This window comes from Hesperophylax consimilis, chromosome 19 (genome assembly GCF_061612785.1).
Source record: "Hesperophylax consimilis isolate HC1 chromosome 19, BYU_Hcon_1.0, whole genome shotgun sequence".
In the NCBI taxonomy this organism is placed as follows: Eukaryota; Metazoa; Arthropoda; class Insecta; order Trichoptera; family Limnephilidae; genus Hesperophylax; species Hesperophylax consimilis.
Window position 1 is genome coordinate 3,925,566 of NC_142854.1, and position 260,605 is coordinate 4,186,170.

A 260,605-nucleotide genomic window follows, 5' to 3' on the forward strand; every position below is an offset into this window, starting at 1 on the left:
TAAGACGCGATCAATTGCTTCAGCTCCAGCTTGGAGAAACAAAAGTAGTTAGTTATGACTAAAGACCTCATGAATTAATTAACTCACTTTTTAATGAAAAAAAAAGAACATGCGGACTTCCAATGCATATCAAAGTTAAAATTTCAATTCGTAAATATCAATTTATAAGTATTTTTTAACTTGTACGTAGCCGTGTACCGTTTAAGAATGTCAATTAACTATAGTCTCCTAACTGTATTGCCTACACACTCTATAACTCTCTTCCAGATATGTATTAAAAAAATATTAAAAAATATTCAAAGTAATGCTTTAAAATAATATATTTTTTTAAATATATATAAAAACGAAAATATGTACTTTTTGTCAAAAAAAGTATTATTTATTTTTCAATATAAAGTTTTTTACGTGTGTTTTTCGACATCTGTCTCACTAGGGTACACCTGTGTCGTGACAGACGTATTCTGATACTTAAAGAATATTTACATGCATAACTAAACCAAAACATAAATTACAAAGTTGTATACACTTTAAACCATGGAGACAATAGAAAGATAATAGAAAGTGTACAGGGACGACAATATTATAAATTTATATGGAAAATAAATGCATCTAGTTGGAGTACATACTTATAAAGGGGCTTTTATAAAATAAATGATTATTGATGATTATTATATCTAGCAAAAACTATTATAAATATTTCAAATACTATAAATATTATAGGTGAACAAGCGTCGTGTGCGCTGCTTCATACGTATTCTGGTTAAGGTGACACAATACCTTAAAATAAAGTCGGAATATAACGACGTAAGTGTACGTAAGTGTACCAAAATATGCGACGCACGGCCGCAGCGTATTGAACAGTCCTATGGGCGAATTTGACCTAACAGGTCTAGAAAATTGATCTTTCCGCTGGTTTTATTTTAATTAATTTTTAAAATTCATATATTTCCAATTGAAGCCATCGAAAAGATACTTATTCACCGCTAATTTTATAGTAAAAACGTTGTAGAATGTTTTAATGTTAAGGTACTGTCTTTATTAATCTTAAATATACATAACTTACCTCAGTAAGTATCAGACTAAAAAAATATATACTATAGGTACGAATTCGTGGTAAATAATTAAAATGTGAAACTCGATCGAACCCCAGTTATTAGAATCTTGCATCGCCTCTCTTGTTTCTATTATAGGTGAATTTATAATAATGATAGATGAAATTAATTTAATCAACAGTTCATCTCTGTTTTATCTAATGTGTACTTAATCCGCACGCACTTGAGAAAGTCAAGTGTTTAGTTTAGGCAGAGCTAATGGTCCTTGCGTAATCCTCTATTATTGACTATGGCAGATTTGGGTTACAGATGTTTATTTAAGATAAAATTTCATTGTATTATTAATTTCGAGTGCTCGCTGTCACTGGCTTTTCATATTTTGACACATCGGATAGTTTTTGTCATAGTTTATTTGCTAATAAGGAACTTGAGTGAAAATCATGATTTAAAAAACATATACGCATATAGATCAACAAACGCTGTTTCTGAATATATATATTTTTTTAAATAGAATCAATAAATAGTCATTCACAAATGATTAAAAACGACAGAACCTCAAACGCAATGTGATTTGGCGTTCATTAAGATTGAAGGCAATTTGCTGTTTACAAATTAATTAAAAAGAATTCATGCTTGGAAATATCAATTAATATTTATGTTGGGTTTTTTGTTTCCATTTGGGAAAGACTTTTATATTAAGGCGATGCACTACGTAGTAATTTAAAATCATGTGTTTTTGGTTTGAAAATTTGGTCGCCTAGAAATGTTTCAGAAGCTTTAATTAAATACTGCGTGTAGAATACATCTTGGCCTTTGAAATAATCGAGTATTTTTTAAATAATTTTATAAGCCCAGATAAAAATAATGTATTGGCATATGAAAACTGCTTTAAAGTTCAAATCTCCTACTTACGAACCCATTTTCGGCTATGGTTTTATTGCATAATGTGGCAAATTAAGTTATTTAAAAAATGATATGAAAAACATTTAAATATTTGTGTCTGAACATCCACAAAATAAAATAAAAGGCACTTTTTGGCCATGTTTTTTTCTTGCATAAATCAAAACAGGTGGATGGTGTTAAGCGGGAATTTAAGCCTTATCGCCATCTACGTAAGGTGTGTTATTGATAGCGGCTCGTTTCAAAATATTACACGACGAAGTGCATCGCCTTAACCCGTTAATTATAAGAAAACCAAATTTGGTCACAAACATCATATGAATTTGTTTTCCTAATATTTAAAAGGTTTTAACCGACAAAATCGAGGTACGTGTGACGTCACGCGTAGCCGGCAGATTTTTATAGTTTCGACAGGCTTTGAAAAATTCAAACTTAATTTTTTTAAACTATGAAATTGACCGGTCGGTGGCTGAATTGATATTGCGTTTGGGTCCCACCCAGGCGTAGTGTGTTCAATTCCTGAGCTGGCTAGGTCTTCCATCACAAAACAAGCAACATTTTCCGCTTACTGTGGTGGTATTAGGAAATTTTAAAATATTGTCAGGTTATTCGTAACCCGGGAATGTTTATCTTTCTTTAAAAAATATATTTGTAGTATATATTTTTTAAATACTGATATTTAAGTTAGAAGGGGAACATCTAAATATACACAATTCCATCGTGCATATGTAACTACTGTTTGTGCTAACACTGTTTGTTCTTATTAGTACCAGGAGTGTTTAGAGAGAAGTTTGAATGGTCGGGGACGCGAGGAGTAGGTACTTAACGCAATATATCTGCACCGGAATGAGATACAGAGTCGAATTAAAGTAGAAGTAATGTATTTGTTTAACAGTAACATTGTGGTATACAGTAGTGAATGATGGAAGAAGTCGCAGACGCCCGAGAAGGATATTAGCAATAGCGAAGTCGCTTACTTCGTAATACAAATATTGATAAAATTGTATTAAATACCTACAGGCTCGTAGTGGATTGAAGCTGGCGGCACGGTATCGCTTCCAAGTAAATAAGCACAAACTCGACAACCAAGAATTACACATCTTCGGATCTACCGGATCTGCCCTGATGATGGACACTGCAACGCTGTCCGAAACGTCGGCTAAAGAAGGAGTTAGCGCAACACGGCATAACACCCCAAAATCAAACAACATTGATAAAATTACTGGAAATCTTTATCGGTGACGGACTGGCAGACATGAGCAGTAAAATGCCAAAATAAGTTTATTTCATTTTTACGAGTAACATAATTGTATTTTTCCGTCTTCGCCCGAGATATTAATTATCTTTGTTTCCAAACATGTCTTCTAAAAAACTGGAGCAAAGTTTTCCGAAGTACCTACATATTTAATTAAACATGCCAAACTCGGTTGTGGATGCGTGATATAAATAACATTATTAAAGTTCAATGAACTTATAATTTTCAAAATCGGATATGAAAAGTATTAAATCATAATATCAGACAAATTTTAATAATTGAAAAAATAAGAAAATATACAGATTTAGGAAATGAGATTAAAAGAATTTGGCATTCTCGGACCATAAAAATATTACCATTCGTTATTTCGGCTGCTGGCATTATACCTCGCTCTCTCATTACAAATTTAGGCGTATATTAGATCTATCAAAAAACTTTTTTTTTATTTTTTATTTTTATTTATTATAAATTTTTAAAGATACATAAACTTATATATAAAGATGCAAAAGTCGGTCATTTTGAATACATGTAGGATAACGAAAGATTTTTTGAATATTTATGTTGAGGGATCAGTAAGATTTATAGGTCCAGTTAGAAGTTCTACCGAGCCGAACCTTCTGATTTGAAAATATCTGGAGTCGGTGAATTATTTTCCCATTTGATCTCTGGTGAGTTGACGTGTTGTTCTTGTATTGTTTTGTATTTATTTTGCTTATATAGTGCACTTGCATAATGTTGATTGACTAGATGATCATTTGTGGAAAATTGTGTGGAAGGGTTTAGTTTTTCCTATCGGGAAGATTTAACCCGGACATAAAATCGGAAAAGATAATGTAAAATGTGTATTTCAAAGGCACCTTGGCTCATAATGGATTAGACAGAGTTGTGTTGACTTATAAATTAATGAGAAAAGTTTCTTCACAAATTTTGTGACGCCAGAATACACCGGTCGAGAGTGTTTTAGCTGCTTTATATATTCAATGAAACACGAAGAATAATTTCCATAAAATGTACCTATGTACTGATTTGATATTAATTTTTTAAAATTTTCTTTGTTTCAGGTAAGTGCTTTCAAGATTTGTAGTGTTTTAAATCACATAATATTATCCCTATCGGTAAGTGAAATCCATGTTTTATCTTTCCTATACACAACAGACCCCAAGACGTTTGAGAATTGATGATAAAATTTCATAAGTATGGACGTGCAATGTGTATTTACGCGGGAAACATAAAAGTCAAGTATACACAAATATTTAAAAATTACCAATACTACGAGTCAGTAGCACTGCTACCGTGTGTACTATCAAATCTGATGTCAATGAAATAAAAAAGTATTGGGTGAGTCTATAATACTGTTAAAGCTTTATTTTTAATGCGAATAACGCACAAGAGTTTAAATCACTCCCAATTGTGTGGTGCCTGTAGGATTATGTCACCATATAATCCAACTGATTATTATGAAGCTAAAAAGATCAGGGAAGGGAAGGAGATGTTTAAGAGGAAGGTGGAAAAATTTCTGGCTATTAAGATCTTGTCTTGTAGATTCTCTCATATGTGGCTTGTTAGTGACCCGATCGGAATTCATATTTAGGTAATTATTATTTATTTTTTTTAATTTTAAAAGAAAGACAAATATTCCCAGGTTACGAATAACCTGACAATATTTGAAAATCTCCTACTACCACCACAGTAAGCTGAAAATGTTGCTTGTGTTGTGATCAGAGATGTGCTTTATTTCAAATAAATCCATTTCAAATGGAAATGCAAAATGCAAAATGGGTATTTTCCATTTTGCATTTTAAATGCTTTTCTAAAAACCATTTTGCATTTTAAATGCTTTTCTCAATGCATTTTCCATTTTAAATGCTTTTTTCAACATTCTTCCTACTATCTCCACACATCTTTTTTTCATAAGCCCCAAATATCAGTCGGTCCTCAACCTCGCTATGAGAGATAATTTACATTTGTCAAGTTGCTCCCTGGTAGGAGCCCTGGCAATTAAGTGATACCACTACAAAAAATACTGATTCAAATACTGAACATGGGGCCATGACGCTGTAATATTAAATGTTAGATATAGTTTCTATGTTTTTACGTTGGCAACATTAGTCCCGCGCAAATTTTTGTGGTTTCATAATCTGTAGTCGTGGTGTTTTTGGATTTACCATCATGCATAATGTTTGTTCTACATTGATGTCCATTATTAAATGACAAAATTTTTTAAAAATTCTATAATTATTTTAATTGTTTGACCTGAGAATGCATTTTGAAAATAGGTATTTTGCATTTGAAATGCTTTTCTAAAAACCATTTTGCATTTTGCATTTTCAAATGGAAAAGTTTTGACCCATTTCCATTTTGCATTTCAAATGGTTTTGGGTACCCATTTTGCACATCTCTGGTTGTGATGGAGGACTTAGCCAGCCGAGGAATTGAACACACTACGCCTGAGTGGGACCCAAGCGCGATGTCAACTCGTCCATCGACCTTATATTTATTTTGCGACAAAACAAGCGAATAGAAAATTTGAATGATTACAAATCAAGAATAAAAATCTGTCTGAAAGAGATTAATGAAAAAAACATTAAAAACGACAAAGAAACTAATAAAACAGAAATGAATAACTTTAGTCCCCTCAGCACAGGTCACCCTAGTGAGGAGGACTAAGAAATACAATTTACTATGCATATATTTAATATCTTATTTTGTATGTACAATATTTTTATAATCGCCATACTAAAAAAATAAATTACAACCTTTCACTTCCCCGTCTCCTTCCACTGGGGATTCCTACTGGCTCTGGGCAGTTGGGACTCTAGTGCAGTCTTCACAACAACAATAAAGTCCATTTAGGAAAGTTTCAATTCTGAATGTTTGTCTTACACTAGGGCGATACTACAAGTATATTGGACACTATTAACCGATATAACTTAACGGATATTTGTGCGTAATAATCTAAAATATATCATTATTATATTTCTAGTATATCCAAGCAATTGATCGAGGTTCGATTCAAAGCCGTGTAATTTTTTTTTCTTTAAATATTTTCTTTTTAAATCTTTCTTTTAAATTTTATATTCCATGATTTATCACGTGTCTGCGCTAGTAAAAGATGCCTATGCTATCTTAAACCACACTGTACGTAAATAGTTAACAGAACAAGCGAAGTCATTGCACCACTGAACGACCATAACACCAAATGTCAAAAGGTGGTTATTGTAGGTCATGTTTACTTTTCAGTTTATTTTTGTTTTTTCGAAAAGTTGACAGCAATACTAAAACATTTATTTATTGATTTATTTACGCCCTAACGGACTTTTACAAAGATAGGTAACAAGTAATACAGTTGTGTTAGGTACATAGTTAACAATATATAATGATTTATGATTAAATTAAGGTAAATTAAAATTAACAGTGAAAGCAAAATAAGTATAAAGAAACATAGAAATATAAAAATAAAAGTGTATTCACTACTGAGTCGTGAATTCATACTTCTCAGTAAAGTGATTAAAAAGATTTCGTTTTAGAACTAATACGGAATCTTTAAACATGTCTATAATATTCCCAAATTTATTGCCAAAATTATGTAGTCTATTTATAGGTGTATGAGCTTCATAGATAATTTTTAAATTGTCACAGAAAATTTAGCACTTTGCCTCGTATTTTTGGTCGGTACGTAAAATTTTATTTTGGCGAGAATTTCAGGGTTTTCAATGCAGTTATTAATAATTTTATTTAATGGTACAAGGTATCTGACAGAGTTATGAAGTTAAGTTGTTTCATCAAAAGGAAATAGTTATTATTATGAATTGGAATATTCAGTTTAAAGTTAATAAATCTTAGAAGTTTGTGCTGTACCCTTTCTATATTGTCAGAATGCGTTTTATACAATGGGTACCAAATAGGCGAATATACTCTACCTGGCTTCTTACTTCTTAACTTACATAATGATAAGAATAGAATCTATGTCAAGTATCAATTTTCTGCTGATATTAAATTATACAAGTGGATATATGTTGTTGCAAGAAAGGAAGTTAGATCGACTGGTCTGGTTTTAGTGCGATTTATAATTCTAAAGTTGAGAGTATTTAAGAAATGTGTCGCCAAAGGGGTAGATACAGACAGTAGGTACCTACAAAATCAAATCCCCTTATTGTCATCTAGTACACCAATAAATTTGGAATTGACTCCTTACAATAATACATCGAATTGATGCAATACAAAGCATTAACTAGTAACCTAAAACTTCCAATAACAAAAGAGAACATTGGCAAAAGCTCTTAAAATCCACTGACACATTCTTTCTTTGGAACTCTCTTCATTATATATTTCTTAGTATATTTATGAAATATTTTTCAATTAACCGTCTAGTAACTCCCTTTTTAACTCGTGTTCTTACGTAAAAATAATTTTCTTTTAATTGTATAATGTTTTCTTTCACGAAATGAGTTTTAACAAACTCATTGGATATAATGCATTATAAATATTGTTGTTATTATTTTGTAATGTACTATCACTTAAATAAATAACTATTTACGAAACCATTATTCAAACTAGCTAATAATTTCATTAAATTGATCAATTAATTAATTATCATTGAACCGTGGTAATCATTAGGTGTTGACATATGTTTTGCTTACGTATATATTAAAATGATTAAGTTATTAACTCGTGATTAAATACCTTTGTATTTTATTGAGTGAGACAATATATCTGTCATGTCTATGTGAAGATGTTATCAATATAAATATAATTTTATTATTTTTTAGTTATTGATTTTATTTTAGTAATTTGTAGATTTAAGTTTACAAATGACTAGTTAATTTGTTAAATATAAATATATTATGTTTTTTCTTGCTTGATTGTGGCTCCTACACAACATCTTGAACTTTTCAATTGGGGCAGACTTAAGGTTTTCCGGCAGCGCGTTATAGTATTTCATCCCTTTATATAATATACTATTCTGGGTATTCGCTTTGTCCATCTTTGCTAGCCTGATTTCATTGCACGTCCTAGTTTTATGTTTGTGTATGTCCTTGTTGTATACAATTTTATTTGAAAAATATTTGGGTAGCAGGTTGTTTACTATTTTGTGTAAAAATATCATCGTGTTCAAGGTCAACATCTGTTTCACCGTTAGCCAATTTAGTTCGTTTAACATTTTATTTACTTTTGAATATCTATTTCGTCTGAGTATTGTTCTCACTGCCCTATTTTGGAGAATTTGAAATTTATTTTGCTCTCGGTCTTTACACAGGAAAAGGATAGTTGAGCAGTAATTAAAATGTGGAGCAATAATGGAGTTATAAATGGTGATTGCAGTTTTTTCGGACAGTTTTTGGCGAATTCTTCCCAAATGAGATATCTTTTTTCCAAACTGACATAACTCTCATGTTTATGGATGTTATCAATAGAAATATATCTATCATGTTTATGGATGTTATCAATAGAAATATATCTGTCATGTCTATGTTAAGATGTTACCAATATAAATATATCTGTCATGTCTATGTCAAGATGTTATCAATATAAATAAAACTGTCATGTTTATGGATGTTTTGAATAAAAATATGACTGTCATGTTTATGGATATTATCAATAGAAATATATCTGTAATGTCTATGTTAAGATGTTATCAATATAAATATATGTGTCATGTTTATGGATGTTGTCAATAGAAATATATCTGTCATGTTTATGGATATTATCAATAGAAATATATCTGTCATGTTTATGGATATTATCAATATAAATACGAGTATATCTGTCATGTGTATGTTAAGATGTTATCAATATAAATAAATCTGTCATGTCTATGTTAAGATGTTATAAATGAAAATATATCTCTCATGTCACAATAGTTACAAAGTACAGTCAACTGGTTTTTTTACTGTGAAAATGTGCATTTTTTACCATATTTAGGTCATTTGTAGAATTATATTATGGGCCCAAAGAAAGGTTCAATTTTCCCTACTTTAAATTTCCCCCGATTTGCGTATGTTGTGAGGCTGAAGGTAATGGGGAAGAGGAAGGTGGGGAAGTACCTGGCTATCCAGATATGATCAACACACGTCTAAAGCCATTTCAAGCCACGTTTCCATTCTGAATGGTGTTCATTTACCAGGGCGATACTGAACGTATCTACCACTTTAGAAAATGCAACAAATATATTAAACATTATTTTAAAGAGTAAAATAACACAAATTCATCAATAAAATTTACTTGCGCACGCCGAGATTTGACCATCGAACCAATATCATGGGCGTATGACCGTAGAATGTAGTAATCGAAGGTTTAATAAATTGGTGACAGTTTTCTTCAAATCGGTTGAGATAGATGACAATTCTAAAGAATGTTGGTTCAGTGGTTTGAATCATTCCAATCACTTTGATTTAGTTTTATTAAAATTCAAATTTGGAACTGTCACAATGTAAAAACCCCGCCTCATTAAATTGAAACAATCGATAAGCAAATGCATGCGACCTTCTGTCTTTTTTGTTAAATCAATATTCTGTTAGACTGAAACACGGATAGTGAATGTTTTTAGTATTTGGCCACTCCTAACAAATCTAAATTCTTTTACGGGCATCCTGCAGCATAATATGCCTACCATATTATACAAACTAACTATCCCCATAACTAACCCATGAAAAAACACCAGATATAATATTTTTAAACTTGAATGTTAAGGCGATGCCATACGTAGAAATGCAAAATCATATGTTTTTGGTTTGAAAATTTGGTCGCCTAGAAATGTTTCGGATGCTTTAATTAAATACTGCGAGTAGAATACATCTTGGCCTTTGAAATAATCGAGTATTTTTTAGATAAGCCTTTTTATAAGCCCAGAAAAAAATAATGTAAAGGCCTATGAAAACTGCTTTAAAGTTCAAAATCTCGTACTTACAAACCCATTTTCGGTTATGATTTTATTGTATAATGTAGCAAATTAAGTTATTTATAAAATGATCGAAAATAAATTAAATATTTATGTCTGAACATCAACAAAATAAAATAAAAGGCACTTTTTGGCCATGTTTTTTTCTTGCATAAATCAAAACAGGCGGATGATGTTAAGCGGGAATTTAAACCTTATCGCCATCTACGTAAGCGTTGTTATTGATAGCGGCTCAATTAAAAATATTATACGACGTAGTGCATCGCCTTAAAATAAAAATATTATTAAAATTTGATGTTTTATACCACCAATCATTGTACGAAAGGCGACATAAATTCATTATATTATATCATTTACTTTATATTAACCCCACACAGGAGGCCCAGAAAATAATTTCCATCATTGCCAATTTCATCTTTTGGGATGCTGGTATACATTCAATATATTAGTATACTTTCAGTAAATTTATATACACTTAATACATTGGTATACATTCAATACATTAGTATACATTCAATAAATTGGTGTATATTCAATACATTGGTGTACATTCATTGCATTGGTGTGCATTCAATACATTGGTGTACATTCAATACATTGGTGTACATTCAATACATTGGTGTACATTCAATATATTGGTGTACATTCATAAATTAGTGTACATTCAATACATTGGTATACTTTCAGTAAATTGGTATACACTCAATACATTTATATACAATCACTACATTGGTATACATTCAATACATTGGTATACATTAAATACATTGGTATACATTCAATACATTGGTGTACATTCAATTCATTGGTATACATTCAGTAAATTGGTATACACTCAATACATTTATATACAATCACTACATTGGTATACATTCAATACATTGGTATACATTCAATTCATTGGTATACATTCAATAAATTGATATATATATTCAATACATTGGCGTACATTCAATGCAAAGGTGTACATTCAATACATTGGTGTACATTCAATATATTGGTGTACATTCATAAATTAGTGTACGTTCAATACATTGGTATACTTTTAGTAAATTGGTATACGTTCAATACATTGGTATACTTTCAGTAAATTGGTATACACTCAATACATTGATATATATTCAATACATTGGTGTACATTCAATACATTGGTGTACATTCAATGCATTGGTATACATTCAATACATTGGTATACATTCAATACATTGGTATTTACTTATAACTCGAAACCATATTGAAGATTTCAGTTTCGGTTCTACGCCTAAGTCTGCACAGATAAGATTGTAAATGTGAAGTTCTATTTTTATATTATGAAGGCTAACTTATAGAGACGACAATGGGTCCAAGTTAACAAGGAGAAAAATGGCTTTAAAAATCAAAATACTGTTAAATATTTGACTGCATGATCATTTCCCAAAAAAATATTAGTCATTAAGAATATATCTGAACACGTGTCCACGCAAGTGCCAAATATAGTGGATGAGATGCAAAATTATTAGTATTTGGAAGAACACATATTCCGACTTATGACATATTCTTACTTTACTAATACGATGTAGTTTGTTATGAAATTTGTCAAATCATTCGATAGATGTTTCCAGTCCCTTTTTTAACAGGATAACATTATTTTATGTCAGTAAGTTTTCTCCGTGTACTAGTTCTTGGGATCTGGCTACACCAAAACTAAACGCCAAAAGCCACATTAATTTTTACAAATTTATTATACTGAAATACGACCCCAAGAGGAAAGCGCAAAGCAATATTACATCTACTAACATAATCACGCCACAATATGCTAATATACACATCTGCCCTGATGATGGACACCAACGCCATCCGAAACGTTGGCTGAAGATGTTGGAAACGCAACACGGCATAGTAACATCGAAAAAATAATGACGATAAAAGCCGTAAAATCTCAAATCATATTATCTGATTAGTTCTCAAATCATATCATTTCGTAAATAAAAGACATCAATCAATCCATTAGATTAATCGTCATGTCCGAATAAATCCAAAATCATTTCTTATCAAAATAGATTGCTAAACATTAATGAAATACGTGAAATCCCACAAAAATCTCTTTTGCTCCCACCCGTCTGGATCCAGTGAGAAAATGGCTTCCCTAATTTGAGTATGTTGTGATGCTGAAGATAGTGGGGAGGGGAAGGAGATGGGGAAGAGGAAGTTGGGGAGGTACCTGGCTATTCAGATCTGATGACACGTGACAGCAACGTTTCACTTCTGAATGGTCGTCTTACAACCGAGCGACACTGAAAGCATCTTCCACTATGGAACATGCCACAAATATAATATATTTTTTAAATGAACAATTTGCGAAATAACATAAATTAATAAAATGAAATTTTCTTGCGCGTGCCGGGATTTGAACCCGCGAGTAGTGGTAGTCGGTAGCCTTTCCTCTTGACCACGGGGGCTGTCAATTACTTGTTACTATCCATACTACAGGGTTTTCCAATAAGAGGTGTTATTTTGAATAGCCCGCTATTTCGGTAGATGTTACTTTTGAAGCTGTCATTTTTTGACATTTGACAAGTAAGTATATTACTACGTCATTGATAAAAATGGAACGATACACGCTTCAACAACGCGTTGAAATTATTAAAATTCACTTGAGTGAATCAAATGCAAATCATCTTGAGTGATGAGGCCCATTTCCACCTCGGCGGCTTCGTCAACAAGCAAAATTGTCGCGTTTGGGGCTCGGAAAACCCAAGAATAATTGTTGAAAAGCCTCTCTATCTTCAACGTGTGACTGTTTGGTGCGGTTTATGGTCCGGCGGAGTCATTGGACCTTACTTTTTCGAAAATGAGGCTGGAGCAACAGTTACGGTGAATGGATTGCGCTATCGAGAGATGATTAATGATTTTTTATGGCCGGAATTGGATAGTATTGATCTGGAAAACGTTTACTTTCAACAAGACGGCGCTACGTGCCACATAAACAACGAAACCATTGATCTTTTACGATTGAATATCAAAATAACAACTCTTATTGGAAAATCCTATATTAAATTTTATTCTTTTCATTTCGATTCTTTAAATAGGTACTAATACTTATTATCACATAGCACATTATTCACATCGCAATGTTAAATTATTTTGATTTTAATAACAACGGAAGCGTGCATAAATTATTTAATTTTAATAATACGAAGCATAATAAGTGACAAGTGTTATTTTTTCACAGATAAAAACCTTCATTGTCCACCCATTTTAAGGTCGAAGAACAATGCCTTGTTTTATTGTTCATTATATCCTGCAACGCCCAAATGCCGGTACGTTGGCAGTTGAGATAGGCAGAAATATGAATATGTCAAACAACAATTCTTATATATCTTTGAATAGAAACCTCTGTCTAAAACACCCCTGCAACCATTGATCTTTTTAATTTGTTTATAACTATAAATACAAAGTATAGTAGTTTATTTAATGTCACCATCCCCTCACTAAGGATTCTTGTTCGAGATAGACTGTAGGTAGTTGTGTCATTGTTACATCGTGATTTCATCTTCTTCATTTTGTTGAAATCTTTCTCTTCATGTTCGTTTATTTCCTCTTCTTCAAGTTTGTTGATTTCTTCATCTTCATGTTTGTTGATTTCCTCAACGTCATGTTTGTATATTTTCTCATGTTCATGTTGTTGTTTTCTTCATCTTCATGTTTGTTAATTTCTCCCCGTTCATTTTTTTCAATTTCCTCATCTTCATGTTTGTTAATTCCCATATTTTCGTATTTGTAGAGTGTAGGTTGTCTTGGTATAAATTCTTTTTTCATGATTTCCTCGTCTTATTATATGTGGCAATTTATTTGGATGGTTGATTAATTACTCTAATAGATTTCTTTTTGTTATGATCAATGGCTGTATATCTTAAGAATGTATTGCTACCAGCGGTGTTCCCCAAGGTTTGCACCTGGGACCTTTATTATTTATCATATTCATCAATGACGATACTAGCATTTTCTACAGTGTCAAAATTTTACTATTTTCTGATTATATGAAGCTTTTTAAGTTCATTAATGATGTGGACGACTGTTTTATCTTGGAAGAGAACCTTAATAACCTTTTCAAATGGTGTTCTAGCAATAAACTTCAGATAAATATTAAAAAATTATATTTAACTCGAGGTTTTTTGTTTTTGATTCTCCTTTATTTCTTTTTGAACTTTGTACTACCGTGTATTCCTTTTTTTCCATTCTTGTCTATAATTTTCATGTACATATTTTGATGTAGTTTTTAAGCTTGTTTATCTCCATTGTATTTTTAATTTCATGTAGACTTCCCACACATCTTCTACCATCACATGTTTTCCTTGCTAATACAATCAATAGTTCTTAAATTCCACGGAACCCGGAAAATGTTACTTATATTGAGTCCATTCGTGCTCAGAATACAGCCCAAGTTAATGTTAATGTTCATATCTTTATACTTTAAATAGTATGAAACGATGTCGCTTTCCGCGTCTGTCTGTTTGTGCGTTTAGTTCTTCTAAACTACGCAACGGATTTTGATAGGGTTTCCACTATCGTTAAGGCTGAGGTCAAGCGAGCATAATTTTGTGAGTTGTGAGTCACGTTTTTTGAGTCGCTACATTGGATTTCATATAAAAGTCCGGTTTGTGCCACACGGCGAAGCAAAATGATTTGACTGCCGACCCACTAGTACAATTACGTCACTCAGAACTCACAAACTTGCGCTTGTTTGACCTCAGTCTTAGAAAATTTCTTCCTGAAGGTTTATACATATAATACATGCATATTATATTTATAGAAAGTAGAGAAAAGTCTAGCAACGCCGCACAGTGGGCTGAAAATCGCCTTTCATAGACATAGAGACTTGAATTTTCAAGGGTATGTTTTTGGCTAGAAATAGATTCTGCTGATCATTATTATCCTATAAAATTTCGTATGAAGCAATTGCGTGTACAAATTAAGGAGTTATCATTTTTTTAAGAAAAAAATTGTATGGCACTGACATTAAAAATTAGGTTATCTCTGGAATCATAAGGTTGGCTATATATCCTTACACACAGATATACTACTATTTATTTGTATGTTTTGACATATTCGTATTGTGGCGAAACTTCCGATTTTTTTTTTTTAAATCCTCAAAGTTGAAAAAAACACTTTTTAATGTTGATGATTCATTTTAATGCTTAAATGCTTTACATATGAGTATGCTTTGTCCAGTTTGCAATATTTTATTTACACTGCTTTTAAATCTCAATTTAATGTCTATATAATAAAAAAGACAAGATGCGACGTTGTAATAAAGAAGAAAGAGGTAAAAAAACTAGTTATAATTAAGTTTAAAAAAATGAATCTTTAAGATAATTTCAATTTGCAAATTATATCATAACAAATCCAGACAACTAGGTACTAGTATTGTCTTACCACAATAAGGAATTGTTAAAATAATTGAAATTATGCTAAATTAAATTGGTCTTGACATTGTGCATTGTACCTTTACCAGAGACGAATATTAAATAACAGAATCACCTTGCGAGTGGTATTAGATTGCAATTTACATACTGCATTCATGCATACATTAAATGTAATTATCAATTCTTTATTGGAATAATTCGCAATACCTTTTTGTTTTACACGGAAGTAACGAGTAACATTTTTAAATTTATAACAGACCAAGTTTTCGTCAGAAAAAAATACCGTACTAGAGTCCCAACTGTTCCCGATTGGGTTATGTTTCGATGCTGAAGGTAGTGGGGAAGGTTAGGAGATGGGGTAGAGGAAGATTGGGAAGTATCATCAAAAGCCAGTTCAAGCACACATAAAAAACTTACTGATATAAAATATTGTTAATTTATTAAAAATCTCGTCAAATTATATGTAATCCTGTTAAAAACGGGACTGCAGGGCTTTAACGAATACATTGACAGATTTCCATATGTGCAGATGGCGAGAATGTGGTCGGCGGTCATATGCATAACATGACAGCTATGTGATAAGGTTAAAAAGATAATATTTTTTTATTTTTTTATTTATTAATAAAAAAAGATACACGAATTACATTAATAAAATAAAACAGTTTTTAATTACATAATATAATATGATATAATATAAGTATTATTTTATAAAGGCATTTAAAAAATGGTCGATGGTTGGAGTGTCAAGAAGTTAACAAATTTATTTAGAAATAGAAATGCAAAAGTTATTGGCAAAAAGAATGTCTTAATTAGTTTAGAACCTCAACTAATATCATGTTTTCCCTTCAACTTGCTTTGAACAGAATAAGATTTTTTGCTTAGAGAAATGGCGACAGAAAGTTCTGCTGTTCGAGTTTTGAAAGTGGTGCACTCGTGCTTATTTATATTTATATTGCTGTTACCACAGACATATGAATATTAATAGACTAGAAATTAAGGATGAGAGGTAAAATCAACTGTTGAAGAACGAAGAGGGTAAAGCTGACTGTGATTCGTCAATAAATCAATCTGATAGTATATAGGCATCTCGCCTTATAATATCACCATTTAGTTCTTAAAAGTAAAATCTGCTTTTGAATGAATAGACATTTTTACATGGGAGCGCAAATTACTCGTCACGTTATGAATAAATTTGCGAAGTCCAAATTCGGCAAAATAAATTTCTTCTATTTTCAGAGTCGAATATTTCGTTTACGTATTTAGTTAAGACACTTTTATAAGTGTTCATAATTTACTTCCCAGTAACAACGATGCGCACACGTGAGAATCGCTACATTCGACCAATGTTGGCTCGGTATGATAGTATATGTTTCTACAACTGATTCATATTATACGACGTGAATAAGCTTAAAATGATGCTTACATATGGAATGTAATACGACAATTGGGTTTATTCTCTTTTTCACATCTATTTTTACAAGTTTTCATAGTACAAGTCACCATTTTGCCGTGTTATTTCGTAAAATGAACCGATGATGCCTCGACCATAGTTCGCACAAGAATGATGACGTCACGTTTTCTAAATTCACTTGAGGCCATACGCTAGCACAGCCGGCTCCAATGGAACCGGTATGGGGAGTGGGGATAATACGCTTTTAATCACTTAGGGCAGGTCTACTAATATTCATATGTCTATGGCTGTTACCGTTTTGCTCAAATTAAACTGTACTTATAAATTTTTTAATTTAAAAAAAATATATGTGTTGATAATATCTATACACTTGCTATGCCGAAACGTTAATTATATGAAATTCCTTCGATAGAGAAAAATCGCAAAGTAAGCTCCGAAAATTATTAAAACGTTTTGTTCTATTGCAACTAAAGCATTTGTTGAGAGATTTTTGCTATATTTCAAACGAGTCGTATTTTACTAAATATTTTAAAAATTTTCGCTTAATTATTATAATTTTTTTAAATATTTGCGCGCTCCCTCTAACATTCGTATTTACAAATCTCTCTTTCACACCATCTTTGAATGCTTACTACGGGGCCTTAACTGTTCATCATTTGGAAATCTATGTCCAAATATTCTTGAGGAGCATAAAGGCAAAATGCAACATTGAGGTTTTTTTTTAAATTCGAGCGGTAAAAATTACCTGCCGTCCATATAAAATCCGGAGCACGGTTGCGCTGTCGATACTCGAACAGATATTGATAGGAAACCATTATACGATGGCAACACTGGCGCAGCTGTCTGTGAATTGACATTCCTAAACGTCAAGTACTTTTTTTTCTCCAAGCTGGTACGGAATCAATTGATCGCGTCTTAGATGAATTATTTAAGTTTATGGATGATATTCCCATTTTCTTTCAATTTTACGAACTTCGTTAGTTCATATGCATGTATTAATAAAAGAGTTATTTTGCACAAAGAACTACATTATTAAAAAAGTTGTGCATATTGACCGCTTATCTGACACAACAGTGGTCGCGTTAAAAGCAGTGACTTTTGTGTACTGACTCTCGGAATCATATGAACGTGCTCGCAAATATCGCTAACTGACCATAGATGAAGGATTTCTTCAATATATATATATTTTTTCTTTTTTCATAAAATATATTTGAATACAGTTTTTTTTACATGCTTTTCGACTACCACACATGTCCGTATTATGGTAGTCGAAATTTGTATATAATTATATAAATGTAATACAAGATTCATTTGTTAATATATTATTTTGTAAAATGTAATGTATTTGTAAAATAGGTAATAGGTACTTTAACTGAAAATAAGAAAGAGATGAAAATAAAGATAAATTAATTAATTATTTTAAAAATAAATTTTAAACAGAATTTAAATGAAAAAAAAGAATAATAAAGCAAATGAACTTAATTTAATGATGTCAGGCATTCTTGAAAATAGTTATATCCCTTCATAAATTAAACCAATTCTTAATATATAATATTAGGTACATGATCACATACAGGAAAGGAGTTGAAGTAGGTGAATCTTGTAAAAATAAAAATAAGGTAGGATACAAATAAAAATAATAGATAATGTTAGGGATAATAGAAATAAAAATAAGAATAATCGCATTAGCGAAATATAAAGTTTTTTTTTAAAGTTAATTTAGAGATAAAATTTTTACTCGAGAAATATGAAAAAATAAGAACAGTTTTAAGATGTAAGGCAATATTTCCTTCCCTGAGCAAATAACCAGTTCTGTACACTAATGGCATAAAGATCATCAGTTTTCGATGTCTTAATATCAATACTCAGTAAGCAATTTTAGGCGCTATATAAGAGAACTGTCGCTGGGCGAAGGCTGTTTTTGTTGGAGGAATTTTACATTTTTGGTGTGATGAATAGCGGGTGCAAATATTGTATTGAGTTTTGAGTAATAATTTGAATCATTTTTCCTTATGTGTATGAGAATTGTCTTAACGTATAATTGTCTAATGTCTAGGATTGCGAATTTTTTTAAAAGTGTGTCTGAGGGTGAGATGGGTGACATTTTAATATAATCCTTAGTAGCAGTTTTTGAATTAAGATTACGGGATAAATAATTGAAGCTGCACAGCCTCCCCATCCCACGATATTGTATTGATATAATATCGTATTGATATAATGTTTTATCGATCGTCCATGCTTAGATACTCTGGACGGGTTTATCAAAAACATTGACTTTCGCGTCTCTCGACTAGAACGAACGACATTTCTGTGTTGGGCTATAGAATGCATACCCACTGCACTGTATCAATGTTGCATCTCTGTGATATAGTACCACATTATAATCTCAATTAAAATTGAACTACTTTCTAAGTATGTAATTACTAAGTTCATATACCAACCTTGTTGGTATGTCAGTAAGGCATGCAATCAACAGAGAACGATCGAAGTAAACAGAATGTAGTATATAGTACGTAGTGACGAGTTCCGGAAAGCTTGCAAGGCCAGTGTCAAATCGAACCGGAGAATATTGCATGACGGTCAAGTTAATAGAAGAAGAAATCTGGGACGTCTCTGGAAGAAATTGCACGATAAATGAAACCAGTTCTGAATAGTCAGGTACTTGCCGACATTCCTCTACTAAATCACTTCTTTGCCAATGTAAAGATTCGAAAGTAAGAAGGAAGATGATGGATGAGTTTGTGTATTTTGGAATTATGTTTACGAGAGATGGGAAGGCTGACAGAGATATTGGAAGAAGGCTAAATGAAGGTAACTCCATCAATTGAGGGCTGAACGCAGTAGGTGCTCGCCAAAAAAATTCCAAAGACGCGAAGCTAGCAGTCTGCAATGGATTGCTTGTAAAGCTAGCAAGGATGAAAGTAGACTAAATGCTGTATAAATGAGATCCCTGAGGCGGTAAAACCATGTATGATCGTGTGATAAATGTGGAGATCCGCAAAGAATTCAAGGCTGAAGTAAACGGAGTGAGTAAGATTAAAAAAGGGACGTTTAGATGGTTTGTGCAAGTACAGCAAACTAAAAAAGGAGTGTAAGGAGAATATATGACGCAAAAGTGAATGGTAGCAGAAGTCATGGCACGATCAAGTGAATCAGATACTTGAGTCGGGCCATGTCAGGACAAGAATAATCGAAAAGTATGTATGAGACGAAGCATATGAGGCAAGAAGTGTGTGCATCCTCTCTGCCTACCCCTTCGGGGAAAAGGCGTGATGGTTAATTAGTTAGAACAGTCTCAGCAAATAAAAGTCTTCCAACTAAAAAGTCTCTCGTATGCGCACCTCCGTGACAACTCCATATTCCGTAGTGAATTTTATTTCTGCAAATGTTGGTACGGAATTGCCTCTCCTCTGCGGGGTCTCTAATTATACAGGGTGTATCGGCAAGTACCCGACATACTTTAACCAGCTACTCCTTAGCACATTTGGAGTAAAAAATGTTATGGGCGCTTTGCTGTCCGGTAACATTTTTTCCATTAAAAACAAAAAATAAACAAAAAATCCACACTCCGTCACTGTCATTTGCATTGTTTCTCGTGTTCAACAGCTGTTATTAGCAAGTGTGTCAAAAAGTGTCCTCGCTCTTTCGTACACACTAAATAATAATAGTTAAAAATGAGACGAATGGTGCCGTGCCATTTCGTTGTGATTGTAAAAGCGCGCCAACGTAGGTACGTACGTACATTATTCAACGAAACTCGAACAAAATATTGCCAGACGGGTTTTCAAACTTTGACAAAGGATAAAACATTGGTAACATGTGGTGAAAATTTGAATAGTAAATTTTTTATTAAAAAAAATGTTACCGGACAGCAAAGTGCCAATAACATTTTTTACTCCAAATGTGCTATGGAATAGCTGGTTAAAGTTTGTCGGGTACGTGCCGATACACCCTGTATAAAGTATTTTGCTATTTATTATTGTGACCAAGCTGTGCAGGCATTCTGAGCCATTATCAAACTATGGCTATGCGATGACGTTTTTGTTTATATGATGTTTAAAATTATTTATTCATATTATCAATAAAACCAATTAACATATAAAATGAAATTACTTTTAATTTAAAAATAAATAGGTTAATGTTTACAAAATCCTTAAATTTGTGCAGAAATAGGCTGTTAAAAATTTCTCTTTTTTTAGCAAGCCGATTTTAATCTTTAGGGTACAGACGAGAAGTTGGATGCATTTCCTTGTTCTACCGGTATTTCAATGGAAGATGCTCCGAGGAACTAGCGTCATTGATCCCTTCGGCACCATAGTCATAAAATACGCCAAACGTGAACGGGTCACACAGCATTCTCAAAGATGAACCTGATGTAAATCATTTTCCTCAGGGATGTATGATTTAATAATACCGGCCAGTGGCTAAGATGGCACCGCTACTGGGTCGCTAGCTCAATTACTCGGCTGGCTAAGTCCTCCATCACGACACAAGCAACATTTTCCGCTTACCGTGATGGTAATGTGATATTTTCAAACTATTGTCAATTTACCCGGGTATATTTGTATTTCAAAAAAAATTTAAATGAAGCCCAGTTCAATGAACTCCAGAATTTAGAATTGCAATTATTTCAAAATTGGAATTGATTGTTGGAACAATTCAGACAAGCGATAAAATAAGTAAAAAAAAATTTATATCAATATTGACAGATGCAATATCCCGTAATTTTTCACGGATCTGTGCGAGTAAAATCATAATTATTCATGCTAAACGTGTTTCTATTGTTAATGCGTAATTGTACAATTTCGCAACGCAATTTTGCAATTGTGGCGTACAATTTGGTCAACATCAAGGTTAGTACAAAGAAATAACGTACTTACAAGGGAAATACAGAAGCAAAAAACATTTAAACTATGCAAAAAGTTCCATAGGGCCAACGATCAACCAACCATGTCAATAAACAAATTTGTTTACACAAATTCATGGTCAATTTTTTTAACCGTGAAATTCTTTCTATTTGGTCAGCTAAGGCATTTTTCATAAAAAATTCATTTAAAAAATAACCTACCAAAATATTTTTTTTTCTATTTTTATTAATAGATGTAATTATAAATGTATATATATTTTGATTTGACTGAGGATTGAACCATCCTCCCCAGAGATTCGAGCTAATCATGCTAACAATTGAGCCAATTCCCGTTTGACATATAAATGCAATTAGTAAATTACTAGTTCGTATATTAACTGCTCCAATATCATCCGATTTCAGAGAAATACATATATGTCCGTGTGTAGGTATATGCGTGATTGGCACCAAAATTTGATATAATGCATTGACATCGACAACGAGTCTATCTGCCGAGTTCCAGCTCAATCGGATGTCGGGAAGTGGGTTATTTTTTGCTTTCAATATTTGTATTTCATTATTGAAAACAAAAATGAAATACAAATAAATGTATTTTAAAAAGAAACAAGGGAGATGAACCATAAACGCGTGTCGTCGCCAACATCGTTCACCTATTCTACTACAAATCGTATATATATATATATATATTTTTTTTTTTACCTACACAAATGCATGACTATCATTGCATTGCTGCACGGAGAAAACTTGTAAGCCTCAAACTTGAAAATTTATTAAAAATCTGGTAAAATTATTCATTATTCTGTTAAAAATGGGACTGCAGGCCTTTAACGGATTAATTGACAGATTTCCTCACAAACTATCAGTAAAACATGAATGTGTTATGAGGAGTTCCATGATAACTCAACACAGTGACTATTCGACACACATTTAAAAAGTGATATAAAGTCATTAAAAACGATGAAAAAAAATATTTAAACCTAACCAAACCTAACCTAACCTAACCTACTTAACCTAGTTAAAAAAGTTTTTTTTTCATCACTTTCCATGACTTTATATTACTTTTTAAAGATGTGATGAATTATCATTTTGATGATTTATCCGGTCACCGTTATGAGGATGTCGAAGAAATGGCTTGCTATCACGTTTTTAACACGATTTTAATACATCAGCAATACTCATTTTTCTACATGTGCTTTAATAGTCATGCCACATATTTCCCTTTGTATATATTATCAATGATCGCAGCAGTAACTTAAATATTGCAAATATTTTCCGAACAGCTTTGTATGAAGTGATTGAATGTGATTGCTTTAAAATTGCTAAAACCTCCCATCATTAATGACTGTCAGATCAATTCAAAGCCTGGAAAACAATCATCGTATGGTTTCCAATGATTGTCGTAATGGCGGAAGTTATCAATTAATTAATTATACCATTTTCATAACACGTTATTAGTTGACGTTACAAAAATATAATTGCACATTGTCACCAATCGAATCCAGGGGGGATAATTCTATTCAAAAGGTCGGTGCAAATAATTATATTTATAATAAACAGGTGCTCCAGGCGGTTCGTTGCTGAAGCGCAATATTAGTTACACTATTCCAATCAAATGGGATGACGGAATAATTGTCAAAGTACTGTGCACCAAAGTATTATCTCACATACGCATATCTTGTTGGGAAGTAAGAGCTTCACAGATAAACTCATAGAGGGCAGTGCATAGAGCTTTCTTGGAAGTCCGCAAGATGGCAGCTAGTAGCCAGTAGTCGCCAGGACCAGTTAGAATGCTCCCAGACAAACTTGTTGTTTTCAGATCTCATTTAGCCAGCGTTAGGTCGACTATCGAGTCACCATTGTAATACGCGAAGTATTAATAAATCCCTGTTTTAACACAAAGAACCTATTATTTAAAATCTCCTTCCACGACGAGTTGGAGAACTGTTTGTGGGAACACAACAATATCTCAAGCAGAATTTTTCATACTAGTCGCACGGTTGTTAACTGTGTATAGATAGGTCACCCCAAGTGGTTCGCTGCGTTTACAGTGGTGCTCGAGTTCATGGGTTTGTCCAGGTGTTGACAGTGAAATCATCTGCCCACCAGCTTCGTGGCAGGCTGGATCAAGAGAAGCTAGTTGAAGGAGACCCTTTGATCTCTCCGGACGGACTCTCTCAACCCAATGCCTTACACCGCAGTGAGAGGGAAGATTCATATGTCAGTCACCTCCATTGACGTACGGAGAAAACTTACTGATATAAAAGTATTTTAAATTTGTTCAAATTTTTCGTTTTCCTGTTAAAAATGGGACTGCATGCCTTTAACGAATGAATTCAAAGAGTTCCTAATAAATTATCAAAAAAGCGAGTGTTTTATGAGGACGATGGAAAAGTGTTCCATGTACAAATTCTGACATTGAATTTTACATTCTGGTATTGGTGCATTTCGTCATGGTATTAGGTAAAAAAGTCTTCGTCCTTTCCAAATTTTTATGTTATTTATGTTTTATTTAATCATATTTACACAGTACACAGAGCAAAATTAGTTTTTAAATATGTACAAAAGTTGCCTCTGAAATTATGAAAAAAACAGTATAAACGATTATATAGGGAGCGTGCTAATATTAAAAACGATTAATAATATTTTTGTACCTTTGTATATCTTTATAAATAAATATAAATGGAATTATATTGAGGTAGATCCTGCAGACATGCAGAAATTACCTATCTATTGTCCAAATATATGTATTATTTTATTTTATTTTATATTATAGAAACAAACAGTACATGATTTACAGAGATGAAACAATATACAGGAATAAGATACTTCATGTTGAGTACCTATGATATGTTTCCTTGTAATGTCTGCTAAGTGGTATGTTTATTACTTAATTACCAGCTGACGTGTGTAGTATATAGGAGTGCGTGTAATGTATGTGTGAGTGTTTGTGTTCGTGTGTGTCTGTATGTATGCGCATTGAACAGTTTAAATTATTGACATGATGCAACGTTTGAATTTGGGCAGTGTATCCGAAAAAATGTCAATGTTAGAGCTTTGACAAATATTATTTAGAGTATGAAGAGCTCGGTTAATTGGCGAATTAAATGCTGCATTTTTCCAAATTGTTTTTGCTAGAAATAAATAAATAAAAAAATTAAAATCGAAAATTCTGAAAAAAATAATAAAACACGACCCGTTTAATAGAGCAAAAATCTCTCTACAAGTTGAATTTAAAGATACACTGAATTTTTCGCATACCTTTTGTTCGAAAAACGAACAGGGGTTGGAATAGCCGACTCAAGGGCTATTCCACACAGATAACAAATAAATTAATTATATGGTTTTTGACAGGCGAATGCGAAAACACAATGCGTAACGTTACTTCACAAGCAACTTACCGGTGAAATGATGGTGAAATCTGCATCAGCCTCATCTGTCAGCACTGGAACTGAACTGGTGGTTCTTTAGCACTTGTTGTTTTAAAGTAAATTGCGATAAAAATACGTCTTAGGATTATTCCGATTAGACAACCGGCGATCGAGATTTGGCGGGACGAACGGTGTTTTTTCAACTGGCTCGGCTCACGGCTTTCCGTCGTTTTAGCTGACTTGTGCGAACTTAAACTACACAGTTCAAATTCTGACGATACGATTGGTTAGTACACGGCCTGTCAAAAGCAATTGGCGTTACGGAACACCTTTAATTGTTAAATAACGGAACAAAATGTGTTCTTAATAATTTTGGGAGGATGCTTCGCAATTTTTTTCTATCGAGGGAATTTCATATAATTACCGTCTCTACAAATATATAGATATATAGGTATATTCTTCAAAAACAACATAAATTAAAAAAAAAAAACTTAAAAATACGACATTCCAAAGATGACGTGGGCCATGAGGGAAATTATTTTCCTCGGGACCTTCTGAGTCTAGTTAATATTTAAAAAAATTAAACATCAATCATTCTCTAAATAATTGAATACCTCTGCCTCGTCCGAACGTGGCATTTTTATTGCGTATTTTACTGCAACCGCCGACAGATATAATAGTGTTTTGAATTTGTAGGTTGATTGTTCTCCTTAACCGTGAAACATTAAAACATCGATAACTAATTGGTATCTCAACTTCAGTTTGCTTTGAACTTCACAGTTCGTAAGTCAAGAGCAATTCAGTCGGTTTCAATTAAAAATACAGACAATTAAGCGTGTAAAATAAATACTTTGAATACCCGGGAACACAAGTCAAATTCTAGACTGACACGCTTACTATACACCACAACGCGCAAATCACGTATAACGTCACGAACGCGTAGGAACGCCGCCGAGGCAATTCGGGAATATCCTGGAATATCGGTGACGTTGCCAAATTAACTAACAAACAAACATAGGTGCGGTTTCAAATACCGCACGCGTGTGATAAAAGGTTAACACGGTGGCGGTGGTTCGAAAAAGCGATAATAATCATGTTAAATACTACCTAGTTAATTTTCAAGTTCTGTGAAAGTTCTATTGAAGTTCTGTTATCGTATCAACATGGGCAATTTGCTTCACAAAACTGAAATAATAATAGAACTTGAATAGAACTTTCACAGTCCTTGAAAATTTCCTGTGAAATTTTATGAATTGTTCAAATTATGCCAACCAACCCATCCTAAGGATGTTTTGTTTCAGAGAATTTTCGAGTTCTGTGAAAGTCCTATTAAAGTTCTATTATTATATCATTATAGGCTAGATGCTTGACAAAACCGAAATAATAACAGAACTTGAAAAAATCTTTCACAGAACTTGAAAATAAACTTTCAAATTTGAAGAATTGTTTAAATTCTCCGAAACAACCCGTCCTTTGCATTGAACAGGATTCAGTTTAAGATATGGACTGTGGGTTGGTAAAAATCTTCAAGCCACAAAATGAAAACATTACAGGAGACGTGAAAAACGAATATTTTATGTTTATTAATCGAATATTATGGTTATATGTTTTTCAAAATTCAAAATATTGCAATTCTACATATAAATGTGAGATATTGTGAGGGTTGACTAATTTCTCCTACGGTTTTATCGAAACAACATTTATGAATCAATTTAGTTTTAGTATTAAAAATACCTTAATCACCAAAAACTACTCTACCATAATGAACTTTGAAGATGATTCCATTTGAAACCACTGAGAAAAATCCCAAAAATATTGCTTGAAGTGTTTTGCCAAAACACAGTTGATATAAATATAACAAAAACAAAAGAGGCACACGGCGTGAAAGCCTGCGAAGTGTCGCCGTGCTACGACCAAACTGCACGGTCTATTCAAGCGGTTATGGCTCAATAGTAAGCGTTCAAAGAGTGTCAGTAAGAATGTTATAATATAAGAATGCGCTAATATTAAAAAACGTTAATAACTAAGCCATAATTCTGAAAATATTTTACAAATCTCTCCAAAAATGCCTAAGTTGCATTTATATAATAAAATACGATTTTTTAATTTTTTCATTTTTTCATTTGAATTGGGTGTAGGTAGAAACAAAGGCGGGGTGCCGCTGTGCGTAGATGCGATTTACTTGGGTATGTAGTCATGGTTAATCTCCCTTCCGCTATCTCTGATGAAATTAAATTAGTGATTAAACAATTGCAAAGTGTAAACGAACGAACTAATTTCGATTGTGGGTCTGTCTGTCAGTGATTGTAACTTACGTTCAATGACCTCTCATTTGTTTAGAATATAAGTGTCATTTTCAAAATTGTAACTGAGTCGAAAATTCAAAAAAATGAAAATTACCTGTCTGTAATATAATATTTTGACAGAAAATTATTTTATTTTTCTAACTAACTAACCATCACGCCTTTTCCCCGCAGGGGTAGGCGGTATTGCTCAAACTTCTTGGCACACACTTCTTGCCTCATTCACATTCATACATCCTCTCATACATACTCTTTTATTATTCTGACTCTTGACATGGCCCGATTTCGTTGTTATGTTATTTTATTTTTCGTTTTCAAAATTGGAACTGATGTTATCAAGAATTCAGTCAAGGAACAAAGTACTTATAACTTCTTAAAGACTTACATATTCTATATTTTAAATGAGTATTTATTTTAAGAAAAATCAGATTTTGTTATCTTTTAAGGATTTGCATTTTTAACCAATATGCAATTTAAATCCAACATTTATAATATCCCGTGATTTTGCGTGAGAAGTAATGAGAAAGTTTTTATGAAAAGGTGAACTTAACCTTGAACGTTCAAAAGTTCTGTTAATTCTGATGATTCAGTAACCGGAGATAAAGAATATTGATCGTAACGCATTAATAACTTCATTTAAATCTTTTCCAGTCTAAGATACGTTCCAGTGATTTTATTCAAATTAGTTGGCAGAGCAATTAATTAAGAGTTCCTTTATTATACCCGGTCAGTAACTGATTTGATAAATACGTCGGGATCCCATCAAGTAAATGTTCCTGGGTTCAATTCCTCTGCCAGTTAAATCCTACATCATTTTGCAAGCAATATTTTTCGCTTATAATTATGGTGGTAGAAGTTTTTAGAATCGAATAAAGGTATTGCAAGAATAACCCGCGCCGTTTGGCTTACATATAACTGCCATAGCAGGGCAGCATACTCGCGGCACACAGTATTTCGTTTCATACAAGCTAGACGGTAAAATAACTCTGAGGACGGATTGTTTCAGAGAATTGGAACAATTCATCAAATTTCAAAGTTAATTTTCAAGTTCTGTTATTATTTCTGTTTTGTGAAGCAACTTGAAATAATGCACGGTGAAAAACGAGTATTGACAATTTATTAAGAATCTCTCCAAATTACTGGTAATTTTGGTCTTCGAACACGTGTTCCGACATCGTAAAAGAAATATATTAGAAATATACTAAAAGTTTATCAGGAAACTTGTTAATGCATTCGTTAACCACTTAATGCTTTTGAACGAGTCACGCTCGCGCGCTAAATGCGTTCGGATTTCTGCTAGCCCGAGTGAAGCTCGCCGGTTTCGACTAGCAGCGTTCTATTTTTAGCTAACACGAGTATTCACATTTTCGTGTATGTATGAATGCATCGTTTTATTTGACCTGATTTTTTAAAAACACTTTTTATTAAAAAAAAAAAACTAGCATTAAGTGGAAGGCCTGCAATCCCATTTTAACCGGATTTCAAATAAATTGAAGAGATTCTTTATAAGTCAGCATTTAATATAGTAACATAAATTTCACAAAGCTTGAAAATTAACTTTTAAATTTGATAAATTGTTCAAATTCTGTAAAACAACACGTCCTAACACATCAATATAGTACTTGTAACTCATCATGAAACATAATTTAAATTGTTCCAATTCTGTAAAACAACACGTCCTAACACATCAATATAGTACTTGTAAGTCATCATGAAACGAAATTAATTATTTTTTTGTTTAATAACACGCATAAATATAAATCACCTTTTGCACAAATGTCTTACTTGTCTACTTATTCATTTATGCATATTTTTGTTATCTCCCTCCAGTATTTACAAGTTGTCACAAAAATATATACAATTGATTAGCAAGCCCACCTCTGCTTTTCATCTGTTTTCCTTCACTTATAAAGAGCTTTTCAAGTTCAAATATATTTAAAATAATAATATACATTTCCTGAAGCCTTTCTTTCTTCGGCAAACAGGCAAACTCTTCCATGTCACGAACTTTCTTCCAAGAAATCTCGTATGTAGTGCCTATAAATATTAAAAAAATAAGCTTGATGCAGGTTCGTGTAGAAAAATATTGAAACTGATTTGAATAAAACATTAGTTGGTCTATTTAAAATTATCGTACAATTTTAATAAACTCGAAGAAATAAATTCTCGCTTAGTTAGAAACATAATATTTTTTAGACCACATAAAAACACACAAGTTCAAACATTATTTAAAAATAATCTAAAATGATTTATATTAAAGTTTAAAAAAAATACTCTCCATTTCTATAGAACCAAAATAAAACACTTTAAACTGTTAAACATACTTTTTTATAATATTTTTATTTCTTGCTAGAGCAATCCCGATGAGTTACAAAACTCATTGTAGGGCGAGAGGAACTTACAATACATAGGTGGGAGTTAATAGGTTAATAGGTACAATTTTTAGAAAAGGGAAGGTTAAGTAGAACAAACAAGAAGAAACAAAAAGAAAACAGACAGAGATATAAGATGCGAATAAAAGCAACTGATCATGAATTATGTCATTAACAACTTAATTTACAGTCCTGCCATCGTCGCCACTGTTGAATTCCATTTACAGACTAGGAACACAAGACAAAATGTAACATTCTTCAGCAATACATACACAACCAACTATCAGACACACTCATTAACCAACAGGTATGGGGTTACTATTGATATATTTACTGACACCATTTATACAATTAAGTGTAATCTAAACCAGCACTTTGTTGAATCCTACAAATTAAAGTAACGTTCGTAATGTAGTTTTAGTAATTTGTCTTACATTTAGTATTGTTCTAGTTTCTATGTTAAATATTTTACTAATATTGTTATATATTTAGTTTATTAGTTTAATGTTTTTTCACGCTTTAAAAACTGTGTATATTATTTTCGATAGCTCACTAGTTTATTATGTTCTTATAATCCATATAAAAGCCGAGCTGGGCATAAAACCGAATAAATAAAAATCATGAGTTAATTTACCAAACTCTGGTATTAGATAAACCATGCATTTATTACCCAATTAAAAATGCATTTGTCACTCTGACTACATGGTAATACCCAGATGACGTCATCGTTCAAGAATTCCAAAATGATTTATATACCTTCTACAACCACAATGAAAACGTGGACTTTAAATTCGAGTTTATATAAACCTGACCACTCCACTATTATACATTCAAAATCAATCTTAAAAAATCAGAAATAATCTTTAATAAAAAAGTTTTCGATTGAAAATATTATATTATAGGCATAGTAGACATGTGTTAAATATTTTTTTCTGAATTATCCACGCAATCAATTCCAATTTTGAAAATGAGAATTTAATTCAAACAAATTTGATTTTATTAAACCAGATTTCATCCAGGACTAAATCATAGAACAGATAACCTAAATTAAATAATAACGGGATTATAATTCCAATTTTGAAAACGACTGTTAAAATTTTGTGCTATGGGTAGGTATTTACTTTATGTCTGAATTATTCTTCTCTAGATCAAGGTCTAATTTTGAAAATAAATTAAAGTTAATTGAACGTGAATAATTATTACACACTGAAATAACTTACATAACAGACAATCGAAATGGAAATGATTGTTATAGTACACCTACCTCTACGGCCGCATCTTCAAAATTTGGAATAACCACGTACATGTTTTTTTAATTTGATTTTCTATTTTCTTTTCGGTAATGAATTTTTAATGAATGCAAACCTGTAACCTGGGAGATAGACTAGTTATCGATGACAGTGCATTCTATCAATGCAATTGGTTCACATATGCACAAGCAAATATTTCTCTGAAATCGGATGACATTACAGTTGTTAACATATGAAATACAGGTCGGTCAGTCCTACCCGATTGGTATTGCTGGCATTGGCGAGACTCGTAGAGTTGTCGACTCCAGTCCATGTGAAGAAAGGTACAATCCCCAGTCAAACCAAAAAAATAGTAGTTAAAAAACCTTGTGAAATTATTTTATATTATAGTGAAAAATACTTTAAAACATTTAAAAATAGATGTATTATAGTGAAAAATCTTTTTCACTAGTTGATTTTTAAATCAAAATGTAATTCTAGATAGAAATATTAATCTTGGTAAACAAAATATTGTAGGAATACCAAATGAATCTAATGACCAATGACTAATGAGCTAACGACCAACGACAATCGTGCTTACTTCATTTTCTTAATACTTAATTTCCTTTGATAACGAATTGTACTAATATTAAACTTATTATCCATGGGCATGACAGTGTCATCGATAAATTGTGTGCAATAACAGTCACGTACAGTGGCGATTCGTGGCAATCTCATTGGGAGTTCAATCGCGAGATTAAAAATGGAGAGAAAAAATTCCCTCGGCAAAAAAATAAATTCTCTGTTGGTCTTTTACGGTTCCATTATAACTCAGCAAAATGACAATTCAAAACACCTTTAAACAGTGATATAAAGTCATTAAAAGCAATGAAAAAACTACAGGTTATTATAAGATGTGATATTTTGAATAGCCCGCTATTTCAGTAGATGTTACTTTTGAAGCTGTCATTTTTTAACATTTGACAAGTAGATACTACGTCATTAATAAAAATGGAACGATATACGCTTCAACAGCGCATTAAAATTATTAAAATTCACTCGAGTGAATCAAATGCAAATCATCTTGAGTGATGAGGCCCATTTCCACTTCGGTGGCTTCGTCAACAAGCAAAATTGTCGCCTTTTGGGCTCGGAAAACCCAAGAATTATTGTTGAAACGCCTCTCTATCTTTAACGTGTGACTGTTTGGTGCAGTTTATTGTCCGGCAGAGTCATTCGACCTTACTTTTTCGAAAATGAGGCTGGAGCAACAGTTACGGTAAATGGATCGCTATCGAGAGATGATTAATAATTTTTTTATTTCCGGAATTGGATGGCATTGATCTAGACAACGTTTGCTTTCAACAAGACGGCGCTACGTGCCACACAAGCAACGAAACCATTGACCTTTTACGAATGAATATCAAAATAACACCTCTTTTTGGAAAACCCTGTATAAACCTAACCTACGTAACCCATCAAACCACAGGAGAGAGTGTTGTCATATAAATACATTTACCATATTATTTAAATAATACCATTCCTCAAAATATTAATATAGAAACATATAAAACTGCTTACTGGAGGTTAAAGCCAATTAATCCACCTAGATTTCACCGTTCATCCCATATTTTCAGGTTCTTTATATATAGTACATTATGACAAACGATCTCTCAAAACGTTTTTGCATAGTGTTAACCTAGTTTTTAATTAATAATCACTTATCATGACTTACATCACTTTTTAATTATGTGTTTAATTGAAATTTTGATGAGTTATCCGGTCACCGTCTTTTACACATATTTTTCCTATATCTAAAGGAATTCCATCACATTACTGCGCCAAAGATTTGCGAACAATATACAATTCGTCGGTTCAAAAGTGAATGTCATCGGCATTGAGTTACGTTAAGTATCTAAAAACTGTTCGTTTTTTAATATATGTAGAAGTATACATTATTAAACATATATTAATAAAAACTGAAAACACGATACAAATTTAAAATTACAGTATCAATTAAATTAGGTACTGCGCACACAGGCAGCTGGTGCATTCCCAAGGTTTGCAGGTATACCGCTCTCGCGCTACTAGTGTGTTTTATATGAACTTAAGAGATATGGCACAATGTCCCATAGGTGCTGATATTCATAACGCGCCTATGAGATTTGGTATTCATTTATTTATTTATTTATTTATTCATTTTCGGGAAATCGACAGTTTACATTTAATCAGTTTGTACATAAGTATTATATAGTGAAATAAAACCAATTGTGGATTTCCTCCTTGTGACTTTTTACTGAGACAGCATAACATGGAATGAGTTATTTAAATTTGTGAGAAAGGAGTATGAATTAAAAAAAAATTATACAAAACAAAGATTATATAAAACGAAAAACTTACAAAAGAATACATTTATAGCCATGGAGAGAGGTCGTAGATATAAATCAAATCATAATAGAGATATAAGCAATAGAGACATAAACATTTTTCACAAAAACCTCTTGTGTTTGGTAAGTTCGCAACTGAAAATATCAACCTTGGATAATACGCTATTGTAATTATTGAATAGTCTGTTCAGGCAAAGTACATATTTATGAATCGCTATTGAGCAGTACGAGCGTCATTTGGACGGAGGAATTTTTTAGCATGGAATTTGAATGGCATCCTTTTCAAAGTTTGGTAAAATTATAATACAAGTTTGTAAGCTTATTTTCTTATATTTTATGGTAGTTCACTGTACAAATGCACTTTAGAAAAAAACCTAGTCAAGGCACTGGTCAATTGCATACTCGTATGTGCGTGTGAGATGCATTTAATGTACCATGGAGGTTTTGCTATACATCCGGCAGTAATTCTGCAAAATAAGACCGTTCGTTCTCGGTGAGTGACTTTCCAATGAAATCAATAATGATAGGTATAGATTTGTGGAACTTTCTTAACTGTGTTTTCCCTGCCCTGTTTTCCACATTCTAATACCGGATACAACGATTTGCAGACAATTTTTGTATTTTATTATCTAATGTCATTTTTGTCTAAGATTAAACTAATTGTGATTCATGATAAACTTTTTTCAATTCAGTTAAATAGTTCATTCATTTTAAAAACATTAAAAAAATAAAATTTTACTTCGTTAACGATAGTATTTATCAGTAAAGAAAACAATACATATTTTTATAAATAATTCACGGTCATCTTGGTGCGATAGCTAACCAATATTGAAATTAATGTTCCCAAATCCTATTGTTTTTAGACGCCATAACATCATGTTTCACCGGAATATATTTAAAAATAGTATGGCCTAAGACTAGTGTTTTTTTCAGGGAAAAGGGGAAACATAAAAATCTAGGGAAATTCTGAAATGTTGACGAAATGAGGTCAAATTCTAGGGGAAAATTTGAAATGTTTAATTTATTCAGATTCAGACTCCTGCTACTGTTAGTCGATACTTAATACTTGCATACAAAAATATAAACTGTGTATTTTATGGAGCATTTAAAAAAAATTTCAAATCAGTATTTGTACAATTTAATATCGAAACGTCACTATATCAAGAACAATTACTTTTTCAAACTTTAGTTTTAACAAACTGTAGTTAGGTACCATAATATATATTTTTCAACGCCAATAAGAATGTCCAAATAAACACGACGATTTTCTTCTCCGAACCACAAAAACGAGCACCATCTTGAAACGGAAACGGACCATACATACAAGTTTACAGATAGACAAAATGCAAACCTATCGATTTAAAACAGTACTTCACTACGCTCAATCAATAAATCGAATATTTATCCGATTACTAGGATGTTTTCACATATTGTCAACAAATTCGTAACCCTGTAAAAGTGTTAAAGATAAAATTATCGTAAAAAAATGATGGTACACAAAATGATCGTAATCAAATGATTGTAACTCTTAAATGATCGCAAGCAAACAATACGAACAAATGGTCATTTACGATCAAATGCGCTTACGATCAAATGCGCTTACTATTAAATCATAATTACGTTATTTTACCTTAGGATCAAAACGTCGGTTACCATGGGAAAGTACGTCTGAAAAAAATAATTTTTCAATAATTTTCCTTCAACAAAACGCCATCTGTGTTTGTTTCTCTTGATAAAAGTCCTCGTGAAAACCGTTGGTCACAAACCAACTCATTATCACAGACTCATAGCAAAGTTAATAAGACGTTCCCTATTTCATTTGCATTTAGATTAGCGACCATTCTTGGGTAGCCTTCGCCGTGTTGTTGAATTATTATCCGATTAGTTCTGTTTGGTGTTATTGTTATGCGTTAACAGTCGTATTTGATCTGGGAGGTTTGTGCGCGACAATAATTGACACAGGTGTTATAAAACATTGCACCTTCCGCTGGCTCAATATCTGGAGAGTTCTAGAGGATATCTCATTTAAGAATGCTATTAGATGTTGAATTCTTAGACTTCTATATTTATCCCCTGCCCACCCACGAAGTGACATCATTCACAACGTTTTCCCATCACAATCTTTTTTCCTCCCAATATTTTCACTCACTATATTTTCCCACACAATGTTTTTTCACTCACAATATTTTCCCCTCACAATATTTTCCCTCACAATATTTTCCCTTACAATATTTTTCCCTCACAATATTTTCCTTCGCAATGTTTGTTTTCCATCACATTATTCCCGCTACGCTTCCGTTTAAGGTACCCGCCAACTTTCAGGTAGGTCGCCAACTTTCACCCATTCTACTGCAAATCGCATCCACACACAGCGGTGCCTCGCCATTGTTTCTACCTACAGACTAAACGCATAACTTTTAATCTATAGCCGCTTTGATAGTCCGCGCAGTTTAATAGTATTAAGGCGACAGTTAGCACGCTTCCATTCCATATCTCATCTATTTCAATTATCTAAGGAAACTACAAATTTTTATATTTCTAGTTCAAATATGCGACTAAAAATTACAAGATAATCTTACAACAAATTTTTCCCAAATTTTTGGAAGCTTAAATATTGATGTTCAAAATGGCAGATGTTATAGAATCAAAGAGAATTATTTCAGACAGGAACGTGTATTGCAGTAACATTTTTTAAATATTTTCATCTCTATGCCGTATTCTCTACAACTATACAATCCACGTACTGTTTGCTCTCAATAATATAACTTACTAATCCATCAAGAATATCAAACAACTTAAGAAATCAACCTTTTAATACAACTCTGTGCTCACAGTCAAAGCTGCATACAAATATTTCGTAAGAAATATATCAAAAAAATTACAACACCATTTCTTAGTTTAACCCTAAATCTCCACCTAACAAGAACGTGTGATTCGTATAGAATTAAATAATGTTAGATAGTCAAGAAGTATGGATCATTGCAAACGTATCGTTATGTTTTTAATGAATTCGTTTGGACCTTTTGATCAAGTTCGATTTTTTATCCATAAAGAAAGAAAATATTATTTGGTTGAGATTATTCATTGAAAATTTTGCAGTCGCTTCAAAAAATACAGAGCAAGCAATCGTTTTTATAACTGACATAAAAGTTGTCATTTTGTGTTTTTTTTTAAGTCGAAACAGCTGTCCAAATGCAAGGGTTTTAAATTTGATAGAGTGATTTAAAAGTTAGTAAAAGAAAAATATAAAAATGTTTGGAATGGATACTGTCAAAGAGAGTAAGTACATATTTATTTATTTTTTTTTTTAAATCGTTTTTTCAAAATATTTTTTGTGGTTTTGTGTCTCTATGTCTGTAACTTCGGTTCAATGAATTCTAGAACTTGGAATTGCTTAGAATTTATTTTATAATCGAAACTGATTGTAGGAATAATTATATATTTGAAATGTATGTCTTTTGTTTAAATTTTAGATTTTTTTTAAAGTTTACTAACGGTGTTTATTCGAAAGGAAAATTTCTGTTCGTCTTTAAAATTGAAGAATGTTTTTTTTATAAATACTTTCAGCTTCACAAATTCCATAATTATAATATCATTATAGTATCTACTATAATTGTAAGTTATTGTGACTTCACTTGACTAACACTTTTAATATTTTCAATACTATTAATCAAAATAAACAGTGTTGACAATCTAGCTAATTCCTCCATCATTGCCGAAGCAACAGCTTACAATGGTGGTAGTAGAAGATTTTCAAATATTGTTAGGTTATTTATAATCCGGAATGTTTGTATTTTTTTTTTAATTCAACTATTTGTTTTGTTAAAAATTACTGCAAATGGAAAAAGCGGTGTAACTTTCACAATGCCAGAGCTCACTATCCGAAAGTTTTCGAAATCGGCCTCCGCTATTGATTGGTGGGTTCAAACCCGTAAAGTATTTAAATTGGTGCATGTAGATAAATTTTACATTATTAATCAAAAATTATAAATATCATATTACTGGCACGAGCCAGTGAAAGTTTCCTTGGTGAAAGACAAATATTCAGAATCGAAACATGGTTGAAATGACTTTAGCCGGGTTTGGTGACCAGTTCTCAATAGCTAGGCTTCAATTAGCAACAACACGTCAGGCATCAATATGAATAATCTGCATCTAATAATAACACATTTATGCGAATTGGCGCATCTGTGTCAATACCCTAGTCTTTCAAAATTAGATATCAATTATTTCTCACTGATACATAATTTGTATACGGGGTATATACTCTCAGTATCGCCCTAGTGTACGTGTACCCGGCGTTACTCGGGAATGAATAAACCTTCCGGGAGAAATTCTCTAAATGGTAGTAAAAATCCGTCGCGGAGTTTAGAAGAACTAATAGCGATTTTATTTCAGGATATTGTATCGTCTTAAGTATTTTCAAGTAGGTATTTAGGTAGCCATGTTTTCTGCAAAGTTTCCCATCTAATTATTGTAACACATCTATATTTGAAGCTGTACATTTGCAAAACGCATTAATTGTATTTATGACTAATGTTTTTCTTCGTTTTCCAGAGGTCAAGTCCTTCATTGGATTGTCCGACCTGACGGACAACCCAATCCTCTGGCGTCAACTGCTCGCCGAGCTCCTGGGCACCTTGTTGCTGGTGTCCGTAGGAGTAGGCAGTACTATCCCGTGGCAGGACAACAAACCCACCCTACCACAGATAGCGTTGACTTTCGGGTTGATAGTTGCCACCGTCGTACAGGTAAGATCTTATGCCTACCATTATATTAATCATCGGGTCAGGACAAAAACCTCGCCCTAATACAGATTGTGTTGTCCTTCGATTTGGTAGACGCCACCGTCATATTTTTGTATTAACTGTGCGAAGAAACATAGTGTCACAGCATAGCTACTAGATGATCAGTGTATTTGATTCGTCGCACATCCCATAGCGTTATTATACTTGTAGTTCTGTGAATATTAGACCTCACTTACAAAAAAAGTATATTTCCAATTTTTCAACCGTTTCCCCACAGGACAGACTGCCAAATAACTCGGTCTTGGCACACAACCCTTGCGTCAGTCACATTCATACATCGTACTCTTCTGCTATTCTGACCCTTCCTTGGCTCGAATCGAGTATTTCGTTCACTTGATTGTGCCGTGTCTTCCTCGGGCGTCCACAACTTCTTCTAGCATTCACATTAGCGTCACACAGTATCCTTACTCTTCTTTCTTCGTTCATTAACTCTGCATGTGCAGTTTGTGAAAATATCACTTTCGGGTGCTATAAGGCTGAAGGTAGTGGAGATGGGGAAAATGAATGTTGGCATAATCCATTTGAAGCAACGTCTAGATTATGAATATTAGTCTTTCACCGAGGCGATGCAAGAAGTAGCTACCACTCTAGTAAACCATGAGCAAGATGGTACTACATCTCAAAAGAAAAGCAGTTTATTTCGAGCACTAGGTCAAGGCTATCTGAGAGTCGTAATTAAAAATAAATCATCGACTTATAACAGGTTTGCCTATCTCTCTGTTAATATCTTGAACTAGAATTCCCAGAATGGTCGCATAATGGAATGAGCCATTAAATCACATACATTTATGATAACTCTTTTGTTCATTGTTTAATTTAGACTGGAGAGTCCAAACCGGTATAATTTTTGAATTTTGATAAACCTGTGATACCAATGCGATTTAGTTTTGTTTTTTTTTTCTTATCCCAGCAGCGATATCTTTTTTCTTGTTTCAATAACACTTCATCCTACACACTTTCTTTTGCCGTATTATTGCGACAACTCCAACAAGGAATAACAATTGCATAATCTCATTCGCCGTATACAGAATTTGGGTAATGATTATTAGGATGTTACTGACAAATTTAAGGTAACAATCGCTAAATATAAACATGTCTTAATAGAATTCATTTTGGCAAGCAAGAACAAAAACTCTAGTTGAACTAACTGCCAAACTCGGCTTCGACTTATTTAATTTATTTTTTTGTGCTACTGGTATTTAATAAAGTATTAAGGATATCCTACGACTTATCTTTGAAATGTTGTTTCCAATCATGTTTATATCTAATAACTTATCTACTATTTTTCCACCTTTCGTTGTCAAGTATTTTGTTTTCATGTTGTTGTGCATTAGATGTTTTTTGTCTTAGTAAAAATACACATGTAAAAGCCCAGCTGGGCGTAAAAAATCAAGCTTATACATCTATAGCATACACATATACATCTATGGTTAAGTCTTACAATATTTTAGGGGGAAGGGTGAAGGTAAGGGTAGGGAATGGTGGGGAAGGTTGGGGAATGGTGGGTAAGGGTGGGGAAGGGTGGGGAAAAGTGATGGAAAGGTGGGGGAGTAAATGAGATTGGTAAGTTTAAGTTTGGGATGTACTTTTTTATGCATATCTTGTCACCAAACACGTCCATTTCAAGCCACATATAAATGATTCATTGTTACAATAAGGATCTTGAGTGAAAAATATTACGGCTTGAAAAACTATTTCATATAGATCAATAAAATGCTATTTCGGAATACTATGTTTTATTGTACGTAGAATTAATAAATCGTCAATTAAAAACCGTAAGCGACTTAAACGCTCTGTGATTGGTCGGTGGGATCTGACAAATCTTACACCGCTACGTCACGGGTCGGTCGGCAGCGTGCATTAGAATGCGGATAATTTTGCGTAAAGTTGCGCGGCGTAGACTCGCACACGGGTTAACACTGTGGTGTATAAATGGTTAATCTGATTAAATATTTAAATTGAGATTTGTCCATTTCATATCAGACCTTACTGTCAATTACAGACAATTCAGCAACTATCATTTGACGTATGTCACAAAATAGTAAAAATGTCCCCATGACCTTTTGTATCTTAAATTTGTAATCTTATCAGTAAAATATAGGTTCTAAACCGTTTTATGAAGAACATTTATTAATAAATGAATGGTAGACGATTGTTTTAATACCATGTTGCATAAATCAGTTGTGTAAAATTTAAAACACGTTATTAGTAAGGCTGCAAGTTTGTTAACTCTTGACAGGCCAAGATGCCAAACCAAACGTCTGTAACCAAATAGATATCCCAATTATTAAGGCAATTATTAATGGTAACTTATGTATTTGCGCAAAAATACTAAAATGATATGTCAAGTATTTAAGCTAATATAAGGAGGATGGTAATTTTGGGTACTACCTACTCCCCCACTTGGCTGCGGGATAGTTAAATAGAACTTTGTTGAATAATTATCTACGAACATACATCGAGTTGGGCATAAGCATAGCATTGGGTTTTAAAGAGAAAAAACATTCTGAAACAATTGGTGCAAAAGGGTAAATTTTGGTCAAAATATCAGTTTGTTGTCCCAAAGGCACGAAATTCGATGTAAAGTATTGATTTATTTTATATTTAAAATTGACGCCAATAATATATGCACAGTTATTATCTACAAGATTTCAACAAATCCCATTAATTATAATTCAATATTGAATAATCACAAAAACTCTCTGTCAATTTGGTTGGTTTTAGGCAATTCGTTATGTTAGCACCTTGGTGGAAACATATGGCCAGTGTCTTAGGTACATATTTCATTACACATTTTGAATTGATTTATATAATATAATATGCAGTAATTACAAGTGATGCAATACAAGGTTATCTCAGTATTGAGAATATCGCCGATAACTTGTAGCGGCAAAGAACGCAGAACGCAGTTATTTTTTATTACTGTGAGATACAGTACAAGATTTCTTATTTAAACATTCTTAGCAAAGGGGAAGATAGGTTTATTTTTTTAACACCGCACAAAAGTCCCAACTACTCCCAACCGTCTGGAGCCAGTGAGATTACGGCATTACCAATTGAGGTTTGTTGTGAGGCTGAAGGTATTGGGGAGGAAAGGAGATTGGGAAGAGGAAAGTGGGGAAGCATCTGGCTATTCAGATATGATCATCAAACATGGCTAAAGCCATTTCAAGAAACGTTTCATGTCTGAATGATGGGCGATACTAAGAATATCTTCCACTCTTGAACGTTTTGTTTGTTTTGGAATATTTATAAAATACAAGTAAAAAATACAATAAAAAATAAGATACAGTTCAAGAATTACAGCTATATTGGTTTACAAAATTAATTAAAAATTAAAATAACTACCTTATTATTTGAACGTGCCGCAAATATACAATGCATTATTTTTAATGAATATCCCCTCGACAATGGAGGACAATGGAGGCCGTCAACCAACAAAGAAATATAGTTCTAAGGTTATTAAAGAGTACAAAATTAAACATATCCACTGTTTTAGGAATTTCATTCAATAGCACCATTCCTCTTGTCATTCTGTGCTAGAACATCTGTTCTGCCTTGTGGTATCTTTAACAAGTCGTGTTGACATCATATCCCATTGGGGATTTCATAGACCGTTGCCCTAGTTTAAGGAGTGCGGAACATAAGAAGAAGACTGTCTGATCACCAAAACAGCTAAAGCCATTTCAAGCAGTTTATATATTAAACGTTGGTTGTTTATCAGGACTAGACGCGACACTAAGAATATCTCGCACCCAGAATATCTCCCACCCAGATTATCTCCCACCCAGAATATCTCCCACCTAGAATATCTCCCACCTAGAATATCTCCCACCCAGAACATCTCCCACCCAGAATATCTCCCACCCAGAATATCTCCCACCCAGAATATCTCCTACACAGAATATCTCCCACCCAGAATATCACCCACCCAGGATATCTCCCACCCATAATATCTCCCAATCAGATTATCTACCACCCAGAATATCTCCCACCCAGAATATCTCCCACCCAGAATATCACCCACCCAGGATATCTCCCACCCATAATATCTCCCACCCAGATTATCTACCACCCAGATTATCTACCACCCAGAATATCTCCCACCCAGAATATCTCCTACCCAGTATATCTCCCACCCAGAATATCTCCCACCGTGAATATCTCCCACCCAGAATATCTCCCACCCAGAATATCACCCACCCAGGATATCTCCCACCCAGAATATTGCATAGGAAAGGATGCAATAGCTCATTGGAAGTGGGACGACATCATTAAGATGAGAAAAAGCTCCCCAGCAACCGAAAGGCCATCGGAAGTAGTATTAACCTATCATATTTAGGCCGCATAACCCGAGGACAAACGTTCCAACCTATTACTTATTGACCATATCACGTAAAACACTGTCACTGTGCCATACATAATAACCTAATAAATTCGAGTTACAAAATCCATTTCCGTTTTAAAATGAACGTCTGACATTTAAAAATCGAATTTAAGCAAATTACTTTTTATCTGCCGCCTGTCGAGATCAAATAATAATAAAAAAAATATTATGACTAGATGTGAGCGGACAGGTACCTCCATCAGACGTGGTTTTAATTATTATTTATCGTGACGTATCTATTACAACCTTTAATCGTGATACATACTCTTATGAAACTAATTGAACTCGATTTTAATGTTTCTGGTACTCGTACGAGTATCATATTTATGTACAGGTTGTCCCAAAAGTCAACGTTATTCCTTGGACGGCCTGGTTGGTCAACTTATGACAGACCTGGGTATCTAGCCAAAACCTCCTAGATCAAGATAGGAGGCTGATTTGATTCATTGTCCCGGATTTGTGATCTATGAGGTTTTGATCCAGCACAGTCGATCGCTAAAGTTTTTATCAACTTGTCATCGTTCCCGGGCGTGACTGCAGATCGCAAACGAGCAATTAACATTTCTCAATTTATTCGACGTGATCTATTGTTTGTTGGGATCAGCTCAGTTAAAGTGTTTTTTTTGTTTTGCACGTTTAGACGACTTATTTATAAGATTCTGTTTTACCCCCTCGGTTAAACCGGTTTACAGATAAAATAATAGTGACAATAGATTTCATATTCTGTGGGGGTATTTCGAAGTCAATTTTCCCCACATTAATGTTATCTTAATTGTTTAATAATGATGTGGTTGCTATTAATTTATTTAAATGTGTTATATTGTTTACACAAAAACAATAAATAAAACTAACTTTATTGTTAATTTATGTAAATTAGTTTTCATCGTCTCCTCGTACGATTTTTACGAAATTCTTAAAAGTGCCAACATCTCAAAATCATATTTTAGTCAAATATTTGTCTCTGTGGTCAAGGGGTAAGGCTCTCGATTATCAAGCCGAAATTTCCTATCAACCCTCCAAGAGATAACGTTCACTTTTGGGACACCATGTAAATAGTATTAACAATTATTTTTATTTTTCGGAAGAACTTTATTGAGTAAAATCTCAAATTGTAATATTTAAATATTGAAGACAATATTAGTGATTTCTAAACGAAAATCTGAAACAGAAAAATCAGAAAAGGAAACGGTCACATCTGGGACTCGAACCCAGGACCCTTGTCTTTCCGTGACAGTGCTCTACCAACTGAGCTAATGGGACCCTATTCCCCTCGGTCACTTTTAACTGTATCATACTTCGAATAAGAACTACTAACATTGTCTTCTTTTTAACAATTATTTTACCTAATAGTTTGTTGATATGTTAGCATTGATAAAAATTAAATATGAAAAATATTCGAATTGACCATTATTAATATAGTGCATCTGAAAAATTGCATTTTGTGCACTTTTCTTTTTATTGCGTAATTAATGAAGTCAGGCATACCACCAGGAAGACATGGCACGATAAAGTAAACGGCCCGGTTGATTAATACCTATAAACATTATAGAATCGGTTCCAAAAAAATGCTTATACTATTATCTTTCAAATGTGGACTACATGACCATCTTAGGTCATGCGACGCACGTCGTGAATACTTTAAGATTGATACACTCAAAATAAGAAGGCAATTGACTGACCTAATATGTTTGCATAAAATTATCCACGGCCATCTTGATACCTCATTATGTCTTAGCAATATTGAAATAAATGTCCCCAATTCCCATTGTTTAAGACACCATAGCATTTTTCACCTGAATATTTTCAAAAATAATATCGCCTATTTCTCTGACCCAAATGTGTAGACTTTACAATAAGATATAGTGTGCTGAAGTAGACATTTTTGTCGATAATTTATATGGATTCAGAAAAAAACTGCTATTGTTAAATAATATGTTGCACTGATTATATTATGTATTACTTGCGTCTCTTACTTTTCTGTAATATTTGTATTTTTAATTTTGATTTATTTTTTATTTTTTATATTTTAATCTTTATTTAGGTATATGAAAATTAATGTGTCCTATGGCTGAGTAGATTTTGGTAATTGTTGTACCTATTTGTATATTAACTGAGTATTTATAACTGGATTGTTCTCACGTAAGTGAGATCGTCTGTAAAAACACAGTATAAATAAATAAATACAAAAGTTACAATTACTCCCAACCTATTGACAAGTGAGTAAGTACTGCGGCATCCTGAATTGGGGTATGTTGTGATGCTGAAGGTAGTGGTGAGGGAATTAGGAAGTAAATTAGAAGTACATGACTTTTAAAATTTGGTCAAAAAACATGGCTAAAGCCATTTCAAGCATTTTTCAATTATGAAGAATAGAAAAATTCATCTTACACATCTCCCAACTGCTTTCATCCCGCAAGCAATCCCAATTGGGGATGTCATATTCCGAATGGTTCTGACAGTCGGAAGCAGTTGGGACTCTTGTGCTGTATTGCCACTAAAAAATGAAGTAAATGCTTGTATATGAATACGTAAAATTTAAGTAAAAACGTACATATCAATATGTTCAATTTAAGTAAAAACGTACATATTGATCGTCTTTTGGGGCAACCATAAGTTAAATCAAAAATTTAATTATATGTGATCGTAGATACCTAGTTAAATTTGCTTTAATTTATTAAAATATGCGATAATTTTAAATTAATTAAAGGTTTACATCAATTAAACTAACTTCCCAATTACCAAAGGAAATGAAACTAGTATTTATTTCAAGAAAATATTTACTATTTAAGAAGTTGGGAAACCGTTTCGATTAACTTAATTATTTGTCGAATGCAATCAAAAGGGCAATTCATTAATATTCGTGAATTAATTAATTTTACAATTCTAATTTATTGTTCTAACATTATTTCAAATGTATGAGTCAATCGATGACATAATCCACCTTTCTTTTTGCTATAATTATACGCTATTAATATTGAAACATTATTATTAATATTTATCAAATTGTACTTAATTTATGGCTGGAATTTTAATTCGAAACTTATCGCTATAAGGGCGTGTGCTCTAACCATAGATCTGAAGTTTAAGACAAGACAAAACCCTAAAATAAAGCCAGAATCTTAACGTCGTAAGTAAAGAAGCCGTGCACAAAAAATACGCCGCGCGGCCCTGGTGTTTTGGACAGATCTGCGGTTGAATTTGCTTTAGCAAATCTCAAAAATAAAGTGGGAATCACACTTTTAAAACATTGCACTCAAATCACATATTATAACGTTCCAATAACTGATTATTAAGTTTATTTTTATTTAAGTTAAAATGTTGATTGATTGATTTTAAAAATAATTTCAAAAGGATGTTGCCTCATTTCCCTTGAAAATACAAAAAAAACGGTTGGGGGATGCGTTAGGACGCGTCCGGCTGCCACGAAGGGCGCTATACTATGTATGTGCTCTCTACTGTCATCGGGAGATAGTGAGCTTTCAAAATATCAACGAGGCCGATGACCGCATTTAGGAGTTGATTTTTGATAAAATTCCCACTTCAATCAGTATGGTGCTATATGCAAAGATACTCATTTTAAATAGTATTTGTTTTTCTGGACCCTTCATGAAATTTCAACGAGCTAACCGTTAAAAATAAATTGCCCTGACGAAACTTTTAAAATTCCTTACCGGACTATTTTAGATTGATGGAAGAATGAAATTATTCACATTAACGTCAAGTTTGACATGTGACTGCTAGTGCCTCGGCGTCTAAAACATGAAGTATTCTGCCGCTTGACAAAGCTTGCGCAGCAGATTTATCTCGCTTAAATTTAAGCGAGGAATGTCCTACATAGCGAGGATTCGAACTGACTTATATACCATCTAGCACTAAGCCCCACTACACCGCCTATGTACAACAATCTTTGGAACAGCTTAACGTACATAGTACGTCACAGATCATCTGACTTACATATTAACCAGACCAATCTTAACGCTAATACAATCTAACCAACGAAGCTCTATCTAGCGTATTTTATATCGTTTATCTAAATACAGTGTGTTCACAGTGCAACGACTCTTATTGGCAAAACCGGTTAGCATAAAAAATTGGAGATTCCTCGTTCGAATTTCTGAGAAGTGCTAATTGCTCCACCAGCGCTAATCCCTGCGTTTCGGCAATACCGAGTCGACAAAAAACTCATAGAAAATAACAAAATTGACCCGATTCTTGTGTTGCACACAAAAAAATGTATCTGAAAGTTGTGAGGGAATCAGGGCTTTTTTGTTTAAGAACCGCATTCCGATTTTTTTACCCCGTTAGATGCTTGTACATATATATTTACATAATATTCTCAAATTACTGAGATGCAATTTTACAAAATACCTACAGTTAAAAAAAACTACCGTCTTATTTTCAGTTTTTTTTTAATTCAGTTTTTAAGATAATCTCTTTTCATTTTTGTTTTATTTATTTTTGGGGTGTTATGCCGTGTTGCGCTTACTCCTTCTTTAGCCCACGTTTCGGACAACGTTACAGTGTTCATCATCAGGCAAAAGGCAAGCTCTATTATTACTGGTATAGTTGATATACACACTGATAATATTAATCTAAGAATTGTTTTTACAAAAATATTTTTAAAACGCACTGAAATTAACAATTATATAATGTTTTTGAAATGAATAAACAGAATTGAATCAGGGCAGATGTGTGATGGACATTAGAAATAAAAAATCTTAAATATCGTACACCCAGCAAGGGTGTAAGACAATTATTATATATTATAGAGAGTTCGTAATTGTAAATAAAAAGGACATGAAAAAAATCAATTACGCTTTATGTCATTCTCTTATTGAATACGGAATTATTGGATGGGGATCTGCTGTATCTAAGTATATACATAACCTGAACACAATTCAAAAAGGAATCATAAAGACCATACTGAAAGTACCCATAAGAATGCCTTCGATTGAAATATTCAATAGTTTTGATTTACCAAATACACAACAAATAAATGCTAAAAAATACTATTTAAACTATTCAAAAATACTGAATCCTCTACAATACCGCGTATTCATCAAACTAAGTCAAATCACAATGTCATAAAAAATATTCCAGGTCATGAAACCACATTCGGAGAAAAAATTATATTTATTTGCGTCGAAACTCCACAACATCATTTCCCCTGATAAAATAGAAAATTTTAATGATTATAAATTAAGAATAAAAATCTGGTTGAAAGAGATTAATGAAAAAACTCTGAAAAAATATTAAAAACGACAGAAAACAAATTAAACAGAAATTAATAACTTTAGTTAAAAATAATTATTTGAATTATATTTAACCAATATGCATAATATAGTAAATTGACCTGAAGAGAAATAGAAAATAACATCGTCTGAAAAGATATTATTGTATTTTTTACACGTCGATCTGAAAAATGAATGTTATATGTAGTTAATTTTTTTTTATAACGTAGCCTGAAAGTGTGAAGAAATTATTTAATTTGTTCTAGTAAATACACAAAAAACGAGAAAAGAACAAATTAAACATGACAAAATAACAACAATAATAGCAGGAGTCAGTTTACAAGTTATGTTCATCAAAGACATAAGAATTAAAAAGAAAAGAAAAAAACAAATTATCAGCCTTAATGTCTCTGTCAGAGTCATATGATGAATAATTGCCAAAAGATTATTAATAAAAACATAGGTACTATAATAATAATACAAACAGCAAAATAAATTAAAAGAAATTGCATCAAACAAGTTCCTTTACCGTTATATTAACCGCAATGCATTCATTACTCGTGTATTCCTGGGTTAAACCAAAGAGATTGGATTTAATTCTCACTTGTGTAGGTATCAACAATTTTTTGCGAGCTGGTTTTATTATTTTTTGCGACTGTTGTTTTTTTATCAAAATAATAAGTCGAAAGAAGAACCCATATTTCTCTTTGATGGTTCGCTCTTAAATGAGTGGAGACGAAACGCCTCGTTAATAAACACATGTGGCAGATCTTGAGATGGGTCTGAAGGTGCTGTTTAAACGTGGACGGAATATCACAACATATCTTCAAGTCCTGTGATATAGAATATGGTAGATTCATCTTTATTTAATTATTTATTTATAATTAATGGCACAAGAGCCTATACACACATGATAGCTATTGACAGGCATTGTACAGTATAGAAAGAGGAAAGAAAAGAACAATTACAAGATTTTATAAGTAAAGAAAAAGAAAAAGAATATACATTACCATAAAGTTAATGAAAGCGATAAAGAAGAAATAAAAACGAAACCTGTTTTGCAGTGCCCTCGTCAAAATACGCACTGCTAACATGTTTAATTAGTACAGCTTTATACTTCAATAGAGACACTAAAACATCAGCTAACATATCATAAGAGTTAACAATGGTGTGTAATCTATTTTATAACTGAATTATAGTCTGATATCGTTGTCCGTTATCCCAATAATACATGCATAATACCTTGAATAAAACCGTGAAATGCCTTAGCTGGTTTTCAAAATTTACCTATTAGCTTTTTTACAGTAACCCCACACAGTCTATGTCATCTGTATCCTCTTTGGGGTTGCTGTGTGGGATGTTTCTAATGGAAAGAATAGAGAAGAAATTCTAGAAAGTTATGGTATGAGGGGTGCGTAGTGTGTGGGACAATAAAGTCAGGTGCTTAACTTTGTCAGTGTAGAGCAAAACAGACTTATAAGAGTTGTATAAAAGCCCATGTTTTAGTTTGATCTCCCTCTCACATCTCAACTAGCAACTAGTAAACACGTATCGATCATTTTTGTATTCGGTTAGCAATAAAGTTAGTGATCCATCCCGGAATATCATTATATTCATAATCCCGAACCTTGTACTAATAGTAATTACAGCTTACAAACATAATATACATTCAACAGTATAACAGTGGCGCAGCCGGTAGGAACACACAATTTAACGCTTTTATAACTGAAAATACCTTACGCCGCCTTGAGACTCATAATGGAGGTTTGCTCAACGCTCACATTTTAATTATTTCTGATAAACGTATTACTAAAATCTCAATTTTTTCCTACGTATGTAAATTATTTATATTTAAGATTAGTAAAAACAAGAACCTACCATTAAAATATTTTATGTAAAACGATTTTGAACTTTTTATAAAACGTTTAGCGATAAGCACCAGATTTATTTTTCTAGACGATGAATTGTCAACTTCCCGAGGAATTTGGTATGTTTGGGATTTTAGTATTACGTTCATCACAAATAATTAAAATAAACCCCACGGAAAGATTGATTTTATAAGGCAACGTCGACCGTAGGTCCGTCACTTATGTCGGTAAGATTCCCACTTTATTTTAGAGATTTGATAAGGCAAATTCAACCGCAGATCTATCCAATATACCAGGACCGAGTGTCGCATATATTTGTGCACGGCTGCTTCACTTACGTCGTTAAGATTCTGGCTTTATTTTGGGGTATTGTCTTGTCTTAAAACATTGGAATTTCGAATCTCCCGAAGTTACTAAAGTTACACTTTGTATAACAGGACACTCGTATCTGATAAAATGGACTGAAGATTTGGTTGAAAAGGTGAAGTCAACTTGCGGAGGAGGGTCTTGTTTAAGTTTTTTTTTATTTCGAGGTTCAATTGGTTATATTTGAGAAGGGTCTGAATTAAAGTAAACATTGAATGCAAATCATCAATAATAAAATCTTTTCCAAGTCTCCCAAAAGGGTCTGGCCCTCCAAACGGGCTGACAGGCTGTTTTTCGAGATTTCGTGTACACGGTGTTTGGAATTCCGTAGTGTCAAACGGTAAACTGTAAATTCTAATATACAGGGTGTCCGGGGGTAAAGTGCAGTAACTTCGTGGGGGGATTCTACATGATCGTAGGAGTAAAAAAGATAAATAACTTTTTCCGAAATTCCAATTTTTTATTTTTCATACAAAAAGACATACCTGCTAAAAAGCCATAGTGTAGGTGCAAACTTACCCGATAAATTCGCAAGTGTGAACGTGGCAACGTTGCATATTTGTGAGTGGCGCGTATCCATGGAAACCGCATGTGAATTGTAAACAATAACAGCACAGAGTTCGCCGTATGTTTTGATATTTTACCAAATTCAAAAAGAGAACTGCACTAAAATCACGTTACACTTTTTATTATAAAAAATATTAATAACTCATTGAACACTTAACTAATTTCATCGCTTTTTACTAATAGGCCACTTGCATCATATTTTTTAAATTTTTTTACCGGTTAAGGAAAATATTCTAAGACATTCTGTATTATTATTATTTTTTTAATCGTATTTTTGAAACCCTGGGGATTTTTTGAAAATTTCAATCCGAAAAATCAGACCTTTTTTTATAAACCGGAAAGACGGGACATAATTTTATAGGTGAGAAAAAACAATGATTACATAGCCGAAAATCATTTTAAAAAAAAAGAACGTTTTCCACACGAATGACACAGCAGAATAACGAGGCATACCAAAAATATTACATCTCATAAATATTTTTTTCCTTGATCCATCTTATTGATCATAAATCATTATAATGTACAACGTCTATATTAATAAATCCAATGTAATATACTTGTACTTGTAAATTATAATAATAATAAGAATATTATAAAATTTGATTTTGATAAAATCAGCACCATAACCATTATACCTCTAAAACACGTACCGACATCTAAATTGTACGGGGTTCTCTTCACATCTGTCAAAAATTCAAACCAAATGAAAAGTTCGCAGAGAACAAACAATAAATCTAGTGAACGAATTCAAAAATTCTTAGATAAATTAAATTTTCAAAGTTGTTTACTCTGCCCGTCAAATTTTGTGACACATTACATTCAAAGCACGATTTACTAATAGCGGGGGGTGCAGGAGGGGGTGCGGGGGACAGTTTACCAGCTGACCGACAGAATTCGGGTGCCGGGGGTAGCGGGGATTAGTTACCGGGGGGGCGCGGGATGTAGATTTGGCAACGACGAAAAAAATAATGCCGTCCAGGCACGTCGGAGAAATTTTTCGTTATTAGCTTAAAAGTACATCTAAAAGTTGGAATTTCAGAAAAAGTTATTTATCTTTTTTACTCCTACGATCACGTAGAATCACCTCCCGAAGTTACTGCACTTTACCACCGGACACCCTGTATATTTTATGAAAAATTGGAAGGATTTTATTAAAACTTTACAAATAAACGAACAAAATTGTCCGCAACTGATAAACAACTATCTATCATGCATTAATGGTTATTTACAAGTAGTGTAAAATTTAAAACACGTTAATTAGCAAGGCCCATTTATGTGTAAAAAGCGTATTTTATTCCTCTCTATTCTATAGTTAACATTTAAATATCAAAATTTTCTACTAAGAATCCTATTTTTCCACATGAGAGTCAAAAGTCCCAACTTGTAATTTGTTTACGTAAAACATAAAAAAACCCTAATTTCAGATGTAATTATCTGTAATGCTGGTTCAATGAACTCTTCGATTCGCTTTGAATAGTTGAACTATAAAATTATAATCACCGGATTCACGACTTTAAAAAATCACTTTTCAGTTTGAATCAAAGTCACATTTGACGCATAATCACTAATAACGATTTGAAAGTCACATTTGGCGTAAACCTCTAAATTTTCGATTCGAATGCCTCATTTGGCGTAAAATCACCAAATTCATTTTTAAAGGTCACATTTGACGAAGAATCACCAAATTCATTTTTAAAAGTCATATTCGGCATAGAGTCACCAAATTCATTTTTAAATGTCAAATTTGACGTAGAATCACCAAATTTATTTTTAAAAGTCACATTTGGCGTAGAATCAACAAATTCATTTTTGAAAGTCACACTCGGCGTAGTCACCAAATTCATTTTTAAAGGTCACATTCGGCGTAGATTCACCAAATTCATTTTTAAAGGTCACATTCGGCGTAGAATCACCAAATTGATTTTTAAAAGTCACATTTGGCGTAGAATCACCAAATTCACTTTTTGAAAATCACTTTTGTCGTAGAATCACCAAATTGACATTTTGAATGTTACATTTGGCGAAGAATCACCAAATTCACCATTTGAGAGTTACATTTAGAGTAGAATCATCAATTTCAAGATGTCAAAGTTTACATTTGACGTAGAATAATCACCAAGATTCCAAACACCGTGTAGAAAACTAAAAGTTTAATGTAAGATTAAATGCATAACATTAATTTGACGTCATAAATTGAAGTGGAATTATCTCTCTCGCTTTGTAGCAGTACATTGACCCTCTTCCTTCCACGGTGCAGCAATTCAGGTGTTTAATAGCACTTCGAGGACAAATGCATTCAATTCAATTAATGATGAAAAATAGTCGACATTAAAAGGGATTAAATTTCAGGAAGAGAATGTTAACCCAAAACCACCTCAACTAATAAAGCTCAGCCTTGTAGTTATCCACTGGAGCGATTGTTATCCTATATAATATCATTTAATTAATACTATTTCTCAAAATATTAATATGAAAACTTAGGAAACTGCTTACTGTTGTTTAAAGTCAATGAATCCACCTAAATTTTACCGTTTATTTCATATTTTTATAAATTTAAATAGAAAATAGAATAGAATAGATAGAATAGAAAATAGAATAGAATAGAAATAGAAAATCATGACAAGCAATCTCTCAAAATGGCACAATATGCCAAAAAATCACTACAGTGGATAAGATATAACCAAGGTGTCCCTCAAATAGGGCTTTTTTTATTGCAAAACGATGTTTTATTGATTTAAATGGGTCCACTTAGAACTGCGCTCATTTCGGTGTATTTTTTATAGTGTCAACACTCGGAAAAAGTGCTTTTCAATTAAAAAAGGTGTTATTATAATCTATATGCCCATATTTAATCGATTGATATGATATGGAATAAACAAAGAAAACAAAAGATTGACGATTTAGATTAGCAAACTTATTTACGGAAACTTTGTAAAAACAATAGTAAAGTACTCTAAAATAAGGCGTTTTTCATTAATATACTTTTAGAATAATTTTTTAACTGTCCTTTAAAATTGATATTCTGCATATAAACCCTTATTCTAGGAACAACTTCAATTATAACTACTTCATTAAAACATTTTGAATGACTCACAACAATGAGATTATAACTTTATTTGAAAATCTATTATATTTTTTGTTATTGGTGCCCTTTTTTACTCATTTAAAGTACGCTCTGGCGTGTTTATATCGCACTTTATGGAACGCGCGTTTTTTAAAGTTACCATGGCAACATCAACAAATCAATAAAATGTGAAGTCTAAATGTCAATTGTGTTTTTCATTTCCATGACAACAAGATATTGTGATGTCACATCACGAATTCATTAATAGTTCTTATTTCCAAATTTTTAATAATTATATCAATATTTATGTTTTCAAAGTGTACCAATAAAAAAAAAATAGCGTAAAGTATTCGTGGATAACTGGTCTTTAAAACACTTGCTGTTTTAAAGACCTGTTTATCCACTTATACTTTAATAACGACTATAAAATTAGTCTACCGACATTTTATCGAAAAAATTTGAAGTTATGAGTTTTGGACTTTGGTAAAATGTACGCAATTTTTTCTCTTGACGTCAAAACCAGCACAATTCGTCATTCGAATGGCAGTGGTACAGTATCGACGAAGTCATTCCACTCGAACAACGAGTGGTTCGACCCACTCGTTGTTCGAGTGGAATGACTTTTGACGTTTGGCGTATGTAAGTACAAGGTTTTCCAATAAGAGTTGTTATTTTGAATAGCCCGCTATTTCGGTAGATGTTACTTTTGAAGCTGTGATTTTTTAACATTTAACAAGTAGAAACTACGTTATTAATAAAAATGGAACGATAAACGCTTCAACAACGCATTGAAATTACTAACATTCACTTGAGTGAATCAAATGCAAATCATCTTGAGTGATGAGGCCCATTTCCACCTCGGTGGCTTCGTCAACAAGCAAAATTGTCGCATCTGGGGCTCGGAAAACCCAAGAGTTATTGTTGAAAAGCCTCTCTATCCTCAACGTGTGACTGTTTGGTGCGGTTCATGGTCCAGCGGAGTCATTGGACCTTATTTTTTCGAAAATGAGACTGGAGCAATAGTTACGGTGAATGGATTGCGCTATCGAGAGAGGATTAATGATTTTTTATGGCCGGAATTGGATGGTATTGATCTGGACAGCGTTTACTTTCAACAAGACGGCGCTACGTGCCACACAAGCAACGAAACCATTGATCTTTTACGATTGAATATCAAAATAACACCTCTTATTGGAAAATCCTGTATAATATTTTTTAACAGTAAAGTATTTTAATTTTTAGTTATTCCAAATGTGTATTTTTTTTAATTCTTACAAGTAAAGGCAGATTTCATTGTATTTTCAAGCGTCTGCGCTTTTTCGATAACAAACAATTATAATATCCCGCGATTTTTCACGGGACTGCTAGTTATTTGTAATATCAACGAATACAAAACTACCACAGTAAAAATGTGATTTACTATTACGGTTGCGCGTGTACCGAGGTGTCACAAGCTTTTCAGCAAAAATTCTATCCTTAGTATGCTCTAATTAATATGATAAATTTGAAAATGACATGACATTTCGTTTTAGAATACAATCTGATTTCTACAAAGGTCTTATGGAAATATGAGGGCTACTTGGTTCAGTGTCCTGGCCTGGGTTGAGATGATTTTGGGTTTGGATTTTAAAGCTTGTTTGTGGGGTTATCGACTTGCTTGAGAAGGTTCAACAAGTTCAACGCTGTAAGGAAGAAATTCCAAAAACAGGTTGGATACAGTTTTTTTACGGAGTACCTTCACAAGAGTTCCGCGTGATCAGAGAGACTAAGGATGGAGGACTTGGGGAGGAAGGAGATGGGAAATAAAAAGGTTAAAAGGTTTCAGATCTAGTTACTAAACACAGTTAAACCTATTTCAAGGAGCGTTTCCGGATTGAAAACTGTTATAATATTTAAATAATAATAATAATTGGATTATTTTTATAGCGCAGTTATCGTGTGAAAATCACCTCAAGGGCGCAAAGCATTTAAACATGATCGTGTTGTTCAAATAACCGATCTACATTAATGTTTTATATTCAACAATATGAGGATAGACATATATATTATAAGTAAAATTAAACATATTCATTACAGTTGTCGGTGTATGATGTAGTTCCGTGAACTTTTCATTTTAATTTTCAAAATCAGAACTGATAACTTTAAATCATATTAGACAAGCGATAAAGTAGGTACTAAAATATTTTTTATTAATTATTCATTCTTTATTTGAAATGTCTATTTGTTTTGTTTTAATTTTTGGACGATTTTCCTGGAAGGTCTATTCAGATAAATAATAATAAACATACTTTTATTAGAAGTTACGAGCTTGCGCGTAGAGGACGCTATATTAAAATATTTTTAGAAAACACAACAAATAACAACTGACACATATATTAGAAACACTAGATCTCAAGGTCAAACACATATCCAACAAGTACAAATACAAAATTTGGGCAAAAAAACCTTCATATCCTATAGTACTAAACTTTTCAACAAAATTCAACAAAGTTTTATAATATTCAAATCTCAAATAAGAAAATACACCAACACCAAAAACAGACTGAAAGTGAAACCACTTAACTACGACAAAAACACCATTTAATAAATTTATAATTGTTGCAAAAAAAACACTAATTAATTTATATGTTATTACTTCATATTATCCATACTCTTAAATTTTAATAATATTTTAATGAAATCCTCAGTACGAGAGATCCCAATGAGGATATCACAATATTTATTCTAACTCTAATTACAAATTCTAACTTAATCATAATATTCCGTGATTTTTCACGGGTCCGCGCTATTATATATATAATTATTAAATATCTTAACGTGGGTATTGTAAAACTTATTTACAATTCGTCAAAAATAATCAAAGTTTGTATAAAATAATGTATGGTCTTAAAACAAAAAAAAAACAAAAAAAGTCTGAATTGAATTAATTAACAAATCGAACAAATGATTTGCATACAAGAATCAAAACTTGATTCGTTAAAAAAAATGCAATTTCATCTCATGGTCCAATGTCGACAAACGGGATTTGAACCGAACCATTAACTCGCACTTGTGAAGTTAATCGAATCATTGCTCTAAAGATCAACCGCCCGCGGGTTTGTTGCGCAATAGTTCGTATTACCAATATTACTCGATATCTGCAACTCGAATCCTAGACTCGATGGAGTCATAGTATTGAACAGATCCTCCCACTTAAGACCGGTTTAAAAAAGTTTGCATTATTTTGTTTAATTCAGTCCCTTCTAAATTATCTAATAGAGATATGGGGAAACGCTCTCATTGCGTATTTAAACGACGTACAAATAATACAGGAACAACTTTTTTGCCATAACCCAGATACTTCCACCAAAAAGTATACCAAGAAACTAACTTACTGAAAAATCGGAAAACTGTATTTCTATTAATTTACTAAATCCAAAAATGATTTATACACACGAACACAACATTTATTTAAACATCACAAGTACATGAACGGTATTATCGGAACAATATTTACGTACCATAAACAATTATGTTTTCTGAATGCAACAAAAACCATTGAACGGTTAAGTAGTGAAAATTGAACTGATTTTTTGTCTGGAATTGTATATAAATTCAATTATTTTCAGTTCGTATCATCATTTGTATCACAAGCTATGAAACTTTGAAATATCAATTTCACTGAAAAAATAAGACAGACGTCATTTGTTTGTTTCCTATTTTCGACTTTTTTGCTCCTCCTCACAGGAGGCCCTGAGTAAAATTCCCCTCAGGGCGTATGTCATATTGGGAATGTTGTGTGGGTTTTTTTTTTAGGAATGGACGATGTTCCAAGAGAGTCCCGCTAGAGAGGTCCAAGTCCCGGACAAACCTTACTCCATAAACCCGTGCACCCCTGCAAGTCACCAAACGTAGCGAACCACTTGAGGTGACCCATGACATACGTGTTAGTTATCCAATAAATGATTTCCGGGGCAGCAGTTACTCAAACCCACCTACCAAATTAAAAATTAGATGAATTGATAAAAAATAAATTTGGAAAAAAACTTGACCGAAGCCGGGTACTAACTAACTATAACTACTTAACTACTTGTACGTTTTTATCTTATTTCAAAATTTGCAATAAAATAATGACTCACAACATGGTGCCAGCTGCTATCCCCGTTTTCCTCTTAGTTGTGAGAAACATAAATGTTTACGGTTAATAATGTAATTATATATTATATGTGTCACGATTTATATAATTGATTGGTGACTGGTTTTCCTCTCTTTGTCCATCAAACCGCCGACCGACTCCAACAGAATTATCCAGTTTGACTGGTATGCCGCCATTCAATATTGAACTATTCATTCATGTTGACAGTGTTAAAAAATCAATATCATTTTTAATTTGGATATTAACGAAATTTTGATGGATGTATACATTAATGCGTCGATATTATACGCTAAGAAGTGGGTCGAAAAGCCGGTGTCCCGCCTTGAATTTTAGTCTGAAAATTGACCTACGGTGTTTCACAAGGTTCAGACATTGGACCTATACCAAAGCAGTTTTTTTGTTAGATATGCAAAATTCATTCCCTTCATCAAATGTGTTCTTGTTGGCTCTTTTCTGAGGATCCTGAACCTACTGTAATTACCCTGAGGAACAAGGCTCCTGCACTCCTCATGATCTCTCAGGACTGCCTACATGGACTGCCGGACGCCATGAAAGTTCAAAACATTGGTGTTATTTCTTTGCCTACCTTACCTTCCACTTTACCTATTATGACTATGAACTTCTCCAGGAAAGAGTTTCAAATTCGGCGAATAACCTGTTGATTTTATTTAATTTGTAATGGTATATGACAGGGGGTTAACATAAAAATTACAAAGAATTTTTAGATAATAAATACCACCCGTCCAATAACGATGTACAATAATATGTATGCGTAGGAAAAAAAACCATAAGCCTTACTAATAAACGTGTTTTTAATTTTACACGACTGATAAACAAACATCATAGGGTAAATGCAACTGATATTTTTAATATGCCTCTATTGAAATATAAAACTGTACTAATTAAACATTTGAGCCGAGCATATTTTAACGATGTATATACTGCATAACAAGTTTTTTTTTCGTTTCTTCTTCATTTCTTTCATTTGTCTTGTTTACTTACATGAATTTATAATCTTTCTTATTTTTGAATGATAAACTAATGTTTATAAGACAAGATTTTTATGCAAGGATTACATACAAATTAAAAATATCTCCGGGGTAATGGATATTTCAGGCGAGTAATTAATGTTTATAATAATTTGATAATCTCTCTTTTTCTACATTGTACCATGACCGTTAATAACTATCCGTTTTATTTATAATGTGAGACTGAGGAGAGTAGAGAAGGGAAGAAGATATGCAAGGGGGAGGTTGGGAAGTACCTGGATATTCAGATATGTTCACAAAAAAAGCTAAAACTGTTTCGATTCAACTGAGATATTTCCTTAGGGCGATCAGTGAGAGTATTTACCACTCTCCTATATTACGTCCTTCAATGATCACAAATAAATAATTTATCACCAACGACCAGTCGCTCTGCACAGTATAAATAATAATTGAACTGACTGTTGCCACCAGAGACAAATAGATATTTCACCATATCCGTTCCAGTTTGAGTTCATACGAGGGCTGGTCACACTCGTACTGACACGATACTGCCTTTGGGCACATATGGCTTATGGTCCTTCACTATGTTGTCACCCTCGAGGCAATATATCATTGAGTTTTCTGAATTTGTTGCCTGCGTAATATTATTCATACGGCGAACTAGCAATATGGTTTTCTTACGTCAATTGATTTTATTAGAAACAAAAGGCGTTTTATTTACTTTTCAGTGAAGTGATTGGTTAAATTAGTTAATAAATAATATTGAATGCAAAAAAACTATGGTAGAGAATACGTTAACTGTTACAAGCAATCGATATCAACAGTGGCGAGCAGCGACTGCTTTTTTTTACATTAACACAGGAGGCCCTGAGGAAAATGATGTCCTTCGGGACCTGTCATCTCTGGGGGTGATGTTAAAGGGTCTTTTTTAGGAGAGGAAGGATTCAACATGAGTTTTGTTGAGATCCATGTTGTAAGAGGGAGAAAACACAGAAGCTTGGCCATAATTATTCCATATTTTAGCCCTCTGTCTCAACCGTATATCTAATAATATTGGGTATACTAATCTCGGGGGACCCGACAGTTAATTCCCTGACAGTTGGCCCCCGATAGTTGTCCCACCGACAGTCGATTCCCCGGACAATTGATCTCCGGACAGTTAATCCCCAGTACAGTTGATCCTTCCGCCAGTTGATCCCTCGGTGAGGGATCAGTTTCAGGATTCCGACAGATGATCCTCTAAATGATTATATCTGCTGTACATCTTCATTGGTCAAATAAGCGTGCAGAAAAGATACACAGCTTTATAACAAATACCTACGGCCCTATATCCTCTCTGTAATATGTAATTTGTTGAATTTTGTTATTCGGCCGTATATCCTCTTTGGATCCTCTTTTGGAGAACATGGCATTATTCTTATCAAAAAATTTGCTAAGCGAATTTCCACTTAAGACGCCTGCAGATAAAAGTATAATATCGACTTTTGTTATACGGCCGTATATCCTCTCTGCACACTTATTTTACGAATGACGACGTAGAGCTAAAATAATCATATAGGGGATTGTCAGATCTGTCAGAAGAATCAACTGTTCGGGGATTAACTGTCTGGGGATCAACTGTCAGGGGGTCAACTGTCGAGGGGGTCAACTGTCAGCGAGCTAACTGTCGGGGAATCCTAATGTTGGTTTTTTAACCACTTGATCACGGAAGGTTGTCAAATAATATAGCTTCGAAATAAAGGCTGAATAAAAGAGGCAATAAAACAGCCCTGTCTTAACCCGCTACGAGTTGGGTCTTCTTATTTGAGATTGTTATAAACTTTGATATTGAATTTCTGTTAAAAATAATTTTATAATACATGCCTAATATTATAAAAAAAACAGTTAGTGGCTGAGTTGGCTTGGTGTCTGGGTCACATCCAGGCGTCGCGAGTCACAACACAAGCAACATTTTCGCTTACTGTGGTGGTAGTAGGAGATTTTCAAATTATTTTCATATTCTTCGTAACTCGGGGATGTCAAAACATTTTTTTTTACTATGATTCATCCAGATATTTTTAATTTTCGACCTAATTTGGTAACTACCGCCTAGTGGATCATCTAAAAACCTAAAATATGATTTGACTGAGGATTGAACGTTCCTCCCGAGGGACTGGCTCTTAACTACCGTGAACTTATAAAATGTATTTTAAAACTTTAAACATTGTCTGAAGATTGTGCCTTCCTTCCCAAGGGCTGTATTTGCAGAAATAATATATCTATTTGAATTTCACTCTTTTTTTAAAACATTATTTATATTATTTTTGTGAAATTCCGATCTAGTGGGGTCACTCCGGACTGCCCAGTCAATAGAAACGCCACCGGTAACAACTATTAAGAAGTGAATGAGTTAATGAAGTGAGAGAATTAATGTTCCGATCTAGTGGGGTCACTCCGGACTGCCCAGTCAATAGAAACGCCACCGGTAGCAACAATTAAGAAGTGAATGAGTTAATGAAGTGAGAGAATTAATGTTCCGATCTAGTGGGGTCACTTCGGACTGCCCAGTCAATAGAAACGCCACCGGTAACAACTATTAAGAAGTGAGAGAATTAATTTTCCGATCTAGTGGGGTCACTCCGGACTGCCCAGTCAATAGAAACGCCACCGGTAACAACTATTAAGAAGCGAATGAGTTAATGAAGTGAGAGAATTAATGTTCCGATCTAGTGGGGTCACTCCGGACTGCCCAGTCAATAGAAACGCCACCGGTAACAACTATTAAGAAGCGAATGAGTTTGCTATTCTAAAAGCCATTAATCCGGTTTAGTTAACCGAGCAAGTTGACGTAACTGACATACGCGTTATGAACTACACCATGTGAGATGGTCAGATAAACGATACGGGGTCAGCAAGTGTAATGATTGAATGGAAAAGGTGGTCAGTGTTCATATGTTCACGTTGTGGAGTGATTTGTATGGCCTTCTGTCTGGCCGCTCTAGTTAATGTCTGACATCACCTAGAATTACCACAACACCGGCTAGAGTACAGACAATGGATTTTTAAGTGTCACGTGATCAAGTCAGTGCCATCGAGCAATACGTTGATTCTCGACGTTTGGAGAAATTGATTTTTTTTACTGTTTTATCTGGTGAAAGATTGAACGGGACCCTAAAGGTAACATCAAATTAAACATCATTCACACCAATTATTATTAGTAGAAATCATTAAGATTAACAAGTTACTTGCAAACCATCCATGTTAATAAACATAATTTTAAGTAAATGTAATTTTTACACCGAAAATGTTTTCTAATGTGTCTCCTATAATATATATTGAATACTCTTTTTCTCTCTCTCTCTTTTTTTTGCTTTATTGCATTTTTGTTTCCTTCTTGCAATGTATTAATTATGGGTACATCATTTATGTGAAAAATGAGCGTGTTATTGTTTCATTTTATTTTATTTATATACACAGACTATTATAAAGTAATGTTTTAAATGCAATTGCTAAAGTGTTTTTCTTACTTATTTTTATTTTTAAACACAACTTTACTCTGTACATATGATAGGTTTTTATGGGTTCCATGATAACTCAACACAGTGACAATTCAACACACTTTTAAAGAGTGATATAAAGTCATTAGAAACGATGAAAAAATATTTTTTTTAACCTAACCCAACCTAACCTAACCTTACCTACATAACCCAGTTAATAAAGTTTTTGTTTCATCACTTTCCATGACTTTATATAACTTTTTAAAGATGTGATGATTTATCCGGTTACCATTTTTATGGGGTACTCCACCTTGTTCAATTATTTTTATATATGTATGTTACCGGCAAAAAAAAATTCCGCCGACAATAAAACAAAATAAGTCATGAAGAGGCCCTGAGGAAAAAATCCGTCATGACCTATGTCATCTTTGGGGATGCTGTGTGGAGGGTATTTTCATGGGAAATGAACGATTAGAAGTTCTGACGGACGTATGAATCCATCCCCCAAACTGGCAAGGCGACGGGTCGAGAGTTCGGCTGGAGAAGTCCCATCCACCAAGACTAAGAGGAACCTCAGCCCATGAACCCAGTCACCCTTGCAAAGTCACCTAGCACAGGGTTATCCTATAAATGTTTCCCGAATATGAAGTATTGAACATGTCTGTGGGGCTTTAACACATTCGTGCAAAATTTAATATACCTACCAGATGCGCATAGCCCCAATAATAATTACATATTGGACTCTGATTGCGCAAGGTGTGATTGTAATTGAAGTGGGCATATTAAACTACATGTAATTGCATATTATCCCAGTAATACCATCATAATATTAAAATTAATAAGAAGGTCGAGGCATGACTGAGAGTTGGGCAATGGGCGGAGAGTCCATTGATAAAGAATCTAGATTCAATTGAACAAAAACACTCATATGTAGTGATGGAATATTCTCTAACCTAATAGAAATTCCCATTCCCAAAATTTATTGAAAGTTTTTCTGAACTAGCTGACATGTACCCGGCGTGGTTTGGAGTTATCCTTAGGATATAGGCCATTGAAGACTTTTGTGTAGGCCTTTTTAATATATACAATTCCGTAGTACATTGATGTGCCTTACCTAAACATCGACTTTTCTCTACTTTCTATAAATATAATATACATGTATTGTATATATAAACCTTCCGGAAAAAATTCTCTAAATGATAGCGATTACTCTATCAAAATATGGTGCGTAGTTTTGAAGAACTAAGCGCACAAACAGACAGACGCTGGAAGCGACTTTTATTAAAATGATTTTGACTTAATCTTATACAGGGTTTTCCAATTAGAGGTGTTATTTTGAATAGCCCGCTATTTCGGTAGATGTTAATTTTAAAGCTGTCATTCTTTGACATTTGACAAGTAGAAACTACGCCATTAATAAAAATGGAACGATACACGCTTCAACAACGCATTGAAATTATTAAAATTCACTTGAGTGAATCAAATGCAAATCATCTTGAGTGATGAGGCCCATTTCCACCTCGGTGGCTTCGTCAACAAGCAAAATTGTCGCATCTGGGGCTCGGAAAACTTAAGAGTTATTGTTGAAATGCCTCTTTATCCTTAACGTGTGACTGTTTGGTGCGGTTTATGGTCCGGCGGAGTCATTAAACCTTACTTTTTTGAAAATGAGGCTGGAGCAACAGTTACGGTGAATGGATCGCTATCGAGAGATGATTAATGATTTTTTATACCCGGAATTGGATGGTATTGATCTGGACAACGTTTACTTTCAACAAAATCGCGCTACGTGCCACACAAGCAACGAAACCATTGATCTTTTACGATTGAATATCAAAATAACACCTCTTATTGGACAACCCGATATTATTTAAATGGCAGTGCTAGAGTACTGCTGCGCTTGTCATTGTCACTGGTGAAGTTTGTCGGGAACCTATGTCCTAGGTAAACCCGCTGTAAAATGGGATATCCTATTTGCCAGACAACGGAGGCTGCTTGAGGTCTCGCAGACGGTAAATTAACCGATATTTAATTTGGCTACGACCTTGATCAGGTAATCGGTACCACAAACTGACTACTTACCTTACTGCCTCTGAATACAGCTTATAAATCTTTAGTTCAGCTGAAACAGGTTCCTTAAACAAGTTACATCCAATGAAACGAAATGTACCTATATTTCTCTCTATGTCAAGGTGAATCTCACCGCGAATGCAAGCGTGTCTGAGAAAATGAACTCTGCAGGTAGCATGGCGTTCGAATTCTCTACAATCTCTTACACGGTGAGCTCTAGCGTCATGAAACTAATGAATTAAACTGCGTCTGTGAAAATCAACTCTGATAATTTATTTCTTAAACGAGCTACATCCAATGAAACTAAATGTTCCATTATTTCTCTCTATGTCAAGGTGAATCTCACTTCAAATGCAAGCGTATCTGGGAAAATGAACTCTGCAGGTAGCATGGCGTTCGAATTCTGTACAATCTCTTACACGGTGAGCTCTGGCGTCATGAAACTAATGAAAATCATATCTGATAATTTTGTATGTTGGGAGCTGTAGGGACTACGGCATCCCAATTTGGGATATTTTATGAGTTTTAGTATTATTGTATAAAATGTGTATTTTTTTTTTTAAATTCTTTTTTAAAGTAAAGTCAGATTTCGTTGTATTTTTAAGCGTCTGCGCTTTTTCGATAGCAAACAATTATAATATCCCGCGATTCTTCACGGGACTGCGCTTGTTATTTGTAATATCAACGAATACAAAACTATCACAGTAAAAATGTGATTTACTATTACTGTTTTTTACAACCGTTTTTTAAACTTTTTTTTAATTATCAAACAAACGGCCTCGTTTATGAATTGGATAAGTCAGAATTTGCTAGACTGTCTGTCGCCCGGGAAAAAACACCATGTTACAAAATACGTTAATTTTTTTTCCTCCATTCATGACTCATCTGTTTGAGATAAATCCACTAACACGTCGAATCGGTGCGCATTTAATATATAACTTAAACGTGCGTCTGTTGGCCGTGTCTATTACGACATAACCAGTTATGTAGGTACAATGTTTGCACACAAAACGTGTGTTTTAAAAGACTCATTTACTCATATTTTATTTGCGTTTTTTAGTCTTTTTCTACAGGTGTTCAATGAGATCTTACGACTCCATAAATGTAGAGTTTCAAAGAGAGGATGAAATCATTATTTAAGACGAAACAAGACTCTAATAATGGGTGTTCGTTTGATGCTCACATTTTAATTAATTCGTAACTATAATATATGCTCGTAAATACATTTTTTAGACCGATCTCTACGGATGTAAGTTATTTGTATTTTAGACTAGCTAACGTGTAACCGGTGTTGCTCGAATTTTCTCTACTTTCATTAAATATAATATCCATGTATTATATACATAAACCCACCGGAAGAAATTCTCTAAATGATACAGAAAACCCTATCAAACTCTGCTGCATAGTTTAGAAGAACTAAACACACAAACAGACGGTCGTAGATAGTGACTTTGTTTTATACTATATATTTAAAGATACCAATGTATTGTCACGATTACGAATTTACTAAAAAATTATCAGGAAACGGCCTGTAATCCCGTTTTTAGTTCATTATGATCTTGGAAGTTCCGGGATGCTCCCGAATACTCTCGATTGTTCTGGAAAGTTCTAGATATTTCTAGAGGGTGAAACTTCCAGCCCTTATATCTTCAAAAGCACGCCCTTCAGGTAAAAAAGGGGAACCTTCTTCATGGATGGGGGATAGAGGGCTACCACACCATATAACTCCTTTGATTGTACCGGGACTCGTTTCTGTGTTTTAGCGGCACGAACATTGTACACTTACTTTTATAATATATATCGAATATTGATTAATAAAAACAGTACCTTACCATTAAAATATTTTATATAAAACGGTTTGAAATTTTATAAAACGTTTTTCATCTATAAAATTAGCGGTAAGCACTAAGCACCAGATTTTATTTTTTTTGACGATGAATTATTAACTTCCCGAAGGATAGAAGCATCTGAGATTTTAGTAATACAATCAGAAATAATTCAAATAAACCCCACGAAAAGATTAATTTTATAGGCAGCATAGTGCCGGACATTGTTTTTACACGACTTCAACACTTAAATTGTTAAGATTCCCTCTTTATTTAAGAGATTTGCTAGGACAAATTCAACCGTAGGTCCGTCTCACACAGGGCAGCGCGTTGCATATTCTTGAGTATGGCTTCTTTACAATCTTACTGAATCCGAAAATTATGAGAATATTTCGTTTATGACAGTTTCACACTAGATGACATATCCTGAACAGAATTAAATTCTCACTAATAACCAATATTTTTTTTTCGTGTATCAAACACATCCTTTATAAATAGTGCACCAATCGGTTGGGTCATTGAGCATTTATTTTGGCAAACTGTATTTCGAAAACGTTCGCCAAATCAAAGTAAAAAAATAAAAAATTACGTATGTTACTCAACTGACATGGTGCGTTCTGGATTCGTTACTGTTTTTAGACTTGGCGCTTTTTAAATAATTGGCCCTACTTCTAAACTAACATGAATTCGATTAACACAACCGATATTTAACTTGCAAACTAAAAAATAATATTAAAATTTACTTATTTTATTTTATTTGTTTATTTATTTCACATCAAAAATATAACAAGTTTATAAAAATATTCAATATTCAAGGTAGAATTAGATACGAGTTTATAAGAATAGTAATAGATTTTTTTTAATAGCGCAGTAATAAAGAGATAATAATAGTAGGTATATTTAAGTTGGATAAAATCTGCTAGCACTAGCACCAGTCACAAGGCGAACCTGTATTGAGGCAGAATTTTGAACTCTGTCTATCTACTCATACTCTGTCTATCTGTTCATACTCTGTCTATCTATTTATACTCTGTCTATCTATTTATAATCAGTCTATCTACTCATACTCTGTCTATCTATTCATAATCTGTCTATCTACTCATACTCTGTCTATCTATTCATACTCTGTCTATCTATTCATACTCTGTCGATCTATTCATACTCTGTCTATCTATTCATACTCTGTCTATCTATTCATACTCTGTCTATCTATTCATACTCTGTCTATCTATTCATACTCTGTTTATGAATTCATACTCTGTATATCTATTCATACTCTGTTTATGAATTCATACTCTGTATATCTACTCATACTCTGTCTATCTATTCATACTCTGTCTATCTACTCATACACTGTCTATCTATTCATAATATGTCTATCTACTCATACTCTGTCTATCTATTCATACTCTGTCTATCTACTCATACTCTGTCTATCTATTCATAATCTGTCTATCTACTCATACTCTGTCTATCTACTCATACTCTGTCTATCTATTCATAATCTGTCTATCTACTCATACTCTGTCTATCTATTCATACTCTGTATATCTATTCATACTCTTTCTATCTATTCATACTCTGTCTATCTATTCATACTGTCTTATACATGTAAGAAATGATTTCCTTAAACCATTTATTTACTTTACTTTAGTACAATATTACTCATCGTCCAACGTACAGTAATTTCATACGAAATTCGTTAGACTAGGGTGAGTCGGGTATTCCTTAACCTCCTCTTCCCCATCTCCTTATCCTCCCACTGCCTTTAGTCTCACAACATAACCCATTCACATCCCATGGGGATTCCGTTGTCTCTGGCTTTAGGGGGTTGGGAGCAGTTGGGACTCTTGTGCGGTAATCCCACTCGGTACTTCCCTACTTCCTCTATCTTTGATGATTAAATATTCCTAAGGTTAAATTACGATATCAATCATAAAAATCTTAGATCATATAATATTTTGCCGAAACTAGGTCAAAGTTTGCAAAAATGAATAAATTTTGTGTTTTATTCAAATTTATCATTGTTTTATGCGTTTTTGTCATTATTTTGACGTAAATGGTAGTTGTGTTGACTTTATTTGGTAGTTTTATGCGTGTTTGACATATAGCAAGCGTGTTTTGGTCAGTTTTTGTCGTAAACACCTCTTAAATACACTATAATGTTGCCGCTCTATGTGAAATCTTAGGTTCCTAAAGTCTTTTCGCTGTTTCTCCCACGCTGACATGTTCATTCAACTGCTGAGTATTGGGTAATATTTATTTTTTTGAATGATTACATAAGTTTGTCGCCAGAATTAAGCTAGTCATACACGAGAGATAGAAATACTCATAATTTATGATGGCGTGGCATACAGTCGTCACAGCTGGGTAATAAAAAAACATTATATTGTGTGTAACACTAGCTTTATATTACATTAATTGAACACTGAGGTTAACATTAATTTATTTATAGACTAACGGACTAAACATATGACTCGAAAAGAGAAAATATACTTTGCAGAAAAGAAACAGTGCGTAATATTATATGAAGGAAGCAAAGACAAAAATTGGAACTTATACTATACATTAGAAAGAATACACAAATAAATGCCCGACAGGCCGTGGATTTTGAAGTGTCACGTGATAAAGTCAGTGCCATCATTGTCACTGCTGATTCGTGTGTTGTTTTACCGCAACAAGCATAGTAATTATACATTTTGAACAGTGAAGTTACTACGATGGCAACACTAACGCATTTTGTTATTAAATTTTCATTTTTTGTATGGGAAAAGTGAAAAAAAATACCCACTGCTTTTTTCATTTATTTTTTCAGTTCTTCAATTCTCGGACGGTGTCAGGCATTAAAACAAGTACATATTATAAAAAATAATACCTTTTTTCTGAGAGGAACTTACAGAGTGTAAGATACTCTCTCAGTATCGCCCTATCCAGAATAGAAACATGGCTTGAAATCCATTTTATTCTAATTTGGGGGCCCGATCTGCCCTCTCTCATTTCCCTTTCTACTTACCTCAATTGGGGATACCTGAATCCCACTAGCTCCGGACATTTAGAAACCATGTTCTGTTACACAGAGTCATTTAAAACTTTAACAACAGCCCTGCCATCGTCACCACTATTAAATTCCATGTGCCAACTAGGAACACAAGACAAAATGTAACATTCTTCTGCAATAGATACAAAATCAACACATTAATTAACCAAGATCTAGTCAAGAAGTTGTGGTACTATTGATATATTTACTGACTTCATTTATAGAATCATGCGTAATCTATACCACCACTTTGATGAATCGTACAAATTATAATAGCGTTGATAATGTAGTTTTATTTTCTGTCGTATATGTAGTATTTTTCTAGCTTCTATTTTATTTTACGTTCCTGTTATGTTTTTCTAATATTGTTTTATATCAGCTTAACGTTATTTTATGATTTAAAAACTTGTTGTATAATTTTCGATAGCTCGCTAAGTATATCCTGTTCTGAAAACCAAATAAAATAAAAACAAAATTAGATAAAACAAGTGATTCCTGTGTTAATACAAACTATACAAGTAGTTCTGTGAACAGTAGTCCTTATTCATACATCAAAACCAAATAATATGTAAGTTTGTATTTAAGGCGATGCCATACGTAGTAATGCAAAATCATGTGTTTTTGGTTTGAAAATTTGGTCGCCTGGAAATGTTTCAGATGCTTTAATTAAATACTGCGAGTAGAATACAACCTGAACTTTGAAACAATCGAGTATTTTTTAGATAAGTCTTTTTATAAGCCCAGAAAAAAATAATGTATAAGGCCTATTAAAACTGCTTTAAAGTTCAAAATCTTCTACTTACAAACCCATTTTCGGTTACGATTTTATTGTATAGTGTGGCAAATTAAGTTATTTATAAAATGATCGGAAACAAATTAAATATTTATGCCTGAACATCCACAAAATAAAATAAAAGGCACTTTTTGGCCATGTTTTTTTCTTGCATAAATCAAAACAGGCGGATGGTATTAAGCGTGAATTTAAACCTTATCACCATCTAGGTAAGGGTTGTTATTGATAGCGGCTCAATTTAAAATATTACACGACGTAGTGCATCGCCTTAAATACCTACCTATTTCAAGTAAAAACATATATATTTCAAATAAGGAATCTTATAGAATTATAGAATGTCCAAATAAGTGGAACCATTTCAATAATTATTCTTTTTTCGAAACTTCTTTAAGCTGGTAGGTATCATAATCTTCTATATAAATAAGAATGATAATATTCGTTTGTTCAAAATCTTAAGTCTCCACCGATATTTTCACCGATTGCTTTGCAATGTTAACAAAACGTTGCATTCGAATACGCGTGTATTTTTATATACCTATATTATATAGATGTCACATATTACAGGTAAAAACAGCGCCATCTGTTGGAAGTAAAAACAACACGCGCTATTGTTTCTCTATCTGCGCAGACAGACTGAGGCACGACGATTTCACATTTGATAAAATATATTGGATCGGAAACGGAAAGTACAAACAAATTTACCTAACAAAGTTACCTACGGTAACTGGATCATTGCGTGATTTTTTCGCACTAAACTTGAAGTGAATGTTTACTTATAATTATTATCATTTCAAACTGCCATAGTTCACGAGGCGTTCGCCTGCAGCCATTTGACTCAATGCATATAGGACGATTCATGGTGCAAGCGAGCAAGTTAAACTAAAAGTTGACCTATTAGTGGCTGACTTGACAAATGCGTCTGGTTCCTACTCACACCTAGTAGATACACATCGTGTGCTCTTCTAAAAATAAGTCCTCCATCATTGCACAAACAAAATCTTCTGCTTATAATGACGGTAGTAGATTTTTTTAAATATTATTAAGCTGCCAGTACATGTTGGGCCAATGTGCTGGGACAAAAATAGGACGCTGTTTACACGTTGCGCCATCGTGTTGTCAAGGTTTGGCCAATGCGCTGGGCCAATTCTGCATTGAACATTTGATCAAGATTTGTGTGTAAACTATCGCAGTCTCAGCAATTCATTTATTTTTTATTTATTATTTCTATACATACATTACAGTATCTACCAAATTATTTACATTTGTATATAATACATAAATTTAGAACTGTTGTTAATATGGTGTTTGTTTTATGTTGGGTGTCAGGTAGGTTTGAGTAGGTACAGCACTTTTAAAACATTACTTACTTACGGCGCAAAACAAGATGGTGGATGCTGACTATGATGACTATGACGGATAAGGCTAACATTCACAGAGAAAAAATATTATTGTTAATATATTAAGAATCTTTCATTTAATATTTATATTATTGGTAATCCGGTGCTTCAACGTCCTGATAGTATATTCGAAATTTACTAAAATTTTATCAGGATACCTGTTAATTTCTTTCGTTAAAAACCTGCGATCTGGCTTTTAACAGATTTACAAATAATTTGACAAGATTCTAAATAAATTGGCAATACCCATTTTTTCCGTGTGTGAAAAACGGACACTAATCGGTTAGTCGGCCTGTACGCCTAGTGGTCCTGTATACGTTGGACCAGCGTATTGGCCCAACACATTGACCCAATGTGTACTGGCAGCTAAAGATTATTCTTAACCCAGGAATGCTTTTTTTCCTCGGTTTTTGTAAAGCTAAAGTAGTAGGGACAGGAAGGAGATATGGGAAGGAAGGGTGGAGAAATACCTGGCTATTCATCTGGTCACTAAATATTCACCAGGGTGATACTGAGATTATCTACCACTCTTGATATCGTGCCGCAAATATATATATTTGCGGCACGATATCAATCATAAAAATCTTAGATCTTAAAATATACAGGGTTTTCGAATAAGAGGTGTTATTTTGATATTCAATCGTAAAAGATCAATGGTTTCGTTGCTTGTGTGGCACGTAGCGCCGTCTTGTTGAAAGTAAACGTTATCCAGATCAATATTATCCAATCCCGGCCTTGAAAAATCATTTATCATCTCTCGATAGCGCAATCTATTCACCGTAACTGTTGCTCCAGCCTCATTTTCAAAAAAGTAAAGTCCAATGACTCCGCCGGACCATAAACCGCACCAAACAGTCACACGTTGAGGATAAAGAAGTTTTTCAACAATAACTCTTGGGTTTTCCGAGCCCCAGATGCGACAGTTTTGCTTGTTGACGAAGCCACCGAGGTGGAAATGGGCCTCATCACTCAAGATGATTTGCATTTGATTAACTCAAGTGAATTTAAAAAATTTCAATACGTTGTTGAAGCGTGTATCGTTCCATTTCTATTAATGGTGTAATTTTTACTTGTCAAATGTCAAAAAATGACAGCTTCAAAAGTAACATCTACCGAAATAGCGGGCTATTCAAAATAACGACTCTTATTGGAAAACTTTGTATATACATTATTTTGCCGAAACTAGGTCAAAGCTTGCAAAAATGAATAACATTTTGTGCTTTAATCAAATCAATAAATTGTGAAATAACCCAAAGCGTTCTCCTGTCACTATGTAAGCGAGCCGTCTGTTGCCGAACTACGACCAAACTGCGCGGACCATCAAAGCGGCAGAGGCGATGAAATTAATGCGTTTGGCATGTAGGTAGAAACAAAGGCGGGGCGCCGCTGTGCGTAGGTATTGCTGACAATTGCTGAAAAACAACACCCGGCGCGTGTTGTGTTTTTTTTTTTTTAGAAATTTCATGGCCCTTATAACAATTTTTTACTTTAGCCTGCATTCCCCGGAACCCACATGCAGACAGCAGAATACCGAACATATTCTGCACAGAGTCACGAGCGATAATATGTGCCACGTAATTCACTACCGTCGAGAGAGAGGTTGTCCCCTCTGAGTGAGTACGCTGCATGGTGTATAAATGCCAGCACTTTTTTACACATAAATCTCTTGCCCAACTGCTAAAAATAAAATGCTAAAAGTTTTACAGGAGACTAAAACCGGCACAGGTGCATTATTAATTATTGCGGAGTTGAGCCGCGGTACGCAGAGAAATTTGACAGAAGCTCATTTTATGTGAACTAACTAACCATTATTTCTCCGGGTTTTCTCACAAACTGTCTTATTAAATAAAACTCCTACTCAAAAAAACACTATGAACTTTAATTTGATAGATTGACAATAGTCTCTGCTATATAATATGGATTGAGTCCTTATTTATATTACACGCGGTCTCTACAATACTAGACTGCTAAACGCCACCTATGGGTTACCTAATAGTCTAATTTTGTGCCATCTATAGGTGAGTTCATAAACTTGTATCAAGGATATTACACTAACTAACTACCCAGTCATCATGCCACCGCAGAGATAGGCAGAGAGGCTAGACCGCCGAACAACCCACCTCTGACTCAAGAATTGACATACTCTGACTTAAAAATTTGACTCACTTCATCGCAAAATTTTAATATTTCAAAATATATATGTTTATTTATTTCCAATAATAACATTAGAAAGCGTATTTCACTAAATAGTTTTTAGTTTTCAGATACGTTCATAAATATTCAATTTATTTGGATTTTACGGAAATATTCTGACCTTCTGACAGAATATGCCAGAAACCTAAGGGGCTGAAGCAGAATTTTGATACTTCTTGACGAATTTTGACTTTCAAAATAATAGGGAAATTACTGTCTACATCTGATTTCCAAAAATATTGTGTACATAATATGGTAACTGGACAAATCAGAACAGTGGCAATTCAACACACTCTTGAATAGTGATATAAAGTCATGAAAAGTGATTTGGCGTTTGTCCTGAGTTGCTATGGAACTCATAATCTGATAATATTATTACTCCAGCGTCTGGACGGTGTAGGCCCTGTGATTGGTCAAATTCAAATTGTGTTTAAATAAGACTTTAAAGATTAAGACACCATTTCATACTGAAATAGAATCGCCACATGTAATACGATATTTCTTAAAAAATATCGTTTCTGCTCATACAATTTTTGGATAATATCGAAGAAAATATGTCTTAGAAAGTTCATAATCCATTGGATTAATTACATTACAGTGAAAATTATCCACAATTACGTGATTACGTTTGACGTTTGACGAAAAAAGCAGGCGTTAATTCAATATGGCCGATTCCCGATACGCATCGCGGCTAGGTGGCCGACAGAGCGCCCCTCTGGCGGTGAAGAAACGAATCAAATGACTGGCGCGTATATTTAAATATGCAAAATTACTTGAACATCAAGCATTTAATAATAAGATTTCTTCTGGAAGTTTAGTTCTACTTTGCAATGGCATTTTTCATTATTATTTATAATTTTTTTTTGCTTATTAATTACATCTGATTTTATATTGACATGTTTTCTAATTTCTAAAATTTCTAAATTATTTATTTGCGATGCTTTAATCCTGAGTGAAGTATTTTAAGACCTGAATTTTTATCGAAAGTGTGATTCAAAAGATGATTTGCAAACTCATATTCACTATTTCCATTTAGAACCCTGAGATATTTTTTAGTTCTGACTTCAAAGTTTCTATTGGTTCTACCTTTGTAAAATAAATTACAAATCCAGCCCAATTGAGTTTATAAACTCCTGATTTTTTTGTTTGATTTTCGCAATCTATATTATTAAGAATATATTTATTCATTCTGTTATTAGTGTAAAACGCCGGTTGAATAGTACCAGGAATGTTTATATATATCATTTTAGAAGTGTCGTTATCCACAAACAGAATTCTACGCCATTGTTTATTTATATCTTAAGAACTAGGGTAAAAATACCGTTTGAAGATAATATGTTTAATTATTTTATTTAGTATTTCAACTATCAATTTATTAGAATAACCGTTATTAAATGTTATTTGTCTTATGAATATATTGTTTTATGGTTATATGCAAAAAAAAATTTCAGGTCTTAAAATACTTCACACAGGATATAAAGCAACACAAATAAATAATTTCGAAATTTTAGAAATAAGAGAACATGTTTATAAAAGTAGATGTAATTAACAAGAATTTTTTTTATAAACTCTCTTTTAAATATTTTCCCACTTAACTGGTCTTTCATATTGTAATTCATAATTCTTATAAACCCAGCCTACTCTTACCCCTCCCCCCTCCTTCCACTTCTTTTTTCCAATTGTAATCTATATTTAATTTTTGACTTCGGTGTATACTTCGTTCATGAAACATGTATTGGTTGTATATAATAAAGTGAAGTTAAAAAAGTTATTTGTTTTTTAATAAAATAAAGTTTAATCGAATAACATTATTTTATCTATTTCCATTGTATATCAATGCATACGTACATAATAAAATGTAAACATTATATTTATTTATTAATTGGACAATTTGCATGGCGCCGCTTTTGTGAGATATTACCTCAGGGGTGCTATATTGTAATAATCTACCTTTATATATAGATTTTTACTCTCCTGATGAAGGTGTATATATAATCTAACTTTAAACTTTATTAGATACAGTAACAGTTTTAGGAAAAGAATTACCACCAGTTGGAGTAAAATTCACACCTTTTAATTAAACCGACTGCTAATCACATTGCACCATTACCCTCCTTTTATCCATAAACACGGGTACAATTAATCAATATGTAATAATGTATTATTTCAGTCAAATTTGTTGTAACTATCTTTAATTGTTGTGACAAACTATACGATATTGATTCAACTTATAGACATTGACGGTTGTAACACATATTTAAGCACTGCAAGTCTCCTATGAGCAAATTATATTAGGTACCATAACAGTTAATATCAGTTGTAGACATGTAGTCAATAATAGTGTTTCATTTGAAATAATCCATCACAAATACATAAAATTTCATTTATTCAAACAACTGTCATTCTTATTATGCCTAAATTGAGCATGTTATTATTCATTAACTCCTTCCTGTTCCGTGTTTTAACAATATATACTCACCCTCTCTCTGTGAATGACCTAATATCTATCTATTAAATGTAACTGTTGTTAATATCACTTAAACTGGGCGCAGCCCAACCAAGTGCCGCCCGCAGGGGCTAGCAGCAAAAACCCGCGGAGCGGGTTTTTAACTGCTAGTATATTATTGATTCTATTGATTCTATTTCAAGCGAAAACTTTTGTACGGGAAAATACTGAACGCACGGTCAACAACGAAACCTGAAATCTACGCCCTTTCTTTGTGATTATGCCATGCCGACTGCAAGTTAGAAGACTCTTTAGTTTTCGTGACCCTGTACATTAATGAATAGCTTTTATAGTTGTATCAATGATAATTACTCAGATTATTCGATCATCCATATTATTGGCACCTGTATAAAAGAAAAAATCCCAATTAATTTAAGATTTGTAAGTGTTACAGAATATTGTTGGTTTTGGGTAAGTTTCGTAATGCGGTTGGAATTACATCACCTTTAGCTAATTCCCAATAGAAAATAAATCTCAACGAGTGGATTATTAATCATAGTTCCTAGGAACAACTCCAATTGGAAATACTTCTCAACACTTCTATCTGTCGGCATTGAAAGGAAGATCGATGAATGAGCGTTCCGATATAAATACAGGGAAACTGAGAATTATAACTACCAAATATCAAAAGAGGTCGTGAGGTTGGGTTATAGAGGTTATATTGTAATTAAATATAATATAAATTATCTACTGTTTTAGAAATTTCATTCAGTAACACCATACATCTTGTCATGCTATGCTGTGTTAGAATATCAGTTTTGTCGTGTGGTATCTTAAACAAGTCGTGGTGACTACTTGAATGAAATTTTTAGGCATGTATAAGCCGTAGCATACCAAGAGGAATGATCTTCAAAACATACCCCAAATTGAAGATGCCATAATCTCACTGTGGCTCCAGATGTATTGGAGCAGTTTGGGGACTCTTGTGCGGAATTCACGTAAAATAAATACTAATAATTACACTACATGTATTAAAACTAAGTATTGGAAAATTTGTATAATCTTTTGAGGGGTGGATTGATATTTCCGGCATTCCTAGACCCACTGGCCCACAGTGGGCTGAAAATCTCCTTTCATAGACATAGAGACTTGAATTTTCACGGGTATTTTGTTTGGCTAGAAATGGATTTTGCTGATCATTACTATGCTATAAAATTTCGTACGAAGCAATTGCGTGTACAAATGAAGGAATTATCATTTTTTAAAGAAAAATTTGTATGGCACTGACATTAAAAATGAGGCTACCTCTGGAATCATAAGGTTGGCCATTATATCCTTACACACAGATATACTACTATTTATTTGTATTTTTTTGACATACTTCGTATTGTGGCGCAACTTACGATTTTTTTTTTAAATCCTCAAAATTGAAAAAAACATTTTTTAATGTTGATGATTCATTTTAATGCTTAAATGCTTTACATATGAGTAGGCTTGCAGTGTAAATAAATTATTGTAAACCAGACAAAGCATACTCATGTGTAAAGCATTTAAGCATTAAAATGAAATTTTATAGCATAGTAATGATCAGCAGAATCCATTTCTAGCCAAAAAAAATACCCTTGAAAATTCAAGTCTCTATGTCTATGAAAGGTGATTTTCAGCCCACTGTGTGGCCCCCAGATTCTCACCCACCCCTCATACCTAATTCCTTCCCTGAATTTCCTCTCCTTGCCTTTCTTGAAAGACCCCTCCACACAGCATCCGCAAAGATGACATAGGCCCTGAGAGAATGTTTTTCCTCAGAGCCTCCTGTGTAGAAATAAAGTAAAAAATGTCTATTGCCGTGTTTGCTGACTAGATCTGGTCAGGTAGGTACCTACTTCCCGACTTTCCTCTTCTTCCCCTCTACACTCTCTACAAAATCAGAACTCAATCGCGGACGCCCTGATATGAATAATAATTCAGACAAGCGATAAATTAGATAGGTACCTACCCATGACATAATATTTAACCTGAAAATTTTATAAGCTTGTTGACTCTCCTATATGCATCTCCCTTTAAAATATGTTATTGCATTCCTTCGCCTAATTACCTGTCTCTGTATGACAGTGTGGAGTACCTACAACAGTGACAATGCAACAATTTGTTTTACATCACCAGTCTGTTAAGAAAACCTGTGCAGTGACCATTTTTTTCAGTGCATTTAATTTGAGTCTATTACGGAAGCTTGTACAGTGATAACCAGCAGTGTAAGGTCATAATATCGATCGAAATGACCAAGAAGAAGTTAGAATACTATTCCAATTCTAACTGTTAACAACAGTTACTCTTTATAATAGTTGTTTCAAATATTGATTATAGTCCACAATATTTGCCACTCCAAAGCGTATTTCACAAAATTAGAATTACTGTGCTAGTTATTAATATTCATAAATAAATACAATAGAAGGTTCCTTAAACACACACCTGAAATCATGGCAACACCTACAAAAAAAGAGCATTTGAAAAAATCCACTAACGACCGAATTGCACACACAAATAAGTGACATTTGACGGTTGACGTCATTGTAGATTTGTTTACCGACTGGCAACACTAATAATTGTATATAATCAAACACGTATAGTGTGCACTGTACACTGTAGTTTGATTTGCACTGACTGACGGCACCGCACCAATACTTAAAAGCCAACAATACTAATATTCATTCGTGTATTTTTTTCTGGCGAAGGAAAGGGGAGCAATGTCAGCCAATTCACCTACGCGATTAACGTTACGAAATGCGCCGAATAAATCATTACGTTTCCACGTAGTAAATCATCGTCGGATCATTATACCACCATGACGAAATCGAGTTCAAAGCGCTGCTTTTGCGAGGGATCGCTTCCCACGCGAAAGTTTGCCAAATTATAATACTCGCAAAAAACGCGCTGACACGAAGCACGGTGAAACAGCGAACACAATTATAAGCAAAAATGCATCGACGGTCAACACCAAACGGCAAAAAAAGTCTATGAATTACCCGATCAATGTAACCCAATCACGAACCACCGATGAGCGATCGTGTTTTCTTTTTTAAAAAAAGATTCGATCATCAGCACGTGCAGCATCCGTGATGGGTGTACGTATGGCGAGCGAACATAGATGTATGAATTTCGTAGACCGGGCATCTCGAATCTCGTTCTCACGACAGACAAATGATAGATACCTGAAATCTAAAATATGAAAAATTTACCTACTACCTATAGCCCAGTCAATGAAGGGAAAAAAAGACCCAATGTCGGAACTAATTCCCCGGAAGCTGTATTTTTCACAGATGTTAGAAGACCTTTAGACATGTATTTTTACAAAAGTCCCCGACTTTCCCCCTTGTGCTTCCTTCCCCACCTCTCTTGAATATATTTTTCAAAGCCTTTCGGAATACGCTAATATCTCCTTAATGGTTTTATAAAATCAGATTATTTATTTTTTGTTTACTTTTTAATTAGTTATTCTAAAAAATTGTACTCTTTCATTTTTGCGAGAAAAGCTATACAATCTCTACAATTTATTAGTAAAGGAAAAATATCAGTTTTTAAAATAGTATTTCAGAATATATTTGCACATAAGTTTTTTCTGAGCCAGTTAACGAACAAAAATAAATCAACAAAACTTGTAGACAATATGTTTAGCTATAAAATAATGTATATAATGATGGGTTTCAATTTATAATAAGGCACGTAGGCTGTTAATAAGGAGCACGGCGCGCGGCGGCTCGAACGCACAGCGGTTCGCGGCGCAGCGAGAAATTACAAAAACCTAAGGAAAGTAATGATTAATTCATGTGATTGCTTTTTTTATAAGAAATTCATTTAACTTTGAAGAGTTTTATTGTTATTTACCAGTTTTAGTTCGGAGGGGAGGGGGGTAATATAAATATTTTCCCCTGCCCAATGAAGCGCTTCATTATCCACAAACCGCCGTGCCCCGGTCTGGCTAAACAGTCATATTATGTTGTATGATTGTTTGTAACTTATTATTTAAATAAAGGTATGTGAAATAAGCCAAAAATACCTACAGCGTGGGACTACCCTTTCACAACATTAAAATATTGCAAACCTTATGTTATGGCGAAGTTTTAAAAAATCTTTTGTTGAAATTCTCACTTGTTTTATTAAGTGCACCTATCAACTAAAAAATACCGATACAACGAATCACTTAAAATAGTGCATAGATCTAAAATGGTTTACTTTCAAACAAGCTTCTTAAAATATACCTCAAATAATATTATAATGACAAAATGGTTTGTAAATTATATTATATACTTATCAATATTATCTATGACAAAATTAGGCAAATATTCAAATAATTTTCTAGTCAAGGGTCTTCCATTTATTCGTCATACTGGGGTGTGTTCAGACATGATAATCCGTTACGGTTGTAGCACATGGCAGAGCAGGTGAATCCAGATTTTCTGCAGCCACAGTTATTTCCACCTCTAGACTTGCAGGAACAGGACACCAGAGAAAGAAGGTCATCATGAGCAAATGGTTTCAGAAATTTCTTCTTTCCACCATTTTCATTAACATTTTCATACCTCCATCCCCAGTTTATAGGGTTTAGTTTGTTTCCTAACCAAAACTGTACTTGCAAATAAACTCTCAACAAATGTTGATGACACGATTCTGAAGTCGGTGGTAGTTTTGCCAAGTCAAATTTAGATTTAAAAGCTGATTTTGTCGTTAGTCTGGTAAACTTATAGTATCGAGCTTCGTTTCAATTAGAGTAGCTACCAAGACCATACATGGCGAGAGCGAATTTTTCTCCATTTTGCAACAAGTTCTCTTCAGTTGCATCTTTTTCCAGAAATGCCTCAGCTGCGCGTTTTGCTTCGGGATTGTTTTTCATCATCTGAACAGCTTTTATCTTTCCTAACCCATATCAAGATGGGGTCGTATCACAGCCTGTAAATAGCATGTGTTTTCGAATATCTTTTAACATTGTAGGTTTCTCTATGATGTAGAAAGTTCTTGAAGGGACCTTTCCACCAACATCTTTACAGAAAAAAATAGATTTTCCTTCAGGAGCAAGACTTACAAGTAATACCAAAAGATCACGATCAATGTCAATATCGGCATCACCTGCGGCCGTGACTGTTTTCAAACCAGATTCACTAAATTCATGACACAGTTCTTCAATCATTATTTTTGTTGTTTTTCTAATTAGATAAGAAAGCTTCCTTATTAGTCAAACAACGTGTAGTGAAAATTCAATATCGGACGATGAGTTGTTAGCCGACTTTCGTCTTTGCTCTTCATATTTTACAGTTGGTTCTTCAAGGTATCCATCGAAAACGACAATAGAATGTTTGCCAAATTTAGTATGGACGAAACGTGAGTATGATTTAATGATGCCTTCGTAAGTAGTTTAAGTTTGCCAAACAGTTCGCTAAATACTTTCGCCATACATGATTTTGTTCCTTTACGAAGGGAGACTTGATCAAAAATAGAAGGAGTCTTGAAGCCAATTCATATTCTAAGTAAGTCTAAAGCTTGCTAGGACTATCACTAATGCACAGTATTCTGTTAAATAGCTGCTGGGGGTTTACTGCAACTTGTCTCGTCCTAACAGTTGCGGATTTGAATCTTGCTGGGTAGTCACCATGTCTTTCCTTTTCAGTCGTATATCTCCAAAATTACATCCTTTCATTATTTGCATTGCTCCCAGGCCCATCTAATAAGCGTTATCACAATTGACACTATTATCTGAAATAAACCCTGAAGATAAAGACACCAGCTCCCCCGAGAGCTTGGTGAACGGGCTGTGCTGTCTTAGCCATGATGTATATTTTCCTGTATCTAGCTCAACCCTTTTCTTCCGTGATTCGCGCAGCTCAACATGCTGTTCAGTAAAATTAAATTCTATACCGATGAATTCTTCAATGCTCTTTTGCATTTTCACGCAGTAAGTGGTTCCAAGTTTCCACTTTGACAAAGCGCTGTCAGTGATTCCGCGCCCAAGTGTCAAACCTCATACTGACTTCATTGGTCTCATGAGACACTGCTCGATGATCATGTCCGTCTACGTACCGGACCAATATCTGTCGCTTCTTCTTATTGTAAAGTACCCATTTTCATTGAATAGTTTATATTCTTCTTTAGTTATTCTTGATTCGAATTGCAACATACTTTGAACTTACATATGTGCTGATTTTGCGTATGGTAAATGTCCTGCCGGGTGGAAAAATGGAAGCATATCAACAATAGTATTTAGGTGCATTTTCCGATTCCCGGACTTTTCTGCAAATATAAATCTAAGCATGAGGTCAATGCAATGTAGAAGGTAAAGCCACAACTTGGCAGTCCTTCTCGATGATTCCTTAATCCTGTCTTCACTTGCTTCTGTATATGGAATCGTCTCTTTTAGATTGTCATCATTATTAACCTCCTTCATATTTTTTTCCACGTAACTAAATCTTGATACATATTTTCTATTTGTCTTAATTTCCCATCAATATCTCGGTATTCTTCTCTCATTACGTGGACAAGAGACGCTGCTGTTAAAGTGAAGGCTCTGTTTGCCCGAGAATATTCATGTCCCTGGAGCATGTGGGTTACTGTTGAGGACGCGTAAACTGATTCCCATAAATTTTCCACATACCTTTATTTAAATAATAAGTTACAAACAATCATACAACATAATATGACTGTTTAGCCAGACCGGGGCACGGCGGTTGGTGGATAATGAAAGCGCTTCATTGGGCAGGGGAAAATATTTATATTACCCCCCTCCCCTCCGAACTAAAACTGGTAAATAACAATAAAACTCTTCAAAGTTAAATGAATTTGTTATAAAAAAAAGCAATCACATGGATTAATCATTACTTTCCTTAGGTTTTTGTAATTTCTCGCTGCGCCGCGAACCGCTGTGCGTTCGAGCCGCCGCGCGCCGTGCTCCTTATTAACAGCCTACGTGCCTTATTATAAATTAAAACCCATCATTATATACATTATTTTATAGCTAAACATATTGTCTACAAGTTTTGTTGATTTATTTTTGTTCGTTAACTGGCTCAGAAAAAACTTATGTGCAAATATATTCTGAAATACTATTTTAAAAACTGATATTTTTCCTTTACTAATAAATTGTAGAGATTGTATAGCTTTCCTCGCAAAAATGAAAGAGTACAATTTTTTAGAATAACTAATTAAAAAGTAAACAAAAAATAAATAATCTGATTTTATAAAACCATTAAGGAGATATTAGCGTATTCCGAAAGGCTTTGAAAAATATATTCAAGAGGGGGTGGGGAAGGAAGCACAAGGGGGAAAGTCGGGGACTTTTGTAAAAATACATGTCTAAAAGTCTTCTAACATCTGTGAAAAATTCAGCTTCCGGGGAATTAGTTCCGACACAAAACCTTCATTGACTGGGCTACTACCAAAATCAAATTAAATAACCCGATCAAAGATGGGGTGACGGCTACTTTCAACTTATTCATTGCAAATTGTTCTCTGTGTGGTATTTTTTCCGTGTATAAAAGTACCCGATCAAAGAGCGGGTACTCTCGATCCGATCACTTCGCCAGTGTGTAAATAAATAAATAATAAAACTTCAGACGGTTTCTGGACGTCGTTTAAGCCAAAGTATAGCTGGGTGAATTCGATTCAGTTTTTTTCAATTATTTATTAATTTAATTTATTGCATAAACAATTAATAACCATTTTTTCTATTTGTTTTTGGGATGTTATGCCGTGTTGCGCTAACTCCTTCTTTAGCCAACGTTTCGGACAGCATTGCAGTGTGATGATGGACACTGCAATGCTGTCCGAAACGTTGGCTAAAAAGGGAGTTAGCGCAACACGGCATAACACCCCAAAAACAAATAGCAAAAATACTTTTGGCCGTGAAAATCTTAAACCGTATTTGAATTAATAACCCATTTACATTACAAGATATCTTATTTTCACATTCTCACTTGGGAATATAGATACACAAAAAGATAAAACATTATTTTAAAGAGTCATTAAATATATCGGCTATTTTAGAAATTCCATTCAATAGCACCATTCCTCTTGTCATCCTATGCTATACTAGAACATCAGTTCTGCCGTGTGGTATCGTAAACAACGACGTCAACGAAATACAGTAGTAGAGAAATAGAAAAACTATATCTCAGAATCATAAACATATCCAACAAACAACTACAAATACAACATTTGGGTAAAAAAGCTTCCTGTACTATAGTACTAAACTCTACAACAAAATCCCACTCTCATTCAAAACTTACAACAATATTATAATATTTAAATCTAAAACAAAAGGCTGGGTATATGATACAGGGAGATCAGAAACAGACAATGTACTGCCACCAAATACAGGCTGAAACCGAAACTGAACAAAAAATTCTGGCAATACATTAGTAATTATTTTATTAAAAAAAAACAATATTTAATATATTTACAATCACTTCGTTCTGTGAAATTTTAATAATATGTAAATGAAATCCTCAGCACGGGAGATCCCGGTGAGGACACCATTATATCTATTTGTTACAAAAAAAGATAATAAAATACGTGTTATTATTATTAGTATCATATATATATAGTATTAGGCTACATTAGGTTAGGTTAGGTTACTACTAGGTCTAGTTAGGCTAAATTAGATTTTGTTAGGTTAGGTGCGGATGTATTACATTGTGAAGGGATGAACCGATGGAAGTTAGTGGAGATGTCTGTTTCCGAAGTAAATTCAAATTTGTCTAGCTTAAGACGGGTTTTGTTTCACAGAATTTGAACAAATTATCGAATTTCAAGTTCTATTCAAGTTCTGTTATTATTTGCAGTTTTATGACCCAACTGGCTTATAATGATATAATAACAGCACTTGAATAGACGCTTTGCAAAACACAAAAATTAAGATTGAAATGTGATTAACAGAATTTGAACAATCCATCAAATTTTCAAGTTTTCTAAACGTTCTATTCTATGTTTTGTTATTATTTCAGTTTTGTGAAACAAGTGGCTAATAATGATGTAATAACAAAACTTGAACAAAACCTTTACAGAACTTGAAAATTTGATGGATTGTTCAAATTCTGTGAAACAACAATACTTCGAGAGAAATTGGTCATGCAAACATTTTCAAATATGATATTTTTTCTTGAACATATAATCGAATTCTTTGGTTTATCTGGGGCCAGTCAAAAAGTCAAAGATTAGAAAATACACTTCTAGGAGTAATTTGTTCAGCGCTTAAGTTTCGAAGAGATGTTCTCATTTCAGCTGTAATCACCATACAAGGAGAGACGATTGATACACCAAAGCATTTAGACTTCTTCGATAGAGGCTAGTTTCTCAGAAAAATCGTTACGGGTTCACGAAACGTAAAACGGGGTCAATGAGAGTAAAAACGAAAGGCAAATAGGTAACAACGTGGGTTTACTGCAAAATATCAATTTAACGACTCTAATAACTAACGCCTTTGCAATTTTTTTCGCGTTCTCATTTCGGCCGCCAAAACTTACATCATTCTGTATGATTTTTAACAATAATTTCATTCAATAAGGTACCGGCCGCTAAATTAGATTTTAAATTAAACCTTTCGCAACAACGAGTGCAAGGCGATGGAATAACAAATTATGGCTCACGTATTACAGTTAAGGCTTCGTAGTAAGCGTTCAAAAAGAAGAAGAAGATGGTTTGAAAGGGAGATTTGTAAATACGGGAGCGCGATAATATTAAAAAAACCGATAATAACTTGTGAAAATATTTAATAAAGCAAACATTTCTTAGTTGCATTTAAAGACACACAGTGATTTTTTTTCCTATAAAATAGTTAATAACAGAACAAAATGTTTTTTTAATAATTTTCATAATACAATTCAAAATACTAATTTCGGTTGTCTATTGGTCCTGCGTAACTCTGGTTCAGTGAGCTTAAATTTGTTTTGAAAGTAAGTGTCATTTTCAAAATTAAAAATTCCTTTACGTGAAATATTATATTTTTACCTGCCACTTTCAAAATTGGAACTGATTTGTCGGGAATTCAAATTACTTGTAGATACAATATTTTTAACAGATTTTTTTTAGCTGCCAATATCGAAATTTAATCTGATTTGTCGATAATTCAAAGTATCTGTGTAAGTCTGTGGTAAAATATAATTTTGGATATGGTGTTTTATGTAAGTAACTTTCTAAACATCAAAAACTTATTTTTTTCTTACATTTTCAGTAGTACAAATAATGAATTTACATGGTCTATCTTGCGGTAGTTGATTATGATATGGCATAGTTGCCTTCCAAGCAGTTGATCGGGGTTTGATTCCAGGCCGGAATTTAAAAAAAAATTACTTTCATTTAAATTTTTTTTTATATTTCAAATCCCCTGATTTTTCACGGATATGCGCTGGTTAGTACTGGCACCCTTGAGGTGGTTTTGCACAAAAACGGCGCTATAAAAGTAATCCAAATATTATTATTAGACAGTTTTATGGTCTTTTAAAAGCTATCGAAAAGTTCGAATCGCTCAGGGTTTAGAAATAAGCAGTGTGTGCAAATTGAATTCCGTCCCCAAAATTTACCGTGATTTTTAAAAAAATGTAGGCAAGCTATCTGGGGAGCGAAAGGGGCTCGCTAAAATAACGATATATTGGTCGATACCTTCAAATTTCAAATATAATTATCGTGCACGCAAATGTCGACTAATAGCCAAAATTGTTGATGTTGAGTAACTTGCGATCATACGTTATGTTGATCTATTAGCATCAGCCATTTACGCTTTATAAAATAATTAATATTTTCATAGATCAGGCGATGCACGTTACCACAAACCATCGAAGATGACTTGCCTTTCTCAACAATATTATTGTGTAACAAGTACGTAATACACACCAGATAAAGAAAGAAAAAAATGACAAAAAAGGTCGTGAATGACTTTGTAAAGCGGTAATATATCATTTGTTACATTAGGCACATGATATCAAGTGATAACTTGCTAACCGATTCCACTCTACTTTCAAGGTGCCGCACTTTTGAATCGTGCAATGCTTAATGGACCTGCAAAAATTTCACAAAATAATCAATTATCGAAGCAGCTAAAAACTAAATAAAATTTGAAGCCATAAGTGGGGTTCCTGAAGGGTCCCACCGCCGCCCTATATTATTTTTTAAACGCAAAAGATAAATTTCAAAAGTACGTATGTCTTATATATCAACCAAATTAGATAATTATCGACTAAATCCCTAACATATAAATACTTCCCGGCTTCGCCAGCGTGTTTGACGTATTGGCTTATTTTTAGCAGAGTGTTTATTTAAAAAACTCCGTACCTGATGATGGAAATATTATAGAGAGAGAGAGAGCCGTTCCGGACTATCCGGAGCCAGTGTGGCATTCCATATTGGGGTATGTTGAAAGTCAGAAGAGAGAAGATGGAGATGAGGAAGGCTAGGAAATACCTGGATATTCTGATCTGGTCACCAAATATGACTAAGCGCATTTAAAGGCAACACCACTTTGGAACTGTCCGCAAATATCTATATAATATTTTATAATGATATTCTGTGGATATGTAATGAAGAAAAGAAAAATTATTTATTTGTGCTTAGTGTAAAGATTAACTTTTAACAAACAATACCGAAAATGGGGTTCCCCAAGGGTTCCACCTGGGCCCAATATTATTTTTAATTTTCATCTTAATATCGTATATAAAAATTCAATCTGCAAATGTTTGTGCTCGCAAAACTCGAAAAGTAGTCAACCGATATCACTAAAAATTTCAAAGTTTGTTCTTATTGGTGCCAGAAATGTTTAGATGGTGGTTTGAATGATGTAAGAAGTCGGAGACGCCCGAGGAATACATAACGCAATATCTCTGCACCGGATTGAGATACCGAGTTGAATTAAAGTCGATGTAATGTAGTTTTTTTAATCGTAACATTGTGGTGAAGGGAATGGTGGAACAAGTCTGAGACGTCCGAGAAAGACTTCAGCAAGAGCGACGCATTGGTGTGTCCACCAGTTAATGATATTGTTACCAAATTTAAAGTTGTGCAGTTCTACTACAGACGACTGAATAATATTTAATATGAATAGAAATGTAAATTTTCATTTGTTTTAAACCTCCTCGATAGTTTTTCACCGATTGCTTTGAAATTTCGACACAAAGTTGCATTCGAATTTACCTCTACTTTTATAAACAGATATCACCTGTGACAGGTAAAAACATTCTTTAAAAAAATGATACCATCTTTTAGAAGTAAAATCAGACAGATCAACACAGCAACGCGTGGCGGGGTACATCTAGTATTTAATAAAATACAAAGACCTGGCTGTATTAAGTAAAGTTATCATCCACCTAATTGACAGCCCTTCAATCGTCACCACTATTAAATTCCGTTTAATACACAGGATAAAATGTAACTTTTTCTGCAACACGTACACAACTAACTAACAGATACTCTCACTAACCAATAGAATGCGTTATCTGGGCAAAAAAATTGGGGGTACTATTGTTATATTTACTGACTCCATTTACAAAACAAATCTTAATCTATACCAGCACTTTTTTTAATCCTACAAATTATTGTAGCGTTGGTACCTAATGTACTTTTTGTGGTTTGCGTTATAATATTGAATTAATTACTATTTTATTTTAAGTTGGCGTTACATGTTTAGAAAACATTGTTTAACATATTTAGTTTTACTCTACTGTATCCTTTTAAATTTTTTTCATATGTAAGGGGGTCTAGCACAGTCGATAATTTTACAATATCGGAACGAGAGGCGTAACTACCGATAATTTTATAACGATTTCCCGAGCACACTCGCACTGTGGAAATCCAGACAGATGTTGATAACGCAATAAATCAGATTTTTTTTTATTTTTATAGTGAATACCTCACAAGAGTCCCAACTGCTCCCGTCTGGAGCCAGTGAGACTATGGCATCCCCAATTGGGGGATGTTGTGAGGCTGAAGGTAAGTGGGGAAGGGAAAGAGGAAGGTGGGGAAGTACTTGGCTATTCAGATCTAGTCACTAAACACGGCTAAAGCCATTTGGAGCAACGTTTCAATTCTGAATGGTGGTCTTACACCAGGGCGATACTGGTAGTATCTTCCACTCTGGAACGTGCCGCAAATATACTATATATTATTTTAATTAATTAATTGTGAAATAACACAAATTAGTTATACGCTGGCAACACTGGCGCATCTATCTATGAATTCCATAATAATAATTCTTAAACGTCAGAAAATAGTAATAAATTGATATTGTCGCATTGAAATAGTAACTTTAATAAATATTGGTAGTCCGCATGTACTTTTTGACACTAAAAAAGGAAGTAAATTGAGATCCCTGAGGCGTATTTGTGGTAAAACCATGTATGATCATGTGAGAAATGTAGAGATCCACAAAGAGTGCAAGGCTGATGTAAGCATAATGAGTAAGATTAAGAAAGGGACGCTTAGATGGTTTTGTAATGAGGCAAGATGTGTGTGGTGCGACCGAGTAGTTTGGCGGTCCGTCCTCTTTGCCTACCCCTGCGGGATACGGAGTAATGGTTAAGTAGTTAGTTAGTTAGATATTTAGTCAAAACTAACAACTTTTGTTTCTCCAAGTTGGAACGGAATCAATTGATCGCGTCTTAGATGAATTAATAAAGTCTATGACCGGTCCACCACCCAGCCGTAGTATGATCAATTCCTCTGTCGGCAAATTACACCATCACAACACAAGCAACATTATCCTCTTACTGTGGTGGTAGTAAAAGATTTAAAAATATTGTCAGGTTAATGTTTGTATTTCTCTAAAAAAATGTAGTTAAAAAATTGTGTATTCATTTTTTTTCAGTTCTACGCGCTTAGTTAGTTCACCCCCATTCAATAATAAGCCAGTTATTTTGCCTAACCAAGACATTTTGGACATAGTCGTTCATAATTTACTTCATCAAATTACTTTGCTCCAAAAACATTGTTTAAAAAAATGTATTTATCTTAGACGGTGAACATTATAAAAAGATGTAATTTAACTGAAGTTGTAAATTATATAACTCACTGCTCAGTGTATATTGTACGTAAAAAGAAAGTCAATGTTTCTCAGTTGGGAATGACCGGCTTCTCTAGTGCGACTGCGCGAGTCAAGGTTACAATATTCGCACGTTATGTATAAATCAACGGTTAATTACATGACACGTTACGCAACCGTTAACCTGTATACATAATATACTCGTACATCTGCAGGTGTTCTCGCCTCGTCTCGCCCGCTCTCGTGCGATTACCTATGCGGAAGATGCAAGCTGCCTCTCTTTTGCACTGATAGTTTTTAATATAACATTTCATGTGGGATATGACGTAGCTTTTAAGTTTGAACCTATCTTTATAGCAGTTTTTAGCTTTTTTTAATGATATGTGAAGTGTTAATGTCTCGAGTAATTTATCATAGATAATAGAAACCAAGCAATAAGCGTGCAGACTGTCGTTGAGCTATGGCCAAACTGCAAGGATTATCAAAACGGTTAGGCAATGAGAGTTATGCGCTTGGTGTTTAGGTAGAAACATAAGCGGGGCGCCGCTATGCGTAGGTACACATATTCATAAAAACACAAATATTTTCGCATTTCGTCATTATATATTATCAATACAAAAGCAGTTGTATGAACACAAGTTCCGTTATTTATTTATTTCACGCCTATTAAGGCTTTTATATACATATATATAAAAAATATTTACGAAATTATACACAAAAATAGTGCAGGAAACGACCATTTAAAACAATTGTAGAAAAATATATATAAAGTCAAAATATCACTGAACTTGATCTACACAGCATGCAGGCACAAAACATAAAAAATCCAAAATATTTTTTTCTGTTTCGGTTAACAAAATTATTATGTGTTAGTCAAATCAAATTAAATACCTTTATGAAAAAATTCCACTACCTGATGAAAAAAACTTCAAAAGGGTAAGCTTATATATTGAAATTGATGTACTAAATATATCAACAACATCGTAGTATTTGTTTCCTAGCTGTTGAATCCGTCGCATAGGAGTGGGATATTGGGACGTTGATATAGAGTTGCTACAATAATATGGTAGGTACTGTCTTGTAACCGATCTGCTTGGAGTACGAAAAGAGATTACATATAATAAATCAGGGGTATCAAACATTGAATTAATGATTTTATACAAACAGGTTAAATCGGAAATGATTCTACGATCAGAAAATTTTATTAAATTTAATGAACAAAGTATGAATTACGAATTTACTAAGTTTATCAGGAAACGGTTACAATCCCGTTTTTAACCGGATTATCAATAATTTGAAGAGATCTAGAGTTTTAGATACTCTCAGATCACTTTTCAGAATAAAAACGTTGCTTGAAATGGCTTTACTCGTATTTGGTGACCACATTTGAAAAGATAAGTATTTTTCCCACCTTCGAATTCCCCGTGTCCTTCCCCTCCCCACTAAATTCATCCTCACACATACCCCAATGCCATAGTCTCACTGGTTGGGACGGTTGGGAGCAGTTAGGAATATTGTGCGGTATTCACGTCATTGTTATCAATATTGTAATTAAGGATCACAGAATTTTTTATTCGAGCAAATCTGACTATTTGACATTTTGAGATATGTAACGTGTGATTTAAATCATCACAGTTGTAATATTAATATTAGATTCCGTACAAGATTTGATATTTATGCATGTCTATGTGTAACCTTAGGATAACGGAGATGAGGTGATCACGAAACAAGTTATTGCAAAAGTATAGTTATGGTAACATGATGTTTTTTAGTATCTACAATTCGCTTATTATCGGCCGGGAAATTTTGATGTGTGAACCTATGAAATTATTATCAGTGAAACATATTCAAATTATAATTCTAACTGATGACCCGACTTTTGGTCTCCCGGACTGTTGATACCTCTGCCAGTTGATCCCTCGGTAAATTGCTTCCCCAAAGTTTTTTCAAGTATTTTTTATTTATTTTTATAATCAATAATTATTAGCCTGAAACACTGATAAAAGATACATGACGCCAACGGGACTTGAACCCGTGTCCTTTCGATTTGCGGTCGAGAGCTCTGACCACTGGTCGCCATAGCTCAGTGGTCAGAACTCTCGACCGGAAATCGAAACGACACGGGTTCAAGTCCCGTTGGCGTCATGTATCTTTTATCGGTGTTTCAGGCTAATAATTATTGCTTATAAATATAATTGTTACCCTTTGTGCTATGCATAAAAAATCTTGTATTAAACATTAGTTTACCAAAAAATAATGATTATTTTTTATTTGTTCATACCAGCATCCGTGAATTTTATAAATATAGTAGCTGACGTGTACCTGGCGCTGCTGAGGGTTATCCTTAGGATATAGGCCATTGAAGACTTTTGTGTAGGCCTTTTTAAGATATACAATTCCGTAGTACATTATTTTGATGTATATCATAAGGTTTAGCCAGCCTTAGCAATGGTCCGTGATTTTCAATGAGCTAAAAACGAGTAAAGTACGACTCAAAAATACGGCATTAATGATGTCGTTATGGTGAATAAGTTATTTTTTTTATTTCTATTTTTTGTATGAAGATTATTCAGTTTACAATTGAAAGAATCCTGAAAATCTTCAAACAACTGATTCCAATTTTTAAAATGACACTTTAATTCAAAGCATCTTCCACTTCATTGAACCAAATTACACGCTAGACAAACAAAATTAATATTTCTGATTTTATTACTCTGACGAACTATTTTTATAATACTTGTTAAGACGAAGCTTAATGCCAAATCACTATTTTGATTAATCTTTATAACGAATTGGTGTACATTATGAAAACCAAAAAACATGCTTTAGATAAATTAAAGGTTTTCCTGTCGTTTTGCTTGAGTAAAATATAGATAAAAAAATAAATTACTCAAAAAAAAATATATATATAAACTACTAAAAAATACATTTTTTCAATAGAAATGTATGAACGCATAAACGAAACAACTTAAAAAAAAAACAGTATTATAGCTAAGATTATCTGTGACTGTTTCACTTGATTGACTTTTTTGCTTTCTTATAAAATTATTTACAAAATAAATAAAAATCAGTTTTGTGCTTGAAATCGAACGTTTCTAGACTCCGTTTGTCAAGCGATTTTAATGCTTATTACTTACAACATAAAGTTTACCAAGAATATACACATTTTCGGCTTGTAGCTTAATGTTGATTTCGGAAGTCTTAACATTTTTTAGTTCAGTTTTAGGTTAGGTTAGGTTTGACACGATTGATGGATAGATGGATCAATTGGCTGAGGGATCAACGGTAGATGATATGAAGTAAATCGTTGATTTATCTACTCGTATATTAATTATTATTGCTGACTATTGTATTAATTTGTTGTAGGCTATCGGACATGTCTCGGGAGGGCACATCAACCCAGCGGTGACAGTGGGTCTGCTGATCAGCGGGGACATCTCCCTTCTCAAGGGGGCCCTCTACGTCATCGTGCAGATGGTTGGGGGTGTCGCGGGTGCCGCTCTGCTCAAGGTAAGTCATCGGTTAGAGCATTATAACTAATACATACAAGTACAGGATTTTCCAATAAGAGGTGTTATTTTGAATAGCCCGCTATTTCGGTAAATGTTACTTTTGAAGCTGTCATTTTTCGACATTTGACAAGTAGAAACTACGCCATTAATAAAAATGGAACGATACACGCTTCAACAACGCATTGAAATTATTAAAATTCACTTTCAACAAATCATCTTGAGTGATGAGGCCCATTTCCATCTCGGTGGCTTCGTCAACAAGCAAAATTGTCGCATCTGGGGCTCGGAAAACCCAAGATTTATTGTTGAAAAGCCTCTCTATCCTCAACGTGTGACTGTTTGGTGCGGTTTATGGTCCGGCGGAGTCATTGGACCTTACTTTTTCGAAAATGAGGCTGGAGCAACAGTTACGGTGAATGGATTGCGCTATCGAGAGATGATTAATGATGATTTTTTATAGCCGGAATTGGATGGTATTGATCTGGACAACGTTTAGTTTTAACAAAACGGCGCTACGTGTCACACAAGCAATGAAACCATTGATCTTTTACGATTGGAAAACCCTGTATTATATAAAAGAAAAACATTTCACAATGAAACTTACAACAGCAATAACGAAGCACGGGTAGGATATTCTTATTTCTCGTCAGATATGATTTGATATTTTCACGGCCAAAATTATTACCATGATTATTTTTTTCGGTTATTATGCCGTGTTGCGCTAACTCCTCTTTTAGCCAACGTTTCGTCCGAAACATTGTTTTAAGAAGGAGAAAGCGCAACACGGCTTAGTAACCTAAAAATTAAAAACGATATAAGCTGTCGACGTTTGTTCCATGTTCCGAGTATGACCGATGATCGATACATGCATTATAAAAATGTCGTTGAAAAAATGCCCGATGATGGTGCAAAATTTATTTCATAAACGTCAAGAATGTATGTTAATAATATTAGGCAACGTACTCACGACAAATAAAAGATAAACCAGTCAAAAGGGCAAAGCGAAGTGTATGAAAGCAAATATTGCTTGACTGTGATATTGTATTCGGCCTTCCTATCAAGGGATCGGCCGTTTTGGTGGCATCGTTGTTTCCTATATTGATATTATTACGATTGTTTCCGTTTACAAACTTCATTTGCTTTAATAAATATGAATCAATTTTTGCTTTTTGAGCATTTGTAGAAAGGTAAAACGAATGTTCTATCGGCACAAGTCGCTTCATGCATTCCTTTAACCCTTTGTCGCAAACGTGTGCAGCTGCTGCTTTTGAAGAAGTGATGGTAAGCCTTTTTGGGATACTCTCCGCGAGCCGTTTTTCCGGGCTCGTAGCGAGCCTCGAAAGGGGGCGAATTGATTTCATACACTTTCATTATGGAAGATCTATCTACAGTCTCTCGTGTCTAGGATGAACGAAGTATGTACGAAGAATGAGTTAATTATGAATGCAAGTAAATCTAAAGTCATGGTATTTGAAACAGAGAGTACGAAAACAGTGGGCAATATAGTTGTGAATAGGGAATACTTGGAGCAGTTTGTGTATTTATTTATGAGATGGGAAGGCTGACAGAGATATTGAAAGAAGGGTAAATGCAGTTAACTCTATTAATGGAGGACTGAACGCAGTTGGCCCTAACAAAAGAAGCGAAGCTAGGAATCCACAATGGAGTGCTGGTACCCGCCCTGATGTGTGGAAGTGAGGAATGTAACTGGCAGAGAAAGGATGAAAATATACTTAATGCTGTAGAAATGAGATCCCTGAGCCGCATGTGTAGTAAAACCAAGTATGATCGTGTGAGAAATGTGGAGATCCGCAAAGAGTGCAAGGCTAATTAATGTAAGCGTAATGAGTAAGATTATGAAAGGGACGCTTAGATGGTTGGGATATGTAGAGCGAATGAGCGAATAAAAGAGTGTAAGGAGAACATATTACGCAATTGTGAATGGTAGCAGTCGGGAACGACCTAGAAAGACATGGCAGGACCAAGTGAATCAGATACTTGAGTCGGGCCATGTCAAGAGTCATATTAATAGAAGAATATGTATGAGACGAGGTATGCATGTGAATGAGTTAATTGCATAGAAAGGTGTATTTTTTGTACGGTTGATATAAAATTGCATCAAAGAAGCCAAACTATAAGCTCACATTCGAATGTACTATAACTTGTTCTTAAATCGCGGCTACTCGGTGTTGCCACAGTAATAAAAAAATACCAACTTTGTTAAATTTCTACATTTTACTGACGAACTGTAGATTCAAATCACTTTTGATTTGATACATACACTCACTAATGTTTATTTTAAATGTGCAACTGACTTGCCGAATAAACAAATTATTTCGTGACGTACCTACCTAACGGAGTAACAGGTATCACCCGCCTAATAGAGCCATTCTTTTTTTAAATAAAATGACACCCGCCATTATTCCAAATGACATCATTTCAAAATTGACGTGTTCCAAATTTGCGGCACGAAAATGTTACCATAGAAAAAACACGTAGCACTGACACAAGTAGCGAGTATACTTGCAGCTTCTGAAATACTATTTTGCAATATATATATTTTTTTAAACATCTTTAAGTTGTTTTTATGTCCGCTATACCGACCTCCTTAATGTGACATAAAATACACAAGTGTTAATGAAAACTTCGTTTAAATTGGCGCTTTAATATTCCAAATATTTAACAGATATTTAATGTTAACATTATCGGCGTTAATCGTGTAAATAACGAGCTTCTGTGTTCAAGGAATTGGATATTAAAGTCGAGGATTATGGTTTGCTACGGAGTTTTAAAGAACGATTTAATCAATTTCAATTTAATGTTTAAACATTGGTTTAAATAAATTCCATGTTTCGAGGTGAAATTTTAGTTCCTTTATGAAAATGAAAAAATATTTATGTAATTTAATGATGACCTGACAGTATTTAAAAATCTCCTATTACCATCAGAGTCAGTGGAAAATGTTGCTTGTATCATGATGGAGGACTTAGCCAGCTGAAAATTGAACTCGTGACGTCTGTGTGGGTATCAGACGTGATGCCAACTCAGACACTGACCGATCAAATTGCTTATTAAAGTATGTTTTGCATTGTGACATATCTGGGGACACTGTTCAGAGGATCATTTTAGAAAAAGATGTTAAATCATGTACTGCGATAAAAACTTTTGTTTTTGCAAAAATATCCCATACAGGTTTTTTTATTTTTAAATTTACCATTTATTTTGAGAAATTTAAACAGTTTCGGTTATTTTGAAAAAGAAACAGAAACGCCCATAACCCATGTTTTAAGCTCAATATGTATTAACGCGCTCATAAAAAAAACGACGTGAAAAGTTATGTTAACATATAAAAGATGATTTTTCAGCATTATTTCACGAGAATGGGTAATTCTAAATGTGTTACGCGCCTTATGTGATTTTAGGCTTACTTACGATGTTTTAAGATGCTGTGTAGGAAAATCTGCTATTTTTATGAACTTAATGATTGTGTCTGCATTTTTTCCATGTTTACCCAGTATGGGAGTTATACTTAATGGTCAGTACTTAAAAATATAACACAGTTTAATAATATCTTTAGATATGACTCTCAATATTGTCCTGGTGATAGACCACCATTTTGAATCGACAAATGGCTTTTGTTGCCAGGTGTATGTTGCCCGAATAGGCAGCTACCAACCAACCATCCTCTACTTCATCCCCTTCCTTTCTCCACTTCATTTAGCCCAACAATAAATCCCTATTGGGGATTTCATAGTCCTACTGGTTTCGGACAGTGGGGAACAGTTGGGACTTTTGTGCGGTAGTACATATAAATAGTATTTACATTGGGTTCGGGAGATTCTAATACTACTCTTCCATACCTATTTTAATGTTTCTAAATCAGTTATTTCGATTACACGCATCAATAATCAAATAAAGTTATCTAAAATCTCTTCTAAATACTAGGTAGGTAGGTAAATACTTATACACGGTGTCCAGAAACTTGAGGGTTAATATCAGCTGTAATAACTTTGAAAATGCATCTAAACGTAGACCCGACACTCACGAAAAAAGGAAAAAAATAAATAAAAAATGGAAATACTGAGATCGGCAAAAAGTTTTTTTTGGTTGTTTTATATACATATTGTAGATTCACCAGTTTTCCGTTACGTACTACGAATTTCTAGACACCTTCTTTAAAAGTTTAGTGTAATATACCTAATTGCTAATATTTTACATACCGAAATTAAAAATGCACAAACGTTAAACCAAATATGATGTTAAAGACCTATTCAGCTCGCTAAAAGAAATATTTTGTACAATACAAACAATTCCTAACTTCATATATTTTTTTAGCATATATATATTATGCTTCATATCTCTTTAGGATATACCTCTTATGCATGTTTATATAGTTTTTGTAATTTACTCCCTGTTGACCTCTACGTGATTGATTTTTAAAATGTTTTAATTTTGTATTCTCTCTAAAATAAGTTTTTTTTCTTTGACGCGAAAAACATCCATTGACAAACTACTACAAAATAGTTTATTTGGTCTTTTTCTCTTTTATTAAATTATTTCTTATGTGTATTTTTGTAATATGTTGAAAATATATATAAATAGCATTCTTTACAAAGCGTTCGCATTTCGGCGGGTAATCTATTTTAATAAGGGTGTGGGTTGACTCACTATTGCATAAAGTTCATTTCAGATTAAATGTGACAGTCGCTCCAGATAAATTTAATGTGACCTGTTCGACGTAACAAACGATTCCGCCCACTTTCGCCTAAGTAAATTACTACTTCCAAATAAACGTTCGTAATTGGTTAGTAGCCTTTGAAAATTATCTCTTTAAATGAAAAATGGAACCTATCAATTAGAAGCAAAAGTCTCTGTGACATCTCAAATACTAACTAATGATTGCGATATTTAACGATTATTTCGCAAGTTACACAATATGGTACTTAAAACTTGCAAAGATGCCTATTCAGGTAACTAATTATAAGTACAGTGTGCTTATGAATTGTTTTACATGTGATTCAGCGTCGTTATTGATTGGATCCGTGGTCCGAAGGCATCCCAGATTTTGAATATGCTGCGAGGCTGAAGTAAGTGGGTAGGCTATTAATATCTGCTCATAAAATATAGCTAGAGTCATTGCAAGCAATTTTTTATCAGCATCACTGTTACTTGACAATAATAAAGACGAGACGACAAATTAAATAGGAATACTTAAAACATATTTTCTTCACAACGAACATCACTAACCAGCTTCAACAATCTATTTCTTTACTTCCCGCTCAAAACAAAACAACTCAATATTTCATTTTCTTCCATTCCATTTTTCAAATTATTTAAAAATATGTAGTTCTGTAGTTTAAAGTGGGAAAGGTAGGTACTGTGGATAAATAGCACAGAATTTCAAACAAAATCTGGAAACTACGGCTACCCTACTAGTAGATAGGTAGGGACCAAACTTTGAAAATTTTAAATTTTAATATTTAATTAAGGATGTAGGTAGTAGTCAGTAGGTACTATTTGAAATGGCAAAAAAAAATTGGAGGGAAGAGAAAAAAATTAATAACTTATTTTGCAATATCAAGACGTTATTTATTCTCTGTGTGTAATTGCGTTGAAGATTTGGTTACATTGAAAATCTTATTAAAAAAACTCTATTTGACGATCTGTCTCTTCTTCTTAAATGAAGTGAAATTAAAATTTAAACAATCTCATCAAATTAAAATTAACTAACTAACTAACTAACTAACCATCACGCCGTTTCCCCGCAGGGGTAGGCAGAGAGGACGGACCGCCAAACAACTCGGTCTTGGCACACACTTCTTGCCTCATTCACATTCATACATCGTCTCATACATACTCTTCTATTATTCTGACTCTTGACATGGCCCGACTCGAGTATCTGATTCACTTGATCGTGCCATGTCTTTCTCGGGCGTCCCCGACTTCTGCTACCATTCGCATTTGCATCATATATCCTCCTTACACTCCTATCTTCATACATAGGACTGAACGCCGTTGGCGCTAACAAAAATTAAAATTAAACCAAGTAAAATGTCTGAACAGCTATGTGTTTTGGCTTTGTTTCCATGCTATCATAATATATCAGTAACGTATTTTATGCACTATGTAATACATTTCGAATTTATGCTATTTACCCACATACCTATCTATCTCATGTTGCATTTCGAATATCTATTTATTAATTCACAAAGAACTTACTAGACCTCCATAGATGACTTCTAGGACTTTTCTCTGAAATTTTTGTAATTGAAGTTTAAAAACATGGCATTTCGTCGATCGTCTTTGGAAAAGAACCGAACTGAAAATGGTTCCAAAGAAACAAAGCAGGTAATAACAAAGTTAAAAATATAATGAATATATTATGTATACATATTTTGTAGTCTCACTCTAAGAAAATCTTTCGCTTGCCGGTCTCCTGCGATTCCTTTCTCATAAAGTTTTTCCATTTCATAATAATATTGCAATCGAATTACAACACGAATCCACAATTTATACATTAATAAAAATAAGAAGACTAACTCATTTACGGTCACAGTGTAGATAAATTTCACGCTGTTACACAACAAACGTACGCGAAATTTCAAATGGTCTAAAACAAAGCGGTAATTTTCGAAGATTCGCTATTGCAAAATATATATATGTATCGGTTCTTTCTCTGTGTCGGTGCATAGATAATGTTAATGCTCAGACACGCATGTCGTGCGAATTTCCCCATAATTCCATAGACAAATCAGTGTGCAGATGCGGGGCACGTTGTTTGGTAATAGAGCGATATACCTAAACGCCGAAAGAGCAGATTAGGCAATCGTAAATTGTCAATTACGTCAATCAAATCCATCAAAATTATTGATAAAGGTATTGCGGTTTGCCTATACTGTTGTTATGTTGGCGTGTCTGTCAGAGCCTCGCCTCCTGGTTTCTTTTGTATTATTTATGTACATGGTCAGATGGACTGTCACATATATGTACTAGGTACTATCTCGCTTCTGCCTTACTTTTCAATCATTGTTTTACTGAATAACTTATCTGCCTAGTCATGTTGCTTGTAATGTTTTATGGTAGGTAGGTATTGCAATTCGATTATCTGTAGTCATAGAATAACCACTCGAGCGATTTTTGACATATAAAGACTAGTTTTCAAAAAGGTTTTGAGCGATCGCTGGCCAAATTTATAGAACCAAAAATATGGGAAAAGCGGAGAAATCTAGGTGGATTTATTGGTTTTAAACCGCAGTAAGCTGTTAATGTATTTCCACATTAATATTTTGAGGAATGAAATTGAAATGGCTTTGGCCGTGTTTGATGATCAGATCGGAATAGCCAGGTACTTCTTCACCATCCTCTTCCCCAAGAGTCCTGGGTTCGAGTCCTAGATGTGGCCGTATCTTTTTCTGATTTTTCTGTTTCAAATTTTCGTTTAGGAATAGCTAATATTGTCTTCAATAATTAAATATTACAATTTGAGGTTTTACTCATTAAGTTATTTCAAAAAAGTAAAATAAATATAGTAATTATGTAAAATTGGGCCAAGGCGTGATCCTTGTAGGACACCACTTGTGGCAATAAAATGATACGATAGGGTAGGTTTAATTTTGGCTGTAGGTGTTCTGTTTTCAATATAGCTAATTATCCATTTAAGAAGGTTCCACTTAATACCTATTTCTTGGGTTTCATTATCAGAATGGAGTGTGGCACTTTATCTAATGTTTTACTATCAAAATCTATGTACGAGTATGTATTGAGTCAATTTGATTTTTAGTTTCTAGTGACTCGGATATAGTTGTGATAAATGCTTAGATAAGTAATAATTGATTTGGCAGTGATAAACACGTATTGGTTAAGTACAATAAAAGAATTAACGCGATTTATTAAATTGACTAATACCAAAGACTCAAAATTTTAAGTATTGTTGAAAGAATACAAATTGTGTTAGAATGGTCTAAGGAATTATTGATCAAGATCATTGTGGGACGCTGACGTGATTTAGTCAATAGAAGATATCAGAATTCACTTCATTCAGCGCAATGATCATCCAGAAAACTGTATTTTGCACACATTTGTGAAATATAAATAATGACTTACATAATATGTGCAAGTACTTTCATTGAAGTCAAGACAAATTATAATACATTATGATACGGTTCAGTATTTCACGGCCCATTACGACACCGGCAGAAGAAAGACGTTCACTTTTTGCTGCTTGTCTCTCTGACAGGACCGAATTATGTGATTTGAAGTTTAAAATAATGTATTAAAAAAATTGTTACACTTCTGGCTACGTAGCATAAACTGCTCTATTGCTTGTAGTTTGTTAATTTTGTACGGTACTCCAAGAGAGGTCTCAAGTATATGGGTTCGCCCCTCCAGTTCAGAACCAAAGTCAGCTAGCAGTACCTAAGATTTCGCTAAACAGAGAGATTTTAAGAGCAAAACAGAGAGGACAGTGTCCTCCAAACCGTCTTACACACTCCTTCCCAATTATACACTTATTGTTGTACCTACTCCTGAACAACTTCCCTATAACAATGTAGGTACAGTTAAAAGCCTTCAAAAAGCGTATATTCGTAATAAAAAATAAGAGTTTCTGTCTAAATAAAGACAAAACTTTTTGCTTGAAGAAGGAGTTTTTCTCATTTCAACGACCATTCACAACAGAAATACATATTTTCAAACCCATTCGTAAGTCAAACATAACCTCACATTTGAATCCATAATAATTTTGTTCGAAAATCGTTTTTTCTCAGTGTTGCAATAGAAATGGAAACCTTTACTTCTATTTATTCTTGACAGACTATTATATAAATAAGTACAGAGTTCCATTCAAGTCGGTACCTACCTATAAAATATTACTATCTCCACCAACTGAGGCACAGGTCAATTACGGCTTATTGTTTATGGGCAGTTTTATTTTAAAAAACCTTCAAGTCCATCTCTGACAATGTCACAGCGGCAATTAGCTCTAAAGACAGTCGAGCCGACATCATTCGAAGGCAGCCATTACATTACCTACTCCATTTACTAAATCTCCATTCGGGTCACGAGGTCACCTTTACCATCTCATCTCATCTCCTGTCAGAATCAGGTGATGTCAATTATGCTTATGCCGAGTCGTTAAATGGATATTTATTTATTATCTTGCTTAAGAAAAATTGCTTTGCTTGCTTTGAAAGCGAGACAATTGCAGGTTACCTACAAGTGATTGTTCATGATAAAAGCAATCAATACTTAGATAATTTTAATGGTAATATTTTTCTAAAATATCTCCATAAAAAAAGTTACCGTTCAATTTTGCCTGTTCGGCTCCTCAAAAAGATCTAGCTCAGTAATTGAGTTAAATAAAGGAATCACCGCTATTGCCTATATATATGTTCTTCTTCTTTCATATGGTGGGGGGTCAGGGGAGACATCTAGATTTGTAAGCCAGTCTAGGGCCTCAGAAGTCGCCCTGTGTACATCGTATGTATAATATTACACTGCAAACCTTCTGGAATATGTATTTATTATTAAAGAGATACACGCGTCAAAAGAAGCGAAGTGACTCGTGTCATGGCCGTCTGAGACATATTTATGTGGAGCAACTGAATTATTATTATTTAAATATTACCGCGATAATGAAGTGACCTACGGCCCTAGGCTGCCTCTCTGTTAGCCTTGAGATGTCGTCGCGATGAACATACGCGCATACGCAGATTTTTTGGTAATATCCGATAAGAAGAAACTGATAAAAATCTAACCAAACCAAGGTTGCCATTACGACTAATTTAGTATACCAAACCATCCAGTAAGATCAACGTAATAGGTACCTGCTTGAATGAAATCATTTTTTGAAAAGGTGTTTCAGCTATTTACTCATAATCAAGATGTGACATGTGCTCCGGTTGACGTCATAATAAACAAGTTTCGTGATGATATCAATTGAGATCATCACGATACCAATGATGAGGGTCTTTGACACTAAAGTTGGGATCCCACCAGATCCACGATATGATCTATTTTAAAAAATTATTAAATAGATCAGTGAGGACAGGCTTTTTATGGATTGACTTCAACTTCGTTCGATGAATAAGCCATAGATTCTTATAGAATAGATACGGTGAGAATCCAGCATAAAAAAAGCATTGACACGGAATATAGAACCTTTTTAAATGTGAATGCATTGGCGCAGCCTCAAAACACTTTACAATTGTAAAGCTTCGTCATTTAAACGATAGAATGTTCAGCATTCAAATATTAATGCTTGATCACGCCATAAGAAGTTACACTGAGAGGTTAACTGATCATTCCGGAGAAGTTTGATGGAAGACGTAGTGGAGGATGACTAGTTAGTTCCGTGCCCCACTTTTCCTGAATTTCCTAATATTAAATTCTAAATTTCTAGAAAATTCTGAAAATAATTTAATGCTATATTGCCTTATTTCTTACTATCAAATCGATTTGCAGGTGTCATTTTATGAAACTTCGTAGATAAATTACACGTAAATTATCACGTAATAATTGATTAATTCATTATCATCCACACTAGATCTTGCAGTCCGCCTCGGAATAGCAATACCTAGTGAGGAGAACTATAATATCTACAATACCTAGTAGACTACTTTACTTTGTATTTTAAATATATTGATTTAAATAAAAATTAAATGCGCCTAAATATAGGCAATCTCTTTAGCACGTTATAACGTAGATATAGTACACAAAATGTCTACCTTAGCGCCTAAATATGGGTAAACTCAATAGCACGTTATATTACTTACAATAAAGATTAAATATTAACCGAGCGTACCTGCATCCTTGCATCCTTACGGTCTCCTCTGTCAAGGGCCCTCTGAATCTAATAAATAAAAATAAAATAACCTTACTCCCCTCCTTAGGGGTAAGGTTCTCGATTACGAGTCCGGATATCGCGGGTACAAATCCTGACGAATGCCTTTATTTTTAAAGTATTTTTTTTAGCTTGATAATTGACATTAAATTATCTATTTAATTTTCATTAAAATTTTTGTATAAATCTTCGTACTCGCCATTTTTTATCTTTGTTAATTTTGAATTAATCACATAGTTGGTTTTAAGAAATATACATGAATAAATTATGAATAGCTCAAACTATTAAACTACAGGGTTTTCCAATAAGAGGTGTTATTTTAATATTCAATCGTAAAAGATCAATGGTTTCGTTGCTTGTGTGGCCCTTAGCACCGTCTTGTTAAAAGTAAACGTTGTCCAGATCAATACCATCCAATTCCAGCCGTAAAAAAATATTAATCATCTCTCGATAGCGCAATCCATTCACCGTAACTGTTGATCCAGACTCATTTTCGAAAAAGTAAGGTCCAATGACTCCGCTGGACCATAAACCGCACCAAACAGTCACACGTTGAGAATAGAGAGACTTTTCAACAATAACTCTTGGGTTTTCCGAGCCCCAGATGCGACAATTTTGCTTGTTGACAAAGCCACCGAGGTGAAAATGGGCCTCATCACTCAAGATGATTTGCATTTGATTCACACAAGTGAATTTTAATAATTTCAATGCATTGTTGAAGCGTGTATCGTTCCGTTTTTATTAATGGCGTAGTTTCTACTTGTCAAATGTCAAAAAATGACAGCTTCAAAAGTAACATCTACCGAAATAGCGGGCTATTCAAAATAACAACGTTTATTGGAAAAACCTGTGTTATTAAAAGAGGGTATATAAGGAGGGTTTTAGAGGGTTGAAACCCCTACCCTCCCCCATCGGCTACAGTATTGTATGGTAAAAAAAATAGTAGATTACATTCCTGGAAAATAAAACAATATTATTTGCACCTTCAGCGCCCTTGAGGTGATTTTGCACAAAAACAGTGCTATATAAATCATCCAAATATTAATATTATTTTATTATCTCTTTTATCAATGACACAAATAATCAGTTGTTGTAAGTAGAGGTCCCAAAAAACTTTCTAATAAATTTTCCAACCTCCATTTATTATTGTGTAATTTTTTTGAAATAAGGAATTATACAATTTGTCCAAGAAAACGTATCTTAATGACAATTATTTTTTTCAAATCTTGCAGGTAGGTACTACAATATTGAAAAAATGCGAACAAAAGAAAGTCCAAATTAACACGACGATTCCAAATTTTAAAAAAATATCTTTACTGAACCAATAAAATGGACACCATCTTGAAACGGAGACATAATATACAAATAATTTATATACATAGGAAATTCAAAACAGTCGAGTTAATGCAGTACTTCGCTATACGGAGAAAACTTACTGATGTATAACTTTGCTAACTTATTGAAAATCTAGTCAAATAATTCGTATTCCCATTAAAAACGGGACTGCATGCCTTTAACGAATGAATTGACAGATTTCCGAACAAAATATCAGCAAAACGTGAATGTGTTATGTTTATAAACATTCTAATATTGTCGTATTTTGTCATTATATTTATCAAGAAAAGAACACGTGTTCCGATATATTCTCAATGGACGATGATAATCAGGAAATGGATTACCATCACGATTTTAACAGCCTTACTCACTCTTCTCCGTGTACGCCCAGTCAATTAGGCGCAAAAATAATAATTTTAAAAATTAACGTGTAATAGAGATTGCCTATATTTAGGCGCCATGATATTTGTAAATGTTTATATTATATTTGTATTTTTTTTCCATATTTTCACACTTTTTCACTGGACGCCATTCCAGCTTGCAGCACTGATATCGCATGTAGTAAAGATGCCATAACACAATTATCGCTGACAGTCGTTGTCCGTTCTCCTTTCATTATATAAATGAGCGCTTATCACATTGTCTAGAGATTAATGTACCCATTTGTGTCAACCGGGAGCAGAAATAAGATGACTCGCTATTCAATCAAATAACATAATGTAACCTACTATCTGGACATAATGGGACATTATAATAATACGTGAATGCTTATTCCTAATGATTTGATTGTGATACGAAAATAGTTCTTTTTAATCATCTGATAGTGTTTTTATAGTTTAGGATTGTTGTAAACAGAAGTGGCGCCCTCTGTTATTTTATAAAAGAACCGTTGAATTTTTCAAACAGCGTTAACGAGGGATTTGCCAATCGCTTTATTGTTTTGTGATATTTTGACTCGAAATTATTTCTAATTTTGAAACCTTTCATTTGTTAGGATTACACCTTTATAACTTTGTGTTACTTTTTAATTAACGTCCAGACCGGCTTCACGGATTCAATAGGGGAAAATATTACATGTGTGCAATAAGGGAAAGAAATTTAATTTAAATTTCATATTGATGATGATGATGAAAAAGTTCTGTATTTTAAATTTAAGGCCCGATTGGCCAGACTTTTGATCACGAAACATTCCCACATCATCGCATTTTATGATTCTTACAAATGTACTTTTGCATGCAGCATTTTCAAATTTATTATAAGATTTCAAAAAAAGAAAATTTCATTGAAAATTATGGAAAAACAGCGCATTTTTAATATAATAAAAATACATTATTTTAAAACTTTTCCCTTTCGCCTTGGATCTAAAAATATCGTAGATAGGTATGTAAAGTTGGTTTCATTTGAAATTGGACTTTATGCATAGTTTTTTGAAATCAGATGTTGATTTTGTGAACACTAAACCTCGTCAATATTATCAAAACCAAATGTGTAAAAAAACCAATAATCTATTGACAAATAAATGTTTTATTATTATAATGTAGACAGTTATTTTCCTTCTATTTTCAACGTCAAGTGTGCAAAATTTCATCAAGGGGATTAGGGTGTTTTTTGTAACATCAAGTACACAGTGACCTTTCTCTTATTTTTAAGGTCAAGCGTACAAAATTTCATCATTCCAAAAACAAAACTGTAGATTTTTTTAAATAATACACACCCTTCATTTGTAAATGTAGATTATGTACCACGATTAATAATTATTATGGTTTTTCTTTATTTCAGAGCTGTCTCCCGGACTCCATTAAAACCCTGGGAGTTACAAAGCCAGGACCAGAAACTACAGAACTTCAGGTAATGTACATATTAGTTTTTTTTACTAAATGTATATTTAACAGCACAAGACGTGACTCCCATCAGTAATGTGAAAAATATCTCATTTTGTTTTGTGAATTCCAGGCTCTCTTGATCGAAGGCCTCATTACTTTCGTGCTGGTGCTCGTGGTGCAGGGGGTTTGCGACGCCATCCGCTCTGACGTCAAGGGTTCTGCACCCCTGGCTATCGGGCTGTCCATTACTGCATGCCACTGCGCCGCCGTGAGTTTCCTGATCAGTCTTACGTAGTTGAAACATGAAACAGTCGGCGCGCTTCCTTACCTTTTCCTCCCTCTGTTTCTATTATCTATGACTTATGTGACATTAGTTGAAACTCTATTTATAAAACTTCTAAACAATATTGTACGGCTCCACAAAATGCAAACATGACAACCTAGTGTCATGTATATTGCGTATATTCATGCGCAACTGTTCAAATTTATCTATGATGTTTTCTGTCTGTATTGAGCCCCTGATATTATATAGTTATAAACTTGATATAGTTATTAACTTACACGGCAATGTTATACGATATTGAACTCTAAAGTAACTCCAACTTGATAATTAACTTTACTTGTTAATGTATTATTAATTTACATATTAATGTTGTTTAGATTGCATTCACCGGATCGAGTATGAACCCCGCTCGAAGCTTTGGCCCGGCAGCCGTGCTTGGAGACTGGCAGTACCACTGGGTAAGCACAAAATGGTCCTCAAATAATCAGGGCCGGTCCTGATTTATGCGGCGCTTGGCGCTAATAAAACCCTGAAGGGTGCTGTATTATATGTTATCAGCGCCTTGGCTCCTTGGCACCTTTACAAGCCAGCGCCTTTCAGAGGACTACTCCATTTGTGCCTGCAAAGGGACAGGCACAATTCCAATAATCTACGGGTTAGCAATAGACGACCATTTAGAGTGGAAACATTGCTCAAAATGGCTTTAACAGTTCTTAATGACAATATCTGATGACTTCCCAACCTTCCTGTAACTCCTTTCCCTCGCACACAACACGTCACAATCTCACACTCCTGAAAATCCGGGTTCTCGTCACCCTTCTATCTTTTCAATAAATATATTTATCTAAAAATAAAATAAAGATACCCTTGAGGTTTAGGTAGATATGAAAGGAAATACTATTGAATAAATATATCTTTAAAGCTGGCTCCAAAGACGAGCCCTGTGGAACACAGCATTTTGATTACAATTTGAATAATTAGCGTGTTGATCATTACGGCAGAAGTGATGATGAACGCTGCAAGCCTGTAAGAAACGTTGTTGAAGAAAAAGAAAGCGCAACACGTCATAATAACCTAAAAAAAATTCGATGATACTTTTGGCCGTGAAAATATCTGTAATTTTAATATTTTATTTCAGGTGTACTGGGTGGGCCCCATTGTAGGCGGAGCCCTAGCTGGCGCCGTGTACAGGATCATCTTCAAGATCGGCAAGAGGGACCCCGAGGAAACGTCCTACGACTTCTGAGACCGGAGGGCGAACGTCCGAAGAGTGGCCCCATCTGACCCCAGCTGATATAGCCAACCTAACGTCTGCAAACAAAAAATAATAGAACAGGGGACGTGACCAATTCAAATGTCAACCAATTACTTTTAGGTTGATTAAAACTGTATTCAGTTGCGCCAAGTCACAGGTCTCCAATGATTGGTTAATTTATAAGAAGACCCCAGTTGATATAGTCAACCTAACGTCTCTAAACAGAAAATAATAATACAGGGAATGTGATCAATTCAAATGTTTTTGTGTTTATTTAATTATGTTAATTATCTAACACGACCGACATTTGATTAATTTGTTCGTTCACATTAATGTTTGATGATTTTAGTTTTTTTACAATGGTCACACCTCTTTAGCATTGTTGTAACAAGTTGTTACAACTTTTACCTTGTGCAATTTTATTCCTTGGCAAGGAAAAGTTAATGTCTGCAGAAAGGTCACATCTTATGTTCGTGTCAATCAAATGTTGCAATATTATGTTTTTATTATATACAAACATACAGCAGATAATTACATTAATATTAATATTAAAGTCCTGCATTCACTTTATGTTTTAAATGTCTTCTAATTTAAGAAAGAGGCCATTTTTTATATAAATTCGAACAAGCAAATGGCTTCTTTTTTATCATCATTGAACTTAGGTGGGCACTATATCACGAGATTTTATTTTATTTTAATAACTTTATTATTACTACCTGTTTGTTATGGAAAATATGAAATACCAAATTAAAGTGAAAGCTTTTGCCTTTCGTTTCTAATTGTTTGTAAAAAGTGCCTTTTAAAAATGATTTTGTTCCAAATTCAAAAAATATTTGAGTAACCTAACGTCTAAAAATATTTGAGTAACCTAAGCCAACCTAACGTCTGCAAACAAAAAATAATAGAACAGGGGACGTGACCAATTCAAATGTCAACCAATTACTTTTAGGTTGATTAAAACTGTATTCAGTTGCGCCAAGTCACAGGTCTCCAATGATTGGTTAATTTATAAGAAGACCCCAGTTGATATAGTCAACCTAACGTCTCTAAACAGAAAATAATAATACAGGGAATGTGATCAATTCAAATGTTTTTGTGTTTATTTAATTATGTTAATTATCTAACACGACCGACATTTGATTAATTTGTTCGTTCACATTAATGTTTGATGATTTTAGTTTTTTTACAATGGTCACACCTCTTTAGCATTGTTGTAACAAGTTGTTACAACTTTTGCCTTGTGCAATTTTATTCCTTGGCAAGGAAAAGTTAATGTCTGCAGAAAGGTCACATCTTATGTTCGTGTCAATCAAATGTTGCAATATTATGTTTTTATTATATACAAACATACAGCAGATAATTACATTAATATTAATATTAAAGTCCTGCATTCACTTTATGTTTTAAATGTCTTCTAATTTAAGAAAGAGGCCATTTTTTATATAAATTCGAACAAGCAAATGGCTTCTTTTTTATCATCATTGAACTTAGGTGGGCACTATATCACGAGATTTTATTTTATTTTAATAACTTTATTATTACTACCTGTTTGTTATGGAAAATATGAAATACCAAATTAAAGTGAAAGCTTTTGCCTTTCGTTTCTAATTGTTTGTAAAAAGTGCCTTTTAAAAATGATTTTGTTCCAAATTCAAAAAATATTTGAGTAAGAACTAAAATAATTATTTGTTATTTCTTTGGCCAATTAATGTACAAAAATGGAGGGCGCTGCGATCGTTGAGTGGTACGAAATTTCGAAATAATGGCAACACCGAAACTAGTTGAAAGGAAAAATGAGGAAACAAGGATAAAATAAGAAAATACCTAATTAAAATCGGGATTTTTATATTTCCCTATTTTCTCTTCCAAAACTGGACCGATTATGAAATTTTTTTCACCAACTTATTGGACGAAAATATTATATGTCTGTTTTTAAAAAATAATTGCCGAATTTCTATACTGAATGTCTGTTAATGGCGTTCAAACTAAGCGATTTTCAGTATTTTTGGAAAATATAACCTAATCTAACTCCTACAAGAAGTTAAACGTAGAGTGGTCGATATCTATTATTACATTAAAAACATGTTTGCACTAGTATCAAAATCCAGAGAGGAAATAGGATAATGCGGGAATAGGTATGGACAAAACTACGTCCGCGTTTCCTCTTAAAACAACACCATAGTTTAAATTAATATTGTTTTTCACTTCAATCTCAAACAGCGATCAGAAATGAATGGTAATACCGGAAAATCGATGAAAATACATCAAATTTTGATGAAATTGTTGTTATTTTTTACACTTTTCAAGATATTGCTTGTAAGAGTATCTTTTCTATTATTGGAAAGTACATAATATTAAAATCAAATAAGCCTATAACATGTTAAATCATAAGCATATAACATGTTAAATCAAAATAAAAACTGTGGAAGAAGCGTGCAGTTAGAAAAAACGTACAGAAAAGTTAAGACATTTTCCCGCCAAGTCAACGGAAATAACATCACATTTGAAATCGGTGTTGCCATAAAAGTTTTTAGCTTGATTTTATTAAATTTCTAGATTTTAGATACAGCTTACATATATTCAATAGATTTTTACATATTCAAGACACAAATGCCTGCTTTTCTTATATGAAATACGGTAAAATTGGTTCGTTTGTGGGATATTTTCAACTGTTCAAAACGCGGAACTAAAATATTATTTATGCGTTTATTTATAAATCAAATATTAAGCTTATAATAATAATAGATTACAAGAAGAGGGAGGAATCTTCGCGTTGTAAATAATCATGCAAAAAGTCACATCTTCACTAATAAATAATAATCATTCATATAAATAAATATTTATATTACTTTTAAGTATTTCATCCATCCTCTACGAAAAAACATATTATTTCAAATATACTTGTAATATTACCCAACCCCTCCCTTTCCAATCTCCTTCCCCTCCCAACCACTTTTATCTTCACAGAGGATTTTTAAAATATTTTTTGATTATGTAGCTTAGATATTAGGTACTTGACTTTATGAAAATTAGAATTATTTTAGAGGGAGAGGTATTTATTTTCCTCTTCGAATGTTGTGAACAATATTATTAATGTTCTGTAAAAAGTAGAATAAAAATTATGTGAAACATTTTTGATTATTATTTATATCATTGCATTTTGTTCCTTCCTTTTCACATCAATCTAGTTTCAACATAATAAAAACAATGAAGATGGATGATGAACCATTATTAGTATGAAACCGCATGCACAAAGCGAATCGCTAACATGTTTCACCCATACTTCTGCAAATCGCATACAAAGCGGCACCCCGCCTTTGCTTCTACCGACACAACAAACCTTCATAGGCTCCGCTGCTTTTATAGTCCGTGCAGTTTTGGCGTACCTCGCTGACTATCAGCATGCTTTCATTCCATATCTCTCTTTGTTTATATTATCTATGGAGTGGAGGATATCAGAGTTTCAAAATATTAAAAATGAAAAAGCGGTGTAAGTATTTATTTTCCATTGGGAAATAAATGTTAAATGTGCCAATTAAATACATGAGGATGAAAAGTAACTCTCTGAATTAAAATTGCTGTTGCTGCCCATAAGCAGTTAATAATTTATTGTTCCCAAAGTGAACAATTTTTGTTTTTTAATGGAAAACTGATGTCTTCGATGGACAGAGATTTCTGCCATACTAAATAGATAAATAGAGTGAAAATACATTACTGATATTGTTGAGAGTGGTTTCATTGAACTTGTTCCATTGGATATTCTTTAGCGACCAGATTTCTACTACTTTCTACCTCAAAGATTATAATAAAAATGGCCTAAACGTATATGGAAAGATGCTCACCTGAATAGCGATTACAGCCTCCGTGGTCGAGGGGTAAGGCTCTCGACTAGCAAGCTGGAGGTCGCGGGTTCAAATTCAAGGGATTAATTTGTGTCATTTCACAATTTACTCATTAATAATAGTAAATTTGCGGCACGTTCGACATTGGAAGTTACTCTCAGTATTGCCCTGGTGTAGGACCACCATTCGGAATTGAAACGTGAATAAGCTTTAGCCGTGTTTGGTGACCAGATCTGAATAGCCAGGTACTTCCCCACCTTCCTCTTCCCTTCTCCACTACTTCTAGCCTCACAACATACCCCAATTGGGGATACCATAGTCTCATTGGCTCCAGACGGTTGGGAGCAGTTGGGACTCTTGTGCAGTTTCACATATAAAAAATGTAAGGCTCTGTAATCCCATGCATCTAGCAGATCAACCCACCAAAGCCACCTTTTTCAATTTATTGGTTTCTTAAAGTAAATTCTGATCTTGAATTAGACCCAATGGAAACCAAATTCACAATAAATAGCATATTTTTTAATTCAAAAATACATGAAACAATCATGATTTTGAATTTCTTCATCCTAAGGGACACTGCAATGCCATCTATTGTGTGCTTCAACAAGGACTAAACATATTGGTGTCCTTCAAATACATAGAGGCATGAAACACAAATAACATTTAAAAATATAATGCAATTTTATAATTAATACACTAACAAGAACTTAAATGAATAAATATTATGGTGCTGAACCACAAAGACATCTACAAAATTGTTGATGATATAATCGCCAACAAATATAACAATACAGTGATATTATAAATATGAGTTTTACCAAATTTTAAAGGGAAAGCTAAAAAATTCCAATGTTTTAATGAACATTGTGTGGTAACGGTTAAACTTATGCAAATAGCTGAGATTCGGCCTGACTCCTTGGTTTTTTTAAATTTTTTTCCATAAAAAAATGTTTTATTAAAATCTGGCACATACCCGTTTTTGCAAGCGCAACGACGATATCCTAGATATATATATCCTTCGAACCTCGGAGGATACTTATTTGTCATTATTACCATGGCGCAAGGTAGGAATGGTTTGCTCAAAATTTTTATTTCCCCAGATTTCAGACCGAAATTTTCCTACATTTTCCTTATTTCAGAGTGAGTTTGAATGAGGTACTTGAGTAATCAGTACAGAATTTCCTGCAATATTTTCGAATCCATGGGAGGGGGATATAGAATTTAGAACAAAATTTTCCCCAGAATATATCGGACTTAGACCAGAATATTTAAAAACTTCCTTAGAAAATTTTAAATTCCCCCTGAATTTGACTTGATTTTCTACACAGTTGTCATTTTGTAACTTTTCGCAGAATATTTAAAAATTTCCTTAGAATATTTTAAAAATCCCTAATTATGGGGATAACCTTTAGTTAATTTTGTCAATATTTTAGAATTTTCCAATATTTTCCAAGGTCACAATTTATGTTTTTGTTCTGTATTGCTACATTAACTCTTCCAACTAATTTGTTTGGTTTTGGGAACAAACAGTACACCGTATAGTCAATTTGTTCACTTTCCTGAACAACCCATATGTCAACCCATATGAACATCCGTGTTTTCTAAAGCAACAAATGATCAATTTCAATTTCAAAAAGAAATAAAATTGATATTTTATGCTTATTTTTTCAGATTCATATCAATAAACATTTTTTCTTTATAATGCAAAAAGAATTAATAAAATTGATTGATATTTGTCTAAATTAGAGTGTTTTTATTTGACACCATTATTTTTTCCTCTAAATTAATCAATATGTTAATAGTAATTTACATTTATTTTTGCAAAAATTGATGAGCACTAAAACGGTTAAGAAATATAACAGTCGAGGGTTAAATAATTTGAGGTGGTGGAAGTGCTTGTATATCTGCACTACATTAATTTTCTTCTTTAATTCCCTAGCCACCTCCCTCTTTCCATATTGACAGATTAATTATTTACTAGCAGTTAAAAACCCGCTCCGCGGGTTTTTTTCTGCTAGGCCCTTCGGGCGGCAGTTGGTTGGGCTTCGCCCAGTTTAAGTGATACTAACAACAATTATATTTAATAGGTAGATATTAGGTCATTCACAGAGAGAGGGTGAGTATATATTGTTAAAACACGGAACAGGAAGGAGTTTAGGCATATAAGAATGACAGTTGTTCGGCTAAAACTTTACCTTTCCCGAATAATTGCCTAAATGGCTAAATGTAAATTAATATAGGTAATTATTCGGAATCGCTGGACACGGAAAAATACGACATATTTTTAAATAATACCTTCTGATTTACCTTAATTACTATAAAAGGAATCGAACAGCATTTGGGAAATTTTTAATTTTAGCTTTTTAATTTTTAATTACGTAAAATGAAAATTCGCTTTCGCTGTATGGGATAACAGCCTGAATAATTTATGTTGATAACATTTTCTTTTGTCGGTATTCCTGAAATGAACGGCTAGAGACAATTGAAAAACGTAAATTAAAAAGTTATAATGTAATACAATATTCCGGCAAAATAGTGCCTACTTAAAAAACACAAATGATTTATTTCGCTATTATTATCATTATTATTTTATTTAACCTCACCTATAATAACCTAACCTAACCTACAATAATCCAGCCTAACCTATAAAAATCCAACCTGACCTATAATAACCCAACCTAACCTAACCCGTAATAACCTAACTAACGTTACCTAACCTAACATAACCTGACTAATCCTAACCTATAATAATCCAACTTAATCTAACCTAACCTATAAACTAACTTGAACTATACTAATCCAACCTAACCTAACCTAACCTAGCATAACCCAACCTAACCTATCCTAACCTATAATAACCTTTTTTTAAATATTTCCTTACTTGTAAAAGAAACCAAAATACCTTTATTTTATTTTTCGAGCTTGGCTAAAATAGTACCACCTACCTAGTATTTGCATAGAGTAAATGGTAAAAATTCTAGCCACTCATATCAGGAATACCAAAAAAAGAAAATATCATCAATAGAAATTATTCCGGCTGTCATCCAATACAACGAAAGCGAATTTTAATTTTAGTAATTAAAAATTAAAATGCTAAAATTAAAAAATTCCCAAATGCATTCAGATTCCTTTTATATTAATTAAGGTAAATCCGAAGAATTATGTCCAGCGATTCCGAATAATACCTTAATATAATGTATATTATATACCTGGCAAAATGATTGTTTTATTAAACATATAAGTACATGTCAGATTAGAGATTTGTTGACTAATTTTACAATCAACGAAGCGTTTCTATCTTCCGATTGTCTTTCATGTTATTTTATTGAGTTGGCAGTGCCTATACTTCCGCGTATTGTTAACTTCATGTCGGTGTTCTGTCAAATAGTGCGAAATTATTATTTACGTAAATAATATTAAATATCAATATTTTTCAAAATCGTACATGCAAAGACTTGTTGTTTATTGTCATTAAGTTGAATCAAATGTTTGTTTTATTTGTAAATGCGTATTAAAACTGTAGTTTCACGTAAATAATTACCGTTGTTTGAATAAATGAAATTGTACGTATTTGTATATCGCTCTTATGCGCTCTGTCGGCCAATAGCAAAACTACTCCAGCGGCCGGTAAAGGAGGGATTGACATTTTTAAGGAACCCTGGAATGTCTGATTCTTGACAGACGTCAAATATATAAAACGTAATTGTGGATAATTTTTACTGTAATGTAATTAATCCAATGCATTGTGAACTTTCTAAAACATATTTTCTTCGATATTATCTAAAAATTATTTGAGCAGAAAAGATGCTTTTGAAGAAATCTGCGGATCCTATTTTAGTATTAAATCGGGTCATAATTTTGAAGTTAGCGGAATTTAACCGAAACAAACAATTTAAATTTGACCAATCAGAGGGCCTACATCGTCCAGACGCTAGGACAATAATACTATCAGATTTGCTAGTTGTAAATGTGTGTTTTGTGTTTGTGTGTAATGTCAGGACGAGGCCAACGAGCATAAATCATCAGAACAGAAAAACAATCATTGTCATGAAAAAAAGTTTTTTTTTTATTTTTTCCACAATTTTCCTCTCATCGACATCATAATTGGACAAATATTATTGATTACCTAGGCTTATACAAATACATAAAAAATATTCTAAGAGGGCAGTCTCAGTAATTGAAATTTTTCTCCACGAGGTTTTGCTAACCGACAGTGTTATAATAATATACAGCAATATAATTAGAAAACAACGGGAATCATAATAGTAGCGATTGGAAAATAGTACTTTGTTTATAAAACACAAAACAAATCATAAATTAATTAACAAAATCTCGACAGACTGGTAAACCAACCAAACTTTAATGATTTCAACGGGTGGGATTCTAGCCAAACTCTCAAAGTTCAGAACGGGGCAATAAATACTACATACATCTCCGTTCACACAATCTCCTATGCAAACTCAAATGCGCAAACAATCAATGTTCCATCTAGACTGAAATCGATAAAGTTTACAATCAAATTTAATTTCTGATGAACTGATTAGGAGACAACCATTTCCACAGCATCCCCGACTTGAGACGAATGTATCATTCACTTAGTAGGGATGCACTGTGACGACAGAATAGTGTACATATTTGGTATTATTTCTTCAAATCTCGACAACAAACGAAAAGCAGTTGAATATTGCATTGTTAGTCGAAGAGATTTAAAGAAAGAATCAACTTGTAAATGTATTAAATGCATAATAAACACATTAAAATTCATGAAACGTCTTGTGCAGTAATGAATGACAAATGGATTGATTGGGAATAAATATATGTGTATTGTAAGCTATACAATTACTTCTACAAACACTCGACGCTCTCCCGATGCTGCTTGGAAAACAACGCACTAAATTGTCCTCGGTCACAAACAACCGCGCACACACGGCTCGCCAAACTTCCTGTAGAGATATTTAAGTCTTTTATGAAAACGTTCGGGAATTCATCAGCAGCACTGTACTTTAATCACCGCACTGAGATCGTGAAAAACCAGCCAAAACTAAAAACACACATTAAATTACAAATATTGCTATCCACATTGTATAACAATGCAGATAAGTGTATTTGACTGTTTAACGATTGTGTAGTCAGAGTGGATGGTTGGATCCAAGTTTAGCTGATGAAGAGAGGAACGCTTTGAAACTGGTTAACTTCAGATGATAGCTGGGCGAGTTATTTAAAGCTCGTCCTTCATTTCATCGTCTTCTTCTGAGGCGGATGGTGGGGGAGCTCCGCCCTGTCCGGCGTAGAGCTTGGAGATGATGGGCTGAACCACCTCTTCCAGCTGCTTCTTCTGCTTCTTGTACTCCTCGGCGTCTGTGTCCTGGTTCTCTTCCAGCCACTTGATGGAGCCATCGATGGCCTCTTCCATCTTGGTCTTGTCTTCTTCAGTCACCTGTACAAATGGAAATAACACATTAATAACTGAGAACAATGTCAAATACATGTAATAATACAGTGTAATTACGATTTTGGTTACGAAAACAATTTGAAACATTACTTTAAATTTCAATGGACCGTTTCTGCATAAAAGCATACTGATGTAAGATTCGATGTAACCATACAAGTAACAGAAATAGAGGTTACAATAGAGATCTCAGCCAGTGGCGGCTTGTGACTTTTGGGTGTAGTGGAGTGGTAATACGACTAAAAATGGCATTATTGGTGTTGTTGAAAGCTGAAAATATTTTTTTTTTTTCGAAAGTTCGGTTTTTTTTATGAAGATTTACAGGATATCTGCGGTGCACGGCCAAACTTAAATTTTCAAAAAATTTAAAAAAAAAATCAAATTGTAGAAAAAACATTAAAAAATCTTTTTGGATTAATTTAAAAATTCAAACATAGCACTCTATCACACCTAAAAGTCACGAACCGCCCACTGCTCTCAACAGCAGAACTATACATAATATGGGGTGACTTAATAATCGTGAAAATCAGAAATTACGTTCTTTTTTATATATTTTTTTTCAGTCAAACATATCGACGGTTAAATTGTGAAGATATTTTTAGTAAAATGTTACTACATTTTTTAAATTCCTCAATGATTAAAATAGTTTTGTGTCATTTACTTGAATATTCGAGCTTGAACATTTTAAAAGCATTTTTTTGCAACAATTATGGGATTGGCTAAAAATGGTATATCAAGTTGCCCCACTAGGAAAGGTGACTTTGAGCATCATGTTTTTTTTTTCGACTCCCCAAATGCATAAGCAATTTTTTTTTACATATATTTCGAAATTTTAAACATGTGCAATAAATATGACAAAATTTTCAACACATTATGATTTTATAAAAAAGTTATTTAGCTTCAAAGTTGAAAATTGATCAAAGTCATCCCATTTTACTGTTGTTGTTATCATGGGCATATTAAACCAAAGAGGATGCAATACTTAATGAACAAAACATAATATTATGCATCACAAATTACAATTTTTACACTAATATATTGGAATAAAGACGACAGAGTTCTACCCATGTACGCCGAGATATTTCTTGGCAAAATACATACTAACAGTTATTATTTACGTATTTAAATAGCGAATAATAATATATTCTATAATGAATCTAGCACATCTAACAGTATATATTTCAACCTACTTTAAAAACATTACATTATGTACTACAATATGATTATTATTAGTAGACCTTGATTTATTTATTTTACAAGCCTAATATCAAAATGGGGTTACGTATATCTGAGATAATTTGATGATTTGTTCAATTTTCAGGCACTAATAAAATTAATTTAGAGTCAAACTCCAAAAGGCGAGATGATGTTCTGCAGTAATGTTAAGGACAATCTAATATAGTAAACTATGTATTTGATAGCAGATATCAGGGACCTAATGAAAAATCTACACAGGAAGGAATACAGAGCAAAGTTTCTGACCGACTTTTACATTTCATCAACAGGGGGGTGTTGCCATGAAGCAGGCTAGAGATAAATCAATACAAAATGTGTTTACTTTAACAGTTCAAGGTAACAACTAACTATGCCAAACAGTTGTGTTGATGTAAATTATGAAGAAATGGCAATAATTATTAGTCATATTTTGGGAGGAGAGTACGGGTGCCGCTGCCCTGGAACTCTCTGGATAACCAATACCTCTGCCATAGGACATCCCCCGAGTGGATCGCTACATTTGTTGACTTAACAGGTTCTGAGGGTAATTATTTTTCTTAGAGCCTCCTGTGTGAAGCTAACGTTAACGAGAATAAAATCAGAAGGATAATGTTTACTTTCTAATGGATTCGTTATATAGAAATTTCAAGAGTGATAATAAAATATATGAAGATAATTACCTTGGAACCGAGCTTTTCCTTGTCCTGGAGCTGGTTCTTTAGTGAGTATGCATAGCTTTCCAGTTCGTTCCTGGCCTCCACGCGCTCCTTGAGTTTCTTATCGTCTTCGGAGAAGCGTTCGGCATCCTTGATCATACGCTCAATGTCATCGGGGGTGAGCCTGTTCTGGTCGTTGGTGATGACAATCTTCTCTCGGTTGCCAGTGCCCTTGTCTTCGGCGGATACTTGCAGGATGCCGTTGGCGTCAATCTCGAAGGTGACCTCGATCTGGGGGATGCCTCGGGGCGCAGGGGGGATGCCGGTGAGGTCGAACTTGCCGAGGAGGTGGTTGTCCTTGGTCATGGGGCGCTCTCCCTCGTAAACCTGGATGGTGACAGTGTGCTGGTTGTCGCTAGCAGTGGAGAAGATCTGTGACTTCTTGGTGGGGATGACGGTGTTCCTGGGGATCAGCTTGGTCATGACTCCTCCCACGGTCTCGATACCCATGGTCAGAGGGTTGACGTCAAGGAGCACGATGGCGTCTGTGTCCTGCTCTCCGCTGAGCACTCCAGCCTGGACGGCGGCTCCGTAGGCGACGGCCTCATCGGGGTTGATTCCTCGGGATGGTTCCTTGCCTCCAAACAGTTCCTTAACCAGCTGCTGGACCTTGGGGATACGGGTGGATCCTCCGACAAGAACGATCTCATCCACGTCCTTCTTGTTCATATCTGCGTCTTCCAACACCTGCAAAATTACCAATCACTCAATAAAAAATTCTTATTGAACTATAATCAAGGCCGGGGTTATCACTATAATGTGGTAGTCTCTGGTCCAGACACTTTTGAGTGGAAGGTTTGATTTTAATACTCTTAAATCAAGATGAACAACTGTACAACAACTGTTGAACAACTGTACAACAACTGTTGAACAACTGTATGAGACAAGATATTACAAGAAAATTGCAACTTCCTCACAGTGTGTTGTAATTATTACTTGTTGCTATGGTACGTTTGTAACAGTATATTCTGAATAATATAAAGTAAGGCATACAACTGTGAGTCATAACTGCGTATGATAATAAAAACATACATTTGAAATGCTAATAGCTTATCAGAGCAAATTATACACATTATAACAGAACAGCAAGTAATGTAATATTGTGCATATCGTATGGAATCATCACATATAGATTTAATGCAGAGCAGATTTTATGTAGAAATCTTTTCCAAATTATCAATTGTTATAATATTACCTTCTGCACTGGCTTCATTGTTGATCGGAAAAGATCCATGTTCAACTCCTCGAACTTGGCGCGGGTGAGGGTCTCAGAGAAGTCGTCTCCCTCGAAGAAGGACTCGATCTCGATCCTGACCTGGTGACTGGCAGACAGCGCCCTCTTGGCTTTCTCCACCTCTCTCCTCAGCTTCTGGACGGCGCGGTTATCTTTCCTGATGTCCTTTCCCTTCTTCTTCTTGTACAGCTTGATGAAGTGGTCCATCACACGCTGGTCAAAGTCCTCTCCTCCCAGATGGGTGTCTCCGTTGGTAGCCACCACCTCGAATACTCCATTGTCGATGGTCAAGAGAGACACGTCGAAGGTGCCGCCTCCGAGATCGAATACCAGCACGTTCTTCTCTCCGTCTTTCTTGTCCAGGCCGTAAGCGATAGCCGCGGCGGTGGGCTCGTTGATGATCCTCATGACGTTGAGGCCAGCGATGACTCCGGCGTCCTTGGTGGCCTGGCGCTGAGCATCGTTGAAGTAGGCGGGCACAGTGACGACGGCGTGGGTGACCTTCTTGCCGAGGTAGGCTTCGGCGGTTTCCTTCATCTTCTGGAGGACCATAGCGGAGATCTCTTCGGGGGCGAAGATCTTGTCTCCCTGACTGGTGGCCACCTCCACATGGGGCTTGCTGTTCTTCTCAACCACCTGCAAAATTAACAATATGTTATAAACACTGGTACAACTTTAAGCTCATATGATGAGATAAAAATTACTAATTATGTACCAAGGAAATTAGTAAATTATTAGAATATAGTGCGATTTGGCTCATTTATTAAATCATCAAAATACCCTGGACTGGCAGGGTAACAAATTGATAAGCTTTTCATTGAATAGTCAAAAAAAAGTAAAACTGAACTGGGTACAAAAGCGAAAAAACAACATCTTTGTCTTAAGATAACTCAAATGATAATCCAAGGGAAGAAAGATAATTGGAAGACAAAGAAAAATTTTACCACTCAAGAGTTCCAACTGCTACCAATCAGGTTGGAGCCAGTGGAACTATATCAACCTCAAATGTTATTAGACTGAAGGGAGTGAAGAGTGGAAGATGGGGAAGAGAAAAGTTGCAGAGTACCAGGCGATTCAGATCTGGTCACCAACATGATTCAAGTTATTTCAAGCAATGTCGACTTCATGTCTTTGAAACCTACGAGTATGGGATATCATAAGAATGAATGAAAGCGGCTCACCTTGAAGGGGAAGAACTTGACGTCGTGCTGCACAGCAGAGTCGGACCACTCGCGGCCAATGAGCCGCTTGGCGTCGAAAACAGTGTTCTCGGGGTTGGTGGTCAGCTGGTTCTTGGCAGCGTCTCCAATGAGGCGCTCGCCCTCAGCCGTGAAGGCCACGTACGAGGGGGTGATCCTGTTACCCTGGTCATTGGCGATGATCTCTACGCGCCCGTTCTTGTACACTCCCACACTGGAAACAAACAACCATCATTACATCATGGAGGCAATACAACTTAATTCACAAGAAACGAGTTTTGAGAAAAACAAATGAAAGTAAGTATTAACCAATAATTGAACATTAATAAAGATTTAAAACGAAAAATTAAAACCAAAAGTGTTGATTGAAATAGAAATAAAAAAATGTAAGATTAAGGGACGCTCAGACGTTTGGGCATGTAGAGCGAATGAACGAAGAAAGGAGTGTATGAAGAATATACAAATGTGAATGATAGAAGAAGTCGGGAACACCCGAGGAAGACAAGGTACGATCAAGTGAACCAGATACTTGAGCCGGCCCATATCAAGCGTCAGAATAATAGAAGAGTTTTGATTTTAATTGAAACTTTTAATTAAACATTTTTATGACTAAGACAAAACTTTTTTTAGTATAATACATTATAAAAAATATTCAATTATGTGAAAGTAGATCAAGGTGATATAAAATGCAACAAAAAAGGACAAATGAAATTAAGAAAATAAAATCAAGGCAGTTTTGGCTGTAAAATTATTGAACAGGAAACAAACACAAGGGTCAAGGTGTTTTTTTATAAGTATCTTAAATGAGGGAAAATTTATTGATTGAAATAATCACATAAGTACGGTAAAATGTTGGTACTCTTGTGAGGAAAAAAAAATTATGATAAGTAGTTTTCGATATATAAAATATTGCATTTTTATTTATGATGAAAAGAAATTTGAAGGTTTAGTATTTTCATTGAAAGTTTTCTCAAAATAACCTAAAAATAATTTCACACAAATTTAGTTTTTAATATTAAAAACGCCAATCAGCAAGAATCACTTCCCAAAAAATGTAGCTTAAAGGGTTTTACCAAAACACAGTTGATATTATATTGAAATTACGAAGGTAGTAGAAGGTTTTTTGGAAGAACCAGAAAGTTCAAGGAGGGATTAAAAATGGTAGAAAAATTTGGATTGTAAAGATAAGGTGGTTATAAAAGTATATATTATACTGTAATAGAGTATAATGCAAAAAGTAGAATGCATTGACAAGTTTGAATAAGCGATTGCTAAATTTGTCAAGACAGCAATGTGTCACTATTTTTTTTTTGCATCAAGGCATCCAACGAAAACTTTCTCTGATGATGACTAACTGTGAAAGATTTAGTTTCCCATCTCAAATTATTATTAAATAGTTCATAACCGTTATAGTGACTACTTGGTATGACAACAGCTGGGCAAAGAAAGCTTATCACATTCCCGATTGAGAAATTGCAATTAAAACAAATCAATTTCGTACGCCAGAAATAATTAATTTGGACTGACAAAAAGCAAGCGGCATTGAACAAAAGGTGATTGTCACGTCATGTCTTGACATTCACGAAGTTTGAATTGTAATTTCCACGTGAAATATGTTAGAAGTGTTTTTTTGGAAGGGAATATAGACTCACCATGAATATGTGGTTCCCAGATCGATTCCTACGACAGTTCCGATGTCCGGCTTGTCCTTATCTTTCTTCTCTTCGGCGAATACCGCCACTGCTGCCATCAGGCATAACGCCCCGAGGATGCACAATCTCATTTTGGACAGGATTCTAATAACTTCTCAAATAAAATATCCCTGCAATAAACATAAATACAAGTTAATATAATGCCGAAATAATCGTCAAAACGAAACGACAGATGTGCGTAGACTTCAGACACCATTGATGTTTCGTGTCCTACGCCGCTGATGACGTACGCACTTTGATCAAATTTATTAATAAAACCGCAGTTTTTGTGGTATGATGTGAATTGAACACACAGTATTACGGAACGATATCGATGAAATAAGTTAATTCGGATGAATTGACATTATACGTGTAACAATTCGATGACATGGCACTCGGTGAATCCGGCATACTGCCCACCATAGATCAGATACCACGCTGTCAAAAAACGCAAATATCTCACACAATACGTTTCAAAATGCTGTTAAACTATTTTCGGAATGTAAATAAGGGATGAAGTTAATGTGTTTTTGACATTTACCTGAGAATGGATGTGTAAATCACAGATTGATTCACTTTCCCGAGCCACTATACAAATGGACTAATTTTTACGACTATTGAAAGAAGACTGAGGTGCTAGTCGCGACCGCCGGCCATTATTTAGCGCTAGTGAACTTCGTGGAGTGATCTGATTGGCGCGTTAAAACGTGACGTTTCGAATAAAACGATTCGATTGGTCCACATTCCTTGACTTGGCTTAACGCGATTGGCCCACGTTCGATTCTCTCGACATTTCTCGCAAGCTGTGGCCTTTTCCCGAATCTTGTTAGATTTACGAATTTTGCATCATGAAATTGTAATGCAATTACGATATTTTACTAGAATCCAACTGTCTTTTAATTAGTCATTAATAAGTACAATTCTGTGATAAAATAATTGACACATACCCTAATTTCTTGGCGCTGCTTGAGATCGAACATGCACGTAAAGTTGCGTAAAGCTAAAGAATCGAGCACCTTGCCTTGCCCGCGAATAACGGGAATTTCAAATCACCAGCTCACCAAACCCGTAAATAGGTTGGTCCCGTTACAAGCGGCTGACACATTCACAATTTATTCACATTGTTCAAATCCAAGAATCTACGTGAAAGCTTTGTCGTTAACATTCGCGCAATATTCTAAAATACCTTTAATTTTACCTGAAAGCATTTCCTGACCATCTCGTAAATTAGCCATGGTTTTCATTGATCGATAATGATTTATTACACTTTCATTTATCTGTTTTTTTAACATAGCTGTGTCTGTATTATTACGTAAGGTCATTGAACCGACAAATTAGAATAAGGTATCTCGTAAAGAATGTGATGTAATTTTAATTGTAAATAAGGAAGCTACAAAAATGTGTATATACTTAGTATAGGTACATTATATTGTAGGTAATAGGCATTAAAATCGCTTGAAACACGTTGCCTAGAAACAGTCACAGATAATCTTAACCATAAGATTGTATTTTTTTAAAGTTGTTTCCTTTACGTGTTCGTGCATTTCTACTGAAAAAATATATTTTTTATAGTTTTCATTTATATTTTTTATTGAGTAATTTATTTTTTATTTGTTTCTACTCGAGCGAAACGATAGGAAAACCTTCAATTTATCTAAAGCATATTTTTTGGTATTCATAATGTACACCAATTCGTTGTAAAGATTAATCAAAATAGTGATTTAGCATTAAGCTTCGCTTTAAATTGAATCGTATTTTATAAAAATTAACAATATATAGGTAAGTACTTACAAATTTCTGGGCATTTTGAAAGAATTTTACGTTAAAAATTTAACATTTTGTTGTTTGTTTTATGTGATTACCATGCGAATCTAAATTTATTATTTATTGCCCGAAGCCAATGGTAGAATCGTAGAATTTCATCTCCAATTTGTAGAATGTTACAATGCTGAAGAAGGTGGCAGTAGGAAGAACAATGGTAAAGATGAAAAACATGACTAATTTAAGCCATTTCATGCAACATTGTAATTCTAAATGGTGGTCTCTAACCAGGGTGATATTGAGAGTAACTAACCACCGTAAATATGCCATGTATCTACGTAAGTAACTAACCATTAATGGTTACATCGTGCCGTTTTCCCGCGTGTGTAAACAAAGAGGATAAACTGCCAAACAACTCGATCTTGGCAAACACTTCTTGCTCCATTCACTTTCACACGGTGTTTCATACATTTATGTTATTCTGACTCTTGACATGGCCCTACTAAAGTATATGTTTCGTTTCTCACTTGATAGTTCCATGTCTTAGTTCATAGCCAATTAGAGTACCTATAATTCCTTTATTTGGTCACCTCACCATAAAAATCACGATAAAAATGTCGTCGAAAGTTGGTACGATTAATTTTAATTTCATTCAAGTAAAATATCCCCTTAGAATAAATTAACTACACGTTTTTTTTTGTTAAATACCTTAAAAATAAACACACTTGACAATCGGCGAAGGATGAGCGACATATGCTTTTTTAAAATTGTTTAACCAGAGCTTGACTGTTGTGAGTCTGGTCAATTTAAGAGTGCCTACTCGACACATAAGGACCCATGTCGATGTCACCATTCACAAAATTACGTAACAAACTCGCTGATTCTCTGCCTACATACTTAGCAAATGAATATCCCAATGATATCGACATTTCTAATATAATTAACAGATTTTATATTTAAACATACTTGAACAATTTTTTTATGTCAAGACATTATTTCTAATAATTTCAGTTTATTATTAATATTGTTTTTATTTTATCCAATAGTAAACCACTGTAATGTAGAAATAATTTTGTGCATCCACTGTTTATAACCCATAAAGTACAATGTCAATTCATATCACCATATCAAGGTAACAATATTGTCACTAATGCAGAACAAAATTCTCTAATATATCGCCTGCATAGATTAGGAAATGAATACTTTGATATCAATGATGAAGGAAGTCTGTTATCATATAAAAGATGCATAAAAAAATATTTTTTTACGTATGCAGGAATAGTAATTAAGCATACATTTTGTTTACATTATCGTTACTTGTTAATTTATAATCATTTATGTTTGACAAATAAGTCATTTTCAACAATATTTTATTTTTCTTACCTTCCGTATTTGTTTTTTATATTTTATTATTATAATTAATTTAACTTTATATTTAACTTCACACTTTACACCGTAAATTATACTTTTTACTTAACTTTATATTTAAACTCTACACTTTATACCTTATATTATACTTTTAATTTTATGCTGTATAATAAATTTTACCTTGTACTTTTAACTATATTTCAATTTTATGTTAATGGCACATGTTGTGCCGTTTGTATTTAAATAAATAAATAAAATTGTAAACATTTCAATGTACCCAATATAAAAGCCCCAAGGGCGGATAAAGAGAAATAAATAAATGTCTTCCTGGGGCGTCCTCGACCTCTACCCTTTATATTCACGTCATGAATTCCCCTTTCTTCAGTCAATCGCTTTACATACCCAAACCATTTATGCGCCCCTATCTTAATCTCACTCATTCGCCTTTTTTTGCAAATCTTCACATTTCTCAAACAATCATACATGATTTTACAACACACAAGTATCAGGAATCTCATTTCTACAGCATTGAGTCTACTTTCATCCTTCTTCTGCCAGTTACATACCTCACTACCGTACATTATTTTACATACTTATATTTGACGATGTATGAATGTGAATGAGGCAAGGAGTGTGTGCCAAGACTGAGTTGTTTGGCGGTCCGTCCTCTCTTCCTACCCCTGCGTGGAAATGGCGTGATGGTTAGTTAGTTAATTAGTTAACCTAGGAGCTTATCACTCTCTCACGGAGGTCATAATTTATTTAAACACGTTGTATTAGGTACTTTTATATATTTAACAAATAAAAAAAACCTTAAATTAATGTTGCAAAGCTCTATAGCTTATGATTGCGTTGGTAGCTGAAAGACCTATAAATTCCAGAGAGAAATGGCTGTGCAAATTTCATGATGCCCGAACCTACAATTCCAGAAATCTTGCTACTTTAGGCAAAATAAAACAATAACTTAGTAAACACCACTTTTATTTCTATTTTTTTATACTTTGCCGACTGGGTTTCACTACAACCGTAGCTCCTTCTAACAATGGCCGCCAAGTGGACAATTGTGGCTAAATGACTATAAAAATGCTTTGTTCTCCATTTCCGGAAACTGAAATACTTACTTCTCATTATTATCTAACTTCAAATAAAGTGCATATTAAGCATGTGCCTAGTATCCATCAATGTGAACAACTGCAGATATTTTTGTTATTTGTTTTTGGGGTGTTATGTCGTGTTGCGCTAACTCCTTCTTTAGCCAACATTTTGGACAACGTTACAGTGCAAACGTTGGCTTAAGAAGGAGTTAGCACAAAACTGCATAACACTCCAAAAACAAATAACAAAAATACTTTTGGCCGTGAAAATCTTAAATCATAACTGCAGATTTCGTTAGATTTTTTTTGCATAATTTCGTAAAATTGTGTAAAATAATAAAAAATGATGCAACAAAATTTAAAAATGCAAAGTATGCAAATCGGAAATTAGGTTCCTTTAGAAAAGTCCGTTTTCTAACACACACTTTCCGTCTAAATGTAACAGCTGAAAATTATAAAAACATGACTTCCCATTTTGAAAAGGTTACATTTTCGCCTTGTAATTTGGTGAACTGAGGATAAAAGTGAATTTAATAAGAAAAGTGTTAAATAACTGTTATACTGTTATTTACAGACTTGGTGGAACACAATAATTATAACGCGTGTTCCAATATAATGATTTATTTACAATTAAGTGCGGATTGTCTACGTCTTATTTCTGAGCTGTCGGTTTGGGTAAAGAGAGCGAGCAGATGCATCCGTCATCTTTTATACCCCTATCAGTCATCTCGCTCTTACGCATTCAACAAGCAGGCGTACCACCAAAAACCTTTCTTACATCCTCCCCTACTAAAATTGAATGCCCCTATCTATATATATCATACCCTATTACTACATATTTCATTTACAATTTTATTTTACATATTTCATTTACTAAACAATTAACACAACATTTTTTTTTTTATAAAATTAACTATCATATGCCGCGTTTCTTTCTGCTTCCCTTCTCTTGTCTCGTCGCCCGTCCACTCCTCCTCCTGGACTGCGAGGTCCTCATCTTGGCCGAAGTCTTCCCTGCCATGGGTTAGACCTGAAGCATGGAGAAACAGTATTAGAGTCACTTCTATTACGTAACATACCTGAGAGATTAACTTCATCCGTCGACAGTTCCCTAGTGTCAGACGTACCGACTTCCGGCTTATCTCCCTCCTGCCATGAAACGTGTAATTTCTTTATCTGGTCTAAATGTCTTTTCCACACCATATTAGACTTGTTAATTTTTATGATATATATTTTTCTACCTTTTTTTTCAACAATAACCCCAGGGACCCATAACCTATTACCCTGAGCTCTGAAATCTCTAGTCATCACTTTCTGACCTATATTCAAATCTGACTTATTCCTACCCTTATATTGTCTTTTCTGATTGACTTGACTCTGAATAACCTTTCTTATTACTTTTTGTTGACGAGTAGAACTTGAAGTATTCGTTCTTTCCTCAACCTTCCTAGGAATCAGAGAGTCAAATACTGTTCTAATTTTTCTTCCCATTAATAATACAGATGGTTCACACCCTGTTGTTGCATGAAAGGTATTTCTATAGTCAGTTAAAAAGTGACCTAACTTTTCTTTATAATCTGAAGGAAATCTATTATTTTTACAAATTTTTTTAAGAAAATTTTTACAGGTTTTAACAGCATTCTCAGCTTGCCCATTGCTACTCGGGTGGTTAACTGGACTAGTAATATGTTTCATACCATTTTTCTTACAAAAATTTTCAAAATCCTCAGAACAAAAACACGTACCATTATCCTACCGGCTGCGCCACTGTTAAATAACTGTTATACTGTTATTTACAGACTTGGTGGAACACAATAATTATAACGCGTGTTCCAATATAATGATTTATTTACAATTAAGTGCGGATTGTCTACGTCTTATTTCTGAGCTGTCGGTTTGGGTAAAGAGAGCGAGCAGATGCATCCGTCATCTTTTATACCCCTATCAGTCATCTCGCTCTTACGCATTCAACAAGCAGGCGTACCACCAAAAACCTTTCTTACAAAAAGTATTTGTACTAGTTGCAAAAATGCGTTACAAAACTGAACAATAAATTGAAACTTATTCTAGCACGTAATAAAAATGTTTATATTTCTTTAAATTATGTACTAAACAGATTGACTCTAATTAAAATTAAATGTGTCATTATTTGCGCTTCACAAAATTACAGCGTTTGATACCTAAGGATTGTTTTAACCACTTAATGCTTTTGAACGAGCCGAGTTCGCGGACGGCGCGTGTATCGTACCGCGACAACCCTAACACTGCTCGCGTCTTTTGACTTTTTCGCGTTATACAAGATAAACAAACGAACTGCACTCGCCAGATTTTTTTATTATTATTTTTTTTTATTATAGTTAGTCTTGTTTTATTTTTTTGAATATAGTTAAGTTTTTTTATATTTTTTATTGCTTCTGTTTTGTTTTTTTTTGAACTGGTCAATTTTAAATTATGTTAACTCTTTATAAAAAATAAAATAACCTAATGTTTTTAGTTTAATTTTTGTTAAAAAAAACCGAGTATTAAGTGGTTAATGAAAAATAGGAAGATCGCAATCAGTGTATTCAAATTGGGACACATATTTTACTATTAACTAAAAAAAGACAAATATTTAAATGTTTTTTAAATGCACAATAAAGTTAAGTAAATTACCAAAAGATTGTTTTTATTAATTACAAATTAAATATATTTCTAAGATCTATAATCATTTCAATAAAATAAGATACTTTTAAGATATAAAACAATTATTCGCAGTCAATGGACAACGCTAAGCAGCGGGGGTACAAAAAAATGGCAATGTCCGATATTAAGCTTTCACATTGAGCTCAGCTCCAGCGTACCAGGAAGTAGGAGAAGGATTGGGAAATGGTGTTTACTAATTTATTGTTTTATTTTAAATTATAATGTCACATCACTAAGTATCTGCTTCATATGAAAAAAGTTCTTATGCTTTATGAACAGATGAAGGAAAAAAAAAACAGATTTTAAAAATTTTTCTTTATTTGTGAAAAGAAAATGACATAACATAAAACCTGATCAAATCCATTTTGAAAATAAGACAGAAACAACACAGGAATAAATTAATAGGAACAAAATATTTAGTTATTTAATTAACTCATAATTTAGTATGAGTTTGTCAATTGGTACAAAGCTTCCAAAACAGTGATGCACAACCTTTTTAGCAGAAGGTCTACTTAACAATTTTTCAAACATTTACGAGCCACATAAAGCGCAAATGGAATTTTTAATTTTGGATTAGCCCATCCCATCTGAAGTTATTTTTCCTGATGTTGTAAAAATAATAATAATAATGATTAGATTATTTGTATAGCGCGGTTTTAGTGAGAAAATCACCTCAAGGGCTCAATGCCATAACTTTTTGTTTTTGTATTTATTTAATACAAATTTTATTTTTTAATATAAAACAACTTTTAAAAAAATACCGTAAGATGGCAATGCATTCTACTATTTGCGTAAAAATAAACATTTTGTCAAGAGGCATAAATTATGGCAGTCCGAAGGAAAGGCCTTCTAAGATGCCATAAATTATGGTAGTCCGAAGGAAAGGCCTTCTAAGATGCCATAAATTATGGCAGTCCGAAGGAAAGGCCTTCTAAGATGCCATAAATTATGGCAGTCCGAAGGAAAGGCCTTCTAAGATGCCATAAATTATGGCAGTCCGAAGGAAAGGCCTTCTAAGATGCCATAAATTATGGCAGTCTGAAGGAAAGACCTTCTAAGATGCCATAAATTACGGCAGTCTGAAGGAAAGGCCTTCTAAGATGCCATAAATTATGGCAGTCCGAAGGAAAGGCCTTTTAAGATGCCATAAACTATGGCAGTCCGAAGGAAAGGCCTTCTAAGATGACATAAATTGTGGCGGCTCGTAGGAAATGGGTTAATAAAAAATCATTTAAAATAAAAATAAAATTCTCTGCCAAAGTTCTCTAAGCCAGGGTTTTCAGGAATTATTGCAAACATTTAGACTTTTTTATACTATAGTCGATTTCAGACTCCACGTAATGTGCTTGTGGGTTGTGCATCACTGCTCTAAAAAATGAGGTTATGAAATTTTTTCCAAAGAAATTATATTATTTCTCAAAATAAAACATGTACACCAAAAAGTTTGGCATTGGAAATTTTACTATCAATAATGAATAATGCCAAATCAAAATTAGGAATGACTTTAAATTAGTAAAGATAATTATTTACCTAACCGCTGCACTTTTAGGCACAAATTATGGAAATTACACTTTGTTTCATCAAATACTATAAGAAACAACTATTCACATGCACAAAATAGATTATAAGGTTCTTAGTTTGTGTTAATCGAGTAATTTATGCGTATTTACATTGAAACCAAATTTTCACAAGCATCATTCATTCTTACTAAAAAGTCCAAAATGGCCGCAAAGGGAACATTTTAAAAGGGAAATTTTGGAGTTTGCTTAAATAAAAATTCAATTTTAATGCATCTTTTACCATCTCTTCCGACATAAATAATTTTTTCCTTGTAGTAATTAAGTCGAAACGAAGTGTAATTTCAAAAAACTGTGCTTATAAAAATTATGGCGGTTAGGTAAATATTTACCAAAGTAAATATGAAGTATAATGTAGTTAAAGAACGGCACACAATAATTAGCTTCGTCACAAAGAGCACGGTTAACTGTAAAAAGTAATACTTGTTGGCACACGGATTAATCAATTAGTTTCTGCTTTAAAAAAAATCTTTGGAGATAATTAACTGTAGCAATTAAACAATTAGTTGTGCCATAATGACATTACATAATTAATACCTTGTGGTATGATAGTTAGTATAAAGTTATAAAAGCACGACACTAGTCTAGTATACTCGTATTAAAACCAGAAAGGGGTTTTGTGCATAGACATGCAAATTGATAGACTTGCCCGAACATGAAATCCAGGTATCATTTCGACAAGCTGGAGGCAGTGTTACCAACTCGATTTTCAAAACAAAGCCAGCCGTCTCCCGAAAATGAGCTAAAACCTTGTACAGCCTAAAATTTTCTTGATTCACCACAATAGCCATGGGGGGGGGAAGGGTGTCTAGTGAATTTCAGGAATATATTATTCCCCACAATATTTTCAAAGCGAATTTCGAAGGATGATTTTCCACAATTTTTTTTTTAATTCATGTGTGGGGTTACTAGAGAATTTCAAGGAAAAATGATTCTCCACATTATTTGAAATCCATGGGAAGAGGGGGTGACTAGGAAAATAATAATAATAATAATGATTGGATTATTTGTATAGCGCCGTTTTCGTGAGAAAATCACCTCAAGGGCGCTTAACAAATTATTCCCCACAGTTAACTAATTTCGTCAACGTTTTCAGAATTTCCCTAGATTTTTGTGCTTTTCCTTAAAAAATATTTTTCTCCCATATTAAAAAAAGTGGCTACACTATCTGAAAAAATGAGCCAACCACATTTTTGGAGCTGACAGACTCAATTTAAAGCTAAGTCTAGCTCTAAAGGATCTGAGTTGGCAACACTGGCTGGAGGCAAACAATATTTTTGGCACCAGGAGGGTTCGAGAATACTTTGTATAATCTATGACTTCAGTCGTTCATTGAACGCCAAATAGCAGACAATAAAATAACCAGACCCTATGTAGAAAATTAAAGTTTGCTAAAGTAAGGTAACGGTTTGCATCGCAATCCATTGATGGACTTTTCTACACAGGTTCAGAATGTTTGTAAAAATGGTAAAACCGAACCTCCGTTAAATCGGTTTGCATAGCAAAATGAGTGGGGTGGGTAAATTATAACACATTTGTAAAAGTGTTTAACTAAATGGTGTGACAAAATATTCAGTTTTTGAATCAAGCCTGAACTTTTGTTCACCTATTTGGGATTAAGTTTTTTACGAATTCAGCAATTGCAAAAAGGACTTGTAATTCCTAAATGGTGATATGTATTACAGTGCGAGTCGCCTGTTTACTGTCAGATTCATTTATTGACAAATTATAGACAGGGACGGACACACTCCCTCCACACTTCACGAAACTTGGTTTGTTCCTCTTTCCCTGATTGGCTAGTCTATCAATTTGGATTCTATGGTTTCTTCCTTATTCTATGGTCATGTATTTATCATGCTAAATTCTTCCATAATTATCCTCCTCTCACATTTTGTATGAAAATGTAACAAATAAGTACATAAATTGACAGACCGACATTTATTTCGTATATATTAACTGTCATCCAAATTCAGAGAAATATGTACATGTCCTTGAGTGTGTATGTGATTACCACCAAAAGTTGATAGAATTCATCGTCAAATAACGAGTCTCTCTGCCGAGTGTCAGCTCAATCGGATGTCGAGAAGTGGTTTTATTTCCGCTTCCAAGATTTGAATTCATTAATTCCCGTAAACAAAAGTGAAATTCAATTAAATGTATTTAAAAATATGTACTACTTTCGGTTGTGACTGTCCATCTGTAACTTCGGTTCAATGAACTAAAGAACGATTGTTTTTAATAATAATTGTGTCATCAAGCGACAAAGTACCTACTTCTATTTTTAACAGGAAATTATTTTAAATCCCACATTGGAACTGATTTGTGGAGAATTCAGATTATCTGTGGTAATAAACGTCAAAAACGTGAACCTGCCGACAAGAACAAAATACCAAGAGCACAGAAATGATAAGAGTATTACCATTTGGTTATTTTTATATACATTTATTGCTCAGTGACAGTAGTTGTTAAAAATCTCACAACGAGGAAACCATCCATATTTTAAAATAATATCAATTTTTCCGTGATTTTTCAAGGGATTGCACTAGTAATGTAATAATCGAATCAAACTGCGACATAAGACGCTCATAAGTTACAATGGATCCCTCCTCATTTTTACTAGATTAGTTATGTAAAATATATTCGAAAAGAGTTTAACAAAATTTAATTAGTGTAAATTTTCGAAAAATATAGCAGTGGGTCCAATTTTATTGGAGGTGTTATTTTCCAGATAAATATGTATAACATATTAGAAAAACAATACTTTATTGTGAAATAATGAGGTATTTCTGCTTATTTAATAAATTAAAGGAGGAAATAACATCAATATGGTTAAAAAAAAACCTTAATATCTACATAATATTACATCGACAGATTTCAACAAAAAATTGTGGAAATATAAAATTTAATTAAATTTTGATCGCTGTACGTACGTAATTAAGTAAAAAATTCAATAAATAAATAAAAATAGGAAATTTTAAACTATAAAATTTAATTTTTTTTACTATGAGCATAGCTACCAAAAATATTAAATAGCTAAAAAGTAAACAAAAGGTTTATAAAAACACAAAACAGTAATAATAAAAAAGTACCTAACTAAAATATATATATATTTTTCCAACTTTATGTCCGGGTTAAATATATATATGGGAAGATTTAACCCGGAAATAAAGTCGGAAAAATAAATATTAATATTTACAAATTTGCTAAGCAAGGCATAAGGCCTAAATTGATTTACAGAACAATGGTTTTAAAATTAATCATTTATTAAAATACACAGTTTGATAATAAAATGTAAAAATTTTGTAAAGTGGAACTATTATTTTTTTCATCACTATGGCAACACAGATTTTGGAACAAATTATAAATGTGGGGTTAAGAAACGAAATTGACAGTCAGACATTTGTTATGACAAACTCACTTTTCAAGGTTTTATTTTATGCAGTAAGAATTTGGAAGTTGACATATATATTTCAAGAATACATTTTATTTACTATAATACATCTAGTATATCATCCCAGGGACCAGAGTCAACCGCGCCACCCGCCTTGCGAGATGCCGATCGGGTAGGACAGATATTTATTTCATACTTCTGTAATGTCATCCGATTCAGAGAAATGCGGATATGTTCCGCACATGCAAATGTATACACATGTATGCGATTGACACCAAAAGTTGATAGAATGCATTGTCATCACTGCCGAGTTTCAGCTCGAACGGATGTCGAGAAGTGGGTTAATCCAAGATATGCATCCATTTATTGAATACCAGACACTTTTTGAGCGAAATCAATAATGGAATCAAAAATGAACTCTAAAGTGTTTCAAGTCAAAGCGATTCTGTTAAAAAAATTTATGCACTTTCTCATGGCATACAGGTTTAAATTGCATATCAAAAATTTCCAGCTAGGGCGAAATTCCAATGCCAGCAGCGCATGAACAGTTTATCGGCGGGAAAAAGAGTTTTCCAGAGGTTAAATTACATCCTTTTACCAGTCTTGGTATTGCCATTTAAACCACTTTTAACAATATCAGCACTTCCCATTTTCTACCTTTACTTGAGAGACTGTATATTTATTTTTACGAAAATAAGTTAATTAACTCAAATTAAAAAGGATTAAGAGGAAAGCACCAGATATTAACTAATTTCAAACCAATTGAGAGAATTCTCTCACACTAAAGGAATGAAACATTAAATACTTAAAATTATTAATATTCGACAAACATGATACAGAACCACCAGTAGGTACTTGATACGAAATAATCGAAAGAAGCGAAAAAAAAGTTTAAAAAACCTTTTGATTGTATTTTATTTTTCTTTCATTGCAGAATACCGGCCACCCTGAATCATAATTATTATATCCTACACCATTTTAAAACAAATACATTTATACAAAATAGTTTTTTTTACTTACGAAGAATGAATAGTATGTAATTTGATACATATTTTAAAGATAGGTCCTTCGTACACAAGAGATACTTACAGCTGACTGTGACGCAAACACAAGTAGCCTACCGATATGCTACTCTTTAAAGCTGGTTTCCGTACACGGCGCTACCCCAATTATACTGAACTTGATCATTTTTCAAGTGCAGCCGTGGAAATAATATGATGTCGAGTGACTCTAGCGGCGAAGATATTTATATTTACAAGCATAAAAACCCGTACAATGAAATAAATGTTAATTGTAAGGCATTCGTCACCGACGAGAAACTACATTGACTTTTCTGTCCAACCACAATCCAAGCCATTTCGCTAAAACCTTTCTAACGTATTCTGTTAAATTATAGGTTATATGTATAAACATGGATATTTTCCTACCTCCAGAACAAAATTTAACATTCAAATTATATTCGGACGTCATTTCTGTCATGGGAGTAATACATAGATGCGAATGCAACTCGCTTAGCGTTTAACTGACGTTGAACCCGTAGTGTCGTTTACGAACATTAGCAAAATTGTATAGCGCACAAAACTTGAGTCACTTGTAAAAATCACCGTGTACGAATAGCCTTACAATCATATTTTGTGAGATTTTCTCTCGCTTTGGAATTGAGAGGCACTTTGGCAACAAAAAAATCAAGTTTTTGTGTAAATCTTAAAGATTTCGGCTCCATTTTGCTGGTATATTTTGACCCTTGATGTTATTTTTTTTATAAATATAAATTGATATAAAGTGTCCTCTGCAGTTCCATCAGTGTTAGAAAAAAACACATCGTAATAATACGATACATGGTTAAGATTAAAGTAACAAGCCACAAACGGCATTTATAATGTTGGTACATCAAAATAGCACATAATATAGACATTTATTTTGAAAACATATACGCAATATACTCGAGCTACCTAAAGAATTACCTCTGCAAATAATACAAAATAAAAATATCAATTCCTTCATTTGATAATGTCGATAACTTGTCATCGTTTCCGAGCACTACTGCAGATCTATAACGTATAAACAACAGATCATATCGAATAAATTAAGAACACTTAATTGTTGTGAAATCTTGTGTTCGTTGGCAATCTGCAGTTGTGCTTGGGAACGATGACAATATCGATAAAACCTTTATCGATTGACCGTGCCTGTTATGCCACAAATTGGGCCAATTATTCAATATTTTACCAAAAGTAATAAAATGTGGCATTGGACATGTCATGCCACAATTAGATCGAATTGTTAATTGTAATTGTTGTTACGACCATAATTTTTTAATTGTTAAATGTTAAAAATAACAACGTATGGTCTTGGGTATGTCAAGCCACAAGTAAAATCAATAATTGTTTCATATTTTAACAAAAATACAAAATGTGGCAATGGGCACATGATGCCACAATTTTTTTCTTCTTATTCTGCTGAAACTAAATTGATCCAAAAGATACCGTCAATTATTAAAAATTTAATTATTGAAGACAATATTAGCGATTTCTAAATGAAAATCTGAAACAGAAAAATCAGAAAAGGATACGGTCACATCTAGGACTCGAACCCAGGACCCTTGTCTTTCCGGGACACCGCTCTACCACTGAGCTAATGGGACCCTATCCCCCTCGGTCACTTTTAACTGTATCATACTTCGAATAAGAACTACCAACGTTGTCTTCATTTTTTTGCGGTGAAAAAATGAAGACAATGTTGGTAGTTCTTATTCGAAGTATGATACAGTTAAAAGTGACCGAAGGAGATACGGTCCCATTAGCTCAGTTGGTAGAGCGGTGTCCCGGAAAGACAAGGGTCCTGGGTTCGAGTCCTAGATGTGACCGTATCCTTTTCTGATTTTTCTGTTTCAGATTTTCATTTAGAAATCGCTAATATTGTCTTCAATAATTAAATATTACAATTTGAGGTTTTACTCAATAAAGTTATTCCGAAAAATAAATATTAAAAATTTTATTACAAATTGTATATGTAGGTGTGGGAAGCGTACATTGATGTGTTTCTCTCGTAAGCCCGAATATAAATTGTAAGTTGTTTTCTTATTCATTAATGTCATTGAACATCCATTCCAGTATTTGCGGGGTATAATAGGTGATTATGCAGTCAGCCCCTGAAAGAAAAACAAAAATAACATTCATTTCATTAACAATGGGTGAACCATGAACGATGTTGGCGACACTCGCGGTTCTATACTAATAAGGGCTTATGGCCTATCTCCATTGTCTCTATTACATACATGATCTATGATCCTTATAAAGCCACAATTAACCCTCCAAATATACCAAGAAAAAATAAGTTACATTATTAACTTGATCGTCGGTGCAAAATTTTAGCCGTGCACCAGCTAATTCTTTTTGAATAATAAGTTTTTTGCAAAATGATGTTTTTGTGAATTGTGAATGTGTTTATGTATTTATAATAATATCCTTAACCTCTTAAATGTCAGCGTTTCATTAGGGATAGGTTTAAAAAACCATTTCACTGAATATAAGTAGCTTTCTGAGGAAACTACATTTAGTATTCTGGGAAACTACATATTATCTGGTACATAATATGGTACAATTGACAAAAAGACAATTTTGCAAAAAACTAGTAAGTTATGACAAAAATAGATTCAGATGGAGCACGGCGAAAATTTTGAAGCGGCACACCAAGAGTTAAGAATACGCTGGCGAACGAGAGATTAAGGCAACTGTATTATTAACCCTCCAACACCAGAGTGGGTAACATACATCCCCCAAATGAAATCGAAGTTATTTTTTACCCAACATGCTCTATAATTTAGGTAATCCTAGAAAAAGTATTCGAATATCGATCTGCATTAAAAAAAATAATCCCGTTACAATCTTGTAAGAAATTAAATAATATCTATCCTATTTCGACAAAATTACTCTCCCCATTAATTTTTAAGAACTCCTCACCGCAAACAAGTTGTAAGAACGGACCTAAAAAGTGCATTTTACTGGAAAGGGCTAGATATTACCATTTTGCATAACTTAATGATTAACTGCTAGGCAAAGACGGACGATGTCTGGTTAAAATGGTAAAAAATATCAGCATGTAACTGGAAAGGATTAAAAGAGTATTAAAACGTAATACCCGGAGGTTCAAAATAAAACACATGCGGCGATGGTGGGATTTCAGCAGATTGACCCGGCTGAAATGATGAAATTAAAAGGCTTTTTAAACAAAGTCACAAACAAAAATCACAATATTAGAAATGTGCCCGAATGGTTGACAACATCTGCGCGGGACTGTGAGAGACAAAGACGGAAGGACAGAGCAAGAGATATGCTGTTTCGTCGGCTGCTCGAATTCAAGTGAGAAGAAATGGAATTTTTGCGTGTTTTTATACACAATTATTCTAATAACTTTTTTAAAACGGGTCCGATTTTAATCATTTTTGAGTCGAAATGTGGGTAAATATTTGATGAAAGAATAGACAAAAGGAAATTAGCCTAAACGAGATATTTGCGGCAAAATCTTTTATTTAAAAAACACTGGGTCAAATCAGACACATCACCGGAGTCGAGGTGTTAAGAGACATGGTCGCACCGCGGTATACGGCGGACCCTAGTAACCCCCCTCTGGGGGTTATGTATCAACATGATTTTTACCTTCAGGTATGTAAAGCTCAATATGTCGTTGTTTTTTTAAACAAGCATTGATTTTTGATTTAAATATGGAAATTTTTCTATTTGAATACTGCCCACGATTCTCAACTGCTCTCGACCTTCTGGAGCCAGTGGAAATATGGCATCCCCAATTGGGGTATGTTGTGGAGCTGAAGGGAGTGGGGAGGGAAAGGAGATGGGGAAGAGAAAGAGAGGAGAAGTACCTGGCTATTCAGATCTGTTCACCAAACACGGCTGAATCTATTTCAAGAAACTTTTCGATTCTAAACAGAAGTCTTTCTTTCATGAGGGTGACAATGAACTTATTTATGAGTGTACGTACAATCATTTATTGACTCAACGTGGTTATTTATTCAAATTTGTTGGAACCACGTTATCAATGTCAGCAAATCAATATTTGTAAATGATTTTTTGAAAGTTGAACATATTATATTATAATACACATGTCGCAATGTTGACTAATCCAAAATGTACCGAGTCAATAGAATTACTAGTCGACTATAACTGCTGCACACACAATAGACAAAAACTATTCGGTTTTGTATTAAATTCAACAGTTTAGCAAATAATTATGGCCCTGAAACATTGTAATGATACTGAAAAACAAACCTGTGACATAAATGTAATTCCCTCCAAGTTAAGAAATAAATGTAATTTATAAATTGAAACACTGCCATCTCAATTTTTGTCTTATACATTAACTCCACAGGAGGTCTTGAGGAAAATAATTTCTTTCAGGGCATATGTCATTTTTGGGGATGCTGTGTGGAGGGTCTTTTTGCGAAGAGGAAGGAGTGAACATGGGTCTTGAAGAGACCTAAGAAACACAGAGGCAGGCAAATCATTCCACAGCCGAGCTGTTGAACTCAAGAAAGAGTCGTAGAAAAGACCCATGTAAACTGTAACCCACACAAATGTAAACTGTGTACAAATGTTGGGTGTGCGTTTGGCATGTTTCCCGACTATGGGACCTTTCAAATATTAAAAAAAAAGATGAAATGGAGCTGATTCTCTAAGTTACATTCAAATTCCGAACACAGTCTACTGGAACTACAAGGGTGGAACCACAGTATCCTCCTTGAGAATCTCAGGTTGCTGTGTTTGCACTTATGACGGCATAATAACACTTTATCTAAGACAAGCGAACACCTCAGTAAAGGCTCTCTGAGTGAGGTGTTCACAAAACACTTCTAATAAATTTTGTACAAGTTATACTTATTATGTAAACTGTGTGTAAGAGAATAGAAATGAATAAATTAACTACTTTTCCCGTCAATTTAACCAGAAATTAACAGAAAAAAATCATTAAATTGTTTGAAAATAAAAAAATGATATTACATAGATAATATAATGTATTAATTACCCGCTCGTCTAAAGGACATAAGGATTTCATTCAGAACAACTCTAAGATCTCCTTCCTCCTGAGCTCTTTGCAGCATGGTGTACTCTCCCGACACCTGCAAAACAAACGTGTCAAAATTAAACATAATAAAACACACAATGCATTCTAAAATATTCTACTACATTCCAGTTAATTTATATATGCAAGTCTCCCCAAATGTCAAATCAACAAATTACAATCCGTTTTCAACGCCGCGGCAAGGCTTATCACCGGAGTATATAAATACTCCCACATTTCAGAGCATCTCAAAAATCTGCAATGGCTCAAATGTCCTGAAAGAATCCAGTTCAAGGTATGCTGGATGGTATTTAAGTCACTTAACAGAATGGCTCCGGCTTATTTATCAGAATTGTGTATTCCAGAAGATTCCAATTCCCGACAGTCAACCCTTAGGTCAGCAACGTCATCAGCTGTCGGAAGGTTGAAGGAACCAAAGCGCACACCTAGATAGTAGATACTAAGTTCGGTGAGCGTGCTTTTGCCGTGTCAGGACCTAAAGCCTGGAATGGACTGCCACATGATTTGAGAATGATCGCAGACTCGACAGAATTTAGGTCTAAACTTAAAACGCACCTTTTCAGACAGTCGTATCCATAATTTCAGAAACCTCCACTTTCACAGTTGACGGCAATTTAAATTAAAAATGTAAAAAATACTAAAAATAAAATAAAATAAATAAAAATAATGATTAAAAATAAATAAATAAAAATGATAACAACTAACAATTTGTAGGATTTTAAGACAGTTAAAATACATTTAAATTAAAATAAAAACTATAGCAGACTTAAGATCATGCGACGACCAGTGTTTTTTGATATAGTGTCCTCTGGGTACAGTTCTATCTTTTATAAGCATAAACTTTTTAATATAAGTGTGTTTGTCGGAAGTGACTTGCCAGGTAAGTATGTTTTGGTATCTTTTCTAAATAACAAATGTAGATCCTAGGAAATAAATTGTACAGCGCCCTTGAGGTGATTTTTCACAAAAACGGCGCTCTACAAATTATCCAATTATTATTATTATTATTAGCAAATCACATTCCAGTGCAGTGGCACAGTCCATAAAGTCCACAAAGTCCACAAAGTCCATGCCAACGGGCGTAATTATATGTAAATTTAAATGTGGCAAATTTATGTCACGTTATTTGATTTGTACATTCTCTTTGGAATAAACAAATTCACAAACATTTACGAAATATGTGCGTACACGCAATCAATAAGAAAAACAGAACATTGATAATTTTAACATACAGTGTCAAACTGAATCTACATCACCTATGTGAAATTTTTATGTGTACCCATAATAACTTTTTTTTTTTTCAATTTTTTTCTTTTTTTTCAGCAAAGGGTTAAAAAACAATTTGGAGCTCAGTCTAGATTTGATTTTTTTTCAAATTTGACCTAAATAATTCTAACTTCGGACTTGATTTACACAAAACGAAAGTACACAAAAGTTATACCGCAAAATAGACTCCAAACTTGACATTTCCCGCTTGTACAATGAGTTTCCATACACCGTGTATTATGTAAATATAATTTCAAATCCATACATAACATTGCAGAGTAATTACTACAACTAGGTAACACCGAAATTAGAGTTTTTGAGTTACACACAAAACCATACCTTTATATGCCACAATACATAATATATGTATGTGTGGCTTATATGTACACATGGTTTTACCACGCAAACACCTCAGGGATCTCATTTGCACAGCATTCAGATTACTTTCATCTTTCCTCTGCCAGTTCCATGCCTCACTACATTGTGGATTGCTAGCTTCTAATTAGAACAACTTTGCTACAAGTCAATGAATAAGCAATGATGACCTGGTAAGCGAAGAGTGGATAGTTGGGATGATTGTCTTTGGTCTGGCGGATGATGTCCAGATACGGGAGACCTGGCTTCACCATCAGCATGTCAGCTCCTTCTTCCACATCTCGAGCCTTAAATCAAATCCAAATTATCTAATTAATCTACAATCATAATATTTGTAAGTAGGTACCTGCTTATACCTACCTACTTCATTATAAACCATTTCATTTTATGTAACATTTTAAATTTCAAATAAGGAATTATACAAATTTGTCCAAAGAAATGTTCCTATCTAAAAGACAATTCTTTTTTCAAAATTTCTACATGAACCATTAAAATGGTCACCATCTTGAAACGGAACGTACAAACACATTTTCAGAGAGAAGAAATGCAGAACGGTTGAGGTAAAACAGGATTTAGCAACGCTTAGTCAATAAATAAAAATAATTTAAAAAAATATATAATCATGTGTCAACTACTCAAAAGAAGAATCATTATTGCCAATTAAAATTGATTGATAAGAGAATATTTACTATTTATACTATTTCACATTTTATTATATTTTAGATATGATTTGATATTACATTGTTGTTTCCATTATTATTCGAAATACAAATCACGAATTATAAAAAATAAGTGCATGTGACATGCATAATGTTATTTTTAAAAACATAATATTATAATCCATGGGTTGCCAGCTATCTAAGTTTTAAAATTATGTTGGCAGGTACCTGCCAAATTAATAATTCTTTTATTAAATAGTTTCAAGTTGTCTTCTTGTTGACATACTTAACCTACAAATAGAACTGTCAAATTAGAAAATTTTCTGTACTAGATACTGCCATTACAAGAACAATAAATAAAGCTACATTCTCTTCACAAACAAGACATTTAAAGAAATCAAAATTATCCGTAGACTATTTAACACTGTTTTAACAATGGGACTAGAATTAAAAAAGATCCCTCTTGTAGACATTGACAATAATGGAGTATTCAAATACATTCTGATAAAAGTACAAGAAAAAGATGAGGGAAATGGTGAAGAACCGAATATTACAATCGTCAGAGGTTATCAGCGGGCTAAATGGCATACAGATATCTTCGAGGAAGTCCAGAATACGCTTTTTCCGTTTAAATGTGCTTGCTTAGGAGGAGGGAAGATGAACCACGATCCTGCTGAAAAGAAGATTCTAGTTTATGGAGAATCTACGGGATATGGAAGGGCTGACCATGAGATAACATCCAAAATTTTGAAGGATTTCTATAAAGATTATACCATCACTATTGGCAATGAATAATAATTTAATAAGGAGTAATTTTTTTGTGTTTTCTCACTGAATATTAAATAATAAAATGTAAATATTAAATTCATTTGAATACATAATTAAATATTTAAATTGAGTACTGATTGTTTTAAGTATTTAATTTATATTTATTCTATAAACAGTGCATCCAATTACATTTTGCTACTATTTATAACATACGCCTTGTGTTAAAAAATAAGTCACTGAAGTTTAACTGAAAAATGTCTTATCTCAGAAGAAAGCTGGTTCAAGAGTGTAGTCATTCTTCCCAAAAGCATGATCATTGGTAGGTTGGTCCTCCCTCTTGGAAAAATATAAAAACCTGTGCTGCCTAGCTCCGGTGAAGTTATCGGGGACATGAAGTGTAATGTTCCAGAAAATCAGGATTTTAAATGTGTCGGTTGAGCAGCTTGTATCTCTGACGATATAGTCCCAGCATTGCAGCGAGAAAGTACGGGGGATACAACAGAAGGTAGTACACAAACTCTCACATATGAAGGTTTCGCATAAACTTTTTTGCACCTTCTCTTCATCATTAGAGTATAGGGCAGCTTTGGGTCCCCATATTACCGAGCCACCCTCGAGAATGATCATGATTTTTTAGTGTGATTACATATACTGCCCGGAGTCAGTGGGATTTTCACGCCCTATTTCAATAATTTTGGCGTACTTACGAGAGGGTTAGTAAAAGTGACTTTTGCTGAGCTACGACCAAACTACACGGATTATCAAAGAGGTTATGCAATTAAAGTTATGCATTTGGTGTTTAGGTAGAAAAAATGTGGTGAAAATGATTGATGGAAGTAAATCCTGCAGTAACTTACAGCAGCTCTGGCAGCCAGTCCCGAACTGCCGGGGGGCAACTGATAGCACTTCCTATTCCCGAATACGGGGGCTGCATTGGCCGCCTCCCGGAAGGGTCCGTAAAGCGCCGAGGCAAACTTGCACGAGTAGGACAGCACCGACACCTAACACAAGGGAAACAAAAATAAAATGTACATATTTTCTGCAAAAGTTGGGGAAAGCATATAATATTAATAATATTGCAGGGTACAACTCTAACTTTTGACGTTTCACATACATTTCTGATGGCAACCTGCTACACTACCGCCTGAGTTGTGCGCCTTGGTTTTCTATCATACGTTTTAATGAATTTTTCTTTATTTTACATAAATAAATTATAGAAATCAATAACCCACGTACGACCTTACTGCTTTTTTTGCCCATACATTAAAAAAATATTAATATTAGCGGCTATTAACTTTATCTTTGATGGTTTAGAATGATAATCGTGATATAGTATAAAATAAAGTCGCTATCCGCGTCTGTCAGTTTGTGCGCTTAGTTTTGCTAAACTACCCAACGGATTTTGATAGGTATTTCACAATCATTTAGAGAATTTCTTCCGGAAGGTTTATATGTATAACACATGCATATTATACTTATAGAAAGTAGAGAAGGTCGACGTTTTGTAATCGTAAAAAAAAAAAAAAATTTCGGGGGCCTACATTGCTAACGCTGACTAAACCTTATGAAATACATCAAAATAATGTACTATGGAATTGTACATCTTATAAAGGCCTACAGGAAAGTCCATGATGGTATATGACTATCTCCTAAGGATAACCCCAGCAACACCGGGTACATATCAGCTAGTATTTAATAATATTAAAATATTAAAAAATATATATAATGCATATATTAATATGAAATATATGTATAAATATTTATATATAAAATGAGATAAAAAGAATTTGGCATTCTCAAACTATAAAAATATTACCATTCGTTATTTCGGCTACTGGCATTATACCTAGCTCTCTCATTCAAAATTTGGGCGTATTAGATCTATCAAAAAATTTATATATAAAAATGCAAAAATCAGTCATTTTAAATACATGTAGGATAACGAAAGATTTTTTAAATATTTGGGATCAGTAGGATTTATAGGCCCTGTTAGGAGATCTACCAAGCCGAACCCTCTGATATGAAAATATCTGGAGTCGGTGAATTATTTTCCCATTTGATCTCTGGTGAGTTGACGTGTTGTTCTTGTATTGTTTTGTATTTATTTTGCTTATATAATGCACTTGCATAATGTTGATTGACTAGATGATCATTTGTGGAAAAGTGTGTGGAAGGGTTTAGTTTTTCCTATGGGGAAGATTTAACCCGGACATAAAATCGGAAAAGATAAATAATATATAGACCGGTCAGTGGCCGAGATGGCATCGCGTTTGGCATAAAATTTGAGCACAACTTTCATATTGTTAATAGATCATGCTGAGTTAATAGGGCATGCTGAGTCCGTTCTTCAGGTATTTTAATGGAGTCTACTCTAAGGAGCTAGCAGCATTGATACCGGTGCACGTGCATGAAACTCGACAGACACTAGCGGAACACTTGTTCACAGTGTATTTTAGGTTCACGAGAATGGGTCGTTTCTTTGACTCTTCTGTGTATGTCGGCTCGTATGTGGAACAAGCTACCGGCATTTGTTTTCCTTTCTATAATCCGGGTCTCATCAAGACCCGCATTAATGAATCCCTCCCTACATCCCCTACTCTGCCCGCCTCACAACGCTGCCCAGCCGGGTGACGGCATACCTCCCAGCCTTTACACTGTACAGACAGGGGCGCTCTTGTGAGGTATCACATAAAAATAAAATAAAATTATGTGTTTTGAACATCAACTTTGACAATGATTTATAACTTCAATATGAACACAGAATGCTACATGAACCTAACAGAGTTTTACTGAATCTTTAAAAATTTTATAATTATATTTTCATGGTGTAATCCATATTTTACGTAATCAAGAATATTTGATTTGCTATGATTTAACGAAATCGTTTCACCAACTATAATCTGTCGAAGTTTTTTGGCATCTTGTAAAAAGCCTTGGGAGTGTTTTTGTTATTTGTTCATAAACTGAACCAGGGAACCTAAATTTTAGAACTTTATTTTTATTTTTTATCAATATTGATCAAAATGCAAATTAGAAAGCACAAAACACCACCACCAAGTACTAAATAAATTCTATTTGCCGCCATTGAAAATAATGTCAAAGTCAATAAGTTACACTAGCTCCCTCTAACGGCTGGAGTTGTTGATATTACCACTATTTCACTGGAGTTGGATGTATAATTAATATTATAGGGTATTCGGGGAAAGTAACTCTAAAGCAATACCAACTCATTGATGAAGGTTTTATCGATAATGTCGGTGACTTGTCGTCGTTCTCGATTACAACAATAAATAATATCCGGTGAAAAAATGAAGACATCATTGGTAGTTCTTATTCGAAGTATGATACAGTTAAAAGTGACCGAAGGGGATAGGGTCCCATTAGCTCAGTGGTAGAGCGGTGTCCCGGAAAGACAAGGGTCCTGGGTTCGAGTCCTAGATGTGACCGTATCCTTTTCTGATTTTTCTGTATCAGATTTTCATTTAGAAATCGCTAATATTGTCTTCAATAATTAAATTTACAAGTTGAGGTTTTACTCAATAAAGTTATTCCAAAAAATAAAATAAATTTTTTTGTTTAGATGTTTTCAGAAGTACAATCTAATTGCTATTTTAGGAATAATTTTTTATTATTAATAAATTACTGTATGTTTCTGCATAATTTTATTTATTTTTTATTTTATTTTATATTATAGAAACAAACAGTACATGATTTACAGAGTTGAAACAATATACAGGAATAAGATACTTCATGTTGTGTACCTATGATATGTTTCCTTGTAATGTCTACTAAGTGGTATGTTTATTCATTAATTACCAGGTGACTTGTGTAGTTTATAGGTGTGTGTGTGACATGTGTAATGTATGTATGCCCATTGAATAGTTTAAATTATTGACATGATGTCACGTTTGAATTTGGGCAGTGAATCCGAAAAAATGTCAATGTTAGAGTTAAGACAAATATTGTATTTAATTTATCTTTTATTTATATTTGTTTAGGTTCTGATTAATAATTAAGTTGGCTAACATGAAAAAATATTAGTCCATTAATGCCATGGACCTAAAAAGCCCTGGACAGAGCATTAGTGCGATTCTGTATGAATGGCATTTACGCTAAATTTAGGATGAGAGAAAATTGTATGGCAGCCATCTTGTATGACATGATTTGTATGCAAGGTGGTGCATAATGAACTATAATAATTTTATTTTTGTCTTGTCTTCCCCCTCACCCCGCGGCTTCAAATTGTTCTCAAATAGCTCCATCCAGGACATTGAGGTTCATGATTTAAGCATTAGACACATTACGCTATTTTATGCGTGCATAAATTGGGCATGGCTGTGAGTATTATTTGTTGGGCTGACACACTATGATTTTCATGAGGAGAGGGGGGTCAGATCAATTGGGGGACTGCCGCGGAATATCATTTCTTTGTATGGGAGCTGTCACTTTGACAGATGACAGTCGCGTAATTACGGAGCTCTGTAAATTGGTCTGAACCCTTCTCCTGTGGCATAATTTTCAACTATAGTGTATATATTATCTATGTATTTAGTGATGAGAGCCATTGTTCTAGGAGATGGGAAGTTTGTAGCTATTAACATGGTTTACCTGAGTATGCAGGTTGTGCTCCAGGAACATAGTTTTGATGGCACTTATTCTATTATCCATCATGTCCGACGGAGCTACAATGTGGGCACCTGAAAAATATAATATTATATAATACATACGTGTAATAAGTCCAATTAGTAATTTCTAATCGAGGTCTTACCAGAAAATGTGTTTACATTTTTATAAAAACTGTATATAATTTATTTATTTAATATCAACGGTATAAATATACCATAAACAATGATAACATGTCACAGTTAAAATCGTAGAAATATTTTAAAAAAAGAATTACAAATATATGTGGCATTTGAATGTGAAATGACATTAGAAAGTAAGTAAACAAGAGATACAAGTACATAAGTTTCTATAGTGCAAATAAGGTAGAATTAGATTAAATTAATATTGATTGAAAAGATTTGATAGCATAGCCCTCTTGTACCTACCTTGCGTGCAGTTAAATAGATCTGCCGCATCTGCGTATCTATTACTAACTTCATGCAACCTAGGTACAAGCGAGTGTTTGGAATACTCAGTCCTGATATTGTTGCATTTAAACAAAATTTTAGAACGAGTAGCTCTCGTGGGTATATGAAATTCAATGAGGTTAATTAAATCAGGACTGTCTATACTACCATTTACAATTTTAAACATAAATATTAAGTCGGATATAATTCTTCGATCTGAGAGTTTTAATAAATTTAGATTTTTCATCAAGTAATTATAATTTATATTTTCAATGGGAATACCGAGTTTAAAATTAATGTGTCTTAGGAATTTATGTGAAATTATAATATAATTAAAATATAATCCGCGATAAGTAGTTTCCCCAGAATAGCTAGTTATATTCAGAGAAATTATTTTTTAAACAGAATCATTAAGGATAGTTTGGCGAACAAGAGGATAATTGTATCTTATTAACCCTTACCACTCCATTATTTTTTGTCAGCCAACTCTAATTTAAATACATAATGGCAAAATATTAATTTATTGATAGGCAGTTACAAAAAAAATCGTTAAAAATTCATTCGTTATAATTTATCCTTCAAATAAAAAACAGTTTACAGAAAACATTATGGAATTCTTATATTTGTGCATAGTATGGTACTTTTTAAAACATTCTCCAGGATGGAGACCAGGTTTTCTGGACCAGGTCTCACAAAAGCAAACTATTTCGCGTCTTCTCCCTGGAATCGTTCTGTCACTGCATACAGTACAGTCTTTAGAACCTTTGTCCAGTTTGGCAATTTAATTTAATTGGCCACAGGCATAGACTAAATTAGACTAGACACGGCATATTCATTTAAAAATAACCCCAACACAATTTTGGTTTGGTTCACGTGCACATTTATGAAAAGGCCTACGCACTGTGTCGCAATGCGAAATGGGCACTGTGCATTGCGTTTTACCTTTTTTTGGTCTAGAGTAAGCTATTTTGCTTCCCAGCTATGCTGGGCAGGTTCATTTTTTCAATCACAAAAATAACGCAGTTCCAAATATTTAAATTTGAATTATGTCCATATTACAACACCTTTGACAACAAATTCTCCATGGTTTCTCTTTCGAGTTTGAACGCTTGTACAAGGAGTTTAAACAGAGTTGGGTTGTTAAGTTCATCTCCATATTTGTGACGTACGCTACGTGGCGTTATTTTTTAAATTAATTTAACTACACAGGGCTAATCTAGTATAATACATCAATGGACACAGGGACATCCCTAGCATGGCGGATGAATTATCACAAATATGTATAAATGTTCAACAAGTTCTTATAATAAAATAAAATAAAAAATAAAATTGTTTTTCTAATTGTTCTCTAATCGCTCCTCTGCATCTCACTGTCACTTTCATAACATTCATCTTCCGAAAACACTGAGTATTCAGATGCCATATCACGCAAAGTTCCCGCCATTTTAGGTTATGTGAATTTGCAAAGGTTATTTTATAGTAAAATAAAAACGGAAAACAGTCAAAATCTTATAAAAACGTGAATTTAAATGTTTTTTTATCGAATAATCACAACAAACAACGTCACTTGTCAAGTTTTGCCCACGAAAATACACTGCGTGCGCACGACTTGTCTTGTCGGCCGCCAGCCGACAACTGAGTTGTAGCGTACAAATAGTGAAGTCGGCTGGCAACTGACAAATAAGTGGTAAGGATTAAGATTAATAAAGAAATATATAAATGCTGCAATTCTGACGCAGTATAGTATTTACAAGATAAAACTTCTGCTCAGTAAAATGAATGATAATTAATGAATCTTTCTTCTCGAATCTTTACCTCATTGCTGATCTTCAAAAGAGGGAATTTCACATAAAGACAAGTAGTATAAGTCCTCACCCGCTCTCCCGTAGGCGGTGGCAACCTCGGCGATCCTCCTCGTGGAGGGCGGGTGGTCGATGGAGCCGTCAGCCTTGAGTATGCCGCAGTGGCCGTGCGAGGTGTACGCACACAGGCATACGTCGCAGGCGATTACCAGGTGGGGGAACTTCTCTCGCAGCAGGGGCAGTGCACGCATCACGGGGTTGTCAGGGTGGTCCGCAAACGATCCACGATCGTCCTACGAAAAAAAAAAATTGTCTCAACTTCAGACAAAATGATTCTGCCGATTTTTCTTTGATCCTTGGTTCAAACTTAAATAGAAATAAAGAGAGATTATGGCGTGGAAGCGTGCCGACTATCGCCAAGCTACGACCATACTGTGCAAACTAACAAAGCTGCAGAACCAAAGAAAGTTATGCTTTTGGTGTGCACTTGGAAACAAATCGGACACTACTGTGCGTAATTGTGATTTGCAGTAGCATGGATGAAGGATGTAGGTGACACCAATTGTGTGAATGGTTTATAACTAATAATGAATCATGGCACATCTCACTTGTTTCTATTATCGACTGAGATTAGCAGTCCTGTTTTAATTTGAGAAATGCTTACGAACGATGAAGGTTCTGAACAATCTATCAAATGGAAACGTTGACAATTATATTTACCTTTTCAATGTTGACGGGTGTGCAGAAGAGGAGCACTGACATGAGCCCCATGTCTACGAGGAGTCGCAGCGCCTCCACCAGCTGGTTTATGCCATAGCGGTACACATTGGGCATGCTCGGAATCAGCTCCATGGTGTCGTCCTCATCTCTATCAGGGACAACATTAATAACTGAGTATGTCTCTGTCACTGAATAGAAACAAACATTATTAATACGCAATTATGTCTGTCTTACTCCTTGGAGTAACTATTATTGTTAGTATCTTCGTACATCTCTGATGATTCAGTAATACTCGATTTAAGAAATAACTGTTGTCTAATTTTGTCTGTTTCTGTTTACTTTTTAAAACTTTCCCGAAGTAATCAAACACATTTTATTTTTTATTTTTTTTATATAATTATATTTTTTTTAAATAATAATCAACACATTATCGTCAAACGCATTTATGTTTATGTTGACTGTGGCAACATTTGTATGCCACTTTTCAATCATATTTTTTACTAAGGTGAATACCGCACAAGAGTTCCAACTGCTCCCAACTGTAATGTAGCCATTTCAAGTAAAGTTTCAATTCTGAATGGTCTTACACCAGGGCGATACTGAGAGTATCTTTCACTCTGAAAAGTGCCGCAAATATATTGTACAGGGTTTTCCAATAAGAGGTGTTATTTTGATATTCAATCGTAAAAGATCAATGGTTTCGTTGCTTGTGTGGCACGTAGCGCCGTCTTTTTGAAAGTAAATGTTGTCCAGATCAATACCATCCAATTCCGGTCATAAAAAATCATTAATCATCTCTCTATAGCGCAATCCATTCACCGTAACTGTTGCTCCAGCCTCATTTTCGAAAAAGTAAGGTCCAATGACTCCGCCGGACCATAAACCGCACCCCCTGTCAGTCACACGTTGAGGATAGAGAGGCTTTTCAACAATAACTCTTGGGTTTTCCGAGCCCCAGATGCGACAATTTTGCTTGTTGACGAAGCCACCGAGGTGGAAATGGGCCTCATCACTCAAGATGATTTGCATTTGATTCACTCAAGTGTATTTTAATAATTCCAATGCGTTGTTGAAGCGTGTAACGTTCCATTTTTATTAATGACGTAGTTTCTACTTGTCAAATGTCAAAAAATGACAGCTTCAAAAGTAACATCTACCGAAATAGCGGGCTATTCAAGATAACACCTCTTATTGGAAAACCCTGTATATTATTTTTAATTAATAAATAGTGAAATTAAACAAATAAAAATGACTTGTCGAGAGCCTTACCCCTCGACCATGGACGCCGTTGTATTTGTATTGGTTCAAGTAGACATCATTTTCATCTTTAATGCCAGTGTTAAGTATGGAGCCTTTACTTGACCCTTCCGCAACAAATGAAATTTCCTCCGTTTTTATTCATCTTTCGTGTAGTGGTACAGAATTTATAGTAGTGCACCAACTGCCGCATGCAACAGTTGTGTGTCTGTAATAAGTAGGACTCTCACTACTAAATATGTCGCTACACATGAGGTCGAAGACAGACAGATCTCCCGGCCGAGGGGAATCATTAAATATCAGATAACAATTTAAAATATGAATATCGAGGGAACTTCTAAAAAAAAGTGGAATTATTATTGTTAAGTTTCTCCATTGTTTCGGCTGCTTGTTCTTTATGAATCTACAACAGTTCTTGTATCTGATTCTAGCGTTTGCAGCACAATACCGGGCGGTGGATGTGACGAATAAAGAAAATACTGATGAATACGCAAGCTTTTGTCATTAAAAAAGAATTTTGAATCTGATGAATATAGAGATTGCACTGTACTTCCCAACATTAATCTTGAAACTTAGTTAAAATTGGTGAGGATCCGAGCGTGACAAGAATGAATGGATAGAAAAGTGAGGTTAAAAAGCAAACAAGTGAAGTTTGGATGAAGTCTTACTTACATGATGAAGATGGGCAGCATAAGATTGTGGGGCTGAATGCCGACATCCCTCTGCTGCCAGAGGCGCAGGGTGGAGTGGAAGTAGCCACTCTGCAGTATGTTGGACGCTTTGAACTTCTGAGCCATCTACATAACAAAATAATAAATTTTTAAAAATCAGATATGTTTAACAGAGACACTATCTATGTCAGTGTTCGACAAAGTGTGTGCCGCGGCACAGGTATTGTTTAATTGGTGTGGAACGCAAGCAATGTGTTATGCGAGCGAGGCGCTTTGCTGCGAGAGGAGCGGGCATAGCAAAATGCTTGCGGCGATAGCACAAGCTATAGACACATGCATGCGCGTGACAATGTAACACAGCGACGCTTAGTCGTCGTTCGTTAGCGCTAGTTTGTGATTGCGTCATTGCAAACGTAATCGTGAGAGATGAGTGAGTTCAATTCCTAGTTGTGACCGTTATCTTTTTATTTGTTATGTCTTGTTCTGGTTCATGTTTTGTTTAGATTTATTAGTATTATCTTCTTCTTCAAGAACATTTATTTAAATGAAAAAATTTTAAGAGGAAAATTTGTTTTAACCCCTACCGTTATCTGCCGTTATTTAAACCTTATACAGCACTCTCTCAGTAATCTGCCGCTCTATTATCCGACAACAACTGTTATCTGCCGTTATTTAACCCTTATACAGCACTCTCTCAGTAATCTGCCGCTCTATTATCCGACAATAACCGTTATCTGCCGTTATTTAACCCTTATACAGCACTCTCTCAGTAATCTGCCGCTCTATTATCCGACAACAACTGTTATCTGCCGTTATTTAACCCTTATACAGCACTCTATCAGTAATCTGCAGCTTTATTATCCGACAACAACTGTTATCTGCCGTTATTTAACCCTTATACAGCACTCTCTCAGTAATCTGCCGCTCTATTATCCGACAACAACTGTTATCTGCCGTTATTTAACCCTTATACAGCACTCTCTCAGTAATCTGCCGCTCTATTATCCGACAACAACTGTTATCTGCCGTTATTTAACCCTTATACAGCACTCTTTGGGCCGGTTTTGGTTTTGGCCGGTTTTCGTATGTCAAATTCATTAATCCGTTGCGTGCCTAGACTCCAAGGCGCCAAGCCAAGTACACTGGCGGGTTGGGTTACCTTACTCTTACACATTCGGTTACTATACCGCCGTCTAGCTGACCATTTTACCAATCACTAGGGTTCATTATTGTTATTTTAGGACATTTCAGTTAGTTCTGGTTTGGTGTATTCTGGCAATTGTCGCATGTGAATAAGTTTACAAAATAGAGTCTTCCGACAAACGTAAACACGACAACTTAACTTTAAACCAAAGTATGGAAATTTTACAAAAGAACGATAGTGATGTTTGTCTGTTTTTAAGAAATAGTTCTGTTTTAATTCTTTTAATATTTAGTACTATAATCCGCCACTGTCACTAATTGGACATTGGCCTGGTTTATGGAATGGCAAATCAGTGATAGATTATTGTACTGTTATTTCTACACTATTATTGAGTTGAAAAATCTACAATTGTAATAAGAATGGATATTAGCATTACACTTTGTTGGCCGTGTTATATCAAAATTGTAAACAAAGATATATACACGTAAGCTTTTGGAGAGCGCATAGTGAAATAATTAGAAGATCAGCAGCTGTAGGCAGACTGATGGAACCTAAGCGCATGCCAAATACTAATTCCAAGCCACAAATAGTTTGGTGGCTTGGAATAAACTCCCTCCGGAACTAAGATCCATAACAAGTCCAGAACAGAATTCAGGTCTAAACTAAAACTCACCTTTTTAAGCTTTCATACCCTTAAATTAAATATATCATTCCTGAGAGAAAGACCAGTTACCAATTACGCATGTTAGAAGGCACAGGTTCAATTCCCGTTGGCGACATTTATTTTTACTCGGGATATATTTTCAATTTGTATTGATATCTCAGGCGACTAATTATTGCTTATAATTATTTGTTATCCTTTGTGCTATGCATAAAACCTTGTCTTATAAACATTAGTTAATCATTAAAAAATAATAAATAAGAGAAGTAAAAACTAACCTTAAAACTTTTGCATCAATAACAATGGCCGCCGAGTGAACAATCGATTTTAATTTTATAAAAGAACTACAATTAAAATACATTATCTTCAATTTCCGGAAACTGAAATATTTACTTCTCATTCTTATTATAAACTGACAAAAAGTGTCATTAAAATAAAATGTGTGTTTCTTATTTTCTGTATATTTACCCATATTTCCGTACAGTTTGGAATGAGGACACTTTGAACTTATGAGTTCAAAAACTATAGAGGAGGGGGCGGCTCTAAAACATATGTGAAAAATAAAAATAAAAAAACATATTTAAAACATACTTAACAACACGACAAAATACAATATTCTACAGCAGCACACATAAGCGTAACTACATTGCCCACTCTCCGATACAACGACTTCACACCATGGGAAATCATTACTTGGGTGATGTTGACATATTCAATACCAACTTGGCAAAGTTTTGTGGATCATTTAAAACATTTATTTCAACAATACTCCTAAACACATCATGTAAACCTACAAATAGCTGTAATTTTCTGTTTTTGTTTCTTGTGTTTGTATGACTTGTTGCATAGCTTTTATCAAATGTAATTTTATTCTTTTTTTTATGTTTCAAAGTATCTGTCAAATTAAAATTATACTACCAAAAATGTAAAAACCCTCTGGGCGTTAAATAAAATAAATAAATAAATATGTGTAAATAAATAAATATCTGCTAGTGAATAATCAATTAAGTGAAATTTTTTTATTCTCACTTTACTTCATAAAATCATTGTTCACGCTATGATGGATATGACGCAGAACAAAATTATAATTCTTGTGTTCATATCGGCAATATAATGGGAAAAGGTGATAGTGAACACATTAAGGTTCAGCTTATCTTTATATCAATAACTCAAATCAGCATGTTTTATTATGTAATTTGGTTTGCTGTTCTGTATAACTTACGGCGATGCACTGCTGACTAATGCAAAATCATGGGTTTTTGATAAGAAATTTTAATAGCTTAGAAATATTAGTTTAAAATTTAATATAAAGTTTCTCGTTAAAATTTTAAGTTTGAAGATAATATCTACACATTTGTTATGCCGAAGCGTTAATTATGTGATATTAGCTCGATAGAAAAAAATCGCAAAGTAATCTCCGAAAATTACATTAAATTACACATTTTGTTCTGTTATTTAATATTTATTTATTTTAATATCAGCAGTATAAAATATACCATATACAATAAATTATAAACAGTGACATCAGAAAATATACAATTAACAAAAACTCTAGATGGATATAAAAAGTTAGAGATACAAGTACATGCAAAACTTATAGGTAGACTAGGTTAGATTAGTATTGATTAAAATATATGATAGTATAGATACATGATATAATATATTACAATAGCTAAAATGAATGCATTTATTTTCAGGTTTTGGTTGAAAGTAGGTAAGTGCCAATCAAGCTGTTGGTTCACCGAATTGAATATTATTATTGGCCCAAGTTTCCTCAGTTGCCCCAGGCAGTTCATTTTATATACATATTTATTTGACTTTTTACGTAAGTATGAGTAGACTTACATTTTATTGGTCATGATTTAAAAGATATGATATTAAAGCCTTTTTGTACCTAGCTTCTGAGCAGTTAAACAGATCCGCTACATCTGCGTACCTATTACTAATTTCATGTAGATTAGGTACAAGCGAGTGTTTGAAATGTTCAGTCTTAGAATTGTTACAATTAAAGAGGGTTTTAGAACGAGTAGCTCTAGAATATGCCACAGGCATGAAAAGATTCACTGTAACTAAAGCATTTTTCGAGAGGTTTTTGCTCTATTTCAAACGAGTTGTGTTTTATTAAATATTTTCACCATTTTCGCTTAATTATTATAATTATTTTTTTTAATTTCATTCATATCTCCCTTTCAAACCATCTTTGAATGGTTACTACGGGGCCTTATGTGCAAAATCTCCTGCTCACCCTTTTCGGATTTGGTTTTATTGTATTATTTATTTGTTTAGAATTAATGGCACAAGTGTCATTTACATATGTGATGGTTATTGACAATACAGAAAGAAAAGAATAATCAATCATAAGATTTAACAAGACGGAGGAAAAAAGAATACACACTAGTACAAAGTTAATGAAAGAAACGAAGAAGAAACACAAACAAAAAACCTGTTAAAATAAGCACTGCAATTTTTTTTTATTAGTACAGATTTATACTTCAATAGATGCATATTAAAAATATTAGCTAACATAGCATTTATAATAATGTGACAAATGAAGTTCTTTAGACAATGATCATATTGTAATGTATACATTTTAATTTTTGTGCCTGATTTTTGCTATGTTTTTTTGCATTACTCTAGTGCCTGATTCCGAATGTTACACGCCGAGGTGCATAGACTTAAGCCTTAGAAGACGGCTAATATTTTGTAAATATCTTAAAGCCAAATATAATATTGAAAATTATATTTGAAATAATTGACAGGCATCTACAATGTCAACGTTTTACTTAGGAATTTTCATGGACAATATTGAAATGCGTTCAAAACTTGTAAAACCTAGCTCTATACACATTGCAGTGCACCTGAAGGTAGTCATGATTTTACTGAACTGCTATTATAGTTGGTTATGTCCTAAGGGTTAAAAACACTTATACCTAAAACAGTTGTAGGATAAGAATCACTAATAATGATAGCAAATAAACCACAAACTATCTCACTTGTAAGCAAATGATAAATACTATTTATCAGAAAAATATTTTCCATTAATCAATTTGGAAATTATACGAATATCAATTCTGCAGACTAATAACGATTTAATTTAAAACTAAAAATTGCACAGCTACCATTAAATGCACAGAATAAAAGAGACATTATTTCCACGAATATTCATATTGTCTATCAGTATTAAGTCATCACTGTTTTATTGAAACTAATTCAAACATCTAATTTTACGTACGTTTCTGAAAACTGCTGACTAAATTGAGCACACAATCAGATCCTTCCTTGAGGTATTGATGGTTTACCAGCCGAATTGCGAATACGTTAATTCAGAAAATGCAGTCAATCACAGGGCGATCGATTTCGTTCAGCTTGTATCGGAATACAAAGTATACCGTTTATTATTCAGACGTATTTATACAATCATGTATTAATGCCAATGAACTTAAAACTGTCAAGAACTGACACTGTTCAGAATCAAAGGCAAATCAATTCTCTCGTGATATAATGTGTCTAATTTAACTGTTATGAAACGCTGACCTGAGTAAATATTATGTCTTATAAAATAACCTACAAAATTCACTTACGGTAAAGAGTTGCCTTGCGTCGAGTTCAAGTTCACTTGATTTCTTAAATTTGACGTTTTGTTTCACATGTGCAGTTTTGACGGCGTTCCGTTAAATATTGGAGTTCTGTAAAAAGGGTTATTTTAAAGTTAGTACCATTCAAAACAGTCGCTTGAAAAGGTTTTCACTTGTAACGTGAATTTGTTATGAAGTGGTTATATTTTAACCGATTTAATAATGTTCCCTTGGTTGTTGAGGATCAGTTATTTTTTTTAATAATTTACGGCTGTGCAATGATTCTAAACTGTGTAAGTACTTAAAATATACGGTTTAAAAAATTCAAAAACTATTTTATGCGGGGTATCAAGTTTCAGTAGTGCAGGCAGTTGAAAAACGTGAAATTAATCCTGTCGTCCCACGGGTTAGGTGTCGATACCGAATCGACAAAAACCGGAGACCGAAAAGTAAGGTTCATTACAGTTTGCAGCGCAGCCATAGTAGAATTTTTCTGCACAGGGTCTTCGGATTTTGTCGATTCGGTACCGATACTGAGCCAGTGGGACTACGGGCTTTGTGTATTGAATCGAAAAATAAGTAGACTAAGGGCCAGTTGTTTCACAGAACTTAAACAATTCATTAAACTTTCAAATTCTTGTACACCCAACAAGAGCGCCCCTGTCTGCGCAGTGTGAAGACAGGGGAAATATCTCGCCACCTGGTTGTGCAGCGTTGTGAGGCGGGTAGAGTAAAGGGTGTAGGAAGGGATTTATTAATGCGAGTCTTGAAGAGACCCGGATTATAAAGAGGAAAACAAATGCGGTAGTTTGTAGCTTGAGCCGATATATACAGAAACGACACATTCTCATGAAGCCAAAATCCACTGTGAACAAGTGTTCCGCTCGTGTCTGTCGAGTTTCAAACACGTGCACCGGGGATCAATGCCAGTAGCTCCTTAGAGTAGACTCCATTAAAATACCTGACGTACGGACTCAGCATGCCCACATTGCTATCAATCTAATAACAATATGAAAGTTCTACTCAGATTCTGTTATTATTCCATGATGGGCCAGTTGTTTAACAGAACTTGAATAGAACTTTAACTATAACTGGCCCTGGCTCGGGTTCAATTCCCGTCGGCGGCATTTATTGTTACTCGGGAGATATTTTCAATTTGTATGGATATTTCAAGCGACAAATTATTGCTTACAATAATTTGTTATCCTTTGTGCTATGCATAAAAAACCTTGTCTTATAAACATTAGTTTATCATTAAAAAAAATTATAATAATTAATGTTTTGTGAGAATAACAGTTATTCAGTTTATTCAAAAATAGTTGGAGGGAAATAAAATACAAAATAAAAGAGTCACACTCATTCAGGCTTCATTTATTTCACAGTTTCATAATAATTATCAAGTCAAGATTTGAAAAAACATTTTGCTTTTATACAATAAAATTTTCTTTCAAATCATAGTTTGAGCATTACATTAGGTGAATTTCTCTATATATATATATATTAATATTTACAATCGGGAGATGAATAAACAATTTCTATAGGTATTGCTCGGGATTATAAAATATGTGATGATAATAAATAATTTGTTAGTAGCTTTTTGTGTCAAATTTAACCGCCATAACCTCAAAATTTGGTGGCCATAGAAAACAACATTTTTCTAATGTTGCCATTTGTAGTAAGTTTACAAAAGTTTTTTTTACTCATTTTACACAGCGCAGAATTCAGATAAATATAAACTTAATTTATCAATTATTACAAGCTTCAACAAAGTGTTATAATTAGGACCCTGATTATTTTATTCCACAGGCGAGACCCAAATTAAAATTCAAATCTGGCTCCTTGTTATAATGAATCAAGGAGTGTGTGCGAATACTGACTTATTAGGCAGTCAATCATCGCTGTGTGTCGGTTAATTAATTAGTTATATATTATGTGATTAGCGTTGGCTTCAGATATACATTATGTGGACTAGCTATATTGACTATCGCATTTTACATTATTGTACAGCTACCATAAAGGACCACCGACTGCAAAGTTAAGTGTCAATTTGTATATACTTTTACGAGACAGGCCTTCACTAAACTACATAATTTGAATTAGACACTTTATAGTAGAAAATGGCCTACCTAGTAATCTTATATTGGTGATTTAATATTTTTGCAAACAAGACAAATGTATGTATTATATGTTTTTAATAATATTATATTAATTTTCTACTCTGACAGAGGTGATACTTGGATTACCATATTGTAAACTTTATTTATATTATGTATTAAGAATTTAACACCAAAGATATTATTTGTTAAAAGTTGTGAGTATATTGTGATATTTTTAAATACACCTTGTATTATAGTTAAAAAATTATTAGTTACATTAGGCAAGCCTCAAGTTTATGACGTGTCATTTCTGCTTTTATCAAAAAGATTGTGCCAAAATGTGAATATTAATTTATGAAATTTTTACATTTTATTAAAATTGCAATAATTTTTATAAAAATTGTGTTTAACATAAATAAAATGTCCTTTTAAGGAAGTGTAAATAAAGAAATTCCACCTAATTTTTTAGTCAAAGATTCTATGTTGGAAATATAAAAATATGTGACATCCAAAAGCATTCACAAATTAAAAATAAGTGTTATTTTTATTTATTTCTGATATTTTTGTTAATAAGAGAAAAATAATTAATTTTACAGAGTTAATATTGAGCCTTTAGTCTTACATGGCCAAAGTGCAATAGATTCATTAATTTTCACTCAATTTTTTCAAGGAACAAAAAGATTGGGAAAAATAACAGAACTCAACACAGGGGCATTCAAATCATAAATTTACATTGCATTTATGCTACAAAACAACGAGAAAGCCAATATCCAAAATGATAGTACAATATCTTTAAATCATTTGAAATAAAGTCATTATCCACGTCTGTTTGTTTGCGGACTTAGTTCTTTTAAACTAGACAACGGATTTTGTTTAGAAGAACTATGTCCACAAACAAACAGACGTGGATAGTGACTTTATTATCCACGTCTGTTTGTTTGTGGACTTAGTTCTTCTAAACTAAACAACGGATTTTGTTTAGAAGAACTATGTCCACAAACAAACAGACGTGGATAATGACTTTATTATCCACGTCTGTTTGTTTGTGGACTTAGTTCTTCTAAACTAGACAGCGGATTTTGTTTAGAAGAACTATGTCCACAAACAAACAGACGTGGATAATGACTTTATTATCCACGTCTGTTTGTTTGTGGACTTAGTTCTTCTAAACTAGACGACGGATTTCGATAGGGTTTTCACTATCATTTAGAGAATTTCTTCCGGAAGGTTTACATATATATAATGCATGCATATTATAATTATAGAAAAGTCAATGTTTTGTAATCAAGTCGTAACATTTGTATTTTCGAAGTTTATTCCAGTTTGGATATTGGCCCAAAGATTGCATTTCTTAATAGTAAAATAAATAATATTCAATATAAAGATTTGAATGTGTATAAAAAAATTAAGTCTTGCTTCATTACACAATAATACATATTTAAGATACAATTCGCTTAGGTAAAATAATTAAAGAAAACTGTATAACTAAAATTACAATCACATTGTCACAAGTTTCGTTCATAAATAATATTCTGTAATACTATTGCACTAAATAATCGAGCGTTGACTCCGAATGACTTGACAGAGTCATGCGTACATTTTAATCTAACTAAACAATAAGAATCTATGCACAGTAGAACGCCTTATATCTGCCAACTTATTTTAAATATAACTTAACCCCCCAAGCTAATTTCGGGCTTCTTCATCACATTTTAAGGCGATGCCATACGTAGTAATGCAAAATCATGTGTTTTTGGTTTGAAAATTTGGTAGCCTAGAAATGTTTCAGATGCTTTAATTAAATACTGCGAGTAGAATACATCTTGGCCTTTGAAAGAATCGAGTATTTTTTAGATAAGTCTTTTTATAAGCCCAGAAAAAAATAATGTATAAAGGCTATGAAAACTGCTTTAAAGTTCAAAATCTCCTACTTACGAACCCATTTTCGGTTATGATTTTATTGTATAATGTGGAAAATTAAGTTATCTATAAAATGATTGAAAAAAATTAAATATTTATGCCTGAACATCCACAAAATAAAATAAAAGGCACTTTTAGGCCATGTTTTTTTCTTGCATAAATCAAAACAGGCGGATGGTGTTAAGCGGGAATTTAAACCTTATCGCCATCTACGTAAGGGTTGTTATTGATAGCGGCTCAATTTAAAATATTACACGACGTAGTGCATCGCCTTAATACTAAACCCAGTACTGTCAGTGCAGTTTCTACAGCATGGCCCGTATTGATAATGTTGAGGGTGGAACAGATCATTTGGTCTCACAGAAATCCATGCCTCCGTTACTGTCATGGTTAAAAATATGATCTAAACGGTGTTAAAACACAAAATAATTAAAATGTAAACCACTACGAAACTGAAGGTTCTGACCGCAATTTGAGAAAAATTTATGTTTGTGAATTTTTTATGAGTTGAGGTGACAATAATTTTCAAAAAACATTTATATAATAAAATGTGTTTTTTCACGATCGGTAATTTTAGTTCAGTTCAGAAAAAAACGTAAGGTGAGCGTGAGCTTGTATTTTTGAATTAAAAATTTTAATATTTAAAAAAATTATGTTTATTTCTAATAAAAAAAATTGAAAGCATATTTCATCAAACTTCAAAAACAGTTTTTAATTTTAGTTTGACAATTATTTAGATTTAATTGCAAAGCGGAGATAATCCAACCTTCTGACAGAATTGGCCCGAGGGGTTAAACGCTAAATGCGGTGAAAGGACCAATATCGGGTGAATCATCGACCAATTATTGATTCAATTAGCCCAGATAGTAGGTGCTCTACTGTCTTCTTAAAATAATTAATATATAGATTCATTCATATGGCAACACAATCCGAGATAACTTGGGGTATCTTATGGCAACTTATACTGAGTTCCCACCTTATCTATTCTATGCTCAATTTCATACAACCAAAGTTGAAGGCCATTCAACTATGGGTTTCTATCGCATAGAAAACCCGTTATCACTGATCTATTTCATAGATTCTATGAAATTGATCATATTTTAATAGATCAGATGGGATTTAGGGGGACAGAAAAACAAAAGCCACTCATTCTTGCTTTGACGATTATGATTATTTAATCAATAATCGCGCTAATACGATTAATCAATTCACAATTACTATAATCACATGATTCAACTGTTAATATGTAATCATACATGATCACATGATTCAACAGTTAATATGAAATCATACAATTTATCAATCCATAATCAAATAATTACATATTATGATACATCAATCTGTAATCGCATAATTATAATGAATCAATCCTTAATCACACAATCGTAATAAATCAATCAATAACCGTACGATTACAGTTAATCATTAATTGTACGGTTACGATTAGTCAAAAATCATTGGATCAATCATATGTAATAATAACCATACAATTACAAAATCATTCAATAATCAATCACACAAGTCATTATCCTATAATCATACGATTACAGTTAATCAATCAACAGTCAATAAATACTCAATAATCAGATATAGTAAACGATATCCCCCATCCTGGGAGAAGATGGGAAATTATAATTATGGATAATTGTGTAATCATAATCAGTAATCGTGATGTCAGTACTTTCGCATAATTAAATTCTGGCGCAAAACTTCAATCTAAAATCTAACACAGCATCGATATAGAACACACTACACATCCTTCTATAATAATTTAAAAAATGGGCCAACTGATATATAAATATATATTTTGGACACCGTAATAATTAAACTTTACCGTTTCGATGTTGAATAATCATAATATTGATGACTTCAATTAACTACACACAAAGGCAATTATTTTTAAATGACATAATGGCGTCAGCACTATAAAGCTGGCACGCCAAGAACATGGTAATGCTGGAGTCTGGTTACACGGCCGGCCCTGGCAGGCACAGTTGGAGCACTCCACACAAGTTGCTGATAATAGCTAACGCCTAATACAGCCTCAGGGCCGGCAGGTTAACACACATATCAGACTATCTTAAGTATTCTATATCATACAAGGTGTCCAGGGGTAAACTACAGTAACTTCGGAAGGTGATCCTAAGCTTCTACAAGCATAAAAGATAAAAAACGAAATCCCGACATTTTAAGGTTCATTTTTAAGGCACTTAAAGGGTATATTTTGTGTGCACTTTCTAAGGATACGCAGATCAGACCTAGATGAGCGACGCTGCCACTCTTCACTCCTCTAAGTTCGACCTTAACCCTTAGAAGACGGCTAATATTTTGTAAATATCTCAAAGCAAATATAATATTTAAAATTATTTTTGAAATAATTGACAGGCATCTACAATACCAACGTTTTACTTGGTAATTTTCATGTACAATATTGAAATGTGTTCAAAACTCTATACACTGCACATTGCAGTGCACCTGAAGGTAGTCATGATTTCACTGAACTGCTACTGTAGTTGGTCATATCCTAAAGGTTAAGCTACTTCCGTTACTTTAACTAGTTAAAAGAACAAAATCAAGCTCCACAATTCACCGTTACTAGTACGTAAAATTCAGTAGTCGGCCGCGAGCCTAGACTTGGGCAAAGCTTTGTACACCGAGAGGTTGGGTTTTCTTAGGACGGGTTGTTTCGGAGTATTTGAACAATTCATCAAATTTCAACGTTCATTTTCAAGTTCTGTGAAAGATTTTTTCAAGTTCTGTTTTTATTTCAGTTTTGTCAAGCAACTAGCCTACAATGATATAATAACAGAACTTGAATTGAACTTTCACAGATCCCAGAAATGAATGTTGAAATTTGATGAATTGTTCAAATTCTCCGAAACAACCCGTCCTTACTCTTACACTCAGTTACTAAACCGCCGTCTAGCTTGCTAGAGCTGACCATTTTTTATTACCGTTGTTTTAGGACATTTCTGTCAATCTGTTTTAGATTGTTTCTACAATCTGTTTTTAGTTTTTAAAATGGAGTCTTCTGCACAAGCTTAAACATGACACCTTTTAAACCAAAAAAAAGGAAATTCTATGGAAAGATCGATAGCGCTGCTTGTTTGTTTTTATAAAATACCCGTTTTAATATTTAGCATATTTTTACATATGCACTATCATCTGCCGGGTGACCGGTTATCTCATCAAAATGACAGTTAAACACACCTACAAAAAGTGATATAAAGTCATGAAAAGTGAAAACTAGGTTAAATAGGTTATACACGGTGTCCGGAAACTCGTAGTACAAGCGGGAAACTGGAGAATCTACACCACATGGGGAACCCAAATAAACATAAAGTTTTTTGATTTGAGCATTTTCACAAAAAAAAAAATATTTTTTTTTTGGCTATTTTAGGGTTAAAGTTTTTTTTGGTGTTTAGGGTTGAACAACAGATGTTTTAACCCTGCAGAACAGAAATATTTTATGATTACACCGGATTAAATGAAGGGTGATTTCAAAATAATGCTTCAAATCCGAGTTTCTTCATTTGTTTTACTTTCAAATAGTTTTAATTAGTTGGGTACTTTGATCTTCAGTAATAATTTATAAGAATTTGATTAAAAAAAAAAAAAAAAAAAATCAACTTCTAACTCGATTTACTCGATAACGAAACTCAAATCAAAAAAAAATATACTACAAAATCGACTCCAAATGTGATGTACATTCACCAGTTTCCCGCTTGTACTACGAGTTTCCGGACGCCCTGTATATGTAACTATTTAACTTAGTTTTTTTTTCATCACTTTTTAATGGTGTGTTTAATTGTCATCTTGATGAAATATCATGAAACCCATCTGCCGCTATCACTAATTGAACACTTACTCTGTTTTGGGGTGGCGGATTATTGAGAGAGTCCTACATTTTTAAGTAAACGCTGAAAAAGTGAGCATTGCTTAAAAAGCATGTCGGTTGTATTTGAACAATAAAAGTGGTTAAAACCAAGTGTTGATTTTTAATTATTTTTTTTACTTGTAACTCTCACATAGAACCATGTCGCAAATTTACTACACTTTACCCCCCGAATACCTCGTACAGTTGATGCGTACAAATTAACTTTTTACATTACGCGCAAAGCTTAAAAATTTTTCACTAGTAACAATAATAATTATTAAGTGCAGCACATATTTTTTTATTCCACAATATTATTTATTTTAATTGTCTGTTCACTTTTTTAAAATTATTTAAAAGCTTTTTGAGAAGTTACATGTCTGTGCACAAATTTTAATTATTAATTTAAATGTGTATTTGCTCAGATGGTCAATTCAAGCAGCCCTTGCAAAGTTACAATACCAATATGAAAGACCAATACCAAGGAAAGGTGTCGTGTTGCAACCATTAGTGTCATGTCCAATCGCTTTTAATCAGGTTATTAATAGGTGTGATAATTAGATGTCACTATCAACACTGTAAAAACAGAGGGAATTATAGCGTGGACGTATGCTGACCTTCGCCAAACGACCCAATTGCATGTCAAACGAACCATCAAAGCGGCTATGCAATAAAGTTGTGTGTTTGGTGAGAAGTTAGAAAGAAGGCACAATGTGGATGTTGGCGATACGCCTAGGGCACGTTGATTAAGACTCATGTCCTATCTTCTTTGTTTCTATTAGATGTCATTGTCTGTTCTGTTCTGTGGATGGCTGTCCAGAGTGGTTTCTCCGCTGGGTGAACGATGCTGGCGACACTTGCGTTGGTGTGGTTTCATACTGAATGGTTCGTGGTCCATCTTCCTGGTTTCTGTTAGATGTGTATATAGGATATCGGTGGCTGCTCAGGTGGACACAAGTATGAGGGGGCGCACGGGGGCCACCTCCCGGGGGGGTTAGGAGGGGCGCGAAGGCAGCGGGGAAGCGGGAAGGCTCCACGACTCGGTGGCGCGGCGAGGCGGGGGCTGCGGTACGCCATATCTATAAGAAAATACGTAATAATTTGTTAATTTTAATACATCATTGAAATAATATTCGGAACAAAGTAACTATGTACCAGGGGCGGCTCTTCCCTTAGGTTAATTGGTGTAATCAAAACAACTGGTGTTATTCTTAATTTATTTGCAATGTACCGCGAAATAGCAGGGCAGCGAGCGGCGGCGGCGAGGGACGAGTAGTGACATCTGTTGTCTCTAATAGAAACTTTCATTCACAAGTCCTCACAAGTCGCTGGGTCAATTTAAAGAATGTCCCCTTTGGCATCTTCTGTCCCTATGCGCGCCAAAGTATAAACGAGAGCACTATGTCTTTCGTCAAAGTAAATTAGGTACCGAAGAAAGCAGTACTGCTGAGCAGTGCTGACGTAATCACTATCTCGACCCCCCCACCCCCCCATGTCATCAAAAATAAGCAAATCAAAGACCCCCCTGCCCCCCTATAGTGCTTACATAGTACTTGAACGGCCCCTACCTACCTACCTAGTAATTGAAGTCAGCTTGGCAGAAAGTTCAATTATCGAAGATGATGGATGTATTCGAAGCAACCGATTCAATAAATACCGCACAAGAGTCCCAACTGATCCCTGCTAACCGGAGCCAGTGAGACTAAAACATTCCCATTTGGCCTTTGTTGCAATGCTTGAGGGAATGAGGAGGAAAAGGAGATGGAGAAGAGGATGGTGGGGAAGTACCCGGCTAATCAGATCCGGTCAGTGAACACAGTTAAAGACATTTCAAGCAAAATTTCGATTCTGAATGGTGGTATTTCACCAGGGAGATACTGAGAGTATCTTCCACTCTGGTAAACAATCGAAGCATGAATACCACCATAAAAGACCACCTTTCAGAATTAAATCATCGCTTAAAATTGCCTTTAGCCATCCAATTTGTCCTAAAACCTTTAGGATCTTCCTAGTTGGACAGTCAAAGTCAAGAAAAAAATTAGACAGTGAAAAAATTGGCAATGATTGAATAAATAAATAAATAGTTCCCTTGGCTCCAGACCATCGGGACAGTTAAATAAATGGCCAGTAATATGAATTAATATTCACCTTAATCCTGACGCATAATGCGCGTCCCGCTTTCCGTCCTGCCCGTCGTCGCAGTCCGCAACTCGACGTGGGATCCCGCCGAAGCGGGAGCCGCGCGACTGTCCGCCGCCGCTGTGGTCCCGCTGAGACGCCGAATGGTCCCGTGCCGGCCCCGTCCCGCTCCCGCCAGGAAGCCCGCCGCTCCGCTCCAAGTGGCTGCCTGACCCACCCAAATGCAATTTCACATAGGATGTGAACCTCCTTTTCACGATGCCGGCTATTGAATTTAGCCAGCCTGTATTTTTTTTTGCCGTCGCAATTTGTTTTGTTTTAAATTATGATGATATCGAATATGAACATCGGCAGCATGGAAATCATTTCATAAATATTGATGAATTCATAACAAATTTGTGATTTTTACGGTTGTGCATCGAGATAATAAGATGTGGCAAATGATTTAAATAATTTTAAACAAAACAAATTACAAACACACAAAGAAAAAAAAAATTATTGAATCGTAAAAAAGAGGTACGCATTCATATTGGTGCAAAATTTGTAACGACAAATTATTATTTATTTTTTTTTATGATAAAAAAGATGCATGCAAACAAACAACAAGTGGACCAAACAATTAAAGCAAGCAATAAGTGAACGTATAAATGATGGCAAGCATTCATAATATATAATAAGGCAGTTGTGGGGGTGCCATATTTTTGGAAAAGTGCAGCAATAATGATAATAGATATAATATTGTACATTATTTTAGTAAAAAGATTGATTGAAAACCATCGGATAGCAAATAAGAAGAAAAGGTGATACAAATCCATAGACAAGCAGGCCCGTGTAGAGTGGCAGTGTCCCATAGAGTAGCCACGTATATAGCGAGTGTATTATTGTGGCACGGTCCGTGCGTGTGGGCGGCCATTTTGTTGAAGTAGTGAACAGGTGTGCGTGATATGGCATTTAGACGGGGGTTTGCAAACAAAAACTCATGTTAGGTATACAGACATAACTGCGGGTGCAAAGGCGGCCTTCATCAGAATTGCCATCCCAAAACTTAATACTTTATCTTCTTCCCACTTTATAGGTACATACAAGGATTGTCCCGCATAATTGATTTTTAAATTGTACTATTCAGTTTGGGATTTGACTACGCTCATTCCTAAAATTATACCTACGAATATTAAAAAGGATACATATAAACTGCTTACTGTGGTTCAAAGCCGAAGAATCCACCTATATTTCACTGTTTATTTCATATTTTTCGGTTTAAAAAAAAAAATTATAATAATTTAAAATACCTTAATTCTGCTTGTTAGTTACCAACATTGCGCGACCTTATACTTATTTGGAGCAATATTGAATATTATCATTATGGTCTATTGGAAATGACTAGTCAGACATTTAAAAAAAATGCTAATTTCAAAATGTAAACGGATGTTCAATTTTTAGAAAACAATTTAAAATGGTGTCTACAAGATACAAAGTCGATCTAACTAGAAGCTGGCTAAATGAGATCTGAAAACACCAAGGTTGTCTGGGAGCATTCTTACTGGTCCTGGTGGCTGCTGGCTACTAGCTGCCATCTTGCAGACTTCCACGAGAAACAAGTAGAGATATGGCACATAAGGAAACAGATTGTCGCTCACCAAACTGCACGAACTATCAAAGTGGCTTTACAAGAAAGTTATGCGTTTGGTGTCCAGGTAGAATGCAGTAGATGTAATGTAGGTAATGTTCACCTGCAGCAGATGCAATTTGCAGCAGTATGGGTGAATAATTTTGGCGACACATTGTACAGGCGATTTCATACCAATAATGGTTCATTGTTACTTCCTTGTTTTTATTTACCTATGATTGTAATAGATAATGGGAGAGATATAGTATTGCGCGTTGGAGTCACATTTCCTTTGGAAGCCTATACCGTGAAGAGCATTATACAAGATGAGGTGATTCTACAAGATACAACTGTGAAAATGTTTTCATAATAATGTGTTTTTATATAAATATGTACAGGCAACCCATTTTAAAGAGGACACGTTTGTATGTTTTGTGCTAGCCGATAGTATCAAAAGTTTCAATAAAGTCTATCAAACTAGTTCACCCATGCTTGCCTCGCAAATGCCCAAAAAATGGGGTCGTAGCGACATCAATTTCGTTTAAGGCGATGCACTACGTCGTGTAATATTTTAAATTGAGCCGCTATCAATATTAACCCCTAAGTAGATGGCAATACGGTTTAAATTCCCGCTTAACCACCATCCGCCTGTTTTGATTCATGCAAGAAAAAAACATCGCCAAAAAGTGCCTTTTATTTTATTTTGTGGATGTTAGGCATAAATATTAAATTTTTTTTCGATCATTTTATAAATAACTTAATTTGCCACATTATACAATAAAATTATAACCGAAAATGTGTTCGTAAGTAGGAGATTTTGAACTTTAAAGCAGTTTTCATAGGCCTTATACATTAATTTTTTCTGGGCTTATAAAAAGATTTATCTAAAAAATACTTGATTATTTCAAAGGCCAAGATGTATTCTACTCGCAGTATTTAATTGAAGCATCTGAAACATTTCTAGGCGACCAAATTTTCAAACCAAAAACACATAATTTTGCATTACTACGTATGGCATCGCCTTAAGGCGAAGCACTACAAAGTGATGCAAAATCATGTGTTTTGGTTTGAAATTTGGTCGCTTAAAATATTCTAGATGCGATCTTTGAATCAATCGAGCATTTTTTAATCAGTCTTTTTAAAAGCCCAGTAAAAAATAAAGTATCAGGCCTATAAAAAATACTCGAAAGTTCAAAATCTCCTACTAATGACTCAAAATTTCCGGTTAAGATTTTATTGTATAATGTGGCAAATTAAATTCTTTAGAAAATTATCGTAAAACATTTAAATAGTTGTGCCTGATTCGTAAAATAAAACACTTTTTGGCTATGTTTTTTTCTCGCATAAATCAAAACAGGCGGCTGGTGTTTAACGGGAATTAAAACCTTATCGCCATCTACGTAAGGAGTGTTATTGCTAACGGCCCGATTCCAAATGCTAAATGACATGGCGCATCGCCTTAAATTTAGACTCCCGATTCAATTCGATAATATCAGCTTACAAAACAAAATGATTGATAAATTAAATTATTTGTTTGATCCATCAAGTACACCACTATACGAGCAAGGGGTCTCTTTGAAATAATTTACCTGTACATTCCTAGGTTTCCGTGTTTTGGCTTCAAATGTTGATATTTTTCACTTTTTTTTACATTAGTTCCACACAGGAGGCCCTGGGGAAAATAATTTCCCTCAGGGCCTGTGTCATCTTTGGGGATGCTGTGGAGGGTTTTTTTAAGGAAAGGAAGGAGATGAAGGAGAGAAAGATTTGGGAAGGAAAAACGTACGAGGAGTTGGTAGGAATCTGGTGGTCAGTGTGTCTGGGAGTGACGGGCGTTTGAATTAATCCCTCACACTGTGCTGCAAGGCGATGGGATGAGAGAGTCCTTGTAGAGTCTCTCATCACTTACTCATCACCCGCCACTTGTTCTGTTTAACTAGTAGTTACTATCGTCCGAGTTTCAACACTTTTTTTTGGAGATATTACTCTCTCAATTTGTAAGGAAAAAAGAAAGAAAGAAAACATTACGCTTGAGAGCGAATCCTGAATCATGGACAGCCCATTATTCGCGCAGCCACTGGCAACTGTGGCGCAATAAGAGTTGACCCAAACAACACACTGTGTGTATTGGTACAAATGTACACTTTGTACAGCGACGTCCTTTCCAAAACATCACCGAGTCACCGAGATAAAAGTAATATGATATTTCTCGCAGACAAATTTATAAAATCATCTTGTGAAGTCTTAAAAGTAGTCATAGAAGCAAAAGGTGTTATGTACAAAAGCTAAGCAGAGTATATTCATCTAAGAGGCATAAGGTGTTAAGTGCGCAACATCTACATTTCCTTCGCCAATACACAACTAGGAGCCTTTGTAATTATTGTACAATAATTAACCCATTTCAATTGAAATATTTACACAGCATCACTTTGTAGTTTTCTAATGGTGATTTAATGAGACAAATAATTGATGGTAACCATAAATACATAACCTAAAAGCAATATCCCTTTACTTTGCAACATTTGTGTTCAGAGTTCATTAACGACCCTCGAAGTAGCGAATTACTTCAGTCGGCTTTAAGAGGTGGCCTTTAAAAGACCAATGTTGTCTACAATCGTAACATTTTCACAATTCGCAATATCGTTGTGTAATTTTCAATACGCTGGCGGTAGATGCTGTATTAGCCCATGACCTTCATAAAATAGGTGAAAACTGCGTACTATTGCTGCGCATGTAAAAAATTTAAAATGATGTATTACCATTTTTTGGAATTCTAAAAAAAAATCTACTGTTGAGGGCCGTTAGAAAAAATCCAAAACTTAAAGAAAGGGAGGAATTTGCGATTAGATGATGCAAATACAGTCGAACCCTGTTAATTCGAAATCCACGGGACACGGAAAATATAATTTTCAAATTGACAAATTCCCACTTATATCTAAATTTTAAGAAAATAAAACCTTTTTTTTCGCTGCTTTTTTCCAGCCGCCCCTTCAAATTCAGGTATGTATTTGAAGTAAATTCGTAATAATACTTGACTCATTCCCGTATAAATATGATCACCGTTTAGGCCGAACCTTCAAATTCAGATGTTCAAAACAAATTCGTAAATACATGAACTATTCACGAAAAATCGGGGCCGATAACTGGCGCGGCCGGCCTCTCAGATTCAGATTTATGAGATAATATGATATATTTTTGAAGAAATCGAATTTTTTCATTTAACAATGGACAAATTTACATTCGCAGACCAAAATAAATTTGGAATAATGAATTGAATTTCGAATTAACCTCTCAGACATAGAATTTTATTTATTATGTGTCCCTTTGAGAACTGTCAGAACGTGATAATTTTTGTGTTATTTACGAGTTTTACTAAAAGCTTCATAACTCACGTTTTGGGAAGCGTAGCCTCATTCTAAAAAATATTTTGGAAAGATTATGAAATCCACTATCGCATTGTGTTGTTATACATAAATATTTGCGTTTCTAAATATACATTTTATGAAAACGTCAAAAATATGTAAAAATCGCTTACCATTATTTCAAAGCCTTGAAAATGAACTTTTTTCTGAGTAGCATAAAGAAATAACGCTTTATATATTGAAGAAATATATTTTAAAACTATTAGTCACCTCAAAATATTAACCGTCCAATCAAAAATATTTTTAATAAATTATTTAGAAACGCAATAAATTATTAACGAACAAGATGACAGTTTCAATCGGCTTAGATAATGCACCTCTACGTTCCATAGATATTCTTGAATACAGACGCGTAGCGTTATTCATTATCGATACTCTGTTTTTTAAATCATGGGAATCCGTATACTAGTGATGGAAATAAATCAATTTTTGTAAAATCTCGCGCGTTTACGTGAAAAAACGTTCTAATGTCTTGACCGCTATTATCATATTTACGTCTTTTGACGTTCTAATGTTCTGAGTGGTTAAAGAAAATTTCATATTACACATTTTTTCGAATTATGGGAACATGAATTAACGGGGTTCCACGGTATATACATTTAGTACAGTGAGAGAATCTTTTTGGGGACTTGACTCTAAATGTCTTTAGGAAGCAACAAACATAAAATGAATGTGATACAGTTTGAAAGATGTTCTAATTATTAGTTTATTCATTGTGCATAGTGTGTAATATCACTATCAACAGAAGTTTTGTGCGAAAAATAACATTGTAAGCGACAAAACCCATATATCACAAGTTTTCAATAAAGACAAAATAAAACTCAGTAAGTTTTTGTCGCCTACAACCTTTAGGCAACCGTTTGGTCTTAGCCAAACCACCCCAAAAGTATTTAATTCAATTTGAAAAGCTTTTAATATCCATTATACATGAAAGAAGATGGTGTTGGTGGTGTCAAGCGAAATATTTCCATAATGAAGGATGACAATAATGATGAAATAAGGGCCACAATACCTTGGTCATCTTTATCCTTGTGACTCTTTCCATGCTTCCTCAGCACCTGAGGACTGAGCCGCACGCTGTCATCCTCCTTACTCCTGTGCACATCCCCATTGGACGGGGGCGCCTGATCGTCTCTTCTCTCCCTATCTCTTGAATGGTGATATACTTCCTTATTATTCTTCCTTTCTTGCATGCGATTTTCGAATCTCTCTCGTGGACTGCAGAGATTATCGCTTTGATCGTCTTTTTCCGTTCCGTTCTGTTCTTCTCTTCTCTCTCTCCGAGGATTTTGATTCTGGTTTGTCCGCGGATCGAATCTTTCTCTGTTTGGATTGTCGCTTTCTCTCGGGTCTTGGGAGTGTCTGGCCTCCCGCTCATACCTGTGGTGGGGTCTAATGAGGTCCGGTTGTCTGTCTCTATCCATGAAGGTCTGGCGGCCGTCCCTCTCTGGCAAATGTGATTCCGTGGGTATTCTCTCTCGTTCGAGACGCTCCCGAAGAGACTGTTGATCTCGGTGAGCTAAACAGAATAAATTATATTTACACTTAAAAACATCTCAATAGGGCACTTTTCATTCCTCATATACCGCAACCTCAATTCTCAGTGTGCCAACACAAAAATTTTCACCATGGTTCTATTTTTGTAATATCTTGCTTGTTTTCTGCAAAAGTATGTTTTTGTAAAGTGTATCGTCTTGCCATATAATGTGTTTACATATTTATAAAAATTGTACAAATATAATCTACCGTAAGTAGTTTCCCCAGAATAGCACTTATACTCGGAGAAAAGATTTTTTTGGAATTGATGGAAGATTTGAAGGAATGTAAAGTTGTATGCTTACGTGAACCGTCTGTTCTACCGTTACTAGGATCCCGGTGCGCTCTCCGGGGCGGCTCTGGGGAGCGACCCACACTCGCTTCTCTGCTGACGCTACTGGAATGCAATAATACACACCAACTTAGGAACAAGGATATCAAATAGTCATTATTCATTATCATCAGGGAATGGCGAAGTATATATATATTTTTTTTTTATTATTTTACATACAAAACAGTGGATATATTTTATGGTTAGTTATGATAACTCACAAAAGCGGCGCTATAAAAATTGTCCAGTATTATTATTATTATTATAGTCTGCTAATTCACTTTTTAAAATGTCTTCTTTAAAAACTAGTATTTACCTGATTTTTTGTGTTATTTTAAAACTCTTACATATTTCATGCTTTAGTTTTGTGCATTGCATCTGTATAGTAACTTTTTGAAAATAACTTAAAATTTATATTTGATATTGTATCTCCACTTAAACCATGGAAATAAGATAAAAATACATATAATACCCACCACACTCAGGCTTCGCCTTTGTGGATGTTTTTTTTTTTAATTACGTACATTTATTACAATATTTTTTATACAGTTTTCAATATTTTATGTAACTTTAAACGTAAGTATCAAAAAAAAATTCAATAATAAAAAAATAATAATAAAAATAAAATAACTTTGTTTTAATACCACTTTTATGTTTAACCTGTTAACCGGGCGGGATGTATAAATATGTCAAACGTAAACAGTATCGGGTACGGGTAGGACATATGTATACATCCTTGAAATATATGTTGCGCCCTGGAACGAGCGGGATGTATATTTCCGAGCATATCACACGGAAATTGAGTTTTGAATTTTTACATACTTTAATTTTTTAACCACTCGGAACATTAGAACGTCAAAAGACGTAAATATGATAATAGCGGTCAAGACATTAGTACGTCTTTTCACGTAAGCGCGCGAGATTTTACAAAAATCGATTTATTTCCATCACTAGTATACGGATTGCCATGATTTAAAAAACAGAGTATCGATAATGAATAACGCTACGCGTCTGCATTCAAAAATATCTATGGAATCTTGAGGTGCATTATCTGAGTCGATTGAATCTGTCAGCTTGTTCGTTCGTAATTTATTGCGTTTTTAAATAATTTATTAAAAATATTTTAGTTTGGACGGTTAATATTTTGAGGTGACCAATAGTTTTTAATTATATTTCTTCAATATATAAAGTGTTATTTCTTTATGATACTCAGAAAAAAGTACATTTTTCACAGCTTTGAAATAATGGTCAGCGATTTTTACATATTTTTGACGTTTTCAGAAAATGTATATTTAGAAACGCAAATATTTACGTATAACAAAACAATGCGATAGTGAATTTCATAATCTTTCCAAAACATTTTTTAGAATGAAGCTACGTTTCCCAAGACGTGAGTTATGATGCTTTTAGCAAAAGTCGTGAATAACACAAAAATTTCCGCGTTTTGACAGTTCTCAAAGGAACACATAGCATACAAATGCCTTTGTCTGAGAGGTTAAACTCAATGATTCTCTTTTATCTGTGTGCTTTTGTTTATTGTTCTGTAATTATAACCTTTTTTATATTTTTTGTAATCTTTATAATTGTTTGTAAAATTTCTATTTTTTTAATTCGATGTTTTCATTTTTATAATGCATTAATGAAAAAAAAAATAATATGAAATTACGTCCTCCGGGCGTGACATACTGATACGTCCTAGTGAAGGAGTTCGCGCCCGTTATATGCTGCGTAATTCCCCGGTTAACAGGTTAATATATAAAACCAACTGGTTTCGGTTCACACTAACCTTCATCAGGGTTATATAAAAACATATTAAATCAATAACAGAGTTACTGTCTATTTATATTATGTAAGATAGAAGAGGAAGAGAGAACATCAACATTAGTGGGGGGACAAGGGGGAGGTAGGGGTGAAAGAAGGTGGAGGGGAGGGGAATATGTTTAAATATGTTGGCTAAATGTGAAATTTTACATATATTTATAATATATGATTTTAATTAAATTAAATTTATTTTCTAGTTTAGTACAGCACCCTTTAAGTGATATTCTATGAATATGCCGTTTAACCCATATTACGCTGATGTTGCGAAAATGCAACGGTCAGCTCGCCGGGTCATATTCTGAGAATGTGCTAAGGAATCGCAGTTACTTCTTCAAGAATGCATTTGAAAGGTCTCTCTTTACCGTTAGGAAAAAACAGGTATAAACAAATTTCGTTTAGTTCCATTCAAGCCTTCAAAGTACTAAGGAAAGCTTTTTTGAATACTTATTATTGTTAACATAATACATACATATCAATAGAATAATCTTTTTCTTTTTCGAGTCCCGAATTAATTTCTTTCCATTTTTTAAGCGTTTTTCACCTTTAAAATGAACCGGGAAAAGTGCATAATCTTCGAGAAAGATTAAAAAATTGTCAAAGTGGAAAAACGTTCCGTTAAAAAACACTTTGATGAATCAAGCGTTTAGGAATAGCAGCATTGACCCGAGTTATATAAAAATAGTGTTAGATGTAATTACGTTCTCTGTCTCGGACTGCCGTCCCTCAGGTCCCTTCTGCTCCTACGTTGGCTCTGCTGGTGGTAGAATCTCTGCAGCACAATGGGGCTCGTGTTCCCTTGTACCTGGACATTATCAACAACAAACACACTTCATTATCATCTTTATTAAAGCAACACAGATAGTTCCCGTAAGCACTCAGGCCAATGGCCTATTGCGCTATCTGCCATTTCACCGCATTTCCCTGTTTTCCCGTGTACAGGTCCCCAGGAGGATCCTACAGTGGCAAGGGCTAAATACTCCCAAGTTGCAACCCTGTTTCTCGGTGGCTTGGAATGGCTACTGCAGATCCATTACCATTTAAACATCGCATTGCTTTTCCGCAGGGGTAGCAGAAAAGACAGATCCCCACACAGCACATTTTGGCACACGCTCCTTGCTTCATGGTCATGCATCATCTCATACATACTCATCTGTTGTTCTAACTATTGACATCAAGTAATTGATTCACTTTATCATGCCATGTTTTCCTCGCACATCCTGGATTTCTTATTTCATTCATTTTTGCGTCATATATTCACCTCACACTGCTTTTTCCATTCATCCGCTCTACATGGTTGAGTAGTTACAATTCTCGGCTACGAATAAGGAGGTTGTGGGTTCGGATCCGGGCATGCGCAGTAAAATTTAATTTTTCACGACATAACCGAATTGGGGTACCATAATCTCACTGAATCCAGACAGTTGAGAGCAGTTGGGACTCTTTTAACACTAATGTGAGACAGCTTCTTTCACCAGTCTACATTACCTGCGTGTGGTGGTGTTGAGGATCGCCGGTCCTCCATCGCTCGCGGTCTCTCTCGTCCCGCTCCCGGTTGGCCACGGCGGATCTCCTGGCCACCGGCTGCGGCGACCGCAGCGCCGGGTTGTAGCTCTTCTCCGGCGGTCTGAAATCACAACACCGAACGTTAAATAAAACCGTCGGGTAAAACGTACACAAACAAATAATTAATTAACAATAATTCATAATTCGAATGTAGCGTTGCATTACTGCTGCATTTGATGTACCTGGACAATGCATGCTTATCGGCTGTATCAACATTTTGACAGCTTGTCTTAAATCCAATTCAAAAGCACACTAATTAATATGAAATTTCATCGTAGGACACCTCAAAGGGATTCTTTCATCACCATTTAGATGAAAATTCCCGTGGTATATCCCGCTTCAGGAATATTCCTCAAAAATAAATTCCTGGAAATAAAACTAGAAAACAAAAACTTAGCAAGTAAAAAAGAGAAGTAAAGTACCTCGCATGTACGTAGGCGGGGTAGTGTCTCGTCTCTCCGTATGCTTCAAGACTCGCCGGCTGCGAACAGCTGCCGCCGGGATTCTGATGGTACCCCCCTCCCATGGGGGCCATCCTCTGCTGCACGGGGACAGGTCCAAATCTCGACATTGTACAAACAGACGTAGACGTGAAGTAATTCGTCGGAGCATCTGTTCTAAAATTTGGTGAGAATCTCTGTTGCTGTTGATTTTCTCTATTACAACCGTCTCCCGGGAGATTGTCGTAACCGTCTCGTCCGAGCACGAAGTTTGGCGGCGACGCGACATTAGCGTGCGTGTCTCTCGGATGGTTCACATACTCGTAGTTCTGCGGCATCGGAGGCGGAGGTTTGTTAGTTCGGCTCGGCGAGAAGAACGCTTGCCGTCTGGCCATGTCTGGAGAACCCTGGTCGTGATACGACCCCGATTGATAGTCGCCGGAATCGTGGCTGCGGTGGCCGTGTGATTGATTGGTATAACTGTCGAAGCTCGACGGCCCTCCGCCGGAGAACGGCTGATTCCTGATCTCGAGGTTTGCGAAATAGTTTTTCGAGTTGGGTGAACCGGTCACGAATCTCGGCGGAGGGTTTCGTTCGCCGCCATTGTTTCCATATACCATTGTGTTACTCAAGGATCGCACGCGGTGTTGGAGGTTATATTCATTATCCGATGCGGGAGTATTGCTGTAATTATAATTCTGTCCTCTCACAGGACCATTGGCGCTAGAACCGTTTGACGTGTAGTACTCTGGAGTTGCGTTTCTCTGTATTCTCAAGACGGTTTTTTCGAGCGGCGGGCTTTGGATTCTCGTGTTTTCAATGTCTTGAATTTGTTTAGGCAGGACAAAGTTGAGATTCTCGATGGACATCATAGAGACATCCCTTACAGAGTCTCCTTCGACGGTCATAGAGCTGAAAGAACTGCTTTCGCAATCGTCGATCGGTGAAGATATCCTATTAACTAAACTACTATCTCTTAGAACTAAATTAGGATCGCGAGCGGACGTAGAGATGCATGAAGCTTTGCTGGATTCGGACAAGCTCTGGTCGGGTGACTCTTGGCTGGATTTCTTCGAGTCGCGAAAGCTGGAGGAGTGCTCTGACTCGGGCGATAGTTTTGGGGATTCGTTACTTTTAAAAAAGTTTTTCGCTTCGTTGTCGACGGGGTTGATTGGGAGATTCGCGCCGATCGGGAGGCTTAAACCAACCGAGCGGCTTGGGCTGATGGGAACATTCAAGCCAACGGGTAAATTCAGGCCGATTGGTAGATTTAGTCCAATGGGGTGATTTATTCCGATGGGGAGATTCAGTCCAACGGGGTGATTAGTTCCTATGGGTAGACTGAGTCCGTTGCTGGTGGGAGGGTGAAGGGGGCTGCTGAGGGCTGGGGGCTGGTGGCTGGAGCCGTTGAACATGGCCGGAGGCAGGATGGTGTGCGGGGGATGGTGACTGAGGGGGCTGCTGTCCTCGGGGTGGGTGATGCGGCGAGTGACGGGTGGAGTCTCCAGTCTGCGGAATAATTATCCCCTATACAATTATTTAAGTTCATTATATTATGAGACCCTTTTGAAAAATTGACATTTTAATCCTTTCTGTACTAAATCATTCAATATTTTTGTTAATCGCTTTACTACAGTAGAACCTCGTTAATTCGAAATCCAAGGGACATCAAAAATCAAATTTCGAATTAACGAATTCCCACGTAATTCGAAATTTTATGAAAAAAAAAACGCCGAAAATCGATTTTCTCGGCCGCCTCTTCAAATTCGGGTGGTATTTTAGTTGTAAATTTGTATTAATACCAATTATTTCTTTATTTTCGCGGACGATTACCGTAGCGGCAGGCCCTTTAAATTCAGATATTCGCAATAAATTCGTAAAAATGCTATATATTAACGCGTAAATCGAGATTTCGCTGCCGATTTCGGTCGCGGCCTACCCTTTAAATTGAGATATTCGTAAAAATACGTTATATTTCCGCGTAAATCGAGATTTCGCGGTAATTTTCCGTCGCTTGCCTGCCCTTTATTTCAAATATCTGAATTTAAATTCGTAAAAATACGATATATTTCCGCGTAAAATGAGAATTCGCGGCTGTATTCCGTCGCGGCCGGCTCTTTAAATTCAGATATTCGAAATAAATTCGCAAAAATAGGATATATTTCCGTATAAATCGAGAATGCGCGGCCGATTTCCGTCGCGGCCGACCCTTTAAATTCAGATATATGATGTAAATTCGTAAAAATATGATATATTTCCGCGTAAATAGAATTTTATCGGCAGTTTTTCGTCGCGGCCGGCTTTTTAAGTTCAGATATTTGAAGTAAATTCGTAAAAATATGTCATATTTGGCGTGAATCGAAATTTTTCGGCCGATTTCCGTCGCGTCGTATTTTTTAACTCGGATATTCGAAGTAAAGTTAGTAAAAATACGATATATTTCCGCGTAAATTGAAATTTAGCGTCCTATTTCCGTCGCGGCGGGCCCTTTAAAATTCAAATGTTCGAAATAAATTCGTAAAAATACGATATATCTACGCGTAAATCGAGATTTCGCGGCCGATTTCCGTCGCAGCGGGCCATTTAAATTCAAATATTCGAAATAAATTCGTAAATATACGATACATTTACGCGTAAATCGAAATTTCGCGGCCGAGTTTCGTCGCGGCCGACCCTTTGAATTCAGATATTTGGTGTAAACTCGTAAAACTACGACATATATCCGCGTAAAACGTATTTTCTCGGCCCTTCAAACTCGGATATTCGAAATAAATTTGAAAAAGTACGACATTGAAATCGATTCAGATTTACAAAATAATAATACTAATTAGGACGATGTATAACCACGTAAAAATACATTTTTCGGCGTTTTACCGCCACGGCTGACTTTTAGATTCAGATTTACGAAATATTATGATTTATTTTCGCAAAAATCAAATTTTTTCGAATTACACGAACAAATTTTCGTGCGCGGACAAAAATAAATTTCGAATTACGAATTAACGAATTTCGAATTAAAAAAAATTTTGTATGAAAAAATTTTTCTGAGGAAATTTTTTTAGCGAAAATTTCGAATTACGCGTTTTTTCGAATTATCGGGGTTCGAATTAACGGGGTTCTACTGTATACAATGTCTGCTATGAGGAGGGTCAATCTTACTAGTAGAAAATCTGTTCACTGAATCCAAAAACTCTTGAAAGGAGAACAAAGAGTTCTTGTAATGAAACTGGTTGAAATTAGCTACTGGTTAAGGGGAAAAAAGCATATCTTTTTACTGTGTCAAACTGTCACTCTCTTTTACCTCTTTACCCTGACTTGGAGATTGTAAAAGTCTTCAGCACTTCATGTTTTAACATTTTTCTTTGACGATGGGCTACTTCTCATTAATTTATAAATCTCATAAAAATATACATACAGGATTTTCCAATAAGAGGTGTTATTTTGATATTCAATCGTAAAAGATCAATGGTTTCGTTGCTTGTGTGGCACGTAGCGCCGTCTTGTTGAAAGTAAACGTTGTTCAGATCAGTACCATCCAATTCCGGCCATAAAAAATCATTAATCATCTCTCAATAGCGCAATCCATTCACCGTAACTGTTGCTTCAGCCTCATTTTCAAAAAAGTAAGGTCCAATGACTCCGCCGGACCATAAACTGCACCAAACAGTCACACGTTGAGGATAGAGAGGCTTTTCAACAATAACTCTTGGGTTTTCCGAGCCCCAGATGTGACAATTTTGCTTGTTGACGAAGCCACCGAGGTGGAAATGGGCCTCATCACTCAAGATGATTTTCATTTGATTCACTCAAGTGAATTTTAATAATTTCAATGCGTTGTTGAAGCGTGTATCGTTCCATTTTTATTAATGGCGTAGTTTCTACTTGTCAAATGTCAAATAATGACAGCTTCAAAAGTAACATCTACCGAAATAGCGGGCTATTCAAAATAACACCTCTTATTGGAAAACCCTGTACAAATTATCATTAACTTTGAAATATAAGTGTTAGATTAACATTTAAAAAATCCATAACAAAAAATGATGATTAAAAATCTATCAAATTATTCTACTACTTTTACTAAGATCAAAAACACAAAACAATCACTTAACTACGCATCATAAACACACAACATAACACTAATACAAAACCAGAAATAAAATGTTATGTAGGCAAAATACTTATGTCTGGTTAACTTTACAAACAAAACTTCTCAACACAACAGAGGATGAACAAGATTAATTTTGAACTCTTTACGGGAGACTTTCCAACAATACTAATAAATTGTGATTATATAGTTCGCCCATACTATTGTAAATTGCATCCACCTACAGTAGCTCCCCGCCTTCATTTCTATCTATACTCCAAATGCATAATTTTCATTGCACAGCCGCTTTGATAGTTCATGCAGTTTGGTCGTATTCAGCGAAATTCGGCACGATCCATACCGATGGTCAACTACATATACATGGTCAAAACCCTTGGCAATCAAATCGATATTCGTTATCAGCAAAACTTAGCACAACGTCGACGAACAATTGCCAAAAATCTAATTGTGTAGGAGTCAAAAGTTCAACTTTCCGTGGTACGTCAAAACTTCGTTGTGTCGAGAGTATTGAGGCGGTATTTCATTAAAAATATCACCGATGTCGGTTGTTTGGTATTGCTTATTTGCTGCTGCAAGCGATATCTAGTGGTTGAGTTATGGACTAAGTATATAATAGTATATACTAATAATATATAGTGAGGTTGACTCTGGCAATACAGAGTGAGTCAAATAGAATACAGTATAAATAGTCTTGTAGGTAGTTAGTTCAACTTCTCTTACATCCCAACTGCTGACTAGTCGATATTTATCTGCATATTTGTATTACATTCATCTATTATTTATTTAACTGGGGGATTTGGGGTTATCTAGATTGCTGGAAGGCATCCAACAATTGTTTCCTAAGGTCAATTGGAATGCAAACATAAACTTAAGTTCGTTCTTGGAAAAAATCAAATAAAATGTAATTTGGCTATACTGTGGATTATAACGTTTTAACACCAAATACAATTATTTAATGGTTGAATTCAAAGCGTATTCCATTTTTATCCACATGATAAAGTTTGCAGATGCCCATCAAGTTAATAGGATATTCTTTATTGTTTAAATGAAAACAAAAAACTGTTTGTTAGCGTCGTCTGGAATGAAGGGCGGTGCGGGTGGAACTACTAATAAATCACGCCCTTTCTGCACAAAGAGAAGAGCATATGTGCACCTTCTTTTGTCAAGCCTTCCATATAAATCGCACACTTCTGCACGTGTTTTGGCAAGCCACCAACGAAGGTTAGTGAACTACTAATAAATCACGCCTTTTCTACGTATGTCAGGAGAAGTGCGCCTTCTAACCTTATTTTGGCAAGCACCAAGGAATGCCAACTACTAATAAATCATGCCCTTTCTACGGTTATCAAGAGAAGTGCATATGTGTACCTTCATTTGCAAGCCTTCTTTTGGCAAGCCACCTACAAATGCTAGAGAACTAGTAGTAAATCGCACCCTTTCTGGCGCATGGCAAGAGATGTACAACTAGAGTAAGGTAGAGACGTGTGGTGTGTGTTGTGCAGGGGGAATAGTGGGAGGGCGGCATGCATACCTACCGCTGCGGCGGGGGCAGCACGGTGGCGAGCCAGCTGTCCACGCGCACACCTGAGCACTCGGCCTTCTGCAGGAAGGCGTGCTGCAATAGGCGTCCGTACTTCGGTCGGTTATGATAGTTCTTTGTTAAGCTGAAATTAAAATAATTCAAATTAAGTCGGTTCTGTGACTCTTAACACAGGTCACGTATGGACCTGCTGAATGTCTAGAAACTCGTAGTACAAGTGGGAAACATTTGGAGTCGATTTTGTGGTATAACTTTGAGCTTTTGTTTTCGAGTAAATTGAGTCCGAAGCTGAAATTATTTAAGTCAAAGTTTTTAAAAATCAGTCGCCAGAGGGAAAAATATCAGCTGTTTTAAAATGAGTCGAAGCATAGACCAAAGGGACCGAAAAAATGGAATTTTTCATTATTTTTTAATGTCAAAATGCTCAGATTGAAAATGAAAAAATATGACATTCGATATGGAATTTGCGAAGAGCTTTTATATAGATAAAAAATAATGTTTGCATGAAACGAAACGATAAGCTCGAATAATTCTAAGATACAGTATTTCCTTTCCTATTGTAGTATGCTAGCATTTAAAAAAATTCAAAATACAATAACATTGCGGCAAGTGCGATGAGTTCCTAGTAAATCTGCTTTGGATTGCTGAACCCTGTGGAATAACATAGAATAAGATTCTGATAACTCACCACTGCCCCACAAAGGACTTGAACTCGGTGGAAAAGGGCAGATTCTCGGGCAGCACGGGCGGCTCCTCGCCGATGACCTTGGACAGGACCTCGAAGTCGTTCTGGCAGTCGCGGTAGGGGAAGATGCCCGTGGCCAGCTCCACCAGTGAGATGCCCAGCGACCACACATCAGCCCGGATGTCGTAGTCCGGCTTCTGCGGGTCCGGTGGGTCTATCCTCTCTGGCTGTAACGGAACATATATTCATTTCAATATTTATATAAATATCTAATCATAGACATCCAAATTGATGGACCTGCCATCATCATTCAGTACTCAAAAATAAAATCTTCTTACAAATCAACAAATCACTAATTCTTTTTAAAATGGGGCACAAATTGCTGGCTGCATAAAAACTCAACTACAAATCCGAAATTGGGTAAATAAAGTGAGTGACATACGAATACCGGCAAATTATAGAGCTTGGACTACTGAATTTGACATACGAATACCGGCAAATTGTAGAGCTTGGACTACTGAATTTGACATACGAATACCGGCAAATTATAAAGCTTGAACTACTGAATTTGACATACGAATACCGGCAAACTATAGAGCTTGGACTACTGAATTTGACATACGAATACAGGCAAACTATAGAGCTTGGACTGCTGAATTTGATATACAAATACCGGTAAATTATAGAGCTTGATTTTGTGCTTTCAACTTGTAAGAAATAACAGCAGATTATTGCAGTTGTCCAATAATCGAGCAGCGGAATACTGAGAGAATTCTGTACTATCAACTATTTGAATACAATCACAGACAAGGAATCTTTATTAGTATTTGTAACAAGTGCCTCCCAAATACAATTCATTCATTCAAGGTATATCAGTTTTCCAGCCTTTTGAACTGGACCGAGCCAAAGGATGAAAAGTATCTCTCTAGGGCTGCTGTTACTGAATGTGCAAATCATAATTGTTCACAATGTGAAACAAAGTAGTTTTTTTTCTAATGGCCAACAGTTGTCTTCATTGGTGGGAAGATTTCCACCATACCCGGGAGCAATGAATTTTGAAAATATGTTCGAAACACATAACAACGTGACTTGGTGGTGCACGGGGAATTCCAATAAAGTTAAACATGGAGAAACGCGGAAATATTGAAATATTTTTTTTTAAATTTCCTCCACACAGGAGGCCCCGAGAAAAATAATTCCCCTCAAGGCCTATGTCATCTTTGGGGATGCTGTGTGGAGAATCTTTTTAGGAAAGGAAGGGGAGGAAGTTCTGGGAAGGAAAAAGGTATATGAGGGGTGAGTAGTTATCTGAGGGTCAGTATGTCCAGGAGTATGAACGTATGAATCCATCCCTCCCTCCATATATAGTGACTTCAGTGAAGCATTTGATAAAGTAAACCACAGAATCTTAATACGTAAATTAAAATTGTTGGGAGTGAGCATGTTTGAATGGTTTAAGAGTTATCTGTTGGGAAGGTATTTAGCGGTAAAGGTGGATTCATTCACTTCTTAGAAATTTGCGGCATCAAGTGGAGTACCGCAAGGATCTCATTTGGGCCCAATATTATTTTGTTTGTTCATCAATGACACAGTAAATATTTTTAGCAAAGTCAAAATTCTGTTATTTGCCGAAGATCTGAAGATCTACAGAATAATTAAAGATGATAATGATCGCGCTATTTTGCAGTTGAACCTGAATAAACTATTTGCTTGGTGTTCAGAAAATGATTTGCAACTAAATATTAGTAAATGCCAGATTATTAGTTTTTACAAAGGTAAAAATCGTCTTCATTTTTCTTATTTCATTAATGGCGCTAATCTTCTTCGAGTTTCACAGATTCTAGATCTCGGTGTCTTATTCCACGAAAGTCTGCAGTTTAACTTACACATCGATGAAACTACAAGCGATGCAATGAGAATGCTTGGTTTTATTTTGAGAATGGGGGCAAAGTTTAAAAATGTTTCAACTTTAAAACATCTATATTGCTCATTAGTACGAAGTAAATTAGAATATAATTCAACAGTATGGTCACCGTTCTAATTCTCCATTCTCAAGCATTAGAAAAGGTACAAAATAAATTTCTTCGGTACATCAATTTTAAAATGAATATTTCCATCGAATTCTTCTCAAACTATAAGATAGAAGAGTTTTAACTGATATTTTATTTTTATTCAAAATTATCAAATCTCTAATTGACAGCCCTGAATTATTGGAATTAATTTATATGAATGTACCTGTCAGACAAACTCGAAGCAAAGACACTTTTAAATGTAACAATAACCTCAATACTAATTACTCTATGTATTCACAAATTCCAAGAATTCATCACCTTGCAAACAAATACTGTGAACTTATTGATTTATTTGGTGTTCATAATTTTGTGAGTTTCAAAAGGCAACTAATTTCAGACCTATTTGCTATTTATTACTGTAGTATTTATTAGCTTTTAAAAAAAAAAAAAAAGTCTTTTCTCTATACCTTCCAACGTTTAATTCACATACTCCTTAGTTTATTTGTTATTTATTTTTTTGGACGCATATTAATGACTGTATGCATGTACGGTCATACTTGATAAGTATATTATACTTTGATTTACTTTACCATTTCAAGTACTATTATTTAAATTCGATATTAATTACGGCGTCGGTATTTTACCATTACATTTTTTTTTCTATAGATACAACAGACATAATTTTTCTTCTTTTTTTAAACATTTGTTTTATAATACATATACATATATTTATTTTCTATTTACCTGACAAGTAAATTATTTTACTGTTTTCAGTCTTACTGGTTTTGCAACAAACATGAATAATTAAATACATATATGAATATACAATGTACATAATTACTTCATACTTGAAACTTTTCTTTTTTTACAATATTATTTTATTTGGATTTTATGTTAATCTTAGTATAAGCATTTGAGATTTATCTTTTTTGTATTTAGTTATGCTATTATCCATGTATTATGTTACACTAACATACATAAACTGTCAATTTAGTCTGTAGAAGCCCGATAGGGCGTTAATGAATAATAAATAAATAAATAAGTATAACCCCTTCAGTCAGTCGACTGAGGGGATATAGGCCTGTCTGGTGGAGTGATTGAATAACAATTGACAACTCACCGCCATGTAAGCCGCACAGCCCGCACTCCGCGTCTTGGCCTTGGAGTCCACGAGGCGGCCGCTGATGCCGAAGTCGCACAACTTGATGCTGCCGTGGACGTCCACCAGGATGTTGGACGGCTTCACGTCACGGTGCATGACACCATGCACATCTTTCAGGTAGGAGAGGGCTTTTACGGTCTGCAAACAACAAATGTTACAAATGCATATAATATTTCTTATACAAAATACTAGAAGAGCTCTTGAAGAGATATGACTTGGAAGACTGCAGACTATCGCCGAGCTATAACCAAACTGCACGCACTATCAGACGGCCCCGTGGTCCAAAGGGTAAGGCTCTCAACTAACAAACCGTAGGTGACGGGTTCAAATCCTGGCGTGTGCCGTGCATTAATTTGTATTATTTCACAATTTATTAAATTAAAAATAATATATTTGCAGCACGTTCCATAGTGGAAGATACTCTCAGTATCCCCCTGGTGTAAGACCACCATTTTAATTGATACTTTGCTTGAAATGGCTTTAGGCGTGTTTGATGACCAGATCTTAATAGCCAGGTACTTCCCTACATTCCTCTGCCCCATCTCCATTGTCTTAGTCGCATGTCCGTGTACAAAAGGGCGCGCATTTGGCGTGTTTCCTGACTATGCACCAGTGCCGAAGGGATCAATGACACTAGTTCTTCGGAGCATCTTGCATTGAATTGATGATCTATAAATAGACATACCGCAACGGTGACCTTTCCCAGGATGTCCTCGGGCACGGGCCCGCCCAGCCGCTTGAGTATCTTGTCAAAGCAGCTGGCCATCAGCTCCATGCAGATCCACACATCGGCCTCGGTGATGAAGCAGCCGAGGCAGCGCACAATGTACGGGCAGCCGTGAGAGCGTCGCACCACGTCCAGGTCCATGAGGATGCGCTTGTTCTCCTCCGAGTTGCCGGAGCGACGCATTTGCTGCAAAACAACAAATTATTATTTATTTATTTTTCATAGTCTCCATAAAACGGTTATACACTGTAGTGTTGTCATTTATTTAATGCTCCCGATCTCAAGTATATTTCATATCACAAAGTACTGTACAGTGTACCAGTACATTACGTACAACAATATATTACATTAATACCCGAGCAACAAGAGGCTAGTATTTCAAGCCAGGATAGCAAGCTACTATGCTGGCATCCTATCCTAGCAAGATCCTGGCTTGGCACAGCGGTTTATATGATGCCAGTATCATTGCGGTGACTAATTATACAGACATGACAGTATTTTATACTTCTCCCTGGTCCGCAGTAGGCTGGAGAGTGGTTCGCTTATCTGGAATTCTCATGAGGTGGGGTGCTCCCTCATGTTGGAGAGGTTTAAAAAAAAATTTCTAAGATCTACATGAGGGAGTACGGCCACTATCCATGGCTCTACCCGACGAACTTTCTTCTGGGCATGCTGGGACTTCACTCCCTGCAGCTCAGAAGGAAGGGGTATGGAGCTACCCACTTATTCAGACTGCTGCGAGGCTATATTGAGAACTCAGCCATTTTGGAGCGCGTGAGTCTCTATGTTCCAGATGACTATCTTAGACAACGTCATCATAGATTATTCTATATTCCTGCCTGCAGAACTAACCTGCCAATGGTTCTCCCGGTAGGGAGGAGTATATTGCTCCTGAACCAAATCTCCTCCGAGATTGATATATTTGGCGTCAGTGAGGAGAGATTCAGAAGGGAAATTCTTCTGATTCTTGAAAGAGTCTCTCCACATTGAGGAGATCTTTCACCACTGCCTGAGATTTTTTTGGAAGTACCACATTTCTTGAAATTTCTTTTTTTATGTATAAATACTTGAAAACAATCTTTTGTAAAAAATTTATATAACCTAATTTCTTATATGCATTAAAACCTAATTTGTAATTGTGTAAGAAATTAATAAATAAATATTTATTATTATTAAAGTTACAACACATCCTTAGGGAAAAAAATACTACACTAACCGATCGTGCACTAGCTTTGCCGTAAGCTAGACACAAAGCCAGGATAATAACTTCGGTGGTAGGGGGCGCTGCTAGTTCAAATAATGGAACTCCATCCTATTAAACTATCCTGGCTTAGTGAGGTTAAAAACAAAGCTAGTTCTGTTTACATATAGCTTGAGTTTCTAGCTTGCAAAATCACTAGCATTATCTTGCTGTCCTGACTTGAAATACTAGCCTCGTGTGACTCGGGTCTAATTTGAGAAATATATAAAAACAAGTAGTAATAACAAATAGTAAATGTGAACAAATAAAATGTGTATACATATCTTCGTAATGTGTAACTACCATTTGTCAAATTTTACAGGAGACGCAAAAAAACTTGCGGTGAAAAAAAAAATAAGACAGGTTATTATTTTTATTTATGTTCAGAAAATACCATATTTTTCTGTATTTATTTTCAATCATTAAACATTTGTAATTTAATGCTTTCTATTTTAAAACGGAGTTAGGTTAGGTTACTTAATTCTGCAAAATGGCCATGGACATTTTACTAATTTGTGTTTAAAACAAAGTGGATCTTTGAACTAATTTACTAGTTTTACTGTTCGAAGCGGGACTAATTTTAATACCAAATGGTAACAAAATCTTATTTTCGAGGTTACGCAACAGACAACAGACATTATTGTGATGTTAGTTGGTTAAACTAGAAAAGGTTGATAGGAAATATACAGAGCATAGTTGCTATACTGTCTGTAAGTAATGTTGAAGATGTCAATGGTAAATGCGGCATCGCTCATTGAGGTCACATATGAGATGGGCGTTTCTCACTTCAGCCGATTATCACCTGTAATTTATTTATTAATGTATTTGGGGTGAGAGGTAACTGGAGGAGCCTCTCTCCTACCCCAATACAAGAGACCAAGAGACAGATGGAGAAAGAGGAGAAGTGACATGGAAGAAGATTTGAGCCTCAGGACTGGAGATGAATGGCCAGAAACTGGAACCGGTGAAGAACATTTGTGTAGGAGGTCAAATCTCTCTGGAATATAGCACCATATTGATAAGGAGAAAAATAACTACACACAAATAACTAGATAAAGTATGAATGTTTTTTTTTTTGTGTCGTCAGCAAAATAAATGATTTTTCCCCGCGTTCCTAGGTTGGAGATATCATTTTATTTATATTAGAAATAATATCGGTCCTAGTACGCTTCCTTGCGGTACTCCATGGTTAATTAGGAGAGGTTTGCTTTTTATCTTGTTAATTTGAACTCTCTGTGTACGCTCCATCATAAAACTTTTTAGTAAGTTTAGAGTTGAATTTGACATACCAATTTTTGAAAGTTTTGCAAAAAGGATTTTGTCATCTATATTTATATTTAAAGCAATCTAATGAAATTGAAAATGTACCTAAATTAAGGAATTCAAAGAAAAATGTAAAAATTATTTATGTAATATATTTTAGAAGTGTAGATTAAAATGTAAAAATGTACCTATATTCATATTAGACCAAGTGACAAGATCTATTAAATAAATATTCAAGATGGAGAACTAGCAGAATCCAAGTGGAAAATAAATACATTTTTTTACATTCATACTATTGATCAAAAGAAAACATTCTATGGAAAATTAAATCTTAGGTTATACTTACGTATTTAATGTTAACTTGGCGAATTTTGTGGATCATATAAAATATGTATTCCAACACCACTCTTAAATCTTCTGTTGGATTTTTGTAAATCTATTTGATCACTGTATATTTATTTTTGTTTGTTGTATGTTTTACGTATTTTATTTATTCTTGTTTCTAAATTATCTGTCATCTTAATGTTGTACTACCTACATGTAAAAGCACTCTGGGCGTATTGATTATAACTATTTTATATAATCAATAAATAATAATAAGAATGCTTGTGAGATGATTGAAATATATTTATAAATAATCCTTACTTTAACTGCAATAACAGCTTGCGAAGGTGTGTGCAACATCTTGACAACATGTCCGCATGTGCCATTTCCCAACTCCCCCAGTTGTTCCAGGTCTCTAATGTCAGGTGGGTACTTTTTGCCGTCTATGGTTAAGTTGCCGCTCATTTTGATCTCCTGCAATCTGTTCTCCGTTTCTATGGAGTCTTGTGAGACTGCAGGAAAGGCGGGAATGTCCATATGCATTGGGCGCGTTCTGTTTGACATGGCTGTATTCACTATAATAAAACAATAAACAATTTTAAGAAAATGGGTAGGAACTTTAGAATATAATTATTAGTCTTGGGTAGGTACCAAGGTTTGTAGAAAATGTATTTAACAAGGATAGCTTATCCAGGGGGTAGAGAGGTGATTGTCTAGAAAGTTGTGACATAGCTAGAAGCCCATTTTCCACTGGGAGATTTTAATTTACAGCAATACAAGTGGCGTCAATCGATTCAGAATGCATTTGCAATGATTTATTTTTATATGTTGGTAATATTATACTAATTATTATATTAAAATTAATGTTTGGAATGAAAGGGAAAAATCCCAGGAATATTTACAGTGTTACTTATGCTTTCATGATGTAGAATCGAGGTTATTTATTAGCGTCTTGTACATATTGCATTTAGCAAACTATCATGAGAAGGGGTGACCGGATAACAGCTCAAAATGACAATTCAACACACTTATAAAAAGTGTTATAAAGTTATGAAAAGTGATGAAACAAAAACTAGGTTAAATGGGTTACATATATAGTTTTTGTTTCATCACTTTTAATGACTCTATATCACCTTTTAAAGATTTGTTGAATTGTCATTTTAATGAAATATCATGGAACCGATTTCCTCAGGCGTCCCCGACATTTTCTTCCATTTACTGCTGTACACCACAGTTATCTACTGTGGAAAAAACTACATAATATCGTCTTTAATTTGACTCCGTTTATCATTTGAGTACATAGATAATGCGTTCAGTCTTGCATGGGCATCCAAACACAAGTGCGAGGAAATTAAGGTAGATTTATAAAAAATAATATTATATACATGGTGAAAAGTGAAAGAGATCATTCCTTACGGACTCCAACTGGACTTGGAGCTACGTCACGAGCTTACGAGCGGCCCAATGCGTTTTTTTCCGAAAAGTGCCTGTATGGGCCAACCTTGTTAAATACATTTTCTGCAAACCTTGTGTGAGTATTAATCCATAGGTCAATCAATATCATTTAAAATAAGAACCCTGACGCTTGCACCTTTTCAATTTCGCTTATGAGAGCAGCTATTGTGTCATTTTCGCAAGGTGCTTGGTTTATATTCGGGGGTTTAGGATCACAGGGGCCTATCTACAAAAACATTGTTTTGAGATAAATGCAAATAAAGATTGGAATGCTCATGTACCCAACTGATATACCCGACAGCATTTCTTAAACGGCTGTATGTAAACCAAGCTTAACTCAAAACACCAGTATTTGTAGTTAGGCCCCTGTGAACCTAAGCCCAGTATTATAAAAGATACATTTATATTTTAGCATAAATTTAATCAGCAAACCCTTTCTTTAAGGTAAGTGTACATAACAATATAAAAAACATGCTGTTATTATTTGGGTCCTTGGGAATATGGATAGTGTGAAGGAAAGGGTCATAAATAATATTAATGATAACATTTGAATAACGCAGTTTTGTGTTATTTCACTTCAAGTGCACTCGTCATTAAGCGTACATGGCTACTGTGACTGCCTCTACAGCATATTTTTAACATGTTTGTGTGCACATATAACTTTAAAGACAGCATTTCACCGCTAGCGTCATAGATAATACAATAAATATTTCAAAAACATAACAAAGAAAAGAAAATGCCAACAGATAAACATACAAATATTTAGCCTAGGTAAAATTAATAAGCAACCATTATCTTTGATGGCAAAAACAATGTATTTAGGAGAATTCTTATTGCTTGTACTAGATTTGACAGCTGGCAAATAGAATCGACAAGGAATTTTAAAATAAGAATCTTGTCAAAATATCAACGACATTTGGATGTGACAACAGATGACCATCTTGCCAATAAACACCTAACACGCCCACACACGGGGGTAGAAACATAGCGATAAACATGCGATTAGACCACCATATAGGGAATATAACGTGAATTTTCCACAAAGTAATAACACATCGAAGCAAGAGAAACGTTCCAAATAAAGTCAAGGTGACCTATAACTTCTCAAATAATTGCAATAAAATTGTTATAAACTATTGTTTCAAATATCGGATAAGATCTGCGCGTTAAAAACATCAAAACAATGATATGATCAAAAATGGATTTGTGCAAATGGGCTGTCATAGATATGGCGATTTGACGGAAAACATTAACTTACTTGGTCTGGGACGCCTCGGCCCCGCAGGCCTTGGGGGGCCTGTCCCGCCTGCATTGTTAAGTGAAGGCTCATCTCTGTTTCTCGATTCGTTTTCCGCCCTCAATTTCTCTTCCAATCCTTGAATTTTGCTCCCTATCGACTTGTTCGACATCTTGAAAACGGGATACTAGTTTTCGACGTTTTCGTCTTCTGTGGGCGCAGAATTTATTTACAGCTTTCCGTAGCCTTCAAAACTCGCCATAGAAAACGTTTGATTACGCCACTTCTCTGAACGCGTGGCTAGAAGATTCCAAGTGTCGCAACTTATTATATATATTTGTTATAATCTTGCAAAACTTACATCAAAATAAAATAAAACGATATATGTACGTGGTAAAAACTTAAGAACCTCAATTAAAAAGCATATTTGTTTCGATTTGAATAGTGTTTTAACTATAAAATGTTTTTTTTTAATCGTAGGACCTGCGATTTTTTGTGTACATTATAATAATCAACAATAACATATTGTATATTTAGAGACTTCCGTGTCGTATCAACAATCAACAATTGATCAATACCACAAATAAGAAACACTGAAAAACGGGTATTAATTTTTCGTTTCGGAGTAGAACTAAAATCGCCTGCGGTTCCATTTGCCAAAAGGCGATTTCTTAACCGGTTCTCGAAGACAGGATGGTTCATAAGTTTATGTCGATTACTTATCGACCCACTACTACAAGATTCGCTCAGACACTTTTCGTAAAAAAACGATCACAAAATTTCACAATGTAGACAGTCTTACCAATAACCTTCAGAAATATCTAGGCGCAGTAACGGGTACGATCATAAATTAATGCATGAGTGTAAAATGTATCGGGAGCATCTCCTATCTTTATCCTTATTTCTTTCCTCTCCCCTTTATCTACTTATTATTTTAACTCACTTAAAACTCCCATCTCTTACTAACATAGCGTATGAAACTTTTTTGGCGTAACCTTTTTAATCTCATATTTATGTAATTTTATATGAGTTGATATTTTGATATTGTGTAAGCTGTTTGTTTCTTAGAAATAAATAAAAATAAAATACACTAGGGGTTATTGGTCCACGTTAACATTAATTTAGATTTTAGATAATTTACAACTGTATTTAAATATTTGTTTTTTTCTTTTTTGTACAGATTAATCCATTTTATCGCATTTATGATTGTAGGCGCATACATTTATTTTTATCCTTTAGCTTAGAATACAGTATTTTATTCATTTATTGCTTTATCCATCGACGGCCTCAGTAGTTGAGGGGTAAGAAGCTCTTGACTAGCAAGCCAAAGGTCGCGGGTTCAAACCCCGGTATGCACAAAAAAAAATTATTTGATTAATTTGTGTTATTTCACAATGTATTCTTTTAAAATAATAAATAGTACACTTGGGGCACATTCCAGAGTGGAAGACACTCTCAGTATCGCTCTGGTGTAAGACCACCATTCGGAATTGAAACGTTGTTTAAAATGGCTTTAGACGTGTTTTGTGATCAGATCTGAATAGCCAGGTACTCCTTTACCTTCCTCTTTCCCTTCTCCTTCCCCTGCCCACTACCTTCAGCCTCACGACATATTCCAATTTGGGATGCCATATTCTCACTGGTTCCAGATGGTTAAGAGCAGTTGGAACTCTCGTGCGGCAACCACAATTAATAAAATCTATTAGAGTTTCTATAGTGTGAAATTGTGTCACGATGAGTGATGAAATTTTATATCAATTTGTATTGTAAATCTCACTTAAATGCGATTTCAAAATAATAATGATATAAAATGAATTAAATGTTCACTGCTGGGTGTGGTGAGACTGTGTTCCTAAATTGTGTATGAATTATACTCAATATTTTCAAACCAAATAATCCTGAAATCAGCATCATGATTCATGACATCATTCTCAATCTAGTTTTACTTCCAAAGTAGAAGTAGGTATTATTTTTAAATAGATATTTAGTAGGTTTTAAAAACTGAATACACGAATAGATTAAGGGCCATCGATTTTGTGGTGGCATATAGGTATAACTCAATTTCAACATTTTTGCAAATTGTCTACAATTATTTTTTACCTTCTCAAAAAATAGCGATGGGCCATGACTAATTTTATTAAGAGCCGGAGCCATGGTACCAGCTCAATACTTTCGTACGACTCAAAGAGTCGTTTCAATTGAACGACGTGACGGCTCGATTGAGCCGGAGCATTGAGCTCAGAGCGTGCTCACCCGATATGACTCGCCCGATACGGTTCCCAGCGTAAGCGTATGAATGGTCGTACAATTGCCGGGAATAATAATATGTAAAAAAACATATGTCTAAAAACAAATTTCGGACTGTCAGACGCCGTTCACGTCTCTGAATACCGATGTTATAACAATACTTGGATGATTTGAATGGCGCTATGTTTCTAAAATATCTCCTGATAAAAAGATTAACCGTTCAATTGAGCCGTGATACGGTTTACCGAAAGTCGTGCGAATGTGGCTCATCAAAAAGAGCTAGCTCAATTGTGCGGATCTTTCATGAACGACTCATAACAATACATAACAATATTTATTGGGTGTTCCAGTGACAGCAAAGTCACCGGGACCAAGTAACGGAAACAGGATTATCGACCACGACGTGTGTGGTTTATTTATGATTTATGGACACCACCATAGATAAACCGATAACCAAATATTTGACAAATGTTTATGGAAACATTGTTTTCAATTAGTGTTCATCGATTTACAATATTTATACTAAAATTAAACTGTTTCTGAATGGCGGCCGAACCAGAAAACCCAATTATAAATGCTGTTGAAGCTCCGGCTCCCCCCACGGAGTCAGAAATTCCGGTAGCTGCCCCAACTGCAGTTGTGGAAGCCCTTAATGATCAAACAAAGCCGCCTGTACCCAAACCTAAAGGAAAGAAAAGAAAGTCAAAAGCTCCAAGGGATGTGACGGCCCCTCGACAACCCTTAACGGGTAAAATGCTTTAACTTTATTATACTAACCGTTGATTAATTTGTTTTTGTTTATCTGTAAACCGAACGAAATTTACGCGACCAGCAAGTTAGTTTAAAGGAATGCTATTGTAGGAAAATGTTTTCTAGGTTCTAGGTTGAATAAGGGAGCGAAATGGAACACAATTTTATATAAACAATACGCTTTTCAGACTCATTCTTCATATACATAGATTGATGAAATAACACTTCGTTTCAACAGTATTACAATACGTAAGAAAAATGTACATCAGCAGGGCAAAATAATGCATTTGAATTCCTAATCCGTAGAATTAATATATGCATAATTATTTGGCCATACTGTAAGTAGTTTTTTTTAAGAGGGTCTGTATCCTTATAACTTTTGAACAATATCTGATTTTGATAAGGTATATACAGTCAAAATTGGTTATAACGAGCACGAGGGGACCGATTAAATTTGCTCCTTATAACCGTTAAAAACTAGATTTTTTAATAGGTGTATACCTACTTACCTGTATCTACTATCAATATATTTGCAAAAGTACGGTATATTTTCAAAATACGATAAGGATTACCTATTAAAAAAATAAGTTAGAAAAATACTCTTATATAACTCAAATTTACTATCAATGATTATTTTAAAGATTTCCCTTTCATGTTTCTCAATTTCCTCTTCAAAACAATCAACGGATTATAACTATTATCACCAGGTTCAAGGCTTCCAAGAAAATGATCACTAAATTGTCCATCTTTTTATCATTAGCTTGTGCGTACTGTACCTTCCGCTTGTAAAATCGCACATGTCATAAATACCTAGCTTGCGGGATTGTTTTGGTTTTCTGCTGCAAAAATTTACTTGTCACAAACTAGTTGTGCACAACCCGCGGGCCCATTCTTGCGTCCCGTATGTCAATTTCATACGGCGCACTTGGCTATACAAAAAATCTAAATGTTTAGGGTAATTCTTGAAAACCCTAGCTGAGAACATTTTTTTATAGAGTTTTGGTTAATTTACACTGCATTTCCTAAATGGAACCAAATTTGAAGAACCGGTTTGCATAACACAAAATTCAACAGAAACCTTAGCTCTTGAATTTCACTGTCAACCTCCTGCTCAACAAAATTCGCTTGTAGATAGCGGTCTGTTTGAAAAAATAGGCAAAGTGGCCCCTCTGCTGAAAAATCATAAATTTACCCCGTGCAGGGATATAGGTACTCGTAACTAGGTACCTTCATAAACATTTTTATTGGTTTTTAAAGCAATATTGACGATAAGTTGTAATACAAAAGAAGATGTAAAAGGGAACAAATTTTCGAAGCACAAATTTCGCAGATTTTATGACAGTTTTACATTGTTCCCGATGGATGGCAATGGTTCACATAGCCAACAATCTTACACAGGTAGAGCCATACAAATATGAATCCGTACCTAACGAGATAGGAAATTCCCGCCCCTCTGTTTGTAACTACTTACTTCGATAATAATTCTTGAATAACTATTTTTCAGACCCATTCATGTATTCAGAAATAGTGTAGACAAAATTATTTGTTCAGTATATCAGTGAATCGATCTCGTTATAACAGTCAACAATTATATGAAGATAAGCCTGAACTAAAATATCGTTTTGTAATTGCTCATTATAGTCGTGAAATCGCATTGCTGTGATCGTTATAACCAAGTTCGACTGTATAATAATGTCCCTTCAACTTTAATTCCTTGAACTTACAATCTTCAGAATATTATTTTTTATGAACTATGTATGTAAAAGCCCAATGGGCGTATAAATAAATAAACATTAGAACAATAATAGTAGATTCCTCCCTTACCATAGTAACTAGTTTCTTCTATTTGTCACCATGGCAAGAATTGTAGATTTCGCCTTTACCATAGGACCACAGTAACCATTATTTTTTTGTTTTTCTGATGCATTTTTCTCTTCAAATTAGCAGTGGGCGAAGTGGCTCAGTTTAGTGAGCAGGATCACCACCAGTTCCAGCTCTCTGAACCGGCTCAAAGACTGAGCTACAGCAAGGCGTGTTGCTTATTTAAAAAAAAGCATGTTTCTCCAACACTGTTTTTAAAAAAAAAAATGTTTTTACCTGTCACAGGTGACACATATATAATATAGATATATAAAAAACACCCAGGTATTATAATGTAACGCTGTGTCAAAATTTCAAAGCAATCGGTGAAGAATATTCGGAGATTTAAGATTTTTAACAAACTAACATTTACATTTTTATTTACATAGAAGATAAATTCCAAAATTGGAAATGTGCATGCGTACTATGAATCCCTATATTATCAACCCGAAGCAGTAGTGAACTACAAACCATAAGAGCCGTTGAACAATTACACGATCTCCGTTCACCGAGTCACCCGGTCCGCCGCGGGTCACCAGAGCCGGTGATCCGCGAACGGTGAAGATCGTTATTTGTGAACCGTATCTTACTGATCTGTATGGAGAACCGGTTCACTAAAGCGAGTCGTTTGCAAACGACTCATTTCTACTTCAAATTTTCAAACTCTACAATAAACAGCTTGCGACCCAAGTGTCCTCATGTTTTAATTATTACAAAAGGAATGGAATTGAAAACTGAGTGGAATATTTAAAATTTTGATCCTTTAATCCAAGGCTGCCCAACCCCAGGCCCGAACGAATTATAAGTGGCCCGCGTGAACCATTTTCAAAAAACCCGCCAATTTGAAAAAGTGTCGCGGGCCCGCGGTAAAACAAATATTGCAGCTTGCGCGCGGTCACCAGTGTTGCTAACAAAGGCGATTTATCGCTATTTAGGCTACTCAGAACGAGAATCAGCGACGAAAAAATCCAACCTGTTGAACTTACTTTTTTAAACAAAAATACACCGGGTTTTGATATAATATTTTTTGCGTCCGAAATGGAATCTTGTAGCCACCCCCCCCCCCCACATATGATGTTTTTGGGTGCGCGGAATTTTTTTTCTCAGCCAAGTTCCGTAACAACCCCCCCCCCCATGGATTTCAAATATTTTGTGTGGAGCACTCATTTTGAATTTTTTTTGTGGAGAATTATGTTTTATAGAAATTCTCTAACAACCCCCCCCCCCCATGGAAATAGGAACCGTCAGGTATTCAGTGGCCCGCCAGTGATTCAAAATCGTCAATTTGGCCCAACTGTTAAAAAGGTTGGGCAGCCTTGCTTTAATCCGATAATCGACAAAGATCGAGAATTTTGAACCAGCATCAAGAAAAAACATGTTGTATACATTGCCATTCCCTTCCTCCATTTCGAGAAAAGAGTTTTTGAAAATTAGAGTCGAATTCATAGGAATTTGTAACAAAAAACTACTAATGTTACATGTGGGATGGAATTGAATTTCTATCCACATAAAATACAGAGACATCGATTGTAACCAGTACGATTACAATTGAACCTATAAAAAAAAAAAAACTTAGAGCATTATACATTATGATTCTTTTTCTTTCTTAAATTTTGTATCCATCATCAGGGCAGATTGTAGTTAAGTGGGTGTTTATGTATGTAGAAGCGATACAAATCGATCACAATAATATAAAATTCTCTAATTTTTCAGGTTATGTAAGGTACCTGAATGAGCGCCGAGAGACTCTCCGGGCAGCCAACCCTCGCCTTGGCTTTGCCGAGGTCACCCGCCGCCTCGCCAGCGAGTGGGGGCGGCTGCCGGTGCCAGAAAAGCAGCAATACCTCGATGCCGCAGAGCAGGACAGGGAGAGGTACATCTCATTTGTTCTAGGCTATGTCATAGAGGTATTCTAGAATAGTGTAATTATGTAAACCGTGATTCAATCTGCTTTATTATAAAACTATGGTTATTAGTTTTTGTTTTTGTCTTGCACTCCTGTTTAATACATAGAATGGGTTTATCGACCGGTCAGTGGTTGAGTGGGCATAGCGCTTGGGTCTCACCCGAGCGTCGCGTGTTCGATTCCTCGGCTGGCTAAGTCCTCCATCACAACACAAGCAACATTTTCGGCTTTCTGTGGTGGTAGTAGGACATTTTCAAACATTGTTGGGTTATTCGTAACCCGGGAATGTTTGTCTTTCTTTTAAAAAAAAAAAAAAAAAAATTAAGTGGTCCACTGTTTTTAATTGTTAACTTTTTTTTATGTTTTCAAAACTAAACTCAACATTAATAACAGAACTCATTTTTAACTCTTCTTCACGCTTACGCATATGATATATTGACCTGTCACAATATGTCTGCATTGTTTATATTGCCTATGCTGAGCGGAATATTGAATGAAAAAGAGTAGAATTTAAATTAAATATCCAATATTAACAATAATATGACACAAATGCGTCTCCGTTTAACATGCTGTTCCTTTTGATGTGGTTGAAAAATTTGGAATTCTGTTACTTCTGCGGTAATATTTGCAAAACATTATACCTACCTAACCCTTTGCAACCGGCAAAAAATTTTAAAATTGTGATGTGCCACATTGTTAAAGCTCTTAGTTATGATCTCATAGGTCTGGGCGACTTACTGGTTGAAACATGGGCGCTTGAAAATACCCTAAATAAGCAGCTCCCGCACGTTCAATCGACACCGGTTCCGTTCACAAAAACAAATTTATTTTCTGTCTTCAAACACAAACTCACTCTCGTGTGAAGCCGGTTGTAAAGGGCTAAGGTTTCGACTCAGAGAATTATGTAAAAAATAAAATCCTGGAGCGATATGCGAAACAAACATCCGCTCTGAACATAAACCGCTCTGCTTTTTTGTTATACACCTACATTAAGTGTATGCGTTATAACTGAATTGAGTTTGGTGTTATTTGTGATGAGGCGTATCGAAAACTTTGGTTGTTCTTAGGGTCTCGGGGATTTTTAATTGATTGATGAATCTCGGGGAAGCAGGCCAACATCTGATGCGCCTTCAGTGCAAGTTTACAAAATTTGTGACAACAATTTTGAACAACGGTACTCTATCAAGTTCTGTTTAGGCACAGTGCAACAGAACACCCTTGAAGGGTAAAGTAGACCAGTTATCACCCGGGCCTTCTGCTAGCTAAGTCTTCCTCCCCTATTAAAGCAGTTTTTGAGATATTGTCAGGTTATTTGTACAATATTTGGCTTTCTTTAAAAATTACAAACAGTAGTTGTTACTACTACTAACAGACTTTCAGTGATCAATCGGTGTAATAGTATTTTTCCTTCTACAGGTATATCAAGGAGTGGTCTCTTTACAAGGAAACAGACGCCTACCGCGCTTTTCGCCAGCAGCAGCTCGAGCGCAAGGAAGCTGGCGGGAGTGCGCCGCCTTCGAAGCGCCAGCGTCCTGCTGCCATGACCAGAGTCAAGGGTGAGTCAATAATCATCGTAATCAGTGTTGTAACCCTTATGCTGGATCACATCAGTTCTTCACGCCTAAAGGCTCCCATCATACCATTTTGTTGTCTTCTTCTTGATTGTTGTGGCAAATTACCAAATTAATAGAAAAAGGCACAGCTTTTCTGTCATGATAAGCAAAAAGACAACAAATTGTGACTTGCAAATTCTTAGCTAACTTTTTGGTTATACCGGCAGTTTTAAACCTTTATGGATTGCACGCCACTGCTACGAAGAGTTTTCTTATTATCTTAATTTCAATAATATCCTTTCTTTTTCTTTGTGATTAATTACGGTAGCTTCTACAATAAAGAGTGGTCCGTCTATTATATTTGTGCTTTTAAGACAAAGTACAGATACTATCCTCCTATCACAGACATATAAATATATAGACTAGAAATTAAAGATGAGGGGTAAAATCAACTGTTGAAGAACAAAGGGGGTAAAGCTGACTGCGATTCGTCAATAAATCAATCTGACAGTAAATAGGCATCTCGCACTATAATATCACCATTTAGTTCTTAAAAGTAAAATCTGCTTTTGAATGAATAGACATTTTTACATGGGAGCGCAAATTACTCGCCACGTTATGAACGAATTTGCGAAGTCCAAATTCGGCATAATAAATTTCTTCTATTTTCAGAGTCGAATATTTCGTTTACGTATTTAGTTAAGACACTTTTATAAATGTTCATAATTTACTTCCCAGCAACCAACCAGCTTTGTGTTTCGCGTCCAGACGTATCTCGATGTCCATATTATACGATGTGAATATGCTTAAAATAAAGTAAAATAATGCTTATATATGGAATGTAATACGACAATTGGGTTTATTCTCTTTTTCACATCCATTTTTACAAGTTTTCAAACCACAAGCCACCATTTTGCCGTGTTATTTCGTAAAATGAACCGATGATGCCTCGACCATAGTTCGCACAAGAATGATGACGTCACGTTTTCCAAATTCACTTGAGGCCATAAGCGAGCACAGCCGGCTCCAATGGAACCGGTATGGGGAGTGGGGAATAATACGCTTTTAATCACTTAGGGCAGGTCTACTAATATTCATATGTCTATGCCTCCTATTCTTGACTGGAATGCTTGACTTTAACACTCTGCGAGCACCATTAAAAATGTTGGTGAGCAAATTCTTTTACAAGTACATATTCATAACATGGATCATAGATATGTAATGGTATGACTAAACAACAAGGACTATCAAAACGGCTTTGCAATAAAAATTATGCATTTGAAACAAAGGCGGAGATCCACCTTAGGGAGACGCATTGTGCATACAGTTTCTTGCTAATAGTGGTTCATAGACCTTCTCCCTTGTTTCTGTTATTAAATGGCCATTCCTGATTTATTGGTATTTATATTAACAGAAAATGTGCCGACGGAGTCTATTCCCGTGGGGCTTGCAAATGGCGGAGCGCCCCCCCCTGTCCAACACAATGCGGTGACTCTTGGAGTGGGTTCAATACTGCCAATGGCCGCCAACAGACCCAAATCTATCATACCAGCTGTATGTATATCTCATTCTACTAGTAATGTTGGTCTTGGTGGAGTATGCATCTGCCCATCAAAATATGTAGATTATTAATCTTCAGCACAACAAATAGGCTGGCCGCATACATACGTTTTCCGTATTCGATTTCCAAATTCGTTTTCCGTATTCGGAATTCCGTGAGACTAGTGCAAACGTTCGTTTTTCTTCATTCGGAATGTATAAACGTCAGAACCAGTGTTATCAATTTTAAACATGTCCCGAAATTCTCTAGCCACCCCCCCCCATGAATTTTTTTATTTTCTGGGGACAAATTTTATTTTTTTGAAATTCTCTAGCCACCCCCCCCCCACGAAATTTTTATTTTCACGTAAAAACATCAATTTTAAACATGTCCCACCTAACAGCAAATTCGGCTACTTTACGCTACCTTATGTATGAGAAACGGCGATATTAGGTCAAGATCCATTGGCAACACTGAATTACTGAACGGAAATTTCCGAACGTTTGCGTCGGCACAAACAAAATGTATGCAAGAGCTGCGTTCCACATGACGTCATTAGGTTTTTTCCATTCGGTTTCTCCGAACTCGCCGGTTGCATTCGGAACGTGCGTAAGGAATTTGTTCCGTTCGGAACTAAAACGAACGTGTGCGGCAGTTAATGTATTTTCTACTGATTCTTTGCATTCGGATGTCCGAATACGGAAAACGAATTCGGAAATCGAATACGGAAAATGTATGTATGCGGCCAGCCTTAATGTTAAAAGTTTTATGAGAAATGTCGATAATCCTTTGATATATTTATTTATTTTGTAAGAAAAAAACAGCTTTTATATAATATACAATGATAGATATAAATATACAAGTTAACTGAAGTCAAGCCACAGAAGTTTCTTATGTTAAAGTGCATTAGAAATGAAGTTTTAGTATCTTAAAATTAATTTGGTGTTAAAGGAAGGGGAGAGGAAGAGGAAAATAGGAAGAGGATAGGAGATGCTGCCGATACATTCCATACTCTCATATTAATAATGTTATTAGTTATTACTAGGGCAGACATGTGAAAATTCACAGGATTCCAATTTTGAAAATGACAATTGAAATAAAGTTGTGTTAAATCAAAAAAGGTATTGCCAATACATATTTACAAAGTGGAATGAGCGGTGACCAAATTTGGTACCAAGCTGTGCATCGGCATGCCGCAATCAAGCGGTGTAAAGTGTCGTGCCGATATTTCAGAATCATTATTAATATTGTTTAAAAATGATTCTTGCTAAGCCTACTGTGACGCCCCCGGTGAGTTCCGTCCCCCCGGATCCCACCCGCGGAGGGGCAGACCCCAGTCAGAGGGAGACAGACATACCCATCTTCACAGAGCAGTTCCTCAAGCACAATAAACTGAGGGAGACAGAGCTAAGGCAGATGAGAAAAGCCAACACAGATTACGAGCAACAGGTAAAAAACAAATACTCTTTTTGCTGGTCAATGAGATACAGTGAGCAGTGAAACATTTTCTATCGTTTTTCAAGGGAATGTTTAATATTACTTTAAGATTACTTAAGTAATTGCCACCCGTAACGCTGAGCAACAGCCAAAATTTCCAGTATGTTCTATGATGGCCTAGGTACCTTAGCGCTTGGCACTGCGTACTTATTTATTGACACCGTCCGACTCGAGTAGTGGTGTACCACTACAATCCACTTGAGAGATGGTGATTTCCGGGCATTTAGTTTTGGATTCAGCTCATTAAAAAAAATCATACCTCTGAATATGAATGGAATGTTTAAAGTGAAAGAATCCACACATATTTCATTGTTTATCCCATATTTGTAGGTTTTATAATTTCGAAATAAATTTGTATAAATCGTCTACCTAAATTTAGGCAGTCATCACTCAAGACCTAAATATGGGTAGCCTTTGTTGGTTCTATGATAACTCAACACAATAACAATAAAGTAAATAATAATAAAGTCATGTAAAATCATTAAAATCAATAAAAACAAAATATCTGACCTACGTAACCTATTTAACCTAGTTTTTATTTCATCACTTTTCGTGACTTTATATTACTTTTTAAAAGTGTCTTGAATTGTCATTATGTGGAGTTATCCAGTGACCCCATCGTTCTACTGGTTATATAATATATTTCCATCAAAATAACATTAGAAGAGATCACAATATCATTTTGGTGGCAAATCAAGAGTGGAATAATTTAAATCAATTTAGAAAATTTACTCGTCAATATAAAAATAAAATTATTAATGTTATTTTTTTCTACAATAAAAAAACTCAAAATACCCCATTCTGGGAATGGCTGCAGTGGGCAAATCTTTCCGGAGGTTTTTATATTTGGGCACTGGTCCCAACTGCTCCTCACTAACCCAAGTCAGTGGGACTGGTATCCCCAATTGGGGCATGTTATGAGGTTGAAGGGATTGGAGAGAGAAGGAGATATAGACAATGACGAAACAGAACATGATAAAAGAGTTTTTATTTGTTCGTGTCCTGCTTTGTCTAGGAACTTATTGATATGTCTCCTGTTATTATATACATAAATATAATGATATCTCTTTCAGAACGCCATCCTGCAGAAGCACATAGAGAATATGCGTGGGGCCGTGGATCGCGCGAGGAGTGACTCCGCCACGCAGCGAGCGCGCACCACCACGCTGCGGGGGCACCTCGGGGCCATGGTAGACACGCTGGTGCGGGGACTCAGCAGTGTGCCGCTACCTGGTGAGGCCATCACTATAAACACTGTCAAGAAAGTGCAGAAATTTACAGAACTGGAATTCCCCGACAAAAATGTTTTTTTTGTAGACTGAATGCTCTAGAAATGAGATCCGTAAGGCAGCGTGTATGTATGTATGTAATTTTTTATGGCCGTGTTAAAAATGAGGAGATCCGGAGATCTGTGATGTAAGTGTAATGGTTAATTAAAAATAAAGGTCCTGCTCGAATTTCTTCTTAAATCTTCGAAAATAATTAAAATATTTTAATAAAAAAATCTACATAGTAACTCAGCATAACCAAGCTATAAAAGTACTAAATGAAAATCGAATATTATTTGAAATGCAACTCAATTAAATTTGTAATATGTTTATTACGGTCCGCCTATCGTTATTTACCCATATCTGCTTTATTTAAATACGCCCGACATCTCTCGCTCGCTTGCACATAGGAGTCGAGTGGGTGCAGAATAGAGATAGAGATTTGAATCGGGTTTCACTGTCATAAAAACCCTCATTCCAGTTGTTGAATTATTACAATAACAAATGATATAGGTACTATCCTTTTGTTGAAATACCGATGTAAACGAAAGGCACGAAGATAAACATAAAAGAAGACTTGCATTACGAATCGATAATTATGTGCATATAGTTGGGATCTTTACAAAGAGATTGGTATATAATATTCATATAAAAAACATTTGAAAACAAAAACACACAGGTTTGGGCGGAAGAGTGAAGAAAGTATGTAGTATAAAGAAAATATATGACGTGGAAGTTAATTATTGAAAAAGTCAGGGACACTCGAACAAGACACGGCACGATGAAGTGAACCAAATACTTGAGTCGGGTCATGTCAAGATTCAGAATAACATAACAGTCTATATGAATGAAGCAAGGAGTATGTTCCGAGACAGAGTTGGTCGGCAGTCTATCCTCTCTGTCTAGTTAATGTTTAAATTCTAAACCAGCTAAAATCCTTTGATTTCGAGGAATGTTTTCTTATTAATTTCTCTTATTTTTCACAGGTGGGCTTAATGGAGCCTCCAAGCAGAACATTGAACAATACATGGAATCCCTCCGCTCGCTTGCGTCCGAAAATAAGAACCACGCGGCAGTCCGGCAGGCCAGGGAGTTCCTAAACAGAATGGAAATGCCCACATAGACCGCCAACTTGTACATAGTAACCATCTGATTGAGTATTACATATTACTCTAATGTCTGTACAGTTTTGGATTGTTTTAAACTGAATTGGCGCTCTCAGTTATCTTCAAAAAGAACTATTGAAGTTTTCAAAAAACATACCAGATGAGAAAACGTCAAAAAGAAAATTTTCAAACACTTGGAATTTCTCAGTTTCAGAAACTTTTACACAGTTTGACCCAGAAGAATGTTTTCAGAAAAATAAAGATTTGCCAACATGGATAGTTGCCAAACTATCAAATTTGTGTTTATAAAAATTTCCCGACCCATCTTCCAAGCAAAATATATTTTTATAACAATTTCCCGACCCATCTTCCAAGCAAATTATGTTTTTATAAAAATTTCCCGACCCATCTTCCAAGCAAAATATATTTTTATAACAATTTCCCGACCCATCTTCCAAGCAAATTATGTTTTTATAAAAATTTCCCGACCCATCTTCCAAGCAAAATATATTTTTATAACAATTTCCCGACCCATCTTCCAAGCAAAATATATTTTTATAACAATTTCCTGACCCATCTTCCAAGCAAATTATGTTTTTTAAAAATTTCCCGATCCATCTTCCAACCCAATTTTCTTTTTTTTAGAAAAGTACAGTTTCTCAACATTGATAATTTCCAAATTTCACATAATATTAAAAAAACATTTACATATAAATACAAATGTAAATGTTCGTTTGTTCAGACTGAGCCACAGCAAGGCGTGGCGGGGTAAACCATTGGTGGGGTAGTGTTTTTATAAAAGTAAAAATAATTATTCCTTATAATAATTTATTATCCTTTGTGCTAATGCCTACAAATATTGTCTTATAAACATTAGTTTATCATTAAAAAAATACATAATAATATTTCAAGTCAAAATATTTCACCAACAAATGTATATATATATTTTTTTTAATATCAACGGTATAAAATATACCATTTACAGTAAATTATAAAGAGTGACATCAGAAAATATACAATTAACAGAAACTCTAGATGGATATAAAAAGTTAGAGATACAAGTACATGCAAAACTTATAGGTAGACTAGGTTAGATATAATACGTCTCGACGCCATCTAGTGGGAAATTTAGCAATAACAAAACCTTTCCTACAATAATAATGTTGGTTGTTTACAGGTGAAAAAAATAATAATAAGCAGTAATTGTTGATTGAAGTACTAGTACATATTGAATTATTTGGCGTTTTGGAAATAAGCCAACGTGGCTCAGTGGTCCAGAGCGTCTGACCGGACATCAGAAGGCGCGGGTTCAATTCCTTTCGGGACATACTTTCATTTTGTATTGATATTACAGGCGTCTAATTATTGCTTATAATAATTTGCTATAAAGATTTTTCTTGGTGCTTTATCATTTTTCAGTCCTCTCGATGCTTGCTTTACTCTAAGCACAGTAGGCTTCGAAACTCGCAAGAGAAGCCTCAAACTCCTCAGTAGTGGTGAACCATCCCGTCCTATTTATCATGTTCACTACTGGTATGGTTTAAAAGTAATTTAACTTTTAAGTGTGTTCGGAAGTAATAATCCCATCTTTCCTATAAGCATATTCCATCGCCATCTCTACAAGCACTCAGTCTGGGTTAATAAGATTTTGTTATGTCTTATGTTTGGGGATCAGGTGAGAGGCACGAAATGAAAAGGCGTGTCGTGAAGGTCACTGTGTTTTATTGATGAGTCAGTGTAACGAGAGTTGACGCTGGACGGATGTATTCACCGGATGCTGGCTGTCTTGGCAGGTCAAGCGCGGGTCAGTGAGTCGACGCCGGGCGCTGTTGACCGGAACTCGATGACTGTCAGGCACAGGCGATCTGGGGAATCAATACTCCAGTGCTGACGGGAAGGCCGAAGGTGCGGCGGACCTTGTAGGCGGCTGAGCGGGAGCTGCGTAGACCAGTGAGGATGCTGCGTGTCCTCGTGGTGGTCATGGTGGCGTGGATGAAGCACTGGTCAGAGACGCTGGAACCAGGGCGCTTGTAATCCGTGTAGCGCTGGCCAGGGACGGCGATCTGGGCCAAGGCGCTAAGATGATGTCCCGATAGAGTCCATGATTGTACGGGCGAAGCCGGGTAAATTGTCCTTCGCGCAAAGGTGCGCGAATTATCACTCGTGAGATTAGTAAATCGTTGACGGCAGATTGATGACTGGCTGCGTCGGGCTTATTTATACTGTTCGGCCGGTGACAACAGTAGGTAGATGAATGGCAACTAAATCGAAGCCACTCACTCAGTCTGGGCCTTTCGCGAAGTTTCGGCGGCGCGGCAATTATGCCTAGGCGGTAGACTCGAACCTTCTGGCGAGTTCTCGTAATATTCCAGACTGACTTGCGATAGTATTGTCGCCGATAGACAAGTAGGTGCTTTTAGCAAGTAGGTTGCTTTGTTTTGATTTCGATCCCGGCTGCGTAGCTCGGGAGTAGGTACTAAGTAGGCCGAGCGGTTTATTATTAATTATTCAAACTGGATTCTTCTCGACGCTACACATGTAATGGCAAATACTGGTACTGATAACATTAGTGATGCGCGTCTAGATAGTTGGATCGGCCTATCAGTATTGGGGCGTGGCCTAAAAGTGGTGGGGATAGTGATGCGTATACTGACGCCTGTGTGCCCTTGCCGCATCGGTATGTCAGTATTTCATTATTTCAGCCAATGAAGACGGTGCTGCCTTGTATGCAGAGCGCAGTGCTCCAATGCTACCAGTTATGCCGGACCCTGTTGTGAATGGTTTATTTATGCTGTTGTCGCACCTCCGCCTCGAAAGGAAAACGTCCTACCGTCATTTATAGAGGCTTATGAAACCCATGATATGCTATGGAAGATGACCCACAAGAGTTATGAAAATCCATAATAGTAGCTCACACCTTGCTAATGTTATAATGCTACAGATATTTATTTATTTTTTTGGGGCGAAAGTATCTGACAAGCACTTTTTCTAAAACTAATAGCAAAAGTTGACCGCTTATTAGGTATGAAAAAAATTGCGTTCAGCCAACATTTGTATGGGAAGATGAGAGTGGTTTATTTATGGGGAAGAAGCACCTGGCAGACAACCTTCCAGAGGCAGTAAAATATCTCATCTTTAAGAATATATCGTTCAGCCGACATAATATTGAGGAGAACACTGTGGCAGACGCGATTATTCGATGGAAAAAATGCCTTTCTCCTCACTAACGCTGTTAATTAAACCAACCAATTCACGGGTTTACTGCAAATATTAACTCGTACGATGACCCTACTAATGGCTTTCAACATTAGTTGCTCAGCTAAAAAATTGATCAACTATGTTGATAGGGTGTTCACATTAAAACATAGGTAAATAAATCTATCACCACTAAACATGTCGTTAAGCTTTCAAGTGTCTCTTTCAAGAGCTGATCTAAAATCGAAATATCTGAACCGCCAAAACGGCTCTACACAAAAATGCAAATCACCCTATTATTATTGTCTACAGTGATCACCTACCTAGGTATCCACTGGCTTTGACAAAATCGTCAAAATTATACTCACGCCAGGCGTCGTTTGGCTAAGGCCGCGGCCGGCCCTGATCAAAATAATATTGAGAAAACAACAACTGTAAACCAATAATAATAATATTTTTTTATTCCATGCACGTGAAAGGTACCTACGGTCAGAAAAAAAATTGCATTAATGTTTTCTTTTGACACTGGCAGCATTTTAACGGCCATTTAATTTTCGCTTTCAGATTTCAAATCAAACGTCAGAAACTGAAAAATAGTGCAAAAGGAGTTGTTACAAGTTGTTATCCTTCCGTATTTTCTTAATTTGTTTATACGATTTACGCAAACTTGTGTTTCACACTAACAAATCGAATATTCAAACCATTTTGATACTCGTAAATCTTTATTACAGTTCTGCAATAGTTAAATACGTAGTATTTTGAAGGATTGAAAAAGTTTTTAGTATCAAAAATAATATGGATTTAAACATGGACGACTTTTTACCTGTAACGCCTAAAGGGAGGAGAAGGTCTTCCTTCTTCGAAAGGAGGACGTCAGCCAGTAAGTTATTTTTTTACTATTCGACATAATCATATCCGAACTTCGGCTTGTAAATGCACCAAGACCCATCCTACGTAGAGATACATACAAGCTACGTGACTGATGCAACCACAATCACCTTCTTATATGCTACTCTTTAAAGTTGTTTTCCGTACACGACGCTACCTGTATTATTTATTTATTAATTTAAACGCCCTGATGGGCTTTTACATTATACATATTTTACATAATTTACTGCATAATATAGTGACAACAGAAGGTTTTTATTCTTAAAACATCAACACAAATATATCAATTTTTTTACGTTCACAACATATCTACAAGAAAACAACAAATATACGCAATCGCTCTTTAAATATGCTACATAAAAATGTCATTCAGGTATCTCTTGAGCACAGGCAAACTTATATTAAATATGTCGATATTTGAGGTGAATTTGTTTCCAAGTGTGTGAAAGCGAGAAATAGGTGCATGTATGTGATAGTTGGTACTAAAGTTAGGCTGCTGCCACACGCAAAGCTCACATCAAAAGTTAATGTACAGCGCATCATCTTTTCTACCGACACACGACGCTATCAAATATTTCTTCCTATGGTAGGAGAGGGGGTCAGTTGAATTCGAGAGCGGCCGAGGAACATAATTTCATCTGTCAAAGTGACAACTTTACTTACTGACAGCTTGAGCACGTTTTCGAAATGGATGATACTTGTCGCCTATTGCTGGATCTGTTGGACAGCTCATCCTCAGATGATGATGCCGCCAACTATATAATTATAAATGCTATTTATAAACTTTTTAGATTTTAAACAATCTGCGCATAAATAGCGCATTTTCACATAACCTGACATAACCTCTCCGTCGAATCAGGAAATTCGCAGTTCGCACGCCGATCGACGAAAGCGACATATAATAAATTATTGTAAAATAAACTTTCGTCCAAGCCGTCCAACTTTTATCAAAAAACCGAATGATATTACCATATAAACATACTGAGATTAAAAATATGATTAACTTTGAAAGGGCGAAAATTTGTTTACTTCAAATTCAAATATTGATTATATTTATATTTTAAATATATGTTAAGTATGTTTGCCAAATAAAGTTTTTTTTTTATGTTTCTAAATGTACTAGCACACATGAGACGATATGAGCTAACATAATAAATAAGAAATGCATTATTAGGCTGCTTATGTCATGGCTGTCAAAGGGAACACGGAACTTAGTTGGTAGCTCCGTAATTAAAATGACCCCCTCTCCTTTTTACGGTGGAGAGGGGGACGCATAACTTTTCAAATATCGCGTCGGGAGCGGTTACGTAAAATAAATTCGGTTAGCGAAGTTCAGAACCACACTTATAGCGCGTTATCTTTTTACGTGTGTCGGGTCTGTATGGGATTGTATGGCGAGCGCTATTGTGCTTTATATTATCTGTTGATGTGAGCTTTGCGTGTGGCAGCACCATTATTGTTGCAGAATAATATATTTTGCCTAGTTGCTCGAGTAGGTACTCTGAAATCTATGAGTTGCAGGAGTTCACAACAGTCTAGTTTGGAGTAAATAATATTAAATAAAAAAGTTAAGTCATTTATTTGTCTTCTGTTTTCTAGGGAATGTATTTTAAGTGTATTTAGTAAGAATGTATAGTTTATGTGTTGAATATGTATGTGTAATTTGAAGTTAATAAATCGTAAAAATTTGTGCTGCACACATTTAATATTTTTTATATGAATCTGGTAGTATGGGGACCACACTTTGATTGTATTCTAACAAGCTGCGTACTAGCGACAGATACACGATTTTTATAACCTCCAACAAGTCTTGTTCTGATTATAAATCCCAGTGTCTTCATACCTTTGTTAGTTATTTGTTGTATGTGATTTACAAAATTTAATGGAGTGTCAAACATAACTCCAAGGTCCCGAATTTTGTTGACTTTTTCTAAGACTTCGCTTGCTATTGTGTATGTGAATAATAGTGGGGTCTTTGTTCGACAAAATGTTAATGTCTTACATTTATCAATATTGAGGAATAAGTTGTTAGCTATACACCAATTATGTAATTTTCCGATGTTTGACTTTAAGATTAGGCAATCGCTTATATTAGATATTCTTTTGTATAATTTGATGTCATCGGCAAAAAGCAGAACTTCTACATCGTCAAAACAATTTATGATATCATTTATAAATATAAGAAAGAGAATGGGGCCGAGGTGACTCCCTTGCGGTAGGCCAGTAGTTGCATGAAATAACTTAGATTTGGAATATTTAATTTTGATAAATAAAATTCTGTTAGACAAATAACTCAAGAACCAATCCAGAAACTTGCCTCTCACTCCCAATGCATACAGTTTACTGAGCAATAATACTGAACTTGCAGACGTTTCACAACCAGACGAAAATAATATTCAGTAAACTTTTCGAATTCCGCTGCACGAAAAGGCTCTTAACCTTTTAAATGCCAGTAGGTAGAAGTGTAGCTGTGCACAGCAGGCCAAGAATGCGAGTTAACTCGCTCTTGGCACAGAAGCGGTTAAAAATAAAAATACTTGATTTCAACTTCAATATCTAACAGAGACAAGTATTCAAGTCGGTGGTATAAGTTTAAGTAAACATGCAAAAATAGGTTTTTAGGGTATTAGAATGGGTTATTACAAACCTAACTATGATTGAAAAAAATGGAACTTTAATGTCTCTTTTTCCATCTCCCACGACATAAATAGTTATGGTAAAGGTTACGAATTCCGCTTCACGGTAAATATGGAATGTTTACTTGAATTAATACTTGAATTTAGTTGTATTATTACTAAAAGTTACTATAAATGTTGGGGAACCTTTAATAACGCCTGCTCGCGTCCCCTTTAGAGTTATATCCCAGTTTTCAAGTAGTTTGTGGGCTACGCTAGGTTTGTATAGACTGGTTTGTGATTTAATTCTAATACGATATTATGAATATAATCCAACTCTTGATATGAACATAGTCGCCGTCGGCTGCGACTATAACGGCGCCGCATACTAATTGACATATCGCGTAAGTGACTTAATTAACGAAATTAAAATTAAAAGTGCGTATTTTTCCGTCTCCCCCGACATAATAAATCATGTTTTGAATTAATAAAGCTAAATCCATTTATTTGAAAGTTAAATATTGCGTATTAAGAGTGAAGCGGAATAAGAGAAAAATAATATAGTTATTTTTTATAGTAATTGTTGAAATCAAGCACTATTTATTTATTTTGTGTATTAAGCGGACTGCGGAATTGGAGATATTTATCCAATATACTTCTTTCTTTTTATTATAAGCATAAATAACGATCTAAAAGAAGATTTAGTTAATATTTACCTAACCGCTGCATTTGTAATACACACATATTATGGAAATTACACTTTGTTTCAACGTAATTACTACAAAAAACAACTATTTGCGTCGGAGGAGATGATTAACCTTTTGAACGCGTTAATTTGCTCCGTTTTATCTTTACCCGTACGCGGTACATATTTTCAAATATCTATGCACGCAATTAAATGTCAAATTATAGCATTCTGGCATGATTTATTGGACTATATAGACAGAACAGATTACTCTCCACAATATGAAAACAAATCTTCGTGTGTCAACACTCTTAGATGTTTATAAAAACAAAAACATAAAATTTCACACAAAGACGTACCGTATCTTTTGAATGTGGTCCCGCCATTCACTCGGCGTGTGTGTACTTAGGCCACTGCGTTGATAGACACAAGTGGGACACCATGAGCACTTATCATTTTTAGTTACGAAAAGTTATAAATGACATACTAGTACTAACGCCATCCGTTGACAAAAATGTAAACTAATGGACAAAAAGGCTCGAAGAGGCGCACTTGATTATCGATCTTTTTTTATGAAATACAATTTTATTTTTGAGAAATTCTTGTAGATTTCAGCATCGTGATAGTTCTACGAATGTCCGAGTGAGCAAGAAATACATTTATGACGAAAGAGCGCTGGAATATCGGCCGTCAAAGTTTCCTTATCAACTGTTGATACAGCCATGTGTGAGTATAGACTTTTTGCCGCAACAACAGTTGATACGGCCGCGTGCAAAGAGTTAAAGATGCATTCAAATTCCATTTTATTCAAAGTTCAAAATTTACTTTTTTTAGAAAACAATCTCCTTGCTCCATTTAATTCTGTTATCCATCCAACCTACTTTATAAGGAATGTAATGTTATGTGTATAAAACAGCTATATATCACTCAAATACTTTGTCGATTTTTTATCAATATTAAATTTGCTGAAAGAACACAACAAATGCGGACAACTAGAATTAGCTCTACATTGAACTTTGTGGCGGTACATACTAAAACTTCTTTTGTTCAAAGAAATTATTTATATCAGGCACCACTTATGTTTAATATTCTTCCAAATCATATTATTAAGTCTACCAATTCCTTAGTTAAATTTAAAAAGTTAATTAAGGTTTTTGTATTGACAGACGATTGAATATTTTTTCATCCTTGTCCTTTCTTAAATAATAAGATTTTATATAAGTCCCATTTACTAAAAACTGAATGTCACCCTATCTGTCTTTATTATCTACTTTGCTTCTTCTTTTGAATAATGATTAATGATTAGTTATGGTTCAAATATTGTTACAATATACTGTCAAATTACCCATCTGGTAACACATCTAATACTCATTTTTTCTTTAATTTTGAAATATTTTCTGTTTGTGTGTAGAATTACTTTATGTTTGTGATACTCTTATGTTTGCTTCACTCAAATGTAAATTGTTAGCCTCGATACAGGCTTAGTCCTAGTGAGGTTGATTTTTATGAGAAAAAAAGTGTTTTATGTATAGTGAGATGCAATAAATAAATAAAAAAAATTTTAGTATGGATTGACGTTTGTGAAAGTTTAGTGTTAGTTTCATTCGAAAAAACTCATAATTAACCCAAAACTAAGAACCTAACAACCTATTTTTTTTAATGTAAATAGTTGTTTCTTGTAGTAATTGTTGAAACAAAGTGTAATTTCCATAATCTATGCTTAAAATTGCGACGGTTAGGTAAAAATTACTGTAGATTTTGGGTTCTGCCATACAACGGTTGAAATGAACGGGTTAAAAGAAATATTAAATGAAGGGCATTCGTTGCCGCCTTCTCCGCTAAATCCTTACTTACATATTCTGGTAAATGTGGTTTAAATATTTTATATAACCTCCATAATTATATTTATTCTTACATAAATAACAGTTGTTGAACACGAAAAGCATGCCGATACACCCTGTATACAGGGTGTATCGGCACTAACCCGACAAACTTTAACCAGCTATTCCTTAGCACATTTGGAGTAAAAAATGTTATGGTCACTTTGCTGTCCGGTAGCATTTTTTTTTCAATTAAAAATAAAAAAATTAAAAATTTCCACACTACATCACTGTCATTGGCATTGCTTTTCGGGTTCAACAGCTGTTATAAGCAAGTATGTCGAAAAGCGTCTTCGCTCTTTCGCACACACTAAATAATAATAGTTAAAAATGAGACGAATGATGCCGTGCCATTTCGTTGTGATTGTAAAAGTGCGCCAATATAGGTACACACGTGCATTATTCAACGGAATTCGAATAAAATATTGCCAGATGGGTTTTCAAACTTTGACAAAGGATAAAACAGTGGTGACATGTGGTGAAAATATGAATAATAATTTTTTTATTAAAAAAAACGTTACCGGACAGCAAAGTGCACATAAGATTTTTTACTCCAAATATGCTAAGGAATAGCTGGTTAAAGTTTGTCGGGTACGTGCCGATACACCCTGTATATTTTACTTGAAGTTATAAGGTACTAAATATTAAATTATACACAGTTAATGTACCTCTTACGTATATCCTTAAAACGTTTTGGTAATTTAGTCAATTGTTAGTATGAAAATTATTTTTCTTAATTCTTGCTAACGTTGTAGGTATGAGTAATATTAACAAAAAATGCTAAATGGGAAGAATTTGTGTGGAGAGATGAAGAGAATTTTTAAATCAATAATTACATGAAGCTTACGAATTCTAATCGACTATTAATAAAAGTTTAGTGAAAACTCAGCCAATTTTAATGCTATGTTATTTGTTTTATATTTTAGTTATGCCTGTTATTTCCGATGTTGCTTCAAACGTTGACTTGGCCAAGCAGGAGGAAGAATTGAAGCAGAAAAACATTGAATTGTAAGTCAAGCTACAAATATATATATATTTTTTTTAAGGCTGCATAGTCAAAAATGTTAATAAATGCATTCAACGGTAATATGATTGACTACATCAGGAAGGTTTTAAAAAACCTTTATTATCAACTAGCTGTACCCCGCCACGCGCTGCTGTGGTCTGTCTGTGTAGATAGAGAAACAATAGTGCGTGTTGCTTTTACATCCAACAAATGGCGCTGTAAAAACTAGTAATATAGATATGTCACCTGTCACAGGTGACATTTATATTATTTAACTGAGTTTTTATAACTGGATAGTTCTCACGTAAGTGTAGAAATAAATAAATAAATTGGTAAACAAAAACACACATATTCGAATGCAACGTTGCGTTGTGTCAAAATTTCAAAGCAATCTGTGAAGAACTTGCCGAGATTTAACATTTTGAACAAACAAACATTTTTATTTATATAGATAGATAATTGCATGGTAATGAAAAAGCAGACACGAAAAAATAGAAAAAATAGTGGTCAAAGTCACCTTTCGGAGAGGGTTGACTTTTACATACAATTTATAAACTTATTACAATGACACGCCAATCAGAAAAAAAAATCTAAAAAACGAATCACGCTTATATATATATGAAATACATGATAATACACAACTGCAATATGTAGTGAACAAGTGCTGACCCTGAACCAATCGCAAGTCACTTGCATTAGTAGTCACCTATGATCTGGTGCCCCAAAATAATTTGAAAATCCTGACTCAATGCTGTGCAGAAATGGGTGGCCCTTTGGAAGACTACATTTTAGATTACAGGCGTCATGTAGAAATGCCATACTTGTTCTACTAGTAAGGAATTAGCATCATAGTCGGGAAACTAAACAATATATTATTTCTTATCAAATAATATTATAAAATCGTTGACAGCCCTGTTTTACTAAAGCCAAATTGCAATACTTGCCCAGCTATTCCAAGTAGAATTAATTTTGAAGGCAACAATAAACTCACTACTAATTACTCTATTATAATATTTTGCTAGATTATACATGTGAAAAGGTCACTTTTTTATACATATTAATATTCTGTTCAAATAAAATATTCTCTGTTATTATAACATTCTAGGCTTTAATAGAATTTACTTTATATTAATTACTATTCATTATCATAAACACCTCATACCTCGATTTATGTCAGGTTTTATACAAACCTAGTATTCATTCAACTATTTCCATACTAGTAGATATTTCTTTTAATTATGTATTGTTTAACTGCACTTCTATTAACAACTGTATCACTTGCAACAATATTTTTGTGTACACATTACTTGTTCTGTAATCACTTTATTGTATCACTCTATTGTAAAAGCCATTTTATGGCGTTTAAATAAATAAATAACTTACTGCTAAATACGTCCAAATTATAACATCATGAGTGTACAAGAAATAAATATTTACTTTGGGGGGGAAGGTAAAAGTTGCATTAAAGTTCAAAATTTCCCGTGTCAAAAGATGTTGTGCCAACATGCTGGATTTTATTAGTATGAAGTGAATTTTGATGAAAGGTTCCGCTTCAATCTAAATACATACACACTTAAATAACCCAAACTAAGAACCTAATAACCTTTTTTGTGCATGTTTTTTCCATTTCCCTTGTCTTAAGTAGTTGTTTTCGTTACGATTCTACCACTTCTCTACTCATTCATATTTCAGTTTGTTTTTGAGAAAAACTGTTCGGTCAGAATCCATATTCGTCAGGCCCTCAGAAACGGATTAAACAGAGGAAAAAATACAGAGCTTCCATTTTTCAGCTTACTTTACTGGCAAATCAGCCGACTTTCAACTTATTTTCATACATATTATAGACAATTAATAATTATTTTATTTGTTTGACAGGTACACGGAGCGCTTGAATACAGAAAAGTCAGCTTGGGAGGACTGTTACAGAACATACAAGACTTCATACAAAGAAAGCAAACAGTTAGTTCCATTTATCTTACATTATATCTTTATAGCACAGACATCCAAATTGATGGACTAACCCATCAGGGAAAGGGGAACAAACCGCACGGAGGGGGTGTGACGGTCTCGCTTTCTGTAATTTTTCAATAAATGAATCTGAATGTATACAAGCGACTCGCATTGTAATATCACCATTTAGTCCTCGAAAATAAAATGTGCCCACGAATTACTAGACCTTTTTATAATAGCACGAAATTTACTGGCTGCATAAAAACTTAACTTCAAATCCCAAATCGGGTGTAGAAAATTTTGGGCTTGTTTCCAAAACTGAATATTTAACTTTTAACTGAATATACGCGACAAGCCGCGCAGCCAAGTACTTCTGAGCAATCTTCGCTTATTGAAGTAATTTATTCCGTATTCAGATGTGACATCCTAACTTGGTGGGTCCTATGAGTAATTTTCGTTACTGGGTACAATGAGTACAGGTACAAAGAAATAACTGGTAAAAATACCGGTGACAAAATACTCAAAAGTATTTAATACCTACCTGAGGATTGATTCAGAATAAGTCCTGAATTCTGCCCACATATTCTGCACAAATTTTCCTACAAGCTTGATTCCCCCATTAATTATTCGAAATCCATTGGGGGGGGAGGGGTTGTTAGAGAATTTCTGTAAAACATAATTCCCCAAAAAATTTCAAATGTGTACCTCCCCACAAGATATTTTTACTTTTTCCAAATCCATGGGGAGGGGGGTAGCTACGGAATTCCCTGTAGAAAAGTTCCGATCACAAAAATCATGAAAAGTACCAGTCAAAATTACCCATCAGATACCAGTCAAAAATACCTACTAAAAAATACCCATCAAAAATACCTGGTAAAAGTACCTATTAAAAATATTTAGTCCCTGTATAAAATACTTGTAAGTATTTTGGAGACTTGTCACAAGTACAAAGTATCGCATGAAAATACCCGGTACTTTTACTAGGTACGATAAATACGCCTCACCTCTAGTCCTAACAGGTCCCAGTCACATGTCTCACATGTGTCTGTCGCTATCGAGTTTATCCCGAGCACTCAAATTCAAATCTCAATTTTTATTTCACCTTTTTAAGGAAACAAACCATTTATGTCTTTTTCAGTTCTGACGTCACAGGTCTGAGAGGACCCAGTTTGTCCGCAATGCATTATTCCAGTATATTTCGATGAACACAGTATAGTCCTTACTCCTTACCTGCTCGCTAGTAAATCCAGTCGTCGCAAGACAAGACACAAAACACTAGTCAAAAGTTATTAATTTATTCCTCAATGCCGGCTGCAAATCTGTTCAGCAGACCCTTCATTCCCCCAGGCGCCGTGCCCACATAGACTTCCACTTTCGACTTCAAACATTAACTGTAGCGAGAAAAGGCCCGATACGATGATTATATTATTATTTTATTCTACGTACCTACCTACTTTCAAACCTAGGTCTTGGGTAGATATAACATGAAGATTTGCAGATTGTCTGGTTATAAAATATTCACATTAAAATGTAAAAATATATGCTTATATTAGACCACATGAAGTGGAATTATTTGAAGTTTAATCAATAAAATAAAATTTATTTTACTTAACTTTACGGGTGAAACAAAAAACTTTTTGCGTGTTGTAATATACACTTATATCACAATTTATTAAAAAAAAATTTGTGGAATTATCATAATATTAATAAATTAAAATACCCCCGTCGCGCGTCGTTTAGAATACAGTCTTTCAGAAAGAAATTTATGAATGTCTCTTTGAGCGCAGCTTTGTTAAGATTCAGTTTGCGATTTACACTAAATAACCTAACCTAACATGAAGATAAAATAACAGCTATTATGACGTAATTTGTATGTATGCAATGACATTATTTTACAATAAAGTCTGTGCCGGATATACGAAAAGTGCGATACAACACAATTTGCAATTCAAAAAAATTTCTTTCTTTTGTGAATTAAAGAAACAAATAAAACTAATCAATTCACAAGGTCAGGGGAATCAGACTGAATCGATTCACTTCTGTGAATAAATCTGCCCATGACTGTATGACTGCAATGCAAACAAATGTTTTAGAAGTATGAAGCGTAAATATGGGGTAAGTTTGTTTTTCTGATTCTGATCATTGTGCCCTAAAAAAAAATTTTTAGGAACACCCCTCTAGGGAGGATTTTTGAAAATACAGTTTGCAAACTAGGTCCAGTGAATGAAAGAACAAAGGATTGTAAGGAGAATATACTGTTTTCATTCGTGCTGAATCGAATGAGATTCCCAGAGACTCCCAAGTTGACAGTATCAATATTGTTATTTTCATATTTCTTTACTAAAAACCTGTCATAATCTCACCAAACATTGATACTTTTGACATGGGAGTGGTCTCATTCCATTTAGCACCAATGAAAACATAGTAAACAATAGCTCGCTCGACCTATTTTGTAAACATGTATATACACAAATCTTCTTACTGTAGGTAGGTCTAAACTGATTTTAATGTTATTTGATTTATTCCAGGCGTTCGAAAAGAACCTCGAATTGTGAAGCACCCCTACTCGCGGAGCACGCAGCTTTCCTCTTGCAGCGTCCCGACCTCTCCCAACTGGCGAAAGACATCTCCTCGCTGACGGGCGCGGTGAGCAGTCTGCTTTCACTGCGGCGAAGGCAGGAGGCTGCCTGGCTGCGGGCGGTGGATGCACAACTGGAGCGGGGGGCCCCCGTGATAGAGGACATACTAGAGCGGAGTAGATTCGACGGCAGTAATTCCCCGCAAGTCTAGACAGTACAGCCTCTATATCCGAACAATTAAAAACCGAGCCTGTTCAGTTTAACGAATTTTGGGATTACTGGCATCTTTAACCTTTTCCACTCTGACCATTTTTTCTCAGAACCAATTGGCTACTCTGATTAAAAATTAATTTTATATTTTTGATTTAAAAGTGAAATTTTTAGTTCAATATTTACGTGGCACCCTCTCTGGTAATTCGTGTGACCATCAAATGTTTGGTACATTTTGCATAAAATAGTTGTTAAATCACAACTTAAGTAACTAAAAGATAATACGTTTGATTTCAATATGTTTTATTTACATAATTTCTTTTATTGCGTAGCGATAATTATGTAAAGTATGGGAATAATATATAAATAATCCAATGTAAGTCCTTGTAGAAATCCCTTTCTAATTTTCCTGTACCGCACAGGGGTTGACCGGTGACTACCTGGACCCGATTGGCTTAAGTTTTATGGCTAGTACATGGTTTCTTATTTTGCATTGGTTATATTATTTTAGATTCTGACCCTCATTCAGGAAACAAAAGATAGACCAGCCCACAACACATAAATAGATAATAAATTTGACAAAAATTCTACACGGTGATTACAAGTTATAGTTTTGTACATACTATAATTATAACTAGTAACTTACATCTACGACTTATATTACTGGCTTACAACAATTTTTTACAATTATCACTAGTGACTTACATCTAAGACTTATATATAAATAACTATGCATAATATAACAATGTCACATTTTAAGTTTTTTTTCATTTATTTATTTATTTATCTATCAACATAAAGTTTTTTACGTGTATTTATCGACATCTGTCTCACTAGGGTACACCTGTGTCGAGACAGACGTATTCAGATACTTATAGAATATTTACATGCATAACTAAATCAAAATACAAATTTGTATGCACTTTAAACTATGGAGTCAATTGAAAGAGTAGGTACAGGTACGGCAATATTATAAATATATATGAAAAATAAATGCATTTAGTTGGAGAACGTAGTTACAAATGGGTTTTTATACAATTATTGATTCTACTATTTTATTTAGTATTTGAATTGTTGTTATTGTTTACGTGTAATTTGGTTTACAGATGTTTGCGATAATGGGACGCCCAGTACTTGTTATCCATTTCTTTATTTCATGTTTGAATTTGGTTATTGACTCTGTTTGTCTAATCGTGGCTGGTAGTGTATTGTATAGATTACAAGCTGTGTATTTAAAATGTCTTTGCCCAAAAGTGGTTCTAGCAAAAGGAGTTTGGAGAAGTTCTTTATTTTTGGCTCGGGTATTGGGTATCGTTGAGTTGGTTTGTTTAGTGTTTTGCTGTTTTGGTGTAAATTAATCAAGATGGATCTTGCAAAGAGCTGTTTTATGTCCATAACGTTGATAGTATTGAAGATAGTATCAGTGTTGGTAGAAAGAGGAAGTTTGAGAATTATTTTTATGATTAATTTTTGTGCTTTAATAATGGGGTCGAGGGCATTAGAAGAAGTATTACCCCAAGCTAAAATTCCGTATTCTATGTGTGATTGGCATAGTGAGAAATATACTGATTTTAAAAGTTTAAGGTCAAGGAAATTACGTGTTGGTTTGAAAAAGTAAATAGATTTACGAATTTTGTTTTTTTTTTTTTTTTTTTTTTTTTTTTTTTTTTTTTTTTTTTTTTTTTTTTTTTTTTTTTTTTTTTTTTTTTTTTTTTTTTTTTTTTACAGTAATACCGCACAAGAGTCCCAACTGCTCCCGTCTGGAGCCAGTGAGACTATGGCATCCCCAATTGGGGTATGTTGTGAGGCTGAGGGTATTGGGGAGGGGAGGGAGATGGGGAAGAGGAAGGTGGGGAAGTACCTGGCTATTCAGATCTGGTCACCAAACACGGTTAAAGCCATTTCAAGCAACGTTTCAATTCTGAATGGTGGTCTTACACCAGGGCGATACTGAGAGTATCTTCCACTCTGGAACGTGCCGCAAATATACTATATATTATTTTAGATTAATTAATTGTGAAATAACACAAATTAATCAAATAAAATTTATTTGCGCACGCCGGGTTCGAACCCGCGACCTTCGGATCTGTAGTCAAAAGCGTATACCACTAGACCACGCCGGCCGTCAGAAATGTAATGTTATAGATATGTTGTTTCCAATTTAGGTGTGTGTCAAAGGGTAGTCCTAGATATTTGATATTGGTTGCTTGTTCTAGGCATGGGCAGTCACAATTCTGGTCAAGGGGAGAATTTTTGCCAACGTGTATTTTTAGAGTTAGGTTTGACATTGGGATATTGGTGAGACTAAACAGTAACCGCCGTTGTTCCCAACATTTCGAACGATCAATCTCAGGGTCCGATCAGCCAAGTGATTTATTCAGTAACGTTCGATTCGCCTGTTTCCAAACATCTTTACTGTTGATTATCTTAAGTGGCCATGCCCACTTTCATAGACAATAAAATGACATCAAAGTTAAAACTTTCAATGCTAAATTAACATAAGAAGAATTAATTATTGTATTTATTATTAATGCATATATTTTTTTAAGTACTGTAATTCGTAAACTGATATTTAATATTTAAGCGTATGAAATATGTTAAAAATAAAGTATTAGCTTGACTTTAATGTCACCGTGCCTTGGCCTCGCAAATATGTTTCACTCTGTTGACACTTTTTGTAAGTAGTCATTTACTGAGGCAAGCTTAATCCAGTAGTTTGGCTTCCTTAAATTGGTTGATCACTCAGTTGTCACTTTTCCGTTGGAAAGAGCATAGTTGTGCGTTTGAGCAGTGTTGAGCCAAAATTTCGGCTCAGTAGTTGATCAGTAGGATTGGGAAGAACGGCCGTAAGTATTTTGTTTTAGGTACATTCAGAGTTAGTGAATTAGAGTCGAGCCACTGTTTTACCTTTTGAATTCCTTCCTCCGCTTTGGCGTATACGGTAGTCCATTCTTTCGATTGGAATAGTAGGACTGTGTCATCGGCGAAACTGACAATAGTGGCATCGATATCAAGGTTACATAACTCATTGATATATATCAGGAAGAGGGTTAGACCTAAAACTCTGCCTTGTGGGACACCGTAACTAATTGGCAGATTATGACTCTTTGTTGTTCTGATTTTAACGCATTGTGATCTGCCAGATAAGAAGCTATAGAGAAGGTCTAATTCCTTATTTATAATACCTTAATATTGAACAGTTTGCGTTCTAATTTGATATGTGAGATTGTATCAAATGCTTTGCAAAGGTCGAGGAATACCGACAGACATTTCGAGCCCTTATCCAGATGGCCAGAGATATAGTCAGTAACCGTGGCTATGGCATCGTTAGTGCTTTTGTGTCTTCTGAAGCCAAATCGACGTGGCGATAATAGTTTGTTGGTTTCCAAATATTCCATCAGACTAGTAATAACGATCTTTTCAAACTCTTTCGTAAGGGAATTAAGCAAAGTAATAGGGCGATAATTACTGACGTCAAGTTTGCAGCCTGTTTTGAAAATAGGGATAATAAGACCTTGTTTTAGAATAGTTGGGAAAAGGCCTTGGCGGATGCTAATATTAAGAAGATGAGTTAGTGGTTGAGTTATATCGGGGGAAATTTTTTTTAGAACAGTATTGGGTATTTCATCTATGCCGGAAGATGAGGAATTTTTGAGAGACTTTATTGCTATCAAAACTTCATTTTCTGTAACTGTTTTAAGAACGAGGCGTGTTGGGAATCCAGAAGTGTATTTATCACAATAAAAAACTCGCGATTCGGTCCAATGTCATGTCACATAAATATTTTGTGACAAGTGTAGTTCTTCCCTAATTGGGGTTATTTTGTCTATGGTGTTTTTTTTGAAGTTTGGCAATATTTTTTAAGGAAGAAGAGAGAGTTTTGTTTATGGGCACTTCCTCCCCGGGCTGTTTGGCCAGCGGTTCGGTGATCCAGTCACTCGCCATTTAAGGTGTTTTAATCTGAGTTAATCATGTGATTAGAAGTTATTCTTATCTTTTAAAAAGGGCGCCGGGTGTTTTTCCTAACACGAATAGTTCGTGTTGGTTATTATTTTTTAGTGGAGGTTATGAAACCCCGCTTTTTATCGAGTGTTGGCCGGTGGTCATGTTTGTAGTACTCGTGTTTCGGACTTGAAACCGCAAATAGATTGGTCCTAGCTGTGGCTAGAAGTTGATGGCTGATTATCCCCGCGTCGCGAAGGGACGGATTGCTGTTCCCGAAGTCTGTAAGACGAGTCTGGTTGGTTACCACGTGCTGCGGACCTGAAGATCCTACAGGCGCGCGTTGAAGGAGTTGCGCCCTCCTGTCTCCACTAAATGAAGGATGTCCTGGCTTCCGCCACGGGTCTGTTCCCCTCTACCGGAGTCAAGTTTTTGTTCGCCACCCGTTGTTATTCCTTCGTTTCTCGGCCACGTAAAGTTAGCTTAGTTTGGTTCAGGAGTCATCTGGTATGTGTCTACTTTTATTCCTATGTTTACATTGGTATCTTTTGTATTCCCTTGTTGTAATTTTGAAGGTTTCAATATAATTTCGATTAAGTATTTACTCTTATTATTTCTGATTTCCCACCTTTACTTGACAGAAAATTAACCCCACAATCATGAGATTGAGATCTTTGCTCTACCGTTTTTGTACTCTCTATTACATGTAAACATTGGAATGTTTCTACATTACATTTGGCATCCAATATATCTTACGTTACATTTGGCGCCCCAACATTTTACACCGTTACAGTCATTATAAATTTATCTTTCTTACTTATTATATTATTACTAAATCACCATCACTTATAGTTTTTTAAAGTATGATATTTTTCGAAGCATTCTCCCACATGAAGTGCCGGTTTGTTATCACAATTTTTACAGTGATACATTGTTTGTTTTCTCTGCCCTCCCTCTCTATTAGAACCGCAAACGACGCAATCCCTGTACTTTTTCTGCGCATTAAGTATTAGGTATTACATGTAGATTCACGTGATTTAACCGCTGTTCTGGATCTAAGACCGAATGTCTTCCTTTCCTTGTTTTTACACCTTCTCTATATTTTCCAACCAGTTGAATTATTAGCCTATCCACAAATTGAAGATGACTCATCGGCTTTTCATTGTTTTTAAACTTTTTTTCCTTGTACAAAATGTAAGCATTTACCACCGAAACTTCTAAGCCCCAAAAAAAGAGATTGTTTTCCCTAGGAAGCAGTATAGAAGGTTGTTGCGGAATCTCAATATTCTCTTCATCACTATCTTCACTGAAATAAGCACATCTCTTTCTTTTGGGCGGCATAATATCACTTCCACTATCTGTATCACTTGGGTTGTTACCAGAGATGTGCTTTATTTCAAATAAATCCATTTTAAATGCTTTTCTAAAAACCATTTTGCATTTTAAATGCTTTTCTCAATGCATTTTCCATTTTAAATGCTTTTTTGTAACATTCTTCCTACTATCTCCATTCATCTTTTTTTCATAAGCCCCAAATATCAGTCGGTCCTCAACCTTATTGAGTTATCATTTTTTTAAGAAAAATTTGTATGGCACTGACATTAAAAATGAGGCTATCTCTGGAATCATAAGGTTGGCCATTATATCCTTACACACAGATGTACTACTATTTATTTGTATTTTTTGACAGACTTCGTATTGTGGTACAACTTGCGATTTTTTTTTAAAACATCAAAATTGAAAAAAACACTTTTTAATGTTGATGATTCATTTTAATTCTTAAGTAGGCTTGCAGTGTAAATAAAATATTGTAAACTAGACAAAGCATACTAATATGTAAAGCATTTTAGCATTAAAATGAATCATCAACATAAAAAGATTTTTTTTCAACTTTGAGAATTTAAAAAAAAAAAAATCGCAATTGCGCCACAATACGAAGTATGTCAAAAAATACAAATAAATAGTAGTATATCTGTGTGTAAGGATAGAATGGCCAACCTTATGATTCCAGAGATAGCCTCGTTTTTAATGTCAGTGCCATACAATTTTTTCTTAAAAAATAATAACTCCTTCATTTGTACACGCAATTGCTTCGTACGAAATTTTAAAGCATAGTAATGATCAGCAGAATCCATTTCTAGCCAAAAAAATACCCTTGAAAATTCAAGTCTCTATGTCTATGAAAGGCGATTTTTACCCCACTGTGTGACGCTCTAATATTAAATGATATATAGCAGTTTCTATGTTTTTACGTTGGCAACATTAGTCCCGCGCAAATTTTTTGTGGTTTCATAATCAGTAGGTGGTATATTTATGATCAGTAGTCGTGGTGTTTTTGGATTTACCATCATGTAATATATTTGTTCTACATTGATGTCCATTATTAAATGACAAAATAGTTTAAAAATTCAATAATTATTTTAATGGTTTGATCTGAGAAACCATTTTGCATTTTCAATGCATTTTGAAAATAGGTATTTTGCATTTTGCATTTTAAATGCTTTTCTAAAAACCATTTTGCATTTTGCATTTTCAAATGGAAAAGTTTTGACCTATTTCCATTTTGCATTTCAAATGGTTTTGGGTACTCATTTTGCACATCTCTGGTTGTTACCCACTTCTTCACTATCACTTACTATCACATTACCATTGTCATTGCAATCAATATTATTAAATGTAAGAAGGTCCTCATCATCACTACTAGCGATACAATCACATTCCTCATTATAACTGAACTGCGCAGTAAAACTATCATTATTTTCCATGACGGTTAAATAAATATATTCTTTAAATACGTAAATTATATAGAAATATAATAGTTCCACAAAACGAAAAAATATGGTCACAAAAAGTGGGAGTAATCGCGGAGAACCGTCGTAAACGCAGGACAACAACTGACTGTTCCGAAAATATTGGAATAAAACAAGCATTAAGTATGTTAAAATAATGCATCTATTTTTCCAAGAATATATCTAATTAACGGTAAATTTAAATGAATAAATGTTGGTTGGTGCATTCTTTGTACTTATCGGAAATAATAGTTTGTAGAATGTACTTAGGTACATAGAAATTGGTGATTAAACTTATACCTGCACCGGGCCAGACCCTCTGGCCGACGGAGCTGTCTACCGAAATCGTATGGGCCAGAATGTGTGGCCTACAGAGTGGAAAAGGTTAAGAAACAACTGGATTTTGGAGTTAACATTTGAGAGTTAAATGCTTTCCGGAACCTTTAGGCCACGTCCGCACAGGCAGGCGGCTTGCTTAGCGCCTAGAGCCTAGTGGCTTGCATTCTGGCTACTTGCTAGGATACACGGTGTCCGCACTGAAGGTGGTTTGCGTGGTGGGTCGCTAGGTGTCTTGGTCATTTGCTTGTCGTCTAGTTGACGAGATGTCACTTTCAAAAATAGCTCTAAAACTGCTACTTACAGAAAATTTATCTTTAAAATATACCATTTCACGGCCTTATCCATCATGTTGGGTTCATGACATAAATAAGTCACGGTCAAGTCATGGGCAGTTTAATGTTCTGTATAAATAATTGCGTAATTTTGACGAAAAATTTTACCAGTCCAGCCCCGAGAATCATTTGATATACTTCTTAGTATACATAATCCAACGCCATAACCATAATTAACGTCGCATTGTAAAAAAAATTATGACATAATTATTTTTTTTTTTTTAAGACAACTACATTTTTATGTAGTTCATTAGCTGGATTCCACAGAGGTTCTCTTTTAAAAACAGATGCAATTAATATTTCGTCCATTTTTCTCTTCAAAAATGCCTCGCGCCTAGTGACAAAAAACCAACACGTTCGTTCACTTCGATACCCGCAAAGCGACTAGCATAGCGACTAGCTAGACGCCAAGCGCGCAGTGCGGCCAGTCGCGAGTGTTCTAGTACGTTTGTTTTACTAAGCTACTCGCTAGGTGACTCGCTAGACTCTAGGCGCTAAGCAAGCCGCCTGCCTGTGCGGACGTGGCCTTAATGTAGATGCTAGATAGCAAATAAATCCATATATAAGTCGTAAGCATAGATATCACCAACATTACACATTTTGATAAAGGAATGTGTTTCTTTTTTCTTTGCAAAACCAAATTACATTTACTGCCATCACAATGTTTCAAAATATCATCGACCGCTGTTTTTACGTGGGCTGATTTTTGATAAAGTTCCTCACTTCTATAAGCGTGGTTCTATACGGGAGGAAAAATAAATTTGATTTACAATAATAACTAATTATTATTGTAAATCATATTTATTTTTCTAGAGTCTGTGTAATTTGGGAGGCTGGTATGGGTACCGTCTCCCTAGGAATCATTGGATAACACCTCTGCAATAAATCGCGCCAAGTGGTTCATTCCGTTTAGTGACCTAGCAGGGTTGCCCAGTTTCATGGAGTCAGGTTTTTTTAGACCGGATCACCGCAGTGAGAGGAATGGAGTCATAATGGACTCCTTGATTCCTACCCACCCCGCATACCCTTTTCCTTACCTGAACTTCCTCTCCTTCCTTTCCTTGAAAAGACCATCCATACAGCATCCTAAAAAATGACTATTGAGATGAGCTATTGTAAATTTTTTTTATCTTTATTCAGTGTTTTTATTGGTTTTTACAGTTTTTAGGTGTGTTAAAACCACCAAGCTAGGCACATGCCCGTGTTATGGTGGTTGATTAAATATACAGTACAAAAAATAATAAGTTAAAAAAAAAAAAACTATTCATGAAATCATTATTTATATATATACATATGTTATATATATTATATTATGCAGTTGTCGAGTTATCGCTGGACTTACAGTTATACATAACCAATAATAAACATACATTTTATTTTAATTTATTAAGTAATAATAGCGTTTTTGAACTGGTGAATATTAAGTTGGAAAATATCTATATCAGGGGACAGGTAATTTAGTAACATAATCATTTTTCCGAGCGGCATTACTAATGGTAAGTTGGTTCTGCATTTTGGAACGACAAAGGTTCTGTGCCTGCGCGCTCTTGTATAATTGTCGGGGACATAAAACTCAAATTTTTCTATAATATCGGGAATACAGACGTTACCATTTAGAAGTTTATATGCTGTTATCAGCAAAGCAGTTTTCCTTCTATCGGTGAGGCTATTAATACCCAGCATGCCGGACAAAAAGGCTGATGGATATAACCAGGGATAATATCCGAAGTCTCTAAGATATAAATATCTCAGAAACTTCTTTTGTACTTTCTCTATCATTTGAGAGTAAGTTAAATCCATTGGTCCCCATATTACAGAACCACTTTCCAAAATGCTACGTACTAAACTATAGTATAGCACACGAATCGCGGCCGAGCTGCAAAAATGTCTGGAGTTGCTTAGCACAAATCCTAGCATTCTTAAAGCTTTGTTGCATATCGTTTCTATGTGGACGTGAAATGTTAAGTGCGTATCAAATGCGATTCCCAAATCTCTTGAAATAACAATGTGCTGAAGAGATGAATAAGACATTTTGTAGTTATAGTAAATCGTTTTGTTTGCCTTGGTGTAGCACATAATGGAGCATTTCTTAATATTAAACCCTAATTTATTGGTATGACTCCATTCGACGATAGAATTTATATCACTTTGTAGCTGCAAGCAATTTTCCAAAGATTTTATTAAAAGGAATAGTTTCATGTCATCCGCGAATAAGAGAAACTTGGAAAATTTTATGCAATGGTAAATGTCATTGATAAATAGCGAGAAAAGTAAGGGTCCAAGATTCGACCCCTGTGGAACTCCAGAGTTTGTGATGAAGTTGGAAGAGTGGAAAATACCATAAGTTACGTATTGTTGTCTATTTGAGAAATAACTTACAAATAGACATAGAAGTTTCGCTGAAAATCCAAATTGGTCGAGTTTATTTAGGAGAATAAGCGGATCTACTGAGTCAAAGGCTTTTGCGAAGTCATTGTATGATACATCTACTTGATTGTTACTATCAAGAGCTTGAGATATGTACTCCGTAAAAACCATTAGATTAGACACAGTAGATCTGCCAGACCTAAAACCGTGTTGCTGGTCAATTATAAAGGGTTCAACTTGGGTATAAATGCATTTATGAATTATTAGTTCAAACAACTTGGCTGGAGAGGATAGGATCGCCACTGGTCTATAATTAGAGACTGAAGCCTTATCACCAGTTTTATGTAACGGTGTAACTTTAGAGATTTTCCACAGGTCTGGGAATATTCCGGAGTTAAGTGAGAGATTATAAATATACGCGAGAGGTGTTAATAAGGGCTCAAAGCATCCCTTTAACACGAATGACGGAATAAGATCCGGTCCAAAAGAAGTTTTGGATTTTAATTTTTTAACAGCAGCGGTGATGTCAGTGTTTGTAATATTTTGAATATCAACATTCTGTGCTTTTGTTGGCGTATTTTTTCCAGGTATAAAAGATTTCAAGTCCGCAGCTTCCTTACTATAAGTTGATTTAAAATAGTCTGCAAATGCTTCTGGAATATCTGCTCCTGAGAAAGACTGATTATTCCAAGTAACATGGTCAACAAACCCGCCATCACTTCTTCTGGACGAGATATACTTCCAGAAAGATTTGGGATCGCATTTGATATTTTTTTCAATAGAATTAATATATTGCACATGTGCTAATCGAATACTGCGTTTTATTTTTGTTCTAAGTAGACAAAACATTTCCCGGTCACTCACCATTCCAGTTTTCTTCCATTTTTTGTAATGTTTGAATTTGAGTTTTATGTCGCTAACAATCTCACTAGAAAACCATTTAGGATATTTTCTACCATTCCTCGGAGTGCGCTTAATTTTGAAACACATATCAAAATATTTATAAATTATGGAATAGAAAAAGTGTGTCGCTAAATTAACATCATTTATGTCCTTCAAAGGTTGCCAGTCATGAGATTGTAAATGGCAATAAAGAGCTTTAAAATCGCCATGTTCGAAGTTCCATCCTCGCCTAACACTATTATCAATATTATTCCACAAGTTTCGTGTTTGACAATTGGTTGTGTTTTTGTTCGGCGAAATCTCTATACACAACGATGGATGATAAGCGTCTTCTTTAACTAGTGAGTATAAGGATTTATATACTTTTAAATCAATGTTGCTGATAACAATGTCCAGCGTGCTTCCCTTCACATTTGTAATAGAGTTGCTTTGTTCCATTTGGAAAAGATTCATAAAATATATGAGATCCATTTCGGTGCCTTTGTTACTAGATTTTAGATTGAAGTCGCCTATTATAATAATCTTTTTATTGATTAAAAAATTAAAATTCTCAGTAACCTTATCAAAAAAATCGGTATATGTTTTATTTGGCGATGCCGGTGGAATGTACACAACACATATGTAAATAACACCAAAATCATTTAGGCATGTCTTTATCCACATATTCTCGTCTTTACTTTCCAGATAGGTAAGTCTCTGGGTTTGAGTTGCACGGTCACGTCTCGCGGCTAGCAGTACTCCTCCTCCCCTTGAATGTCCCGAGGTTCTGTCCTTTCTGAACACGTCATACCGTTGATCGAAGAGTTGACTATTGTAAATGCTGTCGTTAAGCCATGTCTCTGATAGTAATATAAGATCGTTGTTCTGTATTATTACACTTTGTAGGAAATCATCGGTTTTGGATCTTAATCCCCGTACATTTTGGTAAAAAATTGTGCAAGGGAGAGAATTCACTTTTAGGGTATATGTCTCTTGTTGACGGTGATCTGTATATCCCGAATATTGAGATGTCATTATTAATGTTTATCAGTAGACAGTTTGCGTCTCTGAGTTGAATTTCCCTTACAATTCCTTGGATCTCATTTTTAAGATAAATTATCACTCCGTCATTCTGACTTTTATGTTGCGTGGAGTTATATACCTTATATTTGTCCAGATGTTTTGGTGAATATGTTTCTTTTTTTATACGACATTCTGTGAGTATGATAATGTCGATTTCCTCATCAAGTTGCTCTAGCATCACTGTCAACTCTACGAAATTTTTTTTGATGCTTCTAATATTCTGGTGGAGTATTTTTAATGTTTTTGTTTTTTTGTTTTGTATGTAGTCATTAATTTCTCGTATTGTTGAAGTTGTGGTGGTTTCGGGAGAAGGGTAATCGAATTCAATCTCAGTTAATGGATCCATTTTTGGTATAAGTGTTCAATATATTATAGATGGTTATGGAATTTATTGTTTGTTTACATGATTTTATTTTTGAGGTCGTAATGATTCTTTATTTCAAATATTGGAGAGTCTTCGGATTTTCTTGCCAGTAATTTTCCGTGTCGTCCACCTGATCAGCTGCCAGTGCTGCATAGTCCAGGGGAGCGTCGACTGACTCGACCCTGGAGAGGGCATCTGCGACGATATTATCCTTGCCCGCTACGTGGCGAATGTCCGTGGTGAACTGGCTAATGAAGTCAAGGTGTCGGAACTGCCTTGGGGAGCATTTATCAGCCTTCTGGTGAAAGGCGAAAGTGATGGGTTTGTGATCCGTAAATATGGTGAACGTGCTGCCCTCTACCATGTGTCTGAAGTGTTTCACAGCGAGGTAGATGGCCAGGAGTTCTCTGTCATAAGCGCCGTATTTTCTTTCAGCCGCGCTAAATTTCTTTGAAAAGAAACCCAGCGGTTCCCAGTGACCTGCGATGAGCTGCTGGAGTGCGGCGCCAGCTGTGGTGTCAGAAGCGTCGCTGACTATGGATAGTGGGGCTTCACACTTTGGGTGAGCTAGTAAGGTCGCCTGAGCAAGGGCTTCCTTGCACTTGTCAAAGGCTTCCAAGGTCGCTGCTGTCCAGGAAATGGGCTGCTTGCCTTTCTGTTTTCCAGTGAGGAAATCATTGAGCGGTGCTTGCGTCTCTGCTGCATTGGGGAGAAACCTCCTATAAAAGTTGAGAGCTCCCAAAAAGCGTCGTAAATCCTTCACCGTTTCAGGCCGACTGTAATTTTTTATTGCGTCGACTTTCTCTGGCAGGGGTGTAGTGCCTTCACCAGACACCAGGTACCCCAAGAATTTTACTTCAGGCAATCCAAAATGGCATTTGCTGGCGTTGACGACCACCCCATATTCCTGCAGGCGCTGGAACAAGGTCTTGAGGTGGTTCATGTGTTCCTCTTCTGATGATGAGGCAATGAGGATGTCGTCGATGTATGCGTAGCAAAAGTCCAATCCTCTGGTGACCTCATCGATAAAACGTTGAAACGTCTGGGCTGCGTTACGGAGGCCGAAGGACATCACTGGAAATTCGAAGAGTCCGAACGGCGTGGATATTGCCGTCTTCGGGATGTCTTCAGGAGCTACAGGAATCTGGTTGTAAGCTCGTACCAGGTCTATTGTGGAGAATATGTTGGTATCCCTCAGCGACTGGGCGAAATCTTGGATGTGTCGGACTGGGTACCGGTCAGGTATAGTTCTGGCGTTCAATCCGCGGTAATCACCGCATGGTCGCCATTGGTCGTCCTTCTTAGGGACCATGTGAAGTGGGGATGCCCAACAGCTCTCAGAAGGCCGGGCAATTCCTAATCGGACCATGGTCTCAAACTCTTTCTTGGCCCGTTTGAGCTTGTCAGGGGCGAGGCGGCGAGGACGTTCTGCGACTGGAGGACCTGGAGTAGTTCTAATGTGGTGAAGGGTAGTATGGCGAACTTCCTTCATGGCGCCGTCAGGGCGCGTAAGGTCCGGGTACTGTTGTAAAAGTTTGTGGTAGGGGGATGTCCCTGTGACAGTCTTAATGGAAGCGGTCATGTTGTTACTGCGCCTGCCTGTAGTTGTCAGGTTCGTCACCTGATCCAGCAATCGCCTGTTGTGGACATCAACTAGGATCTCGAATCGTGCTAGAAAATCCGCTTCTATGATGGGCCTGGAGACGTCAGCAATGACGAAACTCCAAGTAAAATCACGACGCAGGCCTAGGTCCAGGTTGAGCGTCAGGCTTCCATACGTCGCGATGGTGCTTCCATTTGCGGCCGCTAATTCGTAAGGCTGCTTGGTTGGACGGCCTTGGACTAGGCGTCGTGGGTAAACGCAGAGATCCGCGCCGGTGTCCACGAAAAACTGGATGCGAGTTGCCCGGTCAGTTACGAAGAGGCGACTTCATCACGTCGGGGTCACCACTGTGGTTATTGTGGTGTATAAATGAAAAGATCTCTCACTCAGGTATAGCGTTTATTGATAAGTTGAAAGCTGATTTTACAATCAAAGTATTTCACGTTTATTATGCACAAATACTATGAACGCTCGCGAAACTAGGCCGTAGTAAGTAGGTGCAGCCGACGATAGTAATTACTGAACACTGATAATATGCTCGCTGCGTCGGGCTTATTTATATTGTTCGGCCGGTGGCGACAGCAGGTAGTTAAATGGCAACCAAATCGAAGCCACTCGCTCGATCTGGACCTTTCGCGAACTTTCGACGGCGTGGCAATTATGCCTAGGCCGTAGACTCGAACCTTCTGGCGAGTTCTCGTAATGTTTAAGACCGACTTGCGATATTATTGTTGTCGTTAGACAAGTAGGTCTTGTAGTACGTAGATTACTTTGTTTACGATGCGATGCAGGTACATAATTCGGGAGTAGGTACTAAGTAGGTCGAGCGGTTTATTATTAATTATTTAATGTAGATTTTTATCGACGCTACAGTGGTGTTGGAGCGATAGCACTTGTTTTTGTTTCTACCTCTCTCACAGCAAATTCTTTGATCCCCTCATTGGGTTTTGCACTATCAAACATATCCGATATTTTTCTAAGTCCGTAATCATATTCAAACTTCGGCTCGAAGGCTCTCGGTAAGCTCTTTTTGTTGTAACTTCTTCTTTCTGCCCCGTGTCAGAGTTGGTGTTGGAGCGATGGCACTTGTTTTTGTTTCTAACTATCTCACAGCAAATTCTTTGATTCGCTCATTGGGTTTTGCACTATAAAACATATTCAATATTTTTCTAAGTCCGTAATCATATTCAAACTTCGGCTCGAAGGCTCTCGGTAAGCTCTTTTTGTTTTATTTTCTTCTTCCTGCCCTTTGTCAGAGTTGGTGTTAGAGCGGTGGCACTTGTTTTTGTTTCTACCTACAAGCAACGAGTTTGGAAGACATTTTATCAAATTAGATATTTGCATCAAATAGAATTTAGGGCCGTCTGTTTCAATGCCTGCCAGAGTAAAATTAAGAATATAACAAAAGCTACATTTAACTTCTCCCCTGAACCTACAATGATTGGATTTACCGTATATTTACTTATATGCCCGGTTTTGTTTTTATTTAAAACACTTCGAATTTGCTCAAGCTTTGTTTTTTGTTTCTACCTCTCTCACAGCAAATTCTTTGATCCCCTCATTGGGTTTTGCGGAAAAGTGAACGCATCTCCACACAATCTTTCTCTAGCAATTCAATTAATTTAGCAAACGTGACTTTCGATGAAAAACAAAGGTTGATCAATATGGCCAACGTGTCTGTCTCCAGCAAGTTTAAGAGTAAAGCGCATTTTTTTTACATTGCTCGGTGAATCATCACACAAGATGAAGCTTTGTTCCAATCTGAGGCGGAACAACCCCCAGTCACCGCTCAGATGGTCAAACCGTGGAATCCTTCCCGGTTCCATGGCCAACGAGAAAAAAATAATCACTGAAAGAAAAAACCACACAACAATAACAACGCGCAAAAATTCACAGCACCTCCAAAAGTAATAGCAGTACTTATCTCAGTAACATATGCCACTGACGATCGCCCAGCTGCACTGATGTCGTCTGTAATGATTGATTTCTTGAGATACAAACGCTTCCTTCCTTCTTGTCATCTGGCTTCCTTAGGCAAAACTGCTCCTGCAATCCCCAACTCGACTATCGTGCACGGATAGCCCCAAGGATAGTTCACAATGAAAATCCTCTCAGCTACTGCGAGCTAAAAAAGACAAACTTCCTTCTTTCTGGCTGTAGGTAGCCCAGAAATTACAAGTCACAGTGTGACTTAGCTCCACTGTCCCCTGACTAGGCTGCGCCAATTGTAATATAGCGCTATAGGTATTCAAACAGTATCTCTCCAGAGATACCGTTAATATTAATCACTTAGACTTGGGCCCTTTTCTCCGGTCTAAGATGCTTTTGTCTAAGATCAACTTCTATTTATGTTTACAAACTTCGATGTCCAAGTTAAAAATAACAACTTATTCGCAACTGGAACCCAGAACGTTTGTTTAATGTTTGGTTAGTCTACACGGAAAGGCTGTATCCTTCAACATTTCAATCTCACCGAACAACCACACTTGAACTAAGAACCGGCTGATCTCGCTCAGGAGTCAAAACGTCTCTTTTATGTTTTGTTAATTTACACGGAAAGACTCCAAAGAATCGGTTCATGGTATCCGCGTGATCTTTTTCATTATTTTCAATATCCATTTTTTCTCGCAAAACACCACGCACACCGCGGAATCGTCCTCTCCCGTATTGTCCCGATCTACCTACCCGCGTTATTTTTGCTCGCCCGTCCAACCGATCGCAGGGCAGCCACCCGAAAAAACTCTCAACAAAATAATAATCGGGCACTACCCTGGCAATCCAAACTTTCTTTGACGTTACAATGTTACATGGACGGTATCACCGCCCGCCATTATAACCGGAATTCCGAACTTGAATTTCCCGATAAGACAATTAAATCAGCGCGGTCGCTCCTCGACCGGCTGTAAACTTACAATGTTAAATAGCACACCGATCCGTTACACTTTATTAATAAATAATCCACATTTTAATGACCAGTCGGTAACGTGCCATGGCCTGTCGGCGCGTTCCCAAAAAGTGACCTGAACGACCAATAACCCTCTGTAGTTCAAATCTTAAACTATTCCCGGAGAAAAGATGAAACTGTACATAGCCAGTATATTATAATGAACTGACTGCAATTTACCCGGGGTAATATGAAACATTACTAACTTTAGTTATTATTGCCCTTTATAACATATAATTTAAATCAATATCCTAGAAGATATCGCAATTTGAAAAATCACTTGCAGCAAAACTATAACAGCCGAGTTTCGAAGAACGACAGTTCGAACCCCATTTATTCCAAATAAATAATTACCGTTTTATATCTATTTTTTTCTCCATAAATATTAGTAAATATAAAAATAAATATACAAGTGAAAAAAAAAAACAGGACATTACAATAAATACAATACAACTCTTAGTGACATGTAAACATTAAAATAAACTTTAAATGGCAGATCCCCCGTGTACCCCCCCAGGGGCTAAAGATCCATTTAAAAAATCGGGAACCACGCCGAGGTCACCGATAATCCGGAGCATTAGCAGTCCAGAACTAGTTAAGTCCCCAAGACAAACCCGAGCCGAAAGCAGAAAAGTTATGGACAAACGACAAAAGAAGGAAATTAAGACTAATAAACAAGCGTCAATCCCCACTAACACCAACTCTGCTCTTTCTACCACCACCGCAACAACATTCTCCTCTACTACAAGATCCTCACCAATAACACACGAGTCCAGTCCAGCGCTTCCATCTATCAACGAAGACAAAATTCCTCCTCTCAAAACCAAACCGATTCTGCCTTCTGTTAAAATCCCCCAATATATTTCTCTCCAGAAAACGAAACAGTCCGAGACAGCCATGAATATTGTTCAAATTGCCACTCTGGCACTGAAAGCAGCCGAGCCTCTCAAAAATAACATAACCAAAGAAGTCCGCGACACAATAATCTCATCTTTGCTGGAGATAATTGAGAAAGGAGCCACACTGGGAAAACAACTTCATGCTCTGGAAGTCGAATTACTTGAAACCAAGGTGCAGAATGCAGAATGTCAACTGAAGATGGAAGAAAGACACTGTAGGGAAATGTCAGCTTTCTGCGCCAACTCTCAAAAAGAGCCCGTACTCAGTTACGCCTCGGCAGTAGGGAATCGAGGAGATCGCACCAGACATGCCGTAATAGTGTCGTCATCAGACCAAGAAGCGACGTCAGAATCCATCACCTCAACAATAAAGGATACTATCAAGCCAGCCGACCTCAGAGTGGGTGTCAGTGGTATGTCAAAGGCCAAAAATAACAAGGTCATAATTACCTGCCCTAAAAAGTCAGATGCACAGAAGATCCTAACAGCAATTCCAGGGCTGACCAATGGTAACTTGGTTGCTCATGAGGGCAAACGTCTTAGACCTAATGTTATCTTGAAGGGGATCGAAAAAGAAACACAAGATTCCGAAATATTAGACATGATTGTGCAACAAAATGATACTATCTACGAAGCCACTGGAAATGATAAGGAAGCTATTAAAATTCTAAGATTCACAAACAACAGGAAAAATGATAGGCTACGAAACGTTATTCTGATCGTCAAAAAAGAAGTACACTCAGCTATGTTAAAACAAGAAAGAATAAATATAGGTTTCCAACGAGTCCGAGTCGAAGACAGCTGCCCAATCATGCAGTGCTATAAATGCATGGGATACGGTCACTCCGCCGCGAGATGTACTGAATCAAAAGATCGTTGTCTACACTGTGCTGGTGAACACAAATCATCTGAATGCTCAAAAAAGGAACAAAAAGAAGAATTCCGTTGCTGGAACTGCTTTAAAATGGCCAAAGGCAAAATTGAGGCACCAAAACACAGATCAAACGATAGGGACTGCCCCTACCGTGCCATAATGATGTCACGCACAATGGAGAGAGTTGACTATGGCTAACTCAACTGTAACTACAGCATCCGGGACCCAGGCCAGTATAAATGAATACAAATATGAGAAAATTGAAGACTATAAGCCAATAAAAAATAGCCTTCGAATAATGTATCTTAACGCGAGAAGTATCAGAAATAAAATTGACGAGATTGAAGAAACTTTAAAGAGCATCAAACCCACTGTACACGTACTTGCAATATCCGAAACCTGGTTGGAAGATGGTGAGGAGTGCTTCTTCAACATCGACGGCTACCAAAGTACATTCGCGTCTCGCACCAATGAAAGAGGAGGAGGGGTGATTCTCTACACACACCATTCACTAAATGCTACAACTATCGAAAAACATTGTAGTGAAAATTCTTTCTTAGGAATTAATATCCGTAATAGAAATTTTAAACCGTTAAATATTTATGTTATATACAGAAAGCCTACCTCAAACATTAACGAATTCTTAATGTATCTTGAATCTATTTTAAATAACTGTAGAAATGATACCCTTATCTTTGGTGACTTCAACATTGACATTCTTCAAAAAAATAATACATCTCTTAAGTACATCAACACGCTAGACTCATACAACTGTTTCATATGTAACACATCCTATCCTACACGAGTAACAGATACCTCTACTTCTCTAATAGACCATATCATCTCAAACAGACAAAATATTTCCTCAACTACTGCAAATATAGATGCCTACCTAAGTGATCATAACATTTTGATATTAGATTACCAAAACAGCTTGAAACATCACACTAATAATAGAATACATTCTTTTTCAAACAACACCAAAACCGATAAAAACATGTTAAAAACATATTTAGAATCCCACAACTTTCCACACGAAACCACCAGTAATGCCAATGAAAACTATAATAATTTTAATGAATACATCAAAACAGCAATAAAATCATCCCAACATAAATCTGAGTTACGCATAGGAGACCAACGGAGGGGTAATACTCCATGGTTTGATGCAAAATTAAATGCACTTATCAAACAGCGCAACAATGCGTTTAAACTCTGGAAAAAAAATCAGCAAAGTGATATATTCACAGCACTGAGAAATAAAACAAGAAATCAAGTTACCAACTATAGAAGATATGCTAAAACCAAATACTACACGACTATATTTAAAGAAAACCTGCGTAATCCGCGACAGACATGGAAAATAATAAATGCAATTCTAACAAATAGCTCGACACCCCAGAAAGATGAAATTGAATGTCTTCTCATTAAGAATGAAGAAATAACATGCCCAACACAGATAGCTTCAACTTTTAACAACTTCTTTATATCAGTTGGGGAAAACTTAGCAGCCACAATTGCATCATATCCAGATGATTCTATCACTATAAACACGGATCAAAAAGCAATCCAGTCCTTATACATGGCCAAAACAAATAAAACAGAAGTTCTCAGTATCATCTCTCAACTAAAGTCTAATGCATCTCCAGGTTTAGATGGAATTACACCAGTGTACCTGAACTTTTGCAAAGATATATTAGCTGACCACCTTGTTTTTCTTATTAATCAATCCCTGGATAGTGGAATCTTCCCAGATCAACTAAAGATAGCAAAAATAATTCCGATTTACAAAGATGATTGCAAAAAAAATCCTTCTAATTATCGTCCTATATCCATCCTATCTGTCGTCTCTAAAGTTTTTGAAAAGGATATTAAGCTTAGGCTCACTAAATATCTCTTATCAAACAATTTACTCGCATCCCAACAGTATGGATTCAGAAACCAATCTAACACAAAATGTGCTGCCTTCGATTTTGTATACGCCCTCCAAAAGCATATAGACCAGGGTAAGCATGCTGCAGGCTTATTTATAGATTTAAAAAAGGCATTCGATACGGTTGACCATGGGATACTACTAAAGAAGCTAGAACACCTAGGCATAGTAGGCACTCCCCTGAAGTTACTGTGTAGCTACCTCTCTAATCGACACTGTCAGACCTTTGTTGGAAAAGGGACAAGCAACATGGGAACGATAAAATGTGGCGTGCCTCAGGGCTCCGTACTTGGACCATTGCTATTTTTAATATACATTAATGATATTGCTAAATGGGGACTTAAGGGTACAATACAACTCTATGCAGATGACACAGTGATTCTTTATCACAATAATGATTTAAACGAACTTGAAAAGGAAATGGAAAGGGATATAGCTTGCCTGGCAAACTGGCTGCGATTAAACAAACTTAGCCTAAACATAAAAAAAACACATTACATACTGTTTGCAAATAAAAAAAATGTAAGTCTTAATATAAGTCTTGATAATAACCGCCTTGAAAGGGTTGATGTTACAAAATATCTTGGCCTTTTCATTGATTCACAACTCACATGGAATCACCAATTTAAACATGTTCTATCCAAAATTACTCCTATAACTGGTGTTTTATATAGACTTCGCGGGTTACTTCCTCCCTCTCTATTAAAATCGATTTACCATGCTATGATTCACTCACATCTAATATATCTCGCCGGAATCTGGGGATTTGCTACAAAAAAAATGATTTCAGAAATCCAAGTCGTCCAAAATAGAGCCCTGCGAAATATTTTCAGTCTACCTTGGGACACACATGTCAAAGACATCTACAGAAACACCCAAATACTTCCTTTTAATACCATTCCCACTTTTGAAATAACGAAAACTATATTACAAGTAATTCAACACTCGGCACATTCCAACACTACACTCTATTACAATTGCGACGTACACCAACACAACACAAGAAATCACAACAAACTTCATATACCAAAAATCAAATCAACAAAATATGGACTAAGATCCCTAGAATACATAGCTCACACAAAATATAATCAACTACCCAACGAGATCAAATGTGCAAGTCAATGTAAAAAGATCCAAACTAACATGCTCAAACTTCAACTTATTAATGACTATCTGAAATAATAATGTTGTGTATGTCCCATCATATGTCCATTTAATACATACAACTATATGTTTCATGTAATGCGTATCATTCCCGCAATGAGTTTATTAACTCCTGGGAGTACGATGCTTTATATAATATACTATATTCTGTATTGTATACTTTTAATAAATAAAAAAAAAAAAAATAAATAAAAAATTTGCCACACACGCAAAAGCCGCCGCGGCGAGTAGTTATCTTTCCGCGATAACAAGTATAAAGGAGCTCTCCGTGTTGGGTTGTTTATTTATTTATTTATTTATATATATATATATATACGCCTAAAAAGGCTTTTACATAGAAGTGATACATGATGCAGTACAATAAGAGAATATGTATTATACAGGTGATATTGACAGAAAATAGATGTAATCCATTTTAAAGAAGGTAAAAAATACACACTTGTAAAATTGTGATTACAAGTATTGTTCGAAGAACGAACAGGGGTTGGAATAGCCGCACTTTAAAGGGCTATTCCACACAGATAAAGTATAAATGAATTATATGGCTTGTGACAGGCGATGCAAAAACACAATACATAACGTTAATTCACAATCAACTTACCGGGAGGAGATGGTGAAATCTGCATAGTGAGCATTAGGGTGGATCGATTTTTTGTTTTTATGTTTTTCTTAGCAGCGGGGTGTGGAATGGATGCTCTATGGGGATACTTTTAAAAGTCATTATGACAGCATTAAGATATTTCGAGTGCAAGTACTGCCCCAAGTCAATTCAAATTTATAAAAAACAGCGTGAAACTAGAAAAAGAAGGGTTTAATCTTTGCTCAATAAAAGTAGTTAAAATATAAAAAAAAATAACTTTTCATTTACTAATAATATTATCTACTAATCAAGAAACAATAAAAGTACCATTGCTACACAAAAAAATCACAAACACTGTTAAAAAATATAGTTAAAAATCGTGAAAGTTATTGTATTTTATAGTCCTTCTTCGAATTCAATACTGGCATTATACGACAAGATTCTAGCTTGTTTTGTATCCACCCTTCACGTCTTTCAGGGCCGTAAACAGCAGAGCATGATGCCGTTACCACTTTGATGCATCTTTCCGTGGCTTGCGTGTGACAGGGCATCAATCGGAACATACACAAAATGTTGGATTCGATAATTTCGTGGTTTGCAATGGCATCAATTATTGTCTCGCTAGATATCAGTTTTGTAAGAGGTGCTTCTGATGGTTTTTCCCAGTAGATCAAGTCAATATAGTCTTCTGCGTTGAAATTAAAAGTAGGTAGCTTAAATACTCTTATTGGAGAGAACCCCAACGTAAGTTCTCGGATACTTAGAATCCGTCTGAGAGCCAACTCTCTATTCTGTCTTCGTTCGTCGTTTAACATACTAATAAGTATATTTTTGCTTGGCCAAAATACCCGTTGCGTTGAATTACGGGATCTACCACCTTTTTCAAATGCTCTGGAAGGTAACGAGACAATTTTATGGTTTCGTGGAGGTGTCTCGCCGGTTGAAGTCTGCTCTTGGTTGTCTCGAAGGTTGTGTTTTCATTCATTCATTTCATTCCATCGACAAACTACTGAAAAGTAGTTTATTGGAACTTTTCTATTTTTTTCTGTATTTTATTTTATTATTTACTGTAATATGTATTTTTTGTCTTGCTTTCTTTAAATAAAAAAAAAAAAAAAAAAAAAAATTTTAAACCACATCGGAGCATACACTCTTAGCACAAATTTAGTCAATATCACCTGATTTCTGTCGGATTCTTGGTTGAAGTGTAAAGTCGGAGAATAGTATTGGCTGTTGTTAACCAACGCGAATGACAGATTTTACCCGGGTTTCTTTTCGCTAAGTTTTCATTACATTGTCCTTCGGCGATTGCTCGGCACATTTCCAATAAATAAAGCTGGTCTGTGCTAAGGTCGTCACGGGATTTTGTAATTTCATAAGTAAGGTTCATAGGTAAGTTGCATTCTATTGCTTGAAATTCTATCATAGGAAGATGTTCACAGTTTTTGAGTAACTTTCCTAGTTGGCCGCTAAAGCTTCTAGGACCTGTTGTCAATCCATCAAGGTATTCGAAAAGGTGTCTCAAATTTAACTCTTTAGAATGTAACTGACAGACCAACAACTGAAGTGGATGATGGAGCTTTCCTTCAAGAAGTCGAATAATGCCAGACTTAGTTCCAGTATTAACTGCTGTTCCGTCACTTCCGATAGCAACGATGCACGCTAAATCAATGGATTTTGCCACAAAATATGCTATTGTTTTAGCATCGCCGAACTTAACGCCCATGTGACCAATGTATTGTGAGCTAGGTTCTTTCAAAAGACTGACATGTTCTTCTATCACAACTTTTCTGCGTCCATCCTCCATGATTAATGTTTTATCCTTTGACCGTCAGACGAAATGCAAATGCACAAATCAAAATGGGGCTGGTTGATGGCAGTCAGTGTGGTCCTAGTTTTGGCATGAGCACGTCGAATCTTAGTACAATAAATCACGTTTGTAAGATTGTCTGTTGTCACTAATTCAATATCTTGCAATGTAGCGCAGACGATGGCAGCACCTGCCTGATCAGAAATACTGTATCGATCCAATGTTCTGGATACAACAGATAGTCCACTATCTGTTGGATTTATTACATAAGAAGAAGGAGTAGATGAAGCAAAGTAATGTTGGTCAGTTGGAAGATCAACGTTAGTAAAACTTGAAACTGTACTGCGAGATATGGACGGTAGATCTAAAGATGCGCGGTGCGCGAGCGAGGCGCGAGAAAGTGGACTCGGCAATTTGTCAAATTTTCGCGGAAAAATAAATATTATCAATTTTTTTTAGTATTATTATTTAAGGCGCGGCAATTTTTATTCATTATGAAATGTAAAAGTAAAAATTAAAGTATTAATATTGACACAAAACTGTTTTATAAAGGGACAATTTTTTACAAGATTTTAAATTATTCAACTGCTTTGGGGCAGTACTTGCTATCGAAATTTTAAATTGATATTTTGTTTGCTTAATTGTATGTACCTAGAGCATCTATTCCGCACCCCGCGAAAACTAATTTATAAAAAAAAAAAATTCCATACAATGGCGATCCACCCTAGTGAGCATCATCTGTCAGCACTGGGACGTTTAGCGTGGTTGTTAGCACTCGTTATTTTAGATTAAATTGCGATAAAAATACGTCTTATGATTATTCCGATTAGACAACCGGCGATCGAGAGTTGACAGGACGAACCGTTTTTGTGCAACTGGCTCGGCTCACGGCTATCCGTCGTTTTAGCTGACTTGTGCGAACTTAAACTATACAGTTTAAATTCTGACGATATGATTGGTCATTACACAGCCTGTCAAAAGCAATCGGCGTTACGGAACATTCCGCCCACCAAAATACAACGTGTATTTAAAAAAAAATTTAGAATACAAAACGGGCAATGCTGTGGAACGTTGCGTGAACGAAGAAACAGTGAAAAGAGAGAAGAAAAAGAAAAAAAATATATATATTAATAATAATAATGAAAATGATAAGAAAGAATGCGCCGCGGAAGCGAAGATGATTAGTCACATTGACTAGGCAATGGACATAATTTGGTTAATGTAGAGCGATGTAGAGCGTCTATCACAAGAGAAGTAAGCTTAGATTCGCGAGGAAGTAGGGCAGGATGTTTATACTCGAATTCGAGCCCAGATCGAGATAACCTGCCACCCACCCTGAGCACACCGTGGTCGTCAATGAAGGGATTAAGCTTCCGCATTTGTTTCGACATAAGGTTGCCCTCTTTCAAGCGCGTGATATCATCATTAAAATGTACATGTTGAGTGCGTTTAACTACTGTCAAAAGTGAAGTGTGAATTTCGGCACGGTTTAATGGAAGATACAAACGACGAGATTCTTTATTCTGTAGGTTGTAGATGAATCTAAGACAGTAACCGAGAATGCGTTGGATCTTCTGAATCGAAGAAAATTTAATTAGTAATAGGTCCACCAGATTTTCGTCCTGTTGGACAAATAACGATCGAACTCGTTCCTCAGAGTAAAGTTCAATTTCGTCGACATTGCCATCGAAAGACGGCCAAGAATCGAATGACTAGATCCGCCACGAAGGCCCCGCCCACCATAAGGTGTGATCGATCAGATCGGCTGGGGATTGACCACAAGAAGCGACATCCGCTGGATTATCTCCAGATGACACGTGATGCCAGGAAGTCCCTTCGAGAGCATCTTGAATGTGACTGACTCGGTTAGCCACGAAAGTCTTCCAGCGACACGAAAGAGAACGTAACCAGGCGAGCACGATGGTTGAATCCGACCACGCAAAGGTATTGGAGATCGGAAGCAATGGTACGTATAAATCTTTGACGAATTTTAATAGATCTGCTAGAAGAACTGCCGCACGCAGTTCAAGGCGAGGCAATGAAATCTTTTTTGTGGGGGCGACTCGAGACTTGGCGCAAACCAAATATATTTGGACTTTATCGTCAACATCCATGATTCGCAAGTAAACTACCGCGCCATATCCAAGTTCCGAACTATCTGAGAAGCCATGAAGTTGAGACGACTCCATGTGAGGGAATGACACCCATCGAGGGATTTTGAACGACTTCAAGAGCGGTAATTGTTTAGTATAACGATCCCATTGACGAACAATGTCAACAGAGGGGGTGTCATCCCACCCAACCTTTAGAACCCACAACTTTGGTACTAGGGATTTGGCGAAAAACGTCAAAGGGCATAGAAAAACGAGAGGGTCAAAAACCCGAGCGACTTCACTGAGGATAGTGCGTTTAGTAAACTCGCGATCGAGGCATAGGACTTCGAATGAAAATGTATCATGTCGTGGCTCCCACTTTAATCCCAATACCTTGAGAATGTGAGAGTTATCAACATCCATGGACACCAAGTCATTGAGGCAGTATTCCGGAGGCAGATCGGCGAGTAATTCTGGTTTGTTACTAGCCCACTTCCGCAATTCGAATTGACCTCGTTTGAACAGCTCGATAACTTCGGTTTTCGTTTGTTGAGCTTGTTCCAAGCTGTTACAACCGGTGACGATGTCATCTATGTAAATATCCGAAGTTAGCACACGACGCGCTAGCAGTAAATCATAACCTTCATATTTGGTCAACTGTTTGACAGTACGACAGGCTAAAAATGGGGCGGAGGAGACACCATAGGTTACAGTGTTTAGTTGGTACTCTTGGATGGGTTCCGACGAATGAAAACGCCAAAATATTCTTTGGAAAGCACGATCTGGTTCTTGAACCAATATTTGGCGATACATTTGTCGTACATCAACAGTAAACACTACCGATGGTATACGGAATTTTAGCAAAAGCTCCAGCAGGTTCTTTTGAAGCTTTGGACCGATAAGCAAGGTATCATTTAACGAGGATCCGTTCACATCCGTCGCTGAGGCGTCGAAAACCACTCTTAACTTAGTGCTAGCGCTGCTTGGACGAAGAGTGCAATGATGAGGTATGTGATACTTTCCCTTGTGCAAATCTTTTCCAGGAACACGAGTCATGGGACCACTGTGTAAATAATCAGTCATGAAAGCAGAATATTGTTCACGTAAGGTTGGATTTGCTATGAGTTCGCGCTCGAGGGAATGGAATCTACGTAAAGCGATCTCACGCGACCCTGGAAAAGAGATATCCCTTCCCCTTTCTCGGAAAGGCAAGGATACGATGTATCTTCCCGAAGTGTCCCGTGAGTGGTCAGTGTAGTACATTTGTTCACAAAGTTGTTTCTCAGGAGTGAGGTGTGAAGACTGGGGAATGGTGTCTAACTCCCACAGTGGCTGGACCTCTTCGTGGAGCCGGTCTTCGTTAGTAACGATGAAAGAATTCGTTTCATGAGCAGTGTTCGAACCAACTGAACCTAGAAGAAGCCAACCAAATGCAGAATTGAAAGCTGATGGCTGACGTGGACCACCATTCAAAATACCAGGTCTCAGAAGAGAAGAGAAAACCTCAGCACCCAAAAGAAGATCAATCGGTCCCGGTTTGTGACAGTCAGGATCGGCAAGAGGCAAGTCTCTCAACTGATGCCACGATGACTTATCTAGACGAACAGTTGGCAAGTTGCCACAGATACTAGGCAGCGTAAGTGCCTTGATGTTGAAGAGAACCCGTCCCTTAACACCGATCTCTAATTGAATGATTCCTGACGCCTACGAGCTCCGCAGCACGATCGGTGATGAAGTGAGCTTGACTGCCCGAATCGATCAATGCGCGAAAGGTTTGGAAACGGCCGGATGAATCGTGAATGCCAACATTGGCGGTTGACAATAGTACTATGGACTTGTCTCCTAAGTTGGTGAGGACCTGAATTTTAGAGTCGGAAGAAGGCTCCTGGTCCGTAGACGTCGTGGAGTGTTGATACTGATCTTCCAAAGAAGCGTTTTCGTCTCGATGGAGCAAAGTATGATGTTTTCGCTGACATTTTTGACATGTAAACAAAGATTTACAATCTTTAAGATAATGAGAAGAATGAAGACAATTGAAATACCAACGGTGTGATTGAACAAACTGTAGGCGATCCTGAACTGACTTGAGTGCAAATACCTTGCACTTGGAAATGGAGTGGTCTTCCCCGCAACAGGAGCATTTCAGGTAAGTGGTGGAGTTCGAGGACCTATTTGTTTTAGGCTGTCCTTTCTTAAGATCGCAAAGAAGCGCTGAAGTGCGTTTTTTGGCAGCCTGATTAAAGTTCCGTGCAAGAGGTTTGTCAATAGTACTGCTATCGCGAGTCGAAAAATGTAAGTCTCGTACAAGAGCTTCGCATTTGTTATAAAGAAACTCTTTGAGTTTCAAATATGAAGGCAGGTCGGTAGGAGACTGCAGTTGTTCGAATGTGCATCTTGTAGGTGAATCTAATTTCGACAGAATTAAATAACAAAGCACGAAGTCCCAATTATCTATTGGGAGATCCAATTCTTTTAAAATTGTTAAATCCTCATTAAATACATCGAACACGCAACGAAATTCAAAAGGATCGGTAGGCGGAAAATTTAAATTTAGCATTTCCCGCCAACACGTAAATGCGAGTTCACGCGCGTTACGATAGCGCGCGATTAATCTTTGAAATGCTTCAACGTAGTGAGCTCCTTGTACTGGAAATGTCCGAATTAACCCTAAAGCTTCTCCAGATAAACATGAGAACAAATACTGCATGCGTTCGATGTTGGATAAAGATTTGTTTTCATGAATCAGAGCGTTAAACATGTCGTAAAATTCGGGCCATTGCTTGACATTTCCAGAAAATATTGGAATGTTTATTTTTGGTAATTTAACGTTTGTGCACGCATTCGGGCTCTTACAATCGAGAGGCTGACTCGTTAACTCCTGGTAAATTTCGACAATTTGATAATACATCTCGTCAAAGGTTTCGCGAATTTTATCCTCATCAATTTCGTTTGTGTCATCTAAAGCTAATATTTCCGCGTGAGACGTTTCAAATTCAAGAACTATCTTTTCCAGAGTAGTATAATGCGCTAACAGTAAGTTGCACTTAGTTGCATCGTGCAAAGCGCTTTTTGCTATTTCATGTGTCTTGACTAACCTATTATTCGCTAATGTCCGTTTCCGGCGCAATGTTTGAATGGCTGGGGCCATGTTGAATAAACACGATTGGAAACGTACCCAAAAACGAAACAAAATAAATGATAATAATTTAATCTATTATAATTATATGCGTGGTAGGTCGTAAATACTCAAGCGCTAGGTACCTACCTAATTACTGTTCGAATTGATTATTATTCGAAATTTAAGAAACATTCCACAGCATTATCCGTTTTGGCATAGATAGATTATAATCTTAAAGTTCCCTAGTTTCGGCACCAAAAATGTTTGAAGAACGAACAGGGGTTGGAATAGCCGCACTTTAAAGGGCTATTCCACACAGATAAAGTATAAATGAATTATATGGCTTGTGACAGGCGATGCAAAAACACAATACATAACGTTAATTCACAATCAACTTACCGGGAGGAGATGGTGAAATCTGCATAGTGAGCATCATCTGTCAGCACTGGGACGTTTAGCGTGGTTGTTAGCACTCGTTATTTTAGATTAAATTGCGATAAAAATACGTCTTATGATTATTCCGATTAGACAACCAGCGATCGAGAGTTGACAGGACGAACCGTTTTTGTGCAACTGGCTCGGCTCACGGCTATCCGTCGTTTTAGCTGACTTGTGCGAACTTAAACTATACAGTTTAAATTCTGACGATATGATTGGTCATTACACAGCCTGTCAAAAGCAATCGGCGTTACGGAACAAGTATAATGAGAAAATATTAAAAAATATGAAGCAATATTAGTAAAACGTAAGAGTAACATGAAGTAAAAAAGAAATTATAACAACACTACATGTAAAACAAATCATTAAAACTAATTTACCATAGCTACTCTAATTTGTAGGGTTCAACAAAGTGTTGGTGTAGATTATGCTTAATTCTATGTATGGAGTCAATAAATAAATCAATAACACCCCCATACTTGTTGCCCAGATCATGCATCCTATTGGTCAGTGAGTGTGTCTGATAGTTGGTCGAGTATGTATTACAGAAGAATGTTATATTTTGTCTTGTATTCCTAGTCGGCACATGTAGTTTAATAGTGGCAAGGATGGCAGGACTATCAATTAAGTTGTTAATGACTCTGTGTAACACAACCAGGTCTGAAATAATTCTCCTGTCAGACAGTGTTATTAGATGCAATTGATTCATCAAACTGACATAATTAATGTAATCAATAGGAATTCCGAGCTTAAAATTTACGTACTTAAGAAATTTGTGCTGAACTCTTTCTATATTATTGGAGTGAACTTTATATAAAGGGGACCAAATAGGTGAATTATACTCCAATTGACTTCTGACTAATGAAATATAGAGGGTTCTCATACAATCTATGGACTTAAAATCAGTTAAAGTTCTGCAAAGGAAGCCAAGCATCTTTAAAGCCTTATTAGTTATATAGTTGATGTGTTCAATGAATGACAAGTTTTCAACGAATATTACACCCAAGTCACGAATATGTGATACTGGTATTAATTTAATATTATTTAATGTATATTCATGTAATATATTATAACGAGTTTTAGAAAATCGTATTACTTGACATTTCTGAATGTTCAAAAATAAAGCATTTTGTTCACACCATTGATGAAGTTGTTCTAAATTACTCTGTAAAATTTGACAATCGTATACATTTCGTATTCTTTTATATATTTTTAAGTCGTCAGCAAATAGCAGAACTTATTGACAATATTATTTGGTTTTCAAGGATGAAACACAAGTTAATCTTATTTTAGTGTTGTTATTTTGTGAATATTAGTTCTTTTGTTATTTGTCGTTTATTTTCCTGATCACACTTTTGTATTTAAATAATGTCTCGAAAACGTAGTAGTTTGAATATAGGTCATAGTACAAGGAATGCAAAAAGAATGCGTTTTGTTAAAAGAACGAAAACGAAGAAGAAATCCGTCGGTCAAATAGCAGAAAAAGTAATTCTTCGCGAAGAGATAGATTTCCAATAAAATTTTAATAAAAAATAAAGCACATTACTTCAAGTAAAATTATTGTTAAACCCACTTTTTGGAACTGTTAATGTCAAAGCGCTAAAATTGGAACGGATTGTACATGTGTCGCTCGGACTCTTATGATGCCACATTAATGCATTTCACCCGTGCGTAGTAAAGTATAATAAATGAAATAAAAAAAGAAAAATAAAGACTTAACTTTTTATTTCAAGATTCTAAACTCTAAATTCGACTGTTGCGAACTTCTGCAACTCATAAACTTACGAATACCTACAATAACAACACGACAAAATACACTATTCCACTGCAACACACATAAGCGCAATTACATTGCGAACTCCCCAATACAACGGTTTCACACTATAGGAAACCAATAGGTACTTAGGTGATGTCGATATATTTAATATTAACTTTGCGAATTTTGTGGATTACGTAAAAGACTTATTTCAACACTATTCCTAAATGGAAGTTATATTTTTGTAGACCAGTCAAATCACTGTATTTTTTTTTATTTATGTTTTTGTTATTTTTAATTTTGTTTCTTGCATATATTATTTTTTAATGTAATTTTATTTTTATTATTTCTTTCTCATGTTTCAAAACTGTCATTAAAATTGTACTACCTACATGTAAAAGCCCTCTGGGCGTTAAATAAATAAATAATAAAAACAAGTTTATTCTCCATATTGAATGTGTTTATTGATGAAAATAATACTACACAGAAAGTTATGTCTTTGTATAGTATGACTTTCATCAATAAACACAATTGGAGATGCCATAGTTCCACCGGCTCTGCGATCAGTTGGGATTCTTGTACGGTATTCACATAAAGTATAATAAAAACAAGTTTACTCTCCATATGGAATGTTTTTATTGATGAAAGTCATACTACACAGAAAGTGATGTTTTTGTTACAAAAATCAATGGAGAAAACATATATCATCATAATATGTACATACAGAGTTACTCGTAATGCCATCATAACAGGTCACAAAATAAGAGTTGACATATTGGTGCAAAATATGTATGTCCTTCCCACATTAATGTCCTTGCCAAACAAGTCTTCACTGTTAATGTTCTTAATAACAAATTTGAAACATGCTGTATTCAAGAAATGCATCTGTACAAGTACTGTGTTTGACTCAACTCTGGTTTTGATACCTACAGCTTTCAACAATTTTTAATTCATTCCGTGATTTTATGCAAAGATTGATGCTTGAGTTTTTTTAATGAAAAACACTAGATAATAATCGGCGCTAGATTATGGACAACATTTATTTATTAAACAATTGTGATTAGGAATTCTGTCATTTTGGTGAATTTATAGATAAGATATGTCTTTTGTGAAGTGTTTATTGACTTTTGGTTAAAAAATGTAAAGCACATACTGCGAAATGAATAAACTATAAAAATAAATAAAAGATGGCACAATAATTGTAATTTAATTTATTAATATTGCCTAAATTGTTCGCATGGCAACACAGACTTTCTCTAGAGTAAAAGTATTAATATTACATAATTGTTTTGGACTGTGCAAGGGCATTCATTAATTATTATATTTTTAATACATGGGTAAATGTTAAATAACCCTCATAGTTCGGTGCTATCATCCAGTTTTTAAAATGGTTTCTGTAAAAATGGGTTTCCGAACAAAAAACAGGTTTCCGTAAAAACGGGCTTCCACAAAAATGGGTTTCCAACAACAACAAAAACTCTTATTTCAATTTTGGAATAAAAAATAAATCACAAAATTGTTTCGATTTTTGTCCCTACACAGTCAACAATATGCAATAAATATCATTTATTTAAATTTTTTTATTAAATATCCCTTACGTGTCTGTTTTGTAAGGTTCACCTGTCGGTAAGTAACATTGACAACACCAAGACCAAAACACCCATAAAATACTTTACTCTGAAAAAAACATTGATATTAAAATGTTGACTATTCTTTCACTAGGTCATTTTTATAAAATAATACATAAAATTTTAATATTATATTGACTAATGAATATATTTACAATAATATATACGGTTAGTATTGATAGGTAATACCTTAAAAAATATTATAAAACATAACAAATAATTATGTCTTAACCGTAAGTAATATTTACTCTGTGTCCGTTAGAATAAAATGCAATAAATAAGAAAAAAACATTGTGTGAATAATACTCTTAAGGTAAAAAAACACAGAAAAGATAAATCAATAGAAGTACGTTGTAGCGCCGTGTGTGCGCCCGAATAAGTTCAATTTTACCTTACATACTTCAGGTGAAATTGTAAAAACATTTTAAAATTTAGAATTTTTTTTAACAGATTACAATAATATCATGGCTTGTCTGCAGTCGAAAGGTTTTACGTTATTTGGCGACGTCAGTATTCTTTCAAATCGGTACAGATCACACTTCTAGAGATTTTCTGTTCAGTGGTAAAAAATTGAAAAGGCATAAATAAATCAATGACTAATATTAAAAATACATTTTTAATAATATTTTGTCTTTTGGCAGAGAAAGCACAGTTACAATGTAAAAATAAAATAATTGGTATCAAGCGACTAAACAATTAAAAAACTAATAGGAATAAAAGTTGTATTTTTTTACAGCTTAAAAATTGTAATGCATAAAAAAATAATACAATGTTTTTATAAAAAAATAATAATCACCTAGAAAATTAATTGTATTTAAAATAAAGCATAGATTTACATAACAGTTATAATATAAATATTATGTCATTCTTACGTTTTTCTCATACAATTTGCACAAAACATTTATTGAACGACTAAGCAAGAAAATATTAAATTGCCCTTAAAGTACACTGTTGTCATACAGTTTTTTTATTTATAAAAATGGGTTACCGTAACAACAGGTTTCCGCAAAAAAGGGTTTCCAAAAAATGTTTTGATGGATGTGTTTAACCATCATCTGCTGAAACAAACTTTGTACATGAAAACATTACAAAAACAGGTTTCCATTTTTTTTTTTTTTTAATATTTTTAAACTGATTTCCAGAAAGCCGCTGGATGACAGCACTGCTTATAGACAAAACAATCATTGTATTAAGGGAAGGGAAATACATTTTCATGGATAGTTTTTAGAATTGTATGTATATATATACATACGCATATATGTAAATAAACGTGAAGATTCTTCCCTTAGTAGCAAAATGAAATAGTTTTAATGTTAATTAATTCTATGTCCTTAAACTAGAAGCGAATATTTACTGCAATACTACTTAATAAAAATACTTCTGACTGGCATTTATTTGGTAAGCTTGGTACAATAAAAATAACCACTTATGACTATTCAACTAATGTCAAATCACAAATCTCTTATGTTCAAATTAAGAAATACTTTTGATATTAGAGAATTTAAAAAAATATGTAAGATTTTTAGTGAGCTAATCTGTGTTCAAAATCAGACCAAATAACATTGTTTTTGTAACACACGTCATTGGAACTTTGTTTCATTTGAGGACAACAGTCACCATTTAATTTTTTATAATTATAAAGCAGATGTTAGTTGAAAGGTGACAAAAACCTAGGTATTTGAGGACAGTATTCAATCTTAACCACTCGGAACATTAGAACGTCAAAAGACGTAAATATGATAATAGCGGTCAAGACATTAGTACGTCTTTTCACGTAAGCGCGCGAGATTTTACAAAAATCGATTTATTTCCATCACTAGTATACGGATTGCCATGATTTAAAAAACAGAGTATCGATAATGAATAACGCTACGCGTCTGCATTCAAAAATATCTATGGAATCTTGAGGTGCATTATCTGAGTCGATTGAATCTGTCAGCTTGTTCGTTCGTAATTTATTGCGTTTTTAAATAATTTATTAAAAATATTT

At 34.8% G+C, this 260,605-nt stretch overlaps 5 protein-coding genes and 1 pseudogene across 6 annotated transcripts; 4 read left to right on the plus strand and 2 right to left on the minus strand.

Moving 5' to 3' along the window:
- Positions 1-36,550: 36,550 nt before the first annotated feature.
- Positions 36,551-109,565, plus strand: LOC149414670 (aquaporin AQPAe.a-like). Its single transcript, XM_089643169.1, has 7 exons — positions 36,551-36,726; positions 38,005-38,198; positions 93,475-93,618; positions 107,575-107,643; positions 107,749-107,886; positions 108,279-108,359; positions 109,040-109,565. The coding sequence occupies exons 1-7, from the start codon at positions 36,699-36,701 to the stop codon at positions 109,145-109,147; spliced, it is 762 nt and encodes a 253-aa protein (XP_089499295.1). The 5' UTR covers positions 36,551-36,698; the 3' UTR covers positions 109,148-109,565.
- A 7,475-nt stretch (positions 109,566-117,040) lies between these two features.
- Positions 117,041-155,187, minus strand: LOC149414671 (endoplasmic reticulum chaperone BiP). The gene is made up of 13 exons (XM_089643370.1): positions 155,063-155,187; positions 153,134-153,281; positions 152,487-152,706; positions 150,148-150,236; positions 146,397-146,540; positions 144,283-144,399; positions 142,415-142,508; positions 129,624-129,755; positions 124,464-124,617; positions 122,794-123,025; positions 121,574-122,248; positions 120,343-121,065; positions 117,041-118,435 (listed from the first exon to the last, which is right to left on the minus strand). The coding sequence occupies exons 1-13, from the start codon at positions 155,185-155,187 to the stop codon at positions 118,217-118,219; spliced, it is 3,072 nt and encodes a 1,023-aa protein (XP_089499496.1). The 3' UTR covers positions 117,041-118,216.
- On the plus strand, positions 145,073-145,621 carry LOC149414672 (sex-regulated protein janus-A pseudogene; annotated as a pseudogene).
- Positions 155,188-169,186: 13,999 nt separating the features above from the next.
- Positions 169,187-197,178, minus strand: LOC149414673 (uncharacterized). Of its 2 annotated transcripts, none has more exons than XM_089643297.1 (13): positions 196,961-197,178; positions 194,569-194,822; positions 191,379-191,606; positions 190,652-190,831; positions 187,523-187,746; positions 186,830-186,958; positions 181,172-182,698; positions 180,672-180,810; positions 179,885-179,988; positions 177,340-177,431; positions 176,511-177,017; positions 170,480-170,678; positions 169,187-169,410 (listed from the first exon to the last, which is right to left on the minus strand). In XM_089643297.1, the coding sequence occupies exons 1-13, from the start codon at positions 197,109-197,111 to the stop codon at positions 169,326-169,328; spliced, it is 3,819 nt and encodes a 1,272-aa protein (XP_089499423.1). In that variant the 5' UTR covers positions 197,112-197,178; the 3' UTR covers positions 169,187-169,325. The 2 variants fall into 2 exon arrangements, with proteins under 2 accessions (XP_089499423.1, XP_089499424.1); XM_089643298.1 differs by having other exon boundaries at positions 169,272-169,410; positions 170,480-170,674.
- Positions 197,179-199,595: 2,417 nt separating this feature from the next.
- LOC149414674 (high mobility group protein 20A-like) lies at positions 199,596-210,945 on the plus strand. Its single transcript, XM_089643180.1, has 7 exons — positions 199,596-199,934; positions 203,510-203,669; positions 205,119-205,258; positions 206,670-206,809; positions 208,068-208,244; positions 209,366-209,525; positions 210,547-210,945. Exons 1-7 carry the CDS (start codon positions 199,730-199,732, stop codon positions 210,681-210,683), a joined length of 1,119 nt encoding a protein of 372 aa, XP_089499306.1. The 5' UTR covers positions 199,596-199,729; the 3' UTR covers positions 210,684-210,945.
- A 3,297-nt stretch (positions 210,946-214,242) lies between these two features.
- Positions 214,243-226,022, plus strand: LOC149414675 (uncharacterized). Its single transcript, XM_089643417.1, has 4 exons — positions 214,243-214,741; positions 220,856-220,937; positions 222,811-222,894; positions 225,414-226,022. Exons 1-4 carry the CDS (start codon positions 214,657-214,659, stop codon positions 225,673-225,675), a joined length of 513 nt encoding a protein of 170 aa, XP_089499543.1. The 5' UTR covers positions 214,243-214,656; the 3' UTR covers positions 225,676-226,022.
- Positions 226,023-260,605: the final 34,583 nt, after the last annotated feature.

Coding starts and splice junctions, on each gene's coding strand:
- LOC149414670 (XM_089643169.1), top strand. CDS start 36,699: ATGTTTGGAATGGATACTGTCAAAGAGA. Junction 38,199..93,474: donor TAGTTGCCACCGTCGTACAG/GTAAGATCTTAT, acceptor AATTTGTTGTAG/GCTATCGGACATGTCTCGGG. Junction 107,887..108,278: donor CTGCATGCCACTGCGCCGCC/GTGAGTTTCCTG, acceptor AATGTTGTTTAG/ATTGCATTCACCGGATCGAG.
- LOC149414671 (XM_089643370.1), bottom strand. CDS start 155,187: ATGGCTCAGAAGTTCAAAGCGTCCAACATACTGCAGAGTGGCTACTTC. Junction 146,541..150,147: donor AGCACAACCTGCATACTCAG/GTAAACCATGTT, acceptor CCCTTGTGTTAG/GTGTCGGTGCTGTCCTACTC. Junction 129,756..142,414: donor TATGTCCTTTAGACGAGCGG/GTAATTAATACA, acceptor TCCATGCTTCAG/GTCTAACCCATGGCAGGGAA.
- LOC149414673 (XM_089643297.1), bottom strand. CDS start 197,111: ATGTCGAACAAGTCGATAGGGAGCAAAATTCAAGGATTGGAAGAGAAA. Junction 177,432..179,884: donor GGCAGTCCGAGACAGAGAAC/GTAATTACATCT, acceptor ATTGCATTCCAG/TAGCGTCAGCAGAGAAGCGA. Junction 177,018..177,339: donor CGGTAGAACAGACGGTTCAC/GTAAGCATACAA, acceptor TATTCTGTTTAG/CTCACCGAGATCAACAGTCT.
- LOC149414674 (XM_089643180.1), top strand. CDS start 199,730: ATGGCGGCCGAACCAGAAAACCCAATTATAAATGCTGTTGAAGCTCCG. Junction 199,935..203,509: donor CCCTCGACAACCCTTAACGG/GTAAAATGCTTT, acceptor CTAATTTTTCAG/GTTATGTAAGGTACCTGAAT. Junction 203,670..205,118: donor GCAGAGCAGGACAGGGAGAG/GTACATCTCATT, acceptor TTCCTTCTACAG/GTATATCAAGGAGTGGTCTC.
- LOC149414675 (XM_089643417.1), top strand. CDS start 214,657: ATGGATTTAAACATGGACGACTTTTTACCTGTAACGCCTAAAGGGAGG. Junction 220,938..222,810: donor AAGCAGAAAAACATTGAATT/GTAAGTCAAGCT, acceptor TTTGTTTGACAG/GTACACGGAGCGCTTGAATA. Junction 222,895..225,413: donor TCATACAAAGAAAGCAAACA/GTTAGTTCCATT, acceptor GATTTATTCCAG/GCGTTCGAAAAGAACCTCGA.